This window comes from Oryctolagus cuniculus, chromosome X (assembly GCF_964237555.1).
Source record: "Oryctolagus cuniculus chromosome X, mOryCun1.1, whole genome shotgun sequence".
NCBI lineage: Eukaryota > Metazoa > Chordata > Mammalia > Lagomorpha > Leporidae > Oryctolagus > Oryctolagus cuniculus.
In genome coordinates, this window is record NC_091453.1 from 25907767 (window position 1) to 26190099 (window position 282333).

General features: G+C 56.0%; 1 protein-coding gene and 1 long non-coding RNA gene across 15 annotated transcripts; one reads left to right on the forward strand and one right to left on the reverse strand.

Annotated features, from left to right (window-relative positions):
• Positions 1-122096: 122096 nt before the first annotated feature.
• On the reverse strand, positions 122097-235149 carry BCOR (BCL6 corepressor). 14 transcript variants are annotated; one of them, XM_051827014.2, is made up of 17 exons: positions 164947-165078; positions 156227-156287; positions 146814-146939; positions 145540-145618; positions 141964-144810; positions 141264-141317; positions 140579-140765; positions 135173-135433; positions 134506-134850; positions 133721-134046; positions 133229-133486; positions 127689-127855; positions 126554-126699; positions 125779-125856; positions 125423-125579; positions 124106-124393; positions 122097-122261 (listed from the first exon to the last, which is right to left on the reverse strand). In XM_051827014.2, the coding sequence occupies exons 3-17, from the start codon at positions 146897-146899 to the stop codon at positions 122213-122215; spliced, it is 5328 nt and encodes a 1775-aa protein (XP_051682974.2). In that variant the 5' UTR covers positions 146900-146939; positions 156227-156287; positions 164947-165078; the 3' UTR covers positions 122097-122212. The 14 variants fall into 14 exon arrangements, with proteins under 14 accessions (XP_051682974.2, XP_017205322.3, XP_069922759.1 ...); XM_017349833.3 differs by lacking the exon at positions 164947-165078 and adding an exon at positions 158254-158364; XM_070066658.1 differs by lacking the exons at positions 156227-156287; positions 164947-165078 and adding an exon at positions 235015-235149.
• LOC138847530 (uncharacterized) lies at positions 176775-178956 on the forward strand. Its single transcript, XR_011385420.1, has 2 exons — positions 176775-176958; positions 178138-178956. It is a non-coding gene; the product is annotated as an uncharacterized lncRNA (long non-coding RNA).
• Positions 235150-282333: the final 47184 nt, after the last annotated feature.

The following is a 282333-nucleotide window of genomic DNA, read 5'->3' on the forward strand; positions in this document are numbered from 1 at the left end:
ATCACCCTTGGCCGGCGCCGCGGCTCACTAGGCTAATCCTCCGCCTAGCGGCGCCGGCACACCGGGTTCTAGTCCCGGTCGGGGCGCCGGATTCTGTCCCGGTTGCCCCTCTTCCAGGCCAGCTCTCTGCTGTGGCCAGGGAGTGCAGTGGAGGATGGGAGGATGGCCCAGGTGCTTGGGCCCTGCACCCCATGGGAGACCAGGAAAAGCACCTGGCTCCTGGCTCCTGCCATCGGATCAGCGCGGTGCGCCGGCCGCAACGCGCCGGCCGCGGCGGCCATTGGAGGGTGAACCAACGGCAAAGGAAGACCTTTCTCTCTGTCTCTCTCTCTCACTGTCCACTCTGCCTATCAAAAAAAAAAAAAAAAGAGACATCACCCGGATCCTGGCTCTGCTCCACCACGCCCTGCACCCACCCTGTCCCCTCTGAACAGTTCTGAGCAGGTGGCAAGGAGGGCTTGCTGCTCCCAGCAGGCCTCTGGCAAGGTCTCAGGGATCACGGGTGCCGTCTGCCACTCCCTTGCCGGCCCTGGGTGTCTGCCTTGGGGCACAGGCCTCACCAGGAGCTGGGTGTTCCGCCCACCACCCCCACCACCTTGCATCTCCCCTTCTAGAGGGAAGGGACTGGGGTGTGAATCGTCTTGCTGTAACTCACCTCTCAGCCCAGGCAAGTCCCCCTTGGAAATGCCACCAGGGTCCCCTCCTCCAGGGGCTGTGGGATGAGAGCGCATCCCTGCACCTGCTCTCCGGAAGCCAGGCAGGAGCGGGCGGGCCCCAGGGCCACTTGTCAAGAGCCCACGGGGAGGCCCCGCTCCATGGGTCACCACCCTGAGCCCAGCCCGGCCCAGCCTCCTGCCGCCTGCCCATGCCCAAGGAGCCCGGGGCGGGCTGGGGACTCTGGGGCAGGACGGCAAGGCTTGGATTGAGCTTACTCAGTCCATGCCTGTTTCTCCAGCTTGCTCGCTCGCTCGCTCTCTCTCCTCCTCTCTTTTGCAGGCCTTCTGTGTTATGCACACTCACTCACAGTTTCTCATCCCCTTGTCTTCTCTTTTTCAGTTTTTCTTTATTTCTTTTCATTTTTATTTGAAAGGCAGAGTAATAGAGAGAGAGAGAGAGAGACGGAGGGAGGGAGGGAGACAGAGAGGGAGAAAGCACTTCCATCCACTGATTCAGCCCTCAAATGGCCAAAACAGCCAGGGCCAAGCCAGGCTGGAGCCAGGAGCCAGGAGCCAGGAGCCAGGAGCCAGGAACCAGGAGCCAGAAGCTTCTTCCAGGTCTCCAGCATGTGTGGCAGGAGCCCAAGTACTTGAGCCGTCAGTGACAGGAAGCTGGGTCAGAAGTGGAGAGGCAGGACTCGAACCCAGGCACTCCAATACCACAGGGGATGGGGGCGTGCCAACTGGCATCTTGACGGCTGTGCCGAATGCCTGCCCACCCCTCCCCCCTTCTTCGTGTTCTCTCTCCTCGTCCCCCCCCCCCAACCCGTACTTTCCGGAACTCTCTCATCCGGCCCCTCCCACTCGGTTTCCCTCTCTTTCAGGCTCCCTTGCCCTGTCACTCACTCGCAGGCGCTCCCTCCTTCCCTCTCTTCCCCACTGCCTTCTGTGCTCACTTCCAGTGCGGGGCTCCCCCAGGAGCCAGGTGGAGGCCAGACTTCTCCTGAAACTCCAGCCCCATCTAATCTCCCTGCCTCTCCCTCTGCCTCCCCCACTCCCTCCCTGGCTTCTCCTGGGAGCGCACACTCCATAAATCACAGGCATGGGATTGCCCCCCCTCCCCCGCCCCTCGCCTCTGCTTCTAGAGAATTCTTATCTAACATCTCGCATTACATGCTAGGGAAGCCAAAGCAAGGAAGCTGTGCCCCCCCCCCCCCCCGCAACACTTCTGGCTTGGTAGAAGCAGCAGTGTTGTAGGTGTCACCGTGGAGGTCTACTCAGCACCCTTTGGAGCACTGGGGCAGCAGGTGATGGGCTGAGTCTGTGCAGGCGTAATCCAGGAAGGCTTCACAGAGGAGGTGGCTCTGGTTAATGAGGAATCGAGGAAAGGAAGCGAAATGAAAAAGCAGCAGGAAAGACAAGACAGGGCCACAGCCCAGCCCACCAGGGGCTGCCAGCTGCTGGGTTTGCCCGGAACGTGGAAGTCCCCAGAATGGGGTAGTATAGCACACCTGAGGGGGCTCAGCTAGGGGGCTCACACTTTGCGCCTGAGGGCAGTGGGGACTCGTGGAAGGTTCTGAGAGACCCAGGTCTGGCTGGGAAAGCTTGCCTTGGCGCAGGGCAGAAGGGTTTGCGCAAGCGGAGAGCTAGATACGGTGACCTCTTGGACCCCATTCAATTTGGAAGGGTTACAAGTCTGTGGGGGGGGGGGACAGGGCGAGCTGTGAGGTGGGGAGGAGACTGTGGGCAAGGGCTGGCCACTCTAACGCACCCCGCAGCACTGCAGGCAGAGAGCGCGCACAGAGAGCCGCCAGCTCCCACCCCTGCCCCAGAGCCATGCCCACGTGGGCTCCTCATGTGGCCCGGCCCTGAGGGTCCTTAAGGCAGGGAGACTGGCAGCTAGCGTGGGAGGACAGATGGGGACAGTCAAGAGCGTAGGGCGACCATGGCTCCGGCAGAAGCCCCGACAGGCCCTGGCACGGAGCCAGGTGGGACAAAAGTCCTTTCTTCATCTGCGTGCTTTGTGCCTGGGGCCCTCCGCTCCTGCCTTGGCTTCGCCCTGTATTCCTCTCCCTCCTCCAGGGAACGTGCATGGCCCACCAGCAGACCCCTCCACGCCCACCCTAGAGGGAGGCCCGGCTTGAGACCACCCCAAGGTCTTCCTCGCAGCCTCTTGGCTAAGGCCCTCTACAAATCCGGTGACGAGCTGGGCCAGCTACGGACAGAAGAGAGGAGGCCGAGGCAGGGAGGGGCCATGGCCAGGAGCCCCCTGCTCACCAGCACGCAGCCAGATCCCACCAGCCCTTGCAGCCAACGCCCCCTGGCCAAGGCCAAAGGCACTTGTGTGAGAGCTACAGGGCAAACCTCAGGCCCTGGGCTGCCTGTAGAGGCAGTGCAAGGAGCCCTAGCTCCCAGGGAGGGACGCCGGGAGGGGGACCGGCAGCACCGCAGCCCTCGGCCCCCCACCTCCCGCCTGTTCTTTCTCCTGTTCACAGTCCAATGAGGGAGGCAGATATTAGAATCCTGACCACCCACGGTGCAGTCAGATATGGCAGCTAAGTGGCGGCTGTACTTAGTAACAGGAGAAACGCTGCGGGGGGATTCTCATAGTAACTCACGCCAGCATCGAGCCGGCCCCTAGCGCCGAGCTAAATGCTCTCCACACTTGAACTCATTGCGTCCTCATCCAGAGCTCCTGGGCAGATATTCGTGCTAGACCCATTTTACAGATGAGGACACTGAGTCACTTGCCCAAGGTCACACAGGCAGAACAGAGATTTGCCCCCAGTGGCCTGGCTCCCAGGGTCTGTGCCCTTAACCACAGGGCCAGAGGACTAAAGATGCCACCTGGGTCTTTGTGGCTGCATTGGGGAGTGGGGGGAGAGTGCGGGTTCTGGGTCTGGGAGTCCTGCAGCACCCCGTAAGTGGCCTTGGCCAAGCCCCTTGCGCTCTCCAGCCTCTGATTTTTCTAGAGCCAAATGCGGACAGCAGCAGCACCAGCACACAAGTGCGTGAGCGAAGGGGTGCGTGCGTCCCTGCCCAGTGCGCACACAGAGCAGGGCGCGTCATACACAGAGCTTTAAGCACCGCGCAGGCGGCTGTGGGACCTGCTGCCAGGTCCCCCGGGGCGGGGGTGGGGGGGGTGGGGGCGGAACGAGGGCTTCAGAAATGGCTTAGGAAGCGGGGGCAGGGCTTGTGCCTCCCCAGGAGAAGAGCCAAGGCCTCAGAGCACCTCCCTGAAGCCCCCCATCCTGGCTTCTTCTCACCCCGGACCCCTGAGCCATCACACAAGGGCACAGATCACCGCCCCCTGCCTCAGGGATAGCCCAAGGCTCAGCAGCCCCCGGCACTCAAGGACCAAGGGCCCCGAGTCAGCTGACATCCAGATGAAGGATCTGAATCCGAGGCCAAGGGCGAGGGAGGACGGGCGGGGAGGAGGGCGCCCCCCCACTCCCCCTCCCCAGCCCGCTCCACTCCGTGGAGGAGCAGCAGAGCCTGCCTGGGATTAGCTCCCCACAGGCGAGCCGCCCTCCAGCCGCCACCCCCTGTGCGGAGATTTGCAGATGGTTCCCCGATGCGCTCTAGCTTCCTTCCCGGCTGGCACACGCCAGCCTCACATGCAATTAGGGGAGAATTATTTGCAAAGGAGAAGCCGCGAGCAGCACTGCTGTGGGCAGGCCACAGCCGGTGCCCTCTTGGCTCCAGCCCTGGGCTGCTGTCTACCTCTGGAATCTTGCACTGGCTTCGGGATCTTGCGCTGGCTCCTGCTTTGCTAAACAGACTTCTGCACCCCGTTTTCACTGCCTGGAAACCTCCACATCCAGCCCCATCTCCTCCATTGGTAGTTTGTCTGCTAACCACCCCCCATCGCACTCCCCGGAGTGTGGATGTGTGTGCACATGCGCACACACACACACACAGAGTAACAAGTGAAAGCTGATCTTCCTCTTCCTATGTCCATGTTGAGACACGTATGACGGCACTTCAGGAAGTTGGAGGGGGGCATTTGGCACAGTGGTTAGGACACCACTTGGGACACTCACATCCCATATCTGAGTGCCTGGGTTCGAGTCTCACCTCCTGTTCCAATCCAGCTCCCTGCTAATGCACACTCTGGGAGGCAGCAGGTGATGGCTCAAGGACTTGGGTCCCTGCCAACCCACATGGCAGACTCAGATGGAGTTCCAGGCTCTTGACTTTGGCCTGGCCCATCCCTGGGAGGCAGGGATTCAAGCACTTGGGCCATCTTCTGTTGCCTTCCCAGGCACATTAGCAGGAAGCTGGATCAGAAGTGGAGCAGTAGGACTGGAAGTGGCGCTCACTGGGGACGCCAGCATGACAGGCAGCAGCTTAACCCACTGCGCCACAGCGCCAGCCCTTGCCTATTGCTTCTTAAAGAATCCCCCCAAAGCTGGACAGTTGAAAACAACAGTATTCCTTCTGCTCGCCAAGTTGCAACCTCAGCAGGGCGCTGGAGCAGCTGGAAGGCTGGTGCGGGATCTCCCCAAGGCCACTCTCAAGTGTGCGGACTCATGCTGGCTGTGGCCTGGGATGTGGGCAGGGACTGGGGCCAGAGCTCCATCTGCGACCTGTGTGTGTGGCCGCTGGGCTCCCGCCCAGCGTGGAGATGGTTTCCAGAGGGAGCAGCCCACGCAAACTTGGCAGAGGCTCTCGGTCCCTGTTCAGCGTCACCTGGGATGTCACACGGCACCTCTTCTGCCATTACCACAGGCCTGCCAACTCCCGGGGCGGGGGGGGGTCCACAGGCCCCACGCGTCTGTACAGCAGTGTTCGTGTCCAGTGAGAAGACCACGTGGGGTGGGACAGATTGACACTGCTTTCTTTCAAAACCACGAGGGGCTGTGGAAAGGTACGTGGGAAATGCACACACACACACAAAAAAAAAGGTGCATGCATTTCAGAAACTTTTTGCACCAAAATGAACTTCACTTTGAATTCCACTCCCCCCCCCCGAGGTTTTTGAGGTGCGCTTGTACCATCCGCCACACTCACCTGCTAGACTGCAGGAGCCGTGAGGACAGAGGGCATTGGTGGTGCAGAAGGAAGGGAAGGAAGAAGGGGGGAGAGAAGGAGGGAGGGGGGAGAGAAGGAGGGAGGGGGAGAGAAGGAGAGAGGGGGGAGAGTAGGAGGGAGAGGGGAGAGAAGGAGAGAGGGGGGAGAGAAGGAGAGAGGGGGGAGAGAAGGAGAGAGGGAGGAGAGAAGGAGAGAGGGGGGAGAGAAGGAGAGAGGGGGGATGCAATTTTATATCAAAAATGCAAAAGTAGCTGCAGACTCTTCAGAGCAAGAAGCTACTAAGGGGATCATCTGGTCTACCTCTCCTGTGCTACAGAGGAGATAACCGCCATTCCAAGGCACACACACCCGATCCAAGGGCTCGGAGTCAGCTTGGTGATATCCAGTCCGTCTTCTCATTGCACGAGGGTGGGAAGGCCACCTGACACCAACCTGGGGTCTTAGGCCTGCCCCACTCCCCGGAGCCAGGGCCACCTTGGCATTCTAGCGAGATCAGCCCTGTCCTTGGATTCGGCCTTCCAGGTCTTGCTTTTCAAGCCCGGTGCCCAGCACACTCAGAGCCTGCTCCCTGCCTAACTTCCCCTTCAGGGGTTCAACTGCGGCCAGGGTCCACCTCCAGCAGCCCTGGGCCAGCCTGGGCTCAGCTAGGCCTCTTTGCCTTTATGTGGCATCATCATCTCTTCCGCGGAGTCTGTGCCCAAGTCAAACCAATTATTCACTCCAGACTCAACTTGTGTCCCCTCGAATTCATATGCTGAAGTGCTAACCCCAGGACCTTAGCATGTGACCTTATAGGAAGATCAGGCCTTTAAGGAGGTGATTAAATTCAAATGAGGCCATTAGGGTGGACTCCATCCAATACAATTGGTGCCCCTAGAAGAAGAGGCAATGCAAACACACGCACAGGCACCAGAGATGTGTGGACCCATAGGAGAGATTATGTGAGTTCATGGCAAGGAGGCAGCTGTCTACACTCCAGAGAGAGGGGCCCCAGAAGAAACCAACCCGGTCGACACCTTGATCTTGGACAGCTCGCCTCCGGAACTGTGAGAAAAGTAACCTTTGTGCTGTCAAAGCCCCCAGTAATTAAGACTTTTGGCATGCTGGTCTCCACTGCGCCCTGGAGTGTGGTGAAGAGTCGATTGCGGGCTCTTCGGATGGAGGCACACAGCATGGGGGAGGGGTGCAGCGAAGAATCAAGACCCAGGCCCCTTGAAGAATGGGGCAGGTAGAGCAAGGTGTGTGGCAGCCCACAGCAGGCAGCCGGCCAGTGCCAGGGGTCCAAGCAGGAGTGGTCAGCCTCTGCTGGGCCTTGGCCAACACCCCAGGACCCTGGTGGAGTGGCACACAGCAAGGATACGGGACAGAGGCTGAGCGGTAAGAGCATCCAGGCACGCGCTGGGCTGACAGATGCTTGCCACGCACGCTGCAGCGCGCTGCTCTGTGGTTCCTCTCCTCTTGGCAACTTCCGCGGCACCCTGCCTAGCTCTCTGCCGCCGCTTCTCACCCCTGCACGTGGGGATCGCTGGCATCTGGGGCCAAGCCGTGCCACCTACGTTGCCGGGGGCAGGGGGGGAGGTGATGTAGGCAATGTGTGCAGAGGGCTTAAGTTCCAGGAGGCAAGAGAAGACCCGCGGGGCAACAGCAATCACTATTGTTGTCCTCTTGGCCAGTGCCGCGGCTCCAGAGTGAGGCAGCTGCACTCCCCCCAGGCGCAGCCCATTTGCCCCACCCCTGCCCAGACCCACTGCTGGTCAGGCCGCTTGCCCAGCGTTGTCTGCACCTAGAAATGCAAGCGGGCTCCAGTGCTGTGTTGCCTGTGACACCAGCATCCCATATGGCACCAGCTGGAGTCCTGGCTGCTCCTCTTCCAATCCAGCTCCCTACTAATGCGCCTGGGAAAGCAGTGGAAGATGGCCCAAGTCCTTGGGCCCCTGCACCTGTGTGGGAGACCCGGATAGAGTTCTGGCTCCTGGCTTCAGCCTGGCCCAGCCCCAGCTGGCTCTTGCAGCTATTTGGAGAGTGAACCAGTAGAAGGAAGATCTCTCTCTCTCTCTCTATGTCTCTACCTGTCTCTTTAACTCTGCCTTTCAAATAAAGGAATATTAATAATAATAATAAAGAAAAAAGACAAGCTACTTCGGAAGGAAGGCAGGCAGTTCAGTCTGGCTCCCGGTTGTGGAGGTTCCCAGTCCAAGGTCAGGCAGCCCTGTCGGTCTGGCCGTGAGCCAAGGCTGCAGAACAGCAAGAACAGAGTGTGTGGGAGGAGAGACCCCACGCGGAGCCAGGAAGCAGAGCCAGCGAGAGACCAGGCCCAGCCCAGCTTGCATACCCAACCCCTCACAGGGGCCACCTTGTAAGGGCGTGAGCCTGGGACCTAAGGACCTCCCAGCAGGCCCCAGCTCCCAAACACCAGATACAGATTAAGTCTCTACCCTTAATCCATTACCCACTAACATCAGGCCTAGTGGGGAGATCCAGTCTTTATCCCACAAGCCAAACTCGTGTCCAAACGCCAGCCCTGGGGGAAGAAGGAGACGAAGCAGCAGCTCCCCGCCCCTTTCCAGAAGCATGGCTGGCCTGCAGCGCGTGGGGCCGATGAAGAACAAGCCAGGCTCCCCGCAACCACAGCCCTTGTAGAAGGTCAAACTGAGAGGTTCAGAGAGGGCAAGGGAGAGACAAAAGGTCACACAGCCGTGCAAGGCAAAGCCAGGCCTGTCTGTGGCAGTTTCTATGCTGGGGCGGCCCCCAGAAAGGCTATGCTTCCGGCACAACAAAGCAGGGCCCTGGGCCTGTGGGTGCAGGGGTGCGTGGGTGCGCGGGTTTGGAGGGCCAGAAGCTGACGTTAGCACACGTGGAAAGCTTCAGCAGCAGTCGCTCGTGGTAGGGAACTTCTCGCCGGCCCGAGGTCACGGCCACGTTCACAGACGTCTCGCCTTCGGTCCCTCTTCTCTCCCTGCCCCATTCCGTCATAGGATCCTGAGTTCAGATGCTACCTCTGCCCTCCGTGCCAGCCTCCTGCCCGTGTGAACTCTGAGAGGCAGCAGATGACAGCCCAAGCCCTTGGGCCGCTGCCACCCACATGGGAGACCTGGTTGAAGATCCTGGCTCCTCGCTTCGGCCTGGCCCAGCCCCAGCGATTACAGGCATTTAGGGAGTGAAGCAGCAGATAGGAGATTCTCTCTCTGCGCCCCTGCCTCCCTCCACCCCCGCCCTGATCCCTCTGCCTCTCGGATAAAGAAAGAAAAATGTTTTCAAATTTGAAAATAAAGACGTTGCTCCAGCGCCTAGGGCTGTGGCCTCACGGTCACGGCTGCTAGCAGGAGCCTTCTGTTGCCACCGCGGGCGCCCGTGACGCAGCTCACAGGGCCAGCGATCCAGCCACGGGGTGGGGGACAGCCCGAGGCAGCAGCCTCCTCATCCCTTACGGCTCGCTTTTTTGTTTATTTTTGAAAAGGAGGGGGAGCCAGAGAGACAGACATTGTCCAGCAGCCACTGAGTCACTCCCCAGATGCCCACAACAGCCAGGACAGGGCCAGGCTGAGACCAAGAGCCTGGAACCCCGGTCAGATCTCTCACGTGGGTGGCAGAGGCCCAAGTGCTTCATCCATCACTGGCTGCTGGATCAACGGGAGGCAGGACTTCAACCTCAGCACTCGGGTAGGGAGAGCGGGTGTCCTGGACAGCAGGTTAAATATTGCACCACAGCGCCTGCCCCAGCTGTCTTCTTTTTTTTTTTTTTTTTTTTTTTGACAGGCAGAGTGGACAGTGAGAGAGAGAGAGACAGAGAGAAAGGTCTTCCTTTGCCGTTGGTTCACCCTCCAATGGCCGCCGTGGCCAGCGTGCTACGGCCAGCGCACCACTCTGATCCGATGGCAGGAGCCAGGTGCTTCTCCTGGTCTCCCATGGGGTGCAGGGCCCAAGCACTTGGGCCATCCTCCACTGCACTCCCTGGCCATAGCAGAGAACTGGCCTGGAAGAGGGGCAACCGGGACAGAATCTGGCGCCCCAACCGGGACTAGAACCCAGGGTGTCGGCGCTGCAGGTGGAGAATTAGCCTGTTGAGCCATGGCGCCGGCTCCAGCTGTCTTCTTCTAAAGTGATCTCAAAACAACACACCATCACTTCTGCCGTGTGCTGCAGGTCACCCAGACCAACCCTGCCAGATTATGGGCAGGGATTATGGAAGGATGTGAGTTACCAGGGAGCAGGATCGTTGAGTTCTATCTTACAGGATAATTCCTCCCCACCACCACCACCAAAAAAAGTAATAGTTTAAACAAGAGAAAAATATATTTCCCCGTGCTTCACTTACAATCTATGGAAACAGTCCAAAGTTAGTATGATGGTTCCTTCTACATAAAGATCCAGATTGGTTCTTTGTCTCATGGTCTATTATGGCTGCTCCAGCCCCAGACATCACATGTGCACTCCAGCCAAAAGGAAGAATAAAAGGTTCTATCCCTTTACAAACACCTTGTGGACTGCACAAACCACATCCACTTACATTTTCTATAATCTTTTTATTTCACGTGGCCTGTGTACCCAGAAAGAATGGGGAGAAAGAAAAAGATGTACAATTGCAGGGGACTCGAAGTCAGGCTCACGGACATCACTCCAAGAGCCTGTGCCGCCCTGGCCAGGCCTGCACCTGCGCCTAGGTGTGGACAGTGCTGACTCTGGCCGCTTGGAGCAGACCCCTGGAAGAGGGCCAAGGCCAGGCCCGCCGCCGGTGCGGCCGGCTCCAAGCAGTGCCTGGCTGCATTTCCGGCCCTGGAGGAGCTGTGCTGCTGTCCAGCAGAGCGTGGGCCCCACCCTCGGTCGGTCGGTGACGTCATGCCAAACAAGGGCCGCTGAGGAGCGGGCCGGAAATGCAGGTGGGCGGGTCATGGTGATGCTTTCAACAATCAGCACACAGCGCTCCTTGGAATTCCAAATCAGTTTCCGATGCCAGCTCCCAAGCAGGCACACCGGGCCATTCCCAGTATGATGCCAATTACCCCCGACTTTCCCTAGAACTGAAAGAGGGTCCACAGTCCAAACCACCGTGAGAGATCATTTCACACCCACTAGAAGACTGACGACGCTAAGTCCTGACAAGGGCGAGCAGCAAAGAGAACGTACCACGCTGCAGCCGCTCTGGAAAGCAGTTTGGCCGCTTCTTTGATTGACTGATTGATTGATTTGCGAGGCAGAGTTACACAGAGACAGAGACAGGAGAGGTAGAGAGCCAGAGGTCCTCCATCCACTGGTTCACCCGAAGCCAGGAGCCAGGAGCTTCTTCCGGTTCTCCCACGCGGGTGCAGGGACCCCAAGGACTCAGACCATCTTCCACTGCTTTCCCAGGCTGTAGCAGAGAGCTGGATCGGAAGTGGAGCAGCCGGGACTTGAACCAGTGCCCATATGGGATGCCGGCACTGCAGGCAGTGGTTTTACCTGCTACGCCACCGCGCCGGCCCCAGCCCTGACAGTTTCTCATTAAAGAGCCGCAAGCCTTTGTCCGCGAGATTCAAACACGAGCGTTCCTAGCATGAGTTCACGAATCTGCAAGTCACGGTGCGTGCGTGCAGTGGGAAATTAGGGAGCAGTAAAACGGAGCACGCTGCTGGCGGTCACATCGGGGCTGAATCTCGAACGCTCTGTGCAGCAGCCATGAGTGGCTGGCACTCAAACGAGTGGGCTGATGGGATACTGGATGTGGGCATCCCAGCCCGTGGCTTGCGGTGCCGCACCCCGGCGCCCTCCCCCACCACAGGCACAGCCTCCCGATGCAAGAGCGAAGAGACGAGGCAGGAGGCTGTGGCCTGTGGGACAGGGGGACACCGTGTTGCAGCGAACTGTTCTCGAAAGTCGACGGAGGACACTCATAAATAATGAGAGCCAAGTATAGACCGGCAGACCGCAGTGTGTGTTCACACCGGCGTCACCGCACACTTGGGTGCCACGCGTCACACTGCAATGGTTGGGCCATCACCAGGGGGGGCTAGGCATCTCTCAGCTCCGTTTTCACCTTAGGGGGCCACTGCTATATATCTGACCCACCCTTGGCCATCACAGCGCACCACTGACTGAAGGATGCATTGCCATGTGGTACGTGACTGCGTGGTTCTAGAATGGGTAAGATGACGCTGCGGTGAGGGAAACGGGAAGAAGGAAGGGGCTTGTGGGAAGGGTTCTGGAAGGGTGGAAGTGAGCTCCCTCTTGATAGCAGCATGGGCCACGCCAGCACAGGTGTTTGCCAAAACTCCTTGAACCACAGCATGTAAAATGGGTGCTTCACGGTACATTAGTTACACCCAGGCTTTGAAAGCGAACTTTCTAGAAGTGATCTGGCAAAAATGCAGGAGCTGCACCGCACCGTGCAAGCGCTGGCCAACTGCCTGCCCAGCGTTACCGAAGCAGCTCAAGCTGAGTGATGCTCAGGTCCGCTATACCTTGGTCCTGTCCAAAGTCGGCCCCAGCCGGGCAGCGTGCAGGTATTAATGATGACAACAACAGCCAGCAAAGACCTGAGCCACCCAAGTTCTCTGGTCCCCGAAAGGCACGGGGGTTCAAACAGGTGCCCCTTCCATGGTGAGCACCAATGCGACCGGTGTGGAGTACAGGCAGGTGCAGTGAATGCCAGTTCCCGCAGGATGTCCCCACCTGTACCCATTTCACAGAGGGGGCAGCTGAGGCTCATGGAAGGCAAGGCCTCACCAACCGTGGCACAGCAGAGGCTGGTAGCAGAGCCTGGGAGAGCGCCTTGTACCCGGATGCCTGCTCTGGCGCTCCCATTTCCACAAACAACTTCCTACCCTGCTCAGCCCTTTCTCACCATCTCCAAAGCTACCAGCGGAAACCAAAGACCCTGTTTTCCTTCATTTTCTCTTTAGAATTCATGCCCAGGAAAATCCTTTCGCAGTGGGCGTGGGAGGGGGTTGAGCTCCAACCAAGGAGCCGAAGTGCCAGCGAGAACGGCCTCTGCCTCAGGACATTTGCACATCCAGGTCCCTTAGAACTGTCCCTGCCTCCTCCCTCACCTTTTGCTGCAGCCTGTCTCCCTCTGACACCCCAGGAATCTGAAAGCCCAGCCCCGCCCCCTCCCTGTCCAACCGGGCTTGAGCGCCCCTTGTCCAAAATCCAAAACGCTGAAAATTCTGAAATTTTGGGAGCACTGACCTGAAGCCACAAACAGGACACTCCACACCGAAAGTTTGTTTCATGCACAAAATCGTTTACAGCGGTGTCCAAAATTACCTTCAGCTATGCGTGCAAGGCGCATATGGAACACAGATGAACTTCGTGTTTACTCTCGAGTGCCATCCCCCAATATACCGTGGAAATGCGAAGATTCCAAAACCCCAAATCCAAAACACTTCCAGTGGCGGCCCTGTGCAACTTAGATTTCTTTCATTGCAAATCGGAGAAACAGGAACCTCACTGGAAGCCGATCAGGGTTGGCAGAGCACACGGGAAATTAGAAGCAAGCAGTGCCGGCAGGCACCAGGGCACGGTCAGGCACAAGCAGTGAGCTTTGGCATTTTGGTGTTCCCGTCATTCCATTCAACATTCAAATCCCAGGGGCTGCTGTGTGGTGCAGTGGGGTGAGCCACTGCCTGCAATGCTGGCATCCCATACCAGAGTGCTGGTTCCAGTCCTGGTTCTTCCACTTCCGATCCAGCTCCCTGCCAATGCGCCTGGGAAAGTGCATAGCAGATGGTCCAAGTGCTTGGGCCCCTGCACCCATGTGGGAGCCCTGGATGGAGTTCCTGGCTCCTGGCTTCAGCATGGACCATCACTGGCCATTGCAGTCATCTGGGGAGTGAACCAGCAGATAGAAGATTCTCTCTCTCTGCCTTGAAAATAAATTAGATCTTTTTAAAAGAGAGAGAGAGAGCACATGCCATACAACTCATTTATATGAAATGCAGAAGCGATGAAACTAATCCATGATGATAAAATATAGAACCAGGACTGCCAGTGGTGCCCAGGGGGGATGGGCTGAGAGGGGGACGGGGAACTTCCGGGCCGGAAATGGCTGCATGCTTGGCGTGCAGGGGTAGTTACACAGGCGCATACATTTGCCAAAACCCATCACACTGCACACCTTCTGCGCATTTCAATGTATGTAAATTATGCTTTAATTAAAAATTAAATTACAAAGAATCGCAGGCAGGGCTTCTGCCAGAAGCTGCAGATACAGTAGCGAGCAGGGCAGGCAGAGCCCTGTCCGGAGGGAGCTGCCGTCTGGCCCCAGAGCTAATAAGTGACAGCCGGGAAGGAGCGGAGATTGTCCTGCCTCCCACGTCCCTCCCAGCTCTGCTCTGCACGGCCCTGGACAGCACAGCCCTGAGCATGATGGGAGAGCCGGGGAGATGGCCAGCGGCTGCCCTGGAGACCAGAGGCCTCCCTCCTCTCCCTCCCCTCCTCTACCCTCCCCTCCCTCTCCCCTGGCGAAGACTGCTGGCTCCTAGGACCTCACCCAGAAGGAACGCTGCACGTATTGATTGCATAGCAGAGGAACATGGCCAGCACGAAGAAGAGGCATTCTGAAAGCACCCAAGGGGTTTCTGGCTCACTGTGGTCAGTGAAGAGGTGGCAGCAGAGAGACTGAAACAGGAGCTAAGGGCCAGGCGGGGGGGCACCTGTGGGACAGGACAAGGCGCTGGCATGTGGGGAGTGTCGTGTGCCCGTTGTTGCCCGCTGTCCCCTCGGGCTGGGGCCCCTGGCTGCTCAGGCCTTTACCCCTGGAGAGGCTGGCGAGGCTAGGGCGGCCACCGCGTGGTAAGGCTCCCCCACACACACCCAGGAGCACAATGGCCGCAGCCCCTCAATCCCCGGTTGCCTAATCCTGGATGCATTGCGGTGACACCAGGGATGTCCTCAAGGCCACCCACTGTGAGTCCGTCCACCTTGCCGCATCTGGCAACTTAGGTCGTTCAATCGGCCCTACCATTGTGAGGTCACCATCACAGTCCACTACAGCTGGGGAAACTGAGTCAGACCGACGCCAGCCACCTCCTGGCAGCCACGCCCTTGGGTAATCCCCTCCCTCTGAGCCTGGGCTGGACTCCCGAACTCTCTTCCAGCAAGTAGAACGGAGCAGAAGGGGCCGCGTGAGGGGCCATCTTGGATGCGGACCCACTGGTGACATCCTAGGTGTTTCCCGAGGGACGCTGGGCCGGAACCAACCTGCTGCGCCTGTCTGGTGCCTGCCCCACAGAGCCCATGTGACATCATAAACGGCTGTGGTCTTCGACCGCTAAATTTTGCCACAAACAGACAGCACGTGCAGCTTAGAATGAATATCCTTGTACTACTGCACTAGGTGACCTCCTGTCACCCCCAAGTCTTCTCAGACCACAGCGGGTACCCGCGGCTTTCCTGGCCTCACCTCCCGCAACACACACACACACACACACACACACACACGTGCGTGCGCCTCTTCCCCGGACACCGTTGCGTTATTGGACTCGGTTTCCTTTTTCCATTTTCCTCTCTCCCCCGTGCCCTAAAAAGCATGGCCACGCAGGTCCTACATGAAGAACATGGCAGCCGCGCTGTCCCCGGGGAGAGTGAACCTTGAGTCGCTGAGCGCTGAGCCACCTTGGCTGCCTGGAATCCATTCCTGCTGCCTTTGCCGTGACTGCCTTTGTTTCGAGCACACCCTAAATTGCCTCTGTGCCAAATGCTGAATGTGACCAGGAATGACACGAGATGAATAATGTGGTATATAATTATCACCACATTTCAGATGAGGGCAATATGCATTTTTCTCAGAGCCGAAGGGATGCAATTTTATTTTGTAACACAAAATGCTCCATTTGGGGGTCAGTTTGCGAGCAGCCCTTCATTCTGAAGCAATTTCACGTGAATAACAGCATTTGTATTCACGCGCTGTGGACCCCGCATTATCCCAGGCCCAGCTCCCCGGGTACACGGCTCCACGCGGTTCCAGCTCCTCTCTGTGGAGCAGCCCCAGATCCCAGTATGCGAAGGGGAACGTGCCAACGCTGTTGACTTATTTCCATGTCTCAGGAGCCTTGTCTCCTCTTGTGCCAAGAGAGGATGAGCCGGTTTCTTTTTACAAACTGCTCCCAGACTTGCACAGGAGTCGGGATCTTTCACGCCCTGAAGAACGGCAAACACACGCTGGCCTGTCACCTTTAGTCCCTGAATGGGGACGTCCGAGGGGTCCTCTCCCCCAAAAGCAGACTCTGAGCCAAGCACCAGGACCCTGTAGCGGAGCTGGGCAGGAGGTTCAGCTGCGTGGGCTTCCACCTCCAAATGCCGCGGGCCGGGGGCCACATCAACACAGCCGCTTCTCCTGGCCCCTCTGTGCGCATGCTCCTGGGGTCTTAGGGTGTCCGAATTTCCTCTTCTAGTAGGGACACCTGTCAGATGGGGTTAGGGCCCAGCCTGACGACCTCAGTTTAACTTTATCCCCCCTCCTTTTTTAATATACTTATCTAAAAGGCAGAGAGAGAGAGTGAGAGAGAGATCTTCCACCTGCTGGTTCACTCCCCGAATACCTGCAACAGCCAGAACTGGGTCAGGCCAAAGCCAGGAGCTGGGAACCCAATGCCACGTGGGTGGCAGAGATCCAACCACTTGAGCCACCCGATGGATCAACAGGAACCTGGAGTCAGCAGCAGAGCCGTGCGGGCTGAGTATCCCACACAGTGTTTTAACTGCTGTGCCAAACACCCACCCGCTTGATCACCTCTGCAAAGGTCCTATCTCCAAATACAGTCGTCTTCTGAGGTCCTGGGGGTTGGGACTTCAACATGGAATTTGGTAGTGAGGACACTATTCACGCCATGACAGGAGATCCAGGAAGTGCGGCGAGGAGCTGGCCAGTGAGAAGGGAATGCAGATGCCAAGAGCGCATGCGCGGATGAGCGGGGTTGACAGTGGACAGCAAGCCCTCAGGAATGACAGGCAGAGTAGGGAGAACACACCATGGAATCGTCCCCTCCAGGGCCCCGGGGGAAGTCAGGATGCTGAAGGACCAACGGACTCCACACTGGGCAAGAGTTCACACCGGAAGCAGGTCCCCCCACCCCCGGCACTTCTGGGGCCAAGCACGCATCCAGGATGAGACATGAACACGGAAAACCTTGGGTATTTACAGCTGAGATGGCCCAGAAATTCAAAACGACGGGTAACCACTTTTAAAAAGAGAGAACAGAGGGGTCAGCACTGTGGTACAGCAGGTTAAGCCACCACCTGCAACACCAATACTGCCAGTTCGAGTCCCGGCTGCTCCACTTCTGATCCAGCTCCCTGCTAATGTGCAGGGAAAGCAGCAGAGGATGGCCCGAGCGCTTGGGGCCTTTGTCACCCACATAGGAGACCTAGATGGAGTTCTGGGCTCCTGCCTTCGTCCTGTCCCAGCCCTGGCCATTGTGGCCATTCAAGGAGTGAACCAATAGATCAAAGATCGATCTCTCTCTATCAAATAGATAAATATTTTAAAAGAAAAAAATGAATAAATAACAGAGTACAGCAACTGGGTTTTTATTTCCAGGTCTGGAATGGTTATCATTTAAGTCACAGGCATAAAAGCATACCTTATATGTCATGCAAGCCCCTTGCTCTACCAACAGCCCACTGGGGCCTCGCGAGAACACAGGCCAGGCCGGAAGCTCACAAAGTGGAGGAGAGGGGTCAGAACTAGCCTCTGACCTCCAGACTCCCGGGCCAGTGCTGTTTCCTCCCGCCATTTTTTTCCCTCTGCGAGCTAGAGCAGGCATGGATCTGACAGGCCCACTGCCGGTGCATCAACGCTCAGCTCACCGGGAAACACAAGCCAACCACACGGGAAATCTCAGAGGTCAGTGGTCCCGCCCCTCCCAGCAGAGAGACCCCAGGAACCCCCAATCAGGAAAGAGAGCGAGCAGAGGAGGCCGGGACAAACTGTGAGATCTCACCGCCCAGGTGCCAGACTCTTCTAGGTCCCCAGAAAGCTCTCCCACCCTCTGGAGACGGGCTCCCGAGCCTGCCCCGCCAGCGATAAGGAGAGCAGACATGTTTACAACCAAGCCAGTGTATGTTGCTCGCTGACGCCTCACAACGACCTGCGCAGATCAATAGCACTGGCCCCATTTTATGGATGTGCAAACTGCACACCTGAGCTCCGTGAGTGTCACTTAGGGCCATCTCTTCGGGTACAGCGAGCACTTCCTCCTGACACTGGGATGCTCAGTCGTCTCTTCTAAGGCAGCCCGCAAGGGCTGGTGGGAAAGCAGGGCCCTGTTACAGGGTGCCAAGGGCTGCTGGCACCCACGCTGCAGTTGAAGCTTGTGCACCTCTCACTGGGGGCCCTGACGTTTTCTAGAACATTCCAAGAGCAACAGACACAGCAGCAAGTCATGCAGAGCCAGGGAGAAAGCCACGGACACTCCCTGGCGACCAGAGGCAGAGGCAGAAGGCAGACGGCCACTCCGCTGTCCACACAGGGGCATCTTAGGTCAGGTGAGGAGGCAACAAATCCAGTTCCAGGATTGATGACCACTGAGCTCGTGGGGCCTGGTAACGCCCAGTCCTAGGAACAACCAGCCAGCCAGCCAACAAAATAAAGGTGACTGCTTCATGCCAGGCATTGTCTTAGGCGCCCAGGACAAGGCAGTGGACAAAGCCAAGTAAATCTTTGCTCTAACCGAAGCTGATGTTCCACTGGAGCTGGAGAGGGGGAAACATTCTCACGAGCCGTGAGCAGTAAATGCTAAGAAGGAAAATAAAGCAGCGAGGGAGATAAGGCATGCTGGGAAGGGAAGTTCAGCTCTCTGTAGGGCGGTAGGAGAAGCTGTCACGGATCAGGAAATGTGAAACAGGAGGGAAGCAGCCCTGTGGGTGACTGGGGGGGAGAGCATCCCAGACAGAGGGACAGCTTGTGCAAAGGGCCTGAGGCTGGGCGTGTGCAGGGAGTGGGAGGGATGGAAAGGAGTCCATCTGACTAGAACGGAATCACGGAGGGGGAATGACAGGCAAAGAGGTCAGGGAGGAGACCAGGCTTGGGGGTGGGAGGGGACCTGAGGCTACCTTGAGTGAGATGGCAAGCCCCAAGAGGGTTGTGAGTAACGGGGTCTCACTTGGGTTTAACAAGAGGGCCTGGATGCCGCGGTGAGAATGGAATGAAGCAGCCCCAGGAGGGAAAGCAGGTGAGAGCGAGTGGAGGCTGAACCGGTGGGAGGGGGTGGGGGGGAGAAGCGCTGAGATTCATGACCTTGGGCGTGAGACAGAGGACTCTGGGAGGACACTGGGCTTTTCAGACTGCACGCGGGACAGCTGGGGCTGCGGGAGGCTGCGGGAGGAGCAGGTGCAGCCAATGGGTTAGGGACGCACTGAGTCTCTGGTGTCTACGGACACGTGAGTGGGGGGCTAAGGAGGCGCGTGGACATAGGCACCCAGGGCTGCGGCAGCAGCCCAGGCCAGCAGCTTTCTGCATCTAGAGATGCACAAGAACAAGAAGAGATCAGGGATGCAAGGCAGGCGGGCTGTGAACCACTCCCAAGCAGCTGGCCACAGGTCTCGAGAAAGTCCTGAGCCAGGACCTCTTGGCCTCACCGCGGAAGAGTAGCCAAGGGCCCTGGGATGTCAGGACCGGATGCGTCGCAAGATCCAGGAGGCTAAGTGTCAAGGGGAGAACCTGTCGGAGGACAGCCTCCACTCATGGCCGTGGCATCCCTGGGCTCTTGCAACAAACAAGGACCAGTGCTCCCTCTTGGCAAGGGAGACCGGAAGCTGCTGGCATGCGTGCGGGGTGCAGAGGGCGGGGCAGGCCCGCGGCGCTCTAGAGGCCCCCTTTCCAGTGTTGTGGTTGGCTCGGTTCAAGCTGGGTGTGGCCACCAAGGTGGGCTATTGGAGGCAGCTGCGGAGCTGCGATAGCCAGGTCTGTGTGTCTCCAATGGAGTGAAAACAAGAAACTGAGGGAAGTCGTGACTGCACAACTCATAGACGGGCTTAGGAGGCAGCCCCCCGGGCTGTCTTGTGCCAGTGGGCTCGGGCGAGTCGCGAGGGGCTGTAGAGCATCATTCTGCAAAGCACTGGCAGCCACACAGCACACGCTGGGCACACGAAGCAGCTTGGGGTCCCTGATATCCAGATTTTGAGGCAGAGGGCAAGGAGGCTGGCGCCCTGGGGAAGTACCTAGGACAAGGTCTCCCCCGGGCCCGGGCCCGGGCCCAGGAGCAGCAGCCAGGATGGGAAGGGAGGGGGGCCCTGATCCTTCCATCCACCTCAGCTCAGCTGGGGAAAGCCATCACAGCAGGGCCAGGTGGGTGCATTAGTTGGCGGCAGGAGGAAGCCCCTGGGGAGTAGAGAGGGCACCCTGCTGCCAGATAGGAGCCTGGATCACCCAGCCCCCACCCCACCCCACCCCCCCAAGACTGACGCCTTCATTCGAGCCCCTGTTGCCAAGCGCAGCACCCCCCTGGCTCATCTCTCACTGCTGTTCTTTGTTTTCCGCTGAGAGTCGGCTGCTGGGTCTGCTACGGCCCCGGTGCCGGTGTGAGCTCCGGTTTGCACTGCAGGCCTGGGAGATTACACCACGGCCCGTAAATCCCTCCAGCAAATCAGAGCAGCGCAGGAGTAGCCAAGATTCCCAAACAGAGAGCGAGCAACAAATCCACCCCCCAGGCACCAGGGAAGCCACGGTCCGGGCCTCTCAGGGCTGGCTGCAAACCCATTAACCAGCCGGCCTAATCCGGTCATACATAAAAATAAGGGGAAGGGAAGCCGTGTGGTCCCTCAGGATGAGGGCCTGGGACAAACGGTTTCCATAAAAATCCAAACACAAACGGAGTTCACAAGAGCTTCGGGCTGCAGCTGCTTTGGGGCTTCTGTGGATTCTCGCCAGGAACGGGTGCCCCCACCCCCGCCCCCGCCCTGCGCGCGCTGAGCCAGGACACTGACGGCCACCAGGGAGGGCGGCAAGGCTCCCGAGTCCCCTGACCGTCCCTGCGGCCAAGCACTTGTTCTAGAAACCTGGCTAAAGGCGCCGGTGGGGGATGCAGCAGCAGCTCCGCCAGGGCTGGGCTGTGGACCGAGAGCCACGTGCATGCAGGTGACCAAGGGCTTTGCCTCGGCAGCCTGGGTGTCCACAAACAGCTGTGGCCGCCCAGACACTCCCAGAGCCGTGGGAAGGGGAGGCCGACTCCAAGACTGAAATAATTCAGGCAGCAGCAACCCTGTTTCTTCCCACGGGGAAGCAACCCCAGCGCGGCGACCCCTCTCGAAAACCCCCACGAAGGCAGGCCCCCGAGGACCGTCCCACGTGGTCTCGTGGAAGAGAAAGGGCCTGCTGGATTCTCTTTTTAATAAATTGGTAAGGCAGTATTTTTATTCTCTGTCATGTTAAAAAAAAAAAAAAAAAGGACAGAAGAATGCAGCAAGTTTCTTAAATTAGAGACCTGTTGTGTAATTAGTCCATTTTATCTTCCGCGAGTTGTTGCTGTTTTCCCTCTGTGGTTTCCAGAAATGTTATTGGCTAGGCTTAAAAGTAGGGTTTTTTTTTTCTCCTTCCAGAGAAAAATTCTATAAATATTTTCTCCCTTTTAGCATGTTTTAAATTTGAACGACATATTGTAAAGATAGCAAGAGTTATGAAATTCTCTCTTGGCCGCCAAGGAAATGCAGTGGGAAAACTGATTCGACAGGGAACTTAGCCCCCAGACAAAACGGCTGGGCCTTTGCTGGAGGGTTGCAGGGGCCGGAGGCCTCCAGCTGATTCTGCTCGCTGGCCGCACAGCGGGGAGGGCCTCTGTCAAGGTGAGTGGGCAGGCTCTGCCCGGGAGGGGGGAGGGTAGAGATGGTGGCCCTTGTGGGTGCTCAGAATCCCACCCTGACTCACTCACCTCTTGAATGGCCGTCTAGGCATAGATCTGACATAACGTTGACCTTCATGGTGTGCCATGTTCAAAGGCACACCCCTTGCTCAAAGTATAGGACACGGCCCACGCGAGTAAATCGGCAGGGTTTATATGTAGCTGCCGCATGCTGCAAACAACCTGCAGGGATGTCCACTACTAAGAGACTGATGAAAGGAAGCCTGGTGTATCCTCATAATACAACAGTTTGCTGCCATCAAAAAGAAGGCAACGGGGGCCGGCGCTGTGGCGTAGCCGATAAAGCAGCCACCTGCAATGCCGGCATCCCATGTGGGCGCCGGTTCGAGTCCCGGCTGCTCTACTTCCCATCCAGCTCCCTGCTAATGTGCCTGGGAAAGCAGTAGAAGATGGCCCAAGTGCTTGGGCCCCTGCACCCACGTGGGAGACCCGGAGGAGGCAGTGGAAGGGAGCAGCTCTCGGATCTAATGTATGCCCTTGGAGCAGTCTGACATATTCGAGAGACACTCCTGGGGCCACCGTGGTGGCGCAGCAGGTTAAGCCACTGCTGGTGATGCCGGCACCCAGTATCAGAGTACCAGTTCGAGTCCTGGCCCTTTTACTCCAATCCCGTTCCCTGCCAAATGCACCCAGGAAAGAGACAAATGATGGCCCACGTGCTTTGGCCCGTGCCCCTTCATGTGGGAGACCTGGATGGAGTTCACGGCTCCTGGCTTTGGCCTGACCCAGCCCTGACCATTGCAGCCATTCAGGGAGTAAACAAACAGATGGAAGACCTCTCCTTCTCTGTCTCTCCTCTCTCTACAAACTCTGCCTTTCAAATAAAGAAATAAATAAAATCTTTTTTAAAAAATAAAATACAGAGGCTCTTCTCCCTGGCCAGGGTGGGGTTCACCCTGGGCAGGCGGGCTAGGCCCTCCAAGGGAATATTCTGTGTGAGTGTTCTGTGCAGTTTGGGACCCACACAGGGAAGCAGTAACATTGACTAATGCTCCCAGCACCACGTTCCTAAAGGTCCCCAGGGACCTCGGCTGTGTGCCCACGCCACTCCACGCCCTCTCCTTTCCCTGAGTGTTAGTGCTCGGGTTTCTTTGCCAGTCCTGACCCCAGGGCAGGGAGCTCCTGGCACCCTTCTCCCTCTCCAGAGCGTTAGAACTGAGCACAGCCATGGGACTTGTGGCCCCGAGCCTCAGTTTTCTCATCTGTAAAATGGGACTACTATCAATCTTTTCACTGTGCTGATGCAAAGATGAAGTGAGATACTAAGTATGTGTGGCCTATAGCAGGTGAAAAAGAATCATTTAGTATAAGGCGTTTATGGAACAAATGAATTCCTCCCACGGGGCTGAGGGTGTTTAAAAGCAAGCACTCCTGAAGCAGACGGTGTCTGGCCCGCTGGCCAGGGAGCGAGGACTGACCAGGTCACTGCACGCCAGGCCTCCTTTGGCTGCCTGGGGACACCTGCACCTGGAGAGAGGGATGGGTGCAGGTGGAAAAGCAGGGAGCAGGGCCTCCCCGAGGACAGGGGACACAAAACGGAGGTGTCATCGCCGCAGCGGCCTTCCTGAGCACCTGCCGAGTGGGGTCCAACTGAACTCTCATGACCTTGAAAGGAGACCAGGGAACAAGCCAGGGAAAGAACTCGCTCCACTTCCGGTCATGGAGCCAAGATTTGCACCCAGTTTAATCGGACTCCAAGACAAGTGTAGTCAACTGGCCGTGCAGCTGGGCCTCCTGATGGCTGTGTGCGGCCCCAGCCGGAGGCCCCAGCTGGCTCAGTCTGTCACCCCCCAGCATGGTGCTTCACCAAGTGCCAGGTTGCTCTTTCACGCTGTCATCCTCTCAGGCCACCAACCATCTAGAAGCACTAAGGTCTCCAAGGACGAATAGACTAAACTACAGGGTGGTCAGCCACTCGTGTGCAGCCCTCCCTACCCCCTCTGTTACTCACTGTTTGGGGCACTATAACAAATATCTCAGAGAAGCTACTTATGAAGGAAGGAGGTTCATTCCAGCCCACGGTTTTGGAGGTTCACAGGCCAAGATCAGGTGCAACCCCGTGGTTCAGACACCCAGTGAGGTGTGACGATGGCAGACAGATGGGACACTCTCCCTACAAAGCCACTATGATTTAATCATGAGCTCCACCTTGACAACCTAATCCAATCTAACCACCTCCCCAAAGTCTCAACTTTGGGCACTGCGATTGGATTACGTTGCCACATTTAATCCCTTAACCATTAACATCAATCCATTAAGCATTAGCAGAAGACTTTGAGTCCCGGAGCCTTTAACACATGGGCTTTCGGGGGACACCCGAACTAACATCCAAGTGCCAGGCCGCCAAGGTACGTCTCACCCGAGCAGACGGAGAGGCAGAAAGCAGCAGGTGCACAGGAAAGGAGACCTGCAGTCAGTAGCACCCGCCCCACCCGCCCTGGAGCCACTCAGGGAAGCTGTGCTCACACTGCCCGGACAGCCCACAGGGCACCCGGTCTCCTGCAGCCTGCCAGGTGCCACGGCCCAGCCCTGCCAGGAGGCTCCCGTGGCCTGCTGTAGCGAGCACGCAGGGGCAGGCTCAAGCTGTTGAACTGGCGTTAGCCGAAGGGAAGCGCAGGGCATGGAATTCTAGACAGGATTTCCGTTCTGGCTGGCTCGTCTTTCCCTCGAGCCGAGCGCGTGCTGTTTCCAGCTCCTGAGCTCCTGGAGGAGAGCGGGACAGTTCAGTGCCTGCCCGGGGAAGGAGGGACGCACGGGAGTCAGAGCGGGTAGGGGGAGAAGACGGGGGCGAGCTGACCACCCGTGGCCGGGAGAAGCATGAGCCTGGTCACTTAGCCCGACAACCGACCGAAGACAAGCTTCTGAGTGACTCTGACAGCTGGAAGCGGCCGAGGCCGAAGTCCACGGCGGGGAAGCCAGAAATGTGACACCTGCTAGCCTACAGGTCAATATTTTGAGCTCTCTCTCTCTCTCTCTCTCCCTCCCTATCTCTCTCTACGTTCAGGAATAGCACTGGAAGCCAACAAAGCAGACAGAGTGAGTCCTGAAGTCAAACTTTGAGCAAGGAAAACTTCTCAGACCCCAAGGCGGATGCTGCTCCCCCAGCAGCAAAAGATCCAGAGGCCACGGTGGGACCCAACACTGCACAGCCTTTCAATGTGGTCTGCCCTAGGCTCTGCAGGGCTCCTGGAGACCTGGTTCCCTTTGGAAGCGCCTCCTGGGCCTGCCCCTCAGCGAATTCCCTGCTTCAGCACTGAAGTATACCAGCGCTCCTGGCTTCTTAAGATAACGTGAGGGATACGCGTTGTGGCGCAGAGGGCCAAGCCACTGCTTGGGATACTGCATCCCAAATCGGAGGATGTGGTTTGAATCCCAGCTACTCAGCACCCGCAATCCAGCCCCTCTGCTGACGGCCTGGGAAAGCAGCAGAAGATGGCCCAAGGGCTTAGGCCCCCGCCACACAGATGGAGTTCCTGGCTCGTGACTTCAGCCTGGCTCAGTTCTGGCTGTTATGGTCACGTGGGGAACGAACCAATGGATAGAAGATTTCCGTGTGTGTGTGTGTGTGTGTGTGTCATTCTGTTGCTCCACCTTTCAAATAGATGAAAAATAAACATTTTTCAATAGTGAGTATTTTATTAAAAAGAGAAAGAGAGAGAACTCGAGATCCAGTCAGGTGTAAAAGTTAAAGGCAAATGCTCCAGGGACCAGCACTGTGGCACAGCAGGTGAGACCACTGCTCGCAACCAGCATCCCAGCTAGGAGCATTGGTTTGCGTCCCGGCTGCTCCCCTTCGGATCCAGCTTCCTGCTAGTGCACCCTCGGAGGCAGCAGATGATGGCTTAAGTGCTTGGGTCCCGGCCACCCACATGGGAGACCCGGCTAGAGTTCTGGGTTCCTGGCTGCAGTGTGGCCCAGCCCCAGCTGTTACAGGCACTTGGGAAGGGAACCAGTGGATGGAAGATATCTCCCTCTCTCTCCCTCTCTCTCCCTTCTCTCTCCCTGTCTCTCTCTCTCCCCCTCCCCCCCCCCATTGCTCTGCCTTTCAAATAAATAAATAAATTTTCAAAAAACAAACAAACAAGAAGGTTCCAGCTGGGGCAAGCTCAGGTGGGGAGCCCAGTCCCGCCATCTGCCCGCTGTGGTCTCGGCGAGTTACTTCCGGTGTCTCCGCTTCGCTTTCCTCATCCCCAACACGAAGCCAGGAAGACTGCCAGCATGAGAGCACTTCTCACGTGACGTGTCAGGAGCGTGAGTGAACTGTTCAGGGTTTAGCCCGGTGCCAGGCACAGAGACGACAACCCAGAAGCACGAACACCTCCTGCTCCCTCAACATCCCAGCTCAGCGCAGCGAGAGGACTGCGCAGCAAAGGAGCCAGAACCTCCGATCACCAACTGGTCCCCCGCCCCCGCCGGTCCTGATCAAAGCTGCTCGGCCACGCCCCTTCCCTCTGCCCAGGAGGGGCTGTCCTTGAGGCCCCGCTAGGGAGGGGCGCCAGTCAGTGGAGCACACGGGGACACGGATGCTGCGCCCCAGAGCCCAGACAGGCCATGGCCGTGGCTCAGCACCCACGGGGGCTGCTGGGGGGTGGGGGGTGGGGGTGCTGCGCTCAGACACATCTTGAGGGAAAACCGCAAGACTGAGTCGTTTGGCTTATTGGTGCCATAAATCACCAACTGCTGGCATGCTCCTGCACCTCCCCGCCCCCACTCCCTTGCAGCCAAGCTGTCCCCAGGGCCACCCGCCCTGCGCATCTCCTCCCTCCCCTCCAAGCAAGATGAGTTCAGCAGAGTTTATTTGTTCTCCTTCTTCTTCAAAAACCGGAGCTGCCTTTGTTCCTGAACAATGCAGCGCATGCAACTGAGGGCCAGGGCTCGGGTGGGGTGAGTCCAGGAGTTGGGGAGCTGGGGACAGGCCGAGCAAGCCTAACCAGACCCAGCCCAGTTGTTGTGGGCATTTGGGAAGCCAGGCTAGAGTCTGGGGCCACATCACCCACTGAGCCCCGCGGGCATGCCAACTTGCTTGCCTCCCATGTGCAGAGCACATGTCCCCTTGGAAGGTCCCTTCCCTTCCAGGACACTGCCACCAGGAGGTCTTCCAGATTTCCTCAGCTGCAACAGAAACACTCTCTTCTACTCAAGAGTCTGGTTTCGGGACCTGGGCAGAGGAAAGTCCCCAGCTGTGTTCTGCAAAGCTCCACCAAAGGTAGCGAAAAAGGCTCCAGTCAGAGCCAAGGCAAAGAAGAGGAACGGATGAAGAAGGAGATTTTGATTTTCTGGAATCAAAGGCTCGGCTGTGTGTGCTCACACCAACACGTGCCTATGGACCCATACCCCAGCAGCTGCTGCGACCTTGACAGTGGTCGTCTCTAGGTAAATGGGGCTTCGGGTGACTTTGGTTTGCCTCTGTGTCTCGGCCACCCGCTCACCAGCTAGCTCTCCCAATCGCCTCCGTATCCGCGGCTTCCTCACCCACTCAATCAACCAACCACAGATAGAAAACACTCAGGGAAACGAATTCCAGAAACAGAGCTTCAGTCCGTGGGGGGCCGATCGCCAGCACTTAGCCCACGGCAGCGAAGCACCGAGCAGGCTGGCCCCACCGTAGGCGCCCACGGCTCCGCAGCTCCTCCGCGTCTCTCCACACTTGAGTGAGCCACACTTGCCTCGTGTCTCCTCGTTTCCCTCAGGTCAACAATGGCTTCAATCAGGACTAAGCACACGCACAGACTTTTTTTTTTTTCTTGTCAGTTGCTAAATAATACAGCACATGGTTGAGTACTCCTCATGCAAAATGCTTGGGACCAGAAGCGCTTCAGATGTTGGCTTTTTTTTTTTTTTTTTCCGGATTTTGGAATATCTGCATAGACTGGACTGAAAACTCCGAAATCCCAAACGTTCTGATGAAGACCGCCGCTTTTGTGATTTGTGGCACGCTACATTGCACTCAGGATTATAACCACCGAGCAGTGATTTTCAGTTTATGGGAGGCTGTGCGTGGTTAACGTGCAAACAGCACCCCGATTTCTATAAGGGACTTGCACATCCGGGGGAAGGAGGGGAGGAGGAGGGATCCTGCAGCAAACCCCTATGGAATACCGAGTGACAGCTGGACTCAGCTTCCTCATCTGTGAAATGGGGTCCTAACCGCACACGTCTCAGTACATTGCTGCGAAGAATAAGCGAGCTTATACACAGAAGAATCTCCGAGGACTGCCAGGCAAATGAGAGAGCAGAATCAATAGATACAATTATAGTTATTCTTCTCCAGTCCCTTAGCTCTTTCCAAAGAGTGTGTGTTGCTTTTTACATTTTCTAACTGTCACCTTGCTTCAATTCAGAAACTAATACGGGCCTATACAAATCCAAACGGCCCCTTGGAATGCAGGGGGCGCCCCCACCACTCTGCTTCCTGGGACTGCTCTTCTCCCTAGAGAAGCCCATGCCCAGCCTGGCGGCGCGGCGCAGGCCTCCCTCCCTGCGTGTATAAACGCCCACGGGGACTGCTGCGGGGAAATGAATCCATATTGTACACGGGGATTTGCAACGGGCATTTCTCACTTCACTTCTCAGAGAATATTCCACGCCAATCCAGAATGTTCTTTTTTAACTGTCACATAGTATTTCATGACACGGTGCTAGCTATTTGTTTAACCATTCCCTTCTGTTGGACATCTAGGTTGTCCCCAGATTTTTGCCATAAAACCATGAGGCCGCAATCAACCCTGGATATACGCCTGTCTGCTCAGGTAGGTTTGAAGCGATGACGCCAAACGCGAGACGTTCCGGCCCAAGGCCCATGACCACATTGAAACGTGCAGAGATCCAGCCAAGCTGTCCTCGGAGGAGGCACTAGCAGAGGTGGGGCGGGTCTGTTTCTTTCCGCTCTCTCCAAAACCCTTCTTGTACGTCTGCCTACCCGACAGGTGCGAAGCAGCACGCACCCTGGTACACCTGTCTCCGCTAAGGACAGCGGCTGGCCAGCCTTGCCTGCGCTGCTGGGGAATGAATTAGAGGACGCCTTCTCTCCCACGTTTTTCTTTTTTTTTTTTTTCATTTATTTATGTGAAAGGCAGAGCGACAGAGAGAGGGAGGGAGGGCGGGTGGGGGGAGAGAAAGAGAGAGAGAGAGGTCTTCTATCCGCTGGTTCACTCCCCAGATGGCCACAATAGCCAGAGCTGTGCCAATCCAATGCCAGGAGCCAGGAGCTTCTTCTGGATCTCCCACGTGGGTGCAGGGGCCCAAGCACTAGGGCCATCTTCTGCTGCCTCCTCAGTGGCATCAGCAGGGAGCTGGATGGGAAGTGGAGCAGCCAGGATTCGAACCAGCGCTCCCATATGGGACACAGGCGTTGCAAGTAGGAGCTGAACCTACTGTGCCACAACGCTGGCCCCGCCCCCGTGACTATTAACTAGTTCCCGGGGAGAGTTCATCTGAGTCTTTTACAGTTTTGTGTACTGTTCAGACTTTTAATCCACCTGGTATTTATTTTCATGTAGGGCATGAGATTATGTCCTAATTTTATGCTAGCGTTGTTTACAAATAATTTTTCTGGAGAAGATATTTAGAAGGAAAGGCTCTACACACACACACACACACACACACAGCAAATGTGAGCTGGGCGAGGAGTTCTGGCCCTCCTTGCCACCCAGACATCTGTATTCTGCCCTGCTGTGGGTTTCAGGCCATCCTGAGGGTAGCACGGGCTTCAGATTCTGCTCCCGGCTTGTTGCAAGGCCCGGGGACCTCACAGCTGGAGCTGGGCTGGAGCTGGGCTCGGCAGCGGGTCCTGTCCCCACTCCCAGCATTGCAGGCCACAGACGGAGAGAGCAGGTACACGCAGACGCCAGGAATGCGGCCCGCCCCTGCGAAATGCTGCTGCCAGCCGCCCAGATCCCATCAAGGAAGCTTAAGGTAATTACGCAGGCACGAGCAGCCCCCGTGTGAGTCAGGCTAAGGAGGCGTTCTAATAAGGCCAGGCCCTGGCTGCGGCGGCGGCGGGAGAGCAGCTGCCCAACCGAAAGGCTGCATCAGCTTCCAGACGCCGCCCCGCAGCCTACAGGGAGCCCGAGGCGAAGGTCTTGCCCCAACCACAGCACCGCAGGCGTGGGCTGGCTGAGCACCACCCAGGCAGCGTGACCTGTCACCCACCGTGTACGGGGCCCCCAAGGGCCACACGTGGTGTTTGAGAAACTTCCAGGGTGTGTAGCATAGCAATTAAGAGTCCCCTTGAAGGCGCCAGTTCCAGTCCTGACTGCTCCTCTTCTGGTCCAGTTCCCTGCTGGTGCGCCTGGGAAAGCAGTAGAGGATGGCCCAAGTGCTTGGGCCCCTGCACCCATGTGGGAGATCTGGATAGAGTTCCAGGTACGTGGCCCCAGGCCTGGTGGTTGTGGCCATTGGGAAGTGAACTAACAGGTGGAAAAACCTCTCTCGTAAACAAATCTTTAAATTAAAAAAGAAAAAGTGACACCACGTGACTTTAGAGGCTAGGTCAGAAAAAGCAGTGAGCGCGGGCCTTATTCCCTGGAACACATGGCCCTGGCGTGCCATGAGGGGGCCCCAGCCCCACGGAGAGGCCAGTGTGGGTGCTCCCCGCAGCTGTCCTCAGTCCAGGCGCCTGCCGTGGGAGCACACAGATCTTCCGATGGCTCAGCCCCCAGCCCCACTCCCCAGGCCTCCAGAGCAGAGACAAGCTATTCCCATTGCAAACGCCAAACGCACAGAAGCTGTGAGCGCAACATAATGGCAGGTATTGCGCTTCTGCGTTTGGGGGTCGCTGCTCAGCTGCAACAAGGCTCTCGGAGATGGGACCACAGAGGAGGACCCAGGGCGCCTGGATGTCACAGGCCGTGAGGCAGGGGGGCAATGCCGTGTGCGGGCCCTGAGCAGGAGCCTGGCTCATATGCACGTAACAGCCAGGATTGGGCCAGGCCAAAGCCAGGAGCCCAGAACTCCAGCCTGGTCTCCCACATGGGTGCCTGAGGCCCAAGCACTTGGGCCATCGCCGGCGGCCTCCCATCCTGGGCATTGGTAGGAAGCTGGACCTCCAACTCAGGTACTCTGAGACGGAATGTGGGCGCCCAAGCCGCGTCTTATCCGCTGCCAGAGGTTGGAGACCCAAGACAGGGCCACATAGAGCGGCGGCGCCAGCGGCGTCAAGGAAAAGAGACTGAGAGGGAGCCCTAGAGGGCCCCGCGGGAAAAGCCAGCCACAGGGCTGTCCTGGAAGCCAAGCCCAGGGACCGTCTAAACACGGAGAGGGAGGTCCCAGGCAGGCATTCCCTGCAAGGAGCTTTCGCACAGGCCAGCACCTGACTTCTTACAGAATCACCTCTGCCATGGGGTTAATCTGGGTCACACACAGGGCTGCTCTGCACTCAAAGTCAAGGGCAAGCAGAGGAGGCCACGCCCCACTCAGGGCCCCCATGAGACCCTCTGTGACCACTAGAAGCCTGTGGCCTGAGTTAACAAGTCGCAGACTTGGGCAATGCACAGAAGGACAATTGCTTCCTGGGTTAGATCTGTCCTCGCCTCTTCCCAAGGAATCAAACTTGCAAAGTTCATTGCATGCATGACCGCCTGGAAAAAAAAAAAAAAACACTAATCTCCCAGTGTCCCTTGCTGGCAGATATAGCCATGTGCCTACATTCTGGCCAATGGGTTGGAAGAGGAGGAAATACGTACTATGACGCCTTGGTAAAAAACACAGCAGAAGGTTCTTGAGCCCAGATTGCATGACACTGCCTGAATTCAAACCTTGCCTCAGCCACGTCCTAACTGTGTGATCCTGCCCAAGTTGCTTAACCTCTCTGTGCTGCTCTTTCTTCGTTTGTTAATAGGGTTCTATGAAAACAGTGACAGGCACTCTAAATGATGCACAGGGCTCGCTACTGCTACCATCATTATCATTATTACTAACCCTAAAAGGAAGGAGCACATCCTCTGTTTCCCTTCATGCCTTCTTAGAGGCTGGGATGCAGTCCTGATGGCTGGGGCTGGAGCAGGCATGTTGGACCAAGAAGTGACCAGGGAAGCAAGGCTACACGCAGACTAGACAGTAGTATTTCGTCCGATGAATGGGCCAGGAGGCACAGAGAGACAACTAGGTCACACTAGCTGGCGCAATCCTGGCTCCGAGTCCCAGCTGCTCAAAGCAGGAGGCAATGTCTAGCTGGGAACAATGGCAGAATAAGGGGGGGGGGGGGGGGGGAGGTGGGCTGATCAGGTCGATCTGTGAAGTTTCTTAATTAAAAGTCAGGGCGGGGAAGAGTGTGGGCTCGCACAGGCACTGGGGAGCCACCGAAGGTTTGTGATGGGGGGCGTGGCCGGCAAAGAGGAAGCCCTGGAGCTTGGCTGATGGCAGTGAGCCGATGAATCAGAGGAGGGGAACGTGTCATGGGGTGGCAGTCAGGGGTCACCGCCCAAATCCAGGAAGAGCCACCAGACCTTGCTGACTCGCCTCTTCCGTCCCCTCTGCGTGTTTGCAAATCATCACTTATCGCTTCCAAGCCCCAGCCCACATCTGCGGCCGCTCCTGTTTCCTCCTGCAGCCCAAGACACCAGCGAGCTTTCCAGTGCGGGGAAGCTGATGCCCGCGCCAGGCTTTGGCAGCACCGGCCCGCAGGGCTGCTGAGGCTGAGTGTGAAGGCGCCCGCAGGGCAGCTCCCTGAGTGGCGAGGGATGGAATAATTCGAGCCAGCGGCAGCCCTTCCTGCAAAGCGTGGCTCGCGCTCGGGGGCACGATGCTGGCGGCGTGGGGGGTGGGCGGTGATGCAGAAGCAAGTAGACGGTGCCAGACAATGCCAAAGCCAAAGCCGGCGCTCAACCGATCAGGCCAGAGGTCAGAATAGCGGTTGCCTCTGTGGGTGGCCATACTAACCGGGAAGGGCACCAGGGAACCTTCTAGAAGGATTGTGGTGACAGAGGGGTAGACATGTCCAAATTTCTCCAGGGTGCTCCACTTAGCACCCTGAACACTCTGCATCTACTTTATGCCTCAGGGGAGAGAAAACTTGCAAAAGAGAGAAGGACCCAGTCTGAGGGAAGAGGCCGTAGCGCCCCAAAATGAACCTTTTTTTTTCCCCCTCTTTGTGCTCAAGCGCTGAGCAGAAGCCGCAGCCTCTCGGCTGCTGTGCCAGCCCTCTCCGGCGGGTCCCTCTATTAGCGGAGCGCTCCTCGGCTGAAATGCAATTAGGGAGGGCCATGTCTGCGCTCCAGATGCCTCTACGGAAGTGACCAGGAAGCACAGCACAGCGGGGAGCAGGCCGGCTGGGGGGTGGGGAGCAGAGAGGCCCAGAGCTGGGCCAGCCCCCCGTGGTCCCATGCCCCGCAGATGTGGCTCTGCTGGAAGCCAGGGCCCAGCGTCAAGGCGCTGAGGAGCCCCAAGCCTGCAGGGGAAGACAAGGAGGAAGCCACACCGCCACCGACTCGGACCCCCCCCCCCGCCCCGCCCCCAGCCGGCTGGCGACACAGGCCAAGTTGGAACATAAACAAACAGAAGCAGCGAAAGCAAAGAGCGATAACAAAGGCAGAGCAAAGGCAAACAAGACCAAGACTGGAAACCAAGCGCACCTCTCGCTGGAATCTGAAGCGCTCCTGGCTCCTGGCTGTCCAGAGAAGCTTCTGGAACCCAGACGTGTTGGAGAATGCAAGTACCCTGCCAAGTGCCAAAGTGAGGCAACCCCAAATTGCCCAACTGCTCCAACCCCATTTGCCCGGTCAAGTTCCGTTTCAAAATGGCTGGCGAGGGTCAGTGGAGTGGCACGGCAGGCTAAGGCCCCACTTGGGATGCCTGCTGCCCCTGCTGGAGTGCCCGCATTCAAGTCCCGCCTCCACCCAGTTCCTGCGAATGTGCGCTTGGGAGGCAGCAGGTAGTGATGGCCCAAGTGCTCAGGTTCCTGCCACCCACGTGGGAGATCAGGACGGAGTTCCATGCTCTTGACTTTGGCCTGGCCCTTTGGGGAGAGAACCAGAAGATGGAGGGTCTCTCTCTCTCTCTCTCTGCCTTTAACCATTTAAAATAAATAAAACTTTTTTAAAAAAATAAACAAACAGCTATGGGCCGGTGCCGCTGTGTAGCGGGTAAAGCCGCCACCTACAACGCCAGCATCCCATATGGGCACCAGTTCATGTCCTGGCTGCTCCACTTCTGATCCAGCTCCCTGCTGATGTGCCTAGGAAAAGCAGCAGAATATGGCCCAAGTATTTAGGCGCCCCTGCCACCCATGTGGGAGACCCAGATGAAGCTCCTGGCTTGTGGCTCTGACCTGATCCAGCCCTGGCCATAGCAACCGTTTGGGAAATAAGCCAGCAGGTGGAAGATCTCCCTCCCACCTCTCCCTTTCTCTGTAACTCTGACTTTCAAATAAATAAATATGTCTTTAAAAAAAATGCTACTTGAATTCCATGGGGGTCTCGCCCAACCAGGCCTCATGCGCACCTTGTGTCTAACACGGGGGACATTAAGGCGCACGGCTGCAGCTCCACTCCTTCCAAGCACCTGCCAACCCCAGAGCACCCAAATTCTGCGCTTCCTAGAAGCCTTCCCTAAAGCACTCTGCGACAGGATTTGGACACAGCCGGTTAGCTCATTTGCGAGGCGATCCCAAGAAACACACACGAGAGGGTGGGGAAGGAGACAGGGCCAAGGAAAGCCAATGAATTGCGCCTGGTGAGGCGGGGGGCCCTCTGCGGGCAGCAGGCTCACGTGTGCCCGGGACCCTCAGTGGGACAGTGTACAGCACAGAACCAGGGCCCAGGGAGCTGGGGTACGCGGCCAGCACCTCCATCACTCCAGGAAGAGAGCTGCTCCTGAGACCCGAATTCCCTGGCGTTTTATGACTGCCTCCCCCTGCCCCCCACCACACTGCCACCACCTGCAAGCTAAGTACGGTTGTGACGCCAGGCAACAAGGACAGCAGAGACACACAGGAAGCGGCTGGCCTGCGAGGAGGCGCCAGCAGCACCTGCTCCACTTACTCCCCGCTCCAACCTGCTCAGAGCACCTCCCAAGTTCATCCATTGCATTGCAAACCACACAAACTCATGTCAAATTAACTGAGAGTAGGAAAAAAAAAGGGGGGGGGGTGCTAAGGGGTTCCTAAGTCTTGGAACTGGGAGAGTCCAAGGAGAAGAACGACTTCAGGTACAGCTGGATCCAGGGGATCCAGAGAGAACAAAGTCTCTGTGTGAGTGCCCGGGGTGTCACCGCCCTGTCACCAAACCAAGCCTCTTCTTCCTCCTGTTCCCGACACTCTCATAAGCCAGGAAGGCAAGTTTCAGGTCAGAGCACCTTGCCTCGGAAGCAGCTGTGCAGGTCACACAGAAGAAATGAGAAGAACGGGGTGGCTGCAGGCCACGGGCGGGGACAGGCTGGCCACACTGCTGGGCCTCGGCCATCGAATGACCCAAGTCACATCATAACAGCGTTTTCTTTGTTTTTGCTTTATTATTAGCTTTCTTTACTCGAAAGGCAGAGAGAGAAAGAGAGATCTTCCATCCACTGGTTCTCTCCCCAAATGACTCCCCAAATGGGCCCATCCGAAGGCAGGAGCCGGGAATGCCCTCTGGTTCTCCCACGTGGGTACAGGGGCCCAAACACTTGGGCCATTCTCTGCTGCCTTCCCAGGCGCATTCACAGGGAGCTGGATCAGAAGTGGAGCAGCCGGGACTCGAACCGGCACTCGAATAGGGGCTGCTGATGTTGCAAGTGGCAGCTTAACCCACTGTGCCAAAACGCCAGCCCTGCTGCCAGCCAGCACAGCTGTGCTCTCGGGGCAAAGGCTCTTAACCCACACAGCAGGCCCTGCAGGGGCAGCTCCTGCGGAATGTCAGCTCCCAGCAGGGACTCACGGATTTGACAGCTCCCAAAGCGTAGGCACCTGGGCAGGACCTGGGGTGAGGTGGCCCACGCCAGTCTCTCTTCCCGCACAGCAGGAAACCAGGGGGCCAGGAGCGCATGAGCCTCCAGCCAGGCCGGCCTGGTCAGCTTCAGTTCCACCCCTGTGAGCGAAGAGAGGCGTTAGGTAAGGAACTTCCTTCCCCCATCCCCTACACTCGCACCGAAACCACCATTCGCTCTCACTGAACTGTGTCTGGGGCCAGGAGTGTCCACGATCTTCTGCTCCTGCCCTCACGAATACCCTCTAGGATAGGAGCTGGTGGCAGCCCCATTTCACAGAGCAGCAAACCGATGCTCAGTGCGGTGGTAGAATGCCACACAGCCCATCAGGCGGTAAGCAGAGCCACGCCCCGCCCTCAACCCCAGCCACGTGGCTTCGCTAGTGCATCATGATCTGCATATTATTTCGGGCCAGCAGCCTCCGGGGTCAGGAATCTGGGAGCGGCTTAGCTGGAGGTCTAAAGTCAGAGCTCAGAGTGGCACTTCAGCAAGCTGGCATTTCTCTGGCGTTCCCTGTTTGGCCATGACATTCACGGCCATCTGCATTCTATTCCATCAGACGGCCCGGGCGCTTGTTTCAATAGAAAAGCAGCGTTGACAATCGCTTCAAATCAAATCCAAGTGATCCTCCAAGAAGCACAGCCACATATACCCCGTGGTCTCAAGTGCCCCGCACCTCAGTGGAGACTGCGCAGTACAGGGCCTCGTGCAGAAATCACAGGGCAGCACCCCAACAGGGGAGGGGGCGGGCCCCTGGCCCCCAGGACGTAGGGCTGCCTCAGCTGGCCAAGGCGGGGCTGCAGGGATCACTTCTCCCAGCTTACATGGTCACTCCCTCCCCCTCCTCCTGCACGCCCCCTCGCCCACCCCACAGCAGCCCAGAAGAGAAGTCTGTACATTCCGGAACTGAGTGGTTGCAGCTGCCATGAACGCCGGAGAGGAAGGGGTTAAAAACATCTTTCATGTCTCAGCAGTGCCTTTATATAGTCCACGTGTGACTCCGAATGGTTATGGCTTTATATATAGCGAGCCGTGTGCGCAGGGAGAAAACACCGTAGTTAAGGGAACAAAGGCGGTTCGGGTATAATGACCTGGCTCTTGTTTGTGGCGACCGCATCTCCAAAGGGCGGCCTTCAGGTGACATCTGCCACGCTGGGTGTGTGCCTAACGAATTACACCAATAAACCCTGGAGGTGCAAACACAAGAGGAGTAAGAACACGCGCAAATAAACGGGGGGACGCGCCTCCTGCTTATTGTTTCTGGAAAACAGAAAAATCACACTTTTCCCCTTGGATGTTTTCACACATAGCCCAACCTTAACATGTCAACTTGGGCCAGGCGTTTGACCTAAAAATAGGATCATTTCCATGTCATTGGAAAGGCTGTTTAAAATGACAGACTTAAGCCTGGTTTTCCAAACACATCTTGGATGAAAACCCCAAGTTGTGTTGTTTGGGGGCAGAGCCTTTGAAAGAAGCGAAGGAGGCCTTCATTTTGCTACAATGTGTCTACTCCTGTGGTTTCCCGGAGGTGAAACCGGCTTAGCTCCCCCCCACACCCACCCACAGGTCTTGCTGTGCCTTGGGGATTAAGAGAAATGGGGAGGAAAGGAGAGAAAAGGAGGTATAGGAAGGCACGGATGGAGGGAAGGAGTGAGGGAGGAAGGGAGAAGACAGGCGGGACAGAGGGGCTTAGGGGAGACGGGAGGAGCTGGGAGCAGTGACGGGGACCCCCCTCCCCCAGCCCCACCCCCACCCATGCATGTTAGACGCTAACTAGCCTGGCCTCCGTCTCGGGCACTAGAGAGCTAAGACCTGCATTCACACTGCAATGCTCTCAAAGCGAGCGAAGCCAGAAGGCTCTAACCGGCCAACCCCGCAGGCTGGAGATGTCACGCGCACCCGGGGGCGGGGGGGGGGGGGTGTTGTGGGGGAGGCAGGCACGCTGCCAGAAGCTGGCGGTTTGTTTAGACAGCGCGGGTCACTCCTGTCCACACCCCAAGCTGACGCAGCTTTAGAAACACTGAGCACGGAACACAGTCATCAGGGAACCGTGCTGCAGAGGGGGCGGGGCAGTGGACAGGTTCAAGTGTGAGCTCAGTGGGAGCCACATTTCTCCGCCTGCTGCAGGGATCGCTGGCTGGAGGCAAAGTGTGTCAGGCAGGCGCCGGCTGGGCTGCTCAGAGCAGCTGCTGCCAAGCCCTGAGAAACTCGGAACCCAACGGGAGGCCGGAGACCCGGGTTCGAACCCAAGCGCTGTGCACCACAGGCTGTGCAACTTAGCTCAGGTCCCTTAACCTTCCAGAGCCTCCCTGTCTGCAGTGCAGGACTTAGATGAGCCCTAAAAGTCTTAGCATGCTGCTGGAGCCCCGACTCGCATGTATTAAATGTACGACTGAACAAATGAATGACCAGTCACAACTGCACCCCCTCTGCCTCGCACCCAGCTGCACACCTGCAGCTCGCTGGGGGCCTGGCTGCCCTGCAGGGCCGCGCGAGCATTTGAAAAGTGCTTTGGACAAATGTGAATCCACAAACGCATGCATTTGCCACGCTCTGGCACCCCAGCTCCCCGCACCCACCCCACCTGCAGCATTTACCTAAGGAGGCAGCTTCTCCCAACTCTGGCGACCCACCCGGCCCTGGCTTCCCACGTGGGAGCCCCGGGGCCCCAAGCTGCGATACCAGAGCCTAGTGCAGAAGCCCACAGGCCGCCTTCTCCTTCCTTGCACCTTGCCAGTGGATTCACTCAAAGCCTGTGGGTGTTTTTGCAATGAGAACAACATGAAAACATGGGTGGATTCATTTTTCTCTAAAAGAAAGAAATCCTGGAACAATAAACTGAAGCAGTAACAGGGCAGCATGTGGATACTGCTCCCCGCCCTGGATCACTCCTGGATCACTCCCCACCTCGCTTCTCCCTGGGCCTGCCACACACACACACACACACACACACACACTCGCACCCCACCCCTCCCACCCCCAAGGCATGGATTGCCAAACCCAAATTAATCCACCTACAGTGACAGGGCACTGCCACATGCTTGATGTAAGCTTGCGACTTATTTGTTCATTCATTAAACTAAAGCACAGTGAACCCTTCTGGGTGCAGGGGGCTGCTGGGGAAGCTTCGTGTTTCGTCTTGAATAAGCTTTTCAGGAAGGCTGCAGTCTAATGGGGGAGCCGAGACAAGCCCATTAATAACTGCGCTACAGGAAGAACAAGGCGCGGCTGGGAACGCAGGAAGAAAAGAGCGGGGAGGGAGGGGGGCTGGAAGGGATGACCAGGAAGGCTTCCTGAAGGCGGTGGCATTTCACCCGGGCATGGATGTCTTGGTGAGATGCCACAAGCGTGGCTGGAAGGAAAAGCACCCCAGGCAGAGCACCCTGAGGAAGGAAGGGTGCACAGGTGGGGAAATGGGTCATCTCCGGTCAGCGAGAGCTTACAGGGGTGGCAAGCAGGGACATGTAGCCAAGCACACAGGGTCAGGCCCCGGCTCGTGCACAAGGCCACCCTGAGCAGTCTGTAGCTGATGCCGCGGGCGGCCAGGAACTGTACAAGGTGTCCGCCAGGGCGTGTCTATCAGTCTGTGCTCTGTCTCCTCTCACATCCTTTGCCTGCCCTGCTCTCGTGAGGCTCAGTAGAGTGGGGAACTACACTTCCCAGGAGCCTTTGCAAGTGGCTTCTATCAAGGTGCAGCCAATGGGAGATACTGATGGGCCATCCGTGGACAGGAAGAAGGAGAAACCAGGGTGCTGCTCCCCACTCTCTGCCTTGGGCAGCATCATGGCCACATCGTCCCTGCGCTCCCAGCTCTGGGCTGTTGACTCCAGCTCCCACGTTCTTGCAGGCCACTAGCTGCCATTGCTACTGGCAGAGCCACCCACGCCAGCATCCCCTGGGGGTTTTCTCAGCTCCTGCAGCATCTGAACTCAAGTCCCTGTTGTCAATAGCTAGAGTGGCTTCTCTTCTCTTCTCCTGGCCAGACTCTCAGAACTACTGGGAGATGGTGTCCCGTCTGGTTTCCAAAGTTCCACGCTGGGCACAAAAGGCTCCACACACACGCCCAGGGCGAGGCGGAGGCAGACGGCGCAGAGCCAGTGCCAGCTTGAGCGCCCGGGGGAGTGTCTGGGCCGTCAGCAGGGGCGAAGCGGCACTGGACACAAACTGATGAGCCGGCCTCCTCTGTTTTCTTCTCCTTCTTATTGCCCCCCCCCCTTCTTCTTTAATCCGCACGCTTGGCTGTCGGCCTTTTTCTTATTGATTTTGGATCGAGGAGATTGGCAGAGGACACCTCTAAAGGGAGCACACAGCGGGAGACGGGAGAGGCAGGCGGAGGCCACCTGTGGGCCAGGGGGAGGGGCTGAGCCACAGCCCGGGCGCGAGGGAAAGCAGCCAGGGGATGCACAGGGTCCGAGCCTGGGCGCTGGCAAAGAGCCCAAGGGATGGCGAGGGGGGAATGGCACTCTGTGCATCAGCTGTTGGGGGGGGGGGGGGCTGCAGGAAGTGGAACGCGGAGCTCCCTGGAGAAAGGGGTCACACCCAAGGGGTCACAATGCGGGGACAGTGAGGCGGGTTTGGTGACAAGAGTCTGGCAGGGAGGGGTGGCAGGGAAAGGCTTGCTCAGGGACAAGGCAGATTTGGGCCCACGGAAAGGAGCCCAGTGAAGCCCAAAAGTGCAAACGTGAGTGTGTGCATTGGTTCATTCATTCATTCATTCAACAAGCATTTGCCGAGTGCGTCTAGCCGGCCGGTACTGTTTTGTTCCCTGCAGACGCAGCCATGGCTACAAAGTCCCTGCCTGCTCCGAGCTTCTGTTTGAAGAAGGAGAAACAGACAATAAACCGAGAGCTGGCCGAGCTGTTGGGATCACGGGTGATGCTACTGTTCTCCAAAGCGGAGGACAGGGGTCGGGAGGGGGTGGCAAGGGGGCGTGGCGATTTACATTAGGGTGCTCGGGAGGAAGCGAGGACGGCCGGAGAAGAGCAGGTCAGACAGAAAGGCCGGCAGCACAGAGCGCCCGAGCTGGGAGGGTGCCAGTGGGTGCCAGCTGGCGTGGTGGCGGGAGGCGGGTCGCAGGACCTGGGGTCACACGGGCAGGGAGAAGGGGCCAGGCCAGGGAAGGCCTCCTCAGTCCGAGGGAACTGGGGAGCCATGGGCGGTCACCGAGCAGGAGAGTGTGTGCTCTGATGCCCAAGGGAGGTGAGTGATCCAAGGCACACACTAGGAACCTCCCACCTCGTGAATGCGCCCTGAGTGCCACACTACAAGTCCCCAGTGCAAAGTGCCCGTGAGACTAGGGAACACTTCTCCCTCCCTGCAAAGCCCTGAGCAGGGGCTCTGCTCCCCACTCCCAGTGGCCACTGGGGGAAGTGGGAATTCTGAGCCCACTGACCTCTGCTCTCAGAAGCACCTGCATGGAGGTCTGCCCTCCCCCCTGCTCCCCTCTGGTCTGAGAGGCAGCGGGCAAACGGCTGCAATCTTGCTGCACCATCCACAGCCTGGCCCTGCCCCGGACCCATCCTGCTCCCCCAGCGTCTGTGGCCTCAGCACTATCACAACCCTCACTCCGAAGACGCCCTGGCTCCTGGAAGGCCCTGGCTGGGGCTTCCACAGCCTCCAACCAGCGATGGAACCCAGAGCGCCAAGGCAATCAGCTTCATGTTTCAATCTAGAACCTTGACCATACCTCTCCACTTCAGCCCCCTGGGAAAACACACAAGAAGATCTATCTGTGCCCGTGGACCCAGGCCTACCGGCTCTGTCGTTTAGAAGAGTGGCTCCTCTAGCCTGAGACAGTCACCCCCGCTCAGAACCCCAAGAACAACTACAGTCCTTGCTGGGCACTCAACAGCCCTAGTTGGCAGCCATCTTGGATCCGGCAGCCATGTTGCAACTAGCGGCCATGTTGGAACTGACACTTAATGGTGTCACAATAAGTTGAAAAACAAGATTATCACTTTTACATCTTGTGTGAGCCGCTAATAATCTTGTTGTTATCCTGACATTATGGCCAAAAGACACCACATTTAACATTACGGAGGCGCCGTGTGGCCGGCATGGTGAGTTTTTGCAAACCTACCACAAGGGGAAGACGGAGGAAGGGGAGACAGAGCTTTTTGGAGGGGAAGGGTGATGTCTTTTCAAACTTTTGATTATGCGGCATCTCGGGCCTAGGCACAAGGCCCAGACAATCGTATAAGGAACCCTACCACTCCAGCCCCAGCGCTGATCCCGCACCAGCCTCCCTTTGTCTCCCAGGAGGCTTTGAAGCAAAAGCAAACCCCAGACACCATGCCTCCCCCCCCCCACCCCGACCAGAAGATGCTCATTTGGGTTAATAACACAGAGGCGTCCAGTGGAGGAGTAAGACCTCTGTGCGTATCCCTCCCTCTGTCTGAAACCGAGAGATGGCCTGCAGCCCAGCCGGTCCCCAGGAGGCCCCGGGACGTGGCTTGCCAGGCCTCTGCCGCCCGCCTGGACCTTTGCAGCCGGCACAGAAGCTGTGCCTGCAACTTAATGAGGGCCCGAGAGGGGAGCTGGGCGGACGGCTGTGTGCGAGGCCTGGCTGCCAGGGCCGCCCTGGATGGCTGCCGCCCGTGGGAAAAACACTCCATCTGCAAGAAATGACCTTTCGAGAAAAGCTCGGCTGATCCCGTCATTTAATATCAGCTTAAAATTATTCACGGGGCTTTCCACAGCCCTCCGCGGCGAGGCCACACCGGCCCTGAGCACTCCGGCTCTGAGCCTCTGCCCCGCCCCCTCCAGCGCCTCCACCTTCCTCTCCGCCCCGGGCATGTCTCTCCAAGACACACACTGAACAGGTGACTCAGGATACCCACGGCAGGAGCCTCAGCCGGGCACCAGGTGCCTGCTCCACCTGCTCAGTTCTCCATCTGGGCACGCAAATCGCTTCCCGTCCAGACACTCACGCACCGCATAGCATTTCAAACGACAAAGGGACCCCATGTATGCCGGTGGCCCCGGAACATGGTAATGGAGCTGAAAATGTCTACTACCTGGTGACGTCACCGCCCTCCCACCATTGCTGCGCAGTCGTTCGAGGATGCAGGTGTGAACACACCTGCTGCACCGGCAGGTGCAACGCACACAGGTGGGCTCATGTTCAGCACCTGACAATGACAGCAAGTGACTCTGGGATTAGTTTATGCACCTGCTGTGCTATATATAGTTTTCAATCACTATTTTAGAGCATATACCTTCTGTTTATAAAGAGTAAGTTTGCTGTCAGAGTGCCACCGCGGGTTAAGCCTCTGCCTGTGATGCCAGCAGCCCATTCGAATCCCGGCTGCTCCGCTTCCAATCCAGCTCCCTGCTAATGCACCTGGGAAAGCAGCAGAAGATGGTCCAACTGCTTCAGCCCTTGCACCCATGGGGGAGACCCAGAAAAAGCTCCTGGCTCCCGGCTCCTGGCTTCAGCCTGGCCCAGGCCTAGCTGTTGTGGCCACACGCGGAGTGAACCAGCAGATGGGAGATGTCTCTCCCTCCCTCCCTCCCTCCCTTCCTCTCTCTCTCTCTCCCTGCCCCCATGGACCACATCTGTTGACTGCATCAAGAGGCCACGTCCAGTGATTGATCTATACCACCTAGGTTACCGCCAAAACAGGCTGTGATGTTTGCGCACGACACAACTGCCTGTCAGTGCCTCTCTCACAACGTGTCCCTGTCATCGCTGGTGGCCTTCTGTGCCTTCAAAGCTCAGCTCCTGGCACCTCCCCCCATGCCTTTTCCAGAGAGAGCCAGGCGCAGCCTCTGTGCTCACACGCCACCCAGTGTCACTTGGCATTGAGCCATGTCTTTCAACAAAGACCGAGCCCCTACTCTGTGCCCGGTGCTGAGCCAGCCACTGGCGACCCAATGGCGTGCACAGAAACATGGCCATGAGTGCGTGCGCTTCACAGGACTTCTGCCGCAGTGGAGGAAGACGGAAGGCAGCCTGTCCTAAAAGTAAAGAGATCAAGTTCAGGTTCACAGAATGCTACAAGGAAGATCAGCCGAGTCTGTGGTAATGATGACATGGGGGTGCTCGTTCATCTGGGCAGCCTGGCCCGGGAAGGTCCCTGGCATCAGAGGAACACGTGTAGTGGTTTAAAAAGTCAGGGTGAAGCCGCCACCTGCAGTGCCCACATCTCGTACGGGCACCAAGTTGAGTCCCGGCTGCTCCACTTCCGCTCCAGCTACCTGCAAACGCGCCTGGGTAAGCAGCAGAGGATGGCCCAATTGCTTGGGCCCCTGCCATCCCTGTGGGAGACCCGGATGGAGTTCCAGGCTCTTGGCTTTGGCCTGACCCAGTCCTAGCCATCATGGCCATTAGGGGAGTGAACCAACAGACAGAAAATCTCTCTCTCTTTTTCTCTCTCCCTCCCTCTCCCTCTCCCTCTCTCTCCCCAACTCTAACTCTGTCTTTCAAATAAAATAAATCAATCTTTAAAAAACAAAAATGACATGAGTACAAACTTCTTTAGCACTCGTCCCCCTGAGAGGCGGCATCTCAATCCCCTCTCCTGAATCTGGCCATGCTTGTGACTGCTGCCAACTAAGAGAATGGCAGAAGCGATGCTAAGAGAACTCCAAAGCCAGGTGACGAAGGCCACGCAGCGTGGTTCCCATGAGCACTCGCGCTGAGCTAGCCCTGGGCTGAGCTAGCCTGAGGTAGCCATGCTACAGGCAAGCCCAACAACCGGGACAGCCCCGGCTGAACTGAGCCTGTGAGTGCCCGCAGCCCAGGTGGCGGACACATTCGCGAAGGAGCCTCCAGATGGACTTCTGCCTCTAGCCGCAAGTCACGTCCAGCCTGCAAGTCTTCCCGGCGGAGACACCAGTCACGGTGGGGCGGAAGCCAGCCATCTGCTGCACCCTGCCCCAACTCCTGACCGCCCCTCCCCCAGAGCGCATGAGTGTAACAAGACTCACGTTTTACACCCCTAGGTTTTGCAGTGGTTTCTTATGCAGCAACCGTAACAGAAACAAACTGAGTCTTGGGTGATGAGACAGACATGCAAAGAGCTGCAGGTGGGGTGGGGTAGGGATTACAGCAAGTGCAAAGGTCCTGAGGCAGGATCAAGGTTAGCCTCTGCAGAACTAGGTAGGGCCTTGTAGGCCATGTGATGAGGAAGAATTTTCTCCTAAGCACTACAGGAAACCACTGGAGGGTTTTGAGCAAGGCAGGAGGATCTGACTTAGGCTTTAAAAAGCTCCTTCAGCCACACATGCTGACAGCATACCGTGCAACTGGGACTGCCATCCACTGCTGATGGCGGTGGAAATTCTCTAAGAAAGCAAACCATTCCGAGTCTGGAAACTAGTTTAGTGCTGTGTCTCTCACGAGGTGTCAGGGACAGTGGCCGTGAAGGACAGGTCACCATCACGGCTTCTCCCAGGTGCTCCCTGGGACCACTCCCCACCGAACCTCTGAACACTGCACCCAGCCCAGCAGTGGTGCCAAGCGGTCTGCCATGCCCCCTCGCGCCTCCCTCCTCCCTCCCCACCCCCTCGCTGCTCACCTGCACAGTGGCGGCAGCTCGTTCACAAGTTGGCCTCTGCCCTCACCCCACACCCATTCTCTAAGCAGCAGGCCGAGAGTGTTTTCTAAGTCAACTCTTCATCACAACAAGACGTACAGAAACCCAGGTGTGCGTGCCGTGAGTATGCGGCTTCGGCCACGACACAAAGCAAGCAGCCACCTGTGAAACCAGCGTTGGGATCAACCGCAGAGGCGCGTGGCCAGCTCGGCACAGAGCCCTGGAGGGCCCTTCCGGGGTGTCCTCGGCCTCCTCGGGGTAACCATTATCCTGGCTTCCATCATCAAAAACCAGCTCTGCCTGGCTTTGAACTTGGTATCAATGAAATTGTCCAGGATGTGCTGGTCTTGGTCTGTCTGGGCAGCTGTATCAGAACACCTGACACCGGCCAATTCACAAACACAGTTCTGGAGGTGAAGAAGTCCAAGGTCAAGGTGCCACGGACCCAGAGCTGCTAAGTGCTTGTTGCCTACTTGATACAGGATGCCCGCCCCTCTGCATGTGCACACAGTAGAAGGTAAACCACCCTCCCTTGTTGCTCTCTCTGTCTCTCTCTCTTTTTAATGTTTGTTTGTTTTCATCCACTCGGAAAACACAGAAAGAGAAAGAGAGAGAGAGAGAGAGAGAGAGAGGTCTTCCATCTGCTGGTTCACTCCCCAAATGGCCAGAGCTGAGCTGATCTGAACCCAGGAGCCTGGAGCTTCCTGCAGGTCTCCCATGCGGGTGCAGGAGCCCAAGGACTTGGGTCATCTTTCACTGCTTTCCCAGGCCATAGCAGAGAGCTGGATCAGAAGTGGAGTGGCCGGGACTCGAACTGGCACCCATTTGAGATGCCTGCACCACAAGCAGCAGCTTAACCCGCTATGCCACAGCATCAAGCCCAGTAAATATTTATAAAAAAGAGAGAAAGAGAGAAAGAGGAGAGGAGAGGAGAGGAGAGGAGAGGAGAGGAGAGGAGAGGAGAGGAGAGGAGAGGAGAGGAGAGGAGAGGAGAGGGAAAAGGAAAAGGAAAAGGAAAAGGAAAAGGAAAAGGAAAGAAAAATGGGCCTTTACCAGACCCTGAACCTAGTGGCATTGATCTGGGCTTCCCAGTCTCCAAGACGTTTAAGCCAATAAACTTGGGGTTTTCAGGAATTATGCACTCTGTGGCACCTTGGTAGAGCAGCACAAAATGGACTAAGACAAGGAGCACGGGACGTGCACAGTGGGAAAGAGCCAGCAGCTTGGTGGCCAGCTGCAGCAGGAGCCCTGATCACACAACACCTGAAGCTTGCCTTATTGCTGGCTTTCTCAGTTACTGAAACTGTTGCATGCCCTCTGTCACGTAAGTGGGGGTAAGCTGGGTCTTCTGTCACATGCAGTTGAAATCATTCTCGCCGGTACAGAAGGCAAGGATGAAAGTGGTCTGGAGAGGTGTACGAAACGCCACAGTGGCAGGCGTAGAATGAAAGCCACAGGAAGCCTCAGGTTGGGGCAAACAGGAGAGAGAATGTATGGGCTCATTCACCTCTGGAGAGGGAGATTACCTAAACCGTAGTCTAGTGAATATTGTCCCTGTGTCCCTGCGTCACTAGGGGTCAGGTCACCCCACCCTTCCCTGCTTGTGCTGTGTGGCACCACGTGACCTCGTGCGGCCAACAAGATGGTGGCAGACCCCAATGTGAGCCACGGCTGCAAAGGTGCCTCCCAGGAACCCCCGCCCTCCTGCCTCCGCTCAGATCCAGCTGGCCAGACTGGGCTCCCATGGGCATTGCCAGCCGCAAAGGAGTCTGGGAGATCACACCGTTCTGCCTTCCGGCCCTTATAATAAAGTAAGGCAGTGTGTACAGCAAATCTGCAGTGTCTACCATGTTTGGGCAGCCAACCCTTGGAGCACCGCAGCCATGGCACAGGTACGTCCTAAGCGTGGAAGAGAGTGCAGAGACTAGTGCAGACAAGGATGGGCTCCCACGGGCTCACCAGCCCCCGAGTCACTGTGACGTCTCCCAACCCTGCACCAGAATTTCCTCCCCCCAACTTAGATGGGAGAGTGGGAGAGAGAGAAGCGTGAACACCCTTGAATGGGATCCCACCCTCCCCTGCCTCTAGCCTGGGCTCACCAGCAGAGACTCCGGCGTTGCTAAACCGCGTGCCAGAGGCCACGGGCACCACCTAAAACCTGCACTCGCCAGTAAAGAGCCAGGCTGCGTCAGCCACCGAGAAGCAGCCGCTGTCTCCGGACACCGTCCAGACCCGCAGCTGCTGCCCGCCCCGACGTGCGGGCCCGCGGACATGGCCCAGCCAGGGGTCGGCGCTGAGAACAGCCCTTCCCAACCTTCTCACGTCCGAAGCAGGCTTTTGAGATCCTTCCTGCGTCTCCGGTATCTGTTCCAAACAAGGCCTAAGGACAACCTAAGGCAACTCAGAAATTTTGGAAGGCTTGGCAATGACGGATTTTCCTCACCACGGCAGCACCGGTGGGAGATGGTCGCGTGTCTCCCCCTTAGGAGACATAATCTTTAGTCAGCCTATACATGGACAGACACCTGGACTCTGATCCGGATTTGAGGACCCTTTGCTAAAAAAAAAAAAAAAAAAGCCAGCCCAGGCACTGAGTAAGAAAAGCCAGCTGCCAGGGAATCCCGGGGAGGCGTGGGAGGGAGGTGACTCACAGCCAAGTTCACTCCCAGGAAGAAGCTGCTTGGGATATGACTCCTCCTACAAACTCACGCCGGAGTTGAATTGCCAAAGTCACAGCTCATGCTATGAAGAGGCTGCAGATTTAACCCGACCATGGCAGGTGGAAGCGAGAACCTTGCCAAGTGGTTAGGTAAGAACAGGGTCTTTAGAGTGGAGTCCCCGAGACCGAATCCTAGTGGCTTTATAAGAAGACACACGACACAGAGGGCATCCTGAAAGAGTAAGGTTGAGGTCCGGGCTGCTCCATTTCCCATCCTGCTCCCTGCTAATGTGTCTGGGAAGGCAGTAGAAGATGGCCCAAGTGCTTGGACCCCTGCACCCACGTGGGAGACCCGGATGAAGCACCTGGGACAGACGCGTGAGCTGCCGCCATGCGCCTGTGCTGCACGGCCCAAGGGAATGAAGTTCTTTTCCTGTGAAGTCGGCCTCTGTGGAGCACTGGGTCCCAGGAATGAGCAGCCCTGCCCCGCCTCGGCTGGAGGACACTCCTAGGTCAGCAGGCACCACAGGCCAGGGGGAGGCACAACTACCTGCACCTGCGGCACCCTCCCGGACTTGGGCACTTCCTGGGCCCGTGGGGCTCCAGCTCGCTTCTCCTTTCACTCAGATCAGCTGGGGCCAAAGTGGGCCCGGCCTCTGAGCCACAGCAAAGGAGAACCAAGAAACTAGCAGGGTGACAAAAACACAAAACAACCAGGGCCTGTGTCCAATAGAGGCCTGGGAGCCTCCTCCACCTTGTGTCCCTGCGCTGATGCAGGCCTCCTAACAGGTCTTTCGCTTCCATTCCCCCCAACACGGGGGGGGGGGGGGGGGGGTGGAGGGAGGGGCCCCCTGCAGTTCTTTTCAATGTGCCACTTATCACCCCATCTCCTTGCTTAAAACTTACCCACTCACAAAGCCCTGAGACTCCCCTCAGGCTGTACTTCCACCTGTGTCTTTCTCTGGGTCTCTCCATATCCTGCCTCAGGGCCTTTGCACATCCCTCTGCCTTCCTCCAGGGCCTCATTTAGGTAGCCCTGTCTGATTCTTCCAATTTCGATTCAGACGTGGCTTCGTGGCTTCGGCAGGGCAGATTTCTATGGACGAAGGGCCTGAGACCACGGACACCTGAGACTAAGCCCCTGAAAGATGACAAGTGTATACACCTGGTTAGACGGCCTGCCTTAGGCTGGCACGTCTGGATGGTCAGGTGTAGGCTATAACAGGGGTCTTCAAAAGGCTCACGGAGCCAGCACCGCGGCTCACTAGGCTAATCCTCCGCCTAGCGGCGCCGGCACACCGGGTTCTAGTCCCGGTCCGGGCGCCAGATTCTGTCCTGGTTGCCCCTCTTCCAGGCCAGCTCTCCTCTGTGGCCCGGGAGTGCAGTGGAAGATGGCCCAAGTGCTTGGGCCCTGCACCCCATGGGAGACCAGGAGAAGCACCTGGCTCCTGGCTTCGGATCAGCGCGGTGCGCCGGCAGCAGCGCGCCAGCTGCAGCGGCCATTGGAGGGTGAAGCAACGGCAAAGGAAGACCTTTCTCTCTCTCTCTCTCACTGTCCACTCTGCCTGTCAAAAAAAAAAAAGGGGGGGTCACGGAAAATGCACAAAATCCATTTTCCAAGAACTGTTTTCGTAAGAACAAAAAAAATCACTTATTTTTATTTATCAGAAAGGCAGAGTGACAGAGAGAGAGGGAGAGAGAGAAAGAGAGAATCTTCCATCCGCTGGTTCACTCCCAGATGCCAAGTAGCCACAGAGGCCCGGGCTGAGACAGGCACAACACCAGCTCCCTTTCCAAGACCTGTGGGCGCCCTGGTATTTGCTTTCTCCCGGTAACCCCGAGCGCCAAGCAGTGCCTCCCACCTGCTCGCTTCTCAATATCTGTTTCTTGAGCGAATAAAGGTAGGACTAAAAATACATTCATTTTCAATTACCTTTGCCTAATTTCAAAAAATAAAATAGTCCTTTAGAAAATGTAAAAAAAAAAAAAGAAAATGGACACTCAACCAGGCCTAGTTCCAGAGATAAACACTGATAACAATTTCATGCCTTTCCATTCAGTCTTTATAAACTTTTTTTTTGTCTAAAACTGGAACTCTATTGAAGCGTAGAACAACTATTTCTCCAAAATTGAGTGTACCATCCTCTCTATGTATATGTGTATATATATATAAAATATTTTATATTTTGGTCCCTTTTTCCTGATTTAGCTATAGCACGCGGCCACTGCGGAAAGTTAGAAATTCAACAACAAAAAAGAGCGCAAAACAGAGACGTAAATTACCTATAACTGCACGCTTAGGATTTTCTATACGAAACACAGCCGTGTGTCTCGGGAGTTTCGCCGTGCACTAACCGTGCCCCGTGTACTGCCAGGAAAATCACCGTGGCTTCCCAGGTGAGCCCCACCCAGAACGCAGGAAAAGGTGTTTGGCCCAGGCGCCTGCGTCGCGGGGGGGGGGGGGGGGGGGGGGCCAGGCTGGGCCCCAGCTGGGGCGGGTGCGCTCGGGGCCGAGCTTCCGCCCCCGCCTCCTGCTCAGGAGGCCCCCAGGGCCTTTTGTTTGCCCCTGGCCTCCAGGCCGGGCTGCTTTTGTAACATGATCACTCTCAGCCATTCAATCCCTGCAGGTTTTCTTAACAAGACCAAATTTGTGTGTCTCCCCGGGCTTCCCGGAGCCCACCCACCACCACCCCTAGAGCCACGGGGCATTTACGAGGGGGCTGGGTGGGCTCTGATCAAAACTGAACCCCCAGCACCACCGCCTTGGCAGGCGGAAGCCCCACCTCTCCTGAGTTCTGGGTTCGCAAGACAGAGGCAATAAACAGGAAGTGCGTCCCCCGCGCCTAGGGGAAGGCAGGCGGGGCTGCGGAGGGATCTGTCGGAGAAGGGGCTCGGGGGTGGGTGCGCCTGAGCCACTGGGTCGCGCCTGCAGGGGCGCACCTTGGCCTTGGCCGTCCCCGGTCAACACTCAGCCGGCAGGCAGGGCACAGGGCGAGAGGCAGCAACAGCCCCTTTGCCCTGGGGGCTGTGGGGGGCGGTGGGGCTGGGAGGACCCCGAGCCCTGGCCGAGTCTTCAGCGGCAGCCCAGAGCTAAGGGGCAAGGCCGGTGACACGCTGCCCGGATCCCGGAGACGGTCCCCAAGTGGGACCTCCCAAAACCGCTTTCCTGGAGTGACAACACAGGAAAAATGGATTTCCTGGTGCAGCCACACAGCTCCTTCAACTACGCCTCTGTGGAAGCAGTACTTCCGGAAGGTTCTATGCACCCGCAACAGCCTTGAGGCCGGAGCCTCGCGGGTTGCAGTGCAGAATGGGGGCGTCATGAACCTCTAGGGCCCCAGGTGGGAGGACTTTCTACAACGGATCGTGGTGCCCCAGGCCGCCGCCTTCCCCACCCTCACCCCCACCGCCATCAGCAGCATCCGGACCTGCTCTGGGCGCCGTCTGGAAACCACTAAAAGCGCACGGTTGCAGTGGTCCGCACGGGACTGCCCGCGTGGCTATCCCGGGGTGCTCCTTAGGACATCCACGCGGATGGACAGAGGCGTTCCTTGGTCAGGTGACTCAGGGAGCCGCTGCACAGTCAAGTGCCTTGATGGCCCCAAGAAGCATGGCTTCCCATCCCAGAAGCCACACTCTTTGCGGGGCGCAGGGGGAGGCCTTGACAGCCCGCTTCTGTTGTGGCCAGGGGGACCGGCTTGGTCCCCACGTGCCGTAGGCAATCGCATGCTAGCGGACAGGAAGGACACAGAAGCTGGCCGCTGGCCGTGGGCGCTGGGGCTTCAGCGTTGGCACTTTGAGCTGCTGCCTGAGACACAGGTGCACTGAATATACCTGGGAGCCTGCCACACATTGAGTTTCTGGCTCCTGGCTGTTGCAGGCCCTTGGGGAGTGAACCAGTGGAAGGAAGATTCATTCTCTCTCTCTCTCTCTCTAATTTTAAAACTCCCTGAGAAGTCCTAAGGATGGTGAAGCCAGCATTTCCCAAACTCGTTTGCCCATGGAACCCTTTTCTCCCCCGTAACAACTTTCAAGCAGTGTTCAGGGGAAAAACCAATGATGTCCCACCGCTGTCATTTTACAAATGAGGCAACCGGACCCAGGAAGGGGCCTCTGCTGGCTTCTAGGGACCACATTTGCTTCTCCTGTGTGGTGTCGCTGTTTGTTCGCGGCAATATTACTATCGCCCCCCCCCCCTTACTGAATTGAAGTCACAGTTTCACCTGTGACCCTATTTGCCACGAGCTGTTCTTGAATTCAGGAAGGAAGTCTTACGGAGCCCCTGCGAGGTGTGAGAGACTGTGCGAGGCACCAGGAGCACCAAGGAAAGTCACGGGCCTCAGCTTCAAGGTGGTCACAGTCTACCGGCAGAGGAGGGACAAGAAGACGAAGGTGACGATCCAGTGTGAGAAGCGCTCTCATGGGAAGCACTGGGTGCTTTGGGACACAAAGCATGAGGTGCAGGTGACACATATGGGGGGCTTCAAGGAAGAGGCGACGTCTGAACTGAGTCTTGAAGGATGCGTAGGGGTTACCTACCTAAGAAGAGTGGGAGAGAATGGGACAGAGTGGAATGTAGACACTGGGAGGAAGACCAGGAGAAACCAGAGCTGCCAGGGGTCAGGGATCAAGTCCAGAATGCACTGCAGCTAGTGGAAAGACATAGGGATTTCTCATGGGGTACTAAGAATCTACTGGGGGGGGGGGGCTGGCATTGTGGCATAGTGGGTGAAGCCTGCAGCATCAGCTGGCTGCTCCACTTCCGATCCAGCTCTCTGCTGTGGCCTGGGAAAGCAGTAGAAGATGGCTCAAGTCCTTGGGCCCCTGCACCCACATGGGAAACCCAGAAGAAGCTCCTGGCTCCTGGCTTTGACCTGGCCCAGCCCTGGCTGTTGTGGCCATCTTGGGAATGAACCAGCAGATGGAAGACCTCTCTGTCTCTCCCTCTCTCTGTAACTCTGCCTTTCAAATAAATAAATCTTAAAAAAAAAAAAAAAGTCTATTGGGATTATTTGGAGAACTACAGCGGGCCACTCAAGGCTGAACTTCCAGCAGAGCTCCCCAAAACCACACCACCAGGACTGAGCTGCCACCCTCAGGAAGCCATTACCCAACTGCAAGCCACCACTGCCAGTCCGAAAACCATGCGGCTGAGTCACAGCTGCAAAATGCATTTCTCTCTCTCTCCAAGATCCAAGGTCAAGTTTCACACAAGAACAACATCTGGTAACATCTGATTGGCTGAACCTCCTCATACCTGGAACCCTAGCTGCAAGGGAGTCTGGGAAATACCCTCTCCATTGCGCTGTGTAAAGAGGGTTGAGATGGACGTGGAACGTCAAGCCACTGTATCTTTCTCAAAGGTATATTTCCAGGCACAGAAGTTCAGCGTGAATTTGGGGCTTAGCGTCTTCAGGGCTTTTTTTCTGTCCTGGCTTGGCACCTCCCCAGCGGTCCCCTCCTCCGCCGCCACTCCTGGACATGCCACGGGCGCTCAGTGAAGATCTCCAGAAAGCCTGTGTTTATTAACCAGCCTCTTCACCACCCAATCTCGGCTGCCCAGGTAGCAAAATGAAGAAAGGCCACCTTTTTTTTTTTTTTTTTTGGTCTTGCCTAGAATAAATTGCTACTTTCTTGAACGCACAGAAGCCTGTGTGATTACGAAGGTGCTGTGTGTTATTACTGAGAACAATGCCCCTGAAGCCAGAAGCCTAGAGCCGACCGGCTTATATGCTCGGAGGAAAAATTCCAGAACCCATTACTCATTCGCTTTTTGCCCATGAAAAGGACTTTTGCCTTCCTCTATGGGGCTTCCCACCCTCGCGGAAGGACCCGGCCCTGCAGGGCCAGGTTCACGCGGCACGGAAGAAGGGGGTGACTGGGAAAACAGGCACCTCCATTCTGAGCGCAGCCCCAACCATAGGTGCTCCCTGGGTGGGCGTGGGGGCGTGGCCAAGTGTGTTTCCCGGATGTGTCAGGTCACTGCAGGCTTCCCTCGCCATCCATCTGCGGGAACCCCGCCCTCGCACCGTGCCCTGACACAGGGAAGGCGGCGTGCCAAGTACTGGAGCCAAACCGAGGCTTACCTCAAACCCCTGGCCGTGGGCAAAGGGGAAAAATCCCACCCAGGACACGCTTTTAATTGTTAAACGAAGCAAAATGAGCACCCACTCAGCCAGCTTCCAAGTGGGCAGCGGAGTGTCTATTTCACATTGGACTCTTTGTACATTTCGTCGCCTGAGACATCACTGGGTTAACACTGGAGCTCCAAACAAAGGCTTCAGCCGGCCCAGCTTCCCAGATGTAAGTTCAAGTTTGCCTTGGCCCGCCTTGGTCCGAGGCCACTAGAGCTAAGCGTGCAAGGAAGTTGGAGGTGGCCAGGCCGGGTGAGCATCAGTAAGCTTGGAGGCTGTGGGGCCCAGGTTTGCATGGCCAGCTGCGGTCTGCCCAAGGGACGGCCATTACCATCCCCTCCCCCAGTCTCACGCCTCCTGATGCAGGTGAAGGCATAGCTACTTAGAGGAACAAAGCTGGAAGAGGATGGATGGGGGCCCCACCGGAGAGGTGTTGGGTTGCACCCAAGCCCCGCCAGAGAGTCAGGCCCCTCGGTGCCCCTTGAGACCAAAAGCCTGTCCCCAGGACCTGTCCCCAGGAGGTGCTTCCCTCCTCCCCAGCCTCTCAGTCCATTCCACCCTGCACATCCACCTCCTGCTTTTTCCTGCGCCCAGCGGCTTTCCGGTCAGCCGGCAGGGAGGACAATGAACGGAGCCGCCTCCGCGTGCGCGATCTGCGCCCAGGCCAGGCCGGCTTGTCTGCCCTAGCTTTCCTGACCTCCCGGAACAGGGGGCTCTGGCCACAGCACTCAGGCAGGGGGTGGGCCCGGAGCCTGCTGAGCTCCCAGGCTGGTGCGAGACACGCTCCGCAACACCGCCAAAGGAACTGCCAGCCTTCATTATTAATGCCCAGCGTTAATATTTAATGTCGAAAACTGCAGCAACCTTCCCTGCACCGTCATCAGACCTGCTCGGGTCACCCCGACCAGTTCTCCTCCCGCTCAGCACCCCTCGACACCAACACCAGCCAAGCAGTTTCGGTTTACTTCAAATATCAGGTGCAAAAAAGAGCAATCCAATGAAATCAGACCCGGAAATACTTCTGCTGCTCACGCCATCAGCCCTATTCTTTAGACATCTCTAACCGTGCGCCTTCAAGGGCCAGAAAATTAAGAAGGGGGCAGGGGCTAAGCGCAACCTTTAAGAGGGGAAGGTTTTCGCTGTTCGGAGTATTTTCGGGGTTGTTGATAATCCAGACACACTTCTTAGTCATCAGTGGCAGCGCGCTGTGGCGATGTAACCAACAAAACCCAGAGGCTCTGATGAACGCCCTAGGATGAATTCGAGATACTGACAGAACAGGAATGCCTACTACTTAAGCAATCGACTAATTCTTACCTATGACATCCAATGTGTTTCTCAACCTGGGGCCCCGCTACCATTTGGCGGCATCTGGGAAGGCACCAGGCTCTGAGGCTTGTCTCCACAAGGCGAGCCAAAGTGGTACCCTACCCTTACCCCTCGGCCCTCCCTGCAAGGAGTAGGCCGCCACCTCCATTGCAGTGCGGAGTGGCCACGGCTCCAAAGCTTTCATCTTGAAGACTTCAAAGAACAGCCTCGAAAAGCTGCCCAGGGCACAATTTTCCAGGATCCAGGAAACCGGATGACTCACCTGTGCTGGCACCAGCCTGGGGTCCCGGCTTGCCTCCCTGGACCTGAGCCACACCTCCCTGGCCTCTCCTTGCCACCAGCGCCTGGCAGGCATTCTCCGCTTGATCTTAGCCAAAAGGCCGAGGAGAAGCGATGGCAGGCATTCTGCAGGGGGCCTATCGCCAGAGCTGGGTCCCTGACTCTGTTGGGAAGGCCGCCTAGAGGGGTACAAATAGATGAGGAGTTGATGTCAAGGGAATGTGCTCCCTGGACAGTTGTTCATTGTAAGATGGTCCCTGACTTACCGGGGTTCAATGTACAATTTTTCAACTTCAGAATGGTGCGAGGGTACCATACGACAGTTCTCATTCCTGCTTTCAGTACTGTAGCCAGTAAATCACGTGAGCTAGTCAACACTGTAGTCGAAAGTAGGCCTTGGCTTAGAGGATTTTTTGCCCAACTGTAAGCTAACATCAGTGCTCCAAGTAAGTGTTAAGAGAGGCCAGGCTAAAATCACGAGCTTCCGTGGCTTCGGCGGATTGAATGCCATTTTCAACTTGAAATGCTTTCCACTTACAATGGGCTCATCAGGACCTAACAGCATTGGAAGTCAAGGAACATCTTCATTTTGTTGAGAAAAGATTTATCCACGGCAGAGGCTAAAGTCTTAAATGCACACCTCGATGTATTTTTTTAAAAGATTTATTTATTTATTTATTTATTTTAAAGAGTTACGCAGAGAGAGGAGAAGCAGAGAGAGAGAGAGGTCTTCCATCCTATGGTTCACTCCCCAAACGGCCGCAATGGCTGGAGCTGTGCCGATCCGAAGCCAGGAGCCAGGAGCTTCTTTCAGGTCTCCCACACAGGTGCAGGGGCCCAAGGACTTGGGCCATCTTCTACTGCTTTCCCAGACCACAGCAGAGAGCTGGATAGGAAGTGGAGCAGCCAGGTCTCGAACCAGTGCCCATATGGGATGCCGGCGCTGCAAGCTGGGGCTTTAACTCACTGCGCTACAGCACGGGTCCCAGTGTATTTTACACATATACATACACACATGTGCCTTACAAAGTTTTAAAGAGCATAACAATTTTGATGAAAACACACTAGCAGGAAGAGATAAAAAGAATGACATCGCCAAATGCTGGCAAGGAGGTAGAGCAACCAGAGCTCTCCTGCGTTTCTGACCGTAGTGGAAAATAGCATACCTACTTTGGAAAATCATGGGGCAGTTTCTTATCGAGTTCAGCATACACCTCCGCCACAACCTCGCTGTTCCACTCCTAGGTATTCACCCAAGAGAAAAGAAAGAGCATGCATCCAAATGTGGTGTGCAAAGGCTCATGGCCTCTGTATGTGTAACAGCCAAAAACCAGAAACATGCCAATCATCCAGCAACAGACGAACGATGGACGAATCGGCCGCAGCGTATCCATGCTACTCCACAACCACAGAGAGCAAACCACTGATGCTCGCGAGATGGGTGACTCTCAAAATCGCAGTCCGCGAAAGAAGCCAGGGAACACCAACCGCGTGCTTCCACTGATGTAGAACTGCAGAGATCGCAACCTCTCCCATAGTGACAAGAAGCCGAGTCGTGACTGGTTGGAAGGGGGGGACAGGGAGAGGCAGGCTGCAGAGAACACAAACACATGTGAAGCAAAGTTGGGGGCAGCCGGGCCGGCGCTGTGGTACACTAGGTTAGGCATCCGCCTGCAGTGCCGGCATCCCCTATTGGCGCCAGTTCGAGTCCCGGCTGCTCCTCTTCTGATCCAGCTCTCTGCTGTGGCCTGGGAAAGCAGTAGAAGATGGCCCAGGTCCTTGGGCCTCTGCACCCACGTGGGAGACCCGCAAGAAGCTTCTGGCTCCTGGCTTCAGATCAGTGCAGCTCTGGCCTTTGCGGCCATCTGGGGAGTGAACCAGCAGATGGAAGACCTTTCTATCTCTCTGTCTCTCCCACTCTCTGTCTGTAATTCTGCCTCTCAAGTTAATAAATAAATCCTTTAAAAAAAGTTGCGGGCAACGGATTTGTCCACTATTTTCATTGTGGTGACGGTCAGGGGTGTGTTTGTCAAAACTCATCAAATTATGCACTTTAAATATGTGCAGTTAGCTGGCGCCACGGCTCACTAGGCTAATCCTCCGCCTAGCGGCGCCGGCACACCGGGTTCTAGTCCCTGTTGGGGCGCCGGATTCTGTCCCGGTTGCCCCTCTTCCAGGCCAGCTCTCTGCTGTGGCCAGGGAGTGCAGTGGAGGATGGCCCAGGTGCTTGGGCCCTGCACCCCATGGGAGACCAGGAGAAGCACCTGGCTCCTGGCTCCTGCCATCGGATCAGCGCAGTGCGCCGGCCGCAGCGCACCGGCAGCGGCGGCCATTGGAGGGTGAACCAACGGCAAAGGAAGACCTTTCTCTCTGTTTCTCTCTCTCACTGTCCACTCTGCCTGTCAAAAAAAATATATATATATATATATGTGCAGTTAATTGGAAATCAACTATACTGCAACAAAGCTTTTTTTCTTATGTTCTAAGGGTTCTTATGTATTTATTTGAAAGGTAGAGTGACAGAGAAAGAGAAGGAGAGACCGTGAGAGAACGATCTTCCATCTGCTGGTTCATTCCACAAATGGCCACAGAAGCCAGGAGCCAGGAACTCCATCCAGGTCTCCCACGTGAGTGGCAGCAGCCCAAGGACTTGGGCCACCTCCCACTGCTTTCCCTGCATTAGCAGGGAACTGAATTGGAAGCAGACCGGCTGGGACTCGAACCCGTGCTCCGATTTGGGATGCCCGTGCTGCAGGCAGCGGTTTAGCCTGCTGAGTCACACACTGGCCCCAGGAAAAAAAAAATTTTCTTTACATTGTATTTTACCGTGTATTTCAATTTTCTTAAAGAGCTGGAATTCACCACCAGCACTCCCTCCCCCGCCAAAACCAAATGCACCCATTGTACAAGTACAGCTTCCAAAATTTCACATACCCCACCTTTGGGCTCGGGAGAAATCCTACTTTCAGTCCAAAGTAGCGAGGGCAGTGTGCCCAGCACCCTGCGGCAGCGACAGGAAGGCCGGTGTGCACGGGGTGCCGCGCGTGGCCCCGGCGCCCCATGACATAACAGGCTAAAGGGCACGGGAAAACCAGGCAGCGGCTCCCCGGCCTGGCCACGCGCGCACACGCACGTTTCCACCTTTTCTTCTCTCTTCTCCTTCCTGTTCCTCTTCCTTCTCGGGTGACTGTTCATGGCAGGAACGCCAAAGCAGCAACCGAAATACTGCACCGTGACAACTTCATCTCTTAATTACAGTAAACATTTACATAATGCTCAGGCCCAGCCCGCACAGCAAGATTCGTTAATGCAGAAGCATGCCCTTTAACCATCCCGTTTTATTACACAAACCCCCAGGGACCCGAGCAGCCCAAGATTTGCAAAAGATGATGGAGAAATTGGCTGATATTAAGCCCCTTCCAGGGCGCAATTCCAAATGGGACACAGTCTTCTGCTCTCCCGGTCATCTATTTTTTTCTTTTCTTTTTTTTTTTTTTTTTTTTTTTTTCCACTCTGGATTCCCACTTGCAAGGGTCCTAGGTACCTGGACTTCGGCTGCGCGTGGGCTTTTGTTTGGATTCTCGTCTTCCCCTCTGTGTTTCGGAATTGACCACGCCGCGGGATTTGCTGTGCGGTCTGTTGACGTCCACAGCGGCCCAAGCACGGGCTCTTGGAAACAGGCCCGAGCAGCAAGGAGCGCTCCGAGCATTACAAACGTTCTCCTTGCTTCGAGCTTTCGCTTCGTTAACACAGCCCTCCCCAGAGGGACCGACTTGAATCAGCAACACCCAGCTGGCCTGAGCAAGGGCAGCGCAGGCCAGAAGGTGCCAGAAGGCCACTGCAGAGCCACTGGCCCTTTCAGGAGGCCCCAGGCGGTGTCCGAGGGAGGTCCATAGGGGAAGAAGAAAGAAACCTGCGCTCCGGGGAAAGTCAAGCCTGCAACTCGCTCGCAGCCTCCTCCGACTCCTCCTGCGCCCAGCCTCTCCCTGGCTGCGTGGCTTTGCACTCCCACGGGTGCGAGTCTCTGGCCTAGCATTGGAGACCCCGTGTGAGGACACCTGTCTCCCCCCCTGCAGTGCCTGGCTTTGGTTCCGGCTCTGGCTCCCGGCGCCAGCTTCCCGCTGATACAGACCCTGAGAGGCTCAAATGATTGGGTTCCTGCCATCCACGTGCGAGACCTAGATTGATGCCCCAGCTACTGACTTTGGCCCCAGCCCAACCCTAGCCATGGTAGGCATTTGGGGGAGTAAACCAGCAGATGAGAACTCTCTCTCTGACTCTCAAATGAAGCCAGAGCTGGCAGGGCTGCAGCAGCTCAAAGGGGCCATTGCTATGTTCTGGCCATCACTTGTGTGATTGCCACACTTCTCAAATGTAGGCAGCACAGGGAGCCCTCCTGACACCTCGCCCCTAAAGCAGTGACACACCGGACTCCGCAAGCTGTCTCCTTGAGGAACTCCGGACCTAGCCCATTCCCCAAAGGCACGTGCTGGCCGCCTGCAGGGTCCCCACCCAGACTGGCAAGGAGGACACCAGAGCTGAGGCCCAGAGGGAGGTGCAGGTGGGTGTGGCTGCTCAGCAGGGAAGTTGCCAAGTGCGAGGGAGGGGGAAGGCCGAGCCCCCAGCCACCAGAGAGCCTACAGAGAAACTAAAGACCCTATGCCACCAAGGGCGGCCAGCCAAAGCCCCAAGGTCAACCGGGAGGGGAGGCAGGAGCCCCAGCGTGGCCTCTCCCACGCACTCCCCGGGGAATGGTCCATACCCTTCACCAAGGGCGACTTTCAGCTCTGTAATTAATTGCCCAGACATTGTGGAGAAAGCACTTTGTCCTGGCACTGTGCTAGCTCTTTTTAAATGATCGATGCATTTCATCCTCACAGCCCTTTGAGACAGATACTGTTATTATTCCCATTTTACAGATGAGGCACCTGAGGCTCAGAGCGCTGGCAGGGCTGGAATTCCAATCCAGGGAGTGTGGCTCCAATGCCCACACTCTTTTTTCTTTTTGACTCATTTATTTTATTTGAAAGAGTTACACAGAGTCGGCCGGCGCCGTGGCTCACTAGGCTAATCCTCTGCCTTGCGGCGCCGGCACACCGGGTTCCAGTCTCAGTCGGGGCGCCGGACTCTGTCCCGGTTGCTCCTCTTCCAGGCCAGCTCTCTGCTGTGGCCAGGGAGTGCAGTGGAGGATGGCCCAAGTACTTGGGCCCTGCACCCCATGGGAGACCAGGAGAAGCACCTGGCTCCTGCCATCGGATCAGCGCGGTGCGCCGGCCGCGGCAACCATTGGAGGGTGAACCAACGGCAAAAGGAAGACCTTCCTCTCTGTCTCTCTCTCTCTCTCACTGTCCACTCTGCCTGTCAAATAAAAAAAAAATTAAATTAAATTAAAAAAAGAGTTACACAGAGAGAGAAAGAGAGAAAGATATCTTCCATCTGCTTGTTCACTCCCCAGATGGCCACAATGGCCCTAGCTGGGCCAGGCCAAAGCCAGGAGCCAGGAGCTTCTTCCAGGTCTCCCACTTGGGTAGCAGGGGCCCAAGCAGTTAAGCCAGCTTCCACTGCTTTCCCAGGCCAATAGCAGGGAGCTGGATCCGAAGTGGATCAGCTGGGACACGAACCAGCACCCATATGGGATGCCGGCACTGCCCACTACACCACAGCACCAGCCCCAAAGTCCACACTCCACCAATGCGGGTCTTAAGTGCTCACAGGAAGTAGAGACACAATCAGCCGGGAGCTAGGACTTGAAGGATTAGATGGGGGAAGTGGGAGAGAGGGAGGGGAGTGAAGGGCTTTGCAGGCGAGGGGAAGAAGATGACTCTAGAATTCAGGCGGCGCTGAGGGACGCGTGGCTGGGTGGGGAAGGCCAGGGAGAAAAGAGCTCCAGGGGCCAGTGTTGAGGTGCATCAGGTTAAGCCCTGCTTGGGACACCCGTGTCCCCTACCAGTGTGCCAGCTCAAGTCCCCACTGCTAGGAAGGCAACAGAGGAAGACCCAAGTGTTTGGGCCCCTGCCACCCAAGCAGGAGCCCCGGACGGAGCTTCTGGCCACCGGCTTCAGCCTGGCCCGGTCCTGACCTTTGCCGATCTTCTGTCTCTCCCCCTCCCTCTGTATGTCTGCCTTTCACATAAGCAAACAAACAAATAAATCTTATTTAAAAAAAAGAAAGAAAGAAAGTAAAGAGCCATAAAAATGGGTGCTTGCTCGGCAATGAAGACAGCGCTTGGCCCAACCACATCCCAAGTCAGAGGACCTGGGTTTGAGTCCCAACCCCGGCTCCCAACTCCAGCCTCCTGCGAGTGCAGACCCTGGGGAGGCAATGATAATGGCTCATGGAGCTGGGTCTCTGCCACCCACATGAGAGACCCAGATTGTATTCCTGGCTCCCAGATTCAGCCTGGCCTTGACCTGCATGTTATAAGCATTTGGGGAACGAACCAGTAGATGAGAGCTCTGATTGTCAGTCTATCTATCTGTCTGTCTATCTCTCAAATTGAAAGACAAAGAGACAGGGTGGAGAGAGGAAGGCAGGAGAAAAAGAGCTAGGGTGGGGAGAAGGCTGTGTCATTGGGTGGGGGATGCAAAGAGAAGGCCACAGAAAACCTTGACTCAAACTGGCTTGAACCAGTGGCTTTAGAATTCTGTGACCGTGACCTACAGCGAGAAGTCCCATTAGCCAAAGTTTCACAAAGCACGACTGTATGTGGTGCCCGTGGGTGTTGTCAGTTCTCTTCTTCCCTATTCTGGCTTAATTTCTTCCTGGGCGGTTATGACCCAGTGAATTGATTTCATGGCCCACTAATGGGTTCTGATCCACACTCAGAAAAATACTGGCTTAAGCACTAAGGAAATGGATGATGGCCGTAACGAGGGGTGCGGGGTGGGGGAGGGCCAGCCGCAGGTAGCAGACATTCAGCCACTTAGCCGTGTCCACAGCACCTGGACGTCCGTGTGCGCCTACCCAGCTGGTCTCATGATAGGATGGGTGCTCTCGAGGTTGTGGGGTGCTCGTGGTCATCACGCACATCTAAGCAGACACAAGCCCAGGGGAAGGAAAGGGCAGGTTAGCCCCTCAGTCCCCTTCTTAGGAGCTACCCCCCTCATTGGCCAGGACTGAGCCACGAGTCCCTGCACCCCAGCCGAGAAGGGTTTCAACAGAGGTGATGGCTCGACACAGCAATGGACAGGGATCCCCAGTGGCTGCCTGGTGACAGTGCCGGCCTGGGGGGGTGCAGGGCGGGGTGCAGGGGGATGCGTGCCCGGTGCTCACCAGGACAGAGAAGGTATGTGAACCAGGAGTGAGCAGAGACCCACTTCCTCCAGGGCTACCCTGAGCGGCACGGTGGGGGGGGGGGGGTGCTGGTGGGCGGAGGGTAGCCTGGAGGGCTGGCTGTGAGCAATGTGCAGGTCCTGCCCCGGTCCCAGTCCTCCCTCAGGGAAACACAGATGAGCAGGACACACCCAGAGGAGGGGAGGGAGCCAGGTGTCCCTATGGAAGACGTCGTAGCGCATTTTCTGCGGCTGAGACAGAATCCCACAGACTGGATAATTTAGAAGGCACAGACATTGATTCCTCGTGGTTCCAGAGGCTGGCGAGTTCAAGTTCAAGGTGCCAGCATGTGCCGCAGGCCTTCTGGCTGTCGCTGCACATAGCATGGGGCAAAAGGGCAAAAGAGGCCTGAACTCTGTGTCCTCACAGGGTGCAAGAGAAGCCCCACCTCCCAGCACTGTTGCACTGGGGGTTTGATTTCAACACGAGTGTTGGAGGGGACGAACACGGGGAAACCATAGCAGAAGGTGTGGGGGTGGGGGGGTCCCTCCAGAGGTAGACTTGAAGAGGACTCCAGTGCAAGGAGATCTTGTGTGTTTGGATTGTCCACTGCTGGCCAGTGAACTCCCTCGCCTGCATTTGGTGGCTGGAAATAAACAAGACTCGTGTACTGGGGTACACAGACCCATTTCCCAACGAGCCAGCAAGCTGGTGCAGGGTGCTGCCTGGCGGCTCCACTAAGGCCTCCACTCTCCCCCCCGGGGGGGGGCCGGCTCCCCATGTAGTCGCTGGGACTCCCCCCGACCCCCCGCGCCACACACACACACACACACACACAGCCCAGTGACTGGGTTCCAAGACAGGTGAAGCCGAAGCTGCCCAGGGTCGTGAGGTCTAGGCAGAACTTAAGCAGTATCTCATTGACATATGCCACGAGTCAGAGCGGTCCCCACCCAGATCCAACGAGGTGGAGGAAGACACAGACCAGGGTGCAAGTAAAGGGGGCTTTCAGACGAGAGAAATTCCTTCTTTCTCAGTTCTCGAGGCCAGCGGTCTGAATTCAAGGTCTCATCTGGGGTGGTTCCTTCTTGGGGGCTCAGAGAGAGATTTGTGGCTCCCAGTTTCTCTCCTGGTTCCAGTAGCAGGCAGGATCCTTGGTGCCTGTCTCTGCTTGGCCTCTTCCACTACAGTGTCTGTGTGTCTGTCTCTGCGTCATCACGTGGCCTGGTCCTCTGTGTGCCTTTGTTTCTCTGTCCAAAAAAATTTTTTTAATTCGTTTATTTGAGAGGCAGAGAGAGAGACTACGATCCCATGACGCACTGGGATTATTCCCGAAATATCCACAAGAACAAGGGTTGGTTAGGCTGAAGCTGGGAGCTGAGAACACCAATCATGTCTCCCATGCAAGTCGGCTGCCTCCCAGGGTACCAGCAGAAAGCTGGAGTCAGGAGCCAGGGCCAGGAACCAAACCCAAGTCCTGCACAATGGGAGGCAAATGCCTGTTCCTGCTTCCGCTCGGAACGCCGCCCATCACTGGATTTAGGCACTGAGGGATGGGACCTCAGCGTATCTCTTCGGACGATACGGTACAACCGGTTACAACATTCCCAGCCATCATTAATCCACCCCAATTAGAGATTGAGCCCAGGAAGGGAGGCGAGGAAGCCAGCGATGCAGCTTATGTAATCGAGGCAGCTGTTACTGTGGGCGACCAGGGCTCAATCCTCCAGGGGCTCCCCGGGAGACGGCGTACAACGTGCCTCCGAGTTTCCCCCAGCCAAGGGCCGAGGCAGCTGGAGGATTTACCCGCCGATCCCCCACGCCATCCTGGCGCTTCTGGTCCTGGGTGTCTGTGCAGTCAGCAGTCTTTTGGAGCATGGAGCAAGGCAGGGGGCTCCCAGCGGGGCCCGTGGGCCGGGCACCCAAGTGTCTGCTCCCAGGGCAGGTCCTAGCATGCCCGTGGGCTGAGCAGAGGGGCTCCAGGGCAGAAGCCCAAGGCCACAGCTTTAAGCACTAGGAGACCAGTGGGGGCCACGTGGGACCACAGAGGCGAACCCCAAGGGCCCAGCCCACAGTCCTTAGAATCAGAAGCCCGGGTTCCAGGTAGGGAGTCACTTGCGCTCATCAGGGGTGGGCTGCTGGGAGCCAGGTTGGGGACGAGGGAGGGGCAGGAGCTGGGGCAGACCTGGAGCTCCAGGCTGAGCCTGGGCACGGGAAGACACCGTGGGCAGGTGGGTACAGCACAACCGCATCCCCAGCTGAGAGCCCACCGCCAGGCATGCCTCACACCTAATCAGGATTTGTGTGTCCCAAGCAGCAGCTCCCTGATCCTGACCTCAGGGGCAGATGCGGGGGGCAGCGGCGGGGAGAAGCGGGCTGAATGTTCGTCCCTCTCTGCTCGCCCCACAAAGCCTTCTGCAAGGCCGCCTGCAGAAAGCACAGCCATGAGTTTCTCATGAATGATTTTCAATGAGTCCTGCTCTGTCCATGGGGGGAAATCACGTATTGAAAATCCAGCAAAAGCGTAGCCAACTGAGGGCTGCTCTGACAGCGTGGCCATGGGCGTGCAAACCGCAAGGGGTCCTGGGAGAGAAATGGGCTCCCCGGGCCAAAGCAGGCACAAGCCCGAGGCCAGAGCCTGTGCAAATCAGGCCACCAGGCCCCCACTCTGAGCCTCGCACGCATGGTCTCATCTAATCCTCCCAAGCCGTCACTCGCTGCTCAGTCATTCATTATGCGACAAATAATCACGGAGCGCTTGCTATATGTCACTCGCCGTTCTAGGCCCTGGGAAACTGGCGTGAACGAAACAGATTTAAAAAAAAAAATCCCTGCGGTCTGGGAGCTTGCATTCTTGTGGGGGAGAAAGGTAGAAAACAAATCAACTCAACCTGTAGTGTGTTTTACGGTGGTGAGGGAGAAGGCGGGGTGCTGAGCGGGGCGGGGTGGGGCTAGAGAGAGGGAGTGGGGAGCTCCGGGAAAGGTGGTAGATTTCAAGAGAGGTGCAGAAGGGAGCCCCGTGGACAAGGGAGAAAAAGCAGGTCACGGGGCAAGGGAACAGCCGAAGCGGCCACCAGCGCGAGGCCCTGAGCGCTAAGTGTGCCCAGCCTGTTGCAGAAACTGCAGAGGCCAGGTGCGGGAGGGGAGGAGGGGAGGAGGGGAGGAGGGGAGGAGGGGAGGAGGGGAGGAGGGGAGGAGGGGAGGAGGGGAGGAGGGGAGGAGGGGAGGAGGGGAGGAGGGGAGAGGGGCAGGTCGCTGGCCGCAACCTCAGAGAGAAGGAAGCAGGCAGGCACCAGATCATCCGGGGCCTTCCGAACACCCAGCACTTGCACTCAGGTGACACAGGAAGGTTCTGGAAGATTCTGTGTCGAAAGCCACAGGCTCCGACCCGGGCTTTAGGAGGTCCGTCTGGCTGCTGTTTTCAGAACAGACTGTAGAGAGGTGAGGACAGAAGGGGGACGCTGGTGAAGGGATTGCACATCCAGGTATTCTCCACTTCCGGACATGTGAACTACGCATGTCATAGCAAAGGGTATGTTAGTGGGAATTGGTTTTTAAGGATTTGTTTTATTTATTTGAAAGACAGAGTTACAGAGAGAGGTAGAGACAAAGAGAGAAGTCTTCCATCCGCCGGTTCACTGCCCAGATGGCCACAACGGCTGGAGCTGCGCCAATCCAAAGTCAGGAGCCGGGAGCTTCCTCCGGACCTCCCACGCGGGTGCAGGGACCCAAGGACTTAGGTCATCTTCTACTGCTTTCCCAGGCCATAACAGAGAGCTGGATCAGAAGTGGAGCAGCCGGGACTGGAACCGGCACCCATATGGGATGCCAGCATTTCAGGCCAGGGCTTTAACCCGCTGCGCCACAGGGCCAGCCCCGAGAATTTTTTTTTAATTATAATATTTTTGAAAGTCAGATTTATAGAGATAGAAAGAGAAAGAGAGAGATGTTCCATCTACTGGTTCACTCGCCATATGGCCACAACAGCCAGGGCTGGGTCAGGCAGAAGCTAGGAACCAGGAGCTTCTTCTGGGTCTCTAACGTGGGTAGCTGGGGCCCAAGCACCTGGGCCATCCTCTGCCGTTTTCCCAGGCCATTAGCAGGGAACTGGATCAGAAGTGGAGCAGCCAGGATATGGCCTGGTGCTCATATGGGATGCTGGTGCTGCCGGTGGCGGCTTTATCCGCTAAGCCACAACAGCAGCCCCAGTGGGAATCACTTTTAATTTCATCACCAACAGTTTGCAAAGTCCCATTTCAAAGATAAAGAAACAGGCCCAGTTCCCTCTAGTCTTTGTCTTGGGAGGCAAAGCGCTACGAATGCAGGAGCAGTCGGATGGGCTGGGCTGAGCCCCTGCCCGCACATCCGCTGGCAGGGAAGTTTCCAGTGAGACAAATCAGGCTTCCCACCGTCCTGCTGTAGGTTCTTTCTCCTGCGTGGCCCGAGACAGGAGCCAGGCCTCGGTGTTCCCCAGCCCTGCAGCTTCTGGGGCAGGGCCACAGCTGAAGCCAGCAGGCACCCAGGAGCCAACCCCTCCCAGGCTTTTGTTTTCCACCGAAGCCAACGCGTTGAAAGGATTATTCGGGATCAGCCGTTCCCACAGCCTGTTTTGTATACCGCTGGAGGTACAGAGACCCGTAGTTTTTAATAATTATGGCTATGTATTTTGATGTGCTAGGAAAAAGGGAACTGGCACAGCTAGCACAGGACTTCATAAATATTACCGCTCGGGAGGAGGCTAAAGTATTTAGAGTTGTTTCTCTTTTTTTTTTTTTTTAAAGGAAAAAGATTTAAATACAAAATATTATGTTCGTAACAACATAGGTAGCGCATGATACAGCAAATAAAAAAGAAGTATCTGCCCCCCCCCCCCGGTTATCTGAAAGGCTTCTTTAAAAATATCCTTTTCCTATAACAGGAGAACAGGTGTAAGGTAGAACATTAGAAAATGTAGACCATCAAAAATGTTCAAATAAAAATTTCACACTCTCACCTCCCAGATATCACCACCATTAACACCTTCGTGCATAGCTGTCTTCGTCTTCTACTGTCGTGTAACAAATTACCACAAACTTAGCGCCTTCAACCCCCACACACTGACTGCCTCCCAATTCTCTATGTAGGTCACAAGTCCAGGTGGCCTGGGTCTTTGGCATTGGGTTTCTCAAGGCCAAAGTCAAGGTGTCCGCCGGGCTAGGCTTTCATCCTGAGGGGCAGTGGGAGCACCAGGCTCCAGGTTTGCTCAGGCTGTTGGCAGAATTCAGCTCCTTGTTGCTGAAGACCAGGGTCCCATGGCCTCGCTGGCTGTTGGTCAAGGCTAACCTGTTCCTAGAGGTTCTTGCTCATCTGCAGGTGAGAAACACTGCTTCTAACCCTGAGCCTCTCTGAATTCTTCTGGGGTCTTCCTCTGCCACGCTGGCCAGAGAAAATGCCCTGCTTTGCAGGGGTTCCTGTGATGCGAGCAGGCCAACCTGCAGAAGATCCCTCCTCCCGGCTCTGCGGCGCCAACTTACCAGAACAGCATCGCGGGAGTGTAACCGCACCACACTGGCCCCTGTTGAGGACTCTGGGGCGAACTCAGGGGGTCGGTCACTTTTTAGGAATTCTGTCTACCTTTCCAAGAGCTTTCTGTGCACACATATATGTGCAAATACATAGTCACAGGGTAGCTTTAAGCACTCTCTCACGTCCAAGAGGGATGTCACTTAAGTTCAGGTCTCGGAGCATGGAGCCCAGCAGGGCGCAGGCCAATGGAATCGGCCTGAGGTTGTTTCTATGTTTTACCTTTTTTTTTTTTCACCCAGGAACTTGTTTATTTATTATTCATGCAATTTAAGAGTCTGTCTTAAATAATAAATGTTTGAAGAGGACAAAAAGTACAATGGGGGGACACAGAAGGCATTGAAAGAGGCCACACCCTACATCGCCCTGTCTCTACCCTCTCTCTCTGACTGAGACCCCCACGCCTCGCTGCACACACCCCAAGCCACGGCAAAGGCAAGGCAGCCCTTTTAAGAGGAGCTGACGGTCGTGGAGAAAGCAGCGTGCAAAGTGCGAGGCGCGCGTTCTCTGTTTTACATACTCAGAGCGCACACATTATCTCCCCTCCCGCCGGAGAGCCCTTTAATAGGATCATGAAGGAACAAAACAAGGTATAAACCCACAAGAAGGAAGGGGGAGTGTCGGCAGATGAGAGATTTCAACACATTTGTGGAAGACAGAGAGCAGAAGGAAGGGTGGTGACAGGTGACGCAGAGCAGAGAGCACCGCAGCTGGAACTCTCTCCGGCAAGGAGGCGCGCCCCGGAGGCTCCGGGCTGAGACTGCCCGGCCCCTGACGGCACGGCTGGGCGGTGTGGCTGCGCCCTGGGCTGACTGGGGGGGGCTGCGGTTGGGCCAGGTGGCCACCCCACTACCAACCCAATGGCACGGGGTTGGGGGAGGGGGCGCGAGAAGGGGCGTACAAGAGCCAGGAGCAAGCTTCTTGGTTGCTTAGCATTGACCCTGGTATTGATGCCCACACTTACCAACAACCCCTTCCCTGCATGCGTGTGCACGCGCGCGCACACACACACACATGCACGCACAGTGCTCCCAGTCCATCTTCCTCTTACTCCGCAGGGAGATGCAATTGCCACGGTTGTCCCTCCAAAGCAAGCCCGCAACATAAAGGAGAAAGACAAAGGCCAACAACAGGAAGAAACGGATCCTCAAGGAAACTGAGATGATTCGGTGCACAGAGAGCCTCCACGTGGTCTCCTTGGGGAGCTGGGTGAGGCTGCTGTACCCATAAGGCAAGGAGATGGTGCTACGAAAGACAGAGACAGGACGGGTCCTAGAAAATTCAAAATACAGGGACAGAGGGAATGAGAGCAGGATACTCGGGAGAAACAAAGTCAAGAGAATCTTCTAGAACGTGGAGTGTCCCACAAAAGGCAGGGAACTTACAAGAAAAGCTAGGAGACCTAGAGGATTACTCTGAGAAGTGCAACGTGTGACGAAAAAGAACAGTTTTAGAAAGAAAACAGAGCAGGCTGCCAACGGAGCCTCGGAAGCCGAGCCACTTTTCTGCTTTTTTGTGTTCTGCGCTGATTTCTCTCCCTCTGTAGTGACCGCAGCCGAGCGAAGAGGAGCTCAAGGGGGAAGTGTGTCCACGCGGGGCTGCACGGGTAACACAGAGAGGGGCGACCCTGGGCGCCAGTGCGGGATGTCAAAGGACCTCAAACTGAGGATTCCCCCAGGGGCACGAGGTCAGAGCTGCTCGCTTCTCGCCCCACGATGCGACTGGCTTTCCACTAGATCCCAAAGGGCTTGGGGACCGGTGCTGTGGCATAGCAGGTAAAGCCACTGCCTGCAGTGCTTACATCCTGTATAGGCACCGGTTCGAGTCCTGGCTGCTCCACTTCCCATCCAGCTCCTTGCTATGGTCTGGGAAAGCAACAGCAGATGACCCAAGTGCTTGGGCCCCTGACACCCACATGGGAGACCTTGAAGAAGCTCCTGGCTCCTGGCTTCTTCCGTCTGGCCCAGCTCTAGCCATTGCACCCATTTAGGCAGTGAACCAGCAGATGGAAGATTCTCTCTCTCTCTCTCTCTCTCTCTCTCACTCTCGCTCTTGCTCTCTCTGTCCCTGCTTCTCTCTCTGTAACTCTGCCTTTCAATAAGATAAATCTAAAAAACAAACAAAATAAAGTTTTTAACACTGGCGTGGCATGGGATGTATAGCAAAGGAGTGAGCCTTCCATCACTAGAGGTATTTAAGCAGAACTCAGACAAATAACTTTCAGGAAAACTGAAAAAGGAATTGGAACCCTAGAATAGGCAAATTCCTAGACAGAAAACAGAATGGAATTTACCAGGGGCTGGGGGGGTGGGGGGAGTTACTGTTTCATGTGGACAGAGTTGCTGTCTGGGATGACAAAAAAGTTCCAGAAATAGACAATGGTGATGGTGACCCAACACTGTCCATGTACTTAATGCCACTGAGTTGTACACTTAAAAATGGTTAAAATGGAAAGTTTGTATTATGAATAGTTGACCGCAATTTTAAAGCTAAAAAAAAAATTAACAGAATTGGAACTGACATATACTACTACATATGCTACTTTGGGAGGATGTAAAACAGTGTGACTTCTGTAGCACACAGAGGCCAGTTCGCAGAAGTTCAGCAGAGAGTTTCCCTGCGACCCAGCAACTCCACTCTCCGGTATATACTCTCAAGAGGAATGAAACCGCACATCCACACACATAACCTGCACGCAAGCGTTCGCAGTTGCATTACTCACAGCAACCGAACAATGGAAACAATCCAAATGCCCACCAACAAATGAGTAGACAAACGCAATGTGGACATCCGTGCCATGAAATGTTCTTGGACCATAAAATGCACAAAGTACAGGTCCATGCTCCACTTCCCATCCAGCTCCCTGCTCGTGCACCTGGGAAAGCAGCAGAAGATGCCCCAAGTGCTTGGGCCCCCGTCACCCACGTGGGAGTCCCGGATGGAGTTCCAAGGTCCTGGCTTTAGCCTGGCCCAGCCCTGGCTGTTGCGGCCAATATGGGGAGTGACCCAGCAGATGGAAGATCTCTGTCCCTCCCTCTCTCTCCCTCTGTCCCTTCCTCTTTCTCTGTCAATCTGCCTTTCAAATAAATAAATGAATCTTAAAAAAAAAAAAAAAAAAAAAAAAGTGGTGATGGGGCAGACCTTCCACTTAGCGGGTAAAATACTGGTTGAAACGCCTGCATCGAAGTACCAGGGTTCGAGTTCCAGTTCTGCTCCTGATTCCAGCTTCCTGCTAATCCGGACCCTGAGAAGCAGCAGGTCCAGTAATTGGGTCTCTACTACCCACATGGGAGACCCAGATGGAGTTCCAGGCTCTTGGCTTCCACCCCAGCCCAACTCGTGCTGTTGCAGGCATCTGGGCAGTGAACCAGCGGATGGAAGCTCGCTCCCTCTGTCTTCTGCCTCTTTGCCTCGCAAATAAATAAAAATACAAAAATCAATAATTTTTGAAGTGGTGCTGTTCGCACAGCTATGTGCATGTACTAAAACCCTTTGAATGCTATAATAAGTGGGTGAATTGTATGACGTGTGAGTCATACCCAGTTAAAGCTGCCTTCTGTTTTTTGGTTTTTTTTTCCTTGAAGGACCAGCAATTGGGAATTGGAGCCAATTTCCATCCCAAGGCTCCTTGGCGGGCTGCTGTGATCCCCTCCTGAAAGTCTGGTCGCAGGACCGCTTCCTCCAGGTTCCCGGGTGCGTTCCCACCACGGGGCCTGCCAGTGGCTGGATCTGAGCTCTGGCCAGCATCGACAAGGCACCCCCGCCCCTGCATCCCACTGTCAGCCTGGCCCCCGGGGTTGGTTTGTTTTTCTAGGGCATAAACGTATTTTATGGAGAAATAAAATGCACAATAATAAAAGGGGGGAGGGGAGTGTTTGCACAGGCTCACATTTTATCCCAAGGGGCTGCGATTTGGCATCCCTGGCTCGAATATGGAATTATTACACAAGAATTGACTCTCGGTGTCTCCGATGCTCCCTGGGATGATTGCTTCTATAACTTATGGAGACAGCTGAGCGTTTGTATTCAAGTGATCACATAAATTAATATCCATATGTGGGAATGGTGTGCTGGGAGCCGGCTCACACCTGCAGAAAAATGCCCGCCCAGGGCTCCGCGCGCAGGGCCAGAGACTCCAGCCGCATAGCAGGAGGAGCGGAAAGCAAACGGTACCCCTTGGCGGCGGGGCGGGATCGCGGGCTGGGCTCAGCCAGGATGTCATCTGAGGGAGGGAAGGAAACGGCTTTTTTGTGTTTGAATTTTGAAAAAAATAAATAAACAGAAAGCCTGTGCCTTCCAATTTAACATGTCACTCCTGAGGGGTGGGTTTAGCCCAAGTCCTAATTATACGCGTGGCAGTATAAGCCTCCCCAGTCCTCATGCTTGCCAAACGCTTTTATTTTGCTACGTGACAGGAGACAAAATGATTCCTTTCTCCTTAGGAGCCTGCCAATGCCATGCCACAGCTAGACCACGCCTTGCCCTGGGCTCTTATAGGTGAGGGCCACAAACCACCACCAGGCACAGCTACACCAGCTGGAGCCCTGGGACTCATGGGCACACAGCGCCCGGCACACGTCAAAACAGCATCTGCTGAGTGACAGCACCAAAGAAAAGGAGCAGAGCCATGAGCACCTGTGGCCACCCTCACTTGCCCGCTCCCTGGTCCAGCCATTCAGGCATCTGCTTCCTGAGCCCTCGTTGTGTGTCGCCAAGCCCTTCCACCACCATGGGCATTCGTAACTTTTCCAGGTGATGGCTGACACTCCTGTGACTGCTTCTTCGTGTCCCGCCACAGGGCCACCTCTGTCCAGGATGCAGACAAAGCCTCCTGCAGGACATGGCTACATTTTTTTTAATATTTATTTTTATTTTATTTATTTAACAGGTAGAGTTATAGACAGTGAGAGAGAGACAGAGAGAAAGGTCTTCCTTCCATTGGTTCACTCCCCAAATGGCCGCCATGGCCAGTGCTGCACTGATCCGAAGCCAGGAGCCAGGTGCTTCCTCCTGGTCTCCCATGCAGGTGCAGGACTTGGGCCATCCTCCACTGCCCTCCTGGGCCACAGCAGAGAGCTAGACTGGAAGAGGAGCAACCGGGACTAGAACCCGGCACCCATATGGGATGCTGGTGCCACAGGCAGAGGATTAACCAAGTGAGTCACGGCACTGGCACCAGGACATGGCTACATTTTAAAATCGTGACTGGGGGGCAGGTATTACAGCACAGCAGGGTACGCTACTGCTTGGATCACCCACAACCCATTCGGGCGCTGCCTTGAACTTTGGCTGCACTACTTCCAATCCAGCTGCCTGCTAGCGCACTTAGGAGGCAGCAGATGGTGGTTCAAGTGCTTGGGTCCCTGTCATCCACAAGGGGAGACCCAGATGGAGGTCCTGGCTCCTGCCTTCAGCCTGGCCCAGCCCTGGCTGTTGCAGCCATTTGGAGAGTGAACCAGCGAATGGATGATCTCTGTCTCTGTCTCTCTGCCTTTCAACGTAAAGGAAACTTTAGCTTGCTGATTTCTTTTTTTTTTTTTTTTTTTTTTTTTTTTTTTTTTGACAGGCAGAGTGGACAGTGAGAGAGAGAGACAGAGAGAAAGGTCTTCCTTTGCCGTTGGTTCACCCTCCAATGGCTGCCGCGGCCGGCGCGCTGCAGCCGGCGCACCGCGCCTATCCGATGACAGGAGCCAGGAGCCAGGTGCTTTTCCTGGTCTCCCATGGGGTGCAGGGCCCAAGCACCTGGGCCATCCTCCACTGCACTCCCGGGCCACAGCAGAGGGCTGGCCTGGAAGAGGGGCAACCGGGACAGAATCCGGCGCCCCAACCGGGACTAGAACCCGGTGTGCCGGCGCCGCTAGGCGGAGGATTAGCCTAGTGAGCCGCGGCGCCGGCCTAGCTTGCTGATTTCTATGGTGTGAATACCCCCAGCAGGGCAGACGTCAGTGTGCCGCCAGCAGGTGTAGCACGGGGCAACGATGTGTGTGACTGGGCAGGTTGCAGGCACCTTCGCAAACAAGCCTGGGAACAGTGGTTCTGCAGGAACAAAGCCGAAGGTGGGAGCGCCTTCCCTTGGACACACAGGGCTGCTTACTCCCCCTAGAAGCTGGCCCGAGAGAAGCAGGAAGCGAAAATGGAAAGCCGGAGGCCAAGCCTCAGCTCCGGCCCCCGGTCTACAGAACACTCCTGGCTTCTCTCTCCTCGCTTTCCAAGGGCCCAGACTGCACACACAGAGGAGGAAAAACCTCCACCCTCCAGAAACTTAATTGTGATTTCTTTGCAAAGCCTGCCCCTTCCCCCAGTCCAATATTTCATAATGAGAAAATGGGAATCCCAACTCTTCCCGCTAAGAACGGACGGAGGATTGAGAGAGGGAGAAATCACTGAGGTGGAAAAATTGATTTGCAATATCCACCCCGCGGCCGATGTCCTTCCCGGCACCTGCAGGAGCTCTGCGTGCGAGCCCTAAAGGATGCCAGCCGCCAGCTCTCCTGACCTGGTGCTCACCCGTCCCAGGCCTGCCTGCCTTCTGCAGTTTCCTGCATGGCCCCAAGTGGCTCCCTCCCGGCCCTCTGGCTGCAGGCCTTTGTAGCTAGACCCTTAGTCTTTTGTGCCCAGACAAACAGCCACATCCTCTGCCCTCTGCATCCTCCAAGCACTGGCTATGGTCAACGGAATGCAGACAAGGGCCACATGATGACTGTGGTCAACAAGGGACTGTTTATAGGAGAGGAGCCCATAAGACGCTATTGGAGCTGGGGAATTCCTATTGCCTAGTGATAGCACGGCTGTCCTAAGGTTGCAACCCGACACAGAGGGCTCGTGTGTGTGTGTGTGTGTGTGGTGACGCCGCTACAAACACACCTGCTGCACTCCCACACGATGTTGGGGGGGACCACATATTTCATCGTGGTAATGAGAGACCATGGGACTGGGGTCTGTGTTTCCTACTCTGTATTCGAATGCTCAATCAATGTTTCCGAGTGTGCTCCCTGCACTTACAGCCAGAATGGTGGCTGTGAAACGGTGCGCCGGGTGATGCCACAGCGACCTCCTACAGCTCATGTTAACCCAGTCATCTGATGCATCAAAAAGCCACGTCAAGTGACTGACGCACACCATCTGCATTTGCACAAGGGCCCTCTGTGATGTTCTCCTAACGACACAACCCTGATCATGCGTCTCTCAGAACGTCAAGTTACGCATGACTGTGCAAGGGAGCACAGTCTCATTAGCGCTGTCCACACCCGCGTGCCGCACCAGCTAGGACTCCCAACTCCAGCTTCCTGCTCAGGCGCACCCTGGGCGGCAGCAGCTGATGGCTCAAGAAATTGGCTCCCTGCCACCCACATGGGAGACCGGATTGAGTTCCGGGATCCTGGCTTCAGCCTGGCCCCGATTTGGCTGTGGTGTGCGTTTTGAGAAGTGAACCAGTGAATGGGAAACTCTTTCGCTCTGTTTCTCCAATAAGCAAAATAAATAAATAAATACATTGTAATGAATTATTAATACAGAGCCTTTACCAACTTGTTTCCATAGCAGACTTGGCTTTTCACCAATGTGGTGTCAGAGAGCTCATAAATCAACTTGCAGGTGACTACGGCAGAGCTTAAAGGATGGCTGTATGCATGAGTCCATACACAGACGCCTGCCGAAGTCAGCAATGCAGTTAGGTTTAGTCTTTGTCCCCAGCTGTGAATCATTTGTTAAGTACCTACTGTATACAATACACTACATGTCAAATGCCTGGGCCCCGTAATCGAGAGTAACAGTCACCCTTGGGGACACCAGTACAGGGAAAGGATCGCATTCTCAAGTCCAAGTGCATGATGCAACGAAGAGTGCTGGGATTCAGGAGGGAATGGAAAACCAATGCTATGAATGCAGGGAGAAGCAGTGGGAACCCTGAGAGGCTTCATGGAAGAGGAAGACATGGAGAAGATCCTTAAAGAAAGGGTCAGGCTCAGATGCAGCCTAGGGTCCATCCTTCCAGGAGGTGGGTTCAAGTGAGGTCATAGGAAATTTAAGGGGCAAGGAGGAGAGCAGTTTCTCTTTGTCATGTAATGAGAAGTCCAGTGGAATATACAGAACCCAGGCTCAAGTCCTCAAGGACCCAGATTCCTTGCCTACTTTCCACAGAACGTGAGTTTGTTTGTTTGTTTGTTTGTTTTTCCATCTTCATGGCCCCAACATGCGTGTTGTACCTCCAGCCACGGCATCTATATTCCAGGCAGGAAGAAGCCAGAAACCTCCATGCAAGATTTTGCCTTCTCTGGCAAAAATCGAGCTCCCGAGAGCTTTCATGGACTGTTACTGGGTAACAGTGGCCACCACCAGCCCTAAAGGAGGCCGGGAATTGGAGAATTTCACTGTGTAGCCACGAAGGGAGAGGAAGAGAGGGTGCTGGAGTGAGACTAACCAGAGATTTGCCTGCCATCAGCTCTCTTATCTTGTGGTTCAGGGCTCTGGGTATGTTATACTGTGACGGCGCAGGCTGCAGAGAGCCGGTGTGTGTGTGTGTGTGTGTGTGTGTGTGTGAGAAGCCGGAGCCAGGGCCTATGGGCCTCCTTCGCAGATACTGATAAGGCTTCCTGAAAGCCCAGGGGCCCTAGGAACGGCTCGTGCAGGCGTGTGTGGTGGACGAGGGAAAGAACCTGCAACAAGCCGCCGGCTCCCGGGCCTTTGCTTCTGCTCTCAGACCGGGCGGGCCCGGGAAAGCATCCTGAAAGTGGACTGCGGGCGATCCCATTAAGGGAATGGATGGCTGGCAAGACAGATGTCTTCGGAAAGCAGGCAAGAAAACACAAGGGAGAACCAAAAACAAGAGACGGTCAGCTCAGGAGCACCCCTTAGGAAAGGGTTCAAGAGCAACGTGTGAAGTCCTGGACAGGTGCCGCTAGGGACGAAAGCAAACATGCGCCCTGGGCACCCAGCAGGATGAAGATGGCCTGGCACACTAGGCTTACTTCTGGGCAGGTCCTTCGAGAGGAGGCAAAAGAACCAAAGAGAAGGGGGAGCGATGACAGAGCTCCTTGGGCCGTGCCCAGTGTGGAAGGAGAGGTCTGCACTTCCAGCCGGATTCTACATCTCCCACCTTGCCCGCCTCCAAACCCGTCTGGAAGCACACACAACTGAAACATGCTGGGACAAGGTTGGCTTCAGGTTCAGCTGCATCCAGGAGCTCAACCAATGAAGACTCTGTTGCCTAACTCTGTTCTGTGTTTGAGGGCTCCATTCTCAGACTACAAGACCCCGCAGGCTTAGAGGCTGTCTTTTTGGTGACCCCGGTAGGAACTATAAGTCTCTTTTTCCATTCCAAATAGCAACTTCTGAAATGGTCGGGTCACACACAGGCCTTTGGACTCATGCTATGGTCAAGCTGGGGGTGACAGGGTAGATTCACCCCCATTGGGCAGTCCGTGCCCTCCCCCCACAAAGCACGGGACCAAGGCTCAGAGAACAGTGGGTGCCCCAAAGCAAGCGTGGGCTGTGCATCTAGACGGGAGGCCAAATGGGGAACAGGCAAAAGCGAAGCTGTCTAGCACGGTGGTTCTGCGGAGCTGCCAAAAAGCCATAAACACCCAAGGCTCCCAATCAATCAAACGCTGCCTGTTGCCCGCATCCAGCTGCTCGCAGTGTCGGGATGAGAACGCCGGCTCCCTGCAGCCTTGTCAGAGGCGGAGCGGAGAAGGCCCTGAGACTCGGTCCCCGCTACAACCCACCAAGGCGCGGGCAGGGCTCAGTCGTCTGCAGCCTCCAACATTCCCGCCCGCGCATTCTTCTGCTTCCACCTGAGCCTCCCTAGGCACGGAGCCTTCAGGGAACACCAGGGAATGTCACCAGCAAACGGGCACAGGCTTTGGACAGCCTGCACGGCAGAAAGAAAAGCCCGGGTCATCGACCCCCTGCTGGGGACACGGTGTTTTCCCATGACAGGCTGACGTCAGAGGGCCGTGGAGGGCAGGGCTGAAAGACTGTGGCCGCGACATCGACATCACGAGACAGACACCCGTGAGAGCAAGTCAGCGGCACGAGCTCAGAGAAACCACCCCCCCTCTTCTTTCTGATACCAGCAGCCCTGGTGTGCTGTCAGCTGTTCCTCAAAGGACCACCGCTCGGACCTGCTCCCCACAATGAGATCCGCCCCCCACCTGCCCCCCCAGGAGGCCACGTGTCCCCTTCCCACGGCCCCTCACCTGGCTTCCCTCTGATCTTTGCCCTTCCTGGCCAGCTTCTCCGAAAGTAAGTGGATCTGGGCCACAGATCGCTATGGGGAGGGAAGGGTTCAGGGCCCTGGGTTGCACTGCTCTGCCTTCCTCCCTCCTGTCTTTTTTACAGGACTCAAGTGGGAACACCAAATGGCCTGGACCCTAAGGAATTCGAAAGGATTATCACGATTACTTAAGCTGGGGTTTCCTGAAACTGCCCGCCAAGTGGGAGAGAGAATGAAACTTGCAGAGTTAGAACCCTTCAGTGATTGGTTAGATAAGTGTGGGGCCTGAGCAAACATGGGAGCCGGGAGCAACAGTTCTACCATTAACTCCTTCAAGGCCGGCAAAGCACACAGGCCAGTCCCTCAGAGCCCCGTCCTCTGTGACTCCCAAGACAAGCCTTTATCGCTTACGTGGAAGTTCATGAGCAGACCCCGTCTTTACCTGCTTGGACTACTCCCAGGCCCCCCGAGCTCAACAGCTCTATCCATTGCAGGCCACCCCATTGTTCCCGGGGAGCAGCGAGCCCCGATTTCCCAGGGCTAGCACTCTGGTCAGTTTCCCACGCAGCCAAGTCGGCAGGAGCACCCAGCCTGTCCTCGCTGCCTTCTCCCCTGTGGCAGGACTGGCCAGAGATTCCCCAAGAAGCCTCAGATCTGGTGGCCATGCCAGGCATCTCACCTGGCGCTCACAGAACAGCAGAACCAGATGGAAGGCGTGACTTGATGGCCATTCTGGCCTGGCCTCCTGAGACAGCATCACGTGCCTCCCCTGGGTCCCAGGAGCACTTGATGGAGAGCCCCAAGGCACACGCATCCTCAGGAGTTTTGCTGTGGAAGGAAGACTGCGCAAGGCAAATCTCCCTAGCTCCAGAGATGGCTCAGGGGACGGACAGCTCTGAGCTGGCCTGGCTGCTGGTCTGCGCTCAGGCGCGCGCTGGCACGAGGCAGACAGCCCCAGTGCCAGAGGGCACAGGCAGGGGAGCTGCTGCTTTCCATTTCCCCAGGGGTTTGCAAAAAAAAAAAAAGGAAAAGCGGTCCCACAAAAAAAGTGCAGGTCTGCCCCGGGGGCCTGGGGGACCCTGGTCGTGCCATGGGGCAGGTTTTACGCCAACAAGGACAAATCCAACCCTTACAACTTGAACAAATGAAGGAAAATGGATAAAAATAATTTTAATTAAAAATTAGGCTCTTTTTGAATTCTGGAAAGAAGCCCTATAAAGCAAGAGGGCGTGAGGACAGGAAGGACCAGGAGGTCTTTTTTGTTTTGTTTTTATTTTTTTTTTCCCCAGGAATTGACAATTCCTGTGAGTCTTGCCAATCCAGGACCCGGGAAAGAGGAAGGGGTTGAAGGGGCGGGGCTTAATCTGTCTCCTGCAGGCTTCCTGCCAAGGGGCCCACCCAAACCAGCCCCATCGCCCCAGACCACGCCCAGGCCTCTGGCTTACAGCGCAAAGAGCGGCGAGAGGCCTCAATTCCCACCGCCTGGCTGCCCCAGAGCCCGCTCCCCGCCCTAGCGCCATTTGCACTCCTGTGGGCGAGGGGAGGGGGGGGGGTCAGTGTCCTCCAAGTAATTTCTCTGCGAACACAAGATGGCAGCCTTAAATAAATGCAACCCTGCGCAGCTTTTAATCTTACACATCATTAAATTCCTAATTTACACATTATGTTTTCGTGGGCCAACCCATAACTCATTAGTGTTGAACTCACGAGGTATAAAGACCAACGCACGACGAGCGCCCGGGCGCCGTCACCTGCCTGGGTTAACAGTTCTCGCTACCCGAGCAGGCCGGAAGGCGCCAGACGGGCGCGGGGGTGCAGCGGGGCCAAGACCTGGGCGCGCGGGAGGCCAGCGGGCCGCGCCCCCCCGTGCCGCACGCCGGTCCCGGGCACTGCCGCCGGCAAAGCGCCGGGGCGGGCTCCCGGTCCCTCTGGGGTCTTGCAGGCGCATGCACACACACACACACACCCCACACACACTCACACCCGGGTGGCCGCGCGGGGCTCCGAGCCGCGCAGGCCTCCTTGGCAGGCATCTTCCTGTGGGAGGATTTCAAACGAGCCGTGAAAGCCAGAAACTACACGGGTAACAAACTCCGGAATCCCCGGCCGCCCCGGGCCCGGCCCCCTCCGATCCGCCTGCGCCCAGGAGCCCACCGAAGGGCAAGGTCCCCACGCCGACGGCACAGCGAGGTCCGAGCGCGCAGGACTCCCCCCGGAGTCCCGTCTCCCTCCGGACCCGGGGGCCTGCGGCCGAGGGCGGTGCAGCCCGAATCGGCCTCGCCGAGCAGTGGTGACCCAGGGCGACCCGAAGCGTACTAGCTTTCAGGTCCGCCCAGGCCGGGCTTGGTGTCGAGGGGCCCGTAGGCCGCCTGGCACCAGAGGCTGACCGCCACGTCCCTAATGATGCGCTCCGGGGAACGGGGGGACGGGGTCGCCCGGGCGCAGCTGACAGCCTCCGGCCCCGGCGTACCCTAAAAAAAGAAAGGAGAGAGAGAGGAAGGGTGCTGTCTGAATGGGCCCGGGGGCTAAAGGAAGCGATCGTGTCAGCAGGAGGAAGGCCCCAGGCGGGAGCGCCGAGGACAAGTGTCCAGGCGACGAAGGCTGGGGCTGGCCTCGCCTTGCGCCGAGCCGGCCAAGCCCTCGAAGTGCTCGGCGTCTTCGCAGCCAAAAGCCAGCTCGGCGCCGCGGGCGGAGTGGGAGGGAGGAGGCCGCGCGAGCGCCCCGCCCTCGCCGCCCGCGGTCACAGGGGCAATTACACTCCTCGCTGCAGACGGTTACCAGCTAGCCCGCGTAGCCCTCTCCCGGCTCCCCTCTCCTCCCCTCCCCTCCCCTCCCCTCCGGCGCGCAACTGCAGGCTCCATCTTAGCCGGCGCGCCCAGGGAGCGCGGCTCCGGCCGGCCGCCTCTGGGGATCTCCTGGGGCTCCTCGCGCGCCGCGCGCCCGCCGCACCCTGCGGCGCGTCCCACGAGCACTCCAGCCTTGGAAGCGACTTTCCCGTTCGCGATCGGGACCCTTCCTGCGAAGACCCCGGCAGCTGCGCTTCGCCTGCAGCAATCCTGCCCCCCCCCACCCCGTCCCATAGCGCAGCCACGCTAGCGCCCCAAATCCCAGGCGCGAGTGTTTTCCGGGTTCCTCCAGCGTCCTGCCGGCGTGCTTTCCTATTCCCAACTCTGTCCCCGGACCTCTAGCCCGCCACCTCCGAGGTCCTGGCGCTGCCAGCGGTCTGCTACAAGCACACAGTCCTCCTCCCGCCCCCACTGCCTTAGACTATTCCAGAGGCGTCATTGAAGCCGCGAATGGCAAGTCAGGCTTTGGATTAAGGGCTTCGTTTCCAGCTAGCTGCGTGCCTTAAGACAAGCTTCCTAACCTCAGTTTCCTTATCTGTAAAATGGGGATGATGATGTCCACGTGCGTGGCTTCGATGTTTCAAGAAGCGAGGCGACTGTTTTTCTGGCCACGGGGAAGTCCGTAAACTCTTGGGACACCTCTCACCAAGCACGGCGAACCCCGGCCACCGGCTAGGCCTGCGGGGAGAAGAGGCGAGGCGAGGGGCGGAGGACAGAGGGAATCACTCTGCCTTCCGCCTTTGCAAATGAATAGGACTCTGCGGCTTCCGCCATTCCTCCGGCTCTGCAATGCCTAAGGCTTAAACCTGGCGGGGCGGCGGGAAATTTAGCCTGCAGGCAGCACCTCCGAAGGGGCGGGGATGTCTCCTTGGAGAAAGGAAAGAAGGGAATCGGGGAAGAAAATGGAGTGGCCGCTGGGAAAAGGAACCAGGGAGAGGAAAATAGTTCAGGGCCGCTGGCCGACCACTGACCAAAAAAAAAAAAAAAAAAAAATCGGACGCAAGAGAAACCTCCCAGAAATTGGGCCACCGTGGGAGTCGTGCGAGACAGACTTCCCATCTGGGAAGGGCTGCCTACGGGTAATTGGGTTCGCTCGAGTTGCCTCTATAATTAATAAGTGATTTGACTTGGAGATTGGAAATAGTCATTGCAAGAAAGCCGCGGGCGGAGGGGTGTGAGGCCTGCGAGCCTCCCTCTGAAATCCAATGACCGCGGAGGAGGACGGTTTAAGGAACACGACGGATGTGATAATATTGGCATCTAACCTTCCAGTGTTTGAGTAATTCGTTGCTTAGCTACTTTGGATAGGCCATTATTTTGCAAACTGGAAACATTTGCAAGTGGTGATATTTTGCTCCTGCCTGACGCAGGGGCTGCAAACCTACCCCGGCTCTGCTGAACTCTCCGAAATATATATGCATAAATTGTTCCTAATGAGACCATCTGTTTTTTATGGCCCCTCTGGAAGCAGGAGGAACCCTTAGACTGCTCCGTCTTGCAGAAATCTGTGGCCAGGCAGGCCTGCGAAATAAATAGGGGAGATTAGAACGGTGTGCGTTATTGAACAATACAGACTGCGGGTTCCGGGACCGAAAGGCGTGCTAGGGTCCCCAAGGGTGCGGGTCATTCAGGGTCAACTCCAGACTGCTTTGGGCACGCGGTGGCCAGTCAGTAGGTCTCTCAGGAGACGTGGGGTCTGTACAGGATTTCACGGTGCGCACACACACGTGTATTCCTCCTCTGGAACATCGACAGAGACACGAGGGGCGACACTGCAACCCTGCCGCTGCTCCCAAGGCCCTGGACGCAACCCCAGGTGTGGGTGGCCCCTGGCGTGGCCCACTAGCCAGGGCTGAGAGCAAGCCTTCCTCCGCGGCACCCCCGGATCCGAGCGCCCCGGGCCTGGCCTGGAGGGTTGAGCTTTCTGCTCCCCGGCGTCTGGCAGGCCCAGAAGCCCGGCCTGAGCCCACACCGAGGGTGGTAGGGCAAACACTTTTCACATGACCGGGTGGCTGTTAATTAGGACAGTGCAAAAGACTCCGCGCCTACCCCTTTTGGCGGGAGGGGTCAGGAATGGGCAGTGGGGGCTGCTTGATAATAGAAGGGCTGCCCTGGGGAGCCTCAGATATCGGTAACCCCCATGATTAATTCATAACTCTCCACTGAGCCTGGCACCGTCTCGGGTCTTTAATCGGTTCTGAATGTCAGCGAGGCTTCCCCGACAGCCTGAGCGCTGCCTTTTGAATGTGTTGAAAGTCGCTGCGCGCACACCAGGAGACAAAGTTGCCATCTGCTCCGGGGACCACGGCAACTGGGCGCTGGGAGGGGCCTTCCTCCCGCGGCTCCGGCTGCCCCAGGCGGGCCTCCTCTTCCCGGCCAGTCCCAAAGCCAACACTGTCCCCTCGCAACATCCCCGCCCCCGCCCCCGCCCCCGCCCCCACTCCGGCGCGTGCGTGGGGAAAACTCCGACTCGCCGCGAAGCAGAGTACTGCGTGCGCCCAGGCGCGCGGGGAGCCAAGCGGTCACCCACCCCCAGGCCTATGCTAATGAGATTAGGAGCCAGGTTGTTTGTGTGCCCGGACGTGGAGGGGGTGGGGTGGGGTGGGGTCGCAGATAAAGTATGGAGACCGGGATGACTTAGGGGAGAGGGAGGCCTCAGGAGAACAAAGCTGCTGGCCGTCGGCCTCCGAAGTGTGGCCGAAGTGACCGCCACTCGCTCCTGCACTGGCGGAAGAAAGGGTGGGGGCCAAGTGGAGGCCCAGAGCGCCTTGTGGGTTCACAGAACGCGCAGAGGGCATAGGGGATGCGAAAGGCTCAACCCGTAGCTCGGCGTTGGACCCTTTGGGCTATTTTTTAAGGAAATGGATGTCAGGAAGAGGGGCTGGGTGCGTCGCCCCCCGGGAGAGGTAGACGGGCTGCCCTGCGCCCCTTCTTCCCCTCCCCCACCCCAGCCTACAGAGGGTGCGCGCGGACCGACCGATCACTCGATACCGAGTGAGGACGTGGAGCCGCACGGGCCCGCAGCAGGCCTGCGGCTCTCGCGACCGCCGGCCTGCGCCCCCGCACTGCCAGGCTGCGCGCGTAGCCTCCCGCGGCCTCGCCTCGCCTCGCCTCCAGACTGTAATTCCACACTCCCGCGAGCGAGCGCTGGGGCTGCGGAATCATTTGAGGCACTTGGAACTGCATCAGATGAGCTCGCCGGGAGGTGAGATCGCGTAGGAAATAGTCGAAACTTTGAGTTGTGCGCCGCCCCGCCCCCTCCACGCATAATTTACCCTCCCCCTTCCCAGCCGCCACCTCCCCCACCCTCTCGATTCTTCAAGGTTTGCAGCCAGTCCTGTCATATGGTTTTGTTTCTGTGCCGCTGCTTTTTTTTTTTTTTTCAGACACGAAAATTGGACACGTGGAGAATTAGCCCGGCTGGAGAAGCGCTGGGTGCAGGCTCAAACAATGGTTTCCAAAACGAAGCTGGAGCAGCACCTACTCCTCCCCACCCTCCAACAGCGACTGCCTCTGGCTGCGGTGGGCACACCCCTTCAACTGCCCTCCCGTTCCCAGGGCCCAGGAAGGGGCTGGCGTGGGCCGCACTGTCTGGAGCCCCTTAGCCAGGACACAGGCCCTGGGTGAGTGCGGGCTGCTCTTGGAACCTAGAAGTAAAGGCCTTGCTATTGTTTAAAAACCCCAGCCAGGCTCCAGGCTCTTGGCAATTCTTAGTGTTCTGCGAGCCTACCCCACCCCCACCGCCACCGGCTGAGCCATCTCCAGGTGGCTTCGTCTCCTCACACAGCTTCCTTTAGCGAGTGTCTTCTCCAGAGCCCCCACCCCCCTTCACCATAGTCCCGACCCTGGCCCTCCTCAGCCTCCCTAGGACCCCAGACTGCAGGCCCGTAGCATCCCCCCCCCACCCCCTGCAGCCTGTGCACCTCGCAGGGACACACAGGCCACACACCGCCCGGAAGTTCCTTGAGCTCGGGGAGCTGGCTTCCTTTTACAGGCTCTCCTTCAAGCTGCTGGGGCCCTGGCAATGCCTGCGGCTCCCTGTGCAGCGCTGGGTCTCCCTTCCTGCAAAGGTCAGCCCACCTCCTTCTCTTGCCTGGCCACTGTCCCGTCCAGGCCTGCAAGCCTTCTACACTGCAGCTTGAATATGGAAATGGACCAGGCACCCGTGCAAAGAAGCCAGCCAGGAGCAGGGATCCAGGTGTGGGGCTCCGGGGAGGGCAGCCATGCAGACAAACCCCACAAGCAGTTCAGGGTGTGAGGCTGAGATCCAGGCTTCGGCCAGGACCAGGGAAAAGCTGTTGGCCCTTGGCTTTCACCCCCAGGGGGCTGCCGTGGGGGAAGGCCCGAGCAGGGGTAGGGGGAGATCTCAGCCTGCACGCAGTGAGTGTCCTGTGACTTTCCCAGGAGCCGTGCACCCCAGCCAGGCTGCGCTGCACTCTGAGCTGGATCCAGTAGTCAACTGCAGGCTGAGGCTTGGAATTCAGTGGCCCAAGGAGCGCAGCCAGGGACCCCAGAGAGGCCCTCCTGCCGCCCCAACCCGAGAGAGCGGCTGCTGAGGACTGGGAGCAGCAGGGAGAACGAGGTACAGAAAAAGCAGAGGACCCGCCATTCAAGTGGCTTCCTCTAAAGAGCGCTATACCCCAGTTTTCTGGGAACTGTACCTAAAAAGTCAGGGGAGAGAACTCATTAACTTTTGTTTGTTTCACATTGCCAGCTTCAAGTCAAGCGGAGCCCCCCCCCCGAAGATTTTGTAAAATATTTAATCTAGCTCAGACAATTTCCTGCAGTCCTTAACCGGACCATCCCACTCACGGAGCTGCTGCCAAGAGCCAGCTGGACAGCAGGCTGGCAAGGAGAGGCCCTAGGAACCCCTCCCCCCACGCCCCACTCAAAGAGCCGCACAGACCTCCTAGAATCCCGAGACACCCAACGCACGGGGACCCTGCAGACCCAACCTGGTAAGGAGACCAGGAAATGGAGTTAGACGCCTTTCACACTGAACTGATTGTTTGTATGACCTTGGCGGCCCTCACCCCCTCTGAGCCTGTAAAATGGGCAGGAGGGCGTCTCCCCTTCCTCTGGCTGCTCTGCGTTTGCCTGCGCAGAGGCCACAGGAGGGGGTGACTCCCTGGGTGTGGCCCAGCGCCCTCCGCTCCCACCCCGTGCACTCTTTTCTTCCCCATAATCCCACTGGAGAACATTGCAAGCCAGAGCGAGGGGGATCCTTGGACTCTGCGGAACCTCACCCCCTTGCAAACGTGAGGCGCACGGGGAGACTGCTTTGCCCAGTTTCCATTCCCGCCTCCAGAATAAGGAGCCTGAAAACATGTGTACTGTAAATAAAGCCTGTCTAAATAAAGCACTCGGGTAAAGGCTGCCGAGAAAACACTCCGCAGCGTTCTGTTCAGTGAGTCAGCTTCCCAGCCCCCGGGGGAACAATGGGGACCTTGCCAAGGCTCCCCTTCCGTCGACCCTTGACAGCCCCTCTACCCGGCTAGGGGGCATGGGGCACTGTCACACTGGGATCATGGCGCCCCACCCTGCCACGAGGGTCTGGGGGGGGGAGCTCCCGGCGACCCGAGTTGGGGGTCCAGCCCCAGGATTAGCGCCACCAGGAATCCTTCTGCCCGCAGCTGCCGCGGAGAGGTTGAGGGTTAAACAAACACCAGGCAGAAAAGCGAGCCTGCGGGGCTGCGGCCGGCGCGGAGAGGGGAGGGCAGGGGACCCCCGCTACCCAGCCTTCCGACCGAAAAACGGGCCCTGCCCGCTGGAGGCCAGGCTAGGTCTCGGTCTCCTCTCCTCGCTGGCCTGCGAAGTCTCAGGGCGAACCGAATGTGGCAACAGCCAGAGTCACCCGTTGGTGGTGGCCACCGCACGACCTCTGGACTGCCTCGCGGGACTGCACACCCGGGCACGGGCCTTGCAGAGACCTGCGGCTCGGTGCCGACTGGCGCGGTGGCCTCGGCTCTGCTGTGGGCCGGCGATTTCCCCGCGCCCGGTGACCTTGAGGCTCAGGGATCCACCCCGGCCGGCCCGCGGTTTCCGGAGCCGCGCAGCCAGCCCTTCCTCCCGGCCTCTCCGGCCAAGGCCGCCCCCGGCTGCCCAGCCTCATCGCGGGGCGCGGGGGCTTTGTAAAAACACATCGAAGGCCTCGCGCCTGCACACGCGCCCAGCCGGGGCCCGGGCCGGGGCCGGCGCTCCAGCAGCCCGAAATTGTCAAATCGTCGCTGGCCAAGGCTGGGGCTGAGGCTTTGGGAACAGGGTTTGAACCGGAGACGAGGAAAACAAGTGAAACGGGAGGGGCGGGGTGGGGTGACGGCTCATAAATCAGCCAGCCCCACCCGCGGGCCTCAGCGCAGAGGCGTCCCGGCCCCGCGCCGCGGGAGAGAGGAGGGTCACTCGGCCACTCCTGGCCGACCTCTGAGCTCTGCCGGAGCCAGCGCCCCACCCAGGGCTCCAGCCGTGCGAGGACCAGCTCCCGGCCCAGATCGTAAACCACCCGCCCGATTCGGCGGGAAGCCGCCCTTGGCCTCGGCGCGCAGCCGCCCAAGGGGAAGTTTATTTATAGCTTGTAAACGTAAAGGAAACCAGACCGCGCTAGCTCGCCGCGCTCGGCCTCCTTCGCTCCCCACCTGCCCACCAGGAGGGCGCGGCAGGAGGCGCGCGGAGGAGTGGGCGGGGTGGGGGGGTGGCCTGGGTTCCACTCTCCCCTGAGCTCAGCTCCCTGGGGAGAACAGGCTCCTAAAAGGCTGGCAAGCTTTAAATCCCTCTCGGGGCGCCTAGCCAAAGCCGAGAAGGCCGCAGAGGGCGGAGGACAGGGCCCGGGCACCGGCGTTGTTAGGGTGGCCCACTTGGCACGCACAGGCGGGCAGGCCCTGCAGCCCGACGACGCGGGATTCCGCAGCTCCCGCTCCCGGCCGGGGGAAGTCCCGGAGTGCCAGGGAGCCAGGGGAGGGGGCGCTCCGGGAGCTTCTCCTTGGAAGGCGGGATGCTTTCCCGGTTCCTCCTGCGCACGTGTCCTCAGCAGAGCAGGCAAGCGCTGCGCGCCTGGGGCTGCGATCCGCGGGTGACAGCGGCTGAGAGCGCACCCACTCCACCCCCACCGCCACCGTCGCCGCCTCTCCCGGGGAGCTCCAGGCTCTCGGGTGCGCTCGGGGCAGGCCCGAGGAGCCCATAGAAACGGCAAAGTGCCGCGGCGGCGATTAGGAAGAGAAGACATTAAAAAGCCCAGCCCCGCGTAGACAGGCAGCCGAGCAGCAAAAGACGCCTGCGAGACGCCCCCCACCCCCCGCGCCGGCGGCCCCTCCCAGTCCCGGCGGAGCGCACCCACCCCTTGCTTCTGCCAGGGCAGATTCTTGTGTGTGTGTGTGTCTGTCTGTGTGTGTGCGCGCGGGTGCGCGCGCGCGCTCGAGCATCGGGAGGGCAGTTGCGAAACGGGCTCTTGGCTGCAGCGCGGCATAATGGAGGTGGCTGGAACAATGCGCGCTTTGTGCGCGCGGGGAGTTGTTTTCCACCCGCCTCGCCCCCCTGTCTCGGGCCGTATGGCACTTTAATCCCCGCCACGGCTCGGCACAAATGCACTTGTGTCCTGCGGGTCACCGGGGGCCGTGCGGCTGGAGCCGACCCCACCCCCACCCCGGACCCCACCGCCGGCCGCCCCATCTTCCTTCCTGCCTCCCCTCACTACCACAACCACCACCTCAATTCCCGGCGTGGGCCGGTGAGCCGGCTTGGAGGCTTCCGGGCCCGCCGGCCACTTTTATTTTCCGTGAAGACGGCCCCTCCCCCACTTCGCGATCTCTCTCTCTCTCTCTCTCTCTCTCTCTCTCTCGTGCGCGCGCACACACACACAGACACACAAACACACACACTTCCCCCCCCCATACCGCCCCGGCCAACCGCAGGCCCTACGCTCGCCGCCCTCCCTCGCCTCGCCTCGCCTCGCCTCGCCTCGGCCCGCCCGCCCCCACCCCGCGCTCCGGACTCCTGCGAACAATACTAAATGTCAACAGATTCCGCGCGGCGAGTGTCTGACTCGGCCGAGATAAGGGTGCGCGGTTGGCCCCGCGCTCCGCGCCGCCGCGGGGGGAGCCCACCCTGACCCCGGCTGGAAAGAACCGGCTGCGATGAAACCCGTGCCGGGGATGGGGGGCACGAGGGCAGGGCACCAGTGCCGGCCCCGTGGGGGGGGGGGGTTCTCGCGGGGAGAGCAGGCCCCGCCCCGCCCCCACTCGGCTCAGCTCGGTGCTAACGGGGAGCCGCCAGGCACGGTGGAAGCGGCGGGGTAGACGCGGTGCTCGGGCCTGTTTTCAAGCCGCGACTCCGGTCCCCAGCTGACGCCGGAAAAAACGCTGATCTGGGTGGGGGAGGACTCGGGCCGTCTGCGACCTCCTGGGAGCGGCACCTGAAAGACGCGGAAACTCATTAAAATATTTTTCGAAGCACGTACACACTCTGGCAGGTCCTCCGCGGCCGTCCGCAACCCACCACCCAACCGAGTTCAAATTCGCAAATTGATTCCCACGCGTTGGTATTAATGGGCTGTTCCTCTTAAATTGTTGCCAACTTTGCTAATGGATTATTATTTAAATGATTTCTTTTTTATAAAGTACGTGTTGTTTTATAGATGCGTATTTACTTAAAGAAATCAACTGCATCTATTAACATATTAAAGAGAGAATAAAGCATCGGGCCGGTGTAATGTACTTACTTTGGGTGCTCGCGAAGATAGGAAAATCTTATTTGTTTAATAATAAGTCACTCATGAATATGCAAATGACATCGGCGCAGTACCTCACTTCTGTCACTATTAATGAGTTGCAAATTAATGTGACAACAAAAGGAAAATCTATTTAGTGGAGGAACTCGGGTGCCTACCTGGGGAGATCACCAGCAGGCCTGGAAGTTGGGGCTCCAGGAAGGAGAGGACTGGGGAGGGCTCACCTTCTCGCCCCGCCTTTTCCCACAGCCTTTACTATTGTTTGGCTTCCAAGGACCTGCTTTGTCAGGAGCCCCTTCAAATTCCTGCTTGAGGCCAGAGGAAGACCGGCTGCTCCGGGGTAATTAGGGCCAAGTGTGATTAATGGAAATCAGTCCACGGTTTGAAGCAAAGCAGTTGGCAAAGCAGGTTTTTGGGGGTCTCCTCTGCCCGGCTCAAGATTCCCCTAAGCCTTTTTGGCCTCTGTAGCTTTGGACAGGGTTTAGGGCTGTTAAATAGGCATTAGGCCTCCCGGGCCTGATCACAGGTATTAAGACAGCACCCTGCGCACTTGCGTTTTACGACGCGGCTTTGCTGATGGAAGATTTAAGAGCAGGTCGGCTCGTTTTCCTGCCGACCTGCTTCCCAGAGATTCCACACTGAAGTCTTCCCTTCGGACCTTCGAACCTTCCTGCTTTTTGGGCCTACGCATCAGAGCCTGGTTTCATTTCATCCGTGGGTGCTGATCCGTGTTTCTAATGCAGTGTCATTTGGAAACATCATTGAGAAAAAAACAAACGTTGAGCTGCCCAGATCTGTGGACTGACAGCTCGGGAGCTTGGGTAGTATTTCTCGAAGCTGTCTGTTTAGCGAGGGAGCCTTTCGGAGGGCTATTCTATAGTTAACGGGTATTTTATAGCTAACCTGGCTAATGGCTACATGGTTTAATACACATGTAAAAATTCATCAGGCTGCACGGTAGAGGCTTGTGGACTTTACCATGTCTAAGTGAACGCTTATTTTGGTTATGTCTTCCCGTGGAAAGCTACCCCAAAGCTTCGTGCTGTGAAACAGCAGTGATGATTTAGTTGGCTCGGGAATCTGCAATCTGGGGCCAACACTGTGTCTCAGCGGGTAAAGCCAGTGCTTGTGCCCCTGGCATCCTGCATCGGAGCGCTGGTCCAAGTCCATGCTGCTCCGATTCCAATCCAGCTCCCTGCCAATGCTCCTGGGAAAGCAGCGGAGGATGGCCCAAATACCGGGGTCCCTGCCACCCACTGGGAGACCCAGATGAACTTCTGGGCTCCTGGCTTCAGCCTGAACCAGCTCAGCATTTGGGGAATGAACCAGCTGATGGAAGCTCTGAGTGTGTGTGTGTGTGTGAGTGAGTGTGAGTGTGTGTCCCTCTTTCTCTTTCACTCTGCATTTCCAACAAATAAATACATCTTTTTACAAAATGACTATACTCTGAGTGGGGCTTGGTGGAGACAATGTCCCTTATTCAGCTCAGCTAGGGCTCGGCTTTCCAGATCACACACCCGTGCCGTGCCTGGCAAGTTGGAGCTGGCTGTGTTTCTACTCCATGTGGGCCTCTCCACGGGGTGGCTTGGGCTTCCTCACAGCGTGGTGGCTGCATGCCAAATGCCAGCATCTCAAGAGAGGAAACGGAAGCGGCCGGTTCCTGAAGGCCTGAGCCTCCAAGAAGATGTGGGACAATCTCCTCGCTCAGCTTCCACATTCCCCAAAGCCTGTTTTGGCCTCTGCTGCTTTGGACAGGGCTTAGGACTGTAAATATTGAGTGAGGCCTCATAGGCCTGACTACAGGTATTAAGTCCACTCCCTGTGCCATAGTCCATTGGTCCAAACTGTTGGTTCAGAGTCAAGGAGGCAACACAGGCTACTCCACCCCACTTGTCAAAGGTGCCAGAGACTTGAGGGGGGTGCTATTGTTTTGAAACTGCTACATACATTTTATCTTGAGGTTGATTGATTGATTGATTTGAAAGGAAAGGCAGAGTGACAGAGAGAGAGAGAGAGAGAGAGAGAGAGGTCTTCCATCCACTGGTTCACTCCCCAGATGGCCTAAGCAGCCGGGGCTGAGCCGGGCTGAGCCAGGCTGAAGCCAGGAGCCAGGTGCTTCATCCGGGTCTCCCACGTGGGTGGCAGAGGTCCAAGCACTTGGGCCATCTTCTGCTGCCTTCACAACTCCCCTAGCATGGAGCTATGTATACCGTTTTAAAAGCAAACAGAACATGTGACTTCATGTCTCGCCTCCTGTCTCTCACCCACTTTGACTTCCTGCCATATCTCTGTCCTCGCAACCATCAATGGGAGTGAGTCGCTATCTCAGTAAGTTGCAGTGAGTGTATATAGATAAGATCATCTACATTTGGATTTGAAGTTACTATTAATTTATTAAAGTTTCAGATTGTAAAATCTAGATTTGACACATCTAACTTTTGTTTATTAACATTGTCTTTTTAAAATGTTTCCTTATTCATTTGAGATCAATGGGGTTTGTTTGTTTGGTTTTGGTTTTTGAAGATTTATTTATTTGAAAGTCAGAATTACACAGAGAGAGAAGGAGAAGCAGAGAGGGAGAGACGTCTTCCATCCTCTGGTTCACTCCCCAACTGGCCGCAGTCCTGGAGCTGAGCTGATCCAAAGCCAGGAGCCAGGAGCTTCCTCCCTGTCTCCCATGTGGATGCGGGAGCCCAAGGACTTGGGCCATCTTCTACTGCTTTCCCAGGCCATAGCAGAGAGCTGGATTGGAAGAGGAGCAGTCGGGACTAGAACCCGGCGCCCATATGAGATGTCAGTGCTTCAGGCCAGGGCGTTAACCTGCTGCACCATAGCGCCAGCCCCGAGATCAATGTTTGATATGCAACTGCTGGCTTACTCCTCAAATGCCTGCCACCGGCAGGGCTCAGCCAGCTCGAAGCCAAGGGCTGGGAACTCCACCCAGGTCTCCCACACGGGTGACAGAGATCCAACTACTCGAACATCACCTGCTGCTTCCCAGGGTGCACATTAGCAGGGAGCTGGAGTGGGGAGTAGAGCTGGGGCTGTCATCCAGGCACTGCAGTGTGGGATGCAGGTGTCTGAAGTACTAGTCCAAACACCTGCCGCAACTCTGTCATTGTGATCTAAAATTCAGGGGCGGGAGGGGAGCTGAGGGCTCAGTCAAGGCAGATCAGAGTGACTAAATCTGCAAATTGAGCTGAGTTTTCCTAAACATTACATATATATTATATATTATCTATGAAATCCACTTTATTTTCTTTTTAAACACTCAGATGGCTGAATTGACATATTTATGACCCTAGTAAGCAAAACCTTAGCAGGGACTTAAAGTTTTGTAAATCCAATAATTAAATTTGTAAATATATTGAATATCCAGTTGCATTAAACTTTGCAACTCGGCTTTCCATGCCAAATTTTAATTCCTTTGACCTTAAAATTGCCAGCCTAAAGTCTATTACACAATTCTAAATAGGGCCAATCTATCAGATTCCCTAGTACCCTCAAGTTTTCATAAACACTAGAAATTAAATCACATACGTGGATTGTTCCGCAAATACCACGACGACGGCGCGTTTGATTCATTTCATCTTCTCCATATTCAATTCTGAACCTTCCCAAGGTTAAAAGGACACCCTCTGAAGAACGTGTTTTGCCATCTAAAGGGAGTTGAGGTTACTTGATGTAAGGAAAAATTTAAGGCTTTGGAATAAGCAAAAGAGATTACTGACAATTTTTTCAATGGAATGTTGGGGCGGGGTGGGGGGTAGATTGTCTGAACCTACAGGGACATGAGCCTTTATCTTCACCTAAGCTATTTTACACCTCTGGACGTGTAGATAGCTAACAGCAGTGTGCATACTTCTTGCCTCTAGACAATCAAACCCCTCCCATCTGGGGACAGATCACTCTCCCCTCCACCCCAAAAGCCACTCTTGCTTGCATTTGCAAGTGTCTTTCAATATTCCCGATCTATCAATCCATCTGTTCTTGTGATTCGCCCTCATTTAATGACTGGCTTAAATCAAATCATTGATGTGTGCTCATCTGATATTTGTGTGAGAGTGAGGAGTGCACCTTCTTTTGAAACTGAGCCTTTAACGTTGGCCAACAGGTCGCCACCCCCTAGAGAGGATATTCGTGGCCAGCTAGAAATTGGAAGCCAGGATGCAGGATATGAGGCCTGCAACTCTCCAGGGAGAACTTGGATCTCCCTCAGACAGATCAACAGAGCCTTTTTATCCTATTTATAATTGCTATGACAACTGGAGATTCAAGGCCATACCCTTCGGGCAGAATTTGTCCCTCAACCTCGGGTTCCCAGTTCAAGGTAAATCCTTACCTCATTCAGTTGAACCTCTTGGCTCTCCCGGCTCTGTCATCAGATGGGAAGAAAGGAAAATACACAGGTCCCACCCATGCGGCCACAGTTCTGGACTGGATGCAATTAACCCATTTACTACCTGCGATGGTTTTTAAATATGTCCACAAATTCTAAGATACGCCTCCCTTCAAAAGGTGGAGCCTAATTTTCCTCCCCTGAGCTGTGGGCTGGACTTGGTGACTCATTCCTAATGACAGAAGTGATGGTATGTGACACTCGTTATTAGGAAGCTAAAGGCGTTGTCGCTTCCTCCTTGCTATCTGGAGGGAGCCAGCTGCCTGGGGAACCGTCTCGCAGCCCCACCGAATGAGCCATGTGCCACCACAGAATCGAGGACTCCCGCCAACAGCCAGGCGACGGCGCCATCTCCGGGGTAGTCTTCCGGCCCCGAGGGAGCCCGCCAGTGACTGCAGCTCCAGCCAGCCTCTTGGTGACAACCTCCTGGAAGACCCCGCGCGAGGCTCCCGAATCCCTGACCCGCAGGAGCTTGGAGAATAAATCTTTCCTCTTTCCAGCCACTGACTTGTGGGCTGATTAATTAGGCAACGATAGATAACTAATAAATGAGTCGATCCGTGCTTGCACAGAGCTCTAAGCCATTGTAATAAAATTAACCAGACTTCGGTTCGGCTTAGGGGATGGATGTCCTTCTTCCAGCTTCCAGAACCGTGTTCCAGAAGCCACGAGGAATATCCTAACTCACATTCCTGGGAAAGAGAAGAGTGAACATGTATAAGAAAATCAAGTTTCCAGCAATGGCAGTGATGGCAAACTAGCTGAAGCAGTAAACAGTTTTAAATAGTTCTTTTAATCACTTTACAGCAAAAAGTCAGATCTTCGGAAGAATTCATTAGCATTTGAACTTACAGAGAGGAACCATTCCTGAGGGCCGAGTGAAAACGAAACAAAACACACACTCATCCCCTGCCAGAAGCCACCAGAAATGTCAAGAACGAAACCAGGCTGATTAAGTCCGGGAGGAGTGAATCTCCTACAGGTATGCCCCAAAGTGCTGCTCAGAGATACATTCGCTTCCTTTCTATCTGCCCTGGTGTTTTTCAACAACCGAAATGCTAGAACATTTGGAGTGTGACCTAAATGACTCAGGTTGCTTCCTGTCCCAAGAGCAGGGACACCGCAGTGTAGCTCAGACTCCCCTCCACGCCGCCGAGACAAAGTAGATCAAACTTTATGCAAATGATCTCAGGTCCCACTGCTTTCTGTGAGCTTAGAGGGGAAGAGGGAAACAGAGCGTGTGTGTGTGTGTGTGTGCGCGCGTGCATGTGTGTGCGCGTGCGTGCACGTGGTGTGTGTCTCCCATTCTTCCACAAAGGACTTCAGGCCATTTATAACAACAATACAATGAACTGATCGAAAAATGTAAGCGGTAAAAACCCGCTTAGAATCAGGGCGATTGTGACTAAGTAGAAGGATGAGACGACTTGGAGGCCACAAGAGGAACACATTTTCTCTAGCAATTTGTCAGCATTCGCTATGCGTTCAGCTGAACAATGTGAAGCAGCCACTAGACACCAGAAAGCAATGATGCAAACACAGGAAAGAGGTGGGCATTTGGTGTGGTGGGTGAGCCCCGTTTGGGGACACTCGCATCTCATATTGGAATACCGGGATCTGAGTCCCGGCTCCACTCCCAATTCTTCCAATTTCTTGCTGATGGGCACCCTGGGAGGCAGTGGATGACGGCCCAAGTGTTTGGGTCCCTGCCACCCACATGGGAGACCCCCAGAGGGAGTTGTGGGCTTCTGGCTTCTGTGCAGCCTGGACCCGGCTGTTGCAGACCTTTGGGAAGTGAAGCAGCGGACAACAGCTCTCTCGCACTGCGCATGTGCGTGCGTGTCTGCCTTTGAAATCAACTCAACTAGAAAGAAGTAAGGCACAACTCACAGGGAAAGATGCTCACAATCTAGTCGACAATCTAGTCGACAAAAACGGACTAAATGGTAGAAGTGGCCAACTACGTGTTGCAGTTATTGCAACAAACATCTCGGTAGGGTGCGGGCAGTGTGGCCCAGTGGGTTAAGCTGTGGCTCGGACGCCCACATTCCGTATTGGAGTGCCGGGCATAGAGTCGCACCTCCGCCTCTGTTTCCAGCTTCCTACTAATGAGCCTTGGAAAGCAGCAGCAGGTGGTCCAAGGACTTGGCTCCCTACCACCTACATGGGGGGGACCTGGCTGGAGTGTCAGGCGCTTGGCTCCAACCTGCCCCGTCCTGGTCGTGGGGTATGAACCAGCAGATGAAAAATCTCTCTCTCTCTCTCTCTGTTCATCTCTGTTCTCTACCTTTCAAAGAAAACAATAAATAAATAAATATTTCTATTATAAAACGTATTTGGATAAACAAATTTTAAAATTTCTTTTTTATAAAAGGAGAATTGTCCATCTACAACTACCTATAACAAAACAGAGGGATTCCCCAACATACTATTGAGTGGGAGAAGGCAATCATAAAAAGATGCAAACTACAGGATTCCATGTAGGCACCATTTAAAATCAGGCCAAAGCAACCACCACTCTGAGAAGTCCCCAGGGTGATTCTCCCCGGGGCGGGGGAGGAGTGTAGTGATGGCAGGTGGCCAAAGGCCACCTCTGGGAGACAGGGAGTGTTCTGTTCCTTAGTCTGGGTGCTGCTTAGGTGCCAAGACAGCAGTTTTGGGGCTCCCTTGAGCATACGCTTGTGAAATTTGTACTTTTGTGCGTATATGTGTGTGTATGTGTGTGCAGCACTTCCATAAAATGTGCAAAAAATCCCACAAATCCACAGATTCCACCCTTCAGCTGAGCCAAGGAGGAAGGAGTGGTCAGGGTGGAGAGCCTCTGAAAGGCTTCCTGGAGGAGGTGACACAGGCCTGGCCTGGACAGGTAATGTACTCCTTAGCCTTGGGGATCGACAAAGGCAGGTGTTCAGAGAACAAGGACATGTAGAAGCACAACCAGAAGCCGCTTGAGCCCTGGGGAGCTATAAGGAAAGAGCCAGAAGCTAACAACGTTGGGCGCCCTTGCTCGCCAGCGCCCACTTGGGAGCTGGAACTGGAGAGCGTGGGATTGCATGCATGTTCTTGAAAACCCCCTTGGGAAGCCGAGCGGAGGGTGAGTGGAGATGGGCAGGACTGAAGGCTGCGAGAACCTTCCAATGTGTAGTCCAGGCCCAGGGGCACAGAGGCCTGGCTAGCTGGGCTCCGGGGAGGCAGAGGAGCAGAGACTGTTAAGAGGCAGGACGAGGAGCTATGCAAGAAGAATGAGGAAGAAGCTCACAGAGCAAGGAGGCGAGGGAAAAGAGGGGCATCATTAAAGCTTCCGGTTCCGAATATAAAAATACAGTCTGTTGAGCTACCGCTAAAGGGAGCTGAATTTTTAAGGACAGAACCAGTCAGCCAAGGGCCGGCGCTGTGGCACAGCGGGTTACAGCCCTGGCCTGCAGTGCCGGCATCCCATATGGAAACCGGTTTGAGTCCCGGCTGCTCCACTTCCCATCTAGCTCTCTGCTAGTGGCCTGGAAAAGCAGTGGAAGATGGCCAGCGCCGCAACTCACTAGGCTAATCCTCTGCCTGCGGCACCGGCACCCCGGGTTCTAGTCCCTGTTGGGGTGCCGGATTCTGTCCCGGTTGCTCCTCTTCCAGTCCAGCTCTCTGCTGTGGCCCAGGAAAGCAGTGGAGGATGGCCCAAGTGCTTGGGCCCTGCACCTGCATGGGAGACCAGGAGGAAGCACCTGGTTCCTGGCTTCAGATCGGTGCAGCCATTTGGGGGGTGAACCAACGGAAGGAAGACCTTTCTCTCTGTCTCTCTTTCACTGTCTAACTCTGACTGTTAAGGAAGGAAGGAAGGAAGGAAGGAAAGAAGGAAGGAAGGAAGGAAAAAAAAAAAAAAAGCAGTGGAAGGTAGCCCAAGCGCTTGGGCCCCAGCACCTTCGTGGGAGACCTGGAAGAAGCTCCTGGTTCCTGGCTTCGGATCAGCTCAGCTCCAGCCATTACAGCCATTTGGGGAGTGAACCAGTGGCTAGAAGACCTCTTTCTCTCTACCTCTCCTTGTAGCTCTTTTTTTCTTTTTCTTTTTCTTTTTCTTTTTTTTCCTGGATTTAAGGTTTTTTTTTAAAGATTTATTTTATTTGTTTGAAAGACAAAGTTACAGAGAGGTAGAGACAGAGAGAGAGGTCTTCCATCCAATGGTTCATTCCCCAGATGGCCGCAATGGCTGGCGCTGTACTGATCCGAAGCCAGGAGCCAGGAGCTTCTTCTGGGTCTCCCAAGTGGGTACAGGGGCCCAAGGACTTGGGGCATCTTCCACTGCTTTCCCGGGCCACAGCAGAGGGCTGGATGGGAAGTGGAACAGCTAGGACTCGAACCGGTGTCCATATGGGATGCCGGCACTGCAGGCGGCAGCCTTATCTGCTACACCACAGCGCCGGGCCCTCCTTTTCTTTTCATTAAATTTGAACTGTGGTTTAGACTTCCTGTGGCCGCACAAACAGGCAAGAGTTCCAATGGTGTTAGCCCCTTGGTCACCGGCCAGCCTCACAGGTATTTTCACATCATATTACACTGGATGCAGATATCTCAATACATTGATTCCATTTATCACTAATCCAAAATTATGGCATTTGGTAGAGCTACTGCTAGATCTTATTATTTAATTGGTGATTAAAGAGGCTTTGCTCATCCATTAGCGTCGTGGTTATCTGTGCTTTGTAACAAATTGCACCAACGCTTAGTAGCTGAAAAGAGCAACAATCATTTCTTTTGTACTTAAACCTGCAGTTTAGGCAAGGCTTGGCCAGATGTCTCCTCTCTGTTCCAGTCAATGTCAGGGACCTCAGATGGGGCTTCCTTGGGCATATGTGGGTCTCTGTTCTTCTAGGCCATCTCCTGCTTCCCCCGTGCTGTCTCCACGAAGCCGGGCTTCCTCTGACTTCACTTAAAAAAAAAAAAGTGTTTTTTTGTTTTTTTTTTGTTTTTTTTTTTTTTTGAGAGAGAGCGTCCTCCCACCCTCTGGTTCACTCCCCAAATGCCTTCAACAGCTGCAACAGGGGGACCACAGCTGAGAAGAGAGAGCTCAATCCAGGTCTCCCATGTGAGCTGTGAGCACCTTAACTGGCATCTTGAGTGCTGAGGCGAAACGCCCGCCCTTGACTTAGCTTTGGAAGTGCGGTGGCTGCCATGTTCTGTCGGTCAAGCAGACATCTGGGAGGACTGCCTAGATACAAGGGAGGGGACACAGACTTCGCCTCTCAGTGGGGGAAGTGACAAAGGACTTACAGGCACAAAGACGATAGCACAAGCGTGTGGGCTTTCAGGATCCTGAAGATTGCATTTCAATGTACAGGTTAAGTACCCCTTATCCAAACTGCTTGGGACGCGTAGTGTTTTGGATTTCAGATTTTAGAATATTCACATTTACGTCACAAGATATCCTGGGGCGGCCAGCCCTCTGCTGTGGCCAGGGAGTGCAGTGGAGGATGGCCCAGGTGCTTGGGCCCTGCACCCCATGGGAGACCAGGAAAAGCACCTGGCTCCTGGCTCCTGCCATCGGATCAGCGCGGTGCGCCGGCCGCGGCGGCCATTGGAGGGTGAACCAACGGCAAAAGGAAGACCTTTCTCTCTGTCTCTCTCTCTCACTGTCCACTCTGCCTGTCAAAAAAAAAAAAAAAAAAAAAAAAAAAAACAACAAGATATCCTGGGGCGAGAAACCCAAATCTAAATATGAAATCCATTGATGCCTCATATAGACCTTATACACATAGCCTGAAGGTAATTTTTTCTAAGATTTATTTATTTGTTTGGGAGACTGAGTTACAGAGGGAGGGAGGGAGGGAGAGAGAGAGAGAGAATCTTCTACCCGCTGATTCACTCCCCAAATGGCCGCGATGGCTGGAGCTGAGCCGACCCAAAGCCAGGAGCCAGGAGCTTCTTCCAGGTCTCCCATGTGGGTGTATCTTCCACTGCTTTTCCAGGCCATCAGCAGGGAGCTGGGTCAGAAGTGGAGCAGCCCGGACACTAACTGGCGTCCATATGGGATGCTGGCGCTGCAGGCAGATGCTTAGCCTACTACGCCACGGTTCCGGTTCCCGGTATTTTTTTTTTTTAATTTTGACATTTATTTATTTGAGAGGCAGGGGAAGAGAGACAACAAGTTCCCATCCTCTGGCTCACTCCCCAAGTGTCAGAGACAGCAAAGTGGAGAGTCTGAGCCTAGAGTAGGAAACACAAGGCGTCACCACTGCCTCCCAGGGTCTGCAGGAGCAGGAAGCTGGAGTCAGGAGCCAGAGCCAGGTATTGAACTCGGTATTGAACTCAGGTATTCTGACACAGGATGCAGGCGTATTTTTAAAAAATATTTATTTATTTGGAAAACAGAATGAGAGAGAGAGAGAGTGAGAGCAAGAGAGAGAGACAGAGAGAGAGAGTGTGCACTTTCATCTGCTGATTCACTCCCCCAAATGGCTGTAATGGCTGGTTGGCTATAACAGCTGGGGCTGGGCTAGGGTCCCATGCAGGTAGCAGGAGCTCAAGCATTTGGGCCACCGTCCACTGCCTTCCCAGGCGCATTGGCAAGGAGCTGGATCAGAAGCAGAGCAGCCAAGACTGGAACCAGCGCTCTAATGTGGGTTGTTAGATTTGCGAGTGGCAGCTTAACCCACTGTGCCCCAACTCCAGCCCCAGTGCACCTGTGTTCTCATTGCTATGCGTCACAGGAGGCCAGGCATGGACCTTTCCACTTGTGGTATCACATTGGTGCTCAAAACATTGTGACTTTTGGAGCATTTCAGATTTGGGGTTTTGGAATTAAGGGTGTTCCACCCATAAGTGGTTTCCTCTGTAATCCTATTATTTTAGTCCATGCACTTCAAAACATTATTCTGAGAAGGGCTCGTAAGCTTTATCAGACCAGCAAGGAGGTCTGGTGCAGAACCTGTTCTCCAAAATGTCTCCCTGATTCCCCCTTATGCCTGCTCCCAGCAGCCTCAGCGGTGGCCCAGGTTCCCACCCCGTCCTGCTGGGCCATGCAATAGCCTTGTATTGGCCTCTGTCGCTGGGCCCTTCATCTCAAATCCTTCCTCCTAAGTCTCTTTGCTTTTGTGAAGAATGGTTTATTTATATACTTATTTACTTACTTATTCATTTGAAAGGCAGAGTGACAGAGAGACAGAAAGAGAATCTTCTATCTGCTGGTTCACTCTCCAAATGGCCGCAATGGTCTGGGCCAGGCCAGGTCAAACCCAGGAGCCAGGAGCTTCTTCTGGGTCTCCCACGTGAGTGGCAGGGGCCCAAACACTTGGGCCATCCTCCACTGCTTTCCCAGGTGCATTAGCGGGGAGCTGGATCGGATGTAGAGTAGCCGGGACTCGAATCAGTGCTTACATGAGATGCTGGTGTCGCAGGCAGAAGCTGAACTGCAGCGCTACCATGCCAGCCCTGTGTTTTCTTAAGCCAAGATTTATTCATTCATCTACTCATTCAGTGAATGAAACATCGTATGAGGCCAAATGCAAAATGACCCCATGCTTTTCCTGATGAGATCTGCATGCCCCTTCTGTGGCTGCCTTGAACTTCCAGACACAGAGCAGGGCTGCAGGACAGAGGGCTGCAGAACCCACAGCCGCTGGCCGGCCTTGGGTCCTCCCTGGTCTTGGGCCCCTCCATAGAGCAGCTCCCAACACTTAGCTCTCCCTAGTCCTAATGATCCAAGACAGAGCGAGAGACAGAGGCAGCCGATATCCCTGGTGCCCTTGACCTACTCTCCAAGTCACAGCCTCACGCCCCCTTGGTCCTATTCACCAGAAGTGAGTCGCGAAGTCCAGTGCACAGTGGAGGGAAAGAGAATTCGGGGCCCCCTCTTGAAGGGAGGAGCATTAAACAGGAAGATGCCCATAGCCCACATCAGCGCGTCTGCGTTCAACCTGCAGCTCTGACGCCCGACTCCAGCTTTCGGCTGCTGTGGCTCCTGAAAGGCAGTAGGTGATGGCTCCAAAGGTCAGGTTTCTGCTACTCACGTGGGAGACCTGGATGGAGTTCCTTGCTCTTGGATCTGGTCCCCACCCGGCCACCGTTATGGGCATTTGGAGAGGGAACCAGGGAGAGAGAGAGGTTCCAACTGTTGAAAGTGGAGTAGCCAGGACTCGAACCAATGCTCCAATGTGGGACACGGGCATCCCAAGCAGAGGCTGAACCTGCTGCGCCACAATGCTTGCCCCTTTCCGTGAACTTTTTGAAGCTCCCTTGTATGAATGAACTTTTAATGTTTTTGCTCCAAAATAAACTTACCTTTTAATTGCGTTTTCCCACGAAGCCTTTGCAGTATCCTCAAACAGATGAATTGTATAGTTAGTTTTTCAATCAAGAGGCTTCTGGGAGGTAGCATCTAACCAGACAGAAGTATGTGTGGCGGGGGCTTTCTGTCTAGTTACGTGAGTGAACATTCACTCATTCACAAGAGGGCTGTGAGGGAGAAAGGCGGTTCCTAAGGAGGCGTAGAGGAAGCTGGGGTTGATGTGTGGGAGGGAGTGTTTTCTGCAGTGAGTAAGGGCCAGGGTACTCCTCTGTAAGAACCATGGAAAGTTCTAGAACAGGGGTGGGGACCGTCCTGTCCGTGGGCCGTACAAGGCTGGCAAAACCATATGGTCGGGCCCTATCAAGGCAACTGCAGGTGGGACTGGACACTCAGTCAGTCTATTGCCAGGCTGATCTTGAAGTTGATTATGTTGGCCGGACGGGGTGGGGGGTGGGGGGCGATGGTATAAATACCCACACAACGCTTGGCAGAAGCGAGGGTCCCCGCCCCCGCTCTGGAGAGTTTGACAGCAGGAGAGGCTCTGCCTTTGCAAAGAGCTCTCGGCTATGAGGTGGCTGGAGAATGGATCCGAGGAGGGAGGAAGTGTACAGGTGGCGGCAAGGCGACAAAGGCAGAGGCATTGCGTGGCCAGCGAGTTCGCGCTGGGTCCTTGGGAGAGGATGAGCCCCGCCCCGTCCCGCCCCGTCCGGGTCCGGGGGGCGGGGGGGGGGGTTCCAGCATGGGCAGCTGGAACGGGAGGTGGTCTACTGTTTAGCAGGCTGGGCACCCGGGAGGAGCAGCCTGGAAGGAAGCAGTAACAGGCGTGCCCTGGTGAACAGCTGCAGTCTGGGCGCTGCATGGCGGATTTAGCACTGAGCGCATGAGTCATCCGTCTACACCATTTGAAGCTCTGTCTTGAGCGATCCGCTCGTACGACCTCACTTAATCCTCCCAGCAACACTGTGAGGGCAGGCATCACTCTGATTCGACTCTCCTTTTAAGGAGGGCATTGATTGGAATCCAAATCTGGGTTCAAATCCCCTTTCCTCTTATTTTTTCCTACTCATTTTTTTTTTTTTTTTTTTTTTTTTTTGGACAGGCAGAGTGGACAGTGAGAGAGAGAGACAGAGAGAAAGGTCTTCCTTTTTGCCGTTGGTTCACCCTCCAATGGCTGCTGCGGCTGGCACGTTACGGCCGGCGCATCACGCTGATCCGAAGCCAGGAGCCAGGTGCTTCTCCTGGTCTCCCATGCGGGTGCAGGGCCCAAGGACTTGGGCCATCCTCCACTGCACTCCCGGGCCACAGCAGAGAGCTGGCCTGGAAGAGGGGCAACCGGGACAGAATCCGGCGCCCTGACCGGGACTAGAACCCGGTGTGCTGCCGGCACCGCAAGGCGGAGGATTAGCCTAGTGAGCCACGGCGCTGGCCCCTACTACTTATTCTTAAGGTGGACTGTTGGGTCAGATAGGATTAGGATCAGTTATGTGGCACAGAAAATCTCCAACAATAGTTGCTTGATTGGCCGGCACCGCGGCTCACTAGGCTAATCCTCCGCCTAGCGGCGCCGGCACACCGGGTTCTAGTCCCGGTCGGGGCACCGGATTCTGTCCCGGTTGCCCCTCTTCCAGGCCATCTGCTGTGGCCAGGGAGTGCAGTGGAGGATGGCCCAGGTGCTTGGGCCCTGCACCCCATGGGAGACCAGGAAAAGCACCTGGCTCCTGGCTCCTGCCATCGGATCAGCGTGGTGCGCCGGCCGCAGCGCGCCAGCCGCGGCGGCCATTGGAGGGTGAACCAACTGCAAAAGGAAGACCTTTCTCTCTGTCTCTCTCTCTCTCACTGTCCACTCTGCCTGTCAAAAAAAAAAAAAAAATAGTTGCTTGACAACAAAAGGGATGATTTCACCTTCACTGAAAGATGGATAAGGGGCCGGCTGTGGTGCAGCGGGTTAGCGCCCTGGCCTGAAGCACTAGCATCCCATGCTGGTTCTAGTCCCGGCTGCTCCTCTTCTGATCCAGCTCTCTGCTGTGGCCTGGAAAAGCAGTAGAAGATGGCCCAAGTCCTTGGACCCCTGCACCCGCATGGGAGACCCGGAAGAAGCTCCTGGCTCCTGGCTTCGGATCAGTACAGCTCCATCCGTTTCAGCCATCTGGGGAGTGAACCATCGGATGGAAGACCTCTCTCTCTCTCTCTCTCTCTCTCTCTCTCTGCCTCTCCTCTCTCTGTGTAACTCATTCAAGTAAATAAATAAATCTTAAAAAAAAAAAAGATGGATAAGGAGGGTATGACACTTCAAGTCAGAGACTTGATTTCTATCCATCTTGCTGTTTTGATAAGCTAGGCATGATAGGGCTGCTCACGCTCCAGCCATCATTTTTACACTCCCACTAGCAGGATGGAGGAAAAAGAAGGTCTCACTGTTTCATCTCTCTTTCGACTTGCCCTGAAACCCAATGTCTTTTGGGATCTACTCCACAACTAGAGGGTAAGCTCTAAGAAGTTGGGAACTATTTAGTCGCCCTTAGCTCTGGCTTCTAATGTGTCATCTTACTCAGAGTAAGTGTGGCGTAAATTGTCCTTTTTTAAAATAGAGATTTATTTTATTTATTCTAAGGGCACAGTGGGAGGGGGGAGAGGTATTGATTTCACCTCACTCCTCAAATGGCCGCAACAGCCAGGGTTGGGCCAGGCCAAAGCCAGGAGCCTCCATCTGGGTCTTCCATGTGGGTGACAAGGGCCCAAGCCATCTTCTGCCGCTTTCCCAGGCGCATTAGCAGGGAGCTGGATGGGAAGCGGAGTGGCCAGGACTGGAATCCATGCTTCTTTGGACACCAGCATTCCTGGCAGCAGTTCAACAACACAATGCAGCCCCAGGAAACACTGCTTGAACACGAGCTATTGAACACCCAGCAGTTCTGTGACTTAGACGACACTACTGCCTCTGTCTCTCGCCTCCTGCATCTGTGTCCAAGGCCCATCTCCCAGGACCGCCTTTAAAAAAGCCACTGTCCCTCCAGGCACAGCTCTTGTGGAGTGTGTCCACTTTGGCTTGAACTGTGTCTCTGCTACTCATTTGCTAAAGTCCTGGACACACACTGCCCCCCCCCCCCCCCCCGCCGCCCAGGACATCTGAATGTGACCATATTTGGAAAGAGAGTGGTGACAATTCCTCAAGATGAACTCATACTGGGGTAGGGTGGCCCCTAATCCAATATGACAGGTGTCCTTATGAAGACAGTGGCGTACAGGGGCAGCGTCCAGTGAAGTTGAAGGCAGAGCCTAGGACGATGCTTCTAGAAGCCAGGGAACACAGGAGATGCCCAGCCCAGCTCCAGAAGCTGGGGCAAAGGCGCTCACAGCCCCTGAAAGGAACCACACCTGGACCACGCCCTCATCTCAGACGGGCAGGTTCACAATGTATCAGAGACGCGCCACTTTGTTGCACAGCCCAAGGTTACTTACTCATTCATTTCTGTTGCTATTGTTTGAGAGACACAGAAACTCCCTTCGGCTGATTCACTCCCCAAATACCCACAAGGGCCGCGAAGCTGGGAGCTGGGAGGCAGGAATTCAATCTGGGTTTCCCATGTGGGTGGTGAGAGACCCAAGTGCTTGAGTCATCACCACCCCCACCTCCGAAGGTCTGATCAGCAGAAAGCTGGAATGAGGAGTGGAGCTGGGGCTGCAAACCCAGTGCTCGGCTGTGTGCCAGGCCAGGTGCCCGCCCCTTACGCCACAGTGGGCAGCCCTGGCCTTTCTTTACACTTTGTCACCCCTGTGGCGAGCAGCACTCTGGACAAGAGCCGGGGTCTCTGAGTTCCTGAGGAAGAGGCGTGGCAGGGCCTCCCAGCTGTGTGTGAATTCCGCAGGGTCCCAAGCTGATCCTAAGCCCTGGAGTTCCACTGGGTTGAGGCAGTCACGTGACTTGACTGTGTATTTCTTTCTTGGAATTAAAAAAAAGTACAAGGGTGGCTTTGTGGTGCAGCAGGTTAAGCGGCCGCTTATGACACCAGGTCCCAGTTGCTCCACTTCTGACCCAGCTCCCTGCTGATGCACCTGGGAAAGCAGTGGAGGATGTGCTTGGGCCCCTGCACCCACTGTGGGAGACCCAGCTGACGCTCCTGGCTCCTGGCTTCAGCCTGGCCCAGCCCTGGCTATTGTGGCCATTTGGGGAGTAAACCAGCAGATGGAAGATCTCTCTCTCTCTCTCTCTGTCTCTACCTCTCTCTGTAACTCTGCCTGTCAAATATATAAATATCTCTTTGAAAAAAAGAAAAGAAAAAATTTAAAAACAGTAGACTCAACACCCTCCAGTACAAGAGCAGCGGTGTCTTTCTAGCTGTTTCAAAACCAAGGAATCCAATCCAAGGAGACCTCTGTTCTTATGTATTTATCGGCCGTGACACTGCAGCTTTCCAGAGAAGGCCTGGCGTGCTTGCAGATCGCCTGATTAAAATGAAAGAAAACCGGGAACAGGAAAAACCAGGGCGAGCATGTGGAGGGCCAGGGGCATGTCAGCTGCGGGGGACCAAGGCAGCTTTCTAGCTGCCAGTGAGCTGATGGATAGTGCAGAGGCTTCACATTGTTTTCTTAAATATTTATTTATTTATTTTGATTTTATTTGAAAGGCAGGGGGTGTAGAGAGACAGAGAGAGAGGGAGAGAGAGATCTTCCATCTGCTGGTTCACTCCCCAAATGCTCACAAGGGCCTGGGCTGGACCAGGCCAAAGCCGGGAGCCTGGAGCTCCACCCAGGTCTCCCATGTGGGTGGCAGGAACCCGAGTCCTGGAGGCATCAGCTGCAGTCTCCCAGGTTGTGCATTTGCAGGCAGCTGGGATCCGAAACAGAGCAGGGAGTCAGACGCGGGCATCTGGGATGCGGGCATCTCAAGTGGTGTCTCAGTCGCTGTGCCAAGTGCCACCGCAACACGAGGCTTCCAAGTCAAGAGCCTTGCTGCCTTGGCCGCGGCGGGGGGCGGGGGGTACCAGTTCTGTGGAATCTCTTGTTTCCAGAAAGACGCTGGCTGGTTTAACCAGCAAGCCAGCAAATCGCATGCACGCTTCAGGCCTCCCTGAGGGAATGGTGAGCCCTGGCCATTTGTCTTTGCTGAAGGTGACCGAGGTGGGGGCCCCACGCCGCCGGGAGCCAGGGCTTTGCTTCCTTGAGTCGGGCCTGGTACTAGGGCCAAGGGAACACAAAAAAACCGCTGTGCAGCCTCAAGGCTCCTGCAGTTTCCCGAAGACAATAGGCATTCCTGCAGGTAGGTTGCCAGGTTACCAAGTGGCCGGTGATGGGATTGTCTCCCTCCTTTCACCCGATCATCAAGGAACCCAGGCCAAGTCTGTCCACACCCTTGATGAGGGGACCTTTGTGTACCCACGCCTGAGGTCAACTTGGGCACTCTCCTCAAAGACCTAAGGCAGAAATGGCACGGGCCTGTCTTCCTACCAGTTTCATTTTCAGCATGGGTTTTTTTGGTGGTGGCTTAAATTTTACTTTTTTAAAAAGAATGTATTTTAAAGGCACAGTATCAGAGAGAGAGACACACAGAAAGAAGAGAGGTCTTCCACATTCTGGTTCATTCCCCAGATGGCTGCAACAGCCAGGCTGAAGCCAGGAGCCCACAACTCTATCTGGGTCTAGCACACCGCTGGCAGCGACCCGAGCCCTTGGGCCATCGTCTGCTGCCTCCTCAGGTGTGCATTAGCAGGGAGAATTGGAAGAGGAGCCTGAACTCGAACCCGAGCACTCGGATATACGGTGCCGGCGCCTGCGTGCTCTCTTGACTGCTGCACCAAACACCCCCGTGTTTTGTTTGTCTGGGAAACTGAGACACTGAGGAGACTTTCCAGGAAGGCTGGGGGCAGAGGCAGCTTTGAGGGGGAGCCACACTCTGGGCGGAGGTAAGGCTCACGCAGAAGGTTCAGGGTCCAAGCTCAGAGGAAGGGCTGGCGGGAGGCGGGGCACTGGGAGGCAGTACCAGGCCACCCAGCCAGCTCCGGGCTGATGATGTGCAGCGGGATCGGCTGTCCTCAGACAGAGGAGGACAGGGAAGGGGGCCGGCAAGTGCAAGTGGGGCACTTTCCGGGGGGAGAGGCTATAGTTGAAAGTGGGAGGAGACTGGGCCCTGTGTATGAACCTGGCGCTCTTCCGGGCTTCAGAGAATCCAGCTTAGAGGGAAACAGCTGGCCCCACCCCCACCCCCACCCGCAACTCCCCTGCAAGACAAGACTAGACCTAAGCAAACCTCCCTCCTGGCCACCCCCTCAGCCTGCCCTTGGGCACACCTTTCCCTTTGCAGATGCTAAGGCCTTAAAGGCTAACTTTAGGTTGGGGACGCCCAAATGTGTCAGAGCTAAGGCCCAGCGAGTAAAAAGAGGGCCGGTGACAGTCTCGCAGCAAAGTCAAGAGAGCAGGGCTGCTGAACAGAGCCGCTGATGGAGGAGGAGCGTTTGGACAGGGCAGGGCCAGGTGAGACTGCAAGGCAGAGGAAGGAAGGAATGTGAAGGAAGGCAGAACTTTTTAGAAGACCAGGGTGACAACTGCAGATCTAGCGAGGGCCTACCGAACCTAAGGCAAGGCCACTTTTGAGTCCAGAGAGTGGGGATGGCAGGTGACTTGTGGGCTTGGTTCTGGGTTGTGGTTGTGTCTTTTTGGTCTGCCTGCTAGGGCCAGGAAACGATGCTGATGAGCCAAGGAAAGGACGGGGAGGGGGCGTCTGCAGGGACAGGACCCAGGACTCAGACATTGACATTCTCACGCCAGCAGGAGAATTTCAGATTCAGCGCTGGTGCGTTGAGGACGCCAGCTCCTTTGTCTGCAGACCGTTCCCGGCCCTGGATCCGGGTTTTGCTGGCTGCATTCCCCAGGGTGGTGGTTAATATGTTTCACTGACCTCTGTATCCTTTCTAATTTATTTTTTTTAATTTATTTTTATTTTTTATTTTTGACAGGCAGAGTGGACAGTGAGAGAGAGAGAGACAGAGAGAAAGGTCTTCCTTTTTTTTTTTTTTTTTTTTTTTTTTTTTTTTTTTTGACAGGCAGAGTGGACAGTGAGAGAGAGAGACAGAGAGAAAGGTCTTCCTTTGCCGTTGGTTCACCCTCCAATGGCCGCCGCTGCAGCCGGCGCACCGCGCTGATCCGATGGCAGGAGCCAGGAGCCAGGTGCTTTTCCTGGTCTCCCATGGGGTGCAGGGCCCAAGCACCTGGGCCATCCTCCACTGCACTCCCTGGCCACAGCAGAGGGCTGGCCTGGAAGAGGGGCAACCAGGACAGAATCTGGCGCCCCTACCGGGACTAGAACCCGGTGTGCTGGCGCCGCTAGGCGGAGGATTAGCCTAGTGAGCCGCGGCGCCGGCCTGTATCCTTTCTAAACTGGTGTTTGGAATGAGCTTTCTTTCCTCTTTTTTGGCAAGACTATGCAGTCTAGAAGTTGGTTCTCTGGGACTCCCGCAGTGGGTAAAGCCACAGCTTTCTTCGCCGGCATCCCATACAGACACCGGTTCAAGTCCTGACTGCTCCACTTCGGATCCAACTCCCTGCTAATGCACCCAAGAAAGAAGCAGAGTGGGCCCCTGCCACCCACTTGGGAGACCCGGATGGAGTGCCAGGATCCTGGCTTTGCAGCCATTTGGAGAGTGAACCAGTGGATGGAAGCTCTCTCTCTCTCTCGCTCTCGCTCTCGCTCTCACTCTGTCTCTCCCCCTTTCTCTTTCTGTAATTCTGATTTTCAAATAAATAAATAAATCTTAAAAAAAAGACTATACTTCCCAGCCTCCTTTGCAGCTAGCTACAACGTATCATTCAGTTCTGCTCATTGGGTTATGCATGGAGCTGTCCGGAGATAACTTGTGCCTTTTTGGTTCCTTCCTTCTCCTTGCTGTCTGGAATGTGGATGTGATGGCCAGAGGTCCAGCACCTTTGTTCAACCATGAGGCAAAATCTCATGGGCATTGAGAAAGGCAGAGCAAAGAGAGCAAAGGAGTCTGCTTCCCTGAAATGATATACTTACCTGATTCCCTGAAATAATATACTTACCTGATTCCCTGAAATGATATACTTACCTGATTCCGAGAAACGGTCTTTTACCCTCTTCCCGGAACTGGTATTTTTGCCTGCTTCCCTGAGGTGGTATACTTGCCATACATACACTGCATTGCTTGCCTCTAGACTTCCTCAGAATGAAGGAGACTTAAACTTCTCAATTATTTAAGCCACTTATTTAATTCATGTTTTGTTGCTGTTACTATTTTGATGGTTGCTGTTGTTCACTTTTTTGTGTTTTGCACTCCAATGCGAAGCTATTCTTGACTGGTAAAGTAGAACATTGTTGAATTAAAGCTTCGTGCAGTAAAACACTCTGTTAACCCTGGCAAATAGTAACAGAGAAGCATCCTTATGGATGTAGAAAAATATTCATGACATAGTATGTTTAAAAAGTTAATTATGAAATACCTATGCAATATGAAAAAAAAAACACAGATATATACACAGAAACAGACAACTGAGAGGGTATCAACCAAACCCTTGCCTTCTCTCCCTCTCCTCCATGGCTGGCTAGTTCATCCGTGTAATGAAAAGTTTTCAGGGGTGGGCATTATAGCACAGGGGTGAGGCATCTCCTGGGACACTGGCACCTGACATCAGAGTGCCAGTTCTAGCCCGTCCAGCTCCCTGCCAATGCACCTGGGAGGCAGTGGATGGTGGCTTGGGGACTTGGGTTTCTGTCCCCCGTGTGGGAGATCCGGCTAGAGTTCCTTGCTCCTGGCTTCAGCCTGGCCTAGGGCATTTGGGTAGTGAACCAACAGAAGATTTTGTCTTTCTCCCTGTGTGTGTGTGTGTGTGTGTGTGTGTGTATGAATTTCTCTTTATTTATTGGTTTATTTGAAAGGCAGAATGACAGAGAAAGGGGGCAGAGACAAAGGTCTTTCATCTGCTGGTTGATTCCCCAAATGGCTGTAATGGCTGGGCTGGGCCAGGCCAAAGCCAGGAGCCAGGAATTCCATCCGGGTCTCCCATGTGTGTGGTAGAAGCCCAAGGACTTGGGCCATCGCCTACTGCTTTCCCAGGAGCATCAGTAGGGAGCTGCATTGGAAGTGGAGCCGCCGGGACTGGAACCAGTGCTCTAATATGGGATGCTGGCATCTCAGACAGCAGCCTCTGAGCCACGAAACAAAACTCCTCCCACACACAAGCATTTATTTCCAACTAAAAAACTTAAATTCTTTTTCTAAAATTTATTTTAATTTATTTAAAAGGCAGAGGGAGAGGGGGAGAGAGAGAGAGAGAGAGAGGTATCTTCTATCTGCTGGTTCACTTTCCAAATGCTTGTAACAGCTGGGGCTGGACCGAGCTGAAGCCAGGAGCCACAAACTCCATCCGGGTCATCTTTGTGGGTGTCAGGGACCTGAGAATTTGAGCAATCAGTTGCTGCATCCTAGGGTGCGCATTAGCAGGAAGCTGGAGGGGAAGCCGAGGCGGGACTTGATCCCAGGCACTGCTGAATGGCATGCAGGTGTTCCAAGCTGCTTCACCACAAACTCCACCCAAGGACCAATGGATGGAAGCGCGCGCTCTCTCTCTCTCTGTCTTTCAGATAAATAAATCCTTTTTTAAAAAAAGATTTATTTATTTATTTGAAAACCAGAGTTACACAGAGAGAGGAGAGGCAGAGAGAGAGAGAGAAGTCTTCCATCCGCTGGTTCACTCCCCAAACGGCCGCAACGGCCAGAGCTGCGCCGATCCGAAGCCAGGAGCCAGGAGCTTCTTCCAGGTCTCCCACGTGGGTGCAGGGGCCCAAGGACTTGGGACATCTTCTACTGCTTTCCCAGGCCACAGCAGAGAGCTGGATCAGAAGTGGAGCAGCCGGGACTCGAACAAGCACCCATATGGGATGCCGGTGCTTCAGGCCAGGGGGTCAACCTGCTGCGCCACAGTGCCAGCCCCCAGATAATTAAATTTTTAAAAATGCTTTTTGTATTTCCAGTTAAAATGTGGAAGTAATTTTCTTTTTTTAAGATTTTATTTATGGGCCGGCGCCGTGGCTCAATAGGCTAATCCTCCACCTTGCGGCGCCGGCACACCGGGTTCTAGTCCCGGTCGGGGCGCCGGATTCTGTCCCGGTTGCCCCTCTTCCAGGCCAGCTCTCTGCTATGGCCAGGGAGTGCAGTGGAGGATGGCCCAAGTGCTTGGGCCCTGCACCCCATGGGAGACCAGGAGAAGCACCTGGATCCTGGCTCCTGCCATCGGATCAGCGCAGTGCGCCGGCTGCAGCGGCGGCCATTGGAGGGTGAACCAACGGCAAAGGAAGACCTTTCTCTCTCTGTCTCTCTCTCACTGTCCACTCTGCCTGTAAAAAAAAAAAAAAAAAAAAAAAAAGATTTTATTTATTTATTTGAAAGCCAGAGTTACACAGAGAGAGAAGGAGGAGAAGGAGAAGGAGAAGGAGAAGGAGAAGGAGAAGGAGAAGGAGAAGGAGAAGGGGGCGGAGAGAGAGAGGTCTTCCATCCACTGGTTCATTTCCCAATTGGCCGCAACAACCGGAGCTGCGCTGATCTGAAGCCAGGAGCCAGGAGCCAGGAGCTTCCTCTGGGTAGGTCTCCCACGTGGGTGCAGGGGCCCAAGGACTTGGGCCATCTTCTACTGCTTTCCCAGGCCACAGCAGAGAGCTGGATCAGAAGTGGAGAAGCCGGGTCTCTAACCGGTGCCCACATGGGATACCAGCACTGCGGACGGCGGCTTTACCCGTTGCGCCACAGCGCCAGCCCCAAAGTCATTTTCTATAGTAGATTCACTGATCTACCAGGAAATTAACAAAACCCGAGGCACACTAACACTCAGCAAAACTGTTTCTCTAGGGAATGCTTTGGGCAGAGGTTCTTCAAGGGGTCTCTGTCCGCACACAGGGTGTAAATAACAAGCTAAGGACAGCACGATTCGGGAAACTTGTATTCCACATTCCCGCTTGTGTGAAAAACTCTGCAGATTTCTACTAGATAGCAGGCCGGTGGCCTGCAGCCCTAACCCCGTCTGGAGACGGTTTTGTTTGGCCTTCTCAACGTATGATCAGTGTCATGGATGATTTTGCAAGCTCACATCAAAATCCAGTTTGCTGATTACTGGCTTCTGTTCTGAGAAGCCCGAAGACCTGGCAACCAGGAGTCTGCAGCAACAGGCTGTCACAGGGCACAGTCTGGCCCCTTTATTAAATTTGTTTTCATTTAAATTGTGTGTGTGGGTTTTATTTATCTGAAAGAGACAAATACACACACACACACACACACACACATACACACAGAGAGAGAGAGAGAGAAACTTCTATCCACTGGCTTATTCCCCAATGCCCACAACAGCACAACACCCACCCTGCTCTCCCACGTGGGTGGGCAGTGACCCTTGTACTTGCCCCATCCCCAGCTACCTTCCAGGGTGCGCTCAAACCCAGGCACTGTGGTATGGAACATGGGCATCCCAAGCCAACTCTCTCTCTCTCTTTTTTTTTTTTTTTTAAGATTTATTTATTTATTTGAAAGGCAGAGTTACAGAGAGGCAGAGGCAGAGAGAGAGAGAGAGAGGGAGGTCTTCCCTCCGCTGGTTCACTCCCCAATTGGCCGCAATGGCCACAGCTGAGCTGACCTGAAGCCAAGAGCCAGGAGCTTCCTCTGGGTCTCCCACGTGGGTGCAGGGGCCCAAGCACTTGGGCCATCTTCTACTGCTTTCCCAGGCCATAGCAGAGAGCTGGGTTGGAAGTGGAGCAGCTGGAATCCAAGCCGACTCTTAACAGCTACACCAAATGGCCGCCCTGCTCTTTATTTTTTTTAAAATTGATGAATTATATTTATTTGCAAGGCAAAGGTGGGGGCGATGGGGAGAGAGAGAGAGAAAGAGAGAGAGAGAGAGAGAGAGAGAGAGAGAGAGAATTTCCTATCTGTTGGTTTATTCCCTAAATGCCCACAACAGTAGAGCATCCATGTGAGTCTCCCATGTAAGTGCCGGGACCCAACTTACCCGAGCTATCGCCTCCTGCCTATGAGCATATTAGCGGGAAGCTGGAGTTGGGAGCAGCGCTAGGACTGAAACCCAGGCACGCTCTCATGGCATGTGGGTGTCCCCAGCAGTATGGTAACCACTTAGGCCAAGTGCCCTGCCCCATCGTCCCCTTTAGACAGAGGCTATGGTGCTCAGTTCAGCACAGTCGCTGCTACCCCCAGGAGGACCTCAGAGAGACAGACAGATGCGGGTGAGGCTGCGGCTGCAGGGGGCGGGTCCCCGGGTTCCCCTGCGCAGTCTGGCTCCACCCTGCAGGCAGTGGCAGGCAGGGGGGAGAGGGGTGTGCCTCGTCTTTCAAACGTGCCTGCCACTTCTCCGAAACTCTTCCCACAAGAGGTGAGGACTAATTTATCACTTTTTTTTTTTTTTTTTTTTTTACAGGCAGAGTGGACAGTGAGAGAGAGAGAGAGAGAGAAAGGTCTTCCTTTTGCCGCTGGTTCACCCTCCAATGGCCGCTGCGGCCGGCGCACCGCACTGATCTGAAGGCAGGAGCCAGGTGCTTCTCCTGGTCTCCCATGGGGTGCAGGGCCCAAGCACCTGGGCCATCCTCCACTGCACTCCCGGGCCACAGCAGAGAGCTTGGCCTGGAAGAGGGGCAACCGGGACAGAATCCGGTGCCCTGACCTGGACTAGAACCCGGTGTGCCGGCGCCGCAAGGCGGAGGATCAGCCTAGTCATTTATCACTTCTTGAGTAGGAGCTGGCCTTAGTTCTTGGTTTCTCACAACCAAGGCGGTGAAAGTGACAACGTGTGACTTTCAAAGGTAGGTCGGGAAAGGAAATAGGGCTTCTGGCTGCTCTCCCTGCCCCCAAGGGACGCTCGCCTTGGGAGCCCAGCAGCCACTCAGGGAAGGGCCCTTGGCTACACACATACACACACAGTGAAAGGGTGCCTGCGGATCTCAGCCTACAGCCGGCGAAGGAGCCTGCAGAAGGTTCCAGCCCAGCCCTCGTGCCGCCCCGGCTGACGCCCAGTGGAGCATAGGTGAGCTGTCCCCAGGGAGGCCCGCTCACACTGCAGATTCACGAGCAAACTAAATGTTCTTGCTTTGAGACGCGCAGTTCCTTTTAAAATTCTTTATTGAGACATAATTCACATATCATAAAATTCGCTCATTTAAAGCGTGCAATTAAACGGTTTTAGTCTATTCACAGAGTTGTGCAAGCATCTTCACAATCAATTCGAGAACACGTTCATCACCCCTCCCTCCCAAAAGCCTCCAAATGCTCATTGCCTTCTCCCCCTCCCTAGTCCCTGGCAACCTCCAATCCACTGTCTCGGTGAGCTTGCCTGTCCCTGACTATTCATATAAAAGGGATCACACAACATGTGGCCATTTTGCCTTTTTTGCCGGCTTTCATGCCATAAGCGTGCTGCTTTCAAGGTTCTTCCGTGTGGTGGCACACGTCAGTGCCTCCTTTCTATTGCCAAATAGTATCCCTTGTATAGTTACACCACACTTTCTGTACCCATTCTTTGCTCAGTGAGCACTCGGTTTCTACCAATGGTCTTCAAAAAGTTGGTGGGGATGTGTAGGATGAAAAACTGAGCATAGATTTCAAACGTCATTGCAACGAAACAACCTTATCTGTTGATTCCATTTCCCACCATTAAAGAGGGAGAAAAATCATTTAGGAGCTGGTGTTGTGGTGCAGCAGGTTAAGCGACCGCTTGTAGCACTGTTGCCGATTTGAGCGCCGGCTGCTCCACTTCCAATCCAGCTCCTTGCTAATGCGCCTGGGAAAGCAGCAGAGGATGGCCCAAGTGTTTAGGCCCCTGCACCCACTTAGGAGACCTGGATGAAACTGGCTGGCTTCTGGCTTCAGCCTGGCCCAGCCCTGGCCATTGCGGCCGTTTGGGGAGTGAATCAGCAGATGGAAGATCTCTGTCTGTCTCTCTCTCTGTAACTCTGCCTTTCAAATAAATAAATAAATACTTTTTTTTTTAAAGGAATATATCCCACAAAGGTTGTATATTCAAGAGGACAGTGTTTTTTTTTTTTAAGATATTTAAAAAAACAGACTTAAGCTACAGTTTTCATTTTTGTCTATTTTCATTTTACTTGAAATACAGAAAAGAGAAAGAGAGAGAGAGAGAGATTGATTTTCCATCCACGCGTTCACTCCCCAAATGCCCACAACATCCAGAACAGCCGGGACTGAGGGGGGCTGAAGCCAGGAGCCGGGCACTCAAGTCAAAAATCACAATCCTTGAAGCCCCCCACGCGCTGCCTCCTAGGGTGCGCGTGAGCAGGAAGGTGCATGGGAAGCGGAGGAGCCTGAACTGGGAGCAGGCACTCTGGCATGGGCTGCGAGCGTCCCAAGTGACAGTTTAACCTCCGCGCCCAACACCTGCCCCAGCTCAGGCTCAGGCTTTTTTTTTTTTTTTGGCAGGCAGAGTGGATAGTGAGAGAGAGAGAGACAGAGACAGAGACAGAGACAGAGAGAGAGAGAAAGGTCTTCCTTTGCCGTTGGTTCACCCTCCAATGGCCGCCGCGGCCGGCGCGCTGTGCCTGGCACACCGCACTGATCCGATGGCAGGAGCCAGGTACTTCTCCTGGTCTCCCACGGGGTGCAGGGCCCAAGCACCTGGGCCATCCTCCACTGCACTCCCTGGCCACAGCAGAGAGCTGGCCTGGAAGAGGGGCAACCGGGACAGAATCCAGTGCCCCGGCCGGGACTAGAACCCGGTGTGCCGGCACCGCAAGGAGGAGGATTAGCCTAGTGAGCCGCGGCGCCGGCTAAGGCTTTTTCTACATCAATGATGCTAGCAGCGTCATACAGTTTCCTTTGTTCTTGTTAATATTCCAGTTCAGTACTGGCTTTTTTTTTCAAATCTGGTTTTTAAAAAATATTGAAATGCTTCCATCATATAGGAAAAGCTCTCGACATGGGCATATGCAGAAATACCTTTTTCCTTTAAGCCTCTGCCACCGAGAGCTTGCTAGCATTGGCCACGCTTTCTCCTTCTCCCAGTTTCCCCAGTGTGCAAACAGGCTATTGGCAGATGGCAGAGATTAGAAAGAGCCCAAATGTAGGGACTTGCAAATTGTGTGTGAAGGGGCAGGCTCCTCACAGGCATTGTTTTTTTTTTGTTTTTTTTTGTTTTTTTTTAGTATAGGACATCTTGAAAAGGGGAATCTAAACTAACATTTGTCTAGTATTTACCATCTGTTGACCATAGCGCTGGGCAGTCTACCTATATGATCTCATTTAATACGCAAGAGCCCTGAAGGACAGCTATTAATGTTCATTTTCAAAAAGTAACTTTTTCTTGCGGGATTCTTGTTTGACTTCAGCCTCCTGTGCACACCCTAAGAGGCAGCAGTGATGGATCAAGATTGGGTTCCTGGGGCCAGCACTGTGGCAGAGTGGGAAAAGCCGCCCGCTGACTGCAATGCCGGCATCCCATATGGCCGCCAGTTCGAGTCCCGGCTGCTCCACTTCCGATCCAGTTCTCTACTATGGCCTGGGAAAGCAGTAGAAGATGGCCCAAGTCCTTGGGACCCTGCACCCATGTGGAAGACCTAAAGGAAGCTCCTGGCTCCTGGCTTCGGATCAGCACAGCTCTGGCTGTTGCAGCCGATTAGGGAGTGAACCAGTGGATGGAAGACCTCTCTCTCTCTCTCTCTTTCTCTCTCTCTCTATCTGCCTCTCCTTCTCTCTCTGTGTAACTCTGACTTTCAAATAAATAATAAAATAAATCTTTAAAAAAAAAGATTGGGTTCCTGCCTCCCTCCTGGGAGACTTGGGCTGAGTTCCCAGTGTCCCGCATCAGCTCTGGCTTGGCCTGTGGTATTTGGGGAGTGAACCAGCCCTCCTCTCTCTCTCTCCCTCTTGGTTTCTCTGCCTCTCTCATAAATAAAACACAACAACTGCATTTTAAATTGCAAATTGATAATCAGGTTTGTTTTGTCTATAGCTCCAGTTTCTCTTTCCCCCGGATGATAGCTTATCCTTTCATCCATAACTATTTTAGCATATATTGCCCAAAAGACAAGGACTCAAAAAGAGATTCGGGGCTCCTATTTCCCTGGTTTTCACAATTTTTTTTTTAATAGTTTGACTTTCAAATAGGACTCTGTTCCATTCGTTGCAATGATTGGTATTTCTCCCGAGTGTCTTTAAGCCTGGAGCTTTCCCTTCAACTCTTTTTACCCCCTTACAATTTATTTGTTGAAGAAACTGAGTCCAGCTGGGTACATACCCAGTGTGTTCGCGTGTTCACCTGTCACTACTGAGCACTTGAAAGTGTGGCCAGTTCGAGTGGAGAAGTGCCGACAATACAAAATATGCAATGCAGTTTTCAAAATCGTAACACAAAAAGAAGCGAAATGTATCTCACTAATATCTTATATTGACTGCATGTCAAGATGGTAATACACTGTATATACTGAGCCGAAACAAAATATCATGAAAGTTAATTACACCTGTTTCTTTTGGGTTTTTAAAATGTAGCTCCTAGAAAATTCAAAATCACACATATGGCTGACATCCTATTTCTACTGTAGAGGCTTGATCAATTTCAGGGTCAATTTTTTTTTAAGGTTTATTTACTTATTTATTTATTTAAAAGCCAGAGTTACACAAAGAGAAAAGGAGAGGCAGAGAGAGAGAGAGGTCTTCCATCCACTGGTTCACTCCCCAATGGGCCGCAATGGCCAGAGCCACGCCGATCCGAAGCCAGGAGCCAGGAGCTTCTTCCGGGTCTCCTACGTGGGTGCAGGGACCCAAGGACTTGAGCCATCCTCCACTGCTTTCCCAGGCCATAGCAGAGAGCCGGATCGGAAGTGGAACAGCCGGAACTAAAACCAGTGCCCATGTGGGATGCCAGCACTGCAGGTGGCAGCCCCTCAGCTATTACATTGACATTGTCACCAAGGATAGGATTACTGAAACAACGTATTTCTACAGGTCTGTCTTTAGGGTAAATACACAAGACATTATATCAATTTATTGGGTCTTAGTCACTCGAAATAGTTCTTGTGTAGTTGTGCTCACCACAGCTTCATTTGGTCTGTTGCGCTTTTTAATTCACAGGCATTGCTGTTGGCTTATAGTCACGTCCAAGTCTACGCTGCTGAACGTTTGGAACAGCAGAGCTGCCCTCTCTCCCCTCACAGGTAACCACTGCTGCTGCTTCTTTTAAGAGTTACTTTATTTATTTGAAAATCAGAGTTACAAAGAGAGAGGAGTGAGGTTTTCCATCTGCTGGTTCACTCCTCAGGAGCACCAGCCAGAACTGGGCCGATCCGAAGCCAGGAGCCAGGAGCCAGGAGCTTCTTCTGGGTCTCCCACGTGGGTGCAGGGGTCCAAGGACTTGGGCCATCTTCCACTGCTCCCAGGCCATAGCAGAGAGCTGGATCTGAAGTGGAGCAGCCAGGTCTCGAACCGGTGCCCATATGGGATGCTGGTGCTTCAGGCCAGGGCCTTAACCCGCTGTGCCCCAGCACTGACTTTAAAGCGGTTTAGAGAACCTTGCACATCTCAGTTGCGTAGTACAATCACCCCTCACAACCAGGGGGTCTGGCTCCAGGACCTCTTCAGCTACCAACACCCTGGGATGTAGCACCTGCATGGAACCTACCCAGATATTTTGAATTTACGTTTTATTAAAAAGACTTATTTAGACAAAGACAAAGAAGGAGAGAGAATCTTCCATTTCTTTTTTTTTTTTCTTTTTTTTGACAGGCAGAGTGGACAGTGAGAGACAGAAAGAAAGGTCTTCCTTTTCACCCTCCAATGGCCGCCACGGCCAGCATACCACGCCGATCTGATGGCAGGAGCCAGGTGCTTCTCCTGGTCTCCCATGGGGTGCAGGGCCCAAGCACTTGGGCCATCCTCCACTGCCTTCCCGGGCCACAGCAGAGAGCTGGCCTGGAAGAGGGGCAACCGGGACAGAATCCGGCGCCCCGACCAGGACTAGAACCCGGTGTGCCGGCGCCGCAAGGCGGAGGATTAGCCTAGTGAGCGGTGGCGCCGGCTGGAGAATCTTCCATTTCTATCCCCTGATTCACTCCCCAAATAGCCACAATGGCCAGGGCTGGGCCAAGCTAAAGCCAGGCGCCTGGGACTCCATCCAGGCCTCCCACATGGGTGCAGGGGCCCAAGGACTCGGGCCATCTTCTGCTGCTTTCTCAGGCACATTAGCAGGGAGCCACCTAGGACCTGAAGCAGCACTGGGATATGGGGTACCGACAGTGGCTTAACCTGCTGCACCACATTGCTGCCCCTCCCCCCCTTAAATCTCTAATCTCATGCTGAGTGTATGGATACCGAGCAGGGAACATCGAGGGCGGCCGAGCCCTGTTCTGTGTGGGTGCACCACTGCTCACCAGGGCCTGACTTGGGTGTTTTCAGGATTTTGCTGTTACAACTATTGGGCCAAGTTTGAAAAAAACAGGACAACAAGGCTGAAGGGGCAATTTGTGCAAGTCTGTTAAGATGAGATTTAGTTGAAGTAGTAGAAAAACTCAAATGCACAGTAGGTTCTTTTTTATAGACTTCTTTATTTGAAAGGCAGAGTTACAGAGAGGGAGGCATCTTCCATCCGCCGGTTCACTCTCCAAATGGTCACAACAACTGGAGCTGGGCCAGGTGGAAGCTAGGAGCCTGGAACTCCATCGGGGTCTCCCAGGTGGCTGGCAGGGGCCCAAGCACTTGGGGCCATCCTCTGCCGCTTTCCCAGCTGCATTAGCAGGGAGCTGGATCGGAAGAGGAGCAGCCGGCACTGGAAGCAGCACTCATATGCCAGTGTCCTGGGTGGCAGCTTAACTTGCTGCGCCCCCAAAACACAGTGGTTTCCACATAATGCACAAGGCAAGCCCCTTGGCACCCATGAAGACTCCATACAAATTCTGTACCCATGCCGCGGTCCTTTCCTCTCCAGTGAGGGTCCCTAAACACCGCACGCCGGCACGTGCTGTGCTTCTGGACTGTCCAGAGCACTCGCCTACCCACGTGGAGTTCCCCCAAACACGTGGCAAGCTCTCCTCCGTGCTGGTGGCGTGCCCTGGCCTCCCGTGTGCTCTGCTCCTGTGGCAAGCTCCTCTAGACCTAGACCTATGGGGGCTTCCGGAATGGGTGGCAGCTCCTCTATACCCAAGTTTCCCTCAGCTCCAGGGTTCTCATCCAGACCCCAGTCAGCTCTATCTGTATCTGTTTTCAACCACTTTGGTGGGTCCTCCAGGAGCTGCTGTCTGCCAGCTCCTCCAGCTGTGTGACCCACAGCCTTCAATGTCGCCTAAAGGGAGCTCAGTACTCCCCTGCCCTCCACCCACCAGGCCCATGGCTCCCACCTGTTTTCTTGGTCTAATGAATCCAATGACCTTTATCCCCATAAAAACCTCAGTTGGCCTCAGGCTATCCCTTAGCCTCCAGCCCAAATACAAATACAAAAAAGCCAAATGCCCTTGAGCTTTTATTTTTGAGATTAGGATTCAAAGGAGACCCTTGTTGCCTAGTTCAGGCTCACCAGTCCTCCTTTGCTTAAATTCTTCTGTAGGTCTGTCTGCTTTCCTGGGCCACTATCTTAGCTTTCTTAGTTTCTTGCAAACTGCTGCCTTAGATCCTTTCCTACAAAACAACAAAAATTGCATAAGCTATTGAGAGTGGTTTCCCCCAGCAAGGGGAGGGGAGTATTAGTATGGAGTGATAAGGAGTTATCTATGTCTGAAATGTTTACAATGAAATGTTTTACAATCAGAAAAATGCGCAGGTCAAAACTTGTCAGGTGCCTATTGTTTGCAGGATACACTCCCCCCATTTACTTCAAGATGCAGCACAAATACATCATCCCCATGGCCTCTTCCTTGACCCAGCTGCCTCGCTGGCTCTGCTTTGGTGTGCAATACAAGATGAGAAAATGCATAGTACTGAGCACAAATGGATGTGCCACAGGGACTCAGATGGTGACAAGGTTTTTGGCAGAGCTAGGGGAAAGAGTCAGGACAAGTCCAGGACCACCAGCAGTGCCCTAGGCACCAGGCGGCCCTGCCCTAGTCCTCAGCAGCAATCGCTACAGTAGGAAGGGGTGTGTGCCCCTTGCTCCTTTCCAAAGAAATCCACATTCAGAACCAGAAACATAGCTGCAAAGGAGTCCAGTAGTTTCCCATGGCCTAGCCCCTGCAGTGAAGAACAGGCATATGGGGTGGACACTAAGCATCAAGTGACCAGCGCAGAGACTGCTGGAAAAAGCAGTTACCCTAGAGGAAACAGAAAAAAGAAGAGAGCTGGAGGAAGACAAGTAGTGCAACAAAGGCTTGGTTTCAAGATGTGGGACTGCAGTAGGTCAACGCCAGAAGCCTGCCAGGGCAGAACTGAGAGACAGGAAAGCATTAGGTCCAGAAACCGGGTTTTTAGACTAGAACTCCAAATCGTTTTCTGGGTATAACTAATTCCTCTGCAATCCACCAGTTTACACAGACTGTAAACTGCTGGAACATTACCGACAGGGCACGGACATCAACACCACTTTGAAGACATCGGTGACAACAAGAATGCATTAGGAATACATGGGATGCAAAATATTTCAATTTTCTCCTTTCCTCAACAGGTTTATTGCCTTTTAAGAAAATTTTTGTAAAATATAAATACAAAGGCAGAGAATTTACTTACAAAGTTAAAACACAGATTTCAAACATAAACACACAATTCAGAAAATTTTAGTTTTATGTACATTTTCAAGCAACCTCAACATATTATGTTAGTTTTCAATATTTTACAGGGTACAGAAAAAAATAGCTCAAAGTCTTCTTTAAATAAGAGCATAAAATGTTTAAACATATAAACAATCCGGTTTGATGCGTGAAAACTAATTTCACAGCTTTTAAATTAGGATATAAAAGTTTCATACAATTAGTTGTTGTGTGTGGATATGGTTTGAATTTATATTACACACTACTGGATTACATCCAATAGCATTTACCTGGCCCAAGCAGGTACTCTGTAAACAAAACATAAAGGTACAACACCACCAAGTGCCTTCACCAAATCCAACCGCACGCTTCTGACCACACATTACACACAGACAGGCTGTCATCGGAGCTTGCCATGAAATTAAGTCAAAGTGTGAAGCTCCTTCTCCTCATTTTTTGTTTCTCCTTAGAAAAAAAAAAAAAAGAAAAAAACAAGAACAGAAAAGAAACAAATGTTCCAAGTAAAAACAAACCTATCCCGAAACAGGTGTGCATGGAAAAGTAAAGAAACACTATAACAACTTCATAAAAACTGACTTAAAAGCTTAAAAAGAAAACAACAGGTTTCGAAGTCCTTCTGACTGGAGCCATTTCTCTTATATAAAGAAGAGATCTTTTCCTATGTAATAGTGTCCTTTCTTTACAGAAATAGCTGTACTATGACACATATGCACAAAGATTCACACCAGAATGCACTGTCCGAGGCGGGGCTGCGGCGCTCACCAGCAGTTATCCAAGACCCCCTCGCTGGGGTGGAGCCACTCCAGGGTGGAGCCCAGCAGAGTCTGCAGGTCGCTGGTGAATTCCACCAGATCGAGCAGTTCCTTGCTCTCGGGGTTGAAGGCTTCCAGGTCTTTGGAACAAGAGAATAAAAGGCTCGCGGACACCTGCCTATAGAGCTCCGCCTCGGCGATGGTGACAATCTCCACATTGGGGAAATTGCAGCGGAAGATGCGCGAGGACATTTTCAATTTCTTCAGCACATCTGAAAGCAGTAGCCAGTTTCGTGGCCTGCAAAACAGGAGGGCAAAGCGCTTTGAGTTCCCGGCAAAAATGCAAACACACCCTGAGCAGAGCCCAGCCCCTAGCCGTGGGCCGGAGGCCAGGGGTTTGCCCCTTTGATCCCCTGCATCACATAGCAACTCCAGACTCATTTGGTGGTATGAAGAAAACACCTAGGCAGGTGGCCTGAATGACCCTCACTGTTCTCCCTACTGGTGGAACTGGCCACAGTTTGAGCCACGCCTCTCCACATGCTCCGCTCTGCTGTTTTCCCTGGGGGAAGACTGTCTGTCTGTCTGCCAGCCTCTTTGCTCTCTCCTCTCCTTGGATCCACACTAACAGCACACTGTGCACACAGAAAGCTGTCTCTTTCCTTTGCGATCTCCACCCCCGCCCCTCAACTCTGTTGGAAGTGACTTTATGGATTTCCCTCGGTGTTTTTGATAGCATACATGTTTACAGCTGCAGAGCCCAAGGAGGGTGTTACTCACGAGACACCTTTGACCTTTGTTAACACGTGGTAGAGCAGTCTCTTGACACATATACCCCAAGGGTGCCCTGACCATAGCAGCCAGACAGGTCTAACCCCATCTGATGACACATGGAGATCCCAAGCATCGTGCAGAATGATTATCCTAACTATATACAAGAAAGCACCGTACCAGAAGGGTCCCAGTGCAACTGAGATGCCTGGGAAGGCCTGTATAGTAGCCCGTTATGGGGGAGGGGGGTCTCCTAAGGAAGACCCCCTTCCCAGAGCATTTTGGTGATCATAGAAGCAACCAACACTCTTCTGTGAAATTCTAGCCATTGATTTCAATACCCTTTTCAATGAGAAGTTTATCCCATGCACCAAGGGACACCCCAGGGTAGAATTAAGCAGATGTGTATGTACTCTTTGTGGAAAGGATCTCCTGCACTGTGTAAGATCTGGGGACTCACCTACCCACTGACATCTGCCTAAAGGGGATTTATACCACGGCCCCCCACCCCACCCCACACCTGCAGCTCGGCTTGTGGTCAGCCAGCCATGCTCACCCCTGAGCGACGGATACTTGAACATTGTAGCACGGTAAGAGGGGGCTGTCTGAGAACTCGAATTCAAACACATCACTGTAGGAGTCATCGTCGTCGTCCTGGTCTTCAGGTCCCGGGGGGTTCGCTAAGACATCATAGCCACTTTCATCATCTGGCTCTGACGGAGGACAAATGAGAGAGGAAACAATCAGTACACACTGTAGCAAGATTTCAGCTGCTGTCAACGACAAGATTCTTTCCCAACTGAGCCCAGCTTCTAACATCCCCCACCCCAGCCTGGGCTCCCCTCACCCACACCAGAAACATTCCAACTCATTCGCTTCCCCCTGAAAAACAAAATTAACAATGCTGCTCACCACACACTGAGCTGCCATAGAACTCCCAGGAGCCATTGGAGTCATCATCACTGCGACCTTGTAGGTCATTTAAGTAATCTGGAGGGAAGAGGAAAGATAGAATCCACTCGTGAGAAGAAAATGGTGATGGAATTGGGGTGCGGGGCCATTTCCCCCCATATACTCATGCCCAGCTGCCACAATTCTCCAAGTCCCGCGCTCGCAGGACCCCCCCCCCCAAGTCTACCTACCCCACCCCAACCAGAGCCTAGGTCTTCCATGCAGAAGCAAAGTGGCAGTTCATTGGCATAGCCCTTCTCCCTCCCAGCAGGTTCAGGTTCAAGTTAGGGGACACAAGGGTGGGGCAGCAGTGACTTCGGAGCACCTGATAAGGAATTTCACTGCAGGTGCCTGCCACTCGTGAAAACCTGGTGTTTCTGCTTCAGGAACCTAACAGCGCCTGGGGCTTAGAGACGGTTTTGTCCTGTGGCAAACCCCACACAGCTGTGGTGATCAGTCCACGTATGGGGAGCTTGAGCCATCTCACCCAGATGCCAGGTGCAAACCCGGGAGCCAGGGCTAAGTTAAAAATGCCTCCACAGAAAAGGCAAACGACTTCAGGAGACCTTTGAAAGCCTGAAGCTGAGGAGCTGGGTTAGCTTCGCTAGAATAAGGCCCCTCCGCCCCAGCCTCGCGGAGCGGCGCTTGCACATTGCAGCCTTTTTGAGTTTTGCCCAGTCCAATGCAAAGTCAAGGGTCTGGTTTGGGAAGACCACTTCCTGCCCTTTTGTCGTACCTGTTAAAAACTTTTCCATTAGTTCACTGTGGGTCATTTTCATGATGGTTCTACCTGAGTACGTAGCCAGGGTAGGGTCAGCACCATAAGAAAGCAGCAGACGGACGATTTCCAGGTGATCGTTCTCTACGGCATCGTGCAGAGGCCTGGGAAGAGGCACACAGCGGCACTGAGCTCCGGGGGCCACGTGTCCCTCCCAAGTTGTCCCCGCTGACTGAGCACACGGGGACCCCTCCAAGGGCCTGCCGGGCGTGGCACTTTATCCATTGCCATTGTACAGACAGGGCAACTGAGGCACGGTGACTGCCCTGAGGTCAAGGGACAACTTCCTCTTTTATTTACCACTGCAAACCCTTTACACGGCAAAGTGAAGGTGCTATTTTTTGGCCTCACTCTCAAAGGCAAATCTGTCCAAATCCAAGGCCAAAGAGGAACTCAAGTCTCAACGAAAACATTTTTCAACCAGCACCAGACCATTTGAAGGGAGCTCATGGGGGTGGCGGAGTGCCATCAATATGGAAGCCAATACAGCCAGCAATTATTAGCCCATTAAAAAAAAAAAAAGCCGCCTGTTTCTCAAAGATACTAGGTGCGACGGGAGGTGATTAGTGGAGACTCCTACAAACCTGACCCCGGGACCTAACACCCATCAGTCATCAACCCTCTGGCCCCGAAGCAGAGGACGGCAGGTGGAGGGGACTGGGGACTCTGCTTGCCATCCTCTCCTGGTGCAATGCTATTTGCACTTTGGTCAAAAGACAAACTGCCTAGCTACCTGGCAAGACAGCAGCACCAGGAAGATGCTGGCGCTGACTCAGACCTGGGTCTCAGACCAATAAACCAGGCTCAACGACAGGGCGAGGGCCAGGGAAGCAGTGGGGGGAGGGGCAGGCGGCCAGCCATCTGCGGGGGATGGGGGGTAGAGGTGGGAGAGGAGGGCCTCGCAGGTCGGAGATTTCAAAGATGGCAATGATGGAAGCCCAGGATCCTAAAAGGCAACACTCAACTATCTGTGCATTTCCCATCTGACATTTCGCACACCGGTGTGCTGGCAGCTGACTCTGCGCCTTTCTTGCGGGGCCCCCCTCCGCATAGCCCGATAGCCACGTGCCTGAGCCCGGGACACACCACTGACCTGGTTCCATCCTGGGCACTGCAGTTGACATCAGCGCCATATTCGAGGAGGTGCCGCACGATGTTGAGCCAGCCCCTGGCACAGGCCTCGTGCAGGGCACAGTAACCTGCATTGTCCCGATGATTGACATCACAAATCTTGTTTTCCAAGCAGTACAAGACAACTTCCTGTGCGGAGAGGACAGGGAACACCATCAGATCACCGCACCGTGACGTTCTGTAAGGGGGGAACCTCGCCACCGCTCTCCCAGACAGACGCCCTGGAGCCCGAGAGCCCACGTGGCTCCGGTGGGCTGTGGACGTCTCGGTGAAGGCTTGGTGACAGGGACCGAGTCACTGAGGTCTCTGTTGGACGCCTGGCTCGGCTCCTGCCTCCATCTCCTCCTCTCGGGAGAGAACAGAGGCTCCCGAGGGCTGTTCCGAGGATGCCACCCACACTCTGTGCCCGGTGCCGGCACAGTGACCGTGTAGGGATGTGGCTCCTAAGATTTCAAAGGGCGCATTCTTCAGCCAGGCGCGTTCTGATTCGATCAGTTCATTCAACAGGTAGTGGTGGATGACAGCCCAAGATTAGACAACAGCGAGGGCTACTCATGTACAACGGGAGATGAAAGGAGCGACAGAGGTCAGCCAGGCCCTCACGCCTACAGTACGGTAAAGAGAGGAGGCAGGAGGTGCCAGTTTGGGGCAGCGGTAAAGATGCTGCTTGGGATGCCCAGTGCTCATGCTGGCCTGCCTGGTTTGAGTCTCGGCTCTTCCTGCTTCGGATCCCAGCTAATGCCTACCCTGGAAGGCAGCAGAGGATGACTCAAGTGCCTGGGTCCCTGTCACCCAGGTGGGAGACCCGGACGGGAGTTCCAGGCTCCTGGCTGCGGCCTGGCCCAGCTCCAGCTGGGGAGTGAACCAGCAGATAGGTCTCTGTGTCTGTCTGTCTGCCTCTCTGCCTGCCTTTCAGATAAAGCAAGAACAAACAAAAAGACTAGGAGGAGGAGAGCCCCGGGCTGCAATGCTTCTGTTAGAATGTGAAGTCAAGTTCAAGACTGGCTCCCTGTGAACCACATATATCATCAAGAGATGACAGGCCTCAAATCCCCGCCCTCTCTGATTTTGGCCTCACTCGCCACCTCCCTCAGGGTCGAATCAATCGAATACGTTCTTACAGCCTTAAGTTAATGGCAGAAATCTGATAGGCCACGCACTGCGACCGACCGACACACTTCAAGAACTAAATAAAACAAGGCCGCCCCTCCCCCCTTGCAGAATGTGCTTTGCGCCAACAGTTTTGCATGGGAATCGCTGTTACTAATCTTCCTTCTTTGGCTTGTTAAAACATTCATGTGAACCGCTCCCAGTAAGCAGAGCAGTAATTTCTCCCATGTTTTATTACCTTGATTAAGAAAGTTTTCAAACACACTGAACAGTATCTGCCATCAGAAAACATGTCGCACCATCAGCCTGCCCGTCTGGCGCAGCAAAGGGCTACCCAGTGGGTGGGCGGCCCAACACGTGGGCCACACGGCGAGGGCACCTGCGGGTCACGGTGGAACGCCCTTTGTGACAACTCTTTTTTTAATGTTTCGTTGTTTATTTTCACCGGCTTGAAAGGCAGAGCAACAGGGAAACAGCAAGGGAGACGGGAGAGAGACCCACACACACGGAGGGAGGGAGATATTCCATCCCCTGCTTCACTTCCCAAATGCCTGCCAACAGCCAGGGCTGGGCCAGGCGGAAGCCAGGAGCCAGGAACTGCATCAGGGTCTCCCATGTGAGCAGCCAGGGGCCCACAAGCACTTGAGCCCCGGTCTGCTGCTGTCCCCCAGGGTGCAGTAGCAGGACGCTGGAGAGGAAGTGGGAAGTGGAGAAGCGGGGACTGGACCCTGGCACACCGATATGGGACTTGGGCATCCCCGCCAGAGCCACAGCGCCCACCTCTTGCTGACAGCGCATCTGGTGCAACCTAAAACAAAGGTCCCTCGAGCCACGCAGGAGCGTGGAGCAGGTTCTGAAGACGGAGGGAGAGAGAGGCCATCAGCCGCCTGCGTGCGAACAAGAACGCGAGCTGTTCCAGGCCCATGTGGCGGCTCGCGGCCGAAACAAGCCGAGGAAGAGAGAAGGCATGCCCAGAGAAGGTTCCTGCCTTCGGGTCCTAACCTGCCGCCGAGCCCACAGTCCTCGCGGCTCCCAGGCCACCTGCCCTGAGCGCTCGTATCCAGGATACCGCATGGAGCTGCTGCTCTTTTCGCAGGCCCTCACTAGCCAGACTCGAGTGGACGGCGGCAAGCTAATGAGTTGTGTGCCCCAGCCAGGGAGAGGCCCCCGTCACGTGACGCCGGGATCAGCTCTGAGCGCCACCGACTGCTGTGCACAGATCAATTTACCCAGATCCCGGCGGCCTGCCTGGCGTCCTATCAACCCAGGGTTTATTTGTTCTGACAATTATGGCTTTCACCTGGAAACCGTCAGCGCTACCAGGGCTGATTTGAGGGACCCGAGAAATGAAAGGCCATCGGGGCGGAAGGGGAGATCGGCCCCCACCCCCACCCAGGATGGCCGGAGAGGCAGGAGGAACCCAACAAGCCAGGTCAGTCGGCAGCCATCGTGTGTCCTCGCTCAACCGTGCCGGCCCCTCTGTTTGCCAGGGCGTTTCTCATTGCCCCGGTGCTCAGGGGGAGACATCAGGAGGGGAGAGGAGGAGCGTGGATTGTGTTCGATACTTGGGGAAACTGAGGGAGGACCGGAGGAGTTAAACCCCAAGTTCAACTAACACGAAGTACTAGACTGTGGCTCAGGTCCTTTTGGTACCTGGGTTGCTGGGAAGATTCTCCAGAGCCAACAATCGAGGGCCCCTACTAGAGGGGTGCAATCCAGCCGCACCCAGCAGCCCTCGCCCTCTCTGTTGGGGTCAAGTGTACTTCCGGAAGGGTCCTAGCTGGGAGGCTGACGGCCTCCTTAGGATGGCAAACGCTGTCACCAACACAGCACGTGGCAAAGAAAACAGACAAGGGCCATGCACTCCGTGTCGTCCCTGGTCTATTTTCTGGGCTATAAATGGGAGTGTTCGAGGGGCAGCCCACCCATTCCCAAACAAAATCAAACTGTTTTTGTTGGACAATTCTCTGGTAAGTGGCTATAAGCTGAATGCCATTAACCGCAAAATGTAACCATAAAGGCCATAAACCCGACATTGTTAATTAATTAAATGCCTCATTAACTTTTTTAAAAACATGATTTATTCAATTCATAGAAAATTTAACCATCACCACTAAATGCACAAGCATGTGGTCGCACGCTGGCATTGTAGCCTAAGAGACAGAAGCCTCTTTGGCGGGCGGGGAACGGTTCGCGTGCATCTGGCTTTGCAGGCAGTCTGTCTCAGAGAGACCTGAAGACAGAAGGCACTTCTGGACACCAAGAAGCCGAGGAACCCCTGACAAAGCCCGGGTGGCCTTGCGATCGCAGGGGTCCCTCCAGCTAAGCAGGAGACCCCTGAGACCAAAGCCTTGCCATCCTCCCATTTTCAAAGATTTCAACTGCCATGACTGAACGGCTCACCATCCCAACACTGGCCCCCGCCAAGAACTCCTGGAAAGTGGAGTTCAATGTCAACAGCATTCAGCACCCAAAGGGATGCCCTGGTGAAATTTACACCATAAAAGCGTCATTTGAGGTGGGGGGGGGAGGCTTCACATGCCAGCCTCAAAAACCTGGTAGCCTAACAGAGTCTGGATCCAGTGCTCCTTGGTCCAGGCCTCAGGCTTACACTGAAACGGAAAGGGTTCCTTAGAAGGCCCACCCTTGACCCCTAAGGTCTCCACTCCCAAAGGGGTGAGATGGGCAGAAACGACGCCAAGATCAAAGGCCACGCCAGGAGCCTCGACCCCCGAGGCCTGTGGAGCTGGCTGCCCTGCTGCTGGGAGCCCGCATGTGGCACGTGGCCCCTCCTCTTCCCCTCCCAGGTGCTTGCCGCTCTCTCAGCTTGTGGAAAAGCCAACTGGCTGCCACTTGGACTTAATCTGCAAGTAACCGAGCTAATGACCAAATCCTTCCAGAGAGTTCTCTCCAAGATAACCTGAGATCTCAGAAACAAGACAAGACATGCTGGTGCAAACAATAGCATGCGCAAAGCACCCTGCCAGTGTTTCAAAGGTCTGTCCTACCACCAACCTCCAAGCCGCTACCCACGCGGCCACGACTCAGGGAGGCCTCTGGGCCAGGGGGAGACTGGTGGCTGAACAGTGCCAACCGGGGAGGGCTCAAGGCACAACGGACCTAAGCCACTCCCCTGGTGCTCCTCCCCACCTCCACTGGCAGCTGGCCGAGCTGTTTTATTTTTCCACATTCAGTTCCCCGAGGGTTGGTGCCAGCAGAAAAAAAAGCGCCTTTGCCCTGTAGGCTGTTACATCCCAAGTTCAACGGCCTCGGTGGTAGTGCAGAGGGCGCACAAGGGCAGAGGGCATAAGCTGTCTCAGGGAGGCTGAGAGCTGTCGCAAAAGTGCAATGGGAGCCAGGCGGCCCCTGGGGACCCCGTCTCCTCATTCGAAAGAGGGGCTAACACGGGTTCCTGCCGCACAGAGCTGATGAAAGGTTGGGATGAGTCACCCCAGATCATCCTGGTTTAGAGCACAGGGCGCTCAGCGACCAGACTGAGCTGGCTGGGGGGCTGGGGGGTTTGGAGCAAGGCCTTGCTCCTCCTCCTGACCCCTTGGGCTACCTCACTCTGTCTTAGACCACTCAGGGGCCAAGGTTGTGGTGCAGCAGGTGAAGCCACGGCTTGTCACACCAGTTTCCCACAAGGAAATGCTGGCTCCAATCCCAGGTGTCCCGCTTCCAATCCAGCTCCCTGCTAATGGTCTGGGAAAGCAATAGAAGATGGCCTAAGTCCTTGGGTCCCTGCCACCCACATGGGAGACCCAGATGAAGCTCCTGGTTCCTGGCTTCGGTCTGGCCCAGCCCCAGCCATTGCTGGCATTGGGGGAGTGAACCAGTGGATGGAAGATCTCTCTCTGTGTCTCCCCTCTCTCTGCCTTTCAAACAAATAAATCTTTAATAATAAAAGAGACCACTGAGACCTGCCCCGAGGACCCTGTACCTCGTGGGACCTGGCACAGCTGCTCCCCACCTCCCTGCCCTGGGACCACCCCTCCCCCCGCACCAGCAGAGAACCGCAGAAGCAACCCCAAATAGAGCTAATAACTTCTCTTCCCTGCCCCCCTCCCCGGCCCCTTGTTCGGCAGAATCCAGAAGGGCTCATTAAAATTCCCCCAGTGGCCAAGCCCTGGCGGATGTCCGATTCGGTATCAGAGATAAGTGATAGAGACGGGAGGAGGCTGAAACAGCCTACCGGCCTGGACACAAACTGAACATCAGAGAACCCTTTCTTCTCCCAGCGCGATTGAACCAGCCACCAAAGAGGCGGCGGCGAGAGTGAGGCCACACAAACACCCCGCTGCACAGCAGCCCGGCCCTCATGCCGAGGGGGCGGGCTCTGCTCGCCAATGCCCTCCCCTCCCCCCCCCCAGCTCCAGGCTGCCCGCCCCGTACCTCGTAGCCCAGCCGGGCAGCCCGCTGCAGGAGGGTCTCGCCAGCGTTCTTGTTGACAATAAGTCTCCGTGCTTCCGGTGGCATCGGGCGGGACTGGGTGGTCTCCTGAGGGGAACTTGAGCGCAGCAGCTGCGGAGCCTGGGAGGCCGGCAGCAGCTGCTGCAAGCGGTCAAAGGGCTTGGGGTCCTGCTTGGCTGGTGGTGACGCATCGTAGTCCGGACTGGGCTCGGGCCGCTTTCGGACGCGCCGCACGGTCATCTATCAGAGAAGCAGGCCACGCCCACAGTCAAGGCCACAGCCCTTTCAACACCTGCCCCTTGCCTGCTGCCACTGCCTTCGTGGATCAAGGTCCACGTGGTGGGGAGTGGGGTGGGATGGGGCTGTCAAAGGAGGGCGGGGGGAAGGCGTCTCACTCCTCCAAGATGGGGGAGCCCAGGCCAGGCAGGGGTACAAGCTGGGGCGTGGTGTGGCGGGCGGTGGGGGGGGGGGTACCTTGCCGTCGGCGTTGTCCACGTAGTAGTCCCCGGGCAGCGCCAAGCCCCGCCTGGGCTCCTGAGATATGAGGTGCTTGGTTTTGCATAGCCTCTTGCCGGATGGCTTCTCGCTGTGGTCCGGGTATTTCTGCAGCAGAGAGGCTGCGGGGCAGCCCTCGTCTTCGTCTGTGCACAGCACATCTGGCTTCGGGCTCTCTTTAAGTCTCGGCTGTCTGGCAGGCAGCCTCGAGGCTGGCGTGCAGCTTGGCTGAGTCTGCTTTTTCCCGCTTGCATTGGTGGATGAGAGACTCGTCCTGGGCGGAGAGCTGGAGAAGGCGGGCAGGCCTGGGTGCAGAAGGAGGAGGGGCGGGCGAGAAGCAGGCGTTACACGGTTGCAGCCGGAAGGGGCCCATTGTCCGTGCCCACCCCTGCAGCGGCTTCAGGTGTTAAAGATGCACCAGTTACCCTTTCCAAGCATGCATATTTTCATCAGCCCCCGTTCACCCCCAAAATGCCAAGCGGTAGGCTTCTTCAGCCAAGGGCCACGACAAGAGGCCACAAGCGAGGGCGGGGTAGCCAGCGTGGGTGCCTGGGGCCCCAGCACCTGCAGGCAGCCAGGGACTGGAATGAGGATGCAGGCAAAGCCCCCGGGGGCCACACGGCCTTGCCTTCCGGTCCAGCCTCAGGCAGGGGTGAGGAGCAGCCTGGGAAAAGTCAGGCTTCCGCCCCCCCCACCCCCGGGGAGGGGGTCAAGTAGTCCTGCCTGCCACATCCGCAGGGCCCCTCCCAGCAGCCTTTCCGTACCTTGCTCATTGTCACTGGACTTAAGGGACTCCTCGGACCAGCTTCGGTTGCCCTTGGCCTCTGTCCTTTTCCTGCTGGCTTTCTCTTCGCTGATGTCATTCCCCTGGATGGTGACTTCAGATGGAAGTGCCTGGGTCACTTCCTTCCTGCTTTGCCGGGCACCCTTATTCTCTGCGGCCGACACCTGCTGCTCCCACCGTTCTCTAAGGTGCAGCAAGTGGCGTTGCTTTTTAGGATGGAGCCCTGTTAATTCAATACACACCTTCAGGTTGGTCAGCTCACTATAATGTGGGTCTTCTAAGTGGTTAGAGGAACTGTTTGTCATTCCCCTCTCGGGCCAGTCATCTAATGGAGAAATAACTACAAATTAATCACCAAGCCCCCTGGGCGGGGAACAAACTGTCTTACACATCACTACTGGGGGGGAGGGGGGGAGGTGACCGCCTCTCTGCCTCAGCAGGTCACCTGCTTGTCTATGACCACATCTGAGTGCCTGTCCCGGGATGGGGGGGGTGGGGGAGGTGGGGTGCCGAGGTGGGGGTGGGGGAAGGTCTCACGGAGGTGGCGTGGGAATGGGAAGGCTCCCCCTCCCCGGCTCTGTCTATAGGGCAGCTCGCGCCTCCGCATGCACAGGCCCCAGCAGGCAGCCAAAGCCTGCCGAGCTCACCTTTGGAAAGCCGCCTCCGCTTGGCTTTCAGCACAGGGTCCTCCGGCAGTTCTTCCGCAGTGGTCTCGGTGTGGCTGCTGTCACCCGAGACTCTGCGCTTCCGGTCCAGCCGGACAGTGGGGCTGTGCGGCATGTCCGTGGCCGCCTGGTGTGCGGGCGGCTCGCTGGCAGGTGGCCTCTCGGCGAAGTACTTCTCCACAGGAAGATCTTTGTCCTCTGGGGCTTCAAAGGGATCGTGTTTGTTTCCTGCGCTAAACTCGCCTGCGCAGAGGGGTTGAAAAGAATGCATTGAGCCAGGGGCTAAAGCAGTCCGGCTGAGAAGGCAGGGGTTTGGGGCGCAAGTGCACCCGCCAGGTCACGCGCAGTGGCCAGCGGGCCTTTCGTGGAGACTGGGGTGCTCACACACTGGTGGCACATCAGGGCCACACTCACACCACTCTCTGGCCCTTTCCGTGGCGGCTCTTCAAGCAGCTCATGGGAAAATGCAGAGCGGAGAAAAGCAATTGCACGCATCTCGCAAACTTTTCGTACCCTAGGAAAGGGGAGGTGATGAAGACAAACCCATGGGAGATGACAGTGCCGGAGGCCAGCTGAGATGGCGAGCCTTGACAGCCAATGGTGAGGGTGACTTGTGCAGAGGATGTGCACAGGCCCAGGGTGCTGGGCAAAGCCAAAGGCAAGGTTTCCTAGCCCAAGTTCAGAGGCAACTTCAAAGAGCTCAGTCTCGTGGCTGCACACGCGCGCGGTGGGAAAGGCATGTCACTGCAGTCAAGGAGTGGCCCCATGGCACGCCTCCTCCGCATAGGCACCCCTGCTCCCCCAGTCCCTGGCTGACGTTTTCCTAGCCAGATCAGCACTCTGGAAGCTGCCCGAGACAGCCCCAGGATAGCCTGTCTGCACCCACCCCCACCTCCCCGGCTGCTTACTGCCCGCGGGGGTGGGGGTGGGGCTCAACCCAATTATCTACAAAAGCCCAACAAATAGCTAGTCCACTGCTTTCCTGCCACATCTTTTTTTTTTTTTTCCTGATCCGCAATAAAATACAAACGATAACAACAGAACGACCACCATTAAAGCTAAGGTGTTTGCCCTTGGCCCACTGAAACGAGCCGGCACCTCCCCAGGGCTGTGAGTCTGGGATCTTGGTAGCTTGGAGCCGAGAGGCACAAGTCGGTTTCTAGATGAAATGACAAGACTCCCTTTCGCTAGATGAAATGACAAGACTCCCTTTCGCTAGATGAAATGACAAGACTCCCTTTCGCCGGCCCACTTCCAAGAGGGCTTGTCCTCCTGACCAGCCCGCTGCAGCTCCTCGCCAGCCTTCTGGGGGCATTCTGGTGCCAGCTGGCTATGGGCACAAGCTGCACGCGGGCAGGGCTGGCCCCACTCAGCCCCCTCTCCGAGGGTGTGCCTCCCAAGGCAGGCCAGACGGGCTGCGTCTACTCTCGCGGTGGTACGCCCTATGGACTGGCAGAGCCGAGCCTGGGACTGGGCAGCCAGACTCCCCACCCCCATGGCACGACACAGTACTACCAGCAGGCTCGGCAAGCTGCAGGCTCCCCAACTCTGGTCCCTGCTTTCAGGAGGGATCTAACAACACAGCCGCTGCCCCGGGCTTGGATTCCCTGGCAAGGGCAGCCCCTTCTCAGCTGTCAAATGGGTCTGCGAGCTGTCCCCCGAGGGGCAGCCTTGGTACACATGAGCTGTGCCCAGTCCAGGGAAGGCCTGAGACAGTTATCCAAAGGCTGCCGAGATCCTGAGGCCAGCTCGAACTTGTGACTCCAGTATTTGAAACTCTTAAAGCCAACCACCTCCAACCTTTTAGGTGGGAAAGATGGTTCCGACCGGTAGGCGTCAAAGCAGAGGTGGCTGCACTGTGTCCTAGTCAGAGACAATAGCTGAGCCGGGCCCCACCCTGGCACCTTTCTCACACCAGTTCTCTCCCCCAGCAGATAAAGGAAGAAATCTCCCTGCCCTAAATGCTTTGGCTTCAACTTGCACACCTTACACTTGAACTCCAGGTCTCATATAGTCACTAGTGGGGTTTCGTTTGTTTGTTTTCTAAAGATGTATTTATTTATTTGAAAGCAGAGTTACAGACAGAGAAGAGATCTTCCATCTGCTGGTTCACTCCCCAAATGAATGCAATGGCCATGGCTGAGCCAGGCCAAAGCCAGAAGCCACCCTCCCCTGCTCTCCCAGGAGCATTAGCAGGGAGCTGCATTGGAAGTGGAGCAGCCAGAACTCAAAGCGGCACCCATACGGGATGCCTGTGCAGCAGGCCGTGGCTTAACCCGCTGAGCCGCAGTGTCAGCCCCCAGGCACTGATGTCTTTAACAGTTTCCACCCCCCTAAGATATGTTTTTCGGGGAGAAGGTTTTCCTTCCACGTGCTCACTTCCACTGCGGGCTTCCGGATAGCGAAGTTGAGTTAATAACTCACCCAACCTTCTGCCAAAGCTGCCCATACCTTCTGCCCACAGAACAGCACCATGACCTCTAAGGCTCACTGGAACCGCACCTACCCACTCACCTCCGTCTATCCCAACCTCCAAGCCTCTGACTGCCTTGGTGAAGACCTTCATGAAGGGTGCAGGGGTGACAGCTCGTGGGCCAAGCAATAATCTGAAGAACCCCTCCCCCCAGCCTGATTGCCACCAGCCACGGAGAATGGGCTCTGTGTCACAGCCCTGCACATCACCTTGGACTTCCTCCAACCACTACCTAGTGGATTAGCCTCGCGACGAAGGAGGTGGGTTCTAAGCATTAGACTTCTCCATCGCTGCTCCCTTTCGGCCCTTCTGAAGGTGACAAGCCACATGCTAACTCAATGTAGGCAGGCATGAACAGAGCCGCGCGGCCGGCGGTTTTAACACTTGCTTGCTCCCTGTAGCACGGTCAGATGACTCAGCACACGCATCTTATAATCTATCATGGTTGTGCCACAGCACCACCTCACTGATGCATCGCCATGGCGACATTTACAGGTCACCCTGGCAACAAAGCAACCTCACCACTGAGGCAACCATGCCCAACGAGCCCTAAACGAGATGGGAGAGTACTGAGACTTGCCCAAGAGGTCAAGTCCCTCGGCGGTGACTGTACCACCTCCCGCAGAGCCTGGCCTTGTTACAACCTGCGCCGCCTACAGCAAAGACATGAGCCATCTCTCGGCTCTCAACCCCAGAGCAGCTCAAGGAAGGCGCGCATGTGCTCTCCGGGACGGGAATTTTCCTGAGCCACCAGGTGCCACGAGGCCCTTTGGCTCCCCAGGACACTGCCACAGAGCAGGTTCCAGGTCGACTCCAGCCAAGTGGCTGACACAGGAGATGGTCACCCACGGTCAGGGAGGAAGGGCCCAGTGCCTCCGTGTCCCACCCTCCTACCCATGAGCCTTCAACTTTCAGGAGACTCCTAATGCATCTGTCCAGTTTCTACAACGACAACTTGACCCAGTCGCCCAGGTTGTCATAAACCCAGTCGCCCAGGTTGTCATAAACAGAAAAGGTGAGCCCTGACCACGGCTTCCAAGTTAATTCCCTTTTCTTAAAGGCGCCCTCCCCGACTCCCCGCCGCCGTCTCAGAAGCCAGTGATGCCTCCTGCCCACCTCAGCTCCTGGATGATCAGAGCTTGGTTCTTTGGCCACCATGAAACCCATGAGAAGAGAACCGAAGAGCCCCTTCCGGAGCAGGGCCCGGGCTGGGGGAAGGGCCATGAACTGAAGGCCAAGTTAATTTTGCAGCTGAGTGGATGCAGCACCTGCTGTCCCCTGAAGTGGCAGGGGCAGCAGCAAGGACAACAACCTCTCTACGGGCACTCTCCTCGATCAACCGCAAGCCACGAGTCTCTGGAAAGGTCTGACCCACCTCCCGTTTAAAGGCCAGCCTTTGCCTCCCCTCCCCCGCCACCCGCGCTCAGCGCCATGGCTGATCACACACTCAGTGGGGATTTACGGCTCTCAGGCTCACTGGGCCCCGGTCAGAAGCCCCAAGGGGTCCCGGGAGGCCTTCCTGGGTCTCCTGGGGCTCGGGCCCTGCTCCCCACTGTCACATGGAGCTCTCTGTTTGGCACAGAACAGGAACATCCCTGGGAGGAAGGCACAGGTGATGAGGCCAATCAGATTTGAATATGTACACGGTGGCTAGCCAGCTGGCCGGAAGTCTGGGCGTGTCATTTGAAAACCGGAAAAAAAGGCCCAAAGGCTTGAAGCTGGCTGAGCTCCTGGGCCCCCTTCCTGCAGCCTCCCTTTCCCTCAGAGCAAAGGTGGCCCCTCTCTTCTAGAAGCGGTGCCCACCTCTGCCAGGTCTAGCAGCCCTTCCCAAGAGCCCACGGCACCAGGCACGCAGGAAGGGGAGCTGAGCGCCAGCCAGCAGGAAGGCTTTCTTTGCAGCCTCTCCCATGAGCAGTTTGCGCCGGCCAGTGCACGCGGTTAAGGGGACTCTGCTAAGTGGGCGAGACCCTCCGAACCAGCAACACAGACCACCTTTCTTGGAACTACCGCACAACGTACCCAGAGCACGGGGATGAACTGGAGGCGGGGGCGGACAGGGCTGACCAGTTTTGCCCCAAACACCATGGGCACGGGGAAACTGCGCAGGGAATGCCAAACCTTCCATGGTCAAGGGCACCGAGCTCTCACACACGCCCCACAACTCTCACTGTCCTGTCTCGCGAGGGTTTGGTACCTGCTCTCGCTCGCTCCACGCACACGACACCCAAATTCGAGCTTTCTGAGGCTCAAAGCAATCCAGCAAGCACTTTCGAGAAAGGAAGACATTCTCTTGCTCCCAACACAGCTCATCCCGGGGGAAATCCCCCAAGGTCAACCCCAGCGGGGACCAGCTACTGGGGGTGGAAGGGCGTCCCGAGGAAGGCCCTTGCCTTCCCTACATGTTTCGCCTCCAGGATGTGAGTCACTCTCGGGCCCCGTGCAAAGAGCCACACTCTGCAGGACTGTCGCCAATGATGGCAAAAGAGCATCCACCGCGAGCAACCGTGCTCATCTTGACGGCGCCCTCACGCCACCTCAACCAAGCCTACACCTTCATACGTCACCGGGTGGCAGCTGGGGGTGCAGGACATGGCTGGGAGGTGCCATGCCCTGCTACAAGGCAGAACAGCTCGGGCGCTGTACTGTGTGGAACCATTCCCAGGCACGGCACCGGCACTTCTCTGGAAAGAGACAGGTGTCTCCGCGAAGGGAGCCTTCCCGGGTGCCTCACCCCCCCCCCCCCCATAGCTGCCACAGCGTTCCAACACACAGCCAACTAACACAGGAGCGAGCCCCCGGCCCCAGGCAGACACCAAGTGGACCGCAGAGCCTCCTTCCCACCCTGGGCCTGGAAGCGCGCTCGCCCTGTGTTCACCCACACCACACCCCCAGGCCAGCCGCTTGGGTTTACTTACATCTCTCGTTGTCATTCTGGTCCGCAATGGCCTCCTCCAGGGCGACAGACTTGGGCTTTCTGTCCTGACTTCCTTTCAACCTGTCCCAGTCGGCTGGACTGAATTTGGACACCTCGGTGTCTTTGGTTGCTGGGTGGCCACATTCTCTCTCTTTCATCTCCAATTCTGAGAAGCGCATCATTGCACGCTAGAAAGAGAATGGAGATGAAAAAAAAAACAACAACAACACAACGACAACAACAAAACAACACCTTACCATAAAAGCGAGCTCAATTTGTCTTACCTTAAAGGAAAGCATTTCAGAGAAAAGTTTGCCCAAAACCAACCACAATTTAAGATATAACTCACATATTTAGAGCTTAAAGATAAAATTTAATAGCATCTCTATGTAAGTAGCCACACATTGTTTACTTATTACGTCATACGGATATAGATTATCTATGCGGTGTGTATGCATAGCCACATACAGGATTGCATACAGACAGACATTTTCTCTCGCAGATAAGTAAAAACACAACAGAAACACAACGCAAAGGGAACAGCACAACAACACAACAGAAAAGAAACAAATGCACAATGAATAAAGACGACCATGGCCCACAAACTTCCCTTTGTATATTTGGAAATGAAATTTAACTCAAAAGGTTTATGTAAGATTCTAGTAATAAAAATTTGAAGAACTGACCTCACAGAAAGCAGCGGGTAGACATAAAATACTGTCCTCTTGTAATCCTTCCATCTATGTAATTAAAATGGGCACTCAATGGATCATTTAGATAACTTCATCCATTTTTATAAGCAAAAACCAATTTTTTTCTTAACATTGCAAAACAATTTGGCTTCATTCATCTTTTAATTAAAGCTAAAATATCTTAAAGGAAATTCCTGCACAACATCTATCACAATTCACCAGCAAATTAAACACATACTCTATCCCTTTAATTGAGCTTTTCTCTCTCTCTCTCTCCTTCTCTGTCGGTGACAAAACTGCACACGATTCCCACAGACATGCGGCCGCTACACTGCACCAAGTATCAAGTAAGGCATTCTAAGCAACACTTCTGCAACTATCTGCTATCTTACAGGCAGAGAAATCAAAGCAATTAATAGGTAAACGCCATGCATCTCTAGATACCTTTCACGATCATTAAAACTTCTGGTATCAGCATGTGTGCGAGGTTCTCGCATCATCTACATACAGCGTAACTGCAAGTATCCAGACACACGGACCGCCTCCTAAGCGCGCTACCACTCAGGTCCCCTTACTGGACACGTGGCATACATGCCAATTGCCATAACGCCTCATTCGCATCTGCCTGGTGCCTTGCCCTACCGCGTTCCCGCAACCCTCCTCCAGTTAACTGAAATCCGGCCGGTGGGCTCACCTGCAGTGCCCGCTGTTCCCGGCTGAGCTGACTGGAGTCCGCGTACAGTTCGGTGGTGACACACTTGAAGCGATCACCCACATAACCCGCCGAGTTGGCGATTCGCTTCGCCAGCTTCGATGGCTTCGGTTTCAGAACTTTGCCATCGCTAGGCTCTGTCTCATCAGCTCCATCTTTGGTATAGGAGGGGGCAACGTCCACGCTCGGAGGGGCACTGCCCACGCAAAATGGTTTGGGGTCCTCTTGGGCTTTCCCGAAAGCCACCGCAGGGCCGTCGCTCCCCAGGGTGGGCTCCAGGAAGGGAGTGGATGCTGGTACCCCGAGGTTCTCCTTGTTGGTGCCCACCGCCACAGCGTCTTTGTTTATGCTGAACACCGGCTGGCCCGGCGCCTGCTTGAAAGTGTAAGTGTCATGGAAGTCTCCGATCCGCCCCAAGTCCTCTCGCAGGGCAATGAAGTCCCGATGTGGCTGCAGAGCCGGGTCCGGCGGCGGCTTGGCGGGCTCCGCACTCTGGCCCACACTCTCGGCAGCGAAGCCGGCCTTGGCCGCGTTCGGCTCGGCCTTGGTGTCTGCTTCTTCTCGGAGCAGGTCGACATAGACCAGCTTGTCACTTTTGCCAACGGTCTTGCCTTGACTCCAGCTGGGGTTGGCCTTCAGGTTCTTGTCGCTGGGAGCTTCTGGGTGGAGCTTGGTGCCGCTAGCTTCCAGCATCTCAGAAAACCGGCTGCGGAGCGCTGGGTCCTCGTATCGGGCTCTCTCGTGGGACCGGGACCTCCTTTCGGCTTTCTCCTCTTTCGCGATCTCTATGGGCGTGTGCGGGATCAGCATGGGATGTACCATGCCCAGCCCCAGGGCATCCTGGTAGGTCACAAACTCTGGCCGGCCCGTGGGCAGCCCATAGGGCAGTCCAGGCTTGGGGGCCAGGTGCCCAGGAAAGAGACTGCCGTTCGGTAACAGAACTGGGTGAGGGTAGACGGGTCCTTTGCCATGTAAGGACAGGGGACTGATGGCGATCCCCTCAGGCGCCGGGTAAGGGAGGTAACTCCTGGGGTAGGGGATCGGTGGTGACCGGAAGGCCTCGTTTGGAGACAAGAAGATGGAGCTTGGTGGGAGGCCATTCTCACTCGCTTTGAAGCTTGGTTCCGGGTTGCTCGCTTTGGTGCCCTTGCTGCTGGCGCTGCCACTGTGCTTGGCAGGGGTGGTCGGGGGCTGGCCCACGTGCTGAATGACAGATGGTGTGGTGTCCACGGAGCTCCTGCTGGTCTTGGTGCTGTTGGTGTTGGCATTGGGGGCTGGCGACGCGGAGGCTGGGCGGCCCGCGCTGGGCAGGGAGCCCGAGACGCTGGCGACGACGGCCTCGGTGCCGCCCATGCGGGGACAGGACGAGCTCCGTTGCTGTGGGATGGCCCAGTCCAGCGTCTTGTTTTTCAGTGTCACGCTTTTGCCGCTGCACTCCTCGCTGGGACTTGGCCCGGGCACCACCCAGGACGAGGGAGCCGTGCTAATGATTTCAGATCTATAGATAGCACAGCCGCTTCCCGGGGGAGACAATGTTTCTTTTGGAATGTCACTTCCGGAGAGCACTAAGCCACTTCCAGCCCTGCTATGAACCAGGACCGTGGGGGCCATCTTCTTCATGTGGTCGGCTTTGGAAGCATCTACATCCACCACTTTCGAGGACAAGTCCAGTGGCTTGTCGGTGACGTCTTTGGTAACGGTCTGCTTCTCCAATAGGGGAGGTGAGCCGCCATCTTTCCTGTCCTGAACCGTTGTCGTCTTCCGGGGGTGCCCGGGCACCGACGGGGCACCTTCGCTGCCTTCGGGGGCCTTGGGATACTTGCCGCCCGACAGCCTGGCCGCGGGGAACTCGCTGCTGACTGTCATGTATGGCTTCGACAGGGTGACCGATGGCGAGGTGGAGATCCTGCCGTAATGCTTGTGAAAGTCGGAGTAGGTATCCGCAGCCGGCTGCGTGGGCAGGTGGAGGCGGGGCGAGGGCCGCGGTGAGGGCGGCAGCAGGAGGGCCGCGTCCCCCGGCAGGCCACTGCTGACCGCCTTGGCGGAGGGCACCCTCGGCTGCTTGCTGTTCTGGATGTGGGGGTAGGCGTGGGAGTCGACGGGGTTCCCCGGGCTCACGCCCATCTTCCACGAGAGGCTTTTGTCTGCGCAGTGGACCAGCGGTGGCATGGCAGGCGAGGCCGAAGGGGTCGAGAGCCTCATGGGGGAGGCCAGGGAGGACGGGATGTGGGGGCTGACGTAGTGAGGCGGCGGCAGGTAGAGGAAGCGCTCCCCGTTGGTGCAGACTGGAGAATACAGTGGCTGTGCCAGGCTGTAGGACTGCTGAGGTAGCAAGGCCTTGTACATGTTCAATGAATACTTATTTGGCGAGTCGAGGAAAGGGTAGATGGCTGGCGTGGCTCCGTCCATGTAAGGATTGACCCAGGGCAGCCGCAGGTAACTAGCACCATTTATGTTAAGCGAGCTCTGCTTGTCGCTGGCGGGCCTGTCCAGGCCCAGTGTCTCCGCGGGGGCCACGGCACTTTTTTGTATTCCAGGTGGGGTTTTGTAGATAGCACTGAAGCCATTGGGGGGTTTCCCGGAGACGGCGGCCACCTCCACCGTCTCGGGAGTGTTCGGTTTGAACTGTATCTCTGGGTTTCTTTCGGAAGAGAAGCCCAGGCCACCGAGGGAGCTGGGGGCAGCGTCCCGGCCTTTCTCGGAGCCCAGTCCGCACAAGCTGGAGTAGACGATGTTACTGGGGACCCGGAGCCCTTCGCGGATCAGACCCGTGCGGTCCATGCTCAGCGCGGCCAGGCCATCGATGCGATGGGCCGTGCTTGTGTCCACCTTGGTGGGAAGAACAGACACGGTGCGTTACTGGGGGCCCTCCTGCAAAGCAGCCCTCAGCCTCCAGGCCCACAGGCTGAATTCAGGCATCTATTAACCCTGGAAAATCCACCTTCTCAGCAAAAAGTCCTCGCTCCAAGGAGACAGCTAACACAGCCGGGGCTGGGGCTGGGGCCAGGGCCAGGGAGGGGGAGGACAGGGAGACTTCACCTCGCTTTCCCCACACCCAGGAAGGCAGCATTTAACGGAACAAGAAACAGTCCTCCTTGGGACCACAGGAACGGAGGGCTTTTTAGCTAGCTCGTTGCTAAATCAATACACAGGCCAGGGGTCAAACTGTGGTTGCGTCTTTTGACTTCCTCTCCCTGGTGCCTGAAGAGACAAGCCCTGTGTTTCATATTTTACTGGAAAGGTAAGCCCGAAGGGGCTCCGTGGAAGCTGGGAATTTATCCAGCTGAGAGCAGCGAGGTGGCACGAAGCTTCCCAAAGAACAGGCAGCCACAAGCCACCAGTCACTGGGGGACGGGACAGACGGGGCCAGCGTGCCACTAAAAGATCAGGACGGGAGGAGTGGCGCCAGGAGCCTTGTCCTGCAGCACAGCACAGGCTGTCTCCCTGGCCCTGCCCTAGAAGCTGCCCCCTCCCCCCCTCCTTTAATGACATGCAAATTAATGCACGATTGATTACAGATCACTAATATCACAGCAACAGAAGCTATTAATCGCTTACCACGTTGTGGTTCAAGGGATTCTCTTCCCTCAGTTCCAATCTGGCTTTTGAAGCGTCACCATCATTTACAGGAATTTTCCTGTTGAAAAGGACACAGAGACTTCATGAAAGCAGTCCTCGCTGAATCCGGGAACGCGCCCTTCAGAGCCGCGCCCGGAACAGGCCGTTTGCTGCTACCAGCCCCGTATTTTCAACTGTCCCTCGCCCTCCCCAGCGGTGAGTGGGGCATACTGAAAAGTGTCCCAAATGGTGATTCGCCTTGACCCAGGAAAAACAAAGAAAAGGCAGGGCCTGTGGGGACAGGAAGCACAAACACATCCCCTAGGTGCCTCAGCCTGAACTTCCGGCACAACTGTGTCATGCACACATCTTTATTCTAGAGACCAAACAGGCCCATGTGAGCCCTGCTGTCCTGGCCAGTCCTTGTAAGCGTCCCAGAGGGCGGGATGAGTGGCCAAGAGTCCGGGGCTGGGCACCCAAGCACTTTGGTGTTACCCGGGAGGGCAGGCTTTCAAAACTTTTCCCCCCAACAAAGTTAGGGACCATGTCCTCCAAAATGGGTTGCCATGGTGATAATGAAGTCATATTTGACTGCCTTTATCAAAATGACGGGGGGGGGGTACACACTACTATCATACAAATGTCAGCTGCTCCAGGCTGCAGAGGAAGCTGCACATCTGTGCCAGGCTGCTGCGGCTGCCCTGGGACTTGTTATCAGAGAGCGTCGATAAAGACGGCGCTTGGTGCCAACTTCCAAATCCCCAGGATACAATCGCTGACAAGCAGCGGAGGAAAAGTTTCATCATTACCCCAAAGAGCGGCTTCAATCATCTGCGGCTTGCTTGCTCTACTCCCCCCACCACTCCGCGCCCCCACTCCACAAGCGCTGCAGAGCCGGCGGCGGTGCGAGAAGGGACCAGACACCCTGGGCTTGCGTGGAGAGAAGGGTGGCTAGCTCCCCCGCTTATTACTGAGCAAACTATTTGTTTTAAAAGCACATCGAATGCAGATCCACCTGGGCCCACACTCCTGACATTTAGAGTTAAAGCAGCATATAGACTGGGATTAATTCTCCTTCATAAATATGAAATAATAAATTAAGCACGAAAGTGCACTGAAAGGCCGCTTTAGGGGCTAATCTTTTAAAGGGCGGCGATGCTTCGCTGAGCCAGGGTGCCTGTTAAACCTGTAAATCAAGGGCCGCCAGCTAGCAGGGGCTCCTTCTCCCCCACCCCTCGGGGCCCTGCTGGCCGTGGAAAGGTGGGCACATTTACCTGTCTTCGCTGGTCCCACACATGCGGACCCGCTCGCTGCTCATCCAGCTGTGAACGTTTCCATACAGGGGGGTTGCTGAGAGCATGTCTCCTTCTTGGATGGCAGCTTTGCGTTAAGCGTCTATTCTGTTTCAAAAAGAAAGAAGGGGGGGGGGAGACAAAACCCACGAGGTTGAATAAAGGAGAGCTGTGAACAGCCAACTAGGCAATTCGTCCCAGACACAGCCTCAGGAAGGCACACGGGGCTTGAGGGCCCACAGGTGTGCAGTACACACCTGCCCCCCACACCCTACAGCAGGTGCACAATGCAGCTTCCTTGGCTGGTGGGGGGGGGGGGCGGTGTTTTAAAGCCAAACCCGCAGCCCATCCAAGTCACAGCACACAGCCTTTGAAGTGCTTAGTGGCCAAGGAGAAAGCCACTCATCCTTGTCCCTCGTCAAAGGGGAGACAGACTTTATTCGGCGGGGAGAATGGGTGGCCACAGTCAGTCCAGGGACCTCTGCCACAGGGCAGTGGGTTGCTGGCAAAGAGGCACCCACTGCGGCGCGTCCAGGGCTCAGACTACAACGCGCTTCCAAGGCTGAATTGCCAAGGCTGCTGTCCGTGCAACTTCCAGATAGAGGGTGGGAAGAAAAAAAAACCGCACAAAACAACAAAAAAAGAGTCGGTGGGCTGCTGAGCTGCCCCACTCGGGGCCTAGACGAGATTAAGCACCTTCCCCGGGTAGTTTTGCCTGGGTGGTTTTGCCTGGGAGCTGCAGAGGGAGGTGGCTGAGTAATTCAATGACGCCTGCTCGCTGGGGACAAGAAATCATTAGCGAGCAGAGCAAGTGTTAGCAGCCCAGGCTGATGGGCTCAGAGCCGGAGCAGGCAAAAGCCACCCATTTCCCAGCTCCTGGGAGGGGGGAGGCTGCGGAGGCAGAGGAGCCCAGACCACCTCCCCCCCCCTTACCTTCCCTGCCCACCACCCCCACCCACATCACATTCTAGTTTGCTGCATGAGTGAAGGGTCAGGACAAGCTGCATTTTATTAACAGGATTATCACGGCGCGTGATTTATCCTCGTGCAGGATTTTAATTGCTCTTTGGAGGGTGAGCCGTTTCTTTTGACTGCGCTTCAGCCCATATCCTGCTGTTAAATGCTGGGTTAATAAGTAGGGGAGCCTTTAATGCCTGGGACCCATGGCCCTTGGCAACTCTCTGCTCACAAACACATCTCCTGGCTCCCCTGGCCGGGATCTGGCCGCGGCATTTTTCCACGGGACCCAACCCGGCGAGGAGTGTGAAATAATCGGCGAGCGGATCATCAGGGGAACTTGTCTTTCTCCTCCCTCACACACCCACCCACACAGTTTCCGAAAGCCCAAATGTTCCCGAAGTCGACACATTTCCTTTGTTAGCAGGGAAAAAAAAAATATGCAAATGCTTGCTTTTACACTTTAGCAGACTGGCGGGTCGCTGGGTTGGAGACAACCAGGCCGTGGCAGGGAGGGACTCTTCGCTGAGAGTGACTGCGGGTGGGGGGTCGGGTCGGGGTCGGGAAGCACCTGGGAGCACTGAGGCCTCTCTAGGTCTTGGGTCCACCCGCACCACCCCCCTCCGCCGCCGCCGCCGCAGCCCCCAACCGTAGAACACCGGCTGTTAATGAAAATCCACATGCCCAGAGACACCACGCACAGTTAGAGCTCAACAATGAAACTGGAAGAGCCGGAAGGGGGCCGGGGAAGAGGCAGTAATCTGCATGAGGCGTGCTGGGCTCGGAAAAGTCTGCAGACACACAGAGGGCTTTCCAGGGGGGCTGGCCAGGGCGCCCCAAAGGCTGCCTCGGGCGTGGGGGAAGGGGCTGTTCTTCCATCAAACAAATACCCAAGGCAAGTGGAGAAGGCCACACCACGAGGCACCATCAACGAGTGCGCCCTCCCCAGCCCCTGCCACCCCCCTAACAGAGGAAGACCTGCAGGGTCGCCTCAGACAAGGTGGAGCTTCAGCCCTTGGTGCTGTGTCCTGGTTATTGGGTGGCAGCCGCGAGGCCACACCACGTCATTCCATCCAACTACCAAGCAAAGAAATGAGGCTCGAAGAAGCAGGTGCCTAAGAAACTGCGAGCTTCCGGCCGCATGGTTCTCACATCCTAGCCTCCCCTTCAAGCAAGCTGCCTCCCACACGCCTCCTTTAGTAGCCACCTGGTGAAAAAGGACCTCCTGGGACCTTGCACAATCACCCTAACCCAGTCCCCGGCTCCCTCGCAGAGGCGCCGGGGACTAGGTGGAAAGGCGGATGGAGTGGAGTGGCACCCGGGACCATCGGGTGCTAGCCCGGCCTTCGCCCTTTGGGGCCTTCCCTAGTCCTGCTGCACAGGTCAATGAGAGCAGCCATCAGAAAGAAGAGCCGCGACACGCACAGGGTCAGCTGGAGAGTTGTGGCCAGGAGCACGGCTCAGTGTCATCTGTGTGTTTGGGGAGCAGGAAGGGGGCTGGGGCACCAGGAGGCTGCTGTGGACTACACACACACTCACACACACACACTCACACACTTATAATCTTTAGCTGCCCCATGAACTTTTTGTGAACTGTTTAAAAGTGGAGGTCTGTTGAACAAACAGCGGCGCCACTGCCAGCCATAATTTCATTGCAACAAGCTAAAGACTTTTAACTCTTCAGGTTCCTGGCCAGCCACGGAGCCAATGAAGAATGGCCTTGCCTGGCAGGAAGCCCTTCTCCAGGGTGACAAACAATAGCAGCCCAAACCCCACCCCACCCCCACCCTGCGGCAGGGCAGCAGCAAACACCCAAGCACTAAGCCTACTTCCACGGAAGCCACTACCATGACCCCGCCCCCGCCCCTGCACTGGGATGGAGACTGAAGGAGCCACCGGGGTGAGACACAAAAAGGCAGAGGTACGGCACACTCCTCTCTTACCCCACTTCCAGAAGCTGCGGTTGAAAGAGCCCACCCCAGCCCCAGCCCCAGCCCCAGCCCCAGCCCAGCCATGGCACACAGGCAAATGAGCTGATTGCCAGGACAAACAGCAGCAAGGCGCTTTGCTGCCATGCAGGGGGCTCGCTTAGCCCTGATTTTCAGCAGGCCTCTTCTTCCCTGTGCAGGCTGCACGGCTGCAAGTGCCAAAGCGTGTGAAGTCACTCATGAAAGGCACTTTACAAGCACCAACCTGTCTCCAGCGTGAGCTGCTAAGCTGCACCTTGGCTCCGGGTCCTGACCCTTCTCGCCAGTAGTGGAGACCAGGGGACAAGGAGGAGGCGGATCGGGATGGAGGGGAGGATGGCTGAGCAGAGACAGGCCAGGCACGGAGGGTGTCTGGTTTCTCCAGCACAGACTGGGAAGCTGCACAGGCTGCCTGCTGGAACACCCAGTTCCGGGGGAGAGCCCTGGCTCGCAGGCACGCCGCGTGGTCTCCCGTCTCGGGCCACTGCTGCTAATAGAAAGCGGAGAACTTGGGTCAGCGTGCACACACTTGGAGCAGGCATTTGCTCCAGAGCCAAGGGTTCTGACTAGAGTGCCTGCACTTGGCCTGCACGCAGCGAAAAAGGCCTGATGGGTACAAAGGGGTCCCAGGAGCCAGGGTTAGGAGGCAAAACCCTGGCCACTGCTGCCCCGCCCCCGAAAGGACACCATTCCGGGCTGCGGGAAAGGACAGGCCACTCGCTGTTCCTCTCCAGGGCATTTTCTCCCAGCGACTGGCATGGGAGGGACAGCGGCCAGCACTGGGGCCCGCGTGGCCCTTTTCTTTCCTAACACGCTGGCTCGGGCTGCACCAGGCCAACCTCGCGTTGCCTCTGCCCTCGACCATTTACAGCTGCCAGCCCATCACAGCCCCCTGAAATCAGACCAAAGCCTCCTGGTGTGGTTCTGCCTCACCCAGGCGCCCCTCGTCCACAGCCAGCCGGCGGCCAGAAGGCCTGGAGAAGTTTGCAGGGACTTCCGGCTCGGGAGGCCCCCGTGGGCATCAGCGACCCTTGCCACCACAGCCTGCCCGGTCCCCAGCCTCCCGCACGGTGTGTCTCTGGGCAGGTGGCCGAACCTCTCCAGCCTTAGTCCCCTCTGTAAATATTTGGCACTGTGTTTTCCAGAGGATTAAGCTGCACTATGGACTTGAGTTTTGCCTGGCAATAGCTGGTGCTGGCTATTTAAAAGCATCAGCCTCCACTAAACAGGCTTCAAACAAGTCCCTGCCAGTTCCCCTGAGGCAGGGGGGGGGGGGTGGGTGAGGCGCGGGTTTGAGGCAAGCAAGGGGGAGGGGGATGACCTGCAGTGCTGCCCCAAGCTAAGGGGGGAGCTTCAGCAGACTGGGTCACAGCCGCACTGTGTGCCTGGTGTCAAGGGAGGGAGGGGTGAAGCCTTCCTATTTTTAGAATATTGGGGGAGGGGCTCCTTGGGAGTGGGAGGAGGAAAAGCTGTCTGGGATGTACAGCCTGGGGCAAGTCTTCCTGGGCTGCTGCTTCGGCTGTGATGTGACTGAGGAGCAGGGGACCCCAATGCCGCCCCCAGGTCCTGGGCAGCCAGCGGTGTGCCCCAGGAAAGTGGCTGCCCTGGCTACTTCCTCCACCAGCTCCTCCACCCCCCACACCGGTATCAAAAGGGTTTGGCAGGGAGTAGGAGGAGTGACCCAGTAGGGCACGGGTGCTGTCTCTAGGTACACTCCTAGGGTAGCATTAGTCTCTGGGGGCGTCCCCACCCACCCCCCAAATTTTGCATTAGTAACAGGCTGAGTGGGGGCGCCAGAAGGGAGGGGCTAGGAAACTTGCCCAGCTCTGACCTTTAAGCGCCCAGAACCCTCCTTGCCTCTCCCCGGGTCGCCTAGGTCAGAAGGCAGAGCCACCCGGGTCGGGAGTGAACTTGGCCCTGGGCAGCGGGAAGGGGGGGGGGAGGGGGGCCCTTCCCAGCGACGCAGCCCGAGCGAGTGCCACGCCGAGCGCTATCGGTAGGCAACAAAGGGATTTTTCCCCCACCACACACACACACACACACACACACACACACACTCGTGCGGCTCCTCCGCCAAGGACGCTGCGCGGGGCGCGCCGCGGCGCACACCCACGCCCTCGCGACGCGCCCCCGCCAGCCTTCCAGGAACTCCAGCAGTCCTCCCCACCTCCCCAGTCCCCGACCCTAGTTAACCCCTCGGACCCTGCGACCCAGCGCGCGGCTCGGTGGTCCCCCTTCCGGAGCTAGCGCGGAACCTTCTGTCCTGCCACACTCCGACAAGCAGAAACTTTGGGTGGGGGCGGGGAGGCACCAGGAGAACCAGAGACCTCCCGGGAAATGCCCGCGAACCCACCGCGCATCGGCGCTGCAGCCCCCCCACTCCCTGCTGTCACTCAGGGATCCCTTGGGATCAGAAAGGCGCGTTGCTCGTCTGCACGCTTCCCCTGGAAGGATGTGAGCCAAACGGAATGGGGGAGGAGCGTGGCCCCGGAGGTTCCACAGAGGGGGCGCAGCAGCAGGAATCAACCGAGGGTAGCTGCCTCGCGTGGACGCGCGCGCGTGCACACACACACCCTCCCCCTCCCCCAGGGTCAGGTGTGCCGGCCTATTCAGGCCATGGCGTTGGCTTTTTGTTCCTTTCACTTTCCCCCAGTGGTTATGCCACACCAGAAATCAGGGAACCACGTGCGCATTCTAGAGGGGGTGGATTTGTAAACAGGTGTCCCGAAACAGGAGGCCACCCAGTAGCAAAAACCTATTACTCTCCTCTCCTCCCCACCCCCCAACAACACAGGCCCTGCCCTCTATAATCCCGGCGGCTCTGGGGCCCTGTTTGGAGTCTACACAACCCAGTAGCAAATGTAGAAGAAACGGTCTACACCACACCTCTAAAAACCCGTGTCTGCACTTCCAGCTCCGCCAGGGCTTTGCAGGAATAAAACGCATTTTAATGTCCCCTCTCAACAGAAGCCAGCAACCTCTACCATAAGGCTAACAACAGCTAGCATTAGTATACCCAGGAACCACAAAAGAACTTTTAGTGCACAAAAGATGTACAAAATGCAGGGGTCCCAAGAGCCACATGAGTCCCCCCACCCCGACTGTGCGGAACCTAGGCATGAGTTCCTAGGAGAGAGTTTCAGCAAAGCTGAGGTTGAGGGTGAGTGGAAGGGAGTGCCTACTGCACCTTCTCTACAAGGAACAATAGAAATCCCAGGAAGCGAAAACAAAGCCGAGCCGTGGGGCAACTGCGGGCTAGGTGGGGGCCCCTGAATTTTTGTAGCTGTTCAGAGCTTAATTACTCCTCCTTGATCCGTGGGACCAGACACGACACCGCCAAGGTTAAAATGCCCCGAACAGCGCCGAGCAGATGTGAGCGCGAGCTGGCAGACGCGCAAATGAGGCCTGCCTCGGAGCACGATAACAAGTGACTAATACATTGCATATCGTTGAAAGAAAATTATTTTTCTCTAATTTGCATTTGCTTGGGGGAAAAAAAAAGCCAACCCAAGTCCCTCCTCACAAGCACGAGTCTAATCCTGGAAATACGGCCCGGCTGCTTTAAGAGAGCTGGAAGGAGGGAAAGACTGCCAGTGTTTTGGCGTTGCGGGCTTGTTTATCTTTCCGCCTTTCCTCCAAGGCGAAACTCGTTTTGCAAGCAACATTCCTACAGAAAATGGCACACGTCATAAAAAGAGACCAATTTATAGAACTGGCACCGAAGTTCATGTATCACTCCAGAAGCATCTCCCGGCTCCCCCATACGGAACCCAACTCAAAGTAGAAGTCCAGAGAAACATTTGCAGATATCCTGTGGGCCGTGCACCCAGGGGCCCAAGTCACAGCCGAACAATGTCACACGTACAATGAAGTCAGCATTGAACGAGCCTTCAAACCCCAGGGTGGACCAAGTGGCCAGGCCTGCAGGGTTTCAACCTGGGAATTCCTGGCCGGGTAGGGGGTGGGGGAGCTGGCAGAGTTTTCACACCCAGCTTACCTCCCCCCCATCAGCCCCAGGTCAGGTCCCAGGTTCCTGGGCAGGCATTTGCAGGACGCTATCTGCCTCCTACCCTGGCACCTCCCTGTGGGGCCTGGCAGGGTACCAGGAGCTCTGAGAAGGCCTGTGGCTGTGGGCATCTAGTTGACGCCGCAGGGCTGCACCCTCCTCTCCCTGGGGCCCCTGCAGCTACACACTTGCATGTTCGTGTCTGGGAAGGTGTCTGAGTGACCAGGGCCTTCATTCAGCGCCTCTGTGGATTTCCAAGTGAGCCTTAGCCTTCAGGGACCAGCCTTAGCCTGCTTGGGGCTCAAAGTTATTCCCTTTGCCCACCCCACCCCAGCCCCCATATTTAAAAAACCCAGCCATAAGCCAGCTCAGGACCCAGGTCCCCAGATCTGTGGCCAAACTCGGGCAGCTGGTGCCACTCGCGCCCTCGCGGGCCTTATTCGGCTACCTCTGCCTGGCAAGTTCCTTAAAAACCACAACAGAGAAAAGCGGCCCGAGCTGGCGCCCCAGTCCGGGGAAGTCACGAAGGTGTGTGCTGGGGGCGGGCTGCGGGAGGAAGCGCTGGCCAGCAAGCGCCGGCCCCCTCTGCAGCTCCTCGGCGGGCTTGCATAGTGCGCGCTTTGTGTAAGCGCTGAGGAGGCGCAGCGCTGCTCGCGCGCCAACAGCTGTCACATTATTTGCACTCGCTGTAAACAGCCTTCACATTCCCCCCTTACCACATAGTTAAAGCCAGACTAACAATCCACAGTTAGAGATCAAACCAACAACAGCAGCATTGTGTCTGCCTTCGCTGCCTTCGCACCAAGCCCAGCAGCTGGCAGGTTTCTCCGGAACAAGGGACCCCCGGCACCCCCCCACCCCCACCCCTCCAGGCTCCAGCCAAGGCTAGCCAAGGAAGCATGCGGGTTGTCAGTGTTGTTGCAAGAGAGCACCGCCATTTCGCAGAAATGTCTGCGTGGTTCATCAGGCCCTCTCCCCGTCTGCTCCTCCTGGTAGCTCGGGGAAGCGGGCCGTGGGAGGGAAGGAAGGTGCTTCGGGCTCCCGGGGTGGGCTTGCACGCTTAGCAGTGGGGGCTGGCCCATGCTGGCCAGGCTGGGCCTGGGACGGGGAGGCGCATGGCTCTCCCTCCTGCCATGTCACAGGGAGGCAGCCCGCAGCACAACGCCTCTGGTCTTTCAGAAATTGCCCAACTCACTGAATACTTCCTGGTCGCCCCAGTGATCAAAACGTCTCCTTTATGATTTTTGGTTAAGTTGAACATTTCCATAATCGTCATTATTAGCGCAAATTACACGCCTAATCGGTCCTTAAATAGATTTTAATTAAATAATCATACAAGGCTCATTTTATGACTTAAGAAAGGCATTACTTTTCGTTATAAACTTTCCACCAGGATACACGATCACCATAGCCGACAAATACTTCCTCTGAAAATCACCAACAGCCACTGGGCAGGGCATCCCGGAATGCCCTGATTCACCTGCTGGAATGGACGCGGGAGAGCAGGCATCCGCCAGCCACACCACTTGCCTCCTAGGATGGGACAGGGGCCTCTTCCTCCCAAGTGCTACTGTGCTCTTCTCTTGGCCCAGCAGAAATCCACCCCACCCCGCCACTTCTCCTGACCCATCTGAGTGCCTCCCCCGCCCCCCAGCCCTAGTGCAAAGCAGACAGACTGTGCTTGTGAAATGCTGTTAATAAAACCACAAGCACAAAGGACGGAGGCTCTGGGTGCATGGGTGTTTTGACTGCAAATGCCTTGGCACTTGCCGTGTGTTTATGGGAGGGCGACAACTCCAGGATTTACATGCTTTGGACATTTCTGTACTTCATTTATTCTTTCCTCACTGACGTAGGCCTCGAGCTATTTCAAGTTTGCATTTGTACCCAACTATGAAACGCCTAGGAGTTTCTCCAGTTCGACCAAGTTTTAAGTCAGACCCAAGGCTGGAACACACTCTCTCAGACTTGTCCAACTCCATCCCCAGCCAAAAACAAACAGGCTCGCCCCCCCACCACCACCTTCACCCCCTCCACTCCCCACCCCGCCCTGGAGGGCCCCCGCAGGGCAAAGGTGAAGGCGTCTGGGGATTCCAGGCCAGGCCAGGCTGCTGTGCACACTGGCAATCAGCTCGCAGGTAAGTGCGCCCTGTCCATACACCTCCTCAAAAAATACTGAGCTAAAATGGAGGGGGGGGGGGAGGCTCCTGGCCTGAGAAAACCCGCTGTCCGCAAAAACAATGTCAGCATAGGCTCTGAGCATTCTTTCGACAAGGACCAAGGCTTCATGCCTACTGAAGCTCTGGCAAGCACAAAGGCTTTTAGGGAAAGAAGGGAAAAAGGTGGTGGTGGGGGGGAACGCCTGTTTCAGAGCAGGCATCCCCTGAGAGTCAGGAACCAAGTGTAGCTTCAATCAAAGGCTGACTTCCCCTCTGGGAGTCCGGCAGGAAACCTGGTCACAGTACCTTACTACCGGCCTGGATCCATACAGGTCTGGTTTTCTTCTCATGCTAGTAATTTTTTTTTCTAAAAAAAAAATACATATCGATATAAAAGAAGCAATCCCTGGCAGACTTCACTGGAAACCACACTGGGTCCCCTCCAAACATCCGGAATTAATCCCTATCTAGCAAACCACAGCACCTCTGGCCTCTGAGCCGGCCACCCCTCACCACCTCCAACCAGGTCTCTCCCCTCTAGCTGCTGCTCTTCCCGCCACCCTCCCCGAATAATGAGGGGCAGACTTGCCCAGCAGCGCCTAGATACTGGTTCTGGAATCCATCCCTAGCCATATCAAGATCCCGTAGCAGGTCCTTTCATATGGAATCTTTTAAAGGGCAGGAACTGTAACAAAGGGAAGGAGGAACCCACGGGGCTACCCGGAGCAAAACCCTCAGAGGGAAACTCTCTTCTGTGCCCTGGGTCCCAGGACACTGGGAGGTCTGGGTGAGGGGGGGAGTCCCCAGAAAGTACCAGGAGCAGCAAAGATGGAGGAGCAGCCCACAGCAACATGAGCAGCCATTCAAAGTAATTATTAATCCTCGGGGCCTACTATGTGCCAAGTATTCTTCTTTGATCCTAAAGGTGGATAATTATTCCCAGTCTTACAAATGAAGAAACTTACTGAGGCTCGGAGGCCATAAATAACTTGCCCCCAAGGTCACACAGCTAGTAAAAATGGGCCACGGTCAAACTCAGTCCTGGAGTTGCGGAGAGGAGCCAATCATTGGGCTAATTGTGCCATTGGAAATTCGGATTTTCACAGGCCATCTCCTCCAGGAAGCTGCCGAAAGCTCTCTTAGGCTTCGGGCACCCCCAAATATAGGGGTAATGTTTGGCACCCATCCTATCCCAGTCCACAGTCCACAGTGAGGCTTCAACCCGGCTCCTCCTACATCCAAGAATCTCTTGGTACCTTGAGAATCTTTCCCAATCTCCCCTACAGCCTACAAGTCTCTCCTCTGGGACACATCCTGATCTGAGTGAGGCCAATGCCCCCCCCCCCCCCAAGGCTGCACTTTGCGCAGGGCAGGACGGGTAGGGTAGGTGGCTGTGCTGCTCTCAGCCCTGCAGGGAAAGCGCTGACTCCTGGCACCAGGGACTGGGCTTGCCACCCTAGTTTTGCCACATAAAGCAATAAATCAAATTATCTAGATAGACCAAAAGCCCTTTGGAAGGAGCTCCTAGAGTTCAAACGGAAAACCCCAGAGACCAAAGTGAGGTGGGAAAGAGAATTCAGAGGGAAATCATTTGCAAGATGCCCAGTCCCCCCTCCACTATGCGAGTGTCAAGCCTCCCCCGCCCCGCCCCAGGGAGCCAAGCCGCAGGCGAGTTGGGGGATGGGTATCTTCCTCTCCCCCCCCCAGCCTTTCCTCCCACAAGCTCGCGGCGCCAAACCTCAGTGCCCAACATCCCCTCTGCACCCTAGGCACCATTTCCAGGTCTGCCCCGGGCTTTGAGATGCTCTAGGGACACCACGCATACACTCTGGGCCAGGCTCCAGTGCCAAGGACGCCCTGCAGCTGGGCTCGCTGAGGACGGGCACCGGACACTCTAACGTCCCTGAACCGGTTGCTTCCCCCCCACTCCTCCCCGGCACATCGTCCGGACGTGCGAAGAAATGGCTTCGAGACGCTACCGGGCAGGCAAGGAGGGATCGAGGGACGCCGGCGGCGCCGGCCGCTCACCCGGTTCGCCAGCCGAGCACGCCCCCGCGGCCCGGCCGGCCCTGGCTCCGGGCCAGCCCTCCGCAAGTGGCTTGCTTTCTTTTTAAACTTTCCGGCCTCCGCGAGCGGCCAGAGTTTTCCAGCTCTACTCCCCCACCCCCACCCCCACCCGCCCCAGCGCCAGCGCCAGCTCCGGGCGGACTTAGCAACCCCTCTGGGGGAGACGCCCCCCACCCCCACCCCCACGCCGGGCACCGCTAGACTGCGGCGGGAGCAGACGCCTTCCCCCGCCTCTCCCCCCCCCCTCCCCCGCCAACTTGGGCCACCTGGATTGGGCGGCATCCCGAAACGCTCGCCGTCCAGCAGAGCCTGGGGCCGTCACGTCCGGAGAGGAACACTCCCGCAGCCCCAACTGTAACGGTCGGTCGGGGCCTGACTGCCGAACGCGTACAATGAGCTCGAACCTTTGGCGCGCGCTCGGGACGGCCCAAGGCTTCGGGAGGGGTGGTTGGGGGGGGGGGCGAGAGCGAGCGAGCAAGGCGGGAAGGGGAAAGGGTTGCTTTCTTTTCTTTTTTTTTTTTTTTAACTCTTCACATACAAGAGGTTTCGTTGTCCCTGGCATGATTCCGAGTGCCCAGACAGAACAATAGAAATGGGGGGTGCCGGATATGGTGCAGGAAGACCCCTATAACCCTATAACCCTCCCCTCCCCTTCGCATTCACTATCAAGCACCTTTAAGACCCCGGTGCCTTCAATGCAGTAAGTGGGTTCTTTTTTTATATATATATAACTTTTCCCCCTAAACCTGTCACCTTCGGCACACTGCGAAATCACAAGAGCAAAGATCGCTCCCCAAGTTGTGACCTCACGAAGCTCTCGGGTCTCTCACCTGCTCTGCCCCTGGCACCGTGACCTGACTCACTGCCCCTCCCCCAACCGTTCCCCTGCTTTGCACCTAGACAATAAATTTAGTTTAATTTAGCTTCCGGTCTTTAATTTTAGCAGGTCTCCTTTTTGCATGCAAATCAATATGGCAATTACCATCTAAAAGCTCGCCCAGCCCCGGGTCAATGTAAATTGATCATTGTCCGCCTTCCACAAAATAACACCGGGAGTCTGTGGTGCATAATGAGATTATACTGGAAACTGTCTTTTAGATCACAAATTATATTTTATGCTGTCAGGATCTTCTCCTAGCGGACTTCCCCGCTTGTCTAATCGTGGGGAGCCGGGTCCGTGGGTACTAGCCAAGGAGACACGGCTCTGTAAAACAACCCCCGTTTCTGAGACCCAGGGAAGTGACCTAGCAAACATCGCAGAAAAGCCCCGTTAATGAACTCCGACGCAACAAAAAGCTCTCCCTTCGTGAAAACACGTTTGAGGGTAACCACGCAAAGCCGTCGGGCAGGGCGGAGACTGGTGGACACTCTGGCCAAGTGTTCGCGATGGACGCGGCGCGGCGACCACGGAGACGGGCGGACGGAGGCCCCTTCCGCCAGTCCCGGCGGCTGCCCCCTCCCGCCTCTGCCACCTAGGCCTCAGCAGCACGGCCGGCTCGGCAAACAGGCGGAATGCCGTCGGCCATAAACGCTGGCAAAGACCCAGGCCCCATCCGATGCAAGGAAGAAGGTCCTCCCCTCGCCGAGGGCGCTTCTCTCCCGCTCCTCGGCGGCCCCCAGGGCACGGGTGTGACCCCGGGACCTAACAAAAGCCTTTCTTCGCTCTTTTAGGCCTCGGGCGAGCGGGGGAGGGGTGGGGCGCGGCGGCCGACGAGGACTCCTGCTGCCCTCCGCCCTGCCGCGCCTCGCTGGGCCGGCTGGGCCCAGCGCCCTCGAGGAAACCACACCACGGTGGCCTCGCCAGGGCTGCCGGGCGCTCCCGAGGACCGTCCTGGGGTTGGGCCGGCCCTGCGGCCTTGCGAGCCTGCGAGCCTCCCGCCCGGCCTACGGCCCAGCCCTGCCCCGCCCGGCCCGGCGCGGGCTCCACCCAAGTGCGGTCTTCCCAATAAAAGCTGGAATTCCCGGCTGGGCTTAAACAAAGAGGGACCGCGGCAAATCGACGCCGCGGGCAAACCAAACCCTAGCTGGAGTTTACGTGCGCGTCAGGGGTCGCCCAGGAGCCTGCTAATCCACCCTAGGGAAGCCGTCCTGGGCCCTGGCCCCCGGCCCCGGGCCCCGGCACGGTGTCCTCCAGAAAAAAAAAAAAGAAAAGAAAAAAAACATGAAAACACATCCAAATGAAAGCCTGCCTCCCTCCCTCCCCTTATTCCTCCCAGAGTCCATACTTCTTTTAGTTCTGTCTTCCGCAGCCCGCTAGGCCCCGCCAGACCAGCAAACGGGACCCCTTCTGGGGTCTGCACTCCTTCCTCCCCGTCCCAAAATAGAAAGCTACTCCTCCACACCACCAAAACCCGCTCTGCAGGTCAAGAACTCAAAACCTCTCCAGGAATCCTCCTACCTGCTCAGCAGACATTTCCCTACCCCAGCCTCGCAGCCAGGTGACCCTAGCTAGGTAGGTGGCTTTGCCCCTCCCTCCCGTTCCTTGAGGCCAGAGGTCCAGCCCGTGGTAAGTGAGCATGGGACGGCACTGGGGTGCTGGGGGGAGCCACACTTCCGCAGCCACCTCCGTCTCCCGCCGTGCCAAGAGCCTTCATTAGCCTGCTAGGAGTTTTTGTCATTCAGCCTGTGTACCTAAGCACGGATGTATGCATATGAGGGCTTTTTGTGTTGCCAAGTGACCCTCTTCACACCTTTAAATGGGCTTTTGTCTCTGGAACGCACTTACAGAAATTCTGCCCCAGTTTGCAGCTCCACAAAGTATGGGATTCCCCCCCACCCCTTGCTTAGCCTATTGCTACACCTCGCTGTATTTGCATAACCCGTGTCTACACCGCTCGGTCACTTCTTCATCGCTTAGGGATCGCGCACTCCAAGTGGGCACCAGAGCCCAAGTGTCTTGATTTGTCTCAGCACATGTCATTCAGGCGCACATCTTAATCTGAGCATTCCTGGCTCACACGGCCACCTCCCTACCATTACATTCTTCTTGGTTGCCTGGAATGGGGGGCTCAATCCAAGACAGACCACTATGCATCTGCAGTTGCAATCAGAGTCCCTTCTTCCACAAGCCCTTAAAAAGGGGAGGAGGCCGTGGGGGACCCGAGGGCAGTGGAATGTCAGTAATGAGCTTTTGTACAGAGTAACCCACTCACCAATTCCAGTTCTTGAAAGAGCTAGACAAATGTCTGCAGACTGGTATTCATTTTTTTTAGGTCAATTCAATATTAGCCCCCACTATGTGTATACAAATGATGGATCTCACGACACATCCACACATCGGAGAACAACTCCTGTTTGGAGGCAGGCTCCCTGACATGTGTAACTCCCCACAAGTTCATGGTTACAAGTATGTGTATTTACAGACAACTCTAGGACTGCTTGGCTCTCTCTCCAGTGCATACCTGTACACACTGAGCTGGCGGCCATCGCAGACTCGGCCCCGGCATCTGCGACAGTCCCAGTCAGGCCCCCACGGGACCCCAGCTCTGGGCAGACCCTTCCCCGACTGCAAAGACCGACCACAAGAATTCTGAGGTGTACAGCTGCGTCTGCCAAACCGAGTTCCTAAAGTGAGGGTGCCCCTCTTGTGTGCCCACAGCTCCTCCACGGAGAAGTAGCCAGTCCAAGCAGACCAGCCATCTAGCCAGCAGCTGCGTTTGGTTTGTCGAAGAATCGAGCCCGATGCACCAGGATGTGACCAGGCACACACAGAAGAGAAAGGAAACCCCAGAGCCTAGACGACTGCCCCCTCCTCCCTCAGGCTACCGGCCTCCAGGAATTCCTGCCAGACTCGGAGCTCCTCTGCCCCCATCACTCTAGCCCAACGGCCAGGAAAGGGTTAAGAGAAACCCCCGCAGCCCTCACTCTCCTGCTCGCTGGGCCCGCAGGCTAGCTCGCTGACTCGCTGCTCGCGGGAGTCTGCAGCCGTCTCTGCGCCCCCCACCCCCGCCCGTCCTTCAGCCGGGAGGGAGCCTGCATGCCTGTCTAGACCGATCTATCACCGGTACACCAACAACACCCGCGAGAGCGCGGAGACCCTGCCTAGGTCCCCCGGCCCGCACGGTTCACGGCGGACGGAGCCTCAGGAGCGTGACGGCGCCTGCGGGGTGGGGGCGGGGGCCTACAGGAGCTGGCCGCCCGGAGCGCACCACGGGTCCGCCCCGGCCCCGGCCCCCAGCGCTCGCACCAGCCCCGCTGCCGGGACACAGTCACAGCTCTGCGCGCTGGGCAGTCCTATTTTTATCTTGTCTAATCCCAAACTGGGCGGGGAGCACAGGCGTCGTGCTTAGAGAACAAGAGATAGGCGAGGGAGGCGGGGAGGAGCAGCCAGGCAGCGACGCGAGCGGGAGCGAGTTAAAGACACAGTGGAGGCGACCGCGAGCAGGAAGAAAGAGCGGGCTGCGCGGGCCTCGCGGCGCCGCACGCAACGCGCCGCCCCGCGAAGTTACACTCGCCTCCCCGCTGTCCCTCGCTGCCCGCCCCTCCCCACTTCCCAGCGGCGCTCTCCGCAGCCGGGACCTCGGGGCCCCGGCCTGTGTGGGAGGCGGAGGCCAGGCCGGCCCTGCAAAGGGCTGGAGAGAATCGCTAATGAGCTGTGCGGCCCATTGATCCGGAGAACACTTCCTAATTAACTCTCAGTCACCTACTGGTGACAGCGTCTCAAAGGACAGCGCTGGGGCCGGCCGAGCCCCAGCCCCGACCTGCCGGCCGAGCGCCTGGCGCCCGAACCCGGCGCGCTCCCCCTCACTACCCCAGGCAATTCGCGTGCGTGGCGGTGTTCACCCGTACACCGCAGGCCAGCCCCGGATTCAACCTGGACGGCATATTAATCATCGCCTTCAGCGCTTCCCTTACGCGGTGGTACAAACACGAGAACCAACACGGCAAAGCCAGGCCAGATAACAGGTCGGGAGGCAGAGTGGGAAGGGCCGGCGAGCGAGCCTATCTCCCAAGTGTGCCGGCGGGCGGACAACCGTCTCCGAGGCTGGCAATGAAAATGCCTTCCACCCAAGCAGTTCTGTTGGCAAAACCGAATCCAACACCTCGTAAGGATTGATTTCGGCCCGCGGTGTCCGTTTCCAGTGCCACAGGAAGTGTCAGATGGCCAGAAATACCCAAGTCTGTCTGCGCTCACCACCCAGCGCCTTCTCGGGTGGGCCGTTTCCTCCTCGTTGTGACTCCCAGGCCATTTTAAGGCTTTCCCTCCCAAAGGCTACCTCGGGAACCAAATGCCAGCACCCCTCCCCTAGCCTGCTCTCGGCAAGAAAAAGGGAAAAAAAGACACACAGACACACAGAGCTAAAACCCTGGGCTCTCTAGACGCAGCGAGGCTGTGCGAATACCTATTTGAAGCGCGCTGGTTTCTTTTTAAGGTTTGTTTTTCAATACACATAACCCTCCTCCTTCCTTCTTCGCTCTTTCATTCCCCCAACCCCCACCCTCCAGACGCCGGCGGCGCGCGCCCTCGCGCGCGGGCACTCACAGCCTCTAGCTGGAGATCGCGGACTTTCTGGAAAAGATTCATTAACAGCAAATTAAGCCTCGCCCGGCCTCGGCCTACATGCGGCCAGTCTCTGCGGTCTCCGGGGCGCGCGGGTACGTGTCCCCTCGAGCGTGCGAGCGTCGGGAGGTCCGCCGGGACCACGCGTGCCTCGAGCTGCCCTACTCCGCGCACGGCGCCGCAAAGCCTCGCTTCGTAAACAGCAGGCACTCCCCGCCGTCGCCGCCGCCGCCCGGAGCCCCCGAGTTGGCGAAGGCTCTGCAGCGCAGCCTCCCGCCCGCTCCGAGCGCGGGCCCCGCGGCGCGCCAGCGCCTCGCCCTCCCCTCTTCGGCCGAGGATCGCGCCCCGGTGCGCAAGTTCCTCTTCGCCCTGAGCCTCCGCGCCGCACGCCCTTCAAGTGGGACCAACTTCCTCCGGCCTCAGACTTTCACACGCCCATCAGGGCTTCCCACCACACTCCCTACAGCCCAGCGGAGCGCCCAGGCCCCGGGCCCCTCCGCCCCCGCCCAACCACATTCTACACCCACCCCAGGGGCTCCTAACTTAAAACCTCCCCTTCCCCCCACCGTGGGGGAGCGGGGGGGGGGAGCAGAGGTGGGCGGAGTGGGGGGAGCAGCGGACTGCAATCTAAAGAGAACATTTACAAAACAAAGCGTCTGACCTGGCTGGCGGGCGGACGGGCCGAATCGGAACCCCTCGCTCGGCTCGATTTCCTAGTAGATTTTTTTTTTTAAATCCACGTGATTCGCGCTTTGGGGCAAGCCAAGAAAAAACCCGGGACTCCCTTCCCGAGTTGCGCGGCGGCGGTAGCAGGTCGAGCTCGGCTCGGCCCGAGGCGCCCGCCACACACACACACACACACACACACAGCCTAGCGCACGCACACGCCGTCGTTCCACTTGGAGGAACGACTGGCCCCTGGAGAGGCGAGACCAAGCGGCAGCGGCTGGGGGTTTTTACAGTTCTTTCCCGAGTAGAAAAAGAAAGCAGAGGGGAACCCGCCGCCCTCCCCTTCCTGCTCGCGAGCTAACGCCGAGCCGAGCTTCCCAGCCTCCAGCCCAGCCGCCCCCCCCCCCGCTCCGCCCGACTCCCGGCGCTCCGCGGCGACCGCGCTCCCGCGCACACACAGGCTGCAAACTTCCACTCCGCGAACTCACTGCTCTGCTCCCAGCCCCCCCCGGGGGGGAGCCGGCAGCCCCCCCCACTGCGCCCTCCTCTCCCTGGTGCCCACGCGGGGCCGCTTAGGTGGGCGCAGTGGGGGGGGCTGCCGGCTCCCCCCGGGGGGCCGGCTGGGAGCAGAGCAGTGAGTTCGCGGAGTGGAAGTTTGCAGCCTGTGGTCCGCGGGAGCGCGGTCGCGCGGAGCGCGGCGGGCGGGGCCCGGGGGGAGGGGGCCGATTGCAGCCCTCGGCACGCCAGCCCGCCCGCGGCCTCCCCCGGGAGAAGTGTTCCGGACACTGACCTGAAATCCCCGGTCGAGGAGTAGGCTGGGAGCCTGCGATCCGGCGCTTTGAAGTTTTCCCCCAAGCGGAGTCGAGGCGGGCAGGAGCGGGGTGAGGTTGGGTGGGTAGAGGAGAGGTGTGCGGGAAGGGGGGGCTGGGGGGAGCGACGTTAGCGAGCGGAGAAGGAGCCGGGCTGGGGAAGCGCGGCGAGCAGCAAAGTTTGCCGTCCCCGGCTGCCCGCAGCCCGCTCTCGGCACCGTGCTCGCTCGCCTCCCTCGCCGTCTGCTGCCAGCCGGCTGCCCTCGGGGTCGGCCCCGCCGAGGGGTGGGCTCTGGGCCGGGTGGGGGCGGGGCGGGGCGGGGCGGGCTCAGCGCCTCCGGGCAGGTGGCGACAGCCCCGCGCGATCCTTTGGGCTCCCGCAGCTGGACTAGGCTCGGCCGGGCTCAGCAGCTCCCGCGCCGCCGCTGCCGCCCGCGCTCGGGCAGGAGCCCCAGCGCCATGTTGTCGGTTCGCCGCGAGCGCCCGCTCGGGCTGGGTGTGTGTGTGTGTGTGTGTTGGCCAAGTCGTCCCTGCGCGGCGACAGCGCGGCTTGGGCTCTCCGCCCGGCGGCTCGCGGGCTCCCCCTCCGCCGCCGCCCGCTTCGCTCCCGCTCTCGGTCGCGGTCGGGGCTCCGGCGCGTCTTCCCCGCAGCCGCCGAGCTCTGCCCGCGTTCAGCGAGGAGCGCAGCTCTGCCTCACCTTGCCGCTGGGAGCCCGGGCTCCGTCTGCCGCCGCACGCCGTGATCCCAACGCGTCCCCCCTCCCTCGTTCCCTCCTCTTCCTCCTCCCCCTCCCTCCGCCCGCCCGCCCTCCCTCCCTCCCAGCAGCCGCCTCCCCTCCCCCGCAGGCACAGCGCTCGGGCTACAGCCGCCCGCCCGCCGCCGCCTCCAGCTCTCGCAAGTTTGAGCTCCCCCAGTCGCCGCTTACCCTCGGCTGCGGCGCCTCCGCGGTGGGATTTTGAACGGGGTGATTCCCCAGGAAAGCTTTGCCCGAGTTTCCCCGGCCGTCATCGATTCGCGGCCGGACGCATTTTGGCCTCTCCAGGTTCGAATCCGGGACCACTTGGGTGGCGCCCCTCTCACCCCCTGCCCTTCCCTTCTCGCCTCGGGCCGAGTTGGTTGCGCACGCCCGGTCCTGGCGCACGTCTTGGGCAAGCTGGAGACCGACTGGGGCGGCGGCGGCGGCGGCGAGGGCAGCCCGCAGCGACGAAGCCGAGGGTACGGGGGGCGGCAGGGGCGGCTCTCCCAGCCGCACGCCGAGACTCCCCTTGCTACCCAGAAGGCCAGTGGAGGACCGCAATTACCATAAAGCGCCTCGCGCTCCGCTCAGCCCAAGCTGTCAAACGCCAGCGGCTGCCGCCTCTCCGCCACCAGCGCTGCGCTCCCCTGGCCTCGCGTCCCCCTCCGATCCCCAGCAGAGCCCAGCGGGTGTGCGTCCGCGCCCACTCCCACTCCAGATCGCTCCTTCCTGGCGGAGGAGCTCTTGCCCGTTTCGGTGTCATCAGCTCTCTGAAAACACTACCCCGGGCAACAGTGGCCGTTCCGCCCGAACTCCGCGCCCGAGTTCCCCGGACGTTTCAATTGTGTGGGAATCGCTTGCAGGCGGGGGTGGGGGCGGGGGAGTAGCCCTGGAGGGGTACCGGGAGGCGGTGGGGTGCGTGTGTGTGTGTGTCTGTGTGTGTGCTGGCAGGGGAGCGAAGATCGCCTGAATCGCTCCGGGGTCTCGCGCATTTCAGGGTCTGCACCTCAGATGCTTGGAGGGTCTGCCTTGGCCCCTCACCCAGGCCTCGGGAGATTATCTCCCGCGTTTTATTTCCCTTGGCAAGGAGCAACTTTTGGCTTACACCGTTCGCCCCATAAATTTCCACTCGGTAACGTCGTGCTGATCGGTGCTCGGCGGCGGCGTACAGCCTGCGCCCGCAGCAGTTCAATTCAATTGACACGTATTGAGCTCCTCCAGCGCACCCGGCGCGGCGCTGGGCGCGGGGGGAGGGCGGGGGCTGGCTGGCGGGAGGGGGAAGCGGAGAAAGAGGTTCCGGCCTCCCCAGAGCGCGGAGCCTCAAGGGCGAGCCGAGAAGCCCCAGTTTGTGAAGCTGGCGGGAAAGGGTGGGAGTGGGGGAGGGGGTGTTCCGGTCTAACCGCACCCAGACTGCGGGCCTGGACATCACGGCCAAAGGTGACCGCATTCAGCTGCCCGCTAGGGTCTTTCTAGGATAGGAAGGGGGTGGGGTGTATCTTTCTGCCTAAGGACAAGATGGTGCAGGCTGGATGAGAACATAAATCCGAAATGGGGGTGGCTTGTATATCCACACGGAAAGTTTTAAAATATCCTGGAGTGTCCCCATGCCAAAAATAATCAAAAGCATCTCAAGTTGATTACTAAGTCAAGGTCAAGGCCAAAATCAGCTCTGGCTAGCAGATATTTTCCCTTTTAAAAATTAGACTCACTACGGAGTGGGACTGGTAGTATTAGGTGCGATTTTATTCATTCTGTTTTAGTTCTCAGCACATAGTTATAAAAACAGCCCTTCTCAAAGCAGAAGTGAAACATCTCTACCGTTTGAAACCCGAAACTTCGAGCGGAATGAAGTGTTCAAGCTCCAGAGCTGCTTATAACAACTGATGCAAAAGACAGGCGGGCCGGTGCCCCCTCCAGCAGTGCCCAGGCGAGCTGGGCGAGAGACCCCTTGCAGAACCTGCTGCTGCAGACTGGAATGCGTGCCTTTTTTCTTCCTGGTCTTTCTGGGGGCGGATGTCTCTGAAAGCTAGCCCACACATTTTTTTAATCTCCGGTAACAAGCAGAAAGACACCTGGACTATTATGCTGTAAAGCTATTTTTTATAAAGACATTTTAGGGCCAGACATTAAAAGTTATTAGACTGAACGCATGCGAGTTACAGACCCAGCTGGAGAAAAGGCCCCTGGTTGTGTGTTGTAGCAACATTTCTTTTTGAAGCAACTCCTTTTATTCAAAACAAGTCTAAAATAACCGGGAAGGCTGAAGTTGGGGATGGGGGGGGGGGGGAGTCTCTGAATGTGGTTCCAGGCAGGGAGGCCAGGCAGGGCGAGCTGGCCTGGGGGAGTGAGAAGCTGTGCCAGGCTCTTCCGGCTGGGTTGGGCCGCACCGCAGAGGCCCTGGCCCAGTGCCCGGCCGCCACCTTCTCTTGTCTCCCCAAGTCTCCCCCTACCCCCCCACTCCCAGGCATAGGCTTTTCCCGGAGTTCCCAGTGGCGTGTAACTGTCCAGAACTTTTGGAAAATCCAGGAACTGGGCCTGGGGCCTGCTGCCCTTCAGAGTCTCCTGGCCTCCCGGGGCTGCTGACAGAGAGGCCTATTTGTCTAACTTTAAAAATCCCGAGAGTTAAAATGAAGGCGGGAGTGGGGGTGTGCTGTAAATGGGAAAGGGGGCTGCGCGGGGGGGGGGGGGATTTGATGCTGGAGACAAACAGGCCAGTGCGTTGACCTTTGACATAATTTGCACCATCCACACCCCCCCCCTTTTTAGGGAGCCTTCCTGCGGGCTGCTGGGATTAAAAGGTTTCTCCTCCATCTCCTAGGGATACATTTTCCAACTCCGTGGGATTTAAAAAATATCTTATTAAGGGAGTCCTAAGAGGCATTGTGGAGGGGGGGGGGATGATTCGTGACTCACTGGGAATTAAAACGTGGGATTTTCCTGAGATGCTCTACAGCGAAGGGGAGGGGGCTGAGATTACACCTATTGGCCTGGTTCCGTGGGGTTGTGCTGCGGGAGAGAAGCAGAAAGCTGTGGGCAGGGTAGTCCCGCCCTGGGACTCAAGGAAGAGGCTCCGGGAGCTGGGAATGCCAGGGGCCTGCAACTGTGTGTGCTGGCGGCCAGGCCCGGCCCCTGCTCCTTCTCCCTCCCTCCCGAGAGCCCCTTGGGAGCTGACCCGGGGGTCAGGCCGCTATACCCAGCACTCAGCGAAGGGAGGATTTCAATGAAAGCGGAGGCGGAGGCTGAGAGAGCAAGGGAGCTCAAGGGGGGGGGGGGGCGGCAGCGCAGCCAGCGCAGAAATAAATAGGCGCCGAAAGGAGAGGTGCCTGGGCTGAGCGGAGGGAGCTGCCTCTCCTCAGCCTGCTCCCACCTCCATGAAAGGTTCTTGCATGTTCTCCCACTGCACATTCTGACCTGGCTCTGGAAGTGGGCAAGCGAACTGGGCCCCGGGAGCAGGCCTGGAGCCTAGCTGCCTATTGCAGGGTAGGCTGAGGGTGCAAGACCTGGCAGGGCCTCCTCCAACCCTCCGGCTACGTCTAGGCTTTGGGGAAACTCCTTGCATCCCTTGGTGAGGTCCTTGCTCAGAGTTTTGGGGCAGCCTGCACCCCAGACGCTGTGCAGGCGGTTCCCGTGTGACACAGGTGTAGGATCCTGGCCTCTGCTGGCCTTTCTCCGAGGTCATTCTCAGGCAGGTGGCACTAGGCTGAGCACAGACACAGACGACAAACAGATAACATACTTGACCTGGGGTCGGCTCTGAATATTGACTGTCTTTAAAAGCACACAAACACCCAGGCTTAGAGCCTTCTGGCCATTTTGCAAAAAGAACTCTAGGCTTACCCAATGACACTTTCACAAAAAGACTGGCTGGATCCCTGAGCCCAGCCTAGCCACCTGGCTTTCCCTCTGAGACCCCAGTGAGGGTGGGATCCACTAAAGGCCCATCCTTGTCCCAAGGATGTCACTGAGCTGGAGACCTGGAGAGGTAGCTGCCTGCTCTTCCTTCTGCCTAGCCTTTGGAAGGTTACTGAGTATTTGCAGGAGATCCCAAGGGCAGGCCCAGGGTGATTCATAGCAACCTTCTCATCATCTGTAGTGTGGGCTCCCGGACCCCACGCATGGGTGGGTGACTGCCGCACAAACCGCGGAGCCGCTGGCAGGGTGCGTGTTGACCGAATGGGCATCAGTGGAGTCTTCTGGGAGGCCGCGTCTTGTTCTCGGCCTGGCCCCAGCTTAGGAGCCCTGGAAACCGCCGCGCTGGCCGGATGCTCCTGCAGATAAACCCAGACGCCACGTCCGCCCCGGCTGCTTATTTAGCAGGGCGCCTCCTGCGCATATTTTGCCCGGCTGGGGGCAGTGAGTGGGAATCGTAGGGAGAGGAGCGGGAAACCACCAACTGCTCGCCCTCGGACTGGGAGCGCCCGCCTACCCGCCCCAGCCTTTATGTGTACAGCCTCTCGTCCACTCCCGCGGGGCCCCACTGGAGACACGCTACCCCAACCCCTTCGCGGGCGCCACCGCGGGACTGGAGGGTTTGGGAAGGCTCTGCCAGCCCCTGGCCCGAGGCGTGGAGGGAGGTGCGGAGGAGCAGATGGAAAGGCGGCGCTGATCTCTCGCTAAATAACCTCTGCGGCCCCCCCCCCCAGGCCTCCGCCCCCGCCCCGGCCACAAAGTCGGTGACAGAGGTGAGTGGAGCGGGGTGATTGCTCCGGGAAGGTCGCAGACAGGGGCAAAGCTCGGGGCTCGTGCAGGGCTGGGGGATTCCAAACGGCTTAATCTGCGGCACCCCCCCCCCCGCTCCCATTCCACCTCCCGGGCCGCTCGGCTCTGCCTCCGCCCCCAGTGCCCACCCCCTCCATCCGTGCGTCTCCAGCGCGTTAGCAGCGGTGCAGCTCCCGGGCGCGAGTGCTGGGGGTGGGGGTGGGGGGCCGCAGGGTGGTTTGTGTTGCGAGGCCTGACAGAACCTTCTGTGTGCGGCGGAGGGAGGAGGCTAATGCATAATGCACTGCGCCTGGAAGCCCGGCCATTAGCGGCCTGTCGGTGACACAGACAAACGACTGGGAGGGAGGAGATCCAGCTCGCTCTGGAGTTTAAATATACCAGCGTGGAGGGGAAACGCCATGATTTAAAAGTGTGTGTTTGCAGACACTCGCATATATTTTAATGATTTCCAGCAGGCTTTGCGTCCCAGCCTCGCATCCCTCCTCCCCAAAAGGGGCAATGTGTAGAGAGGAGGGGGAATGAAGGCAGAAGGAGAGGCCTCAACCCAAGACCCATCGCCCGCTTTTGAGAAAACGAAGAGGAAAGAGATTGGCAAACGCAGTGCTGAGAAAGCCAGGTCTGGGGAAGCCACACAACCGAAGCCACCCCCAGATTTTTTCTTCTTTATTAAAAAAAAAAATGTGGCCATGAGGTCTTCTACCCTAGATTCAATCCTCTGTGCCCAGGACGGGGGGAGGGGGCAGGAGAAGCCCTGCCACCCCGCTTTCCCCCAGGGGCCCACGTTTTTGAGCTTCCCTTTCTACTGACAATCCAGAGACCTCCTTCCTCCCCGTTTAACACACCAGTGTTTTTTAGCAATTAAGGCGAGAAGGGGGTGGGGATAAAGATAAGCCAATTTTTTTTCCGCCATGCAAGTGTGAAAGATAAGATAAGACTAAGCTGGGGCAAAGCGGCTGCTTACAACCTCCCCTGCGCGATTTTGATCGGTCACTTCTTATCTCGCAAAAATGCTCCTTTCGAAAGCGGCATCAAAACAGAAAAAGGCTGAAGGAAAGCATTTTCATTTGGAAGTGACATTTAAAACCCACCTCCCCTCCAACCAGCAACCCCCCTCTCCCCACTGGTGGGGCTCCCCAGGAAAAGTCGCACCTCGACTGCGGGGTTTCAGGCTTTCTCGTGGAGGGGCAGGATTACCAGTGTAATTAGGCCGAATAAAACCAGGGATGCGTGATGAGGATTTATCCGGCATCCAACCCAAGCTCGCGGCCCGCGTTCCCCGACTCTTCCTTACTGGCCGATGTTTGTGTTGAAACTAAACAGGTAGTTCTGTTTGGGAGGGTCGTGTAACTAAGTCAACATGAGGTGCTTGTTAATGCGAGATAATAAGAAACTCTGCAGATTTTTAAAGGCCTCTGTGTAAAGGGAGTTAAAAGCATCACCGGTGCCAAACGCGACAACTCCCAGCCGGACCGGACTCGCGGGGAGTTTAAGAAATCCTTTTTTTTTTTTTTTTCAAGCACAGGCGTCTCACGAGGGGATTTCCGGAAGACTTTGTATTTGTTGAGAGAGGTTTCGGTATCGAACTTCAGGCCCGCAGGGCGGCCTGCAAATCCACCCCCCCCCCAGCCTAGCGGCTGGTTCCAGATCACAAACACCCAGGCGGGCCCCCAGGCGGAGCCGACCGAACCCCAGCAACACCTCTGGCTCACGGGCTCCCACCTCCTCAATGCCAGCCTCGGGTCAGGATCTCGGCGCCCGGGGCACGCAGTCTGCCCCTTCCGGACCAGGCTGCAAGACCCAAAGCCTGGGGCCAGCCGCAGCCGGATTGTCCCCGGGGAGCCGAAACCGCCGGGCGGGGAAACCCCTCCTCTCGCCCTTCCCCGAAAAGCCTGGCCGCGGCGTTAGCGCCTAGCGAGCTGACAGCGGGCCTCACGTAAGGCCCACACGCGTCCCATTAGTCAGTCCGAGTTCCCCTCGGGCGAGCCGTCTGGCGCGGCCCCAAGGCCGGGCGCGGGCCGGGAGGGGGTGCGGGGCCGCAAGCGAGCTGGGGGCGGGGGCGCGGGCTCCGCGGGGCCCGGCCGGGCTCGGTTCCGCGTTCCTGGGCCCGCGGGTAAGCTGAGCCGGCGGGGCAGGCCGCTCCCTGGCTGGCGCCGGGGCGCCGAGCTGCGCTTCACGTGCCCGCCATATCAGCGGCGGCGGCGGAGGGGGGGGGGGGCAGGGAGGCGCGCGGCCGCTCCCGCGGGGTCTCCGGCCCCGCCCCCCTCCCCTGGGGGCTGGGCCGGGACCACCCCGCAGCCCCCATCCCCGCGCTAACCCAGAGCGGCTTTGCCAGACGCGGAAAGGCTGCAAGGGCGCCGCTCCGAGAGCTGAGCGGCAGCGGCGGCAGCGGCGGCGGCGGCGGCGGCGGCGGCGGCGGCGGCGGCAGCAGCCAGGGGAGGGTGCTCCTCGCGGCCGCCCCGGGAACTTCCCGGCCGCCCGGCCGCCGCCGCTGCAGTCACGGGGACCGGAAGCCCTCGCGCCGCCCCGAGCGGCCTCCGCTGGCCCCCAGGGCAGTTCCAGACGAAGGCTGGCCGCGTGTCACCCCTGCCTGATCCCTTCTGGCGCAGGCGACGGTCCGCGCACGGGGGGTATCCCCAGTTAAGCCGGGAGGACCCTCCTCGCGGTCCGGCGAGACGTCCCTCTGCTACCGCCACAAGCACGCGCCCTCCTCCTCCTCCTCCCAATCCCCGCAGCTGGGACGGGAGGGGCGCCGAGCCGTCACTCCGGCCGGGCAGGAGCACCTGCTCCCGGGCCCTGCAGCTGGGCGCGTGGTGCTGGGAGAGGCTGCCTACTGTTGTGTGCCGAGATCGCGGAGGAGAAAATGAGCCTCTGAAGCTCAGGGCCTGGAGCAGCCGAGCCTCGGCCACCCCCATCTCCCACCTACTCTGGGAGATCAAGCCGAAGCCACAGAGCCTGCTGGGGGCCCGGGTATCCTTTCGAGGGTCAAAAGGGCCGCCACCGCTGAGGATCCGGCTCCTGGCTTTCAGAGGTCGTTCGCAAGACAGATGGGGCAAAACCTGTTTTGGGAGCCTTCCCAAGCGTCCGCCCCCGCTCTCCTACCCAGACACACTCATCTCCCCCCTTGGCCTCACTGTAGCCTCCGGCGGGGGACCGGAGTAGGTCATGGCGGCACCAGCACCTTCCCCCACACAAGTAGGGACCCGGGGTCTGGTTGGTACGCGGCTCGGGACTTTGCCACTCCGCGTGGGGGAGGGGCGGCGGACTCCCCCCCCCCATCTCCTCCGCGCCGCGAAGAGATCGGGCGGCGAAGCCGACCTGAGCGGCTTGCCCTGCTTCACCCCACCTCCCCCCGCGTCCCGCCCTCCGCGACTCTCCTGGCCCAGGGCCCGGCCGGGGAAGGCGTTGTTTTGCCAGCGGGAGCCGAGCGAGTGCGCAGAGCAAAGCCTCCCTGCTCTAATGAGAGTGCACACAGCGCTGCAGCGAGGAGGATGATTACCCGGCGGGCGGGGGGGCGCGGGCCCGGGCCGCGGGCGGCGTGTGCGGCGGCCCCGCGGGCCCGGAGTCCCCGCCTGTCTGGCTGCTAATCGCACGCTTTCTGCTGTTACGAAGGCAGGCGGGAGCCGGCGGCCGAGCCCAGCGCCGGCGACTCGGCGGGTGACACGGAAACATGGCGCAGCGCCCCTCCCCCGCCCGCCCTCCCCGCGCTCCCGCCTCCCGCCTCCCGCCTCGCACTTCCTCCCGCCCGCGCGGCTTTTGCAGTTCTAATGCTCTGCTTTCGGCCTGGCACCATTACACTAGCTGCCGCTTCTCGGCGGCCCCGCGCGTCTCTTTCCCCTTTGTTTTCGGGGTCTATAGAAAACGTTTGCTTTTGTCCCGAGCTCTCGTTAAACCAAACTTGTGGTAGCAACGGAAGGCGGTGCGGGCGGGGAGGGGCCCGGGGATTTTGGCAGCAGCAGACCAGAGCGTGGTGGAAACTTCTCTCGCTGGGTTCCCCGCCACCCCGCCTTCCTCCCCACCCCCACCCCACCCCCCACACACCAGCCAGCCAGGGGACGCTTCCCCCTTTCCGCTCTGAGAGGCCTCAGCGCTCCAGGAAGGAGGTCTGGGTCACGGGGACCGTGTGGCCAGGGGTGAGGAGCCTGGGGTGCATGTGTGAGCCCTGAGTTTTGGGCACTCTGTCACCTCCCTCCTTTGCAGCCCTGACTCGCGGTGTCTTTTCCCTTTGGTCGTCAGGGGCTTTGTATCAGCCCGTGGAGAAGGAAGGGGAGGGAAGAGAAAGTGTTTCGCCTGTGTGTGGTTTTTATTTTGAGAGGTTGTCCCACTGCACGGCCTCCTCCTTTATAGGAGCTAGGGCTAGAAGGGGAAACGTGGGTTCCACGGCGAGGGGGTCGGAAACCTGGTCCTGGAGGCTAGACCGGGTCTACCGACCCGTTCAGCCTCACTGGATTGGCACGCAGGGCAGGGCGACCCTGCGGAGTGAGGTCTTCGGATCCTGGAGAGGCCAGACCTGCCTTCCTTGGGGCGAGAGAGCAGGACACCCTTTCCCTGGCGTGCTCCCCAATGCGATGCGCACGCCGTGGCTCTCTGCACCAGAGCTGCTCAGGCGGCAATGTTTTAAGCCTGCAATTAAGCGAGGCGTCGCCGTGTCCTCTGCTAGTGGCGATCCTGTCAGTCGCACATGGCCTTGGTGCTCCGGTCCGAGGCCCCGCGATTAGTCACAGGCTCGCTTCGCTCCTTCCCTAATCCGCCTCTGCAGGCAGCCTGGGGACGCGGCCGACTTGGCGGCGCTGGCAGGGAGCCACCGCGCGCGGGGCGGGCCGCCTGGCCAGTGCCAGCCCCGCTGCGCCCGAGCCGGCGCGGGCCCCAGGGTGCGGGCTTGGCGCCCCCTCCCCCCTCCCCGCCCCCTGGCTGGGGCGGCGGCGCCCCTCCTCCTCCTCCCACCCCTCTCCCGGGCCTGCGAGATCTATTTGTGTGGTGTCATTTGCATAAAAATAGGACAAGTGTTTCAGTGCGTTCGAACGCGGGAGGCGAAATCCTTATTGATGTGTCTGTGTGGAGCCTTCGGTTGTCGGAGCGGTTTGATTTAGGGTGTTTGTGTTGCCTTCTACGAGAAATGAGAGGAAATCCTGCGCAACGCCTTCGGCTGCCCAGCCCCCCCCCCCCAAGCATCCCCCTTCTGCGAGACTGGGAACGGTCCACCGCCTGGGCCCCAGCGCGCCGGGTCCACAGAGAGCAGGTTGAGGGCCAGGCGGGCGGCCCATTATGACTCATAAAACCGGGAGGCCTAATCACCAGCTGCCAACCCATTTACATGTGGCGCTTCCCAATGCTCCCTTCGCTCGGGCCCGGCCTCCCGCAGGCTCGCCCTGGACACGGCTGGAGACGCCCAGTGGGAGCTAATCAAGTGGCCGCTCCATCCTGTCGGCAGCGCAGGAGGCCGACCCCCGCTCTCTCGGCCTCGGAGCTTCTCGCCAGCAACTCCTCGGCTTGGACAAATAGCAGGGAGGGCGCCGGCCGCGCGGAGCCAGTAAATCAATCATTAACTCCCCGGCGGGGCTTGGCCGCGGGAGGGCTCGGCGACCGGAGCCGCATCCGCTGAGCGAGCGCAAGGCCCCCACCCCGGGTTGGGAGCTCTGCACGCGCCAGCGAACAGGGTGCGTGAGGGCGGGCCCCGCTGGGGCCTCCCGCTCCCCTCCAGAAGCCTCCGCCCTCCTGGCCTTTCAAGCCCGCACCTAGCCTCGCCAGGCTGGTCGGGTTACCGTGCGGCCCCTGGGCGGGCTTGAACATTAACGAGCCGCCTCGGACCTCACGGCCTGCTCTCCCCAGGAGAGCGTGCGGCGCTTAGGCAAGCTCCTCGGATCCAGCCGGGCTCCTGGCCACGGCTTGCCAAGCCAAACTGCTTGCACCCGGTGTCCAGCAGTCTCCCTGCAGCACTCTTCCCTCGCCCCCCCCCCCAACGCCCGGGGCCGGCACGCAGGGGGTTAAAAGCCCCGGTTCGCCTCGGCTCCTCGGCGGCTCGGAGGAAACGCTGATCAAAGTGCCTACGGGGAAGGAAATACATGCACATTCGGGCCCGGGTCGAAAGAGGCCGACTGGAGACGGCTCCCAAGCCGCCCGCCTCGACCCGCTTCCCACACTCCCGGGAACGCGGCGGCGGCGGCTCTGGCCCGCGCGATTCGTCCGGCAGAGCCGTGCGCGGCGGGGCCGGGAAAGGCGGCGGGGAGGAGGAGGGACGAGGGGGCGGGAGGCGAGCCCGGGCTGCGCGCCAAGAGGCCCGGAGCCGCAGATTAGTCACCGCTCGGCTCGGCGCTCACGGGTGCGCCCGGGACCGGGAGGGCAGGCGTCGGCCCCGCTCGGCCGGGCTCCCGGGGCCTCGGCGCCGCTGCGCGGGTGCCCCCGCCCCCACCCCCGTGCGCGCCTGGTGCGGCTGGATTGACTCTCGGGGACTCGCGCCGCCGAGATCCACTTGTCAGTTCAAGGGCAGGACAGAAACTCTGCAAGCTGAGTCTTGCGAACAGGAAATTTCTCATTGACAAGGTGCTGCCCCTCCCCCACGCCCGGCTTCAAAACAAAACAAAACCCCAGCGCGAGCGAGCGGCCCCTGCACCTAGCCCCAGCCCGCCGCGGCCTGCGCCCCTCCTCCGCTGCGGCGACCCCCCCGCTTTCTCGGCCCCCGCCCCGCGAATGGAAAGCTCGCCGAGCCCCGGGCCCCGAGCACAGCAGCGCCTGCGGCGGCAAAGAGGCCCAGCGGACGTGCTCGGCTCGGGCCCCGCCGAGGGCTCCCGGCTGCCACCCTCCGGGGTCCGGGCAAGGTCGGGCGTGGGGGTGGGGCGAGCCCCGGTGGCCCTGCGCCTTCTCGGGTTAAGAACCCCGCCGAGCGGTTTTGCGGAGCCGCCGGGTCAGCGGCTCCCCGGAGTGTGTGTGTGTGGGAGGGGCGGTGCGGGGAGGCCGCGCGCCGCCGCCGCCAAGGCGAATCCCGCTGCGGGAGCCCGGGAGGGCTGCGAGCTCGGCCTGGCAAAGTTCCTGTAGAAACTCCATGTTTTGAAACTCCAGCGGCGTCGCGGGACGAGGGGGGAAGGGGAGCGCGCGGGGGGTGGTCCGCAGCGCCTTTCCCACCCCGGGAGGGCGCTGGGCGCCCCCCAGCCCCTGGGGCAGTCCGGAGATGCACGCATGGCTGGGTCCCTGGGCCCGTTCTTCCGTGTATTCCCCTCTAGTCGGTCCACCCTCTAAGGGAAATTTATAACCCCGTTTTCTTTACCGAATTCAGCCAGAAAAGCAAGGCTGCCTTTTTAGGGATCCTGATATCCAGGATAATTTCGTATTTGATACATGTAAATACTTAGAACGCTCAGGTAAGGTCAAATTGTTTATCATCTTAATTTATATTTCAATAGGCCTACAATTTAGAGGCGCGAAATGCCTCCTTATGAATCATTATGGTCTATTAGGGGAAGTAATGTATAAACAGCACTATTTGGGAGGGAATCACTTATGTTGACATTTAAATGGCTCTTCAATGGTTAAAAAAAAGACTTTCGAGTGCCTTTGATTAAATATACAATTTACAAGACCATCAGCAAAGCCATCAGGAATATAAATTCTTCTTGGGATTTTTATTTATTTCCAACTTTTGAAAAGCCTTCCAGGATATGCATGTCACTGAATCTTTATGGGAAAAATCCAGATTTCAGCCAAAATATCATTCTCTCCTCCCAGCTAATGTCTTATCAACAACCCAGGGAACCTGTGGAAGGATGAGTGAACTCCACCAGCAAGAACCCTCGGCAGGGAGTTTGCAGATGGCAGTACCTCCCGGACAGACTCAACCACTTTCTAACAATGTTGCAAAGGCTTATCTTCCTGAGGTCCTGTGTCCCTCCCTCCCTCCATCCTGATGTTCCCACAGCACCCAGCATAGGGCTTTACACTGCTGCAAAGCAGCCCTGTGCACCTGCTGAAGCATCGCCCCAGGTGCTCTGCCTAGCTGCCGCCACCCACACCGCCACATGCTCTTCACTGGGTGACCCTTAGTGCCCATTTCCATGAAGCACTTGCTGCCTTTGGAATGCCCTTTCTTAAACCCTCATCTCCTTCCTGGGCCCCCCTACTGACCTGTTTCCCTGTACAGTCAGCCTTCCAGAGAAAGGTGTCTTATATACATGTGGCGTCTCCACTTTCTTATCTCATGCTTACTCTAAAAGTCAGTGCGGGACCGGGGCTGTGGGCACAGCGGGGAAAGCTGCCACCTGCAGTGCCAGCATCCCATATGGGCGTCAGTTCGAGTCCCGGTTGCTCCACTTCCAACCCAGCTCTCTGCTATGGCCTGGGAAAGCAGTAGAACAGGGCCCAAGGACTTGGGCCCCTGCACCTGCATGGGAGACTGGGAAAGAGCTCCTGGCAGATCTGGCTTCAGATCGGCCCAACTCTGGCCGGTGTGGAGTGAACCTGCAGATGGAAAACCTTGCTCTCTCTCTGCCTCTGCCTCTTTGTAACTCTGCCTTTCAAATAAATAGAAATAAATCTTTAAAAAAAAAAGTCAGCCCGTTTTGGAGTTATCCTAAAATATGGGGCAAGCTGCATCTTTGTTTACAACAGCACAGGATTAAAAACAGCCTCCACTTCCAGCAGTGACACGGCCGGCACATACATAAAATGGAATATTGGGTAGCAATTTGTAAAAATAAAGATGTGTTCTGTGTGCTGACATGGAAAGCCCCCAAGGTCTACTGTTCAGGGGGAAGCCACAAGGTGCCAAACAGTATGCATAGTTTCGTTACAGTCTGTGTAAAAATAAAGCCGGGCAGAGGCGGGGGGAAGGCATACACACACCTTCGGGTGTGTGTCACAGATCGCCAGCACTGCTGGTGGTGCCTTCCTGGTTTCTTTGTCCAGAACACACTGCACCTCACCTCTGAAACTTATTGCTACATCTTACACATCATTTTCTACCCGCCTGCCTGCCGAGAGGGGCCTCGGCCATGCCAAGGCTCTGGGAAGTCCCCGTGTGGATACATCACTATTTGTCATACTGGCGGCAGCCACTCCTCCATCCTCCCTGACCCTTCTGCAGAAAGCGCTCAGACTCACCAGGTACTTCCTGGGTACCAGGAGTAGGGGGCATTTTTTCATTCCTGGCCTGCCTTGGCCGCTCAGGAGCACTTAACACACTCGGCCACTCCCCCAGGCTAACTGCTCCATCTTCTTGGCTTCCCAGAGGCCACATGCACGTGGTTTGCACCCTACTTGTGAACCTCTTCCAGTTTCTGTCTGGGCTCTTCTTTGCACTCTCTGTTCCTTGCCTTGGGCCTGGATCTCCCCCCACCCTTACCCCCCAACAGTCTCACTCAGCCTGATGGCTTTAAATGCCACCTGTTGTTGTTGTTGTTTTCCAGTGCCAGACCTTCATGCAGCTTCCTAAGAACAGCTAACACTTAACACAGTGCTTGTTAGCTGCACAGCTGTCTTGTACGTGCTTTAAATAAACTGATTATTAATCCTTCCAAATACTGTCAGGCAGGGAGACTCATTATGCACATTTTACAGACGAGGAAACCGAGACAGCCCGGAAGCCAGGCAGGCAGCCCTCTTTCTGTAGTCCATGTTCTTTTGTTTGTTTGTTTGTTTTCAAGATTTACTTATTGGGGCTGGTGCTGTGGCATAGCGGATAAAGCCACCACCTGTAGCGCTGGCATCCCATATGGGCGCTTGTTTGAGTCCTGGCTACTCCACTTCTGATCCAGCTCTCTGCTGTGGCCTGGGAAAGCAGTAGAAGATGGCCCAAGTCCTTGGGCCCCTGCACCCACGTAGGAGACCTGGAAGAAGCTCCTGGCTCCTGGCTTCAGATCGGCGTAGCTCTGGCTGTTGCAGCCAATTGGCGAGTGAACCAGTGGATGGAAGACCTCTCTCCCTCTCTCTCTCTCTCTCTCTCTCTCTCTCTCTCTCTCTCTCTGCTTCTCCTTCTCTTTCTGGGTAACTCTGGCTTTCAAATAAATAAATACATCTTGTTGTGGGATTGGTGATGTGGCACAGCAAGTTAAGCAGACTGAGCGTGGGTTCCAGTCCTGTCTCTCCTGCTTCCCATCCAGCTCCCTGCTAATGCACCTGAGAAGGCAGCAGAAGGTGACCCAAGTGCTTGGGTCCCTGCACCCCTTTGGGAGACCCAGATGGAGTTGCAGGCTCCTGGCTTAGGCCTGTGCCAGCTCTGCTCATTACAGCTATTTGAAGAGTGAACCAGTGGATGGAAGATCTCTCTCTTTTTCCTTCTCTTCCCCTCTCCCTCCCTCTATAATTCTGCTTTCAAATAGATAAGTCTGTAAAACAAAAAATGAAACCATGTCGCATGCAGACCAACTGCCCTAGGAGTGAAATCCAAACTCCTTCGTGAAGCCCCTTCATTCGCTGTCACTTCCTTGCTTGCCACTGTCTATGCCTCCCTCTGAGGGCCAGACACAGCTTCTGAACAGACCCTGGGAGTTTTCCCTATAGGGCAATCATCTCCCCAACAAGACTGCACGCTCCGTAAGGGCAGGGCAGTTTGTCACTGCCTACTAAGCTTCAGCAACGTGCAGCAACAAACATGCAAAAACATAATATTCTCAGTGCCTCGCACGGTGCCAGGCAGAGAGAGATACGAACGCATCCTTGGGAATCAGTAATGCAGGACGCGATATCTAAGACTGAATCGATATTCCGTATCATGACAAGAGGAGAAGCCAAGTTCAAGAGACTGAGACAGGAACCATCCAGACCTTTCGGAGCCAAAAGTGTAGGTCCTGGTCACAGCTGGCCTGGGCTATTGGTGCACTGGCCTTTCACAGCAACTATGATGACTCCAGGCTGCATTGGATAGCAAAGCAAGTGGCGAATAATTCCCACCTTTTTAAAAATAGCTACTGTGTTTTGAAGACCTTCCCTCCTTTCGGTGACTTTATTAGCTGCATTTCCACGTAATGTCACTTATGCCCTGTAATAACCCTATGGGTTAGGTATTACTATGTGCGTTTTATTGCTGAGGAAATTGAAGCTCGTAGAGTTTCGGGCTGATCTGGGAGAGCAGCTCCAGGGATTCCACCCGACTCCAGCCCTGGGCTCTTTCCAGTAGAATAATATGTGCTCCTCCGACCAGCTCGTGGGAAAGTGGAATTCAAAGTGTAATTTGGTGTCCAAGGGTTTTGAAATGCACGGAGGGCGTATTCATAATATGCTTTTTCAATTATTTTCTTGAAGCCCCCATGCATTTCAAACATTTCTGCACCAAAATCAACTTATCTTTTCATTCCATTTTCTGGGAACTTTTCGAAGTCCCCTCGGATTGTTTGCCTCCTGCGCAGACGCACTGTTCCCCCAAACCTGAAACTATTTCTGGGACCAGATTCCCCGGAGCTTCTGCAACTGTGCCCCTCTGAGGTCACTCCGGCAAGTCGCCAATGGCAGCAAATATCATAGAAGGAATTTCTTCCTTGCTGGGATCAGTAGGTCTCAGCTGATTGGTTGCGTTCACCATGGGAACAGAGGAATTTATCATCTGAATGGAGAGTTGCCTCCTTCCCAGGTAAGCCTTGCGAAAGTGTGAGGCCAACAAGTTCAAGGGGATGACTTCCTCCCCAGAATACCGAGCTTCTCTAGCTGTGTCTGGCTCTGGCTTTGGTGAGATCCGAACCCACCTTGCCCTTTCATAGTCCCCAGCCACACAGATCCCTAGTGAGCTTCCAAAAAGATCATTCATGCTCTTACCATGGGGAGAGCGAGCACAGGCAGTACCCACCACACAGCTCTCCTGAAGCTAGAGAGAGCTCTTGAGATTTGGGGAGAGGAGGGTCACTAGCTTTTTTCAGCCCTTAGGAAAATAATCACTAGAATTCATTAAGGTCTTTCTGTCTGCCCGGCACAGTTCTAAATACTTGATTTATTTGTTTATTTAAGTTGAAAGACACACAGAGAGCTGCCATCCACTGGTTCACTCCCCAGATGCTTGCAACAGCTGGGGCTGGGCCAGGTGGAAGCCAGGAGTCAGGAACTCCATCCAGGTCTCAACCACTTGAGCCATCACCCCCTGGCTCCCAGGGTGCCCATTAGCAGGAAGCTGGAGTTGGGAGCATTGCCAGCAATCAAATCCCATCACTGGGATGCTCAGGACACAGGCCTCTCAAGCCATGTCTTAACCTTTACATCATTTGCCTGCTCTGGTTCTAAACACTTACATGCATCAATAATCTCATTTCATACAGAAAAACCCCCTAGAATAAAGGTACCGTTACGACGGATGCCCTTGGCACAGATGAGGAACCAGAGGCTTAGATGGTAACCAACTTGCTTGCTTGCCTGATTCTCAAAGCCCACAGCTCAGCTGTGCCCTTAGCCCCCTCGTGGTCTCCTGTCCTGGTGTGTCCCTAGCAAGTCAGCTTCTCGCTTTCCAGGCACCTGCCCATTCCACTGGCTCCTCCCACGGGGCGCTCCATGTGGCTTTGCAGGCAGTGGCCATAGGCAAATCACGTCCCCTGACGACATGACAGCAGAGGCCTTCTCTGTAGCTTTGTGAGCCGAGGCCTGTTCAGGGCCAAGTGGCGACTGTGGAATGATGCAAAGACAGAGGACGGCCATCCGTGCCCTGCTCTCTTTGACACTGCACGCTGGTCGCTCGGTAGATGCCCTTGTGGGGTCAATGCCAGTGGCTGTGCCAGGACCTTTCTGGCCTGCTAGCTGGCACAGGGAATGCGGAAGAGCGAAGATCAATCTCCCGGATAATTTAGGTTCTGTCTTTCCTCAAACCAGCCATTGTCCTCTGCTCTGGGTCTGACGACTATGATTAATGTGCCACCAAGTCTTTCCTCTCTTCGGCTCGCTCTTTGCTTTGGGTTTATCGTCCAGCTGTTGCGAGTCTCTCGACAGCGGAGAGTAAATACAGACGGGAACACAAGCCTCGGCGAGGCTCTCGGCACGTCCTGGGAGGCAGATCGCTGGCGGTAGGCGATGCCACTGCTAACCCACCACCTCCACCAGTCCGGCCCCAGTCCCTTTTCTTTATTCGGAAAATACCAAAAATAAAAATCGCAGGGAAGGCAAGTAATCACATCACACGGTCTGTTCCTCGTTTATAACTGTGTGCTAGCATTTTGCGCCTTACTTTGTTCTGATACTGATTTAGGGCTGCTTCCAAAGATGCACAAAACCCAGCGAAGGTCAACAGAGAAGAAGTGGGACAGGAAATATAATGGCGCGCCTCCGCATAACAGCTCTGCCTGGTCCACAGCAGAGCCGGGAATTCATAACGCCTTTCAAAACTGAGGTAATTCAGCTCCGTGGGCAACACTGGGTTCTTTGTAAAGCAAGAGGGTGGGATCGGGTAATGGAAAGAACCAAGCTGGGGCCAGAGATCAGATGACTAATGCTGGGTCTCTGAATGTGTGACCTTGAGCAAGTCACTCACTGTCTTAATCCCTTTTGTGTTGCTATAACAAAATGCCCTGAAGCTGCATCCTTTATTAAGTAAAGGGGTTTAAATGGCTCACAATTCTGATAGCTAGCAGGACCAAACAGCGCAGCGTCAGCTTCCTAGCAAGGGCCCGTCTGGGGGCCGGTGCTGTGGCGCGGTGGGTTAAGCTGCTGCCTGTGGCGCTGGCATCCCATATGGGTGCTGCTTCCAGTCCCTGCTGCTCCACTTCCCGTCCTGCTAATGTGCCTAGGGAAGCAGTGGAAGATGGCCCAAGTGCTTGGGTCCCTGTACCCAGGTGGGAGAGCCAGATGAAACACCAGGCTCCTGGCTTCGGGCTGGCTCAGCCCTGGCTGTTGTGGCCATTAGGGGAGTGAACCAGTGGATGGAAGACCTCTGTCTCTCTCTCTCTCTCTCTCTCTCCATAACTGCTTTTCAAATAAGTAAATAAATAATAAAGGGAGGGGTGTCCGTCTGCTGCATCCCAACATGACAGAGACTTGGAAGGGGGCTGGCTAAGTGCGGAAAGAGCAGAACCCATGAGCACTAATCCACTCCTGTGAGGCCTGTGTTAATCAAACCCTTCACAAGGGCAGTCCTGGCCTGATCACCTAATTACCTCCTACCAGGCCCCACCTCTTAAAGGTGCCACCACCTCAGCACTACCATGCTGGGGACCACGCACCCAACATAGGAATCCCGGGAGGGATCACCACAGCCAAACCAGAGCACTCACCCTCTCCCACTTTCACAATCTGAAATTCCCAAATATCTCTGCTAATTGCATCCTCCATCCCACTCCCTCTCTGACATCCAAGGGCACCACTGTGGCAGCAGAAGCCACCACTACCCCTCCAGTATAAGACACCGAGGAATTACTACTAGAGCTAAGGGCTCCAAACACTCTTACCATTTGACCCAACTCTGGAGCCAGTCTGAGCTCCCCTTCAGTTCCTTCGAACCACATGGTCCACTTGGGTATCCCGTGCAGCCCCTAATACCATGCTTCATTTGCTTACAATACGGATGTCTCCCTGCGCACTGCTCAGAGCCCCACCCCCACCCGTTGCCGCCTCTCCTAGAGCTCCTGCAGATTTTTCTAGAAGTAGTTTACAAGCCAGAGGGGGCTGCTGCCCCCACCCCCACCCCGCCATCCCTTGCCTCAAGTGAAGGACTGCTCAGAAGACGGGTACGGTACAAGCACAGAGCGCACAATCCATGGGATTTGAAAGCAAAGGCGCCGTGCTGAGGTGTCTGAAGTCAGAATGGGGTTTACTCTTGCACGGGGGGGGGGGGGGCACAACGGGACTTCCACGGGGCTAGGTCTGCTCTGCGTATTGATCTGGACACCAGACACGTGGCTGTGCTCAGCTTGTTAAAACTCATCAAGCTGTATGCTTAGGACTTAAACGCTTTCCTATCTGTGTGCTGCACCTCCATAAAAAGTTCACAGGGTCGGGAATCTGCCTGCTACCTGGGATGCCCTCTTCTCCCACCAAGTGCCCGGGTTCTGGTCCAGCTCTATTCCTACTCCAGCTTCCTGCTTCTGAGGGTGGGGGGCAGCAGGTGATGGACTAAGTAATGGGGTCCCTGCCACCCACGTGGGAGATCCAGACCGAGTTCTCGGCTCCTAGCTTTGGCCTGGCCCAACCCCAGCCATTGCAGGCATTTGGGGAGTGAACTAGCAGATGGGAGCTCTGTCTGTGTCTCTTGGCCTCATAAACAAAGACTTGTTTCAGGGGCTGGCACTGTGGTACAGCCGGTTAAAGCCCTGGCCTGTAGCGCTGGCATCCCATATGGGTGCCAGTTCGAGTCCTGGCTTCTCCTTTTCCGGTCCAGCTCTCTTGCTGTGGCCTGGGAAAGCAGTAGAAGATGGCCTAAGTCCTTGGGCCCCTACACCCATGTAGGAGACCCGGAAGAAGCTCCTGGCTCCTGGCTCCTGGCTTCAAATCGGCACAGCTATGGCGGTTGTGGCCATCTGGGGAGTGAACCAGCAGATGGAAGACCTCTCTCTCTGGCTCTACTTCTCTCTGTAACTCTGTTTTTCAAATAAATAAAATCAATCTTTTTTTTTTTTTAAAGACTTGTTTCAAATGTTTTAAAAAGTTAAGAATACATTAATTAAAAAAATAGATCAGGGAAGAATAGGGTTTAAAATGCACACACACTCTGGGCAGGAAACCTGGCAGCGGATTCGTGAATATCGTGAGCGGAGTGAGGGTACTGGGGTGGGAGCAAGGGCAGTGTTGCTGTCCTGGAGCAGCAACTTAAAAGAGGGTGGGGGGCGAGGGGACCAGAAATTCCCTTTTGGCCTTTCCTTTAAATCCCTGGGGGGAATTCCCTTTCTGGATGAAACTTGGCCGCCTGCTTCCACAGGGATGGCGTTTATGGCTTACAGTGGCAGTGGAGGATATGACAAGGATGCGGAAAGGGTCTGGTTAAGCACACTTCAAAATTTTTTTTTAAAAAGTTTATTTTTATTTATTGAAAAAGCAGAGAGAGAGAGAGAGAGAGAGAGATTTCCCATCTGCTGCTTCACTCCCTCAAATGCCCACAACAGCCAGGGCTGGGCCAAGCTGAACCTAGGAGCCCAGAACTCCATCTGCGTCTCCCACATGGGCAACAGGGACCTAATGACTTGAGCCATCATCTGCTGCCTCCAAGGTGCACATTAACCAGCAGCTAACAATCGGAAACGGAGCTGAGACTGGAACCCAGGCACTCCCATCCGGGGTGCAGCCATCTATGCCAAACGCCTGGCCCTCAGCACGGTGTTTAGATGAAGACTTGTGCACATTCACCATCAGGTCATAACAGTGTTCAGAGACAGAAGCGAACTCGGCTCGCCCTAAAGAACTGGAGCCCCGGCGACGGGCACTGCCTCCGTCACTCTCATCTATGATGTTGCCGCCAACACCTCTTCCCTCAGTCACACTGGGCACACTTCAGGCCTGCGGACACTACGGTGTTTGATCTCTCCCAACTCCATGCCACTTTCCCCCCACCCCCACGCTTTCCCATTTCTCATTGGGAGGCGGGGGTCTGCAGCTGTGTCTTTCTTCCATTTACCCGGCTCCAAGTGCAGGAACACCACCTGGGAGGAGATGTAGGCTGGGGAGTGGGAGAGCTGCCTGGTGTGAGTGTGACTGTGTGTGTGTGTGTAAGGGGATTCAGAAAAAGCAGAAGTGCTTTCTTTCTCTCAGCATCACCGTTCACACACCCGCACAGCAGGCAAAAGTCAGGTTCAATGTCAAAACTCATCTTCCAGGGTGCCATGTGCCGGTGAGGAACGGCAGCTGTGGAGTGGATGGTGGGGAAGGGGCAGGGGCCTTAAGAGAGAGAGAAATGCACCCTGGAGAGGCTGTGGCAGCAAAAATCTTCAGATTCAGAATCCCCACAAGGCTCTTTGCAACTTTGAGATTTGAAGACACAGAGGGAAGTGGTGAGCTAGGGGCTAAAGGCGTGTGCGCGGGTTGGGGGGGGGGGGCAGGAAGAGTCTGCTCTGTACTCCAAACACTTCTTAAACACCCTTCCTGCATAAGTTGGGAGCTCTGGGAAGGGTAAGACATCCTCCCCAAGGAGACCGCCCTGGGAATGCCACCCCAGGCACTTTGGCTTTGTGTGTCTGTGCAGTCACAGAAGGAGGGCTGTGCACGGGCGCAAAGGCAGGTGTGGCCGGCGTGGGCTTGTCCTGTTCTGGAAGTCAGTCCACTTGAGGCTGGGAAGAGAGGTGGCAAAGGCAGGTGAGGTGGTCCCTGTGTGCCTGGGTATAATGCACTGAGGGCAGCAGCTACCTGGGAGAGGGGCTTGACTGTAGGAGAAACTGAATCTCCATGGCTTAGGGTGTAGAGTTGGCCTTTTCCCCCACTGATGTCACAAAGAGCAGATAATAAGGTCACAGAAGTGGTGATGTTAGCAGCTGGCACGTTGCACCCACTAGGCGTGGTGCTGAGTAGTCTTACATCACCACGTAACCATGGCCACAGGGCAGGCATGTGGCACAGTGGTTCAGACGTCCGTTGGGACACCCACATCCCACATCGGAATGCCTGGGTTTGAGTCCTGGCCCTGCTCCCCGTTCTAGCTCCCTGTTAATAATGCACACTCTGGGTGGCTGCAGGGGCTGGCTCAAGTCGTTGGGTCCCTGTCACCCACATAGGAGACCCGGATGGAGTTGCAGGCTGCTGGCTTCAGCCTGGCCCAGCCCTGCCCATTGTGGGCATTTGGAGAGTGAATCAGAGAATGGAGATTTACTCTGTCTTGGCCTTGAAGGTGAAATCAATCAATCAATTGATCAGGCCAGAAGTTCTTTGCAGCACCTCCCACCAAGGGGCTGTGTTAGGAGCTGAACGGTGCCCTTTGAAATTCCTGCGTGGAAGTCCCACCTTCCAGGACCTCAGCAACAGACCTAATTATTTGGAAACTGGGCTTTTCAAGAGGTAAGGAAGTTAAAATACGGCTGGGCCAGAGTCCTTGGAAGAAGAGGTGATGGGGACGCAGGCCTGCACAGACCAAAGATGACGTTAGGGCTTAGGGATGAGGCGGCCACGTGCAAGCCAAGGAGAGAGGCCCACTGACCCGGAGCACACACTGCCGGGTGCCCTGACTCAGGGACCACCCACTTCCGTTGGTGAAGCCGCCCAGACGGAAGGACTTTGTAGCCTGGAACAGGGTGGAAACTATGTCCCCTCCCTAAAAACCCAGGCCGGCCTTGTGGCTGCCTCTGACCAACCAAATGTGCCAGAGGGCAGCGAGGCTGTGGGAGAGACCTGCGGTTTCCAGCTTTGCCACCCAGGGCAGTTCTGAGTCTGCCATGGAAGAGAGCCAGTCTCAGGTCCAAGAGGGCTCAAGGCCCCAGGAAGAAGAGCCACAGTTAGTCTTAGCTGACAGTGGGGACAACTTCCAGAGGATGGGACCTCCCCACAGCTGTTCTCTGCCCACAGCTACAGGAGCCAGCGCAGGTGTGCGCCACAGAGGAGCAGCCTGGCCCATCCAGCAGATTGGAAACAAAGAAGAAAGTGTTGCTGCTTGAAGCCAGTGAGCTGGGGCTGGCTTGTTACAGTCAACAGCAAGCAACACAAGTCATTGAAACATTGTAGCACGGTTTCCACCAAACCTGTCTGTCTGGGAAAACAGGGGGAAACCTTCAATCAGGCATGGGGGAACCTCTGTCTACAACTGCTACTTCCCTAACCGGCTTTCCGAATCACTATGGAAACAGCTGCCATTTATTAAGCACCTACTAAGTACGAGGTGCATAGTTAGTACATTCCTTTATTTAATCCTCATGACGATATGGTTTAAAAAAAAAAAAGCAGCACCAGGGGCCTCTTCTGTACATGATGAGACTGCGACTCTGAGTGGTCAAGCAGCTCTCCTAAGGTCACAGAGCTCCTCCGCCTGCTGATCCCAATCCCTAATGGGTGGAGGGCAGCCCGAGGAAGGGTCCACGCCAGAAGGCAGGCACTTTGTCATCCTCGCTTTGCAGACGTGAGAGGCCGGGCGGCCCGCAGCATGACCTCCACGGTCCTCTGAGAGCTGCCTGGCTGTGGGGACGTGGGGTGCTCACGCACACATCCCTCCCCGCACCGTGCGTTGTGCTCATCAGCGGCCTCGTGCGGGTGGGGGCCGCTTTCTAGCCTTCAGCACAGGGTTGGGCAAATAGGAGCCCATGAATGTGCACCCTCAGGGGCTAAGTCAGCAGCATGTGGTTGCGTAGCTCTGAGCCTTACCTGTGAGGCTATGGGGCTGATGGGGAGGTTAAGGGTCCCAAAAGGAAGGCAAGGGGCATGAGAGAGGAGTTTCCTTAGAGTGCCAAACACAGTCCAACTGGCTGTCTTTTTCCAGAACAAGAGTATGAGAGGCCTCAACTGCCCACTTCACAGTGTCAGCCCAGCCAATCATAGCAGCCATGTGATAGCCCATTTCTCTGCAGCCCTGTCTTCCCAGGAGCCCTATTCGGCATCTCCTACCCTCCTGGGAACCAACTGGAGCCCAGTCTCTCTCTTTTTTTCTTTTTTTAAGATTTATTTATTTATTTGAAAGGCAGAGTGATAGAGAGGGAGAGGGAGAGAGAGGGAGAGAGAGGGAGAGAGAGAGAGAGAGAGAGATCTTCCACCTGCTGATGCACTCCCCCAAATGGCCACAATGGCTGGGGCTGGGCCAGGCTGAACTCAGGAGCCTACAACTCCATCCGAGTCTCCCATGTGGGTTGACAGGGGCCCAAGCACTTGGGCCATCATTTCCTGCTTTCCCAGGTGCATTAGTAGGGAGCTGGTTCAGAAGTGGAGTAGCCGGGACTCGAACGGGTATTCCATTATGGGGTGCTGGCTTTGTAAGAAGGCCTAACCTGCTGTGCCTAAATACCAGCGTCTGCCCCTCCCAGCCTAGTTCCTGATGCCTCCTCATTCTGAGAAATTCTCATTTTGCATCACGTGCAGCCCTGGCAGGCAAAGCATCCCCCACCATCCCATGGGAGCCAGGAAGCTGGTCCTAGAGCTTACCCTTTGACCTCCTCAGGTGCCCCACGGTCTCCAGACCTGGGGTGAAGAAAGCAAGGTCAGAGAACGGCCACGCTCCGCACCATGAGATGGAAGAACCAGGCCCACGAAAGCCGCTCTCCGTCTGCCTTCCCACCAGCTGCCACTCAGCCCCCCTCCTGGCACAAGTGGGCCTCCCAGGGCCCCACACCACGGCGTCTGCCCTGAAAACCTTGTGTCCTCAGCCAGCTGTTTCCCATCTGGAGCCCAAGGAGCTTCCAGTTGCAATCAGGCCCCTGGGTAGGGCTGCTATGGGGTCGCAGGGCACCATGGGAGATCTTGTATAGGCAACCAGCACCTTTGGGAGCTGTGCTGGTCAGAATGAGAAAGCAAGGGGGAACTGGTGTTGCACACTTAGTCTCCAAAAGAGACTACAAGTGACTTTCTCCCCATCCCTGGGGCCCCGGCCGACATGAACTATTGCAACTGGAAACCCAGCACCTGGCACCGACTCTCTGAACTGCCAGGGGTCGAATTAGAAGAAGAGGAAGTCATCTCACTGAATCTGCATAACACAGCCATGAGATCCTGCAGCACACTTAAGCGCATCTGTGTAATCTGACACTCTTCATTAAGAGGGGAGGTCTTAGCCCTCATTCCTAGACATCTGGGTGGGCTTGTGACTGCTTTCAATACAACAGAAGTGACACAAGGAGACCTGTAAGGCCAAGTCAGAGAAGGCCATGCACCTTCCTCCGGGCCCTCTTGGGCTCCCCACTCTGGGACATGTCAATTAGAAGTCAACTACCACACAAAGAGTCAACACAGGTGCCCCTGGGGACAGCCCAGCTGAGCTCCCAGCCAACAGCCGGCATCAACCGAGAGCCATGGAGTCCACCACCTTGGGTGCCGTTCAGATGGCTACAGTCCCATGGCCAGGCCCTTCCCAGAACTCTTGACCCACGGAGTTGGGAAGACCACAGAATACTTCTAGGATCATTTGTTGCACCACACATCTATTGAGACTCGCAGGGGTTGACTAACTTGCCACAGGTCACGCACCTGATCAGTGAGACAGCTGAGACTCCAATCCAGTCTCTCTAGGTCCAAGCCCCAGCCTCTTGTCACTGTGCTCCCCTGATACAGTCTCGCTTCCAGGAAGAGAGCATTCTTTTCACTCAACTCATTTCCAAATCTGCTTGTGCGTCAGAGTCAGCTGCGGCGAGTCTTAGAGATTGCCAGGCCCCACCCCCGGCCTACTGAGGCAGAATGTTTAGGCGTGGGGCCAGGACTCTGCATTCTCAATCGGCACCCTGGGCCACCCTGGGCCCGTGAGCGTGGGCCCTGCTGCTGTCAGGCGACCACAGACAACCAGCATCGGCGATCAGCAGGCTCACTCGGGGTACGCCTCACCTGAATCCATTTAGACCTTCCTGAACCCCCTCCTCCCCACAACAGCTCGGAGACAGGCAGACAGCGATGGTGGGTACCTGCACGGTAAGGATTCGGAGCACGTGAGCACCCTGCCCAGCTCCCTGGGCCCTGATAAGATAGGAAGATGATGCAGAGCAATGGAAGAAGCAATGATAAGATCCCCGTGTGACAATAAACAGACAATGGGGACAAGCAAACCTCAGCGTGGGCACCAGGAGCTTGTGGGGGTGTTCCGGGGAGAAGGTGGCAGCTGGGAGATGGCTCTGGGTGGGGGACCCAGCCTCTGAGGCCCCCTTCATGGGCAGAGCTGTGAGAGAGTGGCAGGAAGCCCCCTGCTGCTCACGGTGGGTGGGTGGGGGCCAGGGCCGGAATAGGAGGGGTTTTGTACGTGTGTTTTATTTGCTGTTTCTAATAGCTCTTGTCATTGAACGTCAAGGACCAAACTTCAGATTTTATGGAAAATGCAAAGAAAACTACATGCTTGCCTTTTTTTTTTTTTTTTTTTTTTTTGACAGGCAGAGTGGACAGTGAGAGAGAGAGACAGAGAGAAAGGTCTTCCTTTGCCGTTGGTTCACCCTCCAATGGCCGCCGCGGCTGGTGCACTGTGGCCGGTGCACCGCGCTGATCCGATGGCAGGAGCCAGGTGCTTCTCCTGGTTTCCCATGGGGTGCAGGGCCCAAGCACTCCCTGGCCACAGCAAAGAGCTGGCCTGGAAGAGGGGCAACCGGGACAGAATCCGGCGCCCCGACGGGGCCTAGAACCCGGTGTGCCGGTGCCGCAAGGCGGAGGATTAGCCTAGTGAGCCGCGGCACCGGCGTTACATGCTTCTATTTCCCAGGGCTCTGGCTAGCATTTCCCCATGCCGGTTTTCTAAGATGCACTTTGGAGAATTATTTTTGTTATTATTATTTTAATTGTACATATTGATGGGATACAGTGTAATCATGCCACACATTTACTCAATATGTAATGATCAAATCAGGTTAGTTAGCATTTGCATCCCCTTAAATGGTTTAAAAATACTTGTTTTCATCCACTTGAAAGGCAGAATAACAGAGAGAGAAAGAGAAACAGAGAGAGAGAGAGAGAGAGGAGAGATTGATTTTCTGCCTGCTGGTTCACTTCTCAAATGGCCACAACAGCCAGGGCTAGGCCAGGATGAAGCCAGGAGCCTGGAACTCTATCGGGTCTCCCACATGGATGGCAGGGGCCCAAGCACTTGAGCCATCCTCTGCTGCCTCCCAGGCACATTAGCAGGCAGCTGGATTGGAAACAGAGCAGTCTGGACTCAAACTCGCACTCTCGTGCTAGATGTTAGCATGGTGAGCTAGGGCTTAATCTGCTGCACCACAACCCCAACACTCCCAGACTTTTTGTTTTCTCCGTGTTTTGCTTAGGGGCAGACATTTGGTGAAGTGGATAAGAGACTGCCTGAGGCATGTGCATCCCCTACTGGAGTGCCACGTTCGAGTCCAGGCTCTGCTTCTGATCTCAATCCAGCTCCTGCCAATGCCCACCCTGGGAGGCGACAAGTGATGGTTTCAGTGCTTGGGTCCTTCCAGACCACGCTGGGAGACCTGGATAAGAGTTCTGGCTTCCTGGCGTCAGCTCAGCCCCAGCCTGGCTCAACTGTGGCTGCTGTACGCATTTGGGGAGTGAATCACAAACGGGAAATCTCTGTATCTGTCTCTCTCACTCTCAAATAAGTTAAAGATAAATTTAAAAAGTTTAAATGTTTTGTGGCCAGTGCTGTGGCGTAGAGGGTTAAGCTGTGGCCTTCTGTGCCGGCATTCCATATGGGTACTGATTCAATCCAGCTCCCTGCTAATGGCTTGGGAAAGCAGCAGAAGATGGCCCAAGTGCTTGGGCCCCAGCAGCCATGTGGGAGACCTGGGAGAACCTCCTGGCTCCTGGTTTCAGATTGGCCCAGCTCCAGCTGTTGAGGCTATTTGGGGAGTGAATCAGCAGATGAAAGATCTCTTTCTCTCTCCCTCCTTCTCTCTGTATTTCTTTCAAATAAATAAGTCTTTTAAAAAATTTAAATGTTTTGATCAACCTTTAGTAACTGTACATATTTATGGGATACAATGTGATATTTTGAAAAATATTTACAATTTGTATACATTACTCTCTCCTATTCATTACTCTACGTTTGGAACCTTTGAGAGTAGGGAGAAATTTTTTAAAAAGTTTTTAAATAGTTCTTTATTTCTTTATTTATTTATTTGAGAAGTAGAGAAGGAGAGGGAGAGAGCTCCCATCTACTAATTTATATCCTAATGCCTATAATAGCTTGAGCTGGGCCAGGCCAAAGCTAGGAGCTGGGAACCCAGTCCAGGTCTCCCCCATGGGTGGCAGGTGCCCAAGTACTTGAGCCATCTCCCCTGCCTCCCAGAGTGCACATTAGCAGGAAGCTACATTCTCTGAGCTGGAGCAGGAGTCAAGCCCAGGCACGCCGAAATGGGACATGATTATCTTAACCAGCGACCTAACTGCTAGGCCAAATGTCTAGGCCGAGCTTGGGAGAATTTTCGAGGTAGAAAAAGACTTCGTTCCTGCCCTTGGGGAGGATAAACCTGGTAGCGTCCACAAGAATGCCCAAAAGGAGAAAATTCCAAGTGCTAACAAGAAGAACCTCCACACTTGACTGCTGGGCATCTAAACTGGTACAACCACATCAGGAAACTTTTTGGCAGTGACTTTGAAAGCTGGATGTAAGGGCTGGTATTGTGGCACAGAGATTTAGGTTGCTGCTTGCAACTCCAGCGTGCACAGTAGCGTGCCGGTTCCAGTCCCAGCTACTTCATTTGCCATCCAGCTCTCTGTTAACGCATGCTGGGAAAGCAGCAGAAGATGGTCCAAGTACTTGAGCATCTGCCACCCGTGTGGGAGACCCAGATGGAGCTCTGAGCTGTAGTCATTTGGGGAATGATTCAGTGGGTGGAAGATCTCCACCACCCCTGCCCCCGGGCTGGGCCAGGCCAAAGCCAGGACCCAGGAACTTCTGGGACTTCCACATGGGTGCAGGGGCTCAAGCACTTGGGCCATCACCTGCTGCTTTCCCAGGTGCATTAGCAGGAAGCTGGATTGGAAGCAGAGCAGCTGGGATTCAAATGACGCTCACTTGCCAATCCAGCTCTCTGCTGTGGCCTGGGATAGCAGTAGAGGATGGCCCAAGTCCTTGGGTCCCTGCACCCACATGGGAGACCTGGAAGAAGCTCCTGGCTCTTGGCTTTGGATTGGCGCAGTTCCGGCCATTGCGGCCATCTGGGGAGTGAGCCAGCGGATGGAAGACCTTTCTCTCAGTCTCTGCCTCTCTCTGTAACTCTGCCTTTCAAATAAATAAAATAAATCTTAAAAAAAAAAAAAAAATAAGAAGGCTGAACACAGACACAAGCTGTGGCCCAACAAGTCAGCTCCTGGGTATGCTTACACCCAGCGGAGGCATGGACGCCAGAAGGAACACATGCAAATTTTCACAGTGGCCCTATTCATAATCGTCCCCAAGCAAAACCGCCCAAGCATCCATGAACAGTAGCACAGCAGACACATAACATGTAGTGTGTTGTGCGGTGGAATACTCCACAGCAACGAGACGGGACGAACGAAACTGCACACAATATACACGGCTTTCCTAGGCGCAATCATGGGGAGCGAAAAAAGTCACATGCACACCAGAGCTCACCCTGTAGATTCCCTTTCTAGAAAGGACCAAGTCAGGCAATGCTGAGCGACGCTATCACAAGTTAACATGGCGGTTACTCTGGGGGCTCTAGTAACTTGAAGAAGGCACGGAGGATTTCCCAGGAGCTGGTGGTGTTCTGCTTCCTGATCTGAGAACTAGCTCCGTGAGCACAGTCATTGGCCGTGCGCTAATGACGGGTACACTTTTCTCTTGGGTTGCTGAGCTTCGCTAAGAAGTCGCTCATTAGCATTGTCATCATCCTCATCTAGTGGGGAATGCAGGCTGAAAGCACAGAGGAGCTCTGGCCCAGACTTCTGAAGAGACCTACACTGGAAGGGACAAAGAGGAGCTGGCATTGTGTTATAGCACGTTCTATAGCATGGTGCTGTCTGCAGCCCCCGCATCCCATATGAGCTCCCGGGTCAAGCTCTGGCTGCTCTGCTTCTGGTCCAGCTCCCTGCTACTGTGCCCGGGAAAGCAGTGGAAGATGGCCCAAGTACATGGGCCCCTGCCACCTGTGAGGGAAAGACACAGACGAGCTCTTCCAGCCACTGGTTCACTCCCCAAATGGCTGCAATGACCAAGGCTGGGCCAGGCTGACGCCAGGAGGCAGGAGCTTCTTCTGGGTCTCCCACGTAGGTGCAGGGGCCCACCCAAGGACTTGGGCCATCTTCTACTGCTTTCCCAGGCCATAGTGGAGAGCTGGATCAGAAGCAGAGCAGCTGGGACTTGAACCAACGCCCACATGGAATGCCGGCACCACAGGCAGTAGGTTAACCTGCTGTGCCACAATGCCAGCCCCCATAACATAAACTTTTAAAAAGTGAGAGAAAATGGCCAGGTTCCAGTACCTGGTTGAGTTCGGAGGCCTGGAAGAATTCACTGAAGGGAGGCCTGAAATTGAAAAGCATCATTCAAGGATGGCGAGAGAAAGAAAGGCAGAGGAAGGGGTGTGAGGAAAAGCAGGAGTCGCCGACCTGTATCCTTATGCAGCAGACGAAGGCGTGTCCTGGACGGCCAGCGAGAGGTGCTGAAGTAAGGTAAGGCCCAGTGGTGACACCTCCAGAGTCCTGGGCTAGAGCTGGGCCCCTCTAAGACAATCTCAGAGAGCTGCCAGGAAGCCTGCAGGTGTGGCGTGCCCCATGGCCTCTCCCACCGGCACCTGCCCTGCCTGTGAAGTGCAGACAGGAAGAATCTGCTGCAGCACAGCCTTCTTGTCTCTCAGCACTGGGATGGCCTGTGGCCTGTCTTCGCAGCTTTCCTGGGGCTGTGGCAATGATCCAGGAGCAGACAGCGCTGTGGCATAGCGGTAAAGCTGCCTCCTGCAGTGCTGGCATCCCATATGTGCACTGGTTCAAATCCCGGCTGCTCCACTTCCCATCCAGCTCCCTGCTATGGCCTGAAAAGGCAGCGGAGAGTGACCCAAGTCTTTGGGCCCCTGCACCCGCATGGGAGACCGGGAAGAAGCTCCTGGCTCCTGGCTTCGGATCAGCCCAGCTCTGGCCGTTGCAGCCGTTTGGGGAGTGAATCAGTGGATGGAAGACCTCTCTCTCTCTCTCCCTCTCTCTCTCTCTGTTTCTCCCTCTCTCTGTCCATAACTATGCCTCTCAAATAAGTAAATAAATCTTTTTAAAAAATGACCCAGGAGCTCTGGTGCCATAACAAAACCACCTTAGGGATGCTATGTGTAATTACTGCACGGATTTACTTAAATTCAATCTTAAACAGAAGACTCCAGAGAAACTGGTTTTATCACTTGGTATAGGCCAGTGTCGCAGCTATAGATAAATATGGTTTTGGCTTGAACTGTTGCAGAATGCATTACTCTTTCCAGTTTCTCTCTCTCTCTCTCTCTCTCTCTCTCTCTCTCTCTCCACACACACACACACACACACACCCCACATCTGTGTCCTCTGTCCTGTGACTTTGCAATTCATCCTTCTAAGTGGCAGTGTGCACCTCCCTATCCTGTTGGTGTCAGGACACAAGACTTGTTTTGGCCAGTGGGATACAGGCTGAAGGAACTGGGCAAGTTCTGAGTCTAGAACATAAGGAAAATGCATTTGCACCTCTGCCATCACCATGAGACCATGGCCCAGACAGCCCACTTCTCCTTGGAGGACGAGGGCCCTACGGAGCACATCTGGGCCCAGTTCACATCTGGTGTCGAGCCCAGTTGAGCACAGTGTAGAGCAGCTAACCATAGATGACCTGCAGATACAGACAGAAGAGGGGCTGACGCTGTGGCACAGTGGGTTACAGCTGCTGTCTGCAGCGCCAGCATCCCATATGGGCACCAGTTTGAGTCCTGGCTGCTCCACTTCTGACCCAGCTCCCTATTAATGCTTCTGGGAAGGCATCGAAAGATGACCCAAGTGCTTGGGCCCCTGCACCCACATAGGAAACCTAAGAAAGCTCCAAGCTCCTGACTTCAAACAGGTCCAGCTCTGGCTGTTGTAGCCATCTGGAGAGTGAACCAGCAGAAGGAAGACCCCCCCTCTCTCTGTAAATTCTTCCTTTCAAATAAATAAATAAATCTTTAAAGAAAGAAAAAGGCATTCTAGGTTTCGTGGTGGTTTGTTACACAGCATTACTGTCACCCATGGCTCACAAAGACACAATCTACGCTCTAAAAGAATCTCTCATCTCTCCCTCTGTGTGTCTTCCTACTCATCTTCATTCTGTTTCTTTTAGTTTTCACAACATTTATCACAACCTGAACTGTTACATGTTCTTTTGTTCGTGTGCTTATTATTCTCTTTGCACAATAAAATGTAGTAATTTCTTAAGATGCATTTTATTTATTTGAAAGAGTTACAGAGAGAGAGAGAGAGAGAGAGAGACAGAGAGAGAGAGAGAGAGAGAGGTCTTCCATCCACTGGTTCACTCTCCTAATGGCCACAACAGCCAGGGCTGGGCCAGACCGAAGCCAGGAGCCAGGAGCTTCTTCTGGGTCTCCCACTTGGGTGGCAGGGGCCCAAGCACTTGGGCCCTCTTCTGCTGCTTTCCCAGGCGCGTTAGCAGGGAGCTGGATCAGAAGTAGAACAGCCGGGACTTGAACCGGTACTCATGTGGGATGCTGGTGTTGCAGGCAGCAGCCTAATCTGCTACGCCACAATGCTGGCCCCCTGAAATGTAGTTTTATGATGTCCAGGATACTATTTGGTGTCCTGCCCAACGTGGGTGGGTGTGCGAGGGTGTTAAATGATTATGTGCCGAGCAGGTGCAGCGCCCTTTCTCTCCTTCGTTAATACGCCTCTTACACAGGTTACCTTCCTGTGTGCAGCTCAGTGGCTTTGCGGCAGGCAAGAGTGAGACAGAAGCAAACCTCTCGTAGAGAGAACTCTATGAACAGCAGACCTCCAAATGTCCCTGGTGAAGCAGGAGTTCTCCTTCCCCAAGGGGCCACTCGCAGGGGCAGCCTCCGGGACTCTCACACCCCAGCAGGTGGCTCGGCCCGTGCCATCAAACTTGACCAGGACGAGGCGCAGAGAAACCTCTGCACACCCTACCAGGGCTGTCTTCCCCCTTCGGAGATGCCTCCGCCTAGCAGCGCACTGGGGAAACTTCAAAGGGACTTCTGTGGCTTCCAAGAGCTGTCAGAACGTTTGCCTCCCTGGCACTGCCCGCATCCCACGTTAATTAAATTATATGACAGAGACACCACCATGTCAAGGTCAGATAGTCCAGCTGTCAAAGCCTAATATTAGGCGTAGGATTTTATAGCACAGAGAAAAGTATATGTTTAAACAAATTCCTTTATCTTTCTCCAATCCTCTTGCCTCTGGCTCTTGAGACAGCTACTATTAGACACTTCCTATGTGAAGAAGAATCCAGACAACTTTGTGCGGGGACCCACAGGGCTTCCCCGAGTTTCCGGACAGTCGAGGGTTCTGGGGGTCACACCTACTTGCTGGGACTTCTTCACAGCCTCTGGCCATGGCGAGCTTGGCTTCACCCTGAAGGAGCGGAGCAGGCCGTTCCCGGCTCCGCCCACACAGCAAAGGTTCCTTCTTTCTTCCCCAATCGTCCAACCAGCCAGGCCACACGAAAAAACGACTTTTGCTCCTCATACCATCATGCCAAGCCTGGCTAGCCAGCCTCTGGGAGGGTGGAACCCATCCATGAGAAGCCTCTGCCGCTGGGATGCCGGGCACGGGCAAGGCTCTCAGCTACGGGGCGAGTGCTCACGGAGCGCATTCCTGGTTGCTTTGGTCTCTCTCGCGGTTACCGATGAGAACTCAAAGGCTGTGAACTTTTGTGCAGTCACCAAAGCACAATGGATACCAAATGTGTTTACATTTCAAGTCTCCCCAACACCTACGAAGACCTTGCTATATGCCAAGACATTATTTTAGGTCTTTGATGTTCGTCAACTAGTGCAATTCTTCCAACGCTGTGAATGGATTGAATTATTACCTTCCATTTCACAGACGGGCAAAATGAGGTGCCCAGGGGGAACTGCTTAAGGTCATGCATCTACTCAAGTGGCAGAGTCACATCTTGAACTCTGGTAGCCTAAGTACCACGAGGTCTTTGCTATAGCATCCCACAGGTGTAGTAAATGCCCCCTGTGCACATGGCTTCCGGTGATACGGCGCTGGGAACAGGCAAGCAGGGTGATGAAGAAGCAAGCGATGTCTCCACGAGGGCAAAGTATTTCTAAGTAACGTTTTAAGATACAGTTAAAGTAATTCAGACCTTTGAAGGGTTTTGAATTCTTTCCCAGGATAGGCGTGTTGGATAAATATAGCGCTGTTCAAAATCTTGCCTTCCTATAATGGGTGTTCATCGCACTATTCTTGCAACTTTTTGTGGGTTTGGGATTTCTTTTTTAACTAAAAGAATTTTTTTAAGGAATCAGCCTTAGGGCAGGGGTTTGGCCCAGGGATTTCAAGATGCTCACGTCCCATATCGCGGTGCCTGGACTCCATACCAGGCTGCGCTCCTGACCCCGGCTTCCTGTTGATGTGCACCCTGGGAGGCAGCAGTGATGGCTTGGAGAGCTGGGTTCCTCCCACAGCATCTGGGGGGGGGGGGCTGGATTGCATTCCCAGCCCCTGGCTTGGGCTCTAGCCCGGCTCCAACCATTACAGATATTTGGGGAGTAAATCAGTAGATGGGAGAGTGTGTGCTCTCTCGCTCTCTCTCTCGCTCTCTCTCTCGCTCTCTCTCTCTCCAGTAAATAAAAAGAAAATAACAGAATCAGCCTGGACAGGACTATCTTGGAAAGAATAAGCAAGAAGCTGGGTGCAGTGGGTGCCGGCAGACAGGCAAACAGGGAGTGGGAAACTGGGATGGCAAAGGCTTTCTCTGCTGCCTGGAGCGAGCCCTCTTTCCTATCCTTAGAATGCGCTGCCACATGCAGGTGTTAGCATAACATCTGCCGCTACCATGAGGTCATCCGGGCAGAGCCTTGGGAAAGGAAGCACAGAACTCACAGTCCCCAAGTCCCTGTTCAGCACGTGGGTTGCTGGGAGGTGAAGGAAGTCTGCTTATCCAGCTGGAGGCGCAAAGTGGGCAGACACACAGCAGCATCCTCCCTTTGGCGCAAAACGCAAAGCAGAGGAGTAAAACCAGGGACTTCTCCTCCTGCCCCCAGCGTGAACACAGCAAGGTTTGCAGCTCCATGGGGCCTCTCTCTCTCTTCTCTCTCTCTCTCTCTCTCTCTCTCTCTGGGAGACTGCACATTCCTAAAGGGGCATAGGTCCTGGGAGCCTGGGGTCTCCCTCAGCCACCCCAGCACACGCAAGCACAGTGCAGGGCTCATGAGAACCTCAGTGAAGGCCCGACGAATGAATGGCTCCTGCTCACCAGCCATGAAGGAACACGTGGCCCGACGCCCTCGCATTTTGTATGTGTGGGTGCCTCTTGGGGCACAGATGTCACACCGAGGACAAGCGAGCAGGGATTCCAAGCCTTGACACACAGTCGGGGATACTTTTATGACGCACAAGGATAAGTAGTGGCCAAGCCTTCGCTATTGCTGTTCAAGACCTGAAGCTCCCAAGCAGGAAAGTTGGGCCACCCACAGGCCCACCAGGCCACTCAGAGGGACTGCAGGATCCCTCTCCTGGTCCACTGACAACCCACTCACTCTTGAGAAGCTCTGAGTTGAGGGTTTGCGGAGGACATTCATTCCCTGGCTCTTGGAATCATCCATCAGAACTGGACCGGGGAGTGGGTGGTCTGAGAGGGCTGCGGAAAGGCAGCGGGGCTTCCTGGGGCTTGGGCTAACTCGGGAATGTGCCCAGGTTTTGGGGGGCGACATGGCCTGGAGAGGGCACGCTGCCAGCTGGCGCTGGCCCGGGGCCAGGGAAGTCTGAGTGAACTTGGGCCAGCCCTGTTGGCCCACAAACTCTGTAAGCTGAACTGCTGCAAGGCTCCTTGGCCTCTTTGTTTTCACTTCCCCACAGTTCTCCCTTAGTGTTGAGGAATGTGCTTTGAAGGTTCCAGCGGGTTTCGCCTCTGCTTAGGGAAACCAAGAACAGGGGCTGGGCCCAAGCCAGATGCCTTGAGGGAGGGCACCTGTGATCACACTGCGAGCGCCCCAAGGGGCAGATTGCTTGAGGGGGAGCAGCGTGGGGGTCCCTTAAGCCAGCCCCCCTTTTCGGCTGCCTCGCAGTGCTAAACCTTGGAGATTCTCAGGTTTGTTTTGTTAAGAAAGACTGTATTCCCTTCCCAGCTCCCCCCACCCCGAGAGCCTTCATTTGTCCAGGAGCTTTTGGGGATAAAGCTACACTCTTCTATTTGTCCAGGGCAGGAGAAAGAACTGAAGGGCCAGTAGGAGCTAGAACGGTGGCCTCCGTTTGCATTACAGTCATTTTCCTGATGGGCTTTGGGCAACAAAGTGTTGGCCCTCCAAGAAGGGGAAGTGAAGGCTACCTCCTCACCCCAAGAACAGTCTCGCAGGCCCAGGCTGGGACTGACTGGGGTCAGGGGTAAAGGAGTCCCCACGCTGCAGGCTGCCCAGCAGCGAGAAGTGGAACCCCCGGAGTGTTGGCTTCTGTCTCCCCTTGCCCAGCCCTCTTGCCCACTGTGGCTCAAGGTCTTTGTTACCAGGTGCATAAATGGATCAGGTCTCTTCTGCTCAGCCCTCTGAGCACTCAGAGCACCTGTGGCCCCTTATGCCCAACATAGTGCTTTGCACACAGCAAGTGATGAATCGGTGTTGAATGCCCAAAACACCTGAGCTCTTCGGCGAGTGAGAGCACCCTGGCTCTTGCTCTCAGCCTGAGGAGCTCTCCTCAAGAGCACGGAGCTCTGGGGTCTGCTCTCGCTTCGGCCACTAACGCGCGGGCGCTCCCTCAAAGCCCCGACAGCATTGTTGCAGGATGTGCACACACTCCGGATCGCGCCAGCTGGCTCTTTATCACCAGGTGAGGCCTTTCTGCTCCTGCCTGGGCCCTGGTCCCAGATAGGTGTCTCTCTGGACATCGGCTGAGGATTTTCCCCTGGTCCTTCGCCATCTGCTTAGATTCACAACACACACTCAGTCCTTGGGCACGTGACGGGTCTGTTGCCGTCTGTCCCCACAGCCATTTATACAGCTCCAGCTCCTGCGTGCGACGGGGCTGTGGCACATGAGCAATAACTCCAGGGCCACAAGGGTACCTGGGTCATTTTTCTGCAGCCTGCCTTGTCTGTTTGGACCTCCCTCCTGCCTGGTGGTGACACCAACCCTGCTTAGGGATATTGCGAGCTATGGCTCCCCTCCCCACCACCCCACCGCCTCTGGTTCCCACTTCTCCTGGATTTCAGCTCCAGCGTGAGTGTGCACTCTGCACTCTGAGGCTGAGGGGACAACACAAGGTGTGATCAGAGGGATCCCTGCCTCCCTCTCGCTCCGAAGAGTCCTTTACCCTGCATAGGTAATTTCCGCCTTTTCCTTCCAGCTCCCTCTCAGCCTACGTATATTTAGTGCACACTGCCCTGGATAGAGTTTAATTAGGCACCAATGCACCCAGGGGCAAAAACCAAGGACCCCTCTCGGATTGAGCAAATGGGGCCCAGGCCCGCCCCGGGAGCTGGCAGCCAGCCTCCCGTGGCTGGTAAGTGACGGCTGCCAGCAGGTAGGGAGGTTGTCCATTCTCAGCTAATGATCGCCTTAGGCACCAAGAGATGGAAAATCCAGGAGGGCTGGTGAGCTGCAGGCCGCAGCCAGGGACAATTGTATGGACCAGTTTAACAGGGCCGTGGGAGGGATGGCAGAAGCAATGCTGCCGGAGCCTGCGTGTGCGTGCATGTGTGTGTGTGTGTGTGTATGCGTGCATGTGTGTGTGTGCATGTGCATTTCCTAGTCTCCTTTCTCTCCTCTCCCTGCTGCCTTTCCCTTGCTACTGCTCCGCTTTCGTTTTTCCTCTTCTGTTTCTAGCCCACGCGAGTTGAAATTAGAAGGGTCTTTGAATTCATTTATTTGTTTTAATAAAGACAGCATTTTTAAAGCAGCATATTTGCAGCAATTGAGTGTTAAACTAAACACCAAGCCAACTAAATGTGTTAGGGGGAAATGAAAAGTCAGTTTACAAGAAACATATAATTAACGCGTTCTTCGACTTTCCCTAAGCCTTTGTCTGGCAGAGGACAAGGCAGAGGAACCGTAATCAACTTTAATAAAATGAAAGATGGTGTCGAGGCAAAAGGGGAGCAAAAAAGTTTGCGCGGGCAACAAAAGCGGGGGGAGGGTGTCCTGAGTTATAATAAACATGTTTCAGAAAAGCAAATCTTTTGTTTCCTTGTTTTGAGTCAACAGCCATTTTCTCCTCCCCAAATTGGAAGGCTGGGTTTGGTAGTGTACCTGTACAGAGGAGACGGAAGCCGAGAGCTGCAGCGGGAGGGGGGAGGGGCAAGAGGCCCACAGGAGATGCACAGGAGTGTCTGGAGGCTGCTGAATCCGGGCTACTGGAGATCACCCTTGCACAACAACACAGTCTTCACATGGCCCTGACTCCCAATAAACTCCTCCCCTCCTCACCCCTTGGAGAAAGTGAAATAAGACATTAGAGTTTCAATAATCTCATATGGTGATGATCAATCAAAACCCAGAGGAGAAGGCCAATTTATAGAAATTGTATCTGCTTCACTGGGCGGCTGGAACCAAGCAGCTGAAAAGAACACACTGCTATAGCCTGGGATATGTAAAGTTGCCCCCAAATGACAAACGCCAAAAATCACTGCCTGGACACACAGGGCCTTTTCAAAGGCAGAGGGTGCTCCCGGGAGAGAGGCCTCGGTTTGGGGATCGCTGGGAGGACCTGCACACGGTTAGGCCACATCAAAGCTATTTCTTTTTATTATCTTTGGGCTATTTTAAGTTGGAGTTTCCATCTTTCTCGTTGGTTTTATCACCAAGGAAGTTTATTTGCTGAATTAACTTTTAATGGACCCTCGACTTTGTTCTTCAAAGTTGGCTTCTAGAACCGGGCCCTTTTGTAGCCAGGACTCCTCCAGCCTTTGTGATCAGGTTGCCTTCGTGACCCCCGCCCCCCACCCCAATCCTGGAGGTGAAGGGCTCAGCCTCTGTTAACTCCTTGCCTGCTGGTGTCTTTTCTCTGTAGCTACTAATCACCTCCTTTTGATCATTGCCAAGTTCTCAGGTTGAAGGAAGGAGAAGGGACCTCTTGACCATTCTGGCTGGCTTTCCACATGAGCCTGAAAATGTGGACAAATTTGAAACATCTGCCGGGCTGCTTTGGTCTGATTGCTAAAATATGCCGACCTCAAGCCCCCTCCGCCCCCGCCCCTTTTAATCTGTTTCATATTCACAAATTAAGCATTTAGTCTGGGTAATAAATCAGGGCGGTTTACGAGGCTCACACGAGACAAACAAGCGAGAAGGGCGCGACACAGGCCCCTGGAAGGCGAGTGCACGTAGCTGCCAGGAGCGGGGAGCTCCACGCGCTCGGACGCCGAGAGTAGCCCTGGCGTGCCCCGACACGCCGCCAGCACCCACACTTTGGCGGGTCACGGAACAGGCTGGGTGGAGGGTGCAGGGAAGCAGCCCCAGCCCGGGGTCCACACCCCCACCGAACCTTCGGCGCGAACCCGCGGCGCCCGCCCCGCCCCAGCTCTGGGCAACTCGGAGCCCCCGCCCTGCCCCGCCGGGGAGCGGCCACTGGCAAAGGCGACAACCTCCCTGGGCACGCGCGCGCGGGCACGCACACACACACACACACACACACCCTGTGGTGGACCCATTAAGCCTCTCCGGGCCCGAGAAAGCTGGATCCCCTCCCCCACCGCTTCCATCTGGCTGGGCTCGGCCTTAACGATCCCAGGCCGACATTCACCAGAGAAGCAAAGACCCCGTCCACACTCACGTGTGACCTCCACTAAGCCTGGACGCTGCCTCCTCCCCTCCCCAATCTCACCGCGCTGCCAGTTCTCAGGTTTTGGTCTCATCCACCACAAAGCTACTTTCAGATTCAGTGTGTGTGTGCGCGTGGGGGGTGCAGTATGTGGAGGGGGCTCTCCTTCACAGTGGACCGAGGCTTAAGATGGACTTGAGGAGGGGAGCAAAGACACAAACGGCCCGGGCCCCCGCTGCAGAAATCCCTGCCCGGGTTTTAGTGGGGTGCCCAAACTCAGGGGGATCCAATCTGTGTAGCGAGAAGCAGGCTTGGGACCAAGGGTCTCGGGCCAGTCCCAGCCCAGGACCTTGGGAGACCTCGGAGGGGAGAGCGGCTCCGGGATCACCTCGTCCGGGCCTCCGTTGTCCTGCTATATTCAAGTTCCCTCTCGACCGACGTTCTCGCGGCTATGGTGGGACGCCGGGGCGGCGAGGCGGAGGGCGGGAAATCGGAAAGGCTGAACCTGCAGCCCGCTCCAGACCTGGGGGGAGGCAGATGAACAATTCCCCACCCCAGAACCCAGTACACACGTCGCCCTTCCTCTTCCCCTAGCACATATTCCGACTGCGAAAGCCATTACCGCCGGCGCGCGAGAGACTTTTTAAATATTTACAGCCCGCTCTCCGCACGGTAGCCTGATCCATCTTGTGGGCGCGGAGGCGGGGCGCGGGGCTCCGCTCTGGCGGAGGCGCGGAGTCCGGGCGGGGGGCGCCAGCCGCCTCCCCCGGCGGCTCCCAGAACCCCCCACCTGAGCTCCCCCCAAGGCAGGGAGGGGCCCAAGACGGCGCGCAGCGCGCCCAGGGCTCTCCCAGGGCCTGGGCGGGCGGGGGGACAGCGTCCGGGAGGAGGGAGGGCCGGGAGGCTGATTTAAAGGTTCTCACCGGGAAGCGAGCGAGGCACAGACCTGAGAGCCGCCGCGCGGTGAAATCCGAGGAGCTCTCTTGGCGAGGAGGGGCTGTCAGAGGCCATTTATCTCTCGCCAGAGTGGAGGCTCGGCTCCCACACCGCCCGCGAGTAACAATGGCAGCGATCAGCAGCTCTGCACGCGCTTCAGTGCATGAATGGATTGCGGAAGATGCCTGCGCTCCGCTCGGCTCAGTCGGCTCTCCGAGCGCCCCCGCCCCACCCGCCGCCCCCGCCCCCGCCGCCTCCCTCGGTCCCAGCCTGCGCCTTGCGCCTCGGGCTTCGCAAGTTGGGCCCCGCGGCGCGGTCACTCTCACCCAAACGCCCCGCCGCCCCTCCCCCCTCTCACCCCCCGCCGCCGCCGTTCCCAGGGCCTTGGCACACCGCCATCGAGTGTCATTAGGGGCTGAAACTTGACACAAGCCTTCCCGGCCTCCCCGGCGCAGACACCCCCGCCGGCCCCCTCCCTTCTTCGCTCCCCTCGCCCCTCGCGGCAAGTTTACTTTCAAGGAGTTGGACCGTGTTTCCGCAGCGGCGTGCGGGCTCCGGGTGGGGAGAGAGAGCGAACTGGGCAGGGCGTCCTCACCTGCCCGGCGGCCCAGGGTATTCGTAGATCCCACACCCAAGGCCGGCTCTCCGTCCCCCACCCCTTGTGGCGGCCGAGGCACGCAGAGTGCCTGGCGCCGAGCACTTGCCCATACACTCCGGCCCCCGCGCACCCCGGCCCGCCCACACGTCCCACCAACTTTCGAGTCAGCGCCTGAACCGTGTACCCAGATTGTCCTCGGCAGCTTACAGTATGGAGAGTTGAGAGGGTGCCACAGACTGCGAGGTCGGCTCCTCCTCGACTCTGCAAAGTCGGTCTCATAAAAGCACCCCCTCCAGTTTCGGCTTAGGGTTGTGAGAGCAGCGGGGATATTCTTGGGTTTGCTTTGGTGGAACTGAACCAGAACTTCGGGGATGTTTCTGAACCAGGGGGCGCTGAGCCCCAGATGCGTCAGCTGGGGGGGGGCAGAGGGGTGGAGGGACGCAAGAGGTGGGCACCCGCAGCGACCCTAGGACGGCGCCAAGTCGCCCACGGGAGGAGAACAAGCTGAGCCCAGTGTGCCGGAAGACGGCCACACGTGCGCAAAGACGCATACAGAGACAGAGCGCGACTCGCCAACCCAGGAGACTGCGAGGAGAGGCGAGAAGCTGGCAGCGAGACAAAGCGGGAGGAGAGAGCCAGGCAGGCTCAGCCGCAGACCCGGAAACGCAGGCAGCGGCAGCCGCCCGAGCCCCGACGCGGAGGCGTGCGCAGCCAGGCCCTGCCTGGCATCTCCCCATTTGCGCGCCTAGGGACCCAGACACCAAGTCTCAGCGGAGAGTCTGCTGCCGGAGCTGGTCTCGATCGGGCCTGGGCTGGCCTGGCGAGCCTGCTGGAGCCTCCGCAGCAACTGGCAAAGTCCCGGGAGTGGTCTTCAGCGACCCGACCCCTGAGGTCTCCGCCCCTCCGCGAGCCCTGAACAAAGGTAGTAGGGGAAGAGGAGCTGGCCACTGTCGGTGGACACGAGCGTGGTCTTTGGAGAGTTCGGATCTCCACTAGTGTTTATCTAACTTGGCGACGCTGGAGGGCTGCCAGCCTCCATCGAATTTCCATTTGGGCTTCCCATCGCAATACCCTTCGGGCCTTGCCCACACCCGGACCTAAGAGCCATCGGGAATCCAGCTCGACTTCTCGCAAGGAGAAGCGTGTAATGTGGACAGAGGCCCCCAGACTCAGGCTCTCAGCGACTCCCCCCCCCCCCCCGTCAGCACACCGGAACCATCCATGCACCCCCTCAACACACACACCCGGTGCCTACACCCTCCCCCCTGCGCGTTGCAGGCTCTGAAGCCTGGGGCAGCAGCCGCGGAGTCGGCAGCGTCTCTTCCCTCGAATGAAGCCGAGCGCTTCAAAGTGGTAGCTTTGCATACACTCGCTGCACCCACCCCCACCACACACGCACGCGTGCGCGTGCACACACACACACACACACACTCATTGTCGGCTGGGAGTCCTCCCAACCTGACTGCCTAGCATGAACGCAGCAACAGAGCACCGAGCCCGGGACCCCAGCGGATGGAGGTGGCCGACGGAGTGGAGGAGCAGGCCGGTGGGTGGGGGAGGGGGCTCCTGTCTGCGAGAAAGAAGGCAGCTAGGAGAGGCAGCCTGCAGGAGGGGGAGCATAAAGAGAAAGCCAACACTAATCCCTCAGCCTGCCTACGTGGGGCCTGACAGTTTACAAAAGCCTTTTCCCTGAATATTATCTCATTTGCGCCAGCCTCACCACTGGGCTGGGAGGCAGGCAGGGCAGGCAACATTTCCCCCTTTAGCAAAGAAGGGAAACGGGGCCCAGACAGGTTAAGAGAGGTCCGTAGGAGGGTCACAGGGCTGAGAGTGGTGGAGGAGGCCCGAGGCCTGGGGTTTCCTGCCTGAAGTTCACTTTCCTGTTCAATAGTTGTGTGTGTGTGTGTGTGTGTGTGTGCAAGGGAAGGGGGCTTGCTGGACAGGAACGAACAGTCCGGTTAGGGAAATCCAGGAAGGAAGGACATAGCCCACACCTCTTCCTCTGCCGAGGTCTCACACAACAGCAGCCTAGAGCTGGCCTCCAACCTGCCTGCCGACGGCCGACCTGCTAGTGCGTGGCTGTGCCTTTAGTGGTGGCCATTGCAGAGGTCCTGTACCCTCTCTGGGAGGCCCCGCTTGGCTCCGGCTCCGCAGCCATCAGCCCTCCTCTCTGCCTGTCATCCCCGCCCCCAGCCTCGGCTGCAGGATGCCTTGCGTCCAACTGTGGTTTCCGGGCAATAAAACAACTATTAAAGTCTCAGGCACGGCTGGTGATTTGCATCACATCCTCTCGTGCATGGATTCAATATTTAATACACAATATTGAATACGGATATTAAAAATCAATAGCTGGGGACCCCTGGGGAGGAGACACAGTGCGATCCTGCTTCAGGAACGCAAGACAGGAGCGGCGAGTTCAGCCAAGCTGAGCCCAGCGCCCAGGGAAGTGAGGACTAGTAGCTGCATCTCAGCTTCCTGACAAGCTTAACTGCACCATTCCTAAGCGGGGCCAGGGGACTGCTGTGCCCTTGGGCTTTGGCGGTGGGGTGGAGGGGGCAGTGTGTAGGGGGGCTGGCAGTAAGGTTTGTTTCCAAGCAGGCTACCAGCCAGGTGCGTGGAGTCGCTTTTTTGTTGTTGCTGCTGTTTGCACTTTGGTTTGGTTTGTGTCTGAGTCTTGCAGGCAGGCACTCAACTCTTCCCACCACGAGGGCTCCTTTCCCGGGCCTCAAGACATCCATCACCGTAGGCCTCATGGGGAGCTCTTGGCGTAAGCTTTCAGGGAGATGGAACAGGAATTACAATGGCTCCGAATATCCTTCGCACAGTAAAGAAAATATGAATGCCGGATGCAGGCTCTGAGTTGCAGGGTCTGGTGCGACACTGCCAGCCTTCTGGGCACACGCCCTCGGACCACAGGACCCGCCCAGGGGCCTGGTGGAGGCTGAGTGGTGACAGAGGGAAGGTGGTGAGGAGAAGGCTGAGACGCGGAAGCACTCCCGCTCCAGAGCCAGGATCCAGATTGTCTGTTAAACAGCCAGGAGAAGAGCAAGCTCCCGGGACGCATAATTATCTTTTCAGTCCTGGAGAGGAGCACAAATTATTCTCTTCTTTATCAAAACATAGAAATATACTTTACCCTAAATAGAAACAAGGTTCTATTAGACTGATAGGGTAGGGGTGAAGGAGAGTAAGTAGCTTTCAGAGGATTCATTCCCCCTCCCCCTCCCTCCCCGCACTCTGCTACAGAAACAGAAGAGAAGCTGATAGTGGGAGACACACATAGGTTATCTGATTGGAAGGGCCTGGAGAATTTTTGATGCCAAGAAACTAGGTGAACTTGACCTACTGCACTGCTATCCCAAACACCACGTTGCAATATTAATTTTATAGATTCCCTTTATATCATAGCTTCAATCAATATAGATTAAGTCGGAAATCTTGCTCCAGTTATAAATACACTGAAAGGACACCTTAGGAGAGCCCCAGATAGGAATTTGGGTAAAAGTTAGAAGCGAAGGAAAAGCGTGTTAGAAGATGACAACGAGGGAGCCCGTGGCCTCCTCTCTTTGTTCCCCGCCAGCTGTCAGAGAACCATCACAGGGAGGGAACGGGACCCTTCTTGGTACTGTCACAGGAAAAGAAAGTAGTCGCTTTCCGGCTGCTACAGATCCCCCCCCACACACACACACCAGGTTCCTTCTCACCGCCCAGCCAGCCCCCTGGGAGTTTTTGCTTGCCTGTATCTATGCATTTCTGGGTTGGGGGTGCCGCCACTCCATCAACATCGGGCCCTGGACCTATGGCACTTGCTAGCAAAAGTTGCATCCTGAGGAAATGACATGCTTAAGAAACGCTGGCTATAGGGCAACCCGGTTGCTCCCTCATCGTCAGCAGGGGCCACCTGAGTCTCATCAACCCACTGGCACTTCCCACCTTAGCCATGGGGCCTCCTACTGACCCACTGACCCACGCAGTGTGCCCCTAGCGGAAACGTGTGGCTAGGGCTTGAGCTGACCGGCTAAGGGAGAAGGAAGGCTTTAGAGAGGCCCTGTTGAGCCTCCGGCACAAGTCTGGAGTTCACCTAGCTTGGGGGGAGGGGCACCAGAAGCCACTGAAAGTGACCCTTCCCCTCAGGCCCCCAAGCTGGTACTGGCCTTTGGGTGGGCAGGCTTAGATGCTGCACAGGGACCTACAGGCCAAGTCGCCGGCCCCCCGAGGGTGGGGGCCCTCCCGCTGTGCTCCTGCTTTCCTGGAAGGAACTGAAGTCGCTGGCGGAGTTGTTGGAGCCCCTCCGGGCCCCTCACTACCTTCTGGTGCAAGCCCACAAGGACGATGGTGGCAGTGCTGTGGCCGGGACCACCCACTCCACAGTACCGCAAGCCTCGGATTCTGGCGCCAAGCCCCACAGTTCCGATAAGACTCTAGCTCCCTGCGCCTCTCGTCCCGCAGGAGAAAAAAAAAAAACACTCCTGGAACTGCTAGGGTGCACGCGGAGCCCGAGGCCGGGGGCCGTGGAGGGACGGTCCCCACCACCAACAAGTTGCCGGCCGAGATAACAGCTGTGGGCGGGGGAGGGGAGCCGCAGGCAGCCACGACTGAACGGTTGCGATCTAGAAAATTCAACAAGAGGCCGCCGCGGTGGCGGCGGCTCCAATTAGCTGAGCCAACTGGGAAGGCACAGAGCGAGGCGGCGGCCCCGACGATCGTGCCCGGGGCGAGCAGGCGGGCGGGGGCGCGGGGCCTCGGAGCTGCCCGGGCGGCCCTCGCCCGGCCCCTCCCGCGGGCTCTCGGAGCGCGCCTGGTGTTTACACACTGTCCTTCGGACACCGGATCAAGTTTCAGGCCGCGCTGGAGGCGCCGGGGGCCGGCCGCAGGCCGGGGCGCGGGGAAGAGCTGGAGCGGGATCTGAGGCAGCGCTGCGCTGGCGAGAAGGCCCGGCGTGCGTGGGCACAGCTGGTGCAGCGGTGCCCCAGAGGTGGGGGGCGGGCGGACGGGCGGGCAGGTGGGACCGAGGAGCGCTTGGCGGAGCGAGAAGCACCTCCGGGGTGCAAGGCTGGGGTCCTGCGCCCTCCAGGGCAAGAGGACCTGCCCCAGGGAGGGGATGGGAAGTCTGCTGAGAACCCGGGCGCTACGCCGGCCCAGAGCGCCCCGGTGAGCTCCTCCCCGCTCCGGGAGTCCCTTTGATATGCTACCCGATCCAGACCCCGAGCGGGGGAGGGAGTTTACGGGTTGGAAGAGGGACGCGAGATGGGAGATCTCTTGCTTCCCTGCGCGCCCTGGTCCCGGCGCTGCGGAGGCCTCGGGCCGAGCGCCGGAGGGCCCGCCGCTGCGCAACTCCTCTGAGCTGGCAGCCCGCGGGTGCCCCACGCTGTCAAGCGGCGGCGGGCGAGCTTCCAGCAGCACAGACACACTGTAAACAGCCGCGTGCGCGCCCTCCCCGCCCGGCCTGTAAACCTCACCCAAGCACCCTGTCGCCTTCTCGCTGGCTCCCGGGCGAGGCCTTTGTGGCCCAACTTGGGGGCAGGGGGCCCCCACCCCTCCCCTGGGCCAGCCGGGCTCCGACGCGAGCGTTGTGAACCTGCAGGGGTTCGGGGTGCTACGGGGAGCGGGAAGGAGTCAGCGCCTGCCCCCTCCCCGCTGAATGTCTGCTTTGTTCCGGAAAACAAGGGAAGCATTAGGCTGCTGCCCCCGGGGAAACACAAAACTTCTTTTTGAATCTCGGGAAGGGCGGTTGACTGCGTTACGGAGCTCCCGAGACAGACCGAGGAAGGGAAAAGCCGAGAGGGCGGGAGGAGACGGGGAGACTTCCGAAGGAGGCCGAGGGACACAGCGAGGGGGTGCGGGGAGCAGCGGCTCAGGGTGGCCGGGCCGGAGACCCGGGAACCCGAGTCGGCGCGAAGGTGCCGCGCGAGTTCCAGCGAGCAGCCTACTCGGCCAAGTGGCGCCTGCCCAGCCGGCGGCCGTGCCAGCTTCCTGCCCTGCCCAGGATCGCGGAGCAGTCGGGGACGCCGCCGCAGGCTGGCCCGGAATCGCCGGACGATAGCGGCGGGGGGGGGGGGGGGGGAGGGGGGGGGCTGAGGCTGCAAGTAACCCCTGACTAGTGCCTCCAGCACCAGCACCTCCCTCGAGGACGGACCCAGATCCCGGGCCTGCGGGGCGTCGGCTGCGGGGTTTCAACCTGGGTGTGTGTGTGTGTGTGTGAGCAAAGTCCCAGGGGCTCGCCGGCTCCGGGGCCGGAGGCCAGTCTGAGGTGTCTTTGGGCTCATTTGCCGACCGCCTGTACGATCGGTTCCCATCCTGGCTCAGCCGTTTCAGGAGTGCTGGGCCAGTGCTACCCTGGCCGGGACGAGCACGCAAGGCGGGCGAGTGAAAGCACATCTACTGCCGCTCCCCCAAGCGCCACCCCCTCAGCCCTTCCCGCGTCCGAGAAAGGGGGGAGGGCACCCTTGCCCTGACCATCGCCCCCTCTCCCCGAGAGTCGCTCCCCTCCGCCTCGGAAGCTCAGGCTGCGAGCGAGGGTTTTCCCCCTTTCCCCTGGGCTCGCTGGGTTTCTAACTTCCTCTAAACCTCCCTCCTCGCTCCGAAAAACCCCGAGGAGAGGAGCCGAGAGGAAGCACGCCGCTAGTGTGCGAAATAAAGACCATGTGTGAGGACGGCGGCATCACAGAGTGCAGCCGCGCGCGGGGGGGCGGGGGGGGGAGGGCGGGGAAGGAGAAGTCCCCCCCCCACCTCCCCGCCGCGGCCTGAGGCTCTGGGTCGCAGCAACCAGCGCCTCTCAGCTCGGCGTTGGGGACGCGGAGCCGAAGCGAGAGGGAGTGGAGAAGGCTGGGCTGGCCCCGGGGCTGGCGGCGCGGAGGGGGTGTCGGGGCTGCCGCGCCGTGGGGGGCGGGGGGCGGGGACGCAGCCCCGGCTTCCTGGGCCACAGCTGCGACCGAGGGCGCAAGAGCAGATCGCGCTCGGCGGCGGCGGCGGCGGCGGCTCGGGCCCGCCGTGCTCGCAGCTGAGAATCAACAAAGGGAGGCGGCGGGCGAGCGGGGGAGGGGCGCCGCCGAGCGTTCGCTGGCTGCTGTGGAATAATAAAAATAATTAATAATGCTAATAAGAGAAAAATCCCCCGGCTTTCATGGCTCTGGGTTTCCGAGTGGCTGCAACGCGAAGCGCGCTGTCCTTGAGGCGGCCTCTCTCGCCCGGCCTGCCCGCCCCTCCCCCTCCCTCGCCCCCTCCCCTCCCGGGGAACCGGGAAGAGAAAGGTCTGCAGCTGACAAATATTATCCATTCTCCCCATCGATCGCGGAGTGTACAGATGTGAGCGCTTGATGTGCCCGCGGAGCGGCGGATCCTCCCTGCTCGCTCGCTCTCGCCCAGGCTCCACTCGCCGCCCCCCTCCTCCCCCTTTGTTCTCCTCCCCTTTCCCTCTCTTTAAATAGATTTCAGGGCGCTGCCTGTTGGAGAGCAGCTGGCGATCTCTCCCGAGAGAGGGAGCGAGCGACGCCCGAGGTGCCCTGTCACCAGCCTCCCCTCCCCCACCTCGCCTTCTCGATGCGGCCACCCCTCCACCCCATCTTTCTCTCATGGCCGAGACAGAAAACACCGGGACACCCACGTCCACTGCACCGCGAGTCTCTCCGAGCCTTTGGACCCCTTTCGCTGTCCCCGTGCTGTTCCTTGTGTCTGTGTCTGTCTGTGTGGGGAAGGGAGGGGAGCGCAGGGAGGAGACCCAGGGCCGTAGCAGAAGAGCCGAAGAGTCGGGATCTTCTCCCCAGCAGCAGCAGGGACGCAGTCCGGGTCACGCTAAGAGGGTACAGTTTACCCATTAGAGAAAGCCGGTGGAGCCGGCCCTTTTATTCCTCTTTCGCAGATGGCAGATTAAGCCGGCAGCGCCCGGCCTCAAAGGGACCGGCGGCTCGGCAAAGGGTTAACCCGTCGGCCGGTAATCGCGGACATGCACACGCAAGCACACACACACACACACACATAGACACCCACACACGCGCACGCGGCGCGCCCTCCCCGAGCGCCTACCACGGCCCGCAGTGCGCCCGGGGCTGGGGGAGTAGCGGGGGGGGGGGGGGGAGCTGGGGGAGGGGCGGGCTTAACCAGGCCGCTCGACCGAGCCGAGGCCACCTCGCCGTCTGTCACTTAAATGATTGTCCTCCGCTCCGCTCAGTGCGGTCAGTACGGGCTGTTAACAGGCAGTTGCAATCAGTTTCCGAAAGGTCAGCCAAGGTCCTCCGGCTCTCGCAGACGGAAGGCATTACGAAACCGCTTTTGTATCTGCAGGCACTTTAGAAAAAGAAGCGAGGAGGGGCGCATTGCAGCGTCGCGGCTGCCGCGGCTCTGGGGAGAGGGTCGGGGGCCGCGGGGCGGGTGAGTCTGCCCCCGCGGCCCGGCCCGGGCAGCGGGGAAATCACCCGCGGAGTGACCCAAGCCCTTCAGCTTTCAATGGGGAAGCAGGAAAGGGGGGCGGGGCAAGCGGCAAGGGAAGGAGGAATGGGAGGAAGTGGGAAAGGCGTCCTGGCTCCCTTCCTCACCCGGTCTGCGACCCACACCACGAGCCGGATGGGGGGGGCGGGCGGCCTTGGGTTTAAGGGGACCCCATTCTGATCCGCAGACCCCTCCGGGCGCCGGGAGGTAGGGTGGTGAGGTGGCTTGGGGCGGGGACGGGGGTGGGGTGGGGAGAAGACCCCGGCAGAGCTAGCGAGTCCCTGCGCGGTGTCTGAAGACGCTGCCGCCGCCGCTAGAAGTCGTCCATCAGCAGCCAGTCCAACCTGCCAGTGATAATGTGCGATCAACACCAAATCACCCCCGCCAGGCGCGATCCATCACCGCAGCGCGCTGCGGGCCCGCGTGAGGCTGACTCGCGGCTGCGGGGGGGGCAGGCACAGAGCGGCCGCCCAGCACACCCGAGCTCTCGGCGCACCTAGCTACTCCTCACCGAGGCCTGCACCCCGGCGTTCATAACTCTCCAAGTTGCCCAGCTGCAGAATGCAAAGCCAGTGGCTCCGAGTTCCGGGAGGAGGTCACTTAGGAGCCCGCCAGCCCTCCGTGCCCCTTGGTCACACCCTGCAAAGCCGCCCCTGCCTTGGAGCTGCCCGTCCCGTCCCCTCCCCCTCCTCCGAGAAAGCGTGGCTGGCGGGAAATTAATATTTAATATCGTGAAATTGATTAAAGGGCTGGAAGCCGGCGATGGGGTGGGGGGAAGGGTAGGGGCTCCTAGCGTAATTAAAGATCTGAGAGTCGTGGCCGCTCCTCGTCGGCCCTGGCCGCACGTGGCCTTTGTGAAACCGAGGCAGGGTCGGGCAGAGCTGAGCCGCACTGGCCAGCGGGCAGCGGCCCGCGCAGCCCAGGAGGGTTGCAGTGGTGCATCTGAGCGGGGCTCTCCCGGAGGTGGTGAGTGATGTTCGCCCACCTAGGGCTTTTCAGCGAGCGGCCCGTCTGAATTACTGGGCTCTTCGCCGCCGCTGGAGCCCGAGGCTCGGGTCCCGCTGCACGTCACTGCTTGTTTGGCGGAGAAGTGACTTCACTGTCCCGGTCCCTACAGATTGCATTCCCCTCGGGCTCCCAAGCCCTCCAGCGCAGCCTGAATCCAAACCGGGCTCCGAAGCCAGCCCCTCAGCCCCTAAAGGGGGTCTGGGGGGGGGCCCACTCAGCAGCACTTCGGGAGGGCAACACCAGGACCACCCTTTCCTGGGCCAATTTGGGGCTTTTAAGTCCGAGGCTGCCCCAGGCTCCCGCCGGTTCTCCCCGGTCCAGGCCCCACCCTAGACCACTCATGCCTGGGGCAGTTTAACTCGTTCAGCTGTGCTGCAGATGGGGCCTGCTGCTGCAGGCGGCTGTCTCCTGGGAGTCGTCACCGAACCAGCTCGGCCAGCCGCCTGTCGTGCCGTTTAAGGTTACTGCGCCTCCAGGGAGGGGCACTGGGGCTGGACAGGGCTGGAAGTGGACTCAGCAAAGGCACTTGCGGCACCCAAACTGGAGCTAGGAGACGACGTCAGGGGGCGCAAGGTCAAGGGTAACTCCTTGGCACTGGTTCGAGTTTAGAAATCAGATGGTTGTGTCTGTGATGGGAAAGACCCGGCTTGTGGGGGGCCTGGCTCCAAAAGGGGCTGCTTTGAACTTTTTCCTGGTATACGATTTATCTCTCTCTCTCTCTCTCTCTCTCTTTTTTTTTTTAATGATGATTTGCTGTCTGAAAAAGTACCAAGTGTGTAGAGAGGAGAAAACACACAACACACAAAGCAGACCAAACGGCAGCCGTGGCCAGCATCGGTCGGGGGACCAGGAGGGGAAGGTCAGGAGCACAGAGGATTAGGCCTAGTCTTGGGTTTATTGCTGCACTTGAACAAAGTGGGGGGGGGGGGCGGCTGACTAAACCGGAGCAGGAGAGAGGTCATTAAAAGAGGGGTTTCCGAAGGAAGGAACGGCTGCTGTAGCTGCTGCTGCAGGGGTGGGCGGAGAAAGTGTTTCCATAAGAATAACAAGGCAGCGCATATGTTATGCACACCGACTTGATTTCACCAAAACAAAAACCAAAAGTTCACTCCAGCCTCTCCCGCTGAGCTGATAAGCAACTTGCAAAGTTTGGAAGGAACCTTGAACCAGCGGGAGGTGTCAGCCCATGCCTGACAAAAGGTAATGGTAAAGCTTTGGCAGGTAGCACTCAGTTCCTACCATTGTGATTCTCCCCCTCCCCTCACCTGCTCCCGCCGGGGAGGATAGGGGGGATCCCCTGACCTCCCAGCCTGAGCCCCCGCAGGAGATCCCTCCGAATAACCCACATTCATCCACGCACGCCACTGCCGGTAACTTGGACTGCAGGTCTGGGAGTGTCCTGGGAGGAAGGCAGCCTACCCAGAGCAGAGAACCAGGTCAGAGCATTTGCCAAGGGCAGCGCAGGTTCTGCAGCCTTTACAATATCATACCATGGACTTCACAACCAGACCTACCGGATTTTCCAAGGCATTCCTGGTTGCATGAGCTCTGGGCCCTGTGACCTAACGGGGCATCTGACGCCCTGCCTGTGGTCACGGGTTTGGTGGGACTGCGCCCAGAGGTGTCCAGGAGCTGGAGGAAATGGTTAGGCTGTGGGGCTTGCAGCCGGGGGTCCCCGCAGGTCCTCTAGCCTGGCGGTCATCCTCGTCGCAAGCCTCATCCCAGCCAGGGCCTTGTCCCTACCCTCTTCTAACAGGAGTCCCGGGTGATTGAGGGCTAGCATAGCCCTTCAGAGCCCGCACAGGTGGGGCGCGGGCGGGAGGAGGGGGAAGCTGTCTGGGGAAGCGGCGGAGGAGCCGGGCTCTCGGGTCCCGGAGGGCCAAGGAGGAGCAGCTTCCCGCCCCGGAGCACAGCGCGCGCGTTGGCTCGCCGGGGAGCTGGGGAGCTCCCGCCGCCGCCGCCGCCGCCGCCTCCTCTCCCCCGGGCGCGGGTGGCGCGCCGGCCGCCATCTTGGCCCGGCGGCGCGGGCGGCGCTGCCCCCGGCGGTGGGACCGCGGAGCCGCAGGCCCGGCCGAGGCAGCAGCGCGGGTGTTCCCAGGTTTCCGGGGGCGCGCGGAGGGCGCCGCGCCCGCCCCTCTGGAACTCCCCTCCGCGCTACGGGCCACGCTGATCTGCGGCCGCTGGGAGTCAGGCGGCGAAAGCGCGACCAGTAGTCGCGCCTCCCGGAAACACCAGGGTGGATTTTAATCCCGAGAAACGTCTTCTTGGTCCAGGAATTCTGCAATGGGCAACGTGTGCTCACCTCTCGGATCCCCGTCCCCCGCGACTTGGGTCACCGTCCCCAACTGCAACCTGTCCAGGGAAGGGGCGCGAGGCCAGGGACAGAGTCCCTGGCGTTCAAGGGGTTTCCAGGGCGCTCTCTGAGCAAGAGGATTTGAAAGTTACCACGGCTCCAGGGCACTTGATCGCACCGTAACTGTATCTGTCCACTTTTTGGAATTTAACACACATTTATGTAGAGCTTGCTAAGGGCAAAAGCAACGTGTTAGGGCCTAGGCGAATCCAACAGTAGGAAAGTGAATTTTTTAAAGTCACCTCTGGTACAATCTAGGTGGAAAGGCGGACTTGTAAATGAGGAAACACAAATAAAAGGCAATTTGAGATGAACATAAAGACAGGGCATGAACCTTGCAGTAAATGGCCCAGGGAAGGGGCCAGCTAGTTCTCTTTAGGATCTGTTCCGGGAGAGGAGAGGAGCGGAGCACAGAAATGTAGGAGCCCTGGATTGTTGCAGTTTGGGAACAGTAACTGTCAGTGCTTGTGAAAGGTTCCTGTTTAGGAAAAATGATGTTTACTTTACATCAAGCAAAAATACCAAGAATTAGCAACCCTGGATTCACTTCTCAGCTCCTGAGATTAGTGAGCGAGTGGTGGAGATGCAATTTTCCATCAGAACACAATACCCCATTTGAAACCCATGAAACCCCCAGCACAATTCATAAAAAAGAAAGGCTTTAGACACTAAATCCAAATGGATGGTGGGGAACGCCTCTAAACTCTTTTTAAGTCTTTAAGACTTAAAGAAAATGGGGTGGGGCGTATCATGGTACAGCGGGTTAAGCGTCTGGCTGGGACACCTGCTTCCCATATGAGCACCAGTTCAAGTCCCAGCTGCTCCACTTCCGATCCAGGTGCCTGCTGCTGCACCTGAGAAAGCAGCAGAAAATGGCTTAAGTGCTTACACCCTTGAACCCATGTGGGAGACCCAGATGGAGTTCCAGGTTCCTGGCTTTGACCTGGCTCAGCCCTGCTGTTGCACCCATTTGGGGAGTGAACCAGCAGATGGAAGATCGCTGTGTGTAACTCTGCCTTTCAAATAAATACCTAAATCTTTGAAACACACACACAACAAGTAGGTAGGAGAGGAAGATTTGGGGAATTCCCAGTTGCCATGATATAATTAACATCCTTTCAAAAGATAGTCCTTCAACACACCCAATGCAAGTTACCCAAAGTGAGGAAACAGACAGGCAAACAAAAGAAGGGCTCCTGACCTACGCATAGCTATAAAGGAAGAATAAGTCACCTAAATTTTTCCTTCCCTGAGAAGGCCCGTCTGTTATGGCTTTACTGTGAAAATACCTTCCCAAGTTTGAGGGTACTTCGCAAAGCTCATGGAAAGTGGAATTAAAAGGTTAGGGGCCAGCCCTGTGGCCCTATATGCTGCGGCGCTATGGCTGGTAAAGCTGCTGCCTGCAGCGCCGGCATCCCATATGGGCGTGGGTTCGAATCCTAGCTTCTCCCTGCTAATACACCTGAGAAAGCAGCAAAGCGTGGCCCAAAGTGCTTGGGAGACCCAGAGGAAGCTCCTGGCTTCGGATCGGCCCAGCTCTGGCCGTCACGGCCATTTGGGGAGTGAACCAGTGGATGGAAAACACACACACACACACACACACACACACCCAGTAACCTTGCCTTTCAAATAAATAAATACATCTTTGAAAATAAAAGACAGGTTTATTTTGGTGCAAAAAGAGTTTGAAATCTGTGCGCTGTGTTGACATAAGCATTTGTTTTCTGGGAACCTCGCAAAGACTTCCTACAGGGGCCTGTTGCTCCAATGTGCTATGTCAACTACAGCCTCAGGCCTGCCTACTGGCTCCCACCATGCCCTGTGTCACCTCCATCCCGCCCTGTGTCACCTTCTCTTTTCTTCTTGATCAGGGACAGAATCCATTTCTCCTTTGCCTTGACAATAGAGCTGCCATTCGCCAACTTGGTGGCTTTGTGACAATTTGGAGAGGGATGCCCTTGGGCCTGCATTTCAGCCCTCCCTCCATGCTGTGGTGGCTATGGTTCTTTGTGCACCGACTACACGATCTGATCCGGCAAACCTGCCTGAGAAGCCGGCTGACCGTTTAGTTTTGAGCCACGAGGCTGCTGCTGAATCCAGATCCCTCCGGCTTCCACCAGCGGAGGGGTTGGCACTATAGACCCGAATCACCTGAAGGGTGGCTGGCCTGAACCAGAGCCATCCCGGGAAGTCGGGGCGAGATCAGGAACGGGGCACGTGGGTCAGAATTCACCCAGACGTTCTCCTGGAGCTTAAGGAGAGCCCGAGCCCCATGCCTGAAAGGCTTTCTGAAAACGCACTCTTAGCCAGGGAGAAGGAAGCAGGCCCGAAGGTCCCCGCGCCTTCTGGGTTTTCGGAAATGGGAAGCGGTTGGGTTTCAGATGGAGGGAAGGTGTGTCCGGTCGAGGGAGTCAGAGAAAGCAATAACTGCCAATTTCAAAGCAAAACCAAGTCATGCTTTTGCCACCACCTTTTTTTCTCGCTGTCTCCCAGTCCCGCCACAATGAAATAGCAGATCAAAGGCAGAGGCAAATACAATTATGTCGCCTGTGAACCCCCTAGCATGAAATTAGAAGTCAAACTCCCCATTCAGGGGTTAGAGGCAGGGATAATGGGAACCTGGGGCCCCTTGCGTCACAACACTGGATGCAGTGTTGTGGAGACTGAAAACCACACCTGCGGGGGGAGGGGCACACATCGCAAGTATGAAGTTAATTTCTTATTTTCAGAAACGTATTGACGACAGTGCTAGCTCCGTACCAAATAAAGAGATCTGTAGATTGTAAAGGGGGGGCGGGGGGTGATCTGTAAGGCAACAGTGGAAAGAACACTATTGGAGGCTCACAACAGATGTCCCCCAAGATGGTGGCGGCCGGACCGCCAGGGCCTAGCCTATCGCCCTCTTCCCTTTCAAGGCCAAAGAGCCTAAGACACATCTGATCCCTCCGCTCAGCTCTTCTGGGTCCTTCCCACACCTGACAAGCTCACGGAGACAACTGTCCTTTCATAGTTTCTATTTTTCATCAAATCCGTATTTGCCTTAGAGTTCCATTTCTTTTACCCTGGCCTAATTTTAGCTCTCTGCTTCCCCCTGCCCCCATATAATTTCTGAGGCCTCTTGAGGGTATAAACGCCTATTATAACATAGACTATTCTGTTTAGAGCCACTGCTAATTAAGCTTAGCTCTCAAGGGTACCTGGCATGGCTTTTTTCCCCCCCTTCCCAATGCCCACAAGTTCTTTGCCATTTCTCCCAACTGAGAGGTAGGGGCCATGCTGCTTGCCCTTGAATTTGAGTGGACAATCACAACTAGAGACTATCACATAAGGGAGGCTTCGCGAATTGTAAGGGTGCATGAGAAAAGGTAGGCCAGCTTCCAGCTTTTTTTTTTTTAAGATTTTAATTATTTTATTTGAAAGGCAGAGTTACAGAGAAAAAGGGAGAAACAGAGAGAGAGAGAGAGAGAGAGAGAGAGAGAGAGAGAGATCTTCCATCCATTGGTTCACTCCCCAAATGGCTGCAATGGCCAGAGCTGGGCCAATCCGAAGCTGAGAGCTTCTGCCAGGTCTCCCACAGTGGGGGGTGAGAGGGGGGAGTTCAGGAGCCCAAGCACTTGGGCCATCTTCTACTGCTTTCCCAGACCATAGCAGAGAGCTGGATCAGAAGTGGAGCAGCCAGGATTTGAACCGGCGCCCATATGGGATGCCGGCACTGGGGGCAGCAGCTTTACCTGCTACAGCACCAGCCCCCCAGCTTCCATCTTACTTGCGGGAAGGCTTTGGGGGAGCCCGAGCTTTTCCAACCCTCACTACCCTGAAGCCACCACAGGGTGAGGGAGGCCAGGCCACACAGAGAGCCTGTGTTTGTGCTATGCCACGCAGCTGAGGGCCCAGTCCCAAGCCAGACATGTAGGTGAAGACGCCTCCACACGACTCCAGCCCTTAGCTGTGGCATCATTCCACCAAATTCCAGACCCACAGACTCTGAGCTGAACTCAATTGCTTCTGCGCACCCTGGCAGCACATAAGCTAGAGAGGAGGAGAGCGGGCTTAGAACATGCTGCTAAGCCCACGGAAGAAGGAGAGCTGGATTGAAAATAAAAGTGTGCAGAGCAGGAATTTGTGATGGGAACGCACACCCTCCAGTGCTGCTAATCAACTGTCTTGCTGCGGATGAAATCCTGGTGACCTGCCTCCTCCTCCAGTTCCATCCTGCACTTGCCATCAAGGATTTGCTTAAAGGGCGCTTTCTGTTTCTCTCTCCTGACTTACACTGGCTGTACCAGGGCGCCAGCTCACTAGGTCAGGAAGCAAAGAGCACTGCCAGCAGGCTAGTGTTGCTCGCCCATCCATTGTCTCCTCTCCCTATGTTTTCCTGGCCACTCAGGGCTGCCACGGGGAGGGAGTGAGTGCCGACTTCACCTTCTGCCCAAGTCCCACAGGTCTCTGCCTTCCCACTCCACTTCCTGACCCGTGCTACACCCTGGGCTCCTGCAGGAGCTCCCCTTCACACAGCTGGGGCACGCCTAACCCTAACCCTAACCCTAACCCCAACCCCACAGGCTGCCAGGCAGTGCATGTGGCCTCTGCCCCACAGCCAGCCCCTGGTGCCCAGGCAGCCCGCTGACCTTGACCCTGACTCCCAGGCTACCCTTCTGGGGAAATGCTTAGCCTAGGGAGACCTGAGGAAGGGCCGGGGAGCCCAGGGCTTACCTGCTCCTCCTCTGTCCCCCTCCAACACAGCATGCAGGGAGCAGGAGAAAGAACAAGTAAAGGAGCCTGCCATGGGGCTGCCCAATTGGCCAAACTGGGGGGAGTGTGTGAGTGAGTGGGGGGGAAAGGGGGAGGGAGGGAGGGGATGGTGAGAGGTGTGGCGCTACAGAACAGGCCAGAATAGGAGCAGCAAAGAGAAGCAGGCTCCTCTCCGCCCTGCCAAGTGCCAGCAGGCGAGCAGGGTTCAGGGGCTGAAGAGACAGCACAGATTGGGGTGAGGTGCCATCCCTGCTGCTCATGCAGCGCAACTAGGGACCAGGGTACAACTCACCCTGAAGTCCAAGGGCCTCGGACCAAAGGCTGGTACGGCTGGCTCCCCAGGGCCACAGCTTCGGGGCCGCCTGCCTATTAGACCATGGAGTCCTGTGGCTCCAGTTCCCACAGTGTACAAGTAACTCTTTCTTCTGACCCGAAGCCCAGCCCAGTGAGACCTGTGCCCAGGTAGGGCCTTACACAAACCTTCCTTTCTACACTTCAAACAATATCAGCCCAGATCCTCCCATCACTCCTTCAAGGGCAAGGGCACAGTAATTATGAAAAGCTTATTATTACCTGCCTGCTGCTTCACATGCAATTTCTTCACCTAATCTTTCTCCAATCTCGTGACGTAGGCATTCTCATGCCCATTTTATAGATAAGGAAACTGAGGCACAGAGATTACACAACCCTTAGGGGTAGAGCCCCCATCTTAAGCACGGAGATGTCTTGCTCCTGAGTTTTCAGCTATAGCGGTTGATCTCCCAAACATTCTGACCACTCATGCTGGGCCAGGCCCTCCACAGGGCTTGCAACGATAAGTGAACCAGTCCTCGCCCTTGGGAGTTTGCAGTTTCAGCAGGGGGAGACACAGAGATTTCGGATGGCAGCTAGGCCAAATACTGTGGGACCCCAAGCTGCTCCTCCTGTCCGTCCTTGGACACTGGCTGCCGGCTGGCTCTCTTCCCATGCCTGTCTTCCTCCCTTCTGTCCACGGGGCCTGCACCCACACTCCTGGAAGGGATCCTGGCCCCCTAACTTGCCGAGCGAGGCTGTCTTGGTTGGAAGACTGTGCTGGCCTCCAGGACTCCCGGCGGGGGGCGGGGTGGGGGGGAAGGGGAGGAGCTAGATGCTGACGGCAGGTTTCCTGAGCTGGGAAATGGGTGCAGGGGCCCCAACGCTGAGCAGGCTGGTAGGCCCTCGCAAGGCTTTTATTGAAGCCTGTTAAAGGGCTTTGGGCTTCCTCTGATGAAAGGCGCTTAAGTGCATCTGGTTATGATTACAGGGGAGGAGAAAGCCAGGCGGTCTCTGGGGGGTTGGACCAGTCATCTGGCTCTGCCTTCCTCAGGGCAGAACTGGCTGCTGAGGAGGCCAGGTGTGGGGGGCCAGACAGGAAGCAGAGCCCATGCAAAACCCTCCAACTCTCCAAGGCTCCTGACCCCAGCCCCTGGCTCTGTCAGGCGCAACTCCCAGCAAACAGCAGTGAGGCTCAAAGATGCCAGGTTTCTTGGAGAAAATCAAGTTCACAATGGCTGCTGCCCACCCCTGGCCGGCAGCTCTTCCCGGGTCTCCATCCCCTTCCTTTTCCAAAAGTCTCCTCCCAAGAACCCCTGACCCTCCATCTATTTTCCCCGGCTGCTCTTTCTCCCTCGGATGAAGTTTAACTAGGCTTTTGCACAAGTGTTGCTGTAAGCGATAAAAACTACGGAAATGCAGACTTCCAAAAGTTAAAAAAAAATGTTTTCTTTCTCCTTTTCAACTAGCCTGTACCGTTTCCCATAAAACATCCGTCTTTAAGGATGTTCCACGTCTCTGTAACTGACAACCATGCTGAATTAAAGGGAGAGATTAATATGAAAATAACGTGGCCGCCCCCAGAACGGCACCTGGCAGCCCCAAGCCGCTGGGTGCCGCGCCTGGCCCTGCGCCGTACTCCACGTGGGCACAGAGAGCTCTCAGGGGGATAGGATGGGTTAAACACAGTCCGCGATTGTAGAAACGAAAATGCATTTTTTTCTTACTGCTGCGTGTTATTATTGTCAAGTCTCTTTGCACCACCGTTTCTAAAAAGAAACCCGTGGGTCTGCACGGTCCTCCGCCGCCCGCTCGCTTTTTATTGTGCACGCAGCCTGGTCTGCGTGGATCCAGCACGTCGTGACCGCCTAGCTGGCGTGCGCGGACACCCTCGGATTGGCATTTCGATAAGAGCTGGGCGCATTGTCTCGGCGGCGACACACACACGCGCGCGCACGCGCGCACACTCACACACACATACACGTACACGTACACACACACACACACACAATGAAGGGCTACAGACCCCTGGCCAACCCTCCCCGAAACCCATAATTAGAGATGACCTTTGCGAGAGGCAATTAAAATATGGTAATGATCGATGCGCTCGCCTGTTTCCAAAAAGGCAAATGCACAGGTGTTGGCTTCAGGAGGTTCCACCTGGCCCGGCCGCGAGGCCTCCTACGGCTCATGAATGAACTCTTTCTCCCGGGAAGCTTCGATTCCCCGCTACCTACGCGAGCGCTGGCTCCCCTCCTCCCCTTCCCCTCCCCCATCAGTGCTCTCGCAGCCAGGAGCTTGCTGGCGGCGGCGGGGCTTTGTCATCGGAACGCACACACAGACACTCACACGCGCGCACCCGGCCACCACGGGACCGCGGCGTGTCCTTCCTTGTCGCACTCCCCTCCCAGCCCCCTCTTTTAAACAGCTCGTCCAAACCCTTTCTTTCGTCCTTTATGCGCGCGGTCCTTTGCATCGAGGGCTCAGGGAGTATTGTAGGGGGCCTCCCGCGCGGTGCGGGACCGTGGCGGGGAGGACAGGACCCGAGGCGCGCAGGGAGGACGCGTGGGCAGCCGGGCTTTGTTTTGGTTTTTGCCCCTGCCCGGAGGGCGGAGAAGCCTCGGCCGAGTTAGGGCCTACAAGCTGCAGGGAGCACCAGCCCCTCTCCCCCTCCGCCCGCAGAGCGCACGGAGAGCTCCCCTTTGGAGTACGCTCGGGACTTGGCGTGTGTGGGGCGCAGCGCTGAGGGGAGGGTCTCCCCGGCCACAAGTGGCTCTCCCCGCGCAGACAAATGTGCAGTGTCATTATGGTGGCTCCTGTTGCTCGGGGCCTCGGGGATGCTCCGAAGGCACGCGGGCACCCCGCCCCTGCATGGCGCTGAGGGGCGAGAAGCGGACTCAGGGGCTGGGGCTCCCCGGGGCACTGCCTGGAGGAGACGCCGCACTGGACCTTCCCGCACCTCCCCGGCTGCCTTCCGGGATCGCGAGCACGGAGCCAGGGCGGCCTCTCGCCTTTCATTACGGGGCCTACGAAAGCAGCAGCCCAGGCAAATATGTAGCTATTAAAATTAATCGCCCTGCGTTGTCAGCTGAACATAATGCAAATTATTTATGGGCTGTCTGCGCAATATTTATCATCGTGCAGGCTCCAGGCGCTTCGTGCCTCCCGGCCTCCCCCGCCCGCCCTAGCCCGCGCAGGACGAAGCAGCGCGCAGGCTGCGGCGGCCGGGGGACTCTGGGCACCCACATGGGGTTCCGAGGGTGCGGCATCAGGCTGCCTCCCGGGCCTACAGGCTCGCTGCAGTGCCTGCTATTTGTTATACAGGTCTTGGATGCCTACTATGTGCAAAATCGGCGGTCTTCGAAACGAGGGAGTAAAAACCAATTTGGAGACATCTGAAGCAGACAAGCTGGGGCCCTTGGGGAGACTCCCACGCTGCTCAAGTGGCTTTGGGGTGGCTTAAGTCTGTCCTCCGACCCGGGAAACCCCTGTTTTGCTCAAGCTGGATTCGCACTAGAAAAAAGCAAGAGCATCGGATGTGCCCCACAAATTTGAGTGCAAGGCGGTGGAGGGAAAGGGAATTCGGCGTCCTCCGAGCCTCAATACTTGCGCGCTGATCGCGGATAACAGATTAACTGCTAATTGTCGAAAGCGGCCAAGCATTCAGTTTATCACTGCTGGGGGCCCCTTGGTATTCGCTGCACTTTTTATATGTAAAAACAGCCTTGGTACCTCCTAAACGGCTTTTGTGTGGCTTTTGTTTCTCTTTCAAATACGGTGTTTTAAAAAACAGCAGCAACACGCCACCCCACCCCCTCTCCAACCAAGCCTGGCTTTAAAAAAAAAAAAAAAAAACCAACCAGGAGGAGAAATAATCTATAGGACAATCCCCCCCTACTGGTCGGCGCTGGCGTTGGGGCTTTTTACGCAGATCAAGTCGCCCTGGGCTGCGGAGGTAAACAGGCTTTCGGCACCGCTGCTAAATGAATCACGAGGGGGAAGAACCGGGACTGCGAGGCGGAGGAGGCCTCGGGATCCGGGCTGGGCGCCAGGGCGCAGCACGAGGGGCAGCGGGGTGGAGGCGGGTTAACCCTGGCGGGAGGCCCCGGGGCCAGGGAGGTGAGAGGAACGCCGGTGGGCGGTCCGGCCGGAGGCCCCTGATGCTAGTCTTGGCGGCCGGGTGAAAGCGCTGCCTGGGCCCCGAGCCCCCCAGCGCGCCTGGGCACCTCCTGGGGCCGGCCACGCTGCGTGAGCCCATCTGCAGGGAAGGAGGCCGCCTAGGACCCCCTCTCACACAGCTGAGCAGCTCTGGGGCTGCAGGGGCAGAGGCAGGCCTAGGTCTTTTCTTCTGATGTTCGTTTTTGGAGAAGGATCACCGTCCCCACCTTGCTCTTAGCTGAGCGAGCCTGAGCCAAAGCCTACTTCTGGGGTCCCAGCGTGGGGTGGGGGTGAGGGTAGTGGCTATTTACGAACGTTGCTCTGCACAGGGACAGAAGGGGACATAGCCAGGAAGCTACTTTGAATTTATATTTCTCCTTCCGTTTTCTTCTTCTCGAAATACGATTGACCCAATTTAAAGGCCCCCTTTCCCATTAATCCCGAATTTTTGATGGGAATTTTTCTTAGAACAGCCTAAAGAGTCTCCCATTCGTTCTGAAACTTACTCTAAAATATGTAAAAAAAAAAAAGAAAAAAGAAAAAAGAAGAAGAGGAGGAGGTTCAAAACGCGGGTTGCTGGTGGATTTGCTGGTGGATTTCCTTTATCTCCAGCCTTCCTGCGTGGGTTTGAGGAGGAGCTGGTTTTTACTTTGTTAAAATCAGCAAATCACTTTGTTCTTTTTTTTAACTGGAGGGAGGCTGGCTGCTGACCACAGTGAAGTGGACAGGGCAGGCTGCATTTACACAATGCACTAACTAACTGGGTGCTCAGAAACCCATGGTGGGGGTGGGGGGGAGGTGAGGGGCAGAGTAGTGTTCCTGTTCCCATTCTCCAGGTGAGGGGGCTGCCCCTCCCCCTTCCCGTTGAACTGAGGCCAGAAACCAGGTGAACCCGGCCTGCTCCTCAGGTCAATGTCACTTAGCAAAAGGCTGTGTCCTTTGCTTGGGGACGTGTTTGCTGTGACCCGAGCCACCCTCTCGGGCTGGAGGCAGCTCCTTCCACAGCCTGCAGCCTGCACACCTCACGGATCGTCTCCTACGACTGTCTGTTCACTCACTTCCCTGCACCCAGCCACTTCCGACCCGGAGCCCGGCAGTCCAGTTTTTAAAGTATTTCTGCACACAGACCCTGTGGCCGTGCCGGAAGTGTTTTATGGACCCGTGAGCCCAGTTAATCCCAGAAGGCGAGGCAGGATTAGTCCCGGGGGAAGGTGGGGGGTTCCGTGGGGGTCGGGTGGCTTCGGCAGTGCGTGCCCCCTCCCCGATAAACTGGGAGATGTGAGCTAGAGTGCACGGGACCGGAGGCCTGCGGGCCCCTGGCTCTGCCCTCCGTCCTCTGGGAGACCAGGGCTGGCCGCGGAGAGCGCAGTTGTGCGTGCTTCCCCACCCCCGCCCCCGTTTTTCGTCTTGCAGCCCTCTGGAAAGGAGGAGAGCCGCAACTCGCGGAGGGAGCCGGAAAGAAACACTTAATCACCGGCGTCTCGCTGCTCGTCACGCGAAGATGGCAGCGCCTCCCCTGGGTTTCAAGGTTCCGGGAAAGGCGTGTGTTCTGCCTTGAGGCGCGCGAGCTGCCGCGCTCCCTCCCTCGGCTCGGCGGCCGGCCCGGGCTCACCGAGCTTCTTTCTCTAGGCCGACCGTGGGGGCTAGGCCGCGTCTGCGCCGCCCTGGGAAGGACCCTCGGGGCTTGGCGAGCTGAAAGGGACGCTCAGAGGGGGTGAAAACACACACTGGTCCGGGGCACGCAGGGGCGTCGATACAGAACGTGCACAGTGCGCTCCTACTGCGGTGGCCAGAGGCCGAACCAGCCTCCGCGGGAGAGGGGGCTTACACAGCCACCTGCACACACCCCCCACCCGGCCCCGCTGCCGTCCCTCCGTTCTGACCCCGGGGCCATGGCGAAACACGGAGCGATCAGGTCCCCGCCGGCAGCCCCACTTCCCGGGGGGAGCCGAGGATCCCCGGGTCCACCCGCGCGTCCCGCGGGTGCCAGCGTGCGCACAGACGCCAGGGAGGAGGGGGGCAGCGCGGCCCCGGCACCTGGACTCCTCTCGGGCGGGCGCAGCACACAGCCGCTGCTGGCTGCCGAAGCGCCCGAGGAGGGAGGCAAAGCGGGGGCCCGGGAGACCGGCTGCACGCTCAGAACCCAGGGTGTGCGCGCGTGCCCGTGGCCGGGGGAATCGGTGTTTAAGGGCAGGCAGGGTGAGTGTGAGCAAGCCGGCACCAGCCGTCCCGAGGCCGTGGGGCTCCGTGCCTAAGGCTGGCTTGCTCAAGCGGAGAGCTTCGCGAGGCGCCGCCGGGCGTCTGGCCAGCTCCGTGGGAGGAGCCCGGGGGCGCGCCCGGAGCCAGGGGACTGGCGAGAACCAGCCGCCCTCGCAAGCGGCCGTTTAGCTCCGCCGCCCAGGACCACTGACACTCCGCGATAAGGAGCTCCCGAGCAATCGGCTGCCCCCAGCCCCTAGTCACCCCCGCGCTGCCGGATGCTCTGTGGCTGCGTGGGTCAGGGGCCTTCGCCCAGCCTTCCCTGACCCCGTCGCTGTCAGAGCCAGTTCTAGGACTTCCGCACCACAGACCGGAACTTTCCTTTGCAAAGTAAGGGCCAAACGTTGGGCTTCCGGGCTCTCCCCATCATATTTGCCTTTGGAAGGTTGGAGTCCAGGCAGTACCCTCCAAACACCTCCCCACACCAAACAGCTTGCTTTCACCCCACTGCCCTGGGCAAGCCGCACAGCCGCTGCTCACTGCGCTCAGCCCTGGGCCCAGCCCAAGCTGTGCTGTAGCAGCTCTAGACCGAAGGGTCAAATGGCTGTCTCAGGATTGCTCTGCTGGTGCCCCAATACTGGAAATACGGAGAACACCGCCTCAGATACACTGCCTTGGGGTTAGGATTTGAACTCAAGTTCCAGTTCCCTAAGGCTCATATGGGAGCCAGGGATTTGGGTATGGTGGAAAGGACACTGTTACCCCTTCTCCCCACCCCCACCCCGGCGGGGGGAATGTTAAGAAGACAAAGCAGGCCCCCACTGTCTTCCTTGGACTTCCCCCTAAAGGCCTGCCGGTGCAGGACAGAGTGTTTTGTTAATGGCGCTCATTGGGGTTGGATTAATGGCAAGTTGGCGTGAGGGTTCAGGCACCATTCATTCCATTACCCAGCCTGGCGCTGCAGCCTCACAGAGCCGCACCGGCTGTTTCAGACCCTGCAGCGCACTCTTTCGGGCCACCTCCTCCTAGAGCTGAGCACACGCGGCTCTGCAGGTGTACCTACGGGTGAGTTTCACTCTGCTCTGGGCAAGGAGTGTGGCCCGCAGTGGCCCAGGCTGCCAGTGGGCCACATTTTACTGATCCACAGAGGGAAGTACTACTTGTGTAAACAGAATCGGGGGAATTTCTAGTGTCAAAAGGGTCTCTGGCAGGATGGGGAGGGCTGGGGCCATCAGGGGCCTGAGGAGGCCTGCGCCCCCTACCTGGCCTCTCTCTCTCTCAGGTCACACATAATTCATTGGTGACACTGCCTTTTCCTTTTCAAAGGGGGCAGGAACGGCCTTTCCCTTAGTGGCTACAAGCAAGAGCGATGATCGCCTAATCAGTGCCCGGCTCTCAGTAGATCCTTATCTGAACTGTGCGTGCCAGGCTGCCAGTTCCCAAAGACAAAGCAAGGGCACCTCCGAGTTCGCTCTCCAGGCCTCAGGGTCACCTCTGGGACACCCCCTTCACAGCCCCAGGGCCCCCACAAGCTGCTGCCTGACCAGCCTCCCTCCAGAACCAGAACTCCAGTTCTCCAGCACCACCCAGAGTTCCCGGTTCCCCTCCTCCAAGCCCAAGGCATGCAAGTGAGAGTCCAAGGCTATCATCCCCTCAGCACACCCTGCAGCAGGTAAGCCAGGAAAGAGACAGCCAAGAGCAAAACGTGGGCTATGAAAGCCAGAAGCCAGGGCATCTACGTCTACTGCTCAGTACACCCCCCCCCCCCCCCCGGTCTGAGTTTGCAACCAGTGATCCATCAATCCCCAAATAGAAAGTATAAAATAATGCCTTCTTGGAGTTCCATTAATTAAAAGTTCTCGAAGGTGTGCAGAAAGGGACTCTGCCTTCTTGGGACACACAGCAGCTGAGCCAAGATAATACTCAGCTCAGCGCCTCCAGTACACATGTTTAATAGCCGGCAGAGAGCAAGGTTCGCATCTAGCAATTAACCACTTCTCACAGTATTTATAAGTGATTTCAACGTGTACTGGATTAAAAAAAAAAAAAAAAGCTCAGGACTGGTGCTGTGGCGCAGCGGATCCCATATGGGCACGAGTTCGAATCCCAGCTGCTCCACTTCTGATCCAGCTCCCTGCTAATGCACTTGGGGAAAGCAGCGGTGGATGGCCCAAGTGCTTGGAACCCTGCACCCACATGGGAGACCTGGAAGAAGCTCCTGGCTCCTGGTTTCTGCCTGGCCTGGCCATTTGGGGAACGAACCAGCTAATGCAAGACCTATCTCTATCTCTACCTCTCTCTGTAACTCTACCTTTCAAATAAATAATATTAAAACACACACACACACACACACAAAACCCCGAGTCTTGCTTGAAATATACACACAGGCAGCCAGCATTTTGATGGGGACACATTGCCGCAGCTGTCTGCCCGCAGTTATCTGGCCCCTCTGAGCAAGAATTCGCGTTTTCTTTTTTTTTTTTTTTAGCTCGAGAAGGGACAGGCGGCCCTCATGGCTCTTCGTTCAGCAGTCCCCTGGCAAGCAGCCTATCCCCCAAAGCACCGGCGACAGAGGCGGCCGCATTAATACTCGCGGGCAGCCCGCTCTGCCCTACACTGTCATTTTTTCCATCGGTCAGGATCGGGCTGGGGAGGGGCGTTCTCCTCCGAGGGGCTCTGCACGGATCGTTGGGTTTTCCCCGGCGAACTTAACACGGAGGCAAAAGGGGCAGATGGAAACCAGGCCTCGGCTGGCCGGGCGCGCAGAAGCGCCGCACTCGGCAGCTCGACGCAAAGCCAGGGCTGGATTTTCGCAGCCCGGGCCGGCGGCCTCCCCGCGCCGGCGCGATCCTCTCTCCCCCGGGCTCAGCAAACGTGCTCGCTTAATTCCGCCCTGGAGACAGCAGCTGTGCGGCGAGACGTGGGGTGTGTGTGGGGGGGAGAAAACCTGCAACTTTTCCAACAGAAAGTGTGTGCGCACTGGAGAGGTGAAGGCCCACCCCGATTCTGTGCACGTAGCGACACAGCATCTAATCAGTGTCACTGCCAGGAATACGCTTCCGCGGCGGGCGACACCCGCCCCCGCCAACCTGCAGGAGGCGGCGGCGGGGTGGGGGGGGGATGCAAATGGCGTCTCGCGGCGTCCCAGACCCTGCGCGGCACCCGCTGCCGCGACTCGGAGCAGACGTTGCAGCGAACCGAGGTGCAGCGTCTGGGGACGCGAACACGCCGGCAGATCGAGCCCTTCTCCGGCGCCCGGGTCGCGGGAAAAGGAACTAGCACCACTCCCTACTCCGAGGCCATTCTCCCGCCCCCACCTCCGGAAGAACCGCCCTTCCTCGACTGGGGTGGGGGGCGGGAAACTTTAGAAAGACAACCGGTCCGCGCCTTCCCCGCCTGGCACCGCACAGGAACGTGGGTGGGCTTCCCGTCCGCCACCACACCACACTACCTGGCTCTTCCCGGGCCTCGGACCCGAACCTCGTGGTCTAACGGAAGCAGAGTACATTTCGGGCCACTCGGCCGCGGGGAGACACCAAAGTCGGGCATCCCCAAGGGTTCTGGCCGCTGGCCAAGTTTGTGTCCTTTCCCTCCCACGCCGGAGTAGCGCGCGCCACTTTGGGAGAAGTCGGAGTCCCTCACCCCCGGGTCACCCCTGTCTTCTCCGAGGGGGCCGATGGTTTCTCTACAGCACCTCCTCCCGCCTCGCAGTCCCCGCGCGGCTCCCACACCCCCTGGGGAGGCCCCAGAGATAGCCCGCGTCTTCCTGTGCTCGCTCTTCCGGGGGAGGGGGAGGCGGGTTCGAGTGCGTTGGCCACCGCTGCGGCCCGCAGCCCCGCGGAGCCACCTCGGCGGCCCTCCCCGGCCTCAACCAAGGCTGAGGCTCTCCCAGCGTGGCCCCGCGGGGCGTACCCTCCCCCCGCCGCCGCGTACTGGGGTGCCCCTGGGACGCAGGCAGGGATGGCGGTTCCGGGCGTTCCGGCATTTGCATGCAAAAAGAAAACAAGGCCGGCCACTGCAGGAGCGGCGCCTCCATTCTAGGGGGTTCGGACGCCCGCGCAGTCTCCGCGTGGGCTCCGCTCTCGCCGCAGGGGCCCGCTTCCGTCCCGGCTTCCTCCCAGCGATTCCTCGTCCCGCCTGCGCCGCACCACGCGGAGCTCCGAGCGCCGGGGCTCCCACACCGGCCCCTCCATAACTCGCGCGCCCTCCTCGCTCCGGGCTCAGGGCGCCGCTCGCTCCCAGCGCCCCCAAGTGCTCCGGTTCCACCTGGGGCTGCAAAAGCTGCCGCCCCGCGCCACCCCCGCCCGCCCGCCCGGCCCGGCGCGGCCCGGCCCTAGTCCCAGCCCGGCTCCCCCGCCAGCTGCGCCGCCACCGCCGCACGTGACCCGCCCCCGTCGCGGCTTCCGCTAAGCTGCCTGTTCCGGAGCACAAACAATTTCGGCTCTGACGCGGGGTCTCTCGGGCCCGGGCGTCCTCTGCTCCCTGCTACCCCCCCACACCCCCCTCTTCCGGGTACTAGAACTCCAAACAAGTCGCTGACCTTCGGGCGGACCGGCTCCGGCTTCCACCGACTCCGGCATTCCGTTCAAACCCTGCAGCCGCGGCTTCTAAGATTTCACTCCGCGCCGGGCTCGAGGGGGAGGGGGTGATTTTCTCCGGGAAGCGGGTGTCTCAGATCGAAAGAACCACTTCACTCTCCTTCCCTTCCTCCGAAGTGAGTTTTTAGACTCTCTGGAGGCCCGGGGGGCGGGGTGGGGAGAACGGGAGCCAGGCGCTCGCAAGGACCCCCTCCTCCCTGCACATGCCGCCTTGTCAAGTGTGACCCGATTTCCAGGGTCAGCGGCAGGGGGCCTGGCCGGCTTCGGAAATACCACCAATCGGTGGGCCGTGGCAGCGGCCAGAGCTGGGCTGGAGTGCAGATCCTGCGCTAAATTGGCAGCGCTGGCTCCCACTTCCGCCTCTGTGCCAGGTACTTGATGTGCACGGCCAGAAACTGAGGCATAGCGAAAGGACACACTTGGATGGTTCTCTGGGTTACCCAGCTAGTTAACTGACTTGGTGGGAAGTTGATCCCAGGAATCGCTGAGTCTCCGCAGGCTGTAGTAGGTGTCAGTGCTCCCTATGGTATCAGAAGTACCCACCGATTGACAAGCCTCGAGCCCGCCCGAGGGCTATGGACTTTACCCGTAGCATTGTGGTGCACGTACAGCAGCCGATTTGTGGAGCCAGCAGGTGTCTAAGTAAGGGACTGACAGAATCATTGATGGAGAAAACAACCCTCACCCTTGTCCCTTCTAAGAGGATTGTCCTATCTTAATAAAATCCCTGGTTGTGTTGTGAGCGCAGGAAACTCTTCAAAAAATACTCTGAGCTGCCGCCCTCACCCTTCACTCACTCAGCAAGCACTGGAACTTGCTAAGGTGCATACTCAAAGCAGCTTCAAGTTGGGGGTCAGCCGTTCCCCCCCACCCTCTCCTGTTCTGTAGCCTTCTGCTCAGCTCACTGCCAGTGAAGCGGTTCTGAACCTAGCAGGTTGGGAGGCGGGGGCAGCCTTGGCTTGCCTTCCACAGGCCAGGAGCTCAGTGCGAGCGGGCCTTGCAGCTCGGAGGTTACTTTTGAGCCCGGGGACCCCACCGTGCAGCTTGCTGTGAGGTCACATTTGCAGGAAAGCAGTCGCCTACTTTAAGTGACAGCTCTGCAATGCTGGGACCCCACTGATGATTTGGAGAGCTGTGCCCGGGGTGGGGCATTATGGTGCCCGCCCCCGTGAGGGCCTGAGCACTCACTGATACAGCTCAGAACCAGGTTTAGGGAGACTGCTTGGATGTAGTTTGAGACCATGTTGTAATCCCCCCCCCCCCCACGCCAGCTTCTAAGCCTAACCAGTTGTCCCTTCCATGTCACCAATTGGGCAACCCGAACTAAGAACACATTTCAATTCATGCTTTCCAATTTGACCCACCCAACACCTGTTGGCTACCTCTGGGGGCTAAGTCACTGTGCTACACAGGACCTGGAACAGGAAAATGCTTACTGGCTGCTGCTAATTATAGCCATAGCCCCGCCCCCCTCCTTCTGTCCCTCACCCCCTCCCTCTGACAGTTGTCTCTTTTGGCTCTTGTTCCTACGATTATTAACCAAGAAATGAAACCGTGCATTTTATCTCGCAAGTTACAACCTTATCTTGATGATCAGACTGGGGTTTCAGCCGCCTCTGCCACCGTCTGGGCTGGCGTGGCCAGCAGGACCCTGTGACTTCAGCCTGCGCCCAGTCCAGGTTGGAAGCATCCAGCGATCTCCAAGGCGGCCACAGGCCTGAGTCCCACATCGCTGGATCGCAGCTGAGCACAGCCTTACCGAGTCTCACTCCTTGTGCAGAGGGGACTGGTGACAAGTGATGCTGAACCGGAGGTTCGCGATGCTAATTTGATTTATTATCTGTGTACAGCCTGGGGAGGAGAAAAGGCTCATAAAAGCGTTCTAGGCTGGTCATACTGAATGTGAGCATTTATTTATCTGCAAAGCTGCCCAACGTCCCTGCAGGAAGTCGCGGGCGCAGCAACCCTGACTGCACAGACAAAAGTCTCCCCTTTACACAGGGCTGCTTTTATTGTTTCCAACAGCTTTGTGCTTTCCCTGGGGGAAGAGGAGAGTCATACAGTGCGTTTTCTTCCTTTTTTCTCACGCTGCAGAGGAAGTGATGTTGTGGAAACAGTGGCATTCGCTTGGCCTGCAAATCGCACTGGAGCCAATGTTTGGAAAAGCTCGGTGCACGGTGGCACTCGCATGTTTCTCCTCCTCCCGGCCCCAAGACCCCACCCCTAGGCCAGGGCTGAGCGAGGGGACGGTGCTCGCACACAGGTGGCACAAAGCAAGACAAGCCGTTCTTGGGAATGGTTCCCTGGCTCCAGGGGCCTCTGTGGGGTGGGTGTTCTTGAGCCCTTGAGCTTATGTGGGAGTGAGAGTAAAGCCCCCACAGACCCCAGGGAGCACCTTTCACTCCTTCTGCACTCATTGGACCTTTGCCGATTGACCATTTTGTGCCAGGCACTGTACTAGGCTTGGGCGTGCCCTCATGCACTTGACATTCTACTTTGCCCCTCCTACCAGATCCTGGATGTGCAGGACAGATGTTGTGGGGAAGCAGTAAGCAAGCTGCTACTTGAGACGCCTGCATCCCATATCAGAGCGCCTATTCCAGTCCTGGCTGCCTGGTGTTTCTGATCCAGCTTCCTTCTAATGCGCCTGGGAGGCAGCAGATCATGGCTCAAGTACTTGAGTTCCTGCCAAGTGGGAGATCTAGATGGAGTTCCTGGCTCCTGGCTTAGGCTCGGGAAGTGAACCAGTGGATGAAAGTGCGCGCGCTCTCTCTCTCCCTTTCTCTCTCTCTCGCTCTGTCTTTTTAAAAAGATTCTTTAGGTTCTACCCCTTCACAGCCAGCCTCTTCTCTCCTTCATCGACTGCCTTAGTGCAGATCCTTGAGGAGCCTCTGATGGACACGCTTCTCCCTCCTGCCCACACCCACCTCCTCCACCTGCTCCTGCTTCCACTAAGTCCTTCAAGCCCTGAGGAGCACAGGGCGAGGAGTCAGCCTCTCTTACAAAAGATGGCTCAGAGGCCGGCGCCACGGCTCACTAGGCTAATCCTCCGCCTTGCGGCGCCGGCACACCAGGTTCTAGTCCCGGTCGGGGTGCCGGATTCTGTCCCGGTTGCCCCTCTTCCAGGCCAGCTCTCTGCTGTAGCCAGGGAGTGTAGTGGAGGATGGCCCAAGTGCTTGGGCCCTGCACCTGCATGGGAGACCAGGATAAGTACCTGGCTCCTGCCTTCGGATCAGCGCCGTGCGCCAGCTGCAGTGCGCTGGCCGCGGCGGCCATTGGAGGGTAAACCAATGGCAAAGGAAGACCTTTCTCTCTCTCTCTCTCTCTCTCTCTCACTGTCCACTCTGCCTGTCAAAAAAAATGCATAATTAAACTCTAAAAAAAAAAAAGGAAAAAAAAAAGATCGCTCAGAAGTCCCACCCAGTGACTTCCACTTCCATCTTATTCTCCTGCTGCAAGAAGGGGGTCGAGTGTCTTACTCAGGTCTTGCTGTGAGAACAGATGAGCAGAGGGTTGCGGCCCTCTGCACAAAGCCTCAATTTCCCACAGTGCTGCAAGCTGGAAGTCAAAGGTCAAGTTACTGATGTCTCCAGGTAGGACCCGCTACCTGGCCGCGTTCTTACGAGGGCTCCAACTTCATGACCGAATCACCTCCCACAGACCCCACTTCCTTAACCATCACACAGGGAATTTTGAGGGGGGTATAGATCCACTTTTCCTTTTGAGGGGGGTATAGATGTTCAGTCCATGGCACCAAGAACTTGGGTCCATTGCTCTGGCAAAGTACTAAGGTAAGAGAGAGGGGACAGGTACTGGCTTAGGCAACCAGCCACCTTTGCCCGTATAGTTACAGAAAGCAAGGATGGATAGTATGAAAACTGTGTGGTTGGCCGGCACCACGGCTCACTAGGCTAATCCTCCACCTAGCGGCGCCGGCACACCGGGTTCTAGTCCCGATCGGGGCGCCGGATTCTTTCCCGGTTGCCCCTCTTCCAGGCCAGCTCTCTGCTGTGGCCAGGGAAGGCAGTGGAGGATGGCCCAGGTGCTTGGGCCCTGCACCCCATGGGAGACCAGGAGAAGCACCTGGCTCCTGCCTTTGGATCAGCGCAGTGCGTGGGCCGCAGCGCGCCAGCCGTGGCAGCCAATTGGAGGGTGAACCAACGGCAAAAGGAAGGCCTTTCTCTCTGTCTCTCTCACTATCCACTCTGCCTGTAAAAAAAAAATTCCCTAGAGACCTTTTGGGGTCTCCCTGTTGCTGGGGTTGGGAGGCCAGAGCCTCTATGTTGCTGTAGCTGTAGGTGGAGCCTGCCACAAGCTGAGCTAGTTCAGGTCCTCCCGGGATCAGGAGTGGGAGAGAGGAAGCCGGTTAGTTCAGGTAGGGTCACCTCCATGGGCATGAAGTGAGTGTAGTCACAAGGGCCCCACACTTGGGCTTGGAGGCTCCACGGTTGCCATCTTGAAACTCTGAGCAATGTTATCTTGGAATCTGCCTGCTGAGCGAAGCCTGATGGGACAGTGGAGAAGCCTTGGGTTCTCGGAGTGTCTGCTGGTGCAGAGGCCCACCTCCGGCTGCCTCCTGACTCACCGCCTTGAGCTGCGTCCTCAGATGCCCCTCTGCACTGCCTGGTGCCCTGGCCGTACCCAGCTTCCCACACACCACTCCTGTCTTGGAACTGCAGCCGCAGAGGCCTGGATACCAACACTGGGAAAGCAGGGGTGCCTCATGGCACCCTGGAGAGGTGCAAGATGGCAGCTTTGCTGACCCGGTTGGCAGGCCTACAGTAGACTTGTCCAATTAGGATCAAGGTCCTGAGTGTGGCCCAGCTCTGAGGTTGTGATCCCTGGGGAGTCACTTGACTGCCATGGATTAGGGCAGTGGACTTGGGGGAAGGGAAGATTGATTTTCTTGTCTGCCTGGGCCTTCCAACAACCAGGGCCAGGCCAGGCCAGAGCCAGAAGCCTGAAACTCCCTCGGTCTCCAGTGTAGGGTGGCAGGGACTCAACTACTTGAGCCATCACCTGCTGTCTGCCAGGATCGCATATTAGCAGGAAGCTGGATCAGAAGCAGAGTAGCCAGGACTCAAGCCCAGGCACTCCAATATGGGATGGGATGTGGGCATTCCAAGTGGTGTCTCACCTGTTGCAACAAACACCAGCCCCCCGGGCTTACTCTTTTTTTATTTTTATTTATTTATTTATTTATTTATTTTGACAGGCAGAGTGGACAGTGAGAGAGAGAGAGACAGAGAGAAAGGTCTTCCTTTGCCGTTGGTTCACCCTCCAATGGCCGCCGCGGCTGGCGCGCTGCGGCCGGCGCACCGCGCTGATCCGAAGCCAGGAGCCAGGTATTTATCCTGGTCTCCCATGGGGTGCAGGATTAAGTGTCCGACACAGTCAAACCGCACCTGGAGATTCCCATGGCCAGGTCCTGTCCCAGGAGACCTCTGGCCACACTTCTGCTGCTGTGTCCTTCCAATCAGTTCCCTCCATTCCTCGCCCTACTATGAGTGGATCCAGCCCCAACTTTACCATTGAACTAGCTCTGTGATGTTGTGCAAGTTATTCTCCTCTGAGTCTTCATTTCCTCAATCTTAAAAAAAAAAAAAAAAACCACTAGACACAGGAGCGGCAACACCGCGGATTGCTAGGGGGATAATCTGTTTATGCCCCCTTTGTTAATAGAAGAATTTAAAGCACAGAGGCATGCAGAAAATGTCGAGGGAAATGATTTCTTTCTCACACTGCTTTCTCCATGCTTATATCTTGTTTATTTCACTCTAACTCCAGTGATCAGAAGAGACTCAAACGAGACGGATGTCATAGACTTGAACATTGGATGTGTTTGCTGAATTTCGTTTCCATGAGCTAAAGCTAAACCTGTAAGGTGGGTGTTCCAGTTATCTCTCGCAGGGGTTTCGTATAAGCCCCATCTCAATAGAGCTCCTGATCTCATGGGTCAGCTACTAGGGCAGGACTAGGGTGGGCAAGTTTTCTGTTCCACTTGGGGTCAACAGTGCTGCTCAGATGGTGGCTGTCCTGGTCTGGAGGCTCCAAGTTGTCACCATGCCCATACATATGTGGTGCTTTAGCAGGGAAGATGGAAAGGCCGGTCCCAGCTGAAGCTGTGAAGCGTGGCGCCTGCCTGCGGCCTCCCCAGCATGGTGCTGTTAGGGTAGAAGCACTTCTTGTGTGCTGGCCCGAGTCTGAAGACCAAGCCAGAAGCTACCCTTGGGTGTCATGCCATGTCACTTCTGCAGGTTCATTAGTTACAGGAGCGTCCCAAACCCACCCGGATTCAGAGGCAGGGAACTACAGAGAGGCATGCATGCCAACAGGCGTGGGCTATGGGAGCATCCTTGGAGACCAGCCATCCCAGTGGACCAATCACCCCCCAAAGTCCGTGCCTTTAGCTCTGGGTGACGAAGTGTGAATATGAGGATGCGAGGGCTCGGATAGGCTGCCATTCATCGGCGGAGGGCTCCCAAGAAATCCCGAGTGAGGAGTGGGAGGTGGGAAGGCTCTGGGAACCATCGGCCTCTGCAGAGTAAAACTCCGTCCCCGAGCTGAGGCTGTGAAGTCTTAGTTCTGGTTCCAAACCAGCCTTTTGGGTTCTTGAACTTACACGAAGGTCTCAGATCCCTATGAGGGAGTTACTATAATTGTCTCCATTTTCTATATGGGGACACATAATTACACTGCCCAGAACCACAGCTAGAAAACGCTACAGCTAGAATTTGAAACCAGATCCCTTGAACACCAAAGTAGTAGGCAATTTGGTAGTTTACCGTTTCAGTAATTTTCCCGAGGTTACACAGTGAAACCAGAAATACAATTCAACACCCATGTATGGTAAAAATGCTTAGCAAACTTACAAAGAGAATGCAAAGCGCTTTATCTGATTAAGAGTGTGAATAAACCGGGGGCGAGCGTTGTGGCACAGCGGGTTACGCGGCTGCTTGAGAGACCCACATCCGTACTGGAGTGCCTGGTTCGAGTCCCAGCTGCTCTGTGCCCCCTGTTCAACTTCCTTCCCATGTGCCTGGGAGGCAGCAGAGGATGGTCCAAATACTTTTGCTCCTGCCATCCATGTGGGAGACCCGGATGGAGTTCCTGGCCAGACCTAGCATTGGCTAATTGTAGGCATTTGGGGAGTGAACCAGAACACAGATGATCTTTTTTTTTCTTTCTCTTTCTCTCAAATAAATTAACAAAATCTTTCTTTTTTCTTTAAAGAGGCTGGCATTGTGGTGCAGTAGGTTAAGCCATTGCCTATGATGCCTGCATCCCATATGGGCACAGGTTCAAGACTGAGCTGCTTCACTTCCAATCCAGCTCCCTGCTCATGTGCCTAGGAAGGCAGTGGAAGATGGCCTAAGTACCTGGGTCTCTGCCATGCATGTGGGAGACCCGGATGGAGTTCCTGGCTCCTTGGCTTCAGCCTGCACAGCCCCAACCATTATGGCCATTTTGGGGGTGAACCAGTGGGTGGAAGATCTCTCTCTCTCTCTCTGGCCTTCCTTCTTTGTCTGTCACTTTGTTTCTCAAATAAACAACAACAAAAAAATCAACCTTTAAAAAAATAAAATCTTGGGGCCAGCATTGTGGCACAATGGATTAAGCTGTCTCCTGTGGCACGGGCATCCCATACGGGTGCCAGTTCAAGTTCTAGCCGCTCCACTTCCTATCTACCTCCCTGCTAATATGCCTGGGAAAGCAATGGAAGATAGTCCAAGTGTTTGGGCCCCTGGCACCCACGTGGGAGACCCGGATGGATTTCAGGTTCCTGGTTTCAGCCTGGCCCAACCCCAGTGGCTACAAACATTTGGGGAGTGAACCAGTTGATGGAACATAATCTCTGCTTCTCCCTCTCACTATAACTCTGTCTTTCAAATAAATAAATAAGTCTTTAAAGGAAAAGAAACTTTTTCAAAAAGGTATGTATAAACAAAACTTACAAAGAGTATTTTATTTAATGGTATATACTGAAAAATTCCTTCCTGAGACCAGGAACAAGAGAGATGCCTGCTGTCACTCCTATTCATTACTATAGTGGAGCTCACAGCCACTGTGATAAAGCAAGAAACAGAAATAAGACACCCAGATTGGAAAGAAAGATATGAAATGGAGGCCGGTGCTGTAGCATAGTGGGTAAAGCTGCCTCCTGCAGTGCCGGCATCCCACATGGGCGCCGGTTCCAATCCTGGCTGCTCCATTTCTGATCCAGCTCTCTGCTATGGCCTGGGAAAGCAGTAGAAGATGGCCCAAGTGCTTGGACCCCTGCACCAGCATGGGAGGCCTGGAGGAAGCTTCTGGCTTCTGGCTTCAGATCGGCTCAGCTTTGGCTGTTGTGGCCAATTGGAGAACAAACCAGCAGACAGAAGACTTCTCTCTCTCTCTCTCTCTCTCTATCTCTCTCTCTCTGCCTCTGCCTCTCTGTAGCTCTGCCTTTCAAATAAATAAATCTTTAAAAAAGATATGAAACAGTCATTATGTACAGATGACTTGGTTGTACACACAAAAAATCACAAAGGACCTACAATCCAATTATTAGGATTAATAAGTGAATTCAGCAAGACCACTTAATTCAATATAGAGGGCTCGATGAGAAATTTATGTAAGGTACTAAACCCATACTTATTTAATCCACACCCACCTGTCTTTGGCTTGAAACAATGGTGACATGTCCTTTTTAAAAAAATGTATTTTCATTTTATTTGAAAGGTGAGGGGGAGAGAGAGAGATGGAGAGATCAAAAGATCGAGAGAGAGAGAGAGAGAGAGGGCTTCCATCTGCTGCTGCACTCCCCAAATGCCTACGCTGGGCCAGGCTGAAGCCAGGAACCTGGAACTCACTGCGGGTCTCCCATGAGGGTGGCAGGCACCCAAGTACTTGAGAGACCACCTGCTGCGTCCCAGGGTGTGCATTAGCAGGGAGCTGCATTGGGAGCGGAGCTGGAACTCAAACCCAGGCTCTCTAATGTGGGCCGAGGGCGTCCCGAGCGGTGTCTTCCGTGCTGCGCACAATGCCCACTGCAGCGCTTCCTTCCTTCCTCCCTTCTCTCTTCCCTGGCCTCTTTGGGTCCTGTCCTCTCCGCTCCCTCTTCGCATTTCTGTCCCAGTCACTCCTGGGCTGAGGCGCAGTCAGGATCGTGTCCACAAGCAGCACTGTGTTGGCCACAGCTCCAGGGCGGTCCGTGCGCATGGCTGGTCACCCTGTGGGATCCTGAGCAGCGCCCCCTTCAGGACTGTCCCAGTGCGGGGACAGGAGTGGGAGTGCTGCTAAGGCAGGTTACTGGGAGAACCAAGAGTCCCAATTGGTAGCGTTGCCGACTGCCATGGTTGATTGCATGCTGCTGGTAGCTCCAAGCTGCCTTGGCTTGTGCAGTGACAATCCTGCTCTCAGTCCTCCTGAGGTGAGCGCTATTTCTACCCCCATATATGGTGACCAGCTGAGCCTGCATGGAAGCCCAGCGAACCCCGTCCGATGAGTTACAGGAAGTCCTCATTGTATTGGGAAATCTTTTGAGGTGCCTTTGAGCATGCGTGGAAAGAGATGGACGGGACACCTGCAGAGCTCACTACCAGGTCTTTGCACCAGCCCGTCCCTCTGTTTGGAATGCTGGTTCCTCCTTAGTCCCCTGCTGAACTCCTGTTCATCCTTCAATCCTTAGCTCCCACCAGCTGGCATTCCAGGGGTAACAGGGCTCTCTTGGCTGGGTACCAGATCTCTTTCTCTCCCACTGGACTGCGGGCTCCTGAGGCTAGGGATGTTGGTCTATTCCTTTCTGTGCCGGGCACCTGTGCTATTACCCGGCATGGTTAGCTCAATTCCTGGCCTAAGCGCAGCTACGTAAAAAACAGATAACTCACCCCACCCTACCTGGGCACAGAGTAACGGGCAGTGTGGAATCAGCACTCCTGGTCTGGTCTCCTCCCCCTCCCATTCATCGATCAACTCCTCCACCAGTCCACAGGTCTCGCTAGCGCGTCATTGCTTATTCCCATCCATTGCCAAAGAGGACTCCAGGCAGCAAGCAGGTGCTTCTCCCGTGAAGGTGCGAGCGACCGTATTTTTCGAAACAACGACCAGGACACGTGATCTGACACATGTTCCGACACATGGTCTGACAATGGGATGGAATATTTGAAATCCCCACTGTCTCGGCGAAGCTGGGTTGCGTGACTCTGTGTAGACGCGAACCGGGAGCCTCGGCCTGCTAACGCGCACCCAGAGCAGGCAGGAGCTTGCCCAGAAAGACCTGTGTGATGGCGAGAGCGGCAGGCACAGATAGCTAAAGGGGGAAGTTGATTTCTGGGGTGCTCTAGCTGGAGCGCTCATAGGGAGCAGGGGAAAATTTGTGGCAGAAACAAGCCGTCATTAAGACCATATGCTCTGTTTCTAATCGATGGCTCTTGGAAGCAATTCCCCGACATTTCATTCATTTTTACTGCCTCCCCTTCAGGGCCAGGGAGAACAGCGCTGTTAGCCTGCGTTTATAGATGAGGGTGTTTAGAAACAGAGAGGTTAAATGGCTCAGCCCCAGTCACAGAGTGAATCAGAGACACAGCCAGCCTCGAATCCAGAATTTCGACTTGAGCTTCTGTGCCAAGATCCCTCGGGGCACATTTCCTCTCTCATTTGCATAAATCATCAACATTTTTTTCCAAGCTTGTGCTGAGAAAGCCCCTTTTCAAACAGCGGAAACTCCCTTTGCCTTCTGTCGCCTTAGTTTTATTTTATGAACCAAATTCTTTTCCTTCAACACGTAGACTTGCTATTTTCCCTTCCGTTGCACCCTTTGCAAAAGAGGTCGTGACCTTTGCTTACAGATGCAATGGAAACGGGTGAACCCGGATGAAATAAAACAGATGATCTGGTGACCACGGAAAGTGCAATGGCAACTAATGTTCAAAAAACCATGCAGTTGATTATAAATCTTAGATCCTGGCAGGTTATCAGAGAAAGACGCCGGCTAAATGCTGCCACCAGTGTTTGAACCCTATGGGGTGTGAGCCATTCCCCCAACTTCGGGAGCAGCTTCATAGGATTAGAAATCAGAAACCGGGCACAGCCGGGTCACACGCGTTTTGAGAAATTTCTGTTTGGAAATATGTAGCGACTCGTACCTGAGATTCATGATCCGGGAGCCGGGCCTTCTAATTGCAGCGTGATTACGTAATCATTCAAAATCCTTCCCCATACTGCAGAAATTCTTCGCTCATGACCTCACGTGCCTGAAGGCCCTTAGGTGACTGGTGTTGAGCTTTCTGAGCGTGAACTGAACTTTCTGGCATGTCAGGTCTGCACTTAGCACATTGCTGGTGCAAGAATAATGATAATAATAATAATGCTCTTGGGAGTAAGAGCATATGTGGTGTGTTTGGGCAAAGAGCTTCCCCTCCCTATCACGTTTATCAGACAACCAACACAGGTTATGGCTGGTATGTTAACCAGCAGGACACGAGGAATTGGATCCATTCGAAATCTTTGGTAAATACCAGTCAGCGTAGAGAAAAAGCTTTTTCTCTACAGAGTTCAGTCAGTTTCTTTCTTTCTCTTTCTCTTTCTTTCTTTCTTTCTTTCTCTCTCTCTCTCTCTCTCTCTCTCTTTCTTTCTTTCTTTCTTTCTTTCTTTCTTTCTTTCTTTCTTTCTTTCTTTCTTTCTTTCTTTCTTTCTTTCTTTCTTTCTTTCTCTTTCTCTATTTGCTTGAGAGGCAGAGTTATAGACAGAGAGAGATCTTCCATCCACTGGTTCACTCCCCAAAAAGCCACAACGGCTGGAGCTGCGTCCATCTGAAGCCAGGAGCTTCTTCCAGGTCTCCCATGTGGGTGCAGGGGCTCAAGCACCTAGACCATCTTCTACTGCTTTCCCAGGCCATCAGCAGGGAACTGGATGAGAAGTGGAGCAGCCGGGACTTGAACCGGCGCGCATATGGGATGCCAGTGCTGCAGGGGGCTTAGCCTACTATGCCACAGCGCCAGCTCCTAGAGTCAGTTTCTTACAAATGAGTCATTAGTAGTGAGGTATTAATGCGATCATGCTGTGTAATAAAATTTCAAGACATAGCCAAACTTGGTGACCGAACACTTGGATTTCCTGCTCTTGGGTGTGAAGGCCAGCTCGGGTTCCGCTGATCTCACCTGTGTGCAGCTACACACTGTGGTCTGGGTTTGGTTCTGAGTCTGCGGCACGTGGCTCCTCCTTCGCCTTGGGCCGGCAGCTTTCAGGATCATTCTGCTCTTGCAGGAGTTCTCTGGAGAGTAAAGGGCATGTTGAACGGTAGAAGCCCATGCGGGTGGCACATTTGCAAGTTACACAGGCAAACTCAACGTCAGCAGGGCAGGGAAGCGTGGCAGCCCAAGAGGGAAGGGGCGGGGAGGGGGAGGGAATATTTGCTGCAAATCCGCTAGTTGTCTACGATTGTCGTCTCTTAACAGCTTGGCGTTATGGGCTCAGTTGTCTGCTTCCGAATCTCGTATGTCGAAGCCCTACGCTCAGAGTGTGGCTACATTTGGCGTGATGAAGCGAAAACGAAGCCATCAGGATGGATCCTGACCCAATATGATTGTGAGGGCTGTGTCTTGCACACGGTGCTGTCCCCTCGCACACTACTTAACACATTGCCCTGTGTGCCTACTGATGTGTCTGTTGGATGAATGAACAAAGGAATGAAATATCCCAATCTCAAAATCAAGGATCAGTATCGTTATGTCTTTTTTTTTTTAAGATTTATTTATTTATTTGAAAGTCAGAGTTACGCAGAGAGAGGAGAGGCAGAGAGAGAGAGAGAGAGAGAGAGAGAGAGGGAGAGGTTTTCCATCTGCTGGTTCACTCCCCAATTGGCTGCAATGGCCAGAGCTGCACCAATCTGAAGCCAGGAGCCAGGAGCTTCTGCCGGGTCTCCCACGCTGGTGCAGGGGCCCAAGGACTTGGGCCATCTTCTACTGCTTTCCCAGGTCATAGCAGAGAGCTGGGTTGGAAGTGGAGCAGCCAGGTCTTGAACTGGCGCCACACTCACATCCCATATTAGAGTGTGTGCTTCAACTCCTGGCTACTCTGCTTCCAATGCAGCTTCCTGCTACTGCACACCCTGGGGAAAAGCAGTGATGGCGCAAGTGCTTGAACCCCTGTCACCCACGTGGGAGACCCGGATGGAGTTTGGCCTGCGCAGCCCCTGTTGGTGCAGCCATCTGGGGAGTGAACCAGTGGGTGGAAAATCTTTTTTTTTTTTCTTTCCCTCTCTCTGCTTTTCCAGTAGATGGAAACAAACAAACAAATAAATAACCATTAAAAATAATTTTGTTGCCTAGAAATATTTCTAGGGCCCATCTTCTCTATTAGAGATTGCATTTTTCTTTTCTGTAATGGGCCAGGGAATACGTATTTCAGGCTTCGCAGATCATGTGGTTTCTCCTGCAGTTACTCAAGTCTGCCGTTCACTGTAGGGCAAAAGCAACCACAGAGAAAACAGAAAAGAATGGCTACGGCCCTGAGCCAATAAAACTTTATTTACAAACACAGACAGTTGGCTGTGGTTTGCTATGGGATAGGCAGCAGCGCAGTCCAGCAGAAGCAAGTGCAGGACGGCGCAGCCGAGCCGCGCATCCCCAAGATATTTGCCCTTGAGGCAGGAAATGGTCAGAACACAGAGCGTGAGTGCACTCAGGCAGGCCAAGGGAGCGAGAGTTCGCCTTGGGGAGCAAACCTGCGAATGAAGCCCATGCCTCAGAATGGGGCAGTTCCGGGGTATAGGAGGTTTGAGTCTCTGGATCAAGGCTTAGCTGAAGTGAGACCCAGCTCTGAGTTTCAGGTTAGGTGAACCGCTGTATGTGCTAATCAGTATTGAAGCCAGTTTCAGTTTTGTTTTTTTTTTTTTTTTTTTTAGATTTATTTATTTGAAAGGCAGGGCAACAGTGAGAGACGGAGAGACAGAGAGAGATCTTCCATCTGCTGGTTCACTTCCCAAATGGCTGTAACAGCCCGGGGCTAGGTCAGGCCAAAGCCAAGGGCCCGGAAGTCTACCTTGGCCTCCCACGTGGGTGGCAGGGATCGAAGCACTTGAACCATCATCCTCTGCTTTCCCAGGCACGTTAACGAGGAGCTGGACTGGAAGCGCGGGAGCCTGGACTCGGACCTTCTCTCTGATATGGGACACAGTGCCTGCACCTGCTGTGCCCCTGCTGGGTTCCTATGCTGAAAACGCAGAGCAGCCTTTGCTGTTCTGGGAGTGGAGCAGGTTAATTACGCCAGCAAGTCTTTGCTGCAGAATGTTGTGGCCGCGAGCATTGGCATGGGCAGAGGTGTGGAGATTCTCATTCCAAGTGTTGCTCAGCCGCTCTGTATTTGCTAAGACACTTCCCTCTTACCCCTGTCCCTCACACAACAAAATGAACCAAGTTCAAACAAGTAACAAGCAGGGAATGGCATTAGGCACCGCAGTGAAGATGCCACTGTGGACATCAGGCGCTCCGACATAGGTTCAAGCCCCTGCTCCACCTGAGGAGGGGGAAGACCCAAAGCCCCCTGGCTCCCTGGCTCCCTGGTCTCTGTGGGCTCCTGCCACAGACCTGCGCTGTTTCCCAGCCGTCTTCTTGCCTGAGCCAAATAAGTTCCTTTTCTGTTAGGCCATCACAGTTGTTGCGTTTCTATTATGGGCAACTGAAATGCCTTCCTGTGTGACACGGGACTATAAATGTCTCTGCTGTTACCAGGATATCCCTTTACCTAGATGACAAAAACACAGCCGTCCCTCAGTATCTGTGGGAGATAGGTTCTGCCTCCCCCCAAATACCCCCCCCCCCCCCCCGTACCAAACTCTGCCGGTGCTCAAGTCCCGCACCCACATGGGACCTGCGCACAGCCCCCCCGCATGCTTTAAATCCTCTCTGATTGTAATCCCTAATCCAATGTGACTGCCATGCACATAAATGCTATGGCATATTGTTTAGGGAATTCTGACAGAAAGACACTGTACCTGGTAGGCCAGACAAGTTCTTGTTTTTCTCGAATATTTTCCGGCCGCGGTTGGTTGAATCTGTGGATGCGGAACTGCAGCTACTGAGGACCGATCCTAACGCCCTTTGTAAAAGGCAAGCGGGCCCGTCCCAGAAGGCCTCATCTCTGACCTAGGCTGCAACGCCACACACACGAGCGGTCTTCGCAAAGCTGGTAAATGACCATGGGAGGATCGATCCATGTTTCTTTTTTTTTTTTTAATAATTTATTTGACAGGTAGAGTTATGGGCAGTGAGAGAGAGAGAGAGAGAGAGAGAGAGAGAGAGAGAGAAAGGTCTTCGTTCCGTTGGTTCACTCCCCAAATGGCCGCCACGGCCAGTGCTGCACTGATCCGAAGCCAGGAGCCAGGTGCTTCTCCTGGTCTCCCATGCAGGTGCAGGGCCCAAGCACCTGGGCCATCCTCCACTGCCTTCCCAGGACTGGAAGAGGAGCAACCGGGACAGAATCCAGTGCCCACATGGGATGCCGGTGCTGCAAGTGGAGGATTAACCAAGTGAGCCACAGTGCCGGCCCCGATCCATGTTTCAAACAAATGTTCAGAGAACCTGGGGAAGATCATATAAGGCTTATTTATGACTCCTGAAGATGAAACATGTGGGGCTGGTGCTGTGGCGCAGAGGTTATCTCGCCACCTGTACACCAGCATCCCGTATGGACGCTGGCTTGAGTCCTGGCTGCTCCACTTCTGATGCAGCTCCCTGCTACTGCACCTGGGAAGGCAGCAGAAGATGGCCCAAGCACTTGGACCCCTGCCACCCACATGGGGGACCCAGATGGGGTTCCTGGCTCCTGGCTTCAGCCTGGTGCGGGGTGATCTGTTGTGGCCATTTGGGGAAGGAACCAGTGGATGGAAGATCTCACTCTCTCTGTCTCTCTCTCCCTTCTCTCTCTCTTTCACTCTGCCTTTCAAATAAATACATGATTTAAAACAATATAAGAATAAAAAATGCTCAGTGCCCCAATTGACATAGAAAAATCAACGGGTCTCTCTTGGATTCTGTTGGAAGTGAGTGAGCTTTCGGAGGCTGAACATGAACACCACACACGGCGATCATGAGCATCCTACATTTCTGGAGAGTTTCAGTGGTCACCAAACCCTTGGACCCTCATGGAAAAGCCCTTTTGTGTTGGCTTCTTGTGCTTTTAGGAATGCCGGTAATTCTCTGCAATTCTCTGCCTGGTCGCTTACCGCAGCACAAGAACACCCATTACATTTTCTTTTCGTTTTGCCTTTGCAGGAGGAACCCTAAGCGCTAGTATTATTTTCCACTTTGAATCCCTGCTTGACAGAGATGGAAAGTTAAGTCATGTAATTGCTTTTGTGTTTTGTAGCTCTTTTCGCTATTTTGGAAAAAAAGAAAGAGTTCAATGGATAAAATGTGGGTTTGCACCAAACCCCAAGCATCACGAGCCCTAATGACAACCATGTGTTATTCCTGAGAATAGACACCTAATTTATTTTGAGGAGGAAAAAAAAAAAAAAAAAAACTGCAACATTGCTCAATCCGTACACAGAGCGAGGCAGAAAATCCCAAAAGCATTTGAGCACAGATAGCCATTGCAGGTATTTTAAAGGAAAAAACGCATTTGGTAAAATCTTCAGCTGTAGATTGCAACAGGAGTACCTGAGGCAAGATCGCCTTCCCCAAACTCTGCAGCCATAGAACCTGTGTCTTGGGCTTGGCAGACGTGAAATGCCTGGAGGCGATCTGGCCTGGCTCCACGCCTGCTGCTGGCGTTGTCCACAAAGCAGCTAGGCCAGCATGGGACCTTGTGAGCGGCGGCCAAGAAGAAGAGCTACAAACAGGTGGGGCTGCAGAGGGGGCCTGCCCTAGCCCCAGCCGTCTGCATCTTCTCTCTCGCCTTTGCAACCAGAGTGGGCAGGCCTCTAGTGATCTCTGATTGGGCAGTACCTGCTGCTGGGAATGGCAGGGGAATGGGTGCTCTTTGTAGCCATCAGGCCTGGGCCAAGTGCTAATTCTGCCCCCTCTATTGCCAGAAGCCTCCGGTGGCCTGGCGGTAGGATGAACTTGGGTACCCATTGGTTCCTGGGCCCATGACTTTGAACCAGTAAACTAAGATTCCCTGGCGTCCCTGCAGAGTTAGGCACTAGTTTGGTGCGTGCTGGAAGCTAGAATCAGAGCCGTATTTGGAAGCGCTCCAGCCCCAAATTGTAAAGTGGGTAGGAATTTTTTTTTTTTTTTTTTTTTTTTTTTTTGCTTGGTCACAAACTGCTATGCAGAGATGAATGCCCTTTATTTTCTTGACACTAAAATTACCTTGGCTCTTGCGCTCCCATTTCCACTGATGGCAGAAACGGTCAGTGTGCCAAGTCCAGCCAGCTCAGACACTGCCAGTTTCAAGATAGTCCTTTTTTTTTTTTAAAGATTTATTTTATTTATTTGAAAGACAGAGTTACAAAGAGAGAGAAAGAGAGGCAGAGAGAGAGAGAGAGGTCTTCCATCCGCTGGTTCACTCCCCAGTTGGCTGCAACGGCTGGAGCTATGCCCATCGGAAGCCAGGAGCCAGGAGCTTCTTCCGGGTCTCCCTTGTAGATGCAGGGGCCCAAGGACTTGGGCCAGCTTCTACTGCTTTCCCAGGCCATAGCAGAGAGCTGGATCGGAAGTGGAGCAGCCAGGACTCAAACAAGCGCCCATATGGATGCCGGTGCTGCAGGCAGCTTTACCTGCTATGCCACAGCACCGGCCCCCTAAGATAGTCCTTTTGGGGGGGGGTGCGGTTCCCCTTTATCCTCACCCTGTCCTTCCCTTCCCCCCAGGAATACTCAAGGGTGAGTCCCCACCCCCCAGGGGTACTCACCGACTTCTGCCCACCTGCCGGTCCTTCTCCAGCCTCTCCCGAACTTTGCAGCTTAAAGCAAGCACGCCAGTTATTGCTCCCAGGAGGGCTGTGACCTGAGCAGGGCTCGGGAGGGGCACCTGCCTCTGCCCCCCGTGGAGTCTGCCGCAGAGACTTGAAGGCTGGGGGCTGGGCTCGTCAAAGGGTCTTCGCTGCCAGCCGACGCCACTGTCATCTGAACCTCATCTGGGGCTGTCAGATGGAACACACGGTCTGCGCTTGTGGCCTGGGCTCCCTCCCAGTATGTGCCAGTGCCCTTCTCAGGGTAAGAGGAGAGAAAGAGACAGACAGACAGACAGACAGACAGACGGGAGGCAATTTGCCTTTCATGGCCCAGCCCTCAGCTATGAAGTGGTGTCACTTTTGTCATGTTCCATTTGTCAATGGAACTGGGGCCAGCGCCGTGGCGCAGTGGGTTAACACCCTGGCCTGAAGCGCCGGCATCCCATATGGGCACCGGTTCGAGTCCTGGCTGCTCCTCTTCCGATCCAGCTCTCTGCTGTGGCCTGGGAAAGCAGTGGAGGATGGCCCAAGTCCTTGGGTCCCTGCACCCACATGGGAGACCTAGAAGAAGCTCCTGGCTCCTGGCTTCAGATTGGCTCAGCTCTAGCCATTGCGGCCAATTGGGGAGTGAACCATCGGATGGAAGACCTCTCTCTCTCTCTGTGTGTGTGTGTCTCCTTTCTCTGTGTAACTCCGACTTTCAAACAAATAAATAAATAAATAAAAAGGTGGTCACACAGCCTAGCCAATCTCTGTCCCTCTGCCTTTCAAAGTAAGTAAACAAACTTACAAATAATAATAAAATAAGTGTAATAATGGAAAGTTTAAATAATATTTATTTTTATTTTATATTCGTGGAGTACAGAGAAACAGCTGGAGAGAGATCGCCACAGCCAGGAGGTTATGAGTTCATCCAAGTCGCCCATGTGTGGGCCAGGGACCCAACCACTTGAGCCGTCGTTTGCTGCCCCCCAGGGTGCTCATTAGCAGGTAGCTGGGATCAGAAGCAGAGTCAAGGGGCCAGCGCTGTGGTGTAGCAGGCAAAGCTGCTGCCTGCAGTGCCGGCATCCCATATGGACGCTGGTTCGAGTCCTGGCTGCTCCTCTTCCAATCCAGCTCTCTGCTAATGTCCCTGGGAAAGCAGCAGAGAATGGCCCTAGTGCTTGGGCCCCTGCACCCATGCTTCAGCCTGGCCCATCCCAGGCCATTGTGGCCATTTGGAGAGTGAATCAAAGGATGGAAGATCCTTCTCACTCTGTCTCTCTCTTTCTCTCAAAAGAAAGAAATCTTTAAAAACAAATGCTGTTCCTGATGTTCTAAGGCTCCAAGCTCACATCTATCTGGTTCTTGACTCCTTTGGTGTGAAAAACAGCCCTTCGGTTGGCGCTGGGTGCTGGTCCCTGGGGACTGCGCTACTTGCAGCCTCACACACTCCTAACTCGGGACGGGGAGGGCGGAGGCGGGCTCACAGATTTCCTGTCCTGGAGTCAGTGAGTGAGGCTTCTCTGGCTGAGCACAGCGCCCCTGTGGCTGTGGGACTCCCAGTTCTCTCTCTGCTCCTGGAAGTCCCCTGAGAATCCCGCAGCTTCTCCCAGGCAGGCTGGGCAGGGCCCCTGGATGCCGCTCCGGGCAATTGGCAGGGTTGGGAGTCGGCTGCAGCCCGCCCGACCACCCGCCCGCCTCCTGCCTTCCCAAACTCGGGTGGCCAAGAACGCAGGCGGCAACCCTTCAGGCCGGCCCTGGTCTGCTTCGCTCCCTCCCTAGCCTCTCTCCCTCCCTTTTGCTTCAGATGTCGGAAAAGAGCAAACGCTGAAAGAAAGCAGCAAGGATCTAGCCACATCTGGGGACAATTCCGTGATCCCTCCCATAGCTGATGATTCTTTTTGTAAAAGTTTATTTTATTTCTTTGAAAGGCAGGGTTAGAGAGTTGGGGGGGAGGGGGGAGGGAGAGATCTTCCTTGTGCAGGATCAGAGCAGCCAGGACTTAAAGCCGCACTCCCGTAGGGGATGCCGACGTTGCAGGTGGCAGCTTAACCCGCTGTGTCACAACTCTGGCTTCTCGGTCTTGTTTGCTCTTAGATTGTAAGCCCACGGAAACCAGGCTGCCGGTTCTTTGGCCTCAGTGTGCATGATTGTTAACTAGGATTTACTGAGAGCCTATCTGCAGAAGATCCATCATGTTCCAGAACAAGACAGTCTAGTGGGGGTGGGGGTGGGGAGCAATGGGACCACCCAAAGGAGCTCTAATTAGAGGAGCTCTATATATCGGCTCTATGATCATCTGTCCTGGAACCCACTTATTATTTTCATTTACTGGAAAGGTAGAGCAAAACAGAGAGAGAGAGAGAGAGAGAGAGAGAGATCTTCCATTTGTTGGCTCACTCTCCAAATGCCCACAACAGCCAAGGCTGGACCAAACAAAAGCCAGAAGCTGGCGACTCTTACTCTCTCTCATGTGGGTGACAGGGGCACAACCATTTGGGCCATCATTGATGCCCTCCAGATGTAAAAGTGGGAAGCCAGATTGGAAGTGGAGCAGCCAGGACTCGAACCGGCACTGTAATATGGGATGCCAGTGCGGCAGGTGACAGCTCAACTCAGTGAGCTACAACTCTGCTCCAATGTGTTCATTCTTCATTTCCACAGTGTTCTGTCCATGGTCAGCTGCAGGAATGGCTTCCTCCGTTCACCACCGTCATCAAATACTTGCTATGCACCATACGCTCTACCAGGCACTGGAGGGATAGTGGCACACGTGGTCTAGTAGGCACGACCATGAGTCATTACACAGGTGACGGCCAAGTGCCGGGGGGGGGGGGGGGGAGCCAAGGTCAGGATGGCAAGGGGAGGGGTTGCTGGAGCTTGGAGCAGGGCATATCCTGTCTTGGTGACACAGAGTGTGTGAGAACCAGCAACTGCGCCCCCTCCCGCAGGCACCAGCCGCCCGCGTGCATGACTCGCAATGCAAGATGAATTTCTCTTTGGCATTTCCCCAGGGGCCCTAAGCAATCTCAGCTGCGATTTTCCTCGCCTGGAACACGGTCTTTCAGGAAGCTGCCGGTGCTCCGCTGTAGAGGCAGCGAGCGAGCAGTGCGGGCGAGGCCCAGCCTCTGGGCTGCACGGTGAGGTGAGCCAGAGAGAGAGTGAGGCACCTGTGGAGCTGTCAGTGCCACCATGGAAGGGATGCCGAGGGGAAGAAAGGGCCACAAAAGCACAGCTTTGCATTTGGCTGGGGAGCGTGAAGGATGCGTGCAGCCAGCTCCCAGACCGCAGCCTCGCACGGGCTCCGCCCTGAGGGCGAGGTCCCAGGTCCAAGGGCACTGTCCATCATCCGAGGAGCTGAGGAGACGGAAGAGGGCCGGGCTGTCCTGTGCATGCCGGGAGCGGAAGCCGAGGTGAGAGACTAGGGAGGGTTTTGTGGCCATCAGGATGGTCTGGATTTTGATGAGCGCCTCTCACAGGAAACACACAAAATCCATTATTGGGGATGGATGGGAAGATGCTTACAGTGCGAGGGCAAGAATGGCCCTGTGGAGTGGGACAAGGGCGCACCTCACAGAGGGTTGCGTTTCTGGGCCCCAAGGCTGGCTGTGCCCTTCAGCCACTCAGCTGGCACCTGCTCATTCATTTTGCCCGTCACACATTTAGGGGACACTGACTGTTTAGAATGGGGCTGTGCAGGGCGCCGCACCTGTGCTGTGGCACAGCGGATTCAGCGGCTGCTTCTGACACCATCCCACCTTGGGGCGGCCACTCCGCTTCCCATCCAGCTCCCTGCTAATGCTCCTAGGAACGCAGCAGAAGATAGCGCAAGTACTTGGGCCCCTGCACCCATGTGGGAGACCTGGATGGAGTGCTAGGCTCCTGGCTTTGGTCTGGCCCCATCCTGGCCATGGTGGCCATTTAGGGAGTGAACCAGCAGATGGATGATCTCTCTCTCTCTCTCTCTCTCTGCCTTTCAAATAAATAAATTTATATATACACGGCCCTGCCAGTGTGACCTTGGATGTGGTATTGACCTTTAAGACTGCGTTGCGTCATCCCTGCAATGGGCTCCATAATGCCTTCCTCACGGGCAGGTGGAAGAGCAGATGCGAAGCAGGCAGGATGTAGAGTTGGGACGTCAGGTGGCCCCTGCAGCAGCCACTCCAGGAGCACCCAGGGGACTTTCATCCCAGACCTGCGGCAGCAGGACAGCTCCCTAGCAGACATAGCAACCGAAGGCCACTCTATCTCTGCTCTGCTCTCCTTGGCCGAAGGCGAGTGAGGCAGTTCTAGGTATCACTTGCTCAGCCTAGAGATAGGGCCCCTTCCTTCTCTGAGTGTCAGATTGCGGACTTGCCCTCAGCGGCCCCTGCCTCAGACTGGGTCACGTGACCAAGCTCAGCCAGTCTTTGGGCTCATCGTGATCGGCGGAGAGCAAAGGGAAGTGAACCACGGACAAAAGGTGGGCTCAGACACGGGAGAGACTTGACCGTGGGAATAACCACACCCACGGTTTAGAGCACAGTTCCTCCCTGAGCCAATGGCACGTTTCCATCAACAGACTCTGAGTCCCTTGCCGGCACATAGCACTTTATAAACACGTGTTAGCATATGCAAATTATTGTCAGCAACACGGGGACGCAGTTTGCACCTGTTTCTCTCTCTCTCTCTTTCAACACCTGTAAGGACTTTAGGATGCCTAATACAATTTTGGAAGCGGTACTCAAACCGTGACTCTGAGATTCATTTAGGGAGAGAGAGCAAGGAGGAGATGCTACCAAGAAATGAAAGGACATCGTTTTCTGGTAGGAGGAAGTCAGGAAAAAAAAATCAATGCCCAGTGTCCATCTAAGGCAGTGAGTACGCACACAGAGACTTGTGTGTGCGCGTGCATGTGTTGGGGGGGGGGGAGGTGGCTAACTTTCACTTCTTGCTTTACCAAAGCAATTTGCATTGAGAAGTGCCCCTCACCCACTGGCCCTGGTGAAGCCGCTTTGCATTTTGGTTAACCAAACAAATCAAATAGTGGCTCCCAGTGGCTACAAGGGTTGATCAGAGAAGAGCCATCGCTCACTGCGTCTCAGCTCTATGAACTAGAGCCCTGTTTAAAACTCCCACCACTGACCCAAGCATTTTAAGAAAAGGTCTTTGGGCTGAGTCCTGCCCTCCCCCCCCCACCCCACAGCAGTTCGGTTCCCACACAGAGCCCATCTAACGGTCTCTCCTTTTGCCTTCCACGTGGGCGTCGGGAAGCCCAGGGCCAACATGACCTCCGGGGCCATCGGGCGCAGTTACAGTTGCTGTTGCAAGCTTGCTCCCTGGGCGTTCTCTCTAAAGCTGACCAGGGCCTTCCCCGGAGAGGACATCCCCTCTCCCCCACCAGGGTGCTGCCATCTGGTCCTCACTGGATTTCAGAAGGCGAGGGAGGGCTGGCGCCGCGGCTCACTAGGCTAATCCTCCGCTTTGCGGCGCCGGCACACCGGGTTCTAGTCCCGGTCAGGGCGCCGGATTCTGTCCCGGTTGCCCCTCTTCCAGGCCAGCTCTCTGCTGTGGCCAGGGAGTGCAGTGGAGGATGGCCCAAGTGCTTGGGCCCTGCACCCCATGGGAGACCAGGAGAAGCACCTGGCTCCTGCCATTGGATCCTGGCTCCTGCCATCGGATCAACGCGGTGCGCCGGCTGCAGCGCGCTGGCCGCGGCGGCCATTGTTGGGTGAACCAATGGCAAAGGAAGACCTTTCTCACTGTCTCTCTCTCTCACTGTCCACTCTGACTGTCAAAAAAAAAAAAAAAAAAAAAAAAAGAAGGCAAGGGAGCCCAAGGACATTGCAACCTGGGAGCCAACAGGAGAAGCAGTGAGCCAAATAGGGAGAGGGAATGTGACAATGCCCGGGCCTAGCTTTCGACTCTCCTGCATCCCTCCCACAGTGTGGTAGAAGGGAGAACATGTGACGTAGGCCAGCTTAGTGATTAGCCAGTCACCAGCACTTGGCAAGACTTAAAACCCTGTTTACTGGGGCCGGCACTGTGGTGTAGCATGTAAAGCCACCACCTTTAGCTCCGGCATCCCATATGGGCGCCAGTTCGAGTCCCAGCTGCTCCACTTCTGATCCAGCTCTCTGCTACGGCCTGGGAAAGCAGTGGAAGATGGCCCAAGTCCTTGGGACCCTGTACCCATGTGGGAGACCAAGAAGAAGCTCCTGGCTTTGGATCAACACAGCTCCGGCTGTTGTGGCCTTCTGGGGAGTGAGCCAGTGATTGGAAGACCTCTCTCTCTGCCTCTCTGTAACTCTGCCTTTCAAATAAATAAATAAAATCTTAAAACAAAACAAAACAAAAAAGAAGCCCTGTTTATTAAGCTGTATGGGCGGTGCCTCTGACTCAGAAAAGCAGGTAGGCCCAGGCTATACACTGACGCGCAGAATGAATGGTTTCCTATTTCGAACACGCTGGAAGATCCCCATGGCAGATGCCACTTCTTGTCCCTAAATAGCTGCCGTCCATTCTCCACACTTGTAAGTAATACGAACTTCTAGAGAGAATATGGTGAGTCATGGTAAATATGATGCATTTTCTTTTTTTTTTTTTTTTTGCCAGGCATAGTTAGACAGTGAGAGAGACACAGAGAGAGTAATATATAGAGAGAAAGGTCTTTCTTCCATTGGTTCACCCCCCAAATGGCTGCCGCGGCTGGCGCACTGATCTGAAGCCAGGAGCCAGGTGCTCCTCCTGGTCTCCCATGGGGTGCAGGGCCCAAGGACCTGGGTCATCCTCCACTGCCCTCCCTGGCTACAGCAGAGAGCTGGACTGGAAGAGGAGCAACCGGGACTAGTACCCGGCGCCCCAACCGGGACAAGAACCTGGTGTGCCGGCGCCGCAGGCAGAAGATTAGCCAAGTGAGCCACGGTGCTGGCCGAATCTGAGGCCTTTTAAAGTTTAAGAACCACTGCCCTAGACTATTAAAATATTTTCACATTAAGGTGTTTTTCAGTGATTTTTCTCCCAAAATCTAGTATAAAAAAGTATCAAGAACTAAGACATCCTAACATTCCTTTTGTCTTTTCTTCTACCTAACTTCCCCCACCAAATTTAAGAGGACATATTACTAACTTCAATAAAATTACAAAAGAGGCCATAGCTAAGGTGTAGTGGGTAAAGTCCACATGGGTGCTGGTTCGAGTCTTGGTTGCTCCCCTTCTGATCCAGCTCCCTGCAGGCGTACCTGGGAAAACAGCAGAGGATGGTCCAGGCGCTCGGTCCCCTGCAACCATGTGGGAGACCCGGAGGAAGCTCCTGGCTCCAGCCATTGTGACCATCTGGGGAGTGAACCAGCAGATGGAAGACCCCTCTCTCTCCCTCTCTCTCTCTCGTAACTCTGCCTTTCAAATAAATAAATGATTGAAAAATTATGAAAATATATAAATTCTGTATGGGTGAGGGCAGAACTCCGCAAAGTCTAAAATTATCGACAAGCAAGAGCAAAACTGATACTTCAAGCTCAGTGTGTCCAAGGTTGAAACAAACTGAGCCCATGGTGGCTGATGTGATGGTCAGTGGCAGGTGTCAGCCTGACTGGGCTAGGGAGTGCCCAGGTATTTCCTCTGGCAGTGTCCTGGGTGTGTCTGTGAGGTTTCCAGCTGAGGTTAATATTTGAATCCAGAGGTGTTGGGTGCGGCAGTTAAGGTGCTGCCTGGGATGCCCCCAGCCCCCGCAGAGAGCCTGGTTGCAAGCCCTGGCTCTGCTTCTGGTCACAGCTCTCTGCAGATGCACGCTCTGGGAGGCGGCGGATGACGGCCCGAGGCGCTGAGTCACCCCTGCCGTATGGGAGACCCAGGTGGAGTTCCCGGCTCCTGGCTTCAGGTTGGCCCATTCCTAGCTGTCATGCGCACTTGAAGAGCGAGCCAACAGGTGGAAGATCTCTGTCTTTCAAGTAAGAAAAAAAAATAATGAAAAGTTTACAAAATAATTTTTAAAAAGAAGGCCTGAGTAAAGCTAATTGCACTTAATGTGCGTGGACCTCATGCACCCAGGTGAAGAGCCCTATGGAACAGGAGCGCCCAACAGCTGTCTGACTGCTTGAATGAGGATGTCCCGCCCACCGGAACTCCCACCGTCCACTCTCCTGCTTCTCGGGCCTTCTAGCTCAAGCTGGAGCTGCACCATTGGCTCTCTCGGGTCTCCAACCTGCTGACTGCACAGCTTGGGACTTGCCAGTTTCCATAATTGCAGGAACCCATTCTTTATAATCTCTCTGTCTTGCTCTCATTCTCTCTCTCTTTCTTTAGAAAGGTGGATAGAGAAGTGTGTGTGTGTATGTATACACACGCACAAAATATTTTCAAAAATGCACATGACACACAAATATACATAGATTTCAAAGATTTTTTAAATTATTTATTTTTACTTATGGGAAAGGCAGGAGGGCAGGGACAGAGGGATTTTTCCATCCACTGGTCCACTCCCCAACTGTCTGCAACAGCCAGGGCTGGGCCAGGCTGAAGGCAGGAGCCCAGAAATCTCTCTGGATCTCCCATCTGGGTGGCAGAGACTCAAGTGTCCAAGCCATCACCTGCTGCTTCCAGGATGCGCATTAGCAGGAAGCTGGATCAGATGCTCCATATGGGACGCAGGTGTGAAGTGTTGTTTTAGCTGCTGAGCCTGATCTCAAACTATTTCTGCACCAAAATTAATGTATCTTTTCATTCCATTTTCCACCAATGTTTTTGAAGAATCCTCGTGTGTGTGTGCATGTGTGTGTATAAAATTCATATCTTCGCTCTCAGGGGAAGCCTAATCCAGACAGGGAGCTGAAGTGGCAAAGAGAGATTCAGAGAGTCCGGTATTTGGTTTCGGCTTCTGTCACTAACTAGCTACAAAGTTGCTGTATCTTGCAACTCCCACTTCCTTTCTTCCTCTGAAAGACGTCAGAGTCACACAGAGAGAGAGGGAGAGACAGAGAGAGAGAGAGATCTCCCATCCACTGATTCACTCCCCCCCCCCCCGCCCCGTGCCCACATCAGCCAGAGCTGAAGAAGCCAGGACCCAGCAACTTAATTGGCACCTGGGTGGCAGGGGCCCAAGTACTGGGGCCATCATCTGCTGCCTCCCAGGGTGCGCGTTAGCAGGGAGCAGGATCAGAAGCTGAGTCAGAACAGGAACCCAAGCATTCTGATACGGGATGGGGGTGTCCTAGCCAATGACCCAACTGCTGCACTGCATGCCTGTGCCCCAGGCTCTTTCCGTCTCATCTGTGGTCTGCATCTGCCATTGTCTGCCATTTCTTTCTTTTCTTTCTTTCTTTCTTTCTTTCTTTCTTTCTTTCTTTCTTTCTTTCTTTCTTTCTTTTTTTTTTATTTGACAGGTAGAGTTAGACAGTGAGAGAGAGACAGAGAGAGGTCTTCCTTCCGTTGGTTCACCTCCCAAATGGCTGCCACAGCTGGCGCTGCTCCGAAGCCAGGAGCCAGGTGCTTCCTCCTGGTCTCCCATGTGGGTGCAGAGGCCCTAGCACCTGGGCCATCTTCCACTGCCCTCCTGGGCCACAGCAGAGAGCTGGACTGGAAGAGGAGCAACCGGGACTAGAACCCGCCACCCCAACTGGGATTAGAACCTGGGGTGGCGGCGCCACAGGCAGAGGATTAGCCTAGTGAGCCGCGGTGCCAGCCCCCTGTGTCTGCCATTTCTAAAATCAGCTTTTGGTTCAACAAGGCTGCTCAAGCTCCAGCCAGGGGACCTGGCGCAAAGGGAAAATGCGGGGCTCCTTGTTCAACGGCTTAAGAATTCCAGTACAATGACAGCAGAGTGTTCAAGCAAACACAGAGCCCTTCCGAGCGTGAGGTCTGCACAGCTGCACATGTCACACACCCATTGAAGCTGGCCCACGGATTCCAGCCCGGAGCAGGCAGGGACCACGGTCAGTGTGGCTGAGCACATTCTGGAAAAACCGAGGAACAACGTGGCCAGCACTGTGATTCTGACCTGTCCAGCACCTACTGCCTCTCCTTGTGGTAACCGTGCCTCTGCCACTTATCCATTGCCTCTCCTGAAACTGGGTGGCACGAAGCAACAGCTCACGGGTCCTGACAGTAGGGAATTCACTCAGGGCGCGGAGGGGACAGCTCTGGTCTCCGCTCCATGCATGTGGGAGCCCCGGCGGCACTTCCAGGAGGGCTTCTCCCCTCCCGTGGCCGGAGGTCGGACTCAGCCGGGACTATGCACCTGCCTCCTGCAAGAGGCCAGTTTGCAACTGGAAGGATGGAGTCTGGGCTGCAAAAGACCGTGGTTGCTTTCCCCAGAGTTCCGGCTGTTGCAAGTCTGGCATCCAGGAGAGAGGAGGGCGGTGTTCCCTCTACAGCCTCTGGGGAGAATACTCTCTCTCTCTATGTCCAGATTTCCCTCTTCTTATGAGGACACCGCTTGTATCTGATTAAGCTCCCACTCTACCTACAACCAGGCTAAATCCCAGCAAACCCCGTGTAAGTCTAGAATGCATGGAATCCCCTGTACAGAGGTGGTGGTCTCCCCCTCGGGACCCAGGGGCTGCCAGGGAGCTGCCCAGCACCGCCAGACAGGGCCCAGCTGCACGGCCCCAGCCTGGAAAAGAGCCAAGGCCAACGCTGGAAGCCCAGCTCCTCCTGAGTGTGTATCACTCTCACCCCACTGGACAGTCGAAACATCAGAAGTTCCCATTCTGAGGCGCTGGATATCTTGGTGGGGGGGGGGGACAAGGCCTTCTTCCACGGTCACCCTTGCAGAATCTGTACCCGCCCCCCGCCAGCTTTGAAGTCACCAAGAGTCCCCTTGCACTGTTGGCTGAAGCAGAAGTGCATTCTTTAGGTGGGGAGGCATCTCTGTGCGTTCAGGTGCTGTCCCAGAAGACTACAGACCAGGGGCTTAAGCCATGGACATTTATCATCCCACAGTTCCGCAGGGTGGGAGTTCAGGATCGAGGTCTTGGTTTCCGGCTAGGCCTCTCTTCCTACCTCGTCGACGGTTGCCTTCTCACTGCGAGCTCTCTTGGCCTTTCCTGTCTGCATTCAAGGAGGGAGAAAGCGCTCTGATATGCGCTCCCTGCATAAAACCACCCCAGTCCTTTAGGGCTAGGGCTCCGCCCTCACACTCCATTGGATCTGAGTTACCTTGCAAAGACCCTAGCTCCAAACAGACTCACTGGGGGTTAGGGTTTTAACATATGAATTCGGGGAGTGGGTCACAATTCAGTCCATAACAAAGCACTTCAGTATAGACAGTGAGATGTGTATGTGAGTCTTTGTTATTTCAATCTATACGGTGGAAGAGGAAATAGAGTTTGGATCTGAAAAACCCAACCAGAAAGCCACACACAAAAGACAGCCCATCAGCCGTCTATATACATACACGGGAGTTCACCCAGCAGCATAAAGAACGTTAGAAATAAGATTGGGTAAAAACAGGTGGTGCTGCAGACGTGGGGATTGATCCAAAAGAGATGTGGCTGGCCAAGCAGCCCTGGCGACAGGGCCTCAGGCCGCACATTTTGCTTTCCCCTGAGGCGCCACTCTTCCGAGAACCTTGTGTCTGTTCTAACTGGAGGATTAGTTGAGTCCTGATGCTGAAGTATGGTCAGATCGGCGCTCGGTGCACCTTTCTTTCAAGGTGCTTGTTGGCATGCCTAAAGGCAGAGCCTTGGCAGGGCCCTGAGTTACCGGTTACAGTTTGTGCCTGCTTGTGATAAATGTTCTGTGTGCTTTCTGATTCATTTGGAGGCTGGATACAATCTCTGTTTTCACAATTAACCTATTTTTAAAAATTTATGTATTTGAAAGGCAGAGTGACAGAGAGAGAGAGAGAGAGAGAGAGAGAGAGAGAGAGAGAGGTCTTCCATCCGCTGGTTCACTCCCCAACCAGCTGCAACAGCCAGAGCTGTGCCGATCTGAAGCCAGGAGCCAGGAGCTTCTTCCAGGTCTCCCACGCGGGTGCAGGGGCCCAAGCACTTGGGCCATCTTCCACTGCTTTCCCAGGCCATAGCAGAGAGCTGGATTGGAAGAGGAGCAGCCGGGACTCAAACCGGTGCCCATATAGGATGCAGGCGGCGGCTTTACCTGCTATGCCACAGTGCTGGCCCCTGTTTTAAACACTCTTTAAAATGTCTTACTTTAAAAAAAGTGTCAATGGACATGCAATGCTTGTACATCCTTATGGGGTACGGCACGCGCACACAGTGCACGCAGAGCAATGCACACACTGAGCCTTGCGCTCCCTTCTCCCTCTGGGGCTCCCGGCTCCTGGCTTCCCATTCCCCACGCGGCGGCGTCTGCCCCGCCGTGCTGTGGAACTCCAGCACCCGCTGCTGCCCTCTGTGTTCTGGAGCCCCCTCTCCAAGCTCCCTGCGGCCCTTCTGCCTGCCAGGATTTCACGTTTCTGGCAGCACACAGGGTACTGAAATGGTGAGCCGCAGGACCGATACCGCTCACTTGGTTTCCCACCAGAGGTTCTTCCTCTGATGTTCAAAGTCAGAATTCACAGGGGTCTGTGAATTCGTTGAGGAAGAACAACTGCTTCACTGGCACCAGCCTTTCGCTGGAACCCACCATTTCCTCCCGTTACTAACGCAGGCGACAAACCACGGTGCTATGGGGAGTACCTGTGACTGTCACCAGCAGAAGCACTTTCCAGGGTCGCGGGCATCTTGAAACCTGATGTAAGTTCGTGAACACCAGGAAAGGATGGCCGTTATCACACCTTGACACCTGCCACGTCACAGGGTCTTCTCATTAATGAGGACATACACACAAGGTCGCTACTGCAGATTTGTTTTGCTAATCTGATAATGGTTTCAGTGTCGTTGGTTCCCTTGGAGTCTTCATGGCTAAGGACTCTGTTCTGGAAGCTTCTGCCATCCCCCAGGTAGATCCCATAGAGGACGCACACCCAAGGCCAGGCTTCTCATTAACATGGTGGTGACTGGCAGCTCTGGTTTCTTTTTCTTTTTTTCTTTTTTCTTTTCTTTTTTATTTTTTTTTTGTTAGCTCTGGTTTCAAATTGTCTCTTGATTTTTTCTCAATTTGAGGGCTGACTTGGTCTCAGCTGTGATTAGATTATGGTTATTTTGGCCTCGTAATGGGGTTGACAAGGAAATCGCCCTAGACAAAACATCTGCTTGGCCTCCATCTTGAACACATGGTTTCTTCACAGGAATCATTTTTTTTTTTTTTGACAGGCAGAGTTAGTGAGAGAGAGAGAGACAGAGAGAAAGGTCTTCCTTCCATTGGTTCACCCCCCAATGCCCACGGCTGGAGCTACGCCGATCCGAAGCCAGGAGCCAGGTGCTTCCTCCTGGTCTCCCATGCGGGTGCAGGAGCCCAAGCACCTGGGCCATCCTCTACTGCCTTCCCGGGCCACAGCAGAGAGCTGGACTGGAAGAGGAGCAACCGGGACTAGAACCCGGCGCCCATATGGGATTTCAGCGCCGCAGGCGGAGGATTAACCAAGTGAGCCACAGCGCCGGCCCCAAGGAATCATTTTTTTTTTAAATAAAGATTTATTTTATTTATTTGAAAGAGAGTTACAGAAAGAGGTAGAGACAGAGAGAGGGTCTTCCATCTGCTGGTTCACTCCCCAGATGGCCACAATGGCCAGAGCTGTGCCAATCTGAAGCCAGGAACCAGGAGCTTCCTCCAGGTCTCCCACGTGAGTGCAGGGCCCCAAGGACTTGGGTCATCTTCCACTGCTTTCCCAGGCCATAGCAGAGAGCTGGATTGGAAGTGGAGCAGCCGGGACTCAAACCAGCACCCATATGGGATGCTGGTGCCGCAGGCGGAGGTTTAACCTACTATGCCACAGCCCCAGTTTTTGGACCACGAAAGTTATTGAGTGGGATTGCAGTACCTAATGGAAATCACGCAAGGCAGCAAATTCCACAGAAGGCAGATGTGTGCGGTGACAGACACGTACCTGCACTGCAGCTCTGGGTAAGGAAAGGACAGCTGGACCACTTGATCTCCATTTTGGTGTCATTTCAACTTCATATAAACTACTGTGGGTGGTGCAGTGATTAAGTTGCTGCTTGGGATGTTCACATCCTAGATGGAAGTGGCTGGGTTCAAGTCCCAGCTCCCCTCCCAATACCAGCTTCCTGCTAGTGCACCCTGGGAGGCAGCAGGTGATGGCTCAAGGATTTGGGTCCCTGCCACCCACATGAGAGACCTGGACTGAGTTCCCAATTCCTGGAGTCAGCCTGACCCAGGCTCAGTTGCTGTATGCATTTGGGAAGTAAACCAGCGGATGGAAGATCATCTCTTAGTCTCTCTGCTTTTCAAATAAACAGAACAAAATAAGCATTAAAAAAAAAACCACTGACCAAGATATTATAGCAATGAAAACTTCCTTGCCAGGAAACATATCATGCCACACTGTGGTGTGATGGCAAAATACTGCCCTATAAAAATGGAAGAAGAATCAGTAACATCTAATTATAATCCAGGAAGTTCTTGTTTAATAAAAGAAAGAACATTGCCAATCACCAGTTTCCATTCTACACATGACAGTGTCTGGATGGGGACATTTGGAAATTTCACTCTGGGGAGACTCTGAGACCATTTGATATGATGATGGAGGAGTTGGAAACTTGATGAGTTCTTTCTCTTTGCTAGTACAGTAAAAAAATTGGCCTGGAGATTTTGTTCTTCCCACATATCCATGGGGATATGGCTGCTGGTGGAGGAAAGCAGGGGCAGAGCCAGGCCTTCTCATCCATGCCTGGAAAATTCACATCTGGAGCAGCTGGGAGCGGCTGGGCTTCTTTGCTGCCATTGTTAGCACCTCCTGGCTACCTCTGGATTTCAGCTGCAGTCAACTGGGGACTTCCAAGCAGGTCTGGTGGAAATGGGCTGTCTCCTGTCACCCAGGACATCCCTTCCTTCTCACGGACAGTCCCTTCAACTCTATTTGAGTGGCACTGCAGTTTTCTGGCTCATGCATTTTCCTCTTTCTTGATTTCTCCTAACACGTTGCTAGATCATCTCTTCCTGTATTTCCTGAGAAAAGATGTGTGGGCAGCAGTTTTTGAGGTCTTGTATATCAGGTAAATAGTTTCTTTCATTCACACTTAACTGATAGTTTGGCTGGGTATAGAAATCCAAGTCGCTTCATTTGCCCCTAGGATTTTGAAGACAACTATTTCTCAAATTCCAGTGTTGCTATTGAGAAGCATGGAGTCATTCTGACTCTTGATCCGTTGGATGAGTATGTAACGTGTATTTTCTCTTTGAAAGCCTTTAAGGTCTTTGTCCCCCATGTCCTGGAAGGTCATACTAACAAGCATTTATGTGAGTTTATTTTCACCCATTGTTTGAGGTATTCCACAGTTCTTTCAATCTACAAACTCTTGTTCTTTAGGTATGGAGAATATCTATGAATTATTTCTCTGATGTTTCCTTTTCCTCTGCTTCTCTGTTCTCTCCAAAATTCCTTTTATTTGGACTTTTGAACTAAACATTTTTCTTTTTTAAAAAAACCTGTTTATATTTCTCCTCTCTTTTCTTTTCTCTATTTTCTGGGAAATGTTCCCAACTTTATATTTCAACCCTTTTACTTGGTTTTCATTTCTGCTGTCATATTTTTAATTTCCAATAGCTCAATTTTTATTGTCTGAAAGTTCATTTTCATTCCCTGAATGCTGCTTTTGATACTGCTATTAAAACAATGTCTCTTCCGGGACATCACTGATAGGTGTGTGAGTACGTGTGAAGTTTCGACTTCTCAGCAGTCTCTGCTTCCTCAGATGACTTTACTCACTTGTTTTTAATTTTTTCTAAATTTATTTATTTGAAAGGCAGAGTTATAGGGTCGGGGGGCGGGGGGCGGGGAGACAGACAGACAGACATACAGAGACAGAGAGAGGTCTTCCATCTGCTGCTTCAGTCCCCAAACAGCCGAAATGGCTGGAGCTGGACCAATCCGAAGCCAGGAGCTTCCTCCAGGTCTCCCACACGGGTGCAGGAGGCCAAGGACTTGGGCCACCTTCTACTGCTTTCCCAGGCCATAGCAGAGAGCTGGATTGGAAGTGGAGCAGCCGGGACTCCAATCGTTGCCCATATGGGATGCGGGCACTGCAAGTGGCGGCTTTACCCACTACCCCACAGCAGCAGTCCTGTTATTAAATTTTCATTTATTTTCACTTGCATCGAAAGGCAGAGAGACAGAGACACACACAAAGACAAACACCTTCCATCGGCTGATTCCCTCTCCAAATGCCAATAACAAACAGGGCTGAAGCCAGGAGCCCAGAATTCCATTTGAGTCTCCCATGTGGGTGGCAGGAACCCAAGCACTTGAGCCATCACCTGCTGCCTCCCAGGGTGCACTAGCAGGAAGCTGGAATTAGAAGTGGAGTTAGGAATTTAAACTCAAGAACCCAGATACAGGATGTGGGTGTCCTAAGCAGTGCCTGAACTGCTGGGCCATACGCCTACCTGCTTCCTGGAGTGTCTCCCTAAGTGTCTGCTGCTCCCCAGTTGTCTGTCCATGTTTTCTAACAGGGGCACTAACAAGTTCACAGGAAGTCCTTTGTGTGTGGGTGTGGCTTGCCAACGGCAAACTTCCCTGGAGAGCTGAGTGCGCCCCAGATTGGCATCGTCCAAAGGCCCAAGGCCCGCATGTTCTCGGGTCCCACCCCAGATTGATGGCATTGGAAGCCCGGGGGCGGGGGCCAGGCCCTGCGGTGGGTGAGAAGCCCACCCTCCCGGGATCCGGCCACGCCTTTCACTGGGGAGTCTGTGATAACAGCATTGTCTCCAAGGCTCCAGGCCAAGTTTCCAGAGTTCACTGGGCGGGAGAGCTTGGCAGGGGCCGCCAGATTCTCTGTAAGTTACACCTAAGTTTTCTGTTTGCGGTTGCGCATCTTACCCACAAGTACACCTGGTATCTCTGTCCAAAGACCCCTTAAAAAAAAAACCCTAAAAACTGTCCAGGTTAGCGAGGGCAGGGATGGAGATGGGGAAGGAAGCACAGGCCCCCAGGCGCACAGGGCAGCACAGGAAGCGAGACCCCGTGATGGTGGTCGCGGATCTTTTCAGCGGTCCCCAATACCAATTTCAAAGTCAGCTTCCTTGGGCCTGCTCTAAGTTAGTCCCCATCCAACCCCCTGCTTGCCAGCTTCCGAAGCTCTGCGCTGTGTTCTCCTCCCCTGCTCTCTTTATACTCGCAGGTGAATGCCTTGGAAAAAAAAGCTTCTTTGCTTTTATTTTAATGAAGTTTTGAGATGAAGCAGAGCAATGAACGCACGTGTTCAATTCTGCATCTCTAACCAGGCACACCCGCAGTCTCTAAAAGCGGTCCCATGGGGGGGAGGAGGAGCTGTAAACCAGCCAGGAGAGAATGCAGTTTCCAAAATTGCTCCCAGCCGCTGTCACTGTAAATCCATGGCAGGGCTGGGGAGGCTGGCTGTACTGGGACTTGTCTGGGCCCCCTGGGGAAAAGGAGAAGGACCCAGGGCATCCCGTCAGCTTGGGAAGACAGGGCTCTCATCCCTCGCTCAGGAGCCAGCCGAGGCATGGACTGAGTCCTTTCAAGTCCTGGCTCCTCCTCTTCCAATTCAGCTTCCTGCTAGTGTGCCCCCCCCCCCCCGGGAGGTAACACAGGACTCGGTGCCACCCACATGGGAGACTCGGAATGAGTTCCAGGCTCCTGGCTTCAGCCCGGCTCCAGCCCTGGCTGTTGTAGGCACTTGGGGAGTGAACCAGCCATCGGAAGATCTCTTTGTCTCTATGTCTGTTTCAATCCTTTCAAAGAAAATGAAAATAAATAAATGTAAAAAGATAAAACAAATAATTCGGTGACATTTAGTGTATTCACACTACTGTGCACCTGTCACCTCTATCCAGTTCCAGGGTATTTTTGTCCTCCCTAAATAAAACCCTGTGCCCATTAAGCTGTTACTTCTTATTCCCCCTCTTCCCAGCTGCTGGAGGTCACCAGTCTGCCTGATCCACCTTTGCAGAAATTAATTTTTTTATTGTAAAATATATGTATGATAAAACTTAGCATTTCAATCATTTTTTGGTGTCTTTTTAAAAAATTTATTTGACAGGTAGAGTTATAGGCAGTGAGAGAGAGAGAGACAGAGAGAAAGGTCTTCCTTTCATTGGTTCACCCCCCAAATGGCCGACACGGCTGGAGCTACGCTGATCTGAAGCCAGGAGCCAGGTGCTTCCTCCTGGTCTCCCATGCGGGTGCAGGGCCCAAGCACTTGGGCCATCCTCCACTGCCTTCCCGGGCCACAGCAGAGAGCTGGACTGGAAGAGGAGCACCCGGCGCTGACTAGAACCTGGCGCCCATATGGGATGCCGGTGCCGCAGGTGGAGAATTAACCAAGTGAGCCATGGCGCCGGCCCCAGCATTTCAATCATTTTGAAGTACACACCGTTCGGTAGCATTAAGCACGTTCACAGTGTCTTCTCAAACACAAACCATGTGCCCACCCCCCCTTTTTTTTTGACAGGCAGAGTGGACAGTGAGAGAGAGAGACAGAGAGAAAGGTCTTCCTTTGCCGTTGGTTCACCCTCCAATGGCCGCTGCGGCTGGCGTGCTGCGGCCGGCACACCGCTCTGATCTGATGGCAGGAGCCAGGTGCTTCTCCTGGTCTCCCATGGGGTGCAGGGCCCAAGCACTTGGGCCATCCTCCACTGCACTCCCGGGCCACAGCAGAGAGCTGGCCTGGAAGAGGGGCAACCGGGACAGAATCCGGCGCCCTGACGGGTGTGCCGGCGCCGCAAGGCAGAGGATTAGCCTAGTGAGCCGCTGCACCGGCCACCATGTACCCTTTTAACACTAACTCCCTACTATCTCCTCGAATCTGCATATTCTATGTACCTCATGTAAGTAGGATCACAGAGCATTTGTCCTTTTGTGTCTGGCCTATTTCACTTAGCATAACGTCCACAAGGTTCAACTGTGATAGCAGGTGTCACAATTTCTGTATTTTTAAAGGTTGAATAATATTCCATTGTATGGTTATGCCGCATTGTGTTTATCTGCTTCTCTGTTGATAGACACTTGGGCTGCTTTTACCTTTTGGCCACTGTGAATGATGTTATGGACATAGGTGTGCTGTATCTGTCTGAGTCTGTGATGATCATCTTTTTTTTTTTTTTTTCTTTTTTTAAAGATGTATTTATTTGTTTGAGAGGCAGAGACAGAGAGACAGAGAGAGAGGTCTTCCATCTGCTGGTTCACTCCTCAAATGGCTGCAATGGCTGAAGCTGGGCCGATCCGAAGCCAGGAGCCAGGAGCTTCCTCTGGGTCTCCCACGCAGGTGCAGGGACCCAAGGACTTGGGCCATCTTCCACTGCTTTCCCAGACCACAGCAGGAAGATGGATCTGAAGTGGAACAGCCAGGACTCAAAACAGCACCCATATGAGATGCTGGCACTGCGGGCAGCGGCTTTACCCACCACAGCCACAGCCACAGCCACAGCACCGGTTCCGATAGTCTCTTTTTACTATGAGAGATATTCAAAAAGTTCATGGAAAATGAGTATCAGAAAAAAACGATGCATGGATTTCAAAACTTTGCACCGAAATAAACTTATCTTTTAATCCCATTAGTTTTTTTTTTTTTTTTTTCCTGACAGGCAGGGTGGACAGTGAGAGAGAGAGAGACAGAGAGAAAGGTCTTCCTTTTGCCATTGGTTCACCCTCCAATGGCTGCCACGGCCAGCGCGCCCCGGCCGGCACACTGCACTGATCTGAAGGCAGGAGCCAGGTGCTTCTCCTGGTCTCCCATGGGGTGCAGGGCCCAAGCACTTGGGCCATCCTCCACTGCACTCCCTGGCCACAGCAGAGAGCTGGCCTGGAAGAGGGGCAACCGGGACAGAATCCGGTGCCCTGACCGGGACTAGAACCCGGTGTGCCAGCGCCGCAAGGCGGAGGATTAGCCTAGTGAGCCGCGGCGCCGGCTTAATCCCATTAGTTTTCTTGAACTTCCGAGGTCCCCTCATACAGCTGTGGTGATGCCTTCGACAGGCGTGGAGTCCTGCTATTTCATTTCGCATTGCGGTGCACCTTCCTTTCCTCAACTTCCCATTGGCCTTTATAATCAGCCTTCTCAGCAGCTGCGCAGCCGTCCGTGTGAGTGACTAGGCTTCCAGAAAGAAATGCAGACACAGTTTAGAGAAGTGCTGAGGGCCTTGCCTTCCTGCATATCTCGAAGGTTTGTGGTTGAATGCATTTGGAAAACTGTCCCTGGAAGAAGCCATATGAGCCCACAGCACAAACATCCTGCACCTCTTTTCCTCTGACCCTTCCTCCCATCCCATCCCCAGCAAAGCCTCAGCCAAGCAGGAGACAACTGTGTCGTGCAGACAGGCAAAGGGGGCGAGTGTCTCGGCATGGTGAGTTAAACTACTGCTTGAGACAACCCCATCGCATATGGGAGCACCTGGTTCAAGTTCCAGCTACTCCGCACTTCCAATCCAGCTCCCTGCTAATGCACCTGGGAGGCGACAGGTGATGACCCAAGTGCTTGGGCCCTGCCACCCATGTGGGAGACCTGGTTGGAGTTCCAGGCTCCTGGCTTCAGCCTGGCCCAGCCCTGGCCATTGTTACCATTTGGGGAGTGAACCAGGGGATCAAAAGTCACTCTCTCTTTTTCTCTCTCTCTCTGCCTTTCAAATACAGAAAATAAATTTTTTAAAACAAAACTAACTTTAGAAGACCCAGAGACTCTGTGAAACAAAGTGTTTTCGTTCTTTCTTTCTTTCCTTTTTTTTTTTTTTTTTTTTTGGCTTTGCTTTGTTGGCAGGCCAACTCACCCTGTCTCAGTGGAAGTCGCCATTTCAAACTTTGAACTAGGCAGGCCCAGATTCCTCGTGCTGAAAGAGCGTCCCTGCTCAGCCTAGTTTTAAAACCCTCACACCAAGCATGAAAATTCTATAAATACCAAATGCAAACCTGGAGTGTAACCTTTAATTATTCTAGCCTCCAGCTCAACCTCCCAATCCCCCCATTTTCTTTCTGCACATATGCCCTCTTTAATCTCTGTCCGGAGCTTGATCAACATTAATAAAAAACTCTCCTTGGGAAGACTTTCAGAGCTGCCGAAAGAGAAGTTGAAATCGTCAAGTAGAGTGAGTGAATATACACCCGTTTTACCTGCCCGGCAGGCACCGCACTGATTTCCAGCCATGAAACAGAGCCACTTTCTCCCAGGGGATCTCCTGGACACGTCTGTTCTGAAGATCCCTGCTCTGCTTACTTATTTCTGTGCCATGAGCCCCCACCCCCACCCTCACCCCAATTAATGGCTGGGGTGCACCACAATCAGGCATTTAGTTTGCTCCCAAAGCTTTGAGCCAGGAAAAGCCAGTGTGTCTGGGTTGTCGCAGAATCCTCTGCGGTGACTTAATGGAGGAGGGGTACAAGCCGCACTGTGGCGCACTGGGCTAAGTTCCGGCTGCTCCACTTCCCATCCAGTTCCCTGCTAATGCGCCTGGGAAGGCAGCGGAAGATGGTCCACGTGATTGGGTTCCTACAACCCACGTGGGAGACCCAGATGAAGCTTCTGGCTCTTGGCTTTGGCCAGGGCACCAGTTGGGGAGTGGACTAGCAGATGGAAAATCTTTCTCTCTGTCTCTACCCTCTCTTTCACTTTGCCTTTCAAAAAAATCAGTAAGTAAATCTGAAGACATAAACGAGGGGGAGTGGCGGCATCGTGGCACAGCAGGTAAAGCCATCTTGTACGATGCTGTCATTGCAGAACAGAGCGCTGGTTCGAGTCCAGTGCTCCACTTCTAATCCAACTCCTTGCTAATGCATCTGGGAAAGCAGCAGAAGATGGCCCTAGTACTTGGACTCCTGCCACCCACTTGTTTCTGGTTTCATTGGCCTGGCCCAGCCCAGGTGATTGCAGCCATTTGGGGAGTGAATCAGCGGATGGAAGATCTCTCTCTGTCTGCCCCCCCCATACCATAACACTGCTTTTCGAATAAATAAATCTTAAAAAATGAACGCAGGCTGGGGAGCACTCAGCAGTTGGGAGCCAGAATGAACGGAAGGCTCACGCACTCCCAAGTCCGCTGGCGATGCTGACTGCCTGCGGGGAGCCCTGCTGGCGTGTCCGCCATGATGTCTCCGCGTGGCGTCTCCATGTGGCCTCCTGGCTTCCTCACAGCCTGGCAGCTGGGCTCGCAGTGCGAGTGTCCCGAGGGTTGTCATTTGACTTGCGCTGTCTTCTGTGGGCTGAGGCAGTCACGGAGGCCCGATCAGCTTCGAGGCGACTGAGTGTAGACTCCGCCACTGTGTCACTCTCATCCGTGTGTCACCGTCACAGTGGAAAAACAGCCCGAGGGACGGAAGATACTGCAGTGCCTGTCCAGTCTGCTCAGGTTGCCAGAACAAAATACCACGGACCCAGTGGTTTCAGAAGCAGGCACGCACTTGTCACTGTTCTGGAGGGCGGAAGTCGAAAATGGAGTTGTCAGCAGGTGCAGGGTCTGGTGAGGCCTCTGTTTCTCGCTTGTAGGCAATTGTGTCCTCAAGTACCCTTTCCTGTCTGTGCTCATGGGGAGACAGAGAGAGGAGGGAGAGAGACCTATCTGTGGTGTCCCCTTAGAAGGACACTGGTCCTATGGGATTAGGGTCCCGCCCTTGTGACTTCATTTAACCTTAACTGCCTTTTTATACGCTCCATCTCCAGATATCTTCACAGTAGGGGTTAGGATTCCTATTCGCAATATGAAATTTGGGGGCACACAATTCAGGTCGCCACCTCACTGGACAATGCGCTCTTACCATATGCCATTAGCTGCTCCTCTCTTGCTCCAAGTGTCTCAGGTTGACCTCATCCTCTGTGAGTGACAAGTAGGTCAAAAGGACAAGGTTGCACTTGACCTGCAGGCGAAGTAAGGAAGACGCTACCCTGAGAAGCCAGGTCACTTCAGGAGCCAGGTGCACTGCCAAGCCTGGGACCAAGACATGTCTGAGGACAAGCCCCGTGCTCTTCACTTCTAAACTAGCTGGGGAAAAGGGCACCCAGGGGCCTCTCTGGCCTTACTTCTGACCTTGACCCCTGCAGTGGGTTCGTGTTGTGTGACCTTGGCTAAGCTGCAATAGTTCCAAAGTAGAGTTGGTCAGAGGAGAAATTTGAACAACATCGGGAAGGTGAGGAGGAGCAGCTGTCATTTTCTTCCTTCCTTCCTTCCTTTTCCTTTTTAAAAGATTTATTTATTTATTTGAAAGGCGGAGGCAGAGACAGAGAGAGAGGTCTTCCATCTGCTGGTTTACTCCCCAGATGGACACAACAGCCGGATCTGGGCCGATCAGAAGCCAGGAGCCAGGAGCTTCTTCTGGGTCTCCCATGTGGGTGCAGGGGCCCAAGGACCTGGGCCATCTTCCACTGCTTTCCCAGGACATAGCAGAGAGCTGGATCAGAAGAGGAGCAGCCGGGACCCGAACCGGCACCCATATGGGATGCTGGTGCTTCAGGCCAGGGCTTTAACCGGCTATGCCGCAGCTCTGGCCACACAGCTGTCATTTCTCTCTGGTCACCATGGTCAGATGTAGTGAAAGATAGAAGGTGCCAGAAGGCACCAGCTTGCCCTTTTTCTCTCCTGCTCTGCATCCAGTTCACCTTCCCAAGTGCCAGTCCCACTGGGCCACAGCTACCCCAGGCCCACCCCTGGGACTTGGAGCTGCAGCCCCCACGGGCTTCTTTCTCCCTGAGATGCCCACTGTCACTGCAGGCTCCTGGGTGGGTATGGCTTCCCAAGGCTGGCCAATGACTTTCTTCAGATCCATCAGCAATCTCTCCCAGACTCCGCCCACTGTTGAGTTAGGTCTTACTCCAACAGGAAGCTGTCACTCCATAGCACTCACAGAATCTACCTCTCCTGGGGCTGGCATTGTGGTGGTAGCGGGTTAAGCTGCCGCTTGGGATGCTGGTTCAAGTGCGGCTTCGTGCTCATGCCCAGGATGGCCCAAGTACTTGAACCCCTGCCACCCACTGGGAGACAAGGATGCTGTTCCAAGCTCCTGGCTTTGGCTTGGCCCAGCCCTGGCTGTTGTGCCCAGTTGGGGAAAGGGGTAGTGAACCAGTGGATGGAAGGTCTCTCTCTCTCTCTTTCTCATTCTACCATTAAAAAAAAAATCTTAAAAAACAGAATCTGCCTCCCTGCTGGAACCCTGACTGTGCAACCCTCCTCACCCTCTCTGCCCCAGGCTCTTCCAGGGAGAATTATTCACCAGGGACCCGGAAAAGCCTGGGAACAAGGATCCCACTTCCTTGATAGTTTCGTTAGGTAGGAAGCTGGAGATCAGCCTATGGGTGTGAGAGAGGCCTGAGGAAGACAAAGCACCTGCAGAAGCTCAGGAGCACCGCTGGGAAGCAGCCCTGGATTGCACACTACCAAGTCCTGCCCAGAGCCCAGTAACTCTCCTCTCTCCTCAGCACCTGGCCTGCTAACACCGGCGATAAAACCTTCACAGCTTTCCCCCAGGGCAGGCACCCTAGGGCAGCCCCTCTGCCTGGTGCCAGGGGGGCCCCCCAGTCTGACAGCACCGAGTCCTGAACCCTTGGGAGGAATTCACCTAATGCACACTCAGCAAACCCTTCGTCCTGGAGGAGGAGGAGGGGGAGGGGGAGACGCGGAGAGAACTGGGCCCGTCCCCTTAGAAGCCCCAGCGTGAGTACAGACTGCGCTCAGCTCTCAGCACTCTGCTGAGCCGCCCGCCCGGCCTGCCAGGTGCATTCTCTCCATGGAACCCTGTGACCCTGCCTTCCCCAGCCCGAGTGAGTGGGTGCTCTCTCTCGGATTCCGTCCCCTCCCTTCTGACCTTGCTACCTTGCTTACCACCGCTCTCTGTCTCATGTCTGAATTTTTTTCTTCTTCGAGGACAAGAACTTATCCCACCCACCCATCTCCGCCAATGGTTTCTCCTCTTATGGGAATGTCAGGTGCAGGTGTCCCCTCCTTGCACACACGAACAGTAAGTCACCACAGTAGGGGAGATAGAAAGGACATTGCTCAGGGGTTCAAGGCTGGAAGATAGTTTGGGGTGAGGACAGGCAGTGACCTGGTTGATCTGACAGTTGGCTTAATCAGAGTGACTCCTGCCACCAACAAGATTCTCACAATGGAGGGAAGGGCAACCAATAAGACTCAACAGAGGGTGTGACTCACAAGGGGCGGATCTCATGGTCCTCAGGCCCTGAATAGGGTTAGTGGTGGTGGTGTCGGGAAGCCGGGTGCCTTTCCCAGACTTTGCACAGCTGGGAAGCGCCCGGGGGCAGGGGGCGGGGCCTTCACTACAGGTGTCAAGATCCCAGGGGCAGGGGGTGGGGCCTTTGCTCCCTGTGTGAAGATCTCTGGGTGCCTTGTCTGTCTCAGAGGCCACAGCTGCTGGGCTCGGAATGGTTTTCCTTGGCCACAGGTGTGTCCTCACTTTTACAGCGTCAGTCATCATCCTGTCCCTCGGGCTGTCAGAAACAGCAGTGAGCCGGTGAGCCCCTACGTAACTCGTAACTCAACTCGAAGACTCAGGTAACTCGCATAACTCGCAGCCCGGCAGGCTGTGCTTCTAGGGGACAGTTCTTTCTCACTGCCAATGACAGCCCCAGAATTCCTCGACACTAAAAGCGCACACACTCCTTTGGCATGGAGACCCCACTTTCAAGTCTTCTCGACCCCAGTGGTGAAACATTTTCTTAAAGATCTATTTATTTATTTGAAAGGCAGATAAAGGGAGAGAGGACTGCGATGCTTGGGGCTGGTCCAGGCTGAATGAAGCCAGGAGCCTGGAACTCTGTCTGGGTCTCCCTTGGGGCTGGCACGGGCCCAAGGACTTGGGCCATCTTCTACTTTCCTAAGCACATTAACAGGGAGTTGGATTGGAAGTGGAGCAACCAGGACTTGAACCAGCACTTATGGGGATGCTGGTGTCACAGGTAGAGGCTTAATCTGCTGTGCCACAGTGCCAGCCCCAACAGTGGAGCATTTTTATGATGCTCTCACCACCATGGGTATACAGTTGGCCTTCCATATCTGTGGGCTACAAATCCATGAATTCCACACTGGTGGATTCAATCCATGGTGGACTGAAAAGATTTGAGGTCGGCACTGCGGCTCACTAGGCTAATCCACCACCACCTGTGGTACTGGCACCCCGGGTTCTAGTTCCAGTCGGGGCGCCGGATTCTGTCCTGGTCGCTCCTCTTCCAATCCAGCTCTCTGCTGTGGCCCAGGAGTGCAGTGGAGGATGGCTCAAGTGCTTGGGCCCTGCACCCCATGGGAGACCAGGAGAAGCACCTGGCTCCTGGCTTCGGATCGGCGCAGTGCGCCGGCCGTGGCGATCATCTGGGGGGGTGAACCAACAGAAGGAAGACCTTTCTCTCTGTCTCTCTCTCACTGTCTAACTCTGCCTGTCAAAAAAAAAAAAAAAAAAAGATTTGAAAAAAACATTGCCTCTGTGCTGAACACTTACCTTCTTTCCTGTTAGGTTCCCTAAATAAAACAGTAGAACAACTATTTCCATAGCATTTACACTGTGTACAGTGTGAAAAGTCATTCAGAGATGATTTAAACTATCTGGGAGACCCTTTTCTACAGGGGGCTTACGTGTCGGGATTTTGGTCTCCATGGGTGAGGATGGGGGTGGGGGAGGGGCAGGGACAGAGGCTCCGGAGGGATGATTGCATTTGGTTATTTATTTGTAAATTACACCCACGCACTCATGTTTTCTGCTAGAGCTCGAGGCCACGCTCGTGGGTCTGAGGTCCGCTGTTAAGGACAGAAGCTGGAGGTCCATGTGCCCAATCTTCTTCTTGTGAGTTTGGAAGGTTTTGAAAGACGCACCTCGTCAAAGCTGATGCCTTCCAGTGCAGCGCGCGGGGCTCTCGTACTAATGGAACTCTGTCCTGCCCGTGCGACCGTCCTCAGTGCCAGCTCCAAGCCACAGTTTCTTCAGGGGAACCATGGTACACTGCTTGCCCATTGTTTAAAAAAATTATTTATTTGTTTGAAAGGGAGGGAGGGAGAGAGAGAGAGAGAGAAGAAGGGGAGAGAGAAAGAAAGAGAGAATCTTCCACCCTCTGGTTCACCCCCCAAATGCCCACAACAGCCAAGGGTAGGCCAGGCTGGAGCCAGGAGCTCAGAACTCCAAACAGGTGTCCCATGTGAGTGGCAGGAACTCAAATCCTGGGCCATGACTTGCTGCCTCCCAGGGGCATTAACAGGAAGCTGGCGGGAAGCACGGAGTCCCGGGGACTCAGACCAGACACTCCAACATGGGACGCGGGTGTCCCAAGCGGCACCACAGTACCCGCCCCTCCCCTCGCCCGTTTTGTGACCATCAGTGTCGTTGGAGGTGGTGCATGGCCTGAGAAAGGGACCAGGGCCCGCCCACAGAGTTCATGTCCATAACTGTAATAGCTAACTATCACTCCAACCTTGGTGCATAGCAAACACTCGAAAACCCAATGGCTTGCGGCTCCAGCTCTCTCTCCACCCTCAGCCCTGCCTTTCTGCAGTGCTGAAGGGCTCTGGGCGTTACATTGATCTTGCCTGGGCCTGGTATTTCAGGCTGCAGGTTGCCAGGCTCGGCTCTAGGTTGCAGGCTTTGTGCAAGTCCGGAGCCCAGACACTGCAAAGTTACAAAGTTACACGGCAAGACACTGTGGCAAAAAAAAAAAAAAAAAAAAAAATCTCTGTGATAGAAACCCCAGCAGAAAGAAGGGGCCATCAAAGGAGGAGGTACCTTTCTCTGAAGGGAGGAGAGAACGTCCACTTTGACTATGACCTTGTCTAAATATGATCAGAGTTTGTAGATTCAAAAGGCTTCCATAGCCTAGGCAGCTCATGTCAAGAGCCTCGATGGTCATTGACGTCATACATAAGAGTGTTAATTGTTAAATTAACAACAGGAGTCACTGTGCACTTACTCCCCATGCAGGCCCTCTGTCCTCAATGAGTTGTACTGTGAGAGTTAACTGTAAAACTAGTTCTCAAACAGTTTTGTGCGTGTGTTGTGCGAATTGTTGAAATCCTTACTTAGTATAGAGTTGGTCTTCTGTGTATAAGGTAACTGAAAATGAATGTTACTGGAGAATGGGACTGGGAAGGGGTGAGGAAGGAGGAGGAAGGGTGGGAATGGAGGTGGGGAGGTGGGTATGGTGGGAAGAATCACTATATTCCTAAAGTTGTACTTATGAAATTTGTACTCATTAAATAAAAAATTTCTTTGGGGGAAAAAAAAGTTCTATGGCAAACAGTATTGATTCTATCGCAGGTGAGTACGAAATTGGGATCACCAAGGCTGTGTACCACAGCGCTATCGCTGGAAGTTCAGGTGTTTATTTTTCCCCACCTGTATTTGCTTACCAGGGCTGCCGTAATGAAGTCTTGCAGGCTGGCTGGCTTCAAACACAGCAATGTATCCTCCCGCTGTCCTGGCCCCATCACTCCTTCCATCACTGTGCCAGCCAGTGGGGCGGTTCTTTTCTCAGGGCTGTGGGGAAGGACCTGTCCCGGAACTCGCTCTGGTTTGTCTTCTGCCATCTGTCCGTATCATCTTGCCTCCATGCATGTCCCTGTCCACATGGTTCGTTTATAAGAACACAAGTTGTATTGGATGGAGCGCACCCTAATGACCTCATTAGACTGTGTCCCCTCTTTAAGGACCCTGTTTTCCAATCAGGTGACATTCTGAAGTCCTGAGAGCCAGGACTCCTACGCGGACATTTTGGGAGGATACAGTTCAGCTCCTAACGCTGCTCCTGAAAGCATTGTCTTGTGTACCGCTGGGGCGTGGGTTCCTCCCTCCCCCAACTTTGGAGAATTTCTGGCATTGAGACCTGCGAAGAAGTTTCTCTCGCCCCTCACTTTACTTGAAGACGTTAGCCCCAGCCTCATGATGCCAGGAGAAGCTCTCACCTCTTTGGCCACATCATACCCAAGGCCAAGGTCAAGTTTGCCAATGCGGCTGTTGCTTGTGCCCTTGGCTGTAAGGTTTCCAGAAGGCCACACCTGTGTGTGGCTCTTCCCACCTGGGAGACATTGTCCTGCTCCCCTCGAAGCGGGTGCTGTGGCGCATTAACGCTTACCAGCAGGGCCCTGGAGGAAAGGCCAGAAGCAGTCCCCGTGAGGATTCTACAGACCAGCCCTCGCCTTTCTCATTCACGCTCAGGAAGGAGGCTGGGACAAATTAGCAAACTCCCACAGGTTCGCGTTCCCAGGAACAGAGCTGCACGGGCCGGCGTGCACACACATACAGTAACTAGCTTGAACACTCTCTGGGGGCCCGGAAGGAGGCCACTCTCTTAGCAGGCTGCCCGGTCGCGCTGGTCTCACTCCTTTCCTGACTGATGTGGCCCACATGTGCTCCCTGCCACAGCAGAGACAAGTGGCCTTTGTGCCCCGGCCGTGTCTGCCATGCTG

Coding starts and splice junctions, on each gene's coding strand:
- BCOR (XM_070066658.1), bottom strand. CDS start 146,899: ATGCTCTCAGCAACCCCCCTGTATGGAAACGTTCACAGCTGGATGAGC. Junction 125,857..126,553: donor AATGGAAAAGTTTTTAACAG/GTACGACAAAAG, acceptor TCTTCCCTCCAG/ATTACTTAAATGACCTACAA. Junction 122,262..124,105: donor GGGGTCTTGGATAACTGCTG/GTGAGCGCCGCA, acceptor GTTGTTTTGTAG/GAAAGGATCTAAGGCAGCAG.